General features: G+C 40.3%; 4 protein-coding genes across 6 annotated transcripts; 3 read left to right on the top strand and 1 right to left on the bottom strand.

Annotated features, from left to right (window-relative positions):
• Positions 1 to 201: 201 nt before the first annotated feature.
• Mtmr7 (myotubularin related protein 7) lies at positions 202 to 89052 on the bottom strand. Its single transcript, XM_034520410.2, has 14 exons — positions 88943 to 89052; positions 56184 to 56306; positions 54242 to 54404; positions 45223 to 45380; positions 38224 to 38352; positions 33367 to 33501; positions 27867 to 27999; positions 14889 to 14998; positions 13695 to 13820; positions 12017 to 12066; positions 8582 to 8782; positions 6332 to 6472; positions 5004 to 5130; positions 202 to 2648 (listed from the first exon to the last, which is right to left on the bottom strand). The coding sequence occupies exons 1-14, from the start codon at positions 88964 to 88966 to the stop codon at positions 2286 to 2288; spliced, it is 1983 nt and encodes a 660-aa protein (XP_034376301.1). The 5' UTR covers positions 88967 to 89052; the 3' UTR covers positions 202 to 2285.
• A 26993-nt stretch (positions 89053 to 116045) lies between these two features.
• LOC117721805 (disintegrin and metalloproteinase domain-containing protein 25-like) lies at positions 116046 to 235523 on the top strand. Of its 2 annotated transcripts, XM_076914045.1 has the most exons (3): positions 116046 to 116191; positions 120060 to 120170; positions 232661 to 235523. In XM_076914045.1, the coding sequence occupies exon 3, from the start codon at positions 232720 to 232722 to the stop codon at positions 235000 to 235002; it is 2283 nt and encodes a 760-aa protein (XP_076770160.1). In that variant the 5' UTR covers positions 116046 to 116191; positions 120060 to 120170; positions 232661 to 232719; the 3' UTR covers positions 235003 to 235523. The 2 variants fall into 2 exon arrangements, with proteins under 2 accessions (XP_076770160.1, XP_034376496.1); XM_034520605.2 differs by lacking the exons at positions 116046 to 116191; positions 120060 to 120170 and adding an exon at positions 231264 to 231397.
• Positions 139339 to 146087, top strand: LOC117721748 (disintegrin and metalloproteinase domain-containing protein 24-like). Its single transcript, XM_034520539.2, has 2 exons — positions 139339 to 139408; positions 143096 to 146087. Exon 2 carries the CDS (start codon positions 143232 to 143234, stop codon positions 145404 to 145406), a length of 2175 nt encoding a protein of 724 aa, XP_034376430.1. The 5' UTR covers positions 139339 to 139408; positions 143096 to 143231; the 3' UTR covers positions 145407 to 146087.
• A 21182-nt stretch (positions 235524 to 256705) lies between the features above and the next one.
• LOC117721872 (disintegrin and metalloproteinase domain-containing protein 25-like) lies at positions 256706 to 262786 on the top strand. Of its 2 annotated transcripts, none has more exons than XM_034520710.2 (2): positions 256706 to 256824; positions 258105 to 262786. In XM_034520710.2, exon 2 carries the CDS (start codon positions 258164 to 258166, stop codon positions 260444 to 260446), a length of 2283 nt encoding a protein of 760 aa, XP_034376601.1. In that variant the 5' UTR covers positions 256706 to 256824; positions 258105 to 258163; the 3' UTR covers positions 260447 to 262786. The 2 variants fall into 2 exon arrangements, with proteins under 2 accessions (XP_034376601.1, XP_034376602.1); XM_034520711.1 differs by having other exon boundaries at positions 256725 to 256934.
• The last annotated feature ends 19560 nt before the right edge of the window (positions 262787 to 282346 follow it).

The following is a 282346-nucleotide window of genomic DNA, read 5'->3' on the forward strand; positions in this document are numbered from 1 at the left end:
GTCAGCCAGGGCTACATAGTCAGGTGTGTGTGTGTGAGAGAGAGAGAGAGAGAGAGAAAGGGGATTCATGTTATAAAGCTGTAAAAGCCATTCCCACTATATCCCATGTGTTGATTTGCTAGTAGATATACTATAGGAAATGAGTATTCTTATGTTTATCCTTATGTTTAATTGGGAAACTTTCTGAAAAAAATGCTCAACTTAACGTCTAAAGGAATTACACTTGCTTTATTTTTGTATTAACAGTATTTTTATATTACAGGTCTTTAGTATATTAAAGTCATTCTGTCTTCAAATGTGAACACTACTATATTGTATGACATTATGTGATGTGTATGACTCACACTAGGTTTTCAGTCTCTTGTCCTTTCTTATTACTGTATTTCTATTTCAAAAAAAAAAAACTGAATACATTCTGATAAAAATTTTCACACTTTAAATTACTGTTAAAAAACTAAGATTAAATGTATCTCTTTATTAGAATGTACTTACATAGCAAAATCAAATAAGAACAGTATGTTCAAACACAGCAACATTTTTTCATTAAGAGTTTTCAGATCAAAAGCTCAATTCAACTCCTATTTTAAATGCATTTTAACAAAAACTTCAGAAGTACCTTCAGTATTCCATGGTCATGAGATATTGCTAATATTACAGAAAGCATTAATTTTCTATATAATTTATAAAATGAAAAGTGCTGTAACCTTTATTCCCTGTGTTCAGCAGATGTGTTGGGGGTTTGAAGAATGGCTCCCAAAGGCTCATCTATTTGAATGCTTTGTTCCTGGCTGGTAGAACTGTTTAGGAAGGATTAAGAGGTGTGGCCTTGTTGGAGGGGTATGTTACTGGGAGCTGCCTTTAAATGTTCAAAAAGCCCAGGCCTTCCTTTTCCAGTTAGCTCTCACTGCCTCTTGGTTATGTCTCGAGATGTGACCTGTCAGCTGCTGCTCCAATGCCTGTTTGGCTGCTGCCATGCCTTCCACCATGATGGTCATGGATTCTAACCTCTGAAACTGTAAGCCCCAAATAAATTCTTTATTCTAGTTGCCTTGGTTGTGGTGTCTTATCACAATTAGCAGATGGTAACTACGTGATAAGCAAATTCCCTAGTTCTTTACCTTTTCCCTTGCAACTGAGTATTATTACCTGCTGAGTTTACAATGTTGTAATTCAGAGTCAGGTTAGTGCTGGCTCACAGTTTTGGTAGGTGTAATCTCTGAAATAGTAGTAAAAGGTTGCAAAGAGCTAATGTCTGGATTCAAATTTGAGATGGAGAAACTGAGTGAGGCTTCGGCTTTATTAAGTACTACATTCATGTTAAAGAAAGACATACATTTTTGAGAAGCAGAAGATACTCCAGAGGGGAAAAACAAAATGATTACATTTATTGACAGAGAAGGGTACTCTCAGTACTTATTTCTTTTTTAAATATTGATAAAAGCAGAAGGAATTGTTAAATGTTTGTGAATGCAAACTGCTTCTGGAAGTGAAAAAAAAAGTCCAAACATGAACAGGTATGAGAGAAAAGAGAGGAGGGCTTTATAAGCAGAGACATGCCAGGGGCGACTGTCTAGACAGCCTTAAGTGACGATGCTTTCTTTGTAGTGAATGTAATTTTCATAGTCTAACATGAGCCTCAGGAATGGTGATCAGTCTTCATTATGATTTGATAAGCTTACTATGACTTGTGCGGTTCCTCCTCCCAGAGGTCACTCCCACACATCCTAACCCTCAGAAGACCTGGCATCTATGAGGATTAGCATCATAGACTGTGGCTGGTTACAAAATTTGAAATTTGTACTCATTCACCATTTTGCAACATGCTCAGAATCTGTATAACTATCCACTTGTGTCAGGTGGTCAGATTCCCCTAAGAGATTACTTCCTTCTCTCCCTCAAATTTGAACTGTCTACCTAGGATATGGAGATTACACTAAGTGAGCACGTACTGGGGATCAGAAGACATGGTCTGGAGAGTATTGCAACATCTCCAGGTTGGTGATACAGAGCAACTGATCCTAAGGATGGTGTGAGGGTGGCTGATGGGAGCTGATGGGAAGGTCTTGATGGCCCGGCTGGCTTCTGTCCCTGTGCCCTCTGGGAAGAATGATTTGATAAAAGAACTGGCTATTGATAAAGAACATTTTTTTTTCCATTTTCACAGCTGTAATTTTATGGTTCTGGATAGAACTTGCCATTTCTCAACATTTTTACTACGAATTGCACTTTCCCCTTAATTTGAAAGTGTTTCTGTGTCTTTTACTTTGGAACTCCAAAGGGAAACTTCAGGCAGTGAGAAACACAGCTTCGTCAGAGTCTCGGTCCTTGCCGCTGTCTTCACTGGGCGCATGCTCACCAGCACTGGGAGATCGGCAGCTCAGATCCTCCACCCCAGACTCTTGATCACTGTTCACTGAAAGATCGGGGTCTGAGCTTTTGAAATTGTCTTGGGTTAGAATCAGAGCAGAATCTTCATCACCCTGGGAAGGGCTCCTGGATGGGAAGGACTTCATGTTCCCACTGTAATCCTGAGGAGTGTTGGCTGTGCTGTTGTCTGAGGTAGAAAACCCCGAGTGTTTGCTGGGTTCACTTTGTTTACTCTTCACTTTGGTGCCATTTAAGTGAACTTTCTGAATTTTTTCCAGCCTCTAAAAAATAAATAAGAAGTTTAAGAAAAGTCACAATTTATTCTTACATATATATTTGCATTATCTTACTGACTCCCTCCCAGTTGAGGATAACATTAAGGACAAGAGTCTTATGTCAGTTGAAAACCAGAAGTCACAAACTTCAACAGAATTAACTGAGAGTCTTGCTTTCTTGACCTCTAATACAAGGATGGTCGTAAGCACCTTGATAGATTGTCTACAGTGTGAACAATACATATGGTCACACTGCCTGGAAGTGCCCTCCATACTTTTTTTTTTTTTATGACTATACAATTGACATTAATTATTTGCATCGTATTAACTCTAAACTTTTTTTTTTTTGTTTTTGAAACATGTTTTACGTATACAAATATTTGCTTGTACATAAGTCTGTACACCGTGTGTGTGTGTACATGCGCCTGGCACTTGTGGAGGGCAAAAGAGGCTGTTGGATACCTTGGAATTATAGTTACAGATCACTGTAAGCTGCCATTTGAGTGATAAGGATTGAACCTGGGTCTGATGGGAGAGTTGTCTGTGCTCTTAGCTGCTGAGCTACTTCTCCATCCCCTAAATGTTTTTGTAAGGTAAAAATGAAGTATTTATATCATCAAAATAGGATTTGCTAGAACATGTATCCTTTCAAAGCATGCAATTTAATTCCTCCTCCCTAGAGTTGCATTTTGTGTCAAGTCTCATGATACGTGCCCTTTTTTGGTCTTCCTGTGTTCATGTATCAGTAATTCACTGCTTCTAGGGCTCAATTACATTCTTACACATGGCTATACTGTTCCTCCACCAGACCATTGTGGGCTGTTCCAAATACATTTTACATCAGTATCCTTTAATGTAAGTAGGGCAGTGTGTGAAAATTAAGCATTATACATTCAGAAGCATTCCTAAGGGTTTTTAAGTTTTAGTGCGAAGGGCTGTGCTGGACCATAGGAAGAACACAATTAATCCAGATGCAACCATAGCACACCTGAAGATTGTAACACATGGGCAGAGTTCTTGTAGTCATGTCAGAAAGGTAAGATGGTTTTGAGGAAAAGAGTACAGAAAGCACTGTAACAAGACTAAAAGAGCAGCACCTGGACCTTGCAGTGGCTCGAAAGCCACAAAGGCAGGAGTTGGAAAATGCTGTGAGTTACATGGGGAGCACTGGAGACGAGAATGGAAAGGGATTATGATGCACTATGGGATAATCTTAAACACTAGGCTAAAAAACTTTAGCTATTTTAAAGAAATAAAGCAACATTTAATATTAAGGTACTTTTGATATTTTATATATCTTGTTTCTAAACTTTATAAACTTTCAGTCAAAAGAATGCTATAAGAAGCAGCATCCTAATAGAAAACCAGATGTGTTTGTGAAAAATAAATTGGCCTCCAACACTATAATCTACTGCTCCTTTCAGTTCTCCAAGTTCATTCTTCAGTCCAAGGTCTCAGCTCTACTACTGCCTCCAATCATGTGGGTCACGTGAATTGTGGATTGCAAGGCACTGCACTCAGGCACTAGGACTCATTATAAAGTAGTTATCTTGCTGCATACAATTAGAGCTATTTCTCCAGTGATGTACAGCATTGGGTACCTGAATATAAGTATGTACCCCACATGCATCCAATGTCTGGAGTAAAAGAGACATCAGATCCCCTGGAACTGTAGTTACCTATTACAGTTGTGAGCCACTATTGGGTACTGAGAACCAAATCCAGATCTTCTCTTAGGGTAGTACTCTTAAGCACAAAGCCATCTCCAGCCCCACCTCATTGTATGTAAAACACTGATTCTAACTTGAAAGTATAGGTTCCAAACACTAAGAATTTATAGCCAGTCCTTGGGCAAGTGAATGTTAAAATAAGAGTTTATAATGAATGGGGCAGAATGAATAATACTCACTGAAGATGAATACAGCAAATGCATTTATGCATAACACAACATCTCTGCCCAGTGACGAAAATTACATCGCCAACCTAGGCTATTTACATATCAATGCAGTATTAATATGTAATTTAAAAAATGGAGCAGCAGGTTTTAATTCAGTTGAATGTATCCAATTTTGCCTTTTCACATTTTCATGAGTTTTGGGTTTGTTTTTTTTTTTTTAAAGAAAAACGGTGATGGGAAAAATAAAATGTACTGACCAATGAATTATTTCTATGAGCTGAAGTGAGCCAGAAACTAACACAGATGACTGAACAGTTTTCTGTTTGGGTTTCGTTTTCTGGGTGTTGACCCACTGACTTAAAAATGGCTCATGCTACATTTATGTTTGAGATCTTAAGGGTCTTCCTCAAGGTAATGCTCAAGAAATGGGAATGGGAAGATATAAACAGTAGCAAGACTCTTACTTCTTCTAGGGACTGCAGTTCTTCCTCCAGCTGCTGGGACTCCTCCTTCACAGCCATGAGATAATCTGTGACAGACTGTCGAGGCTGCAGCCCCTTTTCAAAGCGGTTATACATCCCGTTCCAAAACCTGGAAGGAATAGCACATATCCCAGTCTGAAAACCCACAATCCCAAGTCTTGTCTACAGTATCACAGCCCAACAGTATTAATAATCAACAGCAAGTTACAGGCTTGGAACAGCAACTACTAAAAGTAATCACTTCAGGTTAATAGTTCTTTCTAGGGTAGTTAACTTCTCTTAGGAAGAGTAAATTTATCTTAATAGTAAGAACATGCATAATATGTTTTCTATAATAGACTGAAGCAGCAAATTTTATCACTGGAACGTGAGGATTTGTGATTATATAGTTAGAATTCATGCTGCAAAGAATACCTGGCCTTTAAACTTACAACAGCTTTGACTTTATTACAAACATAGAAACTGACATTTGCATTTTCAATAAATCCTAGACAGTAAAGCTTTATGGAATGCAAATGGAACAAACTGTCATGCTGGGGGTATCTTTAGGCCTATTAAAATGCCTTGAGGGCAAGGTATCTTACTTATCTCCAGCACATAGAACAGTGCCTGAACTGCAGTAGTTTTAACCATTAGTTATGGGCTATTAATGAATTAGCTGTGATACAAATAACTGCAGCATGTCTTGATTAGTCTTAAAGAGTGCTATTTTGCATAAGCCATGCAGGTATTTTTTATATAGAATTAATATTCTGCTATGCTAGCAGAGAAATAGTCACTGAGGTGACTAGGACTGAAACCATCTTAAGGAATGGAACACACAGTAGGGTCAAACTGTTGGATACAAGACTGAAGTGAATCCAATGGAGAGCATGCAGTAGAAAATATATCTTCACTAGAAGCTGTGAAGGTCACCGTGCTCTCCCCACCCAGTACCATCTTAAAATCAATGGTTTCCACAGGCAGATATTTCCACCAAACTTGTGCTTCAAATTCTACTTGATTTTCTCTCCTCCTTCACTTCCTTTCTTGCACTTCCAATTTACCATGATGGGAACTTGTATTGTGAAAGGTCTTATTACAAAGCATCAATTTCTAAAGAGAATCTCACATGTAAAGCAATGCAAAGAGACAGAGAAAAAAAAACAGCATTGCCAGAAATGCCTCCATCAGATAGCCAAGCTGGGTTTTATGGTGGGTTTTATGTCCAGCAAAGCCTTGAAGCGCTTATTTCGTATACTTTGGCCTCTGAATGTTAAGTCATTAACAGTTGTAAACCACATCTGGCAAGTTCCTAAAGACTGACTTACTTATATGTAAAGTTGCATGGAGCTGTAGGCAGGTGAAGGCTCCCTTGGGTCTGACTGTGGTCAGCTCTAAACAAGGGATTGAGGTAGTCAGCCCGATTCTTCCACAGGTTTGACCACAAAGAGTAGGTTCTTTCTTGAATCCTGTTATTTCAAAGAAAGGTGAGAAATGACAAATCTTGGTTCTTCTAGATAAGCATTTTACATTAAAGCTGGAGAAGAATTAGTATAGCAGTGACATTACCATTGGCCAGTAGCTTCTTGGCATGGCACAGAAACATTCTTACAATAGTCTCCATACTGCTACTATCTGTACTAGCCTTGACAAAATGTGTGGTTATTTTGAGTACTTAAACATCGGTTATATCTTTTTTTCCCTCCAGTTTTTATCCCTCAAATAATTACTGGATACTTAACTTTCCAAGCAGTGTGATACATGTTTCAAGTTTTATTTAATCCACAATAACTATATGTCCTATATTTCTGGATGAAGAGATAAATGAATGGAAAGTAGTCTCTCCAAATCCCACAGGTAGTTAGTAGAAAAGCCAGTATTGAAAGCCAAGCAGATGCCATTAGGATTAGCTATCCTAGTACAACAGACCACAGACTATGTGTCTACTACTGTGTGCACACTCTTCCTCATGTATGCTATGGTTTCATCAGAGGCTAGCATTCAACCTCAGGAGTCCTCCTTCAGGAACTGTGAGGTTATGTGTGGGCATGCATGTGTATGGGCAGATGTATATGGGTGCACGCGTACATGCATGCATGTACAAGTGAAGGCTTGTAGTTAATGTCAAGAGTCATCCTTACCTGGTCTACTTTACTCACTCAGGTGGGCCCCTCTCAAACCCCCACCTCACAGTTCACTAGCCAGCTGCTCTGGGGTAACTGTATTATATTAGTTCTGGGATCCAAAACTCCATTTTGTTTGTGGCAAACATTGACCACTGATCCATCTCCCAAATACCACTTGTTTTTTAAGTAAGGCTCTCTCACTGAACCGAGAGATCTAAAAGGATCTGTGTCTATTTCCCCAGCACAGGGATTATAAGGACACCAACAAACCAGAGAGATGGCTGACTAAGTAGTTCTTTCAGAGGACCCAAGTTCGGTTCCTAGTACCCACATGGTGGCATACCTCCCGTAACTTCAGTAACAGGGGATCCAGTACCCACTCTTGACCTCTGCATGTATCAGAATGTGTGCAGTGCACATTCAGGGAAAAAATATACCTAGAATATAATAAATCATGCTAAATAAATAAGCGTGCTGCTACACACCCAGTGTTTGTTGTTAAATGTGAGTTCTGGGGATTGATCTTAGGTCTCCATGTGTATACAGGAACCACTCTGAACAAGCATGGACTGTGTAGAAATCATACTTAATATTTCATGGAGAGAACAAATTAGCAGGCACCAGAAAAAGTCTTTTCTGTTCCACTCCAGATGGCACAAACCTACTGAAATTTATTTGATTTGAACTCATTTTTCCCACAATTAAACTGGATGTCATACACAACACAGTACAGTTAAAATCATTTTCATGCCATAAGTACCTCAAAAACTTCAATTTACACTTCTTAAATCATCTTAATTTATATTATGAGAGATTCCTCATTTCAGATACTATTAGTCTTGACTAATGCAACACAGTTTTAATCTAACCCGGCTGGAGTTGTCAAGTGTGGTGGTACTTGGGTACAAAAATCATGAGTTCCAAGACATGAGTTCCTGTTTTCTATCACATAGGCTATACTGTGACACTCCATCTCAAGTAAACCGGGGGTTTGGAGGGAGTAAAAGACACTATATAGGATCTACTTGAATGAAAATGTCTTTATAATCAAACTCACCAACTGCTATATACACTGAATATACTCAATTTAAAAAATCAAATTAAAAACCTAATGCCCTCAGTTTCAAATATGCTTTTCCATTTAACTTGAAGTTTTTATTATCTCTATCAAATGTCTAATTTTTTTAAAGACAAAATTTCTTTAATTCCTGAAGTTTCCTTTAATTATTAGTGTCAAGTCCCCTATTTGATTCAGACAGAAATCACAGGAAAAAGTGACTACATATTTTTGTGATCTGGTAAATAACATTTAAACCACTTATGAAATGATGTCAGGAATAGGAAAAGAATGTAAAATAATTTTGTAAGTCAATAAGTAGTTCTCAGAATTATGAAAATGTATATGAAACTCCAAGTTGACAAAATCATTAAAAATTGGACACCATAACTTACTTGAGTTCTTGTCTCTCCTTCTGGCTATTACATAGGAAGTTTCCAAACTGGCAGGAGTAAACATGATGTTGAATGTGAATCAGAAACCTCTCATTGAACTCGAAGGCACAAGGGAACTGTTCCATTAACTGCCAGACACACTCAATGAACTGGTCGATCACTGGAGAGATTTCTTTAGGGTCACCATCTAAATTGCCATATCTATAAAACAAAGTATTCCAAACTGTATAACATAGGAGCTTTTTGTTTTAATTGGAAAGCTATAAATGCAAACATCATAAAAGCAACTTTAATCCCTAAGTAAAACGTAAAACCTTAGGATGAAATAAGAAAATAAACTTTAAAATTCCAATTGGGAGATAAAGATTGTAATAGAAGTCTGGATAGAGAAGAGAATATATGTGACAGAAAACTTTTCCTGGACAAAAAACTTCTAGGTTCTTAACATTTGTGTTACTGCCTGTAAAGACCACTACTTCAGCAGAGCTGACCACAGATCCCATACTACAGTGTTCCTACTCACAGTTCTCTATTGAGACTACCAGTGAATGGCACTAGTTTGTGATTATTAGAAATAATCCTGGGTCTCATCCCCAGCCCTGTACCAGCCTGCTTGAAGGTGCCCCTCCTCCCATCCCACTTACCTTGCTGTGGAACCAGATTTCCTCTTTCCTGTAGACATTCCAGCCCTCCCTCCCTTTGTGTCTCATGACAATTCCCATTCCTCTGTGTCAGCCCCATATCTGGAAGCACTCTCTACTTGAGCCCCCCAGTGGCCATACTTGGCAGGGTCTTTGGTAAATAACTCACACTCCTCTTCCTGTCCTCCATTAGGACCTCCCTCTCCTTTATCACTTCCAAGATCTAATCTCTTGATCATACCTATTCACTGTGGACCCTGCTTCTAGGTATGCCAGGGATCCCCTTAGCTCTTTTCTGAAGCCCCTTTCAGCCTTTTATCCTTCCCAGTTCAATCCTTTCTGCCACCCATAGACTTGCACAAGCACTCTCTACCAAGCAACCCACAGCCAACACACTTTCCTAAGAACTAGAAGACAACAGAAACCAAGGAATAAAAACATCCACCAAACAAAGACAATTCCACATACAATTACAATCATTCCAAACTCAAAAGCCTAGACACCAGTATAAAAACAGTACCAGTCAGGATGGTATGTCTCCCCTAGAGCCCAGCAACTGTATCACAGAAGGCCCTGAGTATTTCAACATAGCTGAAGCCAAGGAAAAGACCTTAAAATATCCTTTATGAATAGGATAGAAGTCTTTAAAGAAGCAAATAAATCCCTTAGATCTGAAATCACCAACAGTGGGAAGAAATGAACAAAACAGTTGGAGCTAGGAAGTAGAAATAGAATCAATAAAGAAAACCCACACTGAGGGAAATTTGGAAATGAAAAAATTAGGGGCTAGGTGGTGGTGGGACACATCTTTAATCTCAGCAGTTAGGAAGCAAAGGCAGGTGGATCTCTGAGTTTGAGACCAGTTTGGTCTGCAGAGTTAAGTTCCAGGACAGCCAAACCTACACAGGGAAACTGTCTAGAGCTCAAGCAAAGGCTAGCTTTACCAAGAGAAACTGAGATAGAAAAAAAAAAATTCAGGCATTGAAGACAAGATAGAAGAAATGGATACTTTGGTCCAAGAAAATGTTAAATCTAAAACAATCCTGGCACAAAACATCACAGAAAATATTTTCGACTAAAGCATGAAAGAATATGCTCCTATTTTGCAGGAGGTTCCTATCAATGTACAAAAAGCATACAGAATACAAGATACCATGGACTAAAAAGTAATTAGTTTCCCATGGCATATAATGCAACACTAAACACACAGAACAACAACAACAAAAGAATATTAAGAGCTGCCAGGGAAAGAGACCCAGTAACATCAGGCATACCTATTAGAATAACACCTGACTTCTCAATGGGAATTGTAAAAGCCAGGTGGTCTGGACAGATGTTCTATAACCCTAAGAGACCTCAAATGTCAGCCCAGACAACTATACCCAGCAAAACTTTCAATCAAAATAGGTGGGGGAAAAAAAGACATCTAAAAAAAAAAAAAAACTTAAGCAGTATCTACAAATCCTGTCCTACAGAAAGCACTAGAAGGAAAACTTTTACCTAAAGAAGAAAACCATACCTTAAAAGCACAAGGAATAAATAATGCCAGAACAGCAAATCAACACATCACAACAAAATCTTACAAGATAGACTGGTGCCTACACCCCAGTGACTTGAGTACAGGGAGGTACTCTGTATGCTACTGTATGCTACCAAAGGAGAAACAAACATCAAGCCAGCTATAAGCCATTTGACTTACAATGCTTGCAAGATACTGCAGGTGCAATGGTGGCACAAAACTTGTATGAGTAACAAACCAATATCTGATGTGACTTACGGGGCCCACTCCATGAGATGGAACCCATACTGAACACTGCTTGGGTAACCACGATCCTGAGACTAGATAGCTCAGGAACCTAGGGTAAAACCAAATACTACTGTCCTACTAAAAGAACCCCAATAAAGTAACACACAATGGCATTCTATTGTACTTATAGATCAGTACTTGCTTAGCCATCATCAGAAAAGACCCACAGCAACAGAGCAAAAAATGCAGACCCACAGCCAGACAATATGTAGAGTGGCAGACCTTAGAACACTCAGCACTAAATGTTATGTGTCCTGCAGAAGAAGAGGCAGAAAGAGTTTAAGAACTAGAGGGTTTGGAGGAAGGACAGCAGGAAAACAAGACCCTCTAAACCAATATGGGGCACATAAGAATGTACTGAGACTGAGGCAGCCTGCACCAGGTGGGACCCCAGAGCTAGGAGAAGTGGGTACATGTTCCTATCCCTAATCCATAAGCTATCTCCAGCTGATGACCACCTGCAAATGGAAATTAAGTTTCATCCAAGGGAATCTGATTAGGGAAACAAACTACCCTTAAGGGCACATGAGGGCACACTGAATATCCAGCAGTAGATGACCAACAGAAAACAAATGGCTGCATCTTTGGAGGTCACTGTCTCAATGTCATGTCAGGGCCTTTTTCTTTTTTTATCTTTTATTGTTTTTACCGTTCAGGTTTGTATACATTATAGCTTCTGGTTTTGTGGTTTTATAGAATCTTGAGTGTGCAAACAAGTCTCTATGTCTGTATCTATTTCTTACACATTTTCTTAGGCTCGTTTCCTTTGATTTGTTTGTCCTATTTAAATGTGTTTTATTTTTTGTTTTATTTTCTTCTATTTTATTATCATCCCTTAGATACCTGTTTGTTTTCTAATGAGAGGTAGAACAGGGTTAGATACCTATGAGAGAGTGTGGGGAGGAACTGGGAAGAGTAGAAAGGGTTTTTGTAACCAGGATATAGTATATTAAAAATAAATCTATTTTCAATGAAAATGTTCCTTACCTATGATTAAATTTATGTCCGAAGGAAATCCAGTCCTTTTCAATTAATACCTACACACACATAAAAAAAGAATAAAGTATCATGGCAACTTCTAAGGGAAATATAAGAGAAGCAAACTAATAAAGGACTGCGTTACTGGGACTAGAGGAAAGTCCCACGTGATTGCGAATATGCTACTCAACAAGAGAGGCTTCATTAGTGTAAGAGCACTTGATGCTCTTCAGAGGACAGTTCCAGGACCTAGCACCCATATGGCTCCCCACAACTATCCATCACTCCAGGTCCACATGCACATGTTGCACACATTCATACTTGCAAGCAAAACCTCTTACATAAAACAATAGTAAATAAATCTTAAAAGAACCACATTATCCAGAATGTATCCAGAATTAAGACCTTCTTTATGAAAATTTAAAGGCACTATGCTTGCTGTCATCTTGTTGGACTGACAGCCATTATTACCCATCATTCTAGAGGAGGGGAATACAGATGAAATGTTCTCCAAAGATCAGGTCTCAGGGAGTACTTCATGTCCTATTCTCTCTATTCTTAACCTCATCTGTTAACCAACACAGAATGCTGTTTTCTTTTTAACAAATGGTTAATGAAATAATATGGAATAATTTCATTAATATCACTCCTTAGAGCTGATGTCTGCCCTTGACAACTCAACTGTCTTTTATAAATGTAATGGCCTAATGTGGGAAGAGTCTTGTGTAGGAAAGAAAAACTATGTACGTAGGAAACTTGACGCTCTCCACTAAACAAAGGCATCTAGTCTGGTCAGGAATACACTGAGGCAGGAACATTCATATCTCAGTTGTCTAAAGTAGTATGTTCTGAAGAAGTGGCTGCCTCTTCTGCCTTGTCCCCAGGGTAACAGCTGACATAACTCACAGAACTGGTCGAGTGATACAGATATGGGTTTTGTTTTTTTGTTTGTTTGTTTGTTTTTTGGGTTTTATTTGTGGAGGTCCTGTCAGCCTCTGTCCCTAGCAGATTCAGGATCTACCAAAGTACTTTCTATCAAATTATAGTCAAGAGGCAGGTACCAGGTCACCTAGTCACCAGAAAACCCCTACACTCATTTGAAGGGATTCTGTCAGCTTTTCCATAACATCAAATCCCAGACTCCTGCAGATGAAGTCAAAGTCACATTGTGAGGTACACCCAAAAAGTTCCAGCTATCAGGATGTGTTCCCAATTCAGCAGATAGAAAACACTGAAATTCAATTCTATCATCCAGTTTTGTCAAGGACCACTTAAAAAATAGGAACTTAGGAGTGAATACTGTCTCTTTTTTTCCCTCCCAAGAACTACTTGTATGTACAATACTGAATTTTTTCCAAATGTGTTTTCTGTTGATATAATCATAAACTAACCCAACTTGAGATACTTATGAGCAAATTATGTATACAAATCATTATTTTCCAAATTTTTAAGTATATTTTAAATTGCTTCTAAATTCAAACCTAGGAGCATTGAAGTAAACTAGTTTTAACACCCTCAATATTAATGTATTTCAAGCCTATTTCAGTTTCTCCCCTTTAATCAACCTTGCTGATGTACTAAAAGAAGAATAATGCCGCTTAGGAAAAAAAAGTCACAAGACTCTAAAAATGAAATGCACTCCTGATCAAGGCTCTGCCTCTCTCAGGAAGGTTCTCACCAGACTCACCATGAATCCTTTCAGAGTCCGGTAGTAAGGGTCTAGCAGCAGGCTTGCCACCGAACATACTTGGGCCGTTCTGTCCCAGCCGTCAGAACAGTGGACAAGCACACTTGCCCCTTCCTCTGAAACTGCCTGAAATGACAGAGTCACTGTGACTATTAGGTTTGGCTACAGACTAAGTAACTCGGAATTAGTACTTAGGCCCAGCTTTCTTAGACTAGCAGCCACAGCTTGTTCTTCCTTTCTTCCTTCTTTCTTTTCTTTCTCATTACATATAAAAGCCAACATTCAAGTCACCATGAATCTAACAAATATACTAAATACAAGTAATATGCACTATGCAACACACGTTCATGACCTGTCCCCAGCTCACCTGCAACACAAGTTCTGCCTTACTGAAATCCTGGCGTTGCTACGAGTCTTTTCTACAAAGGAGAGGTACATAAATTCTAATTTATCAAATTATGAAGTTACAGATAAAAAGAAAAGGGCCAAGTAATACGTTCAGAGGAAGAAGAAAAGGTAAAGATTATATCAGGAACTGAATGAAAGAATTTCTATCGGTTCTCACCGATATGCGTCTTTTGCTGTCTTGCACTGGGAAATACAGTGATTATATAGCATTTATCAGTAACTGAAATTATACTTTGTTTATGTGTGTATGTCACTTCTGTAAGACGCTTGACTTCATGCTGTTTACTACCACGTCCACAGCACAGTGCCGGGACTAACAAGGGGGAATAGCTCAAAAGTGGCATCACCATCAAAGGCATGATTCTCTTATGGCAGAAATCTAGGAGAAATTTATTTATAGAAAACACCCAACATCGTAATAGAATTATTAAACATTTTACATAAAAACATTTTATATTAAAAAAAAAAAGTTTACATTTAAGTTCCAGCAAGATCCTTCCAATGGTAGGATGGAATTTGTTAGCTTTTGCTTAAGTCATGACTGAAAAGCAGGATAAAATCTGATGAAAGAATATTCTGGAAATATTTTAGCATTTGACCACTGTGTTAACACAGTTATCTGCCCACTGCACTCTTTTACAAAATCACTTTCACCACATGAGGTCAGCAAAGCCTGCTACCCATGCGTGAATATAGGAGAGCCAATAGGAAGAGGACAGACCATGCTCTGAGGTTATATTCGCTTCATGTCTAATCCCTTAACTCTTTTTCTGTGCCTTCACAAACCTTTGCAATGAAGATGCCTGCATCCATGATGGCTTTGATGTGCCTTAGCCAGCCTGAGTTCTCCAGCCCCCACAGGAAATCACTCATAGAGGGAGATTTAAGTTCACACACTGTAAGAAAAACCATGGTACAAACATGAAATTAAGACAATCTCTCATTCTACATGACCATATTTTAGAGTGATTTGTTGGCTTTAGTCGATACAGTCTAGTTAGTCAATAAATATCCAAGTTTGTAAAATTAGACTCTATTGAACCACATCAAATAAGGCTTTTAAATTTTTTCTCTGATCATCAACACACTGAATCTGTTACGAGAGTCCTACTAGTAATGAGAATCACTGACTGCTGCATTGCACAAGTCTCGCACAGACCGTTCCTTACCTTTCTGCTGAAGATACTACAACTGTGCAGCTGAGGAGCGCCTGCCTTCAGAATGCTAGGGGGGAATCAGCACAATGCTGACTCTAGCAATTAGCCAGTTAGAATGCTTCACCACCTCAATGCTTTACATTAGGACTGCTGTAAGAACTCACAATGGAGTAACCCTAAAAGTATTCCCTACATGGGAAGACTGCAGCGCCCTTTGCCAGCAGCCTACTTGTTGCCATTGTAACTTGTGTACAGAATGAGGTCTATACCTTTGCTCCCAGTCCCGTGCATCAGGCCCTTTGACTGACAGAAAAGCTAGGATCCCAATGGTATCTATCTTTATACATGCAAAGCAGGTATACAGGCCCTTCTAAAGCATTAGCAACAAGAAATGGTGATGTCAAGAACTCATCTTGTATTTAACACAAGAAACTAAAAGCCTTAGAGCTGATAAGTATTCTATGTATCTCTAACAGCATTTCAAACCTTATGAGTATCCACGGGTATGAAAACCTTTCAGATCTTATAGATAAAACTGGGAAAATTACATAATGATCTACAGTTTTATTTCAGCCTAAGTATATTCTATGACACACTCATCCATGTAGTAAACATACAGAAACCAGGCTGCTCTGCTTCCTAGTCCCAACTGTCAGTAAGTGCTGTATAATCTTACAGTTGTCATTCATCCGCTTGAGCCTGTTTCTTCATTCTTTTTTTTGGGGGGGGGGATAATTTAATTAATTATATCTCTTCCTCCCTTCCATTTCTTCCCTCTAAATGTCCCCATATTCCTCTCCCCATTCCCCTTCAAATTCATGGCCTATTTTCTCACTGTTACTGCAAGTGTGTGTGTGTGCGCGCGCGTGCACGCGCGCGTGCGTGCACACGCAATAATAACCATTTGTGCACATACAATGTTATCTGTATATATGTTTTTAGGACTGACTGTTTAATATTGAATAACCAATCAATATGTATGCTCTTCCAGGGGGTGGGGGTGGGGGAACTACCTCTCCTACTCTCAGCTTTTCTCAGTTGCCTATAGTTCTTTGTGTACAGCTGAGACCCTGTGGACTTTTCCTTGCCAATCTGGCATGGTCACTGGTGCTATCCTTGTTCAGCTCACATTTTGGTGGTCATGAAGGTGAGACCTTATGGGTATAGCTTCTAATGTTGCTAGATGACAATCTCACAGTAAACTCCCTGACCCTCTGGCTCTTAAGCTCTTTCTGCTTCCTCTTCTGCACTGTTCCTGAGCCTTAGGTGTATGAGTGTTAGAACAGAGATGTACTTTCAAAGTTAAACTCCCACATTCAACTTTAGGTATTTGAAAGTTCTGTGCTTATGGGAGCACGTAGAAATTGTTAATAACAACATTTAATTCAACAGATACCTCCTGCCATGCATCAGATAACAAGAGTTTCACTCTGACTTCCTGTAAAAGAGACACACAGAAAAACCATCAGCAGTTAAACTCCTAATCACACAAAGATAATGATGAAAGAAATAACACTGAGATTCCCAGCACAAATATGAATCAAGAAAGCTGTTTTATTGGAGCTCAGGGAGGTGGGTCAATCAGGAAAGTCCCTGCCTCCCAAGCCTATGGACCTAAGTTCAGATCACTAAAATCCAAATTAAGACCTGGGCATGTTGGTGCATATCTGAAACTGGTACTCAAGGGAGAGAGAAGAGACAGGAGGATTCCTGGAACTTACTAGCCAACTGGTGAGCCTGGGTTCAGTGAGAGATCCTGTCTTAAAAGCTAACTGCTGCTTGATGAGTGCTAGAGAAAGACAGCCAATGTTGACATCTGAGCTCCAGCCATGTGCACACATGTGCACGCACATACACTGTGCACACACAAACACCACATACATACACACACACAAATAAAAATAAATAATGGTCCATCAGGATACAAGCATTGTGCAGACAGTAAATCTACTCTGTATAAACATAGATACATGCTGTTAAACATTTAGACAGATATACAGAATGTACACACACAAAAATAAACCTAATGCAAACTTTAGGGTTTAAGTGGTAATATCATGTCAGTTTAAGTACACAAATTGTAACAAATGTGCCACCTTGGTAGGTAACTTTCTTAAAAGGGTGGTATTCAGGCTGGGAGGTGATATATGTGGGGGTGCTAAGTATGTGGGCAAGATATACAGGTGGGGAAGTTTACACATGAGAAGGCTGACATCTCTGCTTGTGGGTGGCTATAATCTCTATCTACTTCGTAGTGTTGCTGTGAACCTACAAATGCTAAAAAAAAAAAAAAAAAAAAAAAAAAAAAAAAAAAAAAAAAAAAAGAAAGAAAGAAAAAAAAAAAACTAACAGAAAACCAACCAACCAACAACTCAACAACTTTAAAAAATGATGGCCAGGCACCTCAACTGGCCCTTCATCTGAGCCTATTCTCTCTCCTCCAGCTCTCCTAACAATAAAGGCCCCTAACCTAACCACTGAGAGTTGGTCGTTCATCTTCCAGTATCAAACATATGGGCAATGCATGGTGTAAACCACAGAAACAAAAACCTGAAATGAACAGAAAAAAACCCAGGGAAGATATTAATACTAGAAAGGAACTACAGCCTGAGCTATTAGCCTGGGCCCTGAGTGACACTGAGGACAATATAGGTAATGCACATGCTGGGTAAGGAGCATCGAGGAGAGAGTGGCAGGTATTGTGAGAAGTGGAAGGAAAGGGCGCGCGCACACACACACACACACACACACACACACACACAATCTTCCAAGGTTCAGAGATCATCACAGAGGAGAAAAGACTAAGAAGCAACGGCAGTGGATGACTAGAACACCACTGTCTTCTGCACCAACAGGACAGCAGTACATATGAACTCACAGCATGCACAAGACGTGCACAAGCTCAAGGCTGACAAAATCCCAGCATAGGATGAGGGAGGTGGTCACAAAGCCCCACATCTAGCTGTGGAGCTATGGCCATTAATTACTGCTGGAAAAGGAAGAGGGAGAGTCGGCTTTCTTCAAGGATGTGGCCTCTGACAGGCCAGTAGATAGTCTTATGCCTACGCATATACTAACACCACTAAGGGGACATGTTGGCTTTTAACATAAAAAACAAAACATGAGACTGGGCAAGAATATGTGGTGCTGACAAAGCAGAAGCCACAGAGGAGGGCATGGATGAGTGACGGTCTTGATTCAAACACATTATATGCATGTACGAAATTCTCAAACAATAAAAAATAACCCACGCTTTTTATTAGTTTTAGAACCTAACCACCAGATAGCTTAAAATTACACATACTACTCACAGCTATGGCTTGCATCGTATTTCTGTGGACAGTGGTGACTTAGGATGCTTATGGAAGTTTAGTTTGACATGCATACCTTTAAAATAAACTGTAAAAGAGAATTACATTAGTAAATTGTAAAAGTATGCATTCCCTCAAACACGCAATTAATTAATCTTGATGCAGCTTCAGGTATGGAGAGAGGAGATTTTTCTCCTGTACAGTGGGGAAAGTCACTCAGGAAGGAAGAAAGATCACGTAGGAAACACTGCATAGAAAAGTTAATGCTCTAGTGACTCCCAAAGAACACTGTGACCACAGCCGCTCAGGAAGCTTCCCGAGCTCGGAGAGGAGACCAGCAGCAGACAGACAGTGGGAGCTGATGCAAAGGTCAAATGCCAGCCCTAGTTCCCACAAAGAAAAGCCTGGCCTACATACTCAACAGGCCCTCCATGTGGCCGCTCACCTCAGTCTGTACACACTGCCCAAGGACACAGCCCAGCTGGAATCGAGGCAAAGTCTAAGACTTGTACCATCCCTGAGTTTTTAATGCTCCCTGGATGCCTGGTGCTTACAACATCCAACCTCAGGCCATGACCCAAAATTTTCAACTTAATCCGAGAATACACACATTGCAGGGAGAGGCAACCAGATTCAACTGATTCCATTAAGTCTTCCATAGAAAACAGTGTCTTGAAGTTATTGAAGCTGGGGCCAGTGCTTGGGTTCATACTGCAGGGTCTGTGGGTTGGTTAGCATGCATGTTTATTTCAGAAAATCTAGCAGGCCTAAGGGATATCTGGGCATTTGTAATGTGTAGCTCAGCCCAGGGCAAAGGCTGTTTACCCTCTTCCCACAGAGGGCAGAACTCACAGAAAGTTTAAAGCTAAAGTCTCCAGGCTCTGCAGGTAGCGTGGTGACGGCCTGTGCTAACAGTGAGGGGGAGACAACTGAGAGCAAAGTGAGAGAGTACACCAGCACCTGTCACAGGAGGGATGGGCTGCTGGCTTCCTGCCACGTCAGCTCATTTCTTCCACACTAAGGACAGCTCTTGGGTAAGAACTCTGCTTTCAGGAACACTGAAATTGCACATGCTTGGGAAATTAATCCTCCCCCCATCCCATCCCCACCTGCCCAGGACTTCAGGCAAGGTGACAGCTGAGAGGATGTTTTCCCCTAATGGCCAGTGGCCACTCAAAGCAAATAGCTCTGTGGATGATTAACACACATGACAGATGGGGCTACACTTGAAACTGAAACAATTAGTGCCCAGGCTTTTAAATACGAAACTGTTGTGTTTGTTTGGATAAACTCGGGATAAGGGAGAAATACTGATTTGTTCGCTCTTGTTGCCAAACCAGAACCAATATTTACAAACCATTTTGCTGAACAAAGTTCATGTCAGCTGACATCAGAAGCATATGCCACAGATTGCAGAGAAATGTACTTGCCAGCATGGAGCTAGATGCTGGGTCTCATGATACTGTTTTATATAACAGGGCATTTCTACTGTACAAGTGCACAAACCACTGCAAACAATTAAAAGTCAATATAAGGCGCACATTAGAACTCAACAAATATGAAAAGTCACTCAGAAAGAAAGAAGCTTCACCTGGTCTTCCCCTCACACTTCCTCCTGTACAAATGTTTCACCGGGTGAGGGAGGACACAAAGGGGCATGGGTAGGCTCTTCTTCTCCCGTGGAGGCCAGCCACAGCAGTCCTCTGCTATATATGTGACCTGTTGTGGGGGGTGGAGGGAGGGGGCTCAGACTATCCGGTGTGTGCTGCCTGGTTGGTGTCTGAGAGATCTCAGGGGTCTGAGTTAGTTGAGACTGCTGGCCTTTCTATGGTGTTGCCTTCCTCAGCTTCTGACAGCTTTTCCCCAATTCAACCACAGGGGTCACGACTTCAGTCCAATGGTTGGGTGTAAGTATCTGCATCTGACTCAGTCAGATGCTTGTTAAGCCTCCCAGAGTACAGCCATGCTAGGCTTCTGTCTGTAAGCACACCACAGCATCAGTTTTTGTCCCTGCAGTTCTTTCAGACAGGAACAATACTGGGTCAGAATTTTTGACTGTGTGATGGCAACCCCATCCCTCCACTTGTCTTTCTACTAGAAGACTCTATTAGAGTTCTGTCTCCCCACTGTTGGGCATTTCATCTAAGGACTCCCTTTGAGTCTTGAGGAAGTGGGGAGGCCTGGCAGGGGTAGGGAAATCCTCTTGGAGACAGTGGGGGAGGAGGAATAGGATGAGGAACTGTGGGAGGGGGGCTGGGGGACAACAGCTGGACTGTAAAAAAATAAAATTAAAAAATAAAACAAAGAGAAGGGCATGGGATCAGGCTTTCCACAACCTCTGGTATCTAAAGCAGCAGTGAGCATACTCTTTCCCTATCAGCCGTTTTGAAGCATGCCCAAGTGCTACTGATGTTGGCACTTTTTTTTTTCCAGTCAAGAATCCAAGACCATTTAGACAGCCCTCAAATAACTAGCCTAACAGCACTCTCCCTTCACTGGACAGCAAATGAAGTGACACCACTCAAAAAGGAGTCTGCAGAAGGGCAATGCTTAGATAAGTCAGCTTTGTCATCTCTTTCTCCAAGACTCAGAATAAATTTCTGAATTGTATTTAACGTAATAATGTCAACAATACATCCCACAGCCTCACCAGCCACACAGACCATTTAAAGAAACCTTTGCACCAGCTGGAGAGATTCTCCATGGACACCAACAAGACCAAGACTATTCTTCGAAATATTTCTACTTTTATTGACAATATTTTCTGCAATCTCTAAACAATACCACCATTTTTAAAATAACCTGGTTTTCTTTATAATAATATAGTATTACATGATATAGTGCAGTTAAACCTGAATTCTGTGCATTGTGTTGGCACTGCTTGAGCTAGTAGCATAAGAAACAGTATGCATACATGTGTCCATCCAGAGAACAACCATACACGTGCATATGCAAATGCATAGCCACACAAATGTGCTCCAGAATACTGAACATTCACGTGAAGAAAACCAGATGGCAGGTTCACATGAGGAGATACCTGGTAGATTTCCTTACCTTCACCAGTGAATTTTGTTTACAAAGACAGGTTCACAGATTTATAACATATAATGGCACCCCATGCTTACACCTATCCATGGTCATGCAAACCAAGTCAGTGTGAACAGGGACTGATGGTGGGACTGTAAAGATGATAAAGTCTAAATAGGAAACTTTCAAGGCTAGTGGAAATCAGAGAAGTTGGGACCAAGAGTGGGCTCTGGGATCATGACGGAAGAAGGTATGCAGGTGGGGAAGAACTCAAAAGGTGAAGTAAGATGCATAGGATGCTGGGGATTCCATAATCCCGCCACAGTGCAAACACTCTGAGGAGGCACACACTGAGCAAATCTCACTGAGTGACATCACACTGTCACTAGCAAACACATTAGCAACTGCCAAGCTCCGAAATCAGTGTTCCAGAAAACAGCCTATCTTGTTAGCCTTTAATTCCACATCAGACACGCTCTTTTTTGTTTATTCCGTTTAAGAATGTTCTACTTACCTAAAATCTTGCTGTCACAATATGAAACTGTAAGAAGTGGGAGGTATTCTGGGGATGGGGATGTCCTGCTGAAATTCTAAATCCTCACACAATACCACACAGAGAGAAAGCACGCACTCTCAGTCCACTGTGTTCCCCTCCAAGTCAGGAAACAGTAACTAGGAAAGCCTGTCGGACAGACCAGGGCTCAGAAGAAAACTATTTTTAAATGTCTGAAACTGCTGTTACTGAGTGAAGCCACTCATACTGTAAAGAGAGGCCTGAGAGGTTCACTGTGTCATCTATAGTAGCACAGCAAGGAATAATCCAGCTGAAAATAGGGATTCCCCAATGGAAATTATGGCACAGAGCTAAACTCTGAAAAACAACATCAAGACAGATCATGACCTCTAAGTCACCTGATTTTACTACAAAGGTTCCCATAGTTAATTTAAGCCTGCAATTCTGAACCTGTGACCCCAGAACTCTTCAATCTAGGACAGTGAACCCCTAGTCTCCTTTCAGCAAGCGCTTCCCTGTGTGTAGCCAGAATAGCTGACTGACATGGCACCCTTGTTCCATGGTTTCTGGGGCCACTTCCCATCTGCTCTGCTACCGCAGAGATTGCTATCTCTAGTTAATAACTTGCTGGGAAAATCTCCACCAGGCCTGGCATGTTTGTTAGATATTTCTGATGCACTTATACCAACTGGATAGAGTCTGTATTATGAGGCAGGCACATACATGCCTCTGTAAACTGTCTTCTGAGTAAGGAAATTAAGAAAACTGACCTATAGGAAGGCACGGGACCTATCAAATACCTGGCTGACTGGATTAACCATCTCAGTGTTTACTTTAAAAGATATTATTGCTTACCAAGAGAAAGCAATATGGCCTTTACATTGAGAAACATTTGATACTTTCTATATCAACCCCCTTTCCCTTCAAGCAACAGAGTTGAGTGTCTAAGAATATGGCACTGGGTTTATGTCAAAGAGCAAAAGCCATGTTTGACCTTGCCGTGGTGAGGCTATGCGAGTCACTTAGCCTCTATGCGTCTGTGTCCTCACCTACCAAAGGAGAGTGAGGAGTACCTACAAGGTGGCCTCAGTAAGGGCACAATAATTCACTTAAGCAAATGTATTCTTAAAAGCTAGTGTCGAGAATTTAGTCACCTCCTCAAAACACTATGTCAGCATTACTACATAGAGAAGTTCTCTGTGAGTATTTCTGGCTTGAGAACTACGAATTAACAAGGATAAGGTAATTTAATAAGAAGTACTTCATTCAAATCTTCCTCTATTACATGACCCTAACAGATACTGAATCTTGAACAAAGAAAATTGCATAATGAAAACTACAATAACCTCTTCTTAGGATGAATGGAAACTGCCCAACCAGATGTGATCTTGGTGAGTGTGTGAATACACACACACACACACACACACACACACACACACACACACACACATCAAGGGTAGACATCAGAGGTCCTCCTTGATCATGCTCCACCTTACATATTGAGTTCCCCTCTGAACCTAGAACTCTCTGATTAAACCAGTCTAGCTACCCAGCCCTTAAAAAGTAGTAAGCTTTTGACAAATGGCACTGCAAACTGTAATATAGTAGATTCCTGGACTGGAGAGAAACACTTGCAATTGGCTTGAAGAAGCAAGTTGCCACATGTCATTAGTTGATGCATAAGATCACATAGGAAATTGTGGCAGCCACAAGACTAGGAGGTGGCCTCTGGCTAACCAAATGTGGGACCCTGAAGTGAATTCTCCCAACAGCCTGACCCCAGGAGCAGACATCCCCAGCCTGAGCCTCCTAATGAGAATATAGGCAGCTGACATTCAAGGCCCTTGTAAGATCCTCAAGAAGTACTTAGGTCCCCAGCTACACTCAGAACATTCTTAGGATCCTGAAACACAGAAACTCGGAGATAATGAGGATAGCTCACTGAGTATGTAAACCAACTAGGGCACATACTCTGTCAATACAGAGGGGAAAGAAGAAAAACACCCACCATCCTCATGCACTAATTCAGCTACCATTCCTGAGTTCTCCCTGGCCGTTCTTTATACACAGGACTCACATGTGGTGAGAAGAGGAATGCTATTTTACTTACTTCACCTTACAAGGTCTTACTTACTCATCTACCTACATTTTCTATCAAGAATGTAGAACAAATTGTTTAAATAAGTTTACTACTGTTGAGCATTTATCTTGTTTCCAAAGTTCTACTATCATAACTGAGCGTGGGTTTGTTTAAAGCCTTATTCTAGAAGTTACATATCACTATGCAAAATGTACACACCCTGCTAAGCTAATTCAATGCTACAGAAATATACAGTGCAATGATTTTACCACCTTCTTTATAGTGCTGGATTTTTTTTTAACTGAGAAATGATTCTTTGAAATTTATCAGAGCAAATTCAATTTTTATGACTTTTTCAATTCAGTTGACCTAAGATACCCATTCTTTACTTACACAGCACAAATGCCATGCATTATAGAACACTGCTGTGAAAATCAGATAGAATCACTTAAGTGAAAGTACTTGTATGACTATAATCCTAGCACTCAGGAGGCAGAAGTATAAGAATATCTAGTTTAAGCCCAACCTGGGCTACATACATAGCAGGACCCCATTTCCAAAAAAAAAAAAAAATGGAAGAAGGAAAGGAGAAAGGAAGGAAGGAAGGAAGGAAGGAAGGAAGGAAGGAAGGAAGGGAAGAAGAGAAGGACCCAGCACACCCCCCCCCCACACACACACATTTAGTTGTTGCTCAGTATTTACTTAAATGACTAAGTGGTATACTGCAAAGATACAGAATAGCCACCGATATAAGATTCTTTCGGAATTCAAGCAATAGAACTGATGGGGGGTACCTAAGAAGAGAGGGAGGGAAGGAGGGATGAAGGGAGGGAAGAAGGTAAGGAAGTAAGGAGATGGGAAGAAGGAAAGGAGAAGTCAATTGTTTCTGTGAGAGAAAGGGGAGCTACTGTGAAAAGCAATTAAGTTATAGAATTGTTCCGTGGACCAGAAACACACGTTTCTTCTCAGTAGGTAACTGACAACCTGTATGTTAGAGTTTAAGTCGATGTATATTGACCTCAAGAAATGGACCTACAGAGAGTATGAATTGCTCCTAAATTTCTGTTTTTAATGAAACGTCCTGGAGTTCCTACTCACAGACAGAACTTCCTACACACTGGTGGTAGCAGAACACAAATAATTCTACTTTCCATTCCATAATCTCCTCTGGTAATATCCCAAACCATGCTTTAGCAAGTTTGAAGAAAGTAAGAGCCATGGGGGAATATGCCATTAGCCCCACCTCCCAGCCTGTGATGCCACATTAGCCCCACCTCCCAGCCTGTGATGCCATATTAGCCCCACCTCCCAGCCTGTGATGCCAAAGACCTCTCCCTGTTTGAAATAGAAAGCCCTAGAAGGCAGGTCTTACTGCATGCATCACTTCATCAGCTGAGCCTCCACCAGTGGTTTACGATTTACTCAGACTGTTTACAGGTAGCCAAACATTGGTCAAGACTCCTGAGAGGCATCCAGAAAGCCATCCTTGCTTACAATTACACACCGCCAGAGGGTTATGCAGCAGCTCCGTGACCCATGTGAAACAGAGCTGCCCTCCCGAAATCAGTCAGCTTGCTTGTCCTTTAGAAAAAGCAGTAATACAGACCAGAGGACAAGGGTTGAAAAACCAAATACAGGGTAATTTAGACAGAGGCAGAATTCTATGTTAGAAAAGGCAGAGGCCTATGTCATAAATATTCCTAGGAACAACTTTCTGTACAGAAGAAAAGTAATGATCTGGAAAACTGTCTTATGAAACTGCTGAATGCAAATTGCAAATTGTGCCAATGTGAAGTTTCCCCAATGACTGTTAGAATGGTGCGCTCTTCTTACAATGGAGTCTTCTCAATGACAGAGCTGGGCTAGCCCACTCTTCTACAGGCAATGCACTACTTATAGCAAGGACAAAGAAGTCTCTAGATGCTTAAGAAAGTCAAATAAATACACCTAAATTGTTAGAACTTTGACCTAATAGACAAGAAAACTGTTTCAAAAGAGGATGAACATAGGGTTGGAAGCTACGTTTTGTTGTTGTTGTTGTCATAGATGCAGAAATTGGCTTCTTCTAATAATTTAAATGCTCATTTATCTACCCCAGTGCTAAAAAGTTACCCTGAAGCCTTACAGTACTGAGCTAGACCCACAGCTTTTAACCAAATTTTAAAGTGTTGCAGCCAGTGGCACCAAATGTCATGTAGAAAACAAACTGGATAAGTGATAACTGAATCCCCTCATTTCCCTGCAGGCACAATCCTAGAGAAACAACTGATGTGTTTGTTCCAAGTCCCAGAGTGACTAAGATCAACCAGGGGATGCAGGACAAAGAGATTGGGTCTCTCTGTGACACTTCCCCGGGGCACCTTTAGGTTCTTGCCACACTGCTGTCCTGAAAGAACAGAGAACTGAGTAACCAAGGGCAGAGGTGCATCCTGCACAGCAGTTCGGCTCCTCCCTTGTCCCGCTCCATTGCAGACTCCACAGATCCTACAGAGACAACCAGCTTCCCCAGATTCCACCCCATCCATCCGTGCACGTTCTCCTCACTGTGAACACATTCTAGTGTTCACAGGCAAGGTGAAGCTCTGTGGCTTCGGCATCTTCCTTTTTCCCACTTGCCTTTGGAGGCAACAGGATCTCTCACGGGACTTCAGGATCAGGTAGACCTTAATCAGTAATGAAGCAAGTTTTGAATGCAAAGTATACTTTCTGCTAATGGATACACAGACACAAGAGTAATCCTTTCATAGCATGAGCCATCCTTTCCTCTCCACATGAATATGTAAGTCCTTATGTGTCCTCACAATGCTTGCTCAGGAGGGGAGTTGCATGTGCCAGTAGTTCCTGGTATTTAGACATGAGGATCTAGACCAACACCTATCTACCCATCTATTTGTCTATCTATTTGTCTATGTATGTATGTATGTATGTATGTATCCATTCATCCATCTATCTATCCATCTGTCTGTCTATCTATCTATCTATCTATCTATCTATCTATCTATGTGCATCTATTATCTGTGTATCTATCATTTATCTATCATCTATCTGTGTGTGTATGTATGTATATATGTATGTATCTATCTATCTATGTATCTATCATCTATTTATTTGTGCATCTATGTATCTATATCTATCATCTATCTATGTATCTATATATCTACCATCTATTTATCTATCTATCATCTATCTGTGTATGTATGTATGTATCTACCTATCTACCTACCTATCACTTGGCAATGTGGGGACAGTTTGTGAACCTGATTTCCATGCAGGAACACTGGGTTATTGCTTTAAAGGTAGGACTACTTTCTTTCCAGATGTCTTTTAATGAAAGAAAGTGAAGAAGGAAGGAAGGAAAAAAGGAAGGGAGGAAGGGAGGGAGGGACGGACTTTTATCTAGGTTATAAAAGTGCCAGTGTAGAGTGTAACATATGGTTGACTGCCAAATGTTCAAACCACTTGATTCCACTGCTTGGATGAAACAAGGAGACTGTTAGCATGCTTAGAATCACTGCAACATGACAATGTTTCCAGCCCTAACACATTTCCCAAAGTTACCACACTTATTTAACAGTTATCATTGGAAAAAAATTAAATCAAAAGACTATCTTATTCCATTTCGGCATCAAAACACTTAACTATTCTTTTAATGCTGTGCATAACGAAATGGTTTACCTTCCAGCATTTTCTGAAGACTGTTCCTCATGACATGGATGTTCTCTATCCCGATAAACTGAAACTTGATATTGGAATAATTGTCTTCATTCTCATAGCCTTTCCCTGCAGCCCGATTTGCCATTGCATTAAGCTGCAGTGGTCAGCAAAACAGAACAGTCATCAGTTACATTCAGGACACTGGAACAACCACTTAGGAAAACATTGCAAAGACATGTAGACACATACTGTATATAGTTTGAACCCCTGAAACACTGTACTGAGCTCTCAGTGCAAGCATAGAGGTTGAGCTTGTGGTCACGAGCACTCATGTGCTGGCCTGGGTAACATTTTCTTAGTGCAAAGTATTTCCTAAGTTCTGGAGATGCCTCTGTCAGTTCAGTTTGTTGGGGTGCTGACCTGATGTGGAAGTCTGTGGCAGAGCCAGTTTAACACTATACATTAAAACCTGCTGACTGGCAGGAGTATCTATAGAGAAAGCTATTACTATAAGCTGTGCATTAAATTATCTGCCAGAACCATAACATGGAGAAACAAGCAGGAATCATCAAGTAAGAAACGTTAGGCAGGAATGGTCCTTCTCATCTGCCCAGCTGAACCTTCTTTCAGCAGGACCACTGAAGAGAGAACTCTAACCATTAGGCTTCAGGGTGCTCCTTCCCATCCAGACAGGATCCAGATGTCTGACATCAGAGCTTTTGCCACTTCTGTAACCGTAACTTTATAGGTAAGACCTTGGGATGTCAGTGTAAACTGGTTTCAATGCTAATGGATGCTGAAGAAACAGATTAAGGCCAAACTGCTCTAACACTGCACAGTGTGATCAGACAAGTCCTGCCCAAGCTGGAAAGATTTCTCACAGGGATACACGGCTGGGGATGCTCCTCTCTTCCACTATGACTAAGCAGGCTACCACTTATGGAGAACAGTATTCAGTGACCACTATCTTCCTTGGGCCACAAAGGCTAGGGGACTAGCCAAATGGGGGTTGGGGAGGTGGGATCTGCTTTTAAGTGTGTAGTACAAAGTAGTCCTTCAAATAGGTAAGTTTAAAAAGCTAAGTTAAGATACCTTGGCACAGATCTTCTAGTTCTAAAAACCTCATAAAAATAAAGGTCCTAGCACATATAGATGAAGAATGTCTGTGACAAATGTTTTTATAAACAGGAAAACTGCAAACCTATGAATTGATCAGTGTGATAACTGCATAAACAATGGCATATCCATGCTGTGAAATACAACCAGGTACCAAAGACACAAACCCTGATCTGTCTCTCCCCTTCTCTCTCACGTACACCCCACGTCTACATGTACATATGTGTAAGCTACACAAATGCTCATGCATCCACCCACCGTTAATACTTACTGAGGTATTTATTTACATTCATTAAGAAGAATTAAGGTTACTGCAGACTACGCCCATCTGGTAACAATTTCAGAAGGAAAAGAGGGAGTGTCAAGCTTCAGGGGAATACAACCAACATTACTTCAGACACTCTTGTCGCCTTTCACAGTCACAGGAAGCACATGTTAAGTCAGGACCATAGATGATGAGAATGAGACAATCAGGAAGAACACAATACAGCCAGAGCTGAGAGCAAGCCCTTGCCATAGGAGTCCCTGCTTCATCAGCAAGCCGGTTCCCGCTCCTTGGCTTAGCTCCTCTGACATCTGCGGGGGCTGTCAGCTCTACACGAGACCCTGGTCTACACAAGCAAGTCACATTCCTAAGAATGAAGGCTTTAGCCATAACCAAGAAAAACTTTAATCATATGTCTTAAGGGATACTCTATGTTCTAATATTTTAATGGGCTTTTTTTTTCTTCCAGAAATTATATACGAATGTTGCTCTCATGGAACTGTGCTCTTTTAAAAAGTCACTGTTTACATAAGTATTTTCAGAGCAGGTGTGGCTAAAGCTCTGTAATGAGCTTCAGAAAATGCAACAAACCAACAAACACAACAGGCCTTATGTTACATGAACTGCATCTAAATTCAAGGTCCAGCCTTCTCACCCCCCTAACTCTTCTAACCATGCATAACATGTAACAAGGAGAGTACTCTTACTACTACAGTTCTACATATACAACACATGCTCACACTTTAAATAATTGAGAAGTTAAAATGGGAGAACTGACGGGCACTTTTTCTTAAAAGCAAGCAGGAGAAAAACCTCTTGAAAGTCAATCTGTACTTCACATAACGAACAGAAGGTGGCGATATTTAATCTATCAAACAAACTTTTTTCAGGAGCTCCACTTATTTTTTTATGGGGCAAAAGCTGAACTTTCAAAGCAGAAACACAGTTTTAGAAATAATAAACATCCAAAAAGGTACTCCAGACTGAGACAGACAGACAGACGGACAGAGCAAAGCTGCCTTCAGGAGAATGGGCCAGAGCCTAGCGTAGGTGTTAAAGAGTGGTCCTTTCCTCTCCTCATTTTGCTATGGCCTACTTACTAACTTTAACTGTGGCACACTCTTGGAAGTACTAGATGATTTTATTGCCTACAAGTATTATCTACAAATGAGCTTGTCAGAATCTCCCCTCCACCCTCTAGTGACATCTCACGCATATTTAAGAGTACCAGGATTATATTCAAATATAAAATCTTGGTCCAGGCTAATTTAAATTTTCAACCCATATGTGATACAAAATGGTCTCTTTCCCTGTGCCCAGGCTCTGTGGACTGATGAGGACCCTTCCCACCCGTGGTTTCTAATCTGTTAGCTCTGTGTAGCTGGCAGAAGGGGCCACATGGAAGGAACGCAGTTAACATAAACAGCTCTTTGCAAAGCTAGGCAATTACAGTTGTCTTCTTGGTTGACAGTGCTTCTGATTAATACTGATTGGCTATCTCTGCTGTCTCTGTACAGGTATCTAAAGGGTGACTTTCCTAAGGCACACATGTAGGCTCCCAGAAGTACACAGTGCCACCTTTCACTCACATACGAGATCCACTGCGGCACGAGCCTAGATCAGCAGCCTTACCACTAACCCAACGCCCCTCGCTGGGGACCTTCAGTATAGGTATGCTGTGTTAGCCAGGCTTTACCAAGTTTGTTAAGGTCCAAACTAAGCCAAAGGGTATTTCTCCATCCTTGCACTGACAAAGAACAGGACTGAAGGCTGTCCCCTCACCTGTCGAAAACCACAAATATCTCTCTCCCATTCTCCTTCCTCTGTCAATGACCATCTGCAAACTTTATGCAGATATGACCAGGAAATAAGGTCCCAGGTTCCCACTTTTTAGGCACCCTAATCTTCTTCATAGCTGTGTCTTGAAGATGTCACCTGCATGGGACCCAGTGAACAGACATTATCTCATTACCAGAGAAAGAGAGAAATACCCTATGACTTCCTGTTACACAATGAAACAACCATTGGCGCCATGATGCTAAGGCCACAACCACAAAGCAGTCCTTGGAGCTGAGGCATGACACAGGGTCAACACTACTGAAGCAGATGACAGTCTCAACCTCACCCCTGCCTTTAGGGCTCACATTTCCTCCACAGCTGGTAGGTACACAGTACACCTCTTAGAGCCCCTCCTGCTCCTTTGGTCTTGAGGTGATTTTGGCTGAGCCTGGAACTGGCTCTTCAGCCATGTCTCTGGTTCCACTGGGTGTGTGATCAACTGAGGTGGTCAACCCTCTAGAGTCTGGAAGTGGAAACAAGGTTCCCCTAGAGATGTTTTGATAAACAGAAAAAACACTGGCTTTGATGTCAAATAAACTTGTATTTGACTGAATGTGCCTAAACTATGTGGTCTCGGTGAATAACCTAACCTCTTTAAAGCTAAGACCTTACTCAGGAAAAGATACGACATCTCCTAATCTGCAGGATTCTTACAAGAGTGAAATGAGAAAGCGCTGAACATTTTTGCAAACTCAGCAGAATCCCAGAATATCTGACAAAGCCACAGGCAAGGTTGAAGTAGGGTGACACACTCCTTGCTTTAGACCTCCACAAATACAAATCTGACCTGATTTCATATGTTAATGCACCAATCTCTAGCAACAGCATGTGACCAAGCAGACTTTTCTCAGTAAGTATTTGAGGCTATCACTGCCTCTGTGGCCCATCACCAATCCATCAGTGAACAATTCAGGTCTTCATCTGGGTGGGTGGCTAGGGAGCCTCCTGTGTATACTTAACCTCCCCTCAAAGACCAAGTATCAGGATCCTGTGAGCAGCCAGCTAAGCCTTTATCTTTTTTATTATACTAGGAAATAAATGTGGATGCAGCAGGCAAGGACTAAGGACAACTTGCATGTCACCAGGCAAACTTTCTATGGCAAACAACCACTTAGTTTCCTGGCGACCCAGGAAGACTAACACACTTGAGGGGCGGGATCCATCAACCAATGTGGTCATAGTCATGAAAAAAAAGGAAAGGAAGGGAAGGAAGGAAGGAGGGGGAGAGACAGAGAGAGGGAGAGAGGGAAAGAAAGAGAGAGAACTAAGATGAAGCAGTTTTTACAAACCACATACTTTTACCTGAGAAGAGAGTAGTACCCAACTTTTATTTCCTGGATCAGAGTCAACTTCTTATCACTTAAGAGTAAAAAAAGTGAGTAGTAAATATACCCTTCAAACCAAATCCTTAGGATTAAGTGGCTTTAAATATGGACAAGGCCTGGCCCTACAGTGCCATGTTCTAATGAGGACTTACACTACACGGACCCAACTTAGATCACCCGCTCTTAAGAGGTCAATCTGTTTATCCCTGTTTAAAGCTGGAAAAGTAGGGTAGGAAAAGGGTTTCCAGTCTACGCTCATTAAAGCTTTCTCTCCCCATCCTGAGTTTGTCTGCAAAATATCCTCTAAGAAGCCATAACTATCAGAAAATACAGAACAGCTCTACCATACACAAAAGATACAGGGAGGAGGGAAGTCAGGGTCAGAAGAAGAGTTTGAGCCTCAGACAGAGGCAGAAACTGAAAGACAGCAGAAGTTAAAGACTGTCACACCTTTCAAGTGCAGACCTTCACCCTGGTTCGAAGATATGATCTATGTTGTGCAGTGAAAGATTATTAGAAAGGCAGGGACCCATCATGTATGATGTGAAGACTATGTCTGTAAACACCTACGGCCAGCTATATGGCAGTAAGCACCTCTTAATGGTTTCAATTTTAAAATGACTTGATCTACTAAGCAATTGTTTCTTTGTCACATTTTTATTCCCTTGTATCCTGTTTTGAATAGCACTGCTAACATTTAATTCGAATGCCATACTACTTATAAAACTACGCAGTAAACCATTTACAGTGTGACCAGTACAATATTAAAAGTGGGAAATAAAATGTACTCGGCACACTCAGCCCCTTCAGGAGCTGAGATGCAACAGAGAGCAGCCCCTTGGTGCCTCCATGGTCTGAGCACACCAAGAACAACCCTTTACAGATATAGCAAATGGTTGACATCAGTTAAGCTTTGGTTCCTTCCAACCTCAGGACTCAGGGCTGCGGAGACAAGTATGAAAATGATGACACTTACTTTAGGCCTCGTGTCCACGACATAAATAAAGTCACTTCCGGGATTGGCTTTCCTGATGGCCTGGAGCATCTGCTCATCCTCCAGGCACCGAGCACTGAAGCCAGAAAGGGGCTGGCTGCTCCTGCAGATGGAGGCCTGTGGGGAGAGGCCACAGCAACACAGAACTTTCAGAAACACTTTGGGAGCATCCCCAGAAAGAGGAGCCTTTGGTTAGCCTGCACTCCACACCCACCAACATCAGAAAATGGGAATGAATTTTTATGGAAATCAAGATATGTTTATTTTTAATCCAAGCTGAAAAGCCTGCTACCTGGGTAAGCTTTCTGTGTAAGGTATTAGGAACATGTGAAGATGTTTAAGTAGGAGCCACACCACGAATTTAAAACTAAGCAGCCTACTTTCCTTTTCAGTAATATTGTTTCTTTTCACTGCTGGAAGCAGAAAAAAAAATCACTTTCCTGAAACTTACAAGACACTAATAGTGGCAAGACAAGGGAAACAATTTTAGTGCTTATTGTCTTTTTTTTTTTTTAAATAAACTAGTATATTTAAAAGAATCATGAACACCCAAAATCAAATCTAAAGGTCACATTTTCATAGCCCAGGTTACTGCTACGTTTGCTCAGAAAGGACATTTAGAAACAAGGGGTCTCTTCAGACCCCATCTCAGCACGCCCCACCATTTCCCTGACCTACGTTTCTGACACCATACAAGCATCTTTCCATTTCTCTTTCCAGTCACCTGGTCCGACACTGGTGGGTTTAATCAGCTATGGTTTTAAATAACCATGGATCAAAAAATATTTAACTAAAAGAACTGACTCTGAATCACATTTTGTTGCCTTCCCTAAATAGCCCATTGTAGCAAGTATTTACCTTGACTGGGCATCTGAAGCAATCGGGAGCTGCTGAACTGTATGCAGGGTGTGAGCAGAGCACATGCAAACATTACCATTTTAGGTGAGGGACGAGCCCATGCAGAGACACTGGTGTCTAGGGGAACTCTAGAGCGTGATGCTGTACTTTCGGATGATATATAGATCAGCCATGTGTAAGGGAGGGGAGATAAACACTCAGCCTTAAACCTGTGTTCATGTGCGTTTAGCTTCTAACAGTTAAAGTGCATACAAACCTCTTGAAAAGATGCATGTTGACTGAACAAATCTACACTGGTTCTTTAAGTGTGGATGTCATGGCTTTGCTATGTTGGCTTAGTTGGCTTGAGCTACCGGCCTATTTTCTCTTCCTGTGCTGTGATTTTATCCCCCTGTTCTTTTTTAAATAGCATTGCTGACACTAATTCACGTGTCATACAACCTGTAAAACTAGCACCATCCACTATGTGATCTGCTGTGTGGAAGGATAAACAGAGGCCACGGAAACACTCTCCAGGAGCTGGAAGGAAGAACTCTAATACTCCCGCCAGTCCATCGCCTGCTTAGGGTCTTGCATACAGGCAGACGTCTTTTACCACGAAAGGGGATCACCACTCTGACTTCAAACTCGGTTTTCCTGTCTTCAAAACCTGCTGGTTAGCTTCTGTCAACTTCACAGAAACCTGGACATGTCTGAGAAGAGGGAATTTCAACTGAGGAACCAACTCCGAGACACTGCCCTGAGGGCATGTCTATGGGGCATTTTCTTGATCAATGATTAATGTAGGAGAACTCAGAGCTGTGTGTGGTGCCCCCCTGGACAGGTGTTCCTGGACTGTATAAAAGAATGATGGGCAGTAGGTTACTAAATAGCTTTCTCCTATGACCTGTGTCTTAGTTCTTGACTCAGGTTCCTGCCTTAGCTTCCCCGAATGATGGACTGTGATCTGTAAGCCAAATAAATACTCTACTCTTCCTCCCTGGGGCTGACTTTGCTCAGTGTATGTTTTTGTTTTATAACAACAATAAGCAAACAAGGGCATCGATCCAGAAACTTGGCCTCAGCATGTTTTCTCTAGAAAACACACACACACACAATACACACACATATATACATAATACACACACATATATACACACACACACACATATACATATACATAATACACACACATATACACACACACATATATATACATAACACACACACACACACATATATACATAACACACACACACATACACACACACACATACTCTTCAATGCTGTCATTGGAGGAGGTGAGATGGTTTTGCTTGTTTGTTTGGATTTTTCTCTGGTTTTTTTTTTTTTTTTTTTTTTTTTTTTTAATTTTGAGACAGAGTCTTAGAGTGTACCCTTACTTACTTTATAAACCTGACGAGCCTGGAAGTCGCAGAACTCTGACTGCCTCTGACTCCTGAGGCACGCTCTACCATACTCCTCTCTTACTCTTGAGAAGTCTGACAACTAAGAGGAATCCAGAACAGCTCAGCAGCAGACAGGCAATCGCTGTTGTGGTTCAAGGAAACTGGGGCCTATGGCCAGGGTCGAAGTTCAACAGGGCAGTAACAGGGAAATGTAAAACAAGGAGGCATCTGAGGCAGGCATAAGCAGAAAGCAAGAAAGCCGTACTGTTTAGGAAAATGTGTCTTAATAGAAGAGAAATCATTTATGAGTCCCTCTGCCTGCCCAGCTGGAAATTTATGCTGTGAAACTAAGAGACCATGTTGTACACAATTTAAAGTAAAGACTTTTAAAACGCTAACATAATACCAGAGAACAAAGGATGAAGTGACTCTCAGGAAACACCATACCCAGAATGCCATTCATAAGTCAAAGTCTCTAACCATGACCTATAAAGCAGTTTGATACCAGAGGAGTAGGGGGCAGAACGGCTTCGCAAGGCCCACATACAGAAACTGGCTTAAAATTAATATTATGGGATGCCTTGATACCTGGTAAAACCAAGAGGCCCTTGGTTTTTGGGTAAGCTTGAGGCAAGCTCTCACCACACCACTTAACTGTTCTGCTCACCTAATTATGGGGCCTCAGTTCCTACCAGCCTATGGTAACAGCACATCAGCAAACCTCCTGCAGGAACAGGGTAACCCCCACATCATAATACTAAAAGGCCTGACTCCCAGAGTACCCCCTTTTCACTGCTCCCAGAACAACCTCAACATGGCTCCTGTTAGTCTACAGACAGGTTATATGACAATAGGCCACGTCACCCGACTTCCACTTAGCCACAGAAATCCGCATTCAGCAGTGGTACTTCCTTAAGGACAAGCCCTCACCCAGAAGCACTTAGGCATCTGAACATGATACTGCTACCCAAATCAGATACTGCTACCCAAATAGCATTATAAAACACAAACCCGACTATTATTCCACCTGCAACCAGACTGTACAGAGATGTGAAGGTGGGAGCTCCAGTGTCACCCAGCCAGCGTCTCCAGAGTGACAACATGATGAAGTGATTCTCAGAAACATGTCTGGGTGATACCTTTGCAAGAACAGCTAAAACCTTGGTGCAGAGGACCACTGATTCTACAATATATTTAGTTGCGGGATGAGTGTACCCTCAGATCCGAAACTCATCATGAAAGTCATCAGAGCAAGGCCCGCCTTTGAGGCCTACCTCCTGAAGACCGGATCCTGTCTGAAGTACGACACCTTTGCCTTGTGATATTCACACCAACCAAGAAAGGTTCATTTTTCTCTGAAAAGAAAGTAGCATAGAGCCTGGGCTCACTGTCTAAATACACAATCCTACTGCTGAAAGGAGGAATAAGCCTCTATCCCTCATCTAAATTCCAATCCTATCCCACTTTATTAATAAACTACAAAGTGTGAATGTTACTGGCATCCCAATTTAAAGCATAACAACATGGAATCTCATAACCTTACTAATTCTATTTTTAAAAAAGAAGAATCACAGCATCCTTTGCCTCTAAACATTGTTCCATTCCTGTGTGGCCTAAAACATATGTGGAATTAAATAATACATGCAAAAGTCAACTGTCTTCAGCCCCATCTCATGAGGAAGAATAGAGCAAGAACAGTGGATGAAAATACATCCTTTCAAAGAACAGAACTCACCACCAAATGAGTATTTTCTTTTGAAGAAGGCAACACAGACGGCTGTATGCTGCCTGGTGGTGAAGCTGCCTTGCTCAAATTATTTTTAGAAGCCTCCTGTATCATCTGACAGCTGCTGCTCTACCTTGACTGTAGGTAAATTACATTCATTCACACACAAACACACCCATGTACACACAATCCCACGCACAGAGCATCACTTAATTTTGAATAAAAAACTCTATTAACCATGAAAATCAACCATTTTTGCCTGGCTTGAGCCAAATAATTTTTATAGTAGATGGCAAAGACCACTGTTATTCCTCCAAATTTGTTTGCCTATCTTCCTTGGAGATAAAGCTTTAAATTTTGGTTACTTGCGTGGCTACCCACAAGACTGCATGTTCATGCCTGCTCCACGTACTTCTGGTAACTGGGATGTGGGTAGAAACGTTGCCCATGCTTCATGGAAGTTTCCTCTAAAATGTGGGAGCACGCTATGCTTCCTCATCCACTACCAGGAGAGGGGAAGTGATGGCTGGTACTATAGCCTCCTTTAGGATCTCAGGATCAAAGCCAGGCACCTCCAGAGGGGACAGCCTTATTCTCGCAGCTGATCACACTTAGGTACTGTCTGAGTCTACCATTAGTTTATCTCCAAATATACATGGAAGGTTAAGTTTCTACATGGAACTAGACTGTCTCACACCATTCACAGGATATTCATGTACCACTAAGAATTTAAAGAAATATACACACAGAAAAAAATGAAAGAGACAAAGACAGATAGACACACAGGGTAGGGGTGCGCTAGAAAAATCCCCATTTAGACTAAGACATAAAGGCAAAGCTGAAACAAAGGTCTGCTTTGAGACATACATGGCTTTCTTTACAGTGGTAGGAAAGGACGGGAAATCGCCGTCTGCTCCGGAACTTGGAGCTGCCCACGATGATGTGTGCTGTGGCCGATCTGGGGACATACAGCTCCGTGGGGTAAGAGTCACAAACCTGTCACCAGAAAATAACAAAGGGATGTTGAGGTATCACATTACATTACATGTAATTTTCCACCAGAAATCCCATTTCAACATACTTAAAGGTTGCAGATCTTAGCTTTCCTAATCAAGTTACAACGGAGGCTGTTTCGAGGAAACCCGAAGCCACTCAGAGAAATGAAGCACTGCTGATTCTGTGACGTAATTCTGAAGGAAAAACGAAATGACCACGAACATCCTGTGACTGTGTGGTGTCCCTTTTCTTTATGTGGGGAGGACAGTAACAAGTGAGTCTTCCTTTCACCAAAAAGGTACAAACTGTAATTCTGCATCCTAACGGCCAAAGACACATTAGATGCCTGTGTCTGGCAGGCAGCCTGTGTGGGGACAATCTCCTACAATGTAACCACGATAGTTACATCCTCAGGTTACCTCTGTGTCCCTGGCACACTGTGTACTTCTTTTGGCTTCTCTGGACACCCATGCCACTGGTCTTCTCAAGTTTCTTCCACACTTCCCCAGCCTGCCTGGTCCCACTTTCCTGAGAAGGGTCCTCCCAGGTTCTCTCCCAGGAAGACTCCTAGATAGGATTTCGTGGTATGCCTCCCATTACCACATAATGTGGTAGCACCAGCTTTAAGTGCGTTGATTTTGTAAGTGGTAAGAAAAGATTTGCCCCTTCTGGCAGGAACTGTTGCAGCGGGACCTGGTGGTACCCTGAGGGGATCTTAGGCGTGAGAATCAGAAGTCAGCCACTTAGCACATGGCATGGAGTTTGCGGCTCCACAATCTTGAGGAAGCCAAACTACACAGGATGCTTTGCTTTCCTAATCTCTAAAACTTGATAGTTTAGTAATGGTACTTTACGAGGTGGTTAAGAAGAGGAGGGAAAAAAAAAAAAATCAGACAGCACCCATGACAGAGCACTTTAGAAACTACCAAAGCCAAAAGAAATGCCAGCACTTGGCATTGGTGACTGTGGCTGGCTGTCAGTGTCTGCCTTTCCCATCAGTCAATCTATCAGATAGCAGTTCCCTGGGCTTCATTAAACAACTGTTTATTTCCTGGAAGTCAAGCATCTTTGGAGTCATGGCAACAAAATCCACATGGGTGTGGCAATGGGGGTAATATTTTATCTTTGGCCATCTCCACCCACCCTTACCACACCGAGGGAATAAAAACCTACAAGCCTCCAAGCTACAAACAGCTCTGTCAGGATGCTTCCCTCCTTCTCTCCCTCCCAGCTTCCATGAACTCCCTTAACCAGGACTGCTAAAAATCATGGAGCAAGCCATTAAAAGGTCATAAAAGGAATGACCACAGGTCCAGAGCATAACCTCAGTCTCATGTGGGTTTGGGTACCCTGAAAGAAAATCCTGCTCACCAAGAGCATACAGCCCAATTCATTTAGACCCAGACAGCTAGGATGAAGCACCAGAATGCTGCACTTCCCAGTGATTGCAGCCTGGTGTCTGAATCTGTCTCAATTAAGCAAGCAAGCTACTAGAACATTATTACTCACACCCACACCCACACCCCTCCTGCTGGCCTAAGGATCAAAGACATGTGGCCACTGCACCAGACTGCCGTGTGCTGAAAATAACCAGTTTTAAAAGGAAGTAAGGAGGTTTTCAGTAAACTGAAAATCACATATACACTTTCCTATAACAGCAACACAAAGCAACTGAAAAGTTTTATTGCTAAGTAAAATAATCTGTACAAGGGAAGACTATCCAAAATATGGCACATAAGCTCCTGAAAATCAGAAGGAAAGTAAAGGATTCTGCAGCCCCTGACAGGCCCTCTGAGGGTCCGCCAAAGCTCCCCTACATGTGCCCAGTCAACAGTGTCCATGCTTGCAAGCTGTCTGGCACAACCTCCTGTCTTGAATAAAACTCTCTTAGAGGAATGCTGCTTCTTCAGGGCGCCGAGCACTGCCTGTCAGCCAAAGCTAAAGTATATGGCACTCTGAACACCGTTCACTAGAATTCTAAGAAGCTGAAAGACCTGTTCAATCCATTAATGCTGTTGATGATGATGATGAAGATGATGATCATGCCCTCAGGGCTACAGTGTCATTTAACTTCTAATAAACAGCCGTATACAGAGCTGAAAGAATGAAATTTATCCTCCTTTCCAAGTAGGCAATGTTCCTGAGTGAAAACTAAGTCCTACTCTGAACACTACAAATACTTCTCCAGAAGACACAAATGGGATGATGCTGGAATTCCTTAAGTAGAAGACCCAACTGTGCCCTGCCCAAAGCAACCTACAGACCCTAGGCAAAGCCTATCAAAGTCTCAATGCCCACTCACTCAGAAATACAAAAATGTATCTAAAACTAATATGAATTCTCAAGAGACTCCATATACTCCAAACATTTTTTTTTTAAAGAACAGTTGGGGATTCATGCTGCATAATTTCAAGGCAGGTTACAGAACCACATGTAACCAAAGAGTGTGACCCTAGCATTAAGACAAACAGATCAATGTTGGAGGGACCACAGATAAACTGAGCAATCCCAATGAAGGCACCGAAACTATTCCTGGAAAAGCATGCTTTCTTATCTAATTATTGGGAAAACAGAAAAATCACACCCAGAGGAAAAAGGTGAACCCTTAGACCTTATACAAAAATTAACTCAGGCCAGATTAAAGGTGCAAACGCAGGATGCGAAACTCCCACAGAAGTACAAGAGGAAAAGCTTCTGATTAAATCTGGCTTTGATTTCTTATGCACAATGTCAAAAGTATAAGCACTTGGGGAAAAAAAAGAGACTACACTAAACAATAACTTTTATGCACCCAAGGAGCAACCAAAAGAATATAAAGGTAACTAAAAAAAAGAAAGAATATATTTCCATGTGAGTTTACTATCCAAAATACATAAGGAACTTCATATCAACAAAAGCAAATGGCTTAACTGAAAACAGGCAAAAGACTTGAAAATCTCCAAAGATACTCAGAGTAAGTCAGCACACACATGACAAGAAGTTCAGCATCACTAAGGGGCCAGTAGAATGAAACCAAATACACTGAGAAATCACCTCACCAACTCTTAGGCCAGGCACCATTAAAGCAAAGCTGAAAACAAATGTTGGCAAAGACGCAGAGAAACCAGAACCCTGTATATGCTGGCAAGACTTTGAAGCAACAAAAACACAGTGGAAAACAGTACAGAAGTCCATCACAACTTTTAAAATACAATTACTACATGCTCCAGAAACCTCACTCTGACTACATCAGGAGAGAAAGCGGACTTGCAAAGAGGTATTCACATACCCTCACCAGAGGTGGCGCCGTTCCTGAGAGCTGAGAAACAAATACAGTCCCCCAAAATCCTTAGCCTACGAAGGAACAGAATGTTTTCTATACACATAACAATATTAGCCACCCTGAAAATCGAACTAAGTTCTGCAGTATAAGCCACGTAAAGGGATAACATTGCACAATTCCATTTATATGAAGTATCTAAAGGAGTCTGATGCATAGAAACAGGAAGTAGAATGCTAAACACCAGGCCGAGCACAGAGAAGACAGAATTACTGTTTACTGGGCACCAAGTGTCAGCTTTGCAAGTTGAGTTCTGGAGTTCAATGCCACAGCAATGTGGCACACTGAACTCTACTGACCTGCACACTAAAAACGAGGAAAACGCCAGACCTCGCTGCTGTCACTTTATAACTAGTTCACAGATTTTTAATCAAACTCTGGTAATAAAGAATGCATCACACAACAGAACTGACGCCATCACGTTTTATAATTCCTTAGGAACGGCCTGAGATTTCTGTCTGGTTTTAAAAATCAATTTAGGGGCAATTTAGAGAGAATGGGAAAAGTTCACAAGAGCAAAAAAATGATTTTCTGTTCCTTTTTACTTCTGATTTGACCTTGTTAGTGAATGCAATTTTGTCTATTGTTTATGAATTTAAAAATATTATTTTTTGTCCTCACTAAATAAATTAGCCTGCCTTAAGGGCTCACGTGTCTTGGTAGGGTCCTGCTCTCGGGAATCTTTCTCCGTAATTTCAACATTCATTCAGTAAACAGTTATCAAGTCCTTACTCTCTTACTGTTAGACCTGGGGCAGAACTGAGTAACAGAGATGGTCATAGTCTCAGAACTGCCCTCTGCTGACCTGGGTATAACCTTTCAGTAAATGTATTTACCTACATAGTTGGTATTCATCCAAGATGCTATCCAACGGGTCTGAGTCAGACCTGGGGTAACGTATTATTGGGAACTAAGAAACAACTACACAGAAACACTTTTTAATAAATCTGGATCCTGGGAACTTATTTCAAGGAATTTATGACAAATGAAGATATGAGCAATACAAAGTAATTAATAAAATATAGCATGTTAAGACTTAGCTGTAAGAAACTGAAGTTCTAATTTATTTAAATTTAAAAATATGATTAAATTAACAACAAGTCTAATTAAATATGAGGTTTAGATCATAACTTATATTACAAGAAAGACTGAGCAACTTTTCTCCAATGTCCAGGGTCTGAACCTGGGCCTCTGCGTACTAGCAAGTGCTCTACCACAGAGGTACATCCCCAGCCTGACTAAAATTTTAACCTTGTGACAGACAGCAATCACTTTATCTAAATAGAGGTAATTTTAGGGTTGTATATAAAATGAGGTCCAAGCTTACAGACTTAGGCTGCCATTAGCAAATGTCACAGAGATGACCATGACTAACCCACTGCAGGCCACTCAGACTCAGCTGACATCTTCTGTATGACTCGCAAGTTCTTCTCACTCCACCCACTTGAAAGGACTTGTGCAAAGTGTAAAACAACTCATAAAGCAAGTGAAGAAAATACATATTTTTCTCCATCTTAAATTCAGATTCACAGGAAGCAGACTGAGATGAAATGTTCTCATTGGATGACGAGTCAGAACTTACTATGTAAGACAATTTTTGTTGTTTTATTTCTAAACTGGCTGTAAATTAAGATATTCCTCTAATATTTCTCAAGTCAGAAAATCCCCAAGGTTTTCACCTCTTCTGCCACAGCAGTCTGGAAAGGGCCAGGCTTGCTGTGCTGGGTATTACCCTGGAAAAGAAATGACAAGTGACACACAGCTTTCAGTCTGGGTAATGTGCATGTTACTATGCATGACTCATATTTGTGATGGTAATTCTAAGGGGGAAAAGTCAGCAAAAAAGTAAGGAGAAGCATCAAGAAAATCTTATTCACTGGTTGTGCTTCACTTTCTTTTCTTCCTTGCTCAAGGACAGTCGTATAATTAAAGAATAAGGACTTCCTTACAAAAGTTGGGTTTCCCATCCCTCTCTCATCTTACAGCTAAAACATTTGGTGTAAAAGCTGTCTTTAGCCAGAGGTCCAATTATACTAACCCAGCACTTCACAAAGACTATTTAAGGTATCGTTACTGAGTTTATACATAATTACAAAGAAGATTCGTTATCATAAGAAACCAACTGTATCTCAAATAATCTGTATCTCTGAGATACTCTGGACAATAGTGAAAACCCACCCAACGATCTTACACAGTTAGTTACATTGTTAATCTTTTAGATTACATTGTTAATCTTTTAGACAAAGATTAACAATATATAAAAGTACAAATCATGACTAAAATAAATGATTAGAGCTGGGTGGTAGCTCAGATGATAAGAGTGTTCCCCTAGCATGTAAGAAGTTCTGGGTTCAGTGCCCAGTGCCCCATGAGTCAGTCATGGAAGCATACTCTGTGCCCCACCACTTTACACGAAGAGGCAGGAGGACCAAGAGCGGAAGGCCAGCCTTGTAAGATGAGTTTGAGTTCAGCCAGAACTACCTGAGTCTATCTCAAAAAAAAAAAAACCTATAAATCAGAAGTTCTGATGGTCAGATAACATGCTGGGATGTATTTGTAGTAGCTACATGAACAATAACAGTTACTAAAGCCAAACAGTATCTATAAATATACATCAAGACAATCTTGTAAAACGAAGGCTCAGGAATGTGAAGAGGAGATTCAGTCACTATGAATGGCCACTAAACACGGGCACTATTTAAATAAGAGAAGAGGCTGTCAAAGTATGTAACTATGAAGGAAGGAAAATAAGACAGAAGAGTGGGCTTGGAGTACATCCCAGTGGTATGCCATTTGCATGACATGCACAGAACCCTGGGCTTGAGCCTTAGCATACATACCCACAAATACACTACAGGGTTAAGCTAAAAGAATGACCATCTCTCCCTGCCTCTCCCCAATCTCTATCTCCCTTTTCTTGCTAACTCCCTGGAGGACTAGGAATTATACTGACTTGTGAGCTCGTCACTGGAGAGAACAAGAGGTTCACTTGGCACTCCTTCCTGGGAGTATAGGCACATTTTTTTTTCACATCTCTCGAGGGAGCCTCTTGGTGACCTTATGTACCAATTGAGAATACAGTGAGAACATCAAGAGGCTGGTGCCAAACTGCCATCAGGGTCCCTCTGATTTCCACACTAATCGTCCCCTGTGCTATAAAAAGACGTGATGGGAGAAAGAGGTCCCAGCCAGCTCTCTCAACAACTGCTTGCCACAAAGTCTCCACTGGGCCGTCCTGAATTTACAAATGCTCACCCCTGAAGATGAGGAGTATGAGGGACTAATTCTAGGTGCAGTGGAAAGAGAAGGCCAGAATGAGCTGGGGATATAGCCACAGTGGCAGATCACCTGTACAGCATGCATAAGAGCCTGGGCTCAATCCCCAGTGCTGGAGGAGGCAAGGACCAGCACAGTAGAAGATGTGAGGACCCTCAGACTCTATCTACAAAGAGCTGCAAAATCTAGAAGAGATAAAGGTGATCCCATGCTAACTGACAGAATAACTTCATGAGAAGTAAGTGTTTGTATTCCACTAAAATGGCGCCACTCACTCTGTAGTCTCTATTCACATCGCTGAGCTGCCAATAACTATCAGGGAGGCCCATTCGCCTGTATTCTTCACTAAGGTCAACCAGCAGCCAGCCTTGCTCTCGTTCTTCCTTGTCCAGCTTGGGATTGAAGGAAAAGCAGTATAGCTCCTCATATTTCACTGCAAGAGAAACAGAGCACAGCCAAATCAAGCTAGGTCAAAGCCAGAACCAACCTGCCCCCAAACCATTCTGTCCCAGCTGGAGTTCAGCATCCATCCCAGCCTCCCAGCCCTGGCACCGGGACAAGGGCACCCAGCAAGAACAAGGAGACCTGGAGGCATCTGGATGCAACTCCACAGGAACCTCTTCCCTATGGAAAGCAGTGTTTCCTTGTTGGCAGTTTTAATTACTTTAAAAGTGAATATATTTTCTAAAACATATAAAATATGGAGCATAAAAATAAGAACGTAGGGATTCATCAGACATCTATTGTGTTTGGATTTGGAATAGATTCTAAGAAACACAGGTTTGATGCTCATAATATTAAGAAAGCAGAAACAAAATAGTTACAAAAGATGTAGATTTTGTTACATGTTTCTATTTAAAAACATGCATTTTAACAACTACATATAATTGTATTGCTCTTAAGATATTTACAGGACTAATTAATAAAATCAGTTCATAATACACAGCAGCCTGTGCTTGAAGTCCAAACTGCAGGATGTACCATGAAAGCCTTCCTTCAGCTTTGCCAGGACAGTTTTATCCTTCAGGCTTGTGAGATCAAGCCCAACAGCCTCACAGTTTCCTTCTTCCCAATAAAATCTAGCATTTGGCTCTTTTTACTCTGGCCTTGCCTTATAAGGGAAGTATACAATTCAACACTGCCCAACAGAAATATAATGTAACCCACACTGTCATTACAAAACTTCCTGTTTCCACATTAGAAATTAAAAGGAAACTGAAATTAATTTAGCAATATTTTAATCCACTATAGCTAATACAGTTACTTTAACATGTATATAGTATAACATACAGTACAAACTACACATTTTGTTCTGGTTTTTTTTGGGGGGGGTGGAGGGGCTTCACAAGTAGTTTGTATTACTACAGCTCAGCTCAGGGACATGTTAGTTCTGTGGCCAGTGGTTACCGTGTTGGAAGTACAAGCCTTAAGTTTTAATGATGATGATGATAATGAGGCCTTACTTTGGTCTAGATTTTGTTCTAACAAACGCTCGATCCAGCTGGTACATATCAATGCTAATCCTCAAGTCAGAGACAAGAAAAGTACGGCAAAGGAGGCTGAGGAGCAGCACTGACTCAGGATCACAGAGCTGCTACTCGCTCAGCATCACCGTGCTCCATGTGCTCCCACAGCAGCTCTCAGCTCTTCCCTACTTCCCCTCCTCGACCTAAACTTCCTGTCTCTCTCCAATATGTGCCTATATCCTCAGCTTTCCCAGGTCCTCCCATTTAGTGCTCAGCTCGCTGACAGCCCTCTCTGCAGACAATTTAAAGCTCCTACAAGTGACTGCAGGCCCAATACAGGATCTGGCCACCAGCAAGGAGCCAAGGAAAACTCAGCTGCTGCAAGCTTGTTTTGACTGCTGTTAAGATGACTCACACACATGAAAGAAGAAAGGCATGGTCATGTTTTGAAGAAAGATAGGGGCATTTTCAAGGACTCAGTCTTTTTCACCAGACCCGTAAGAGGCCCAACTAGACAGATTATGCTACACTTGAGTGTTCTTGATACCACCTTCTAAATTTTAAAATAGAACAGGCTGTGGATCAGATAAGAAGGGTGCACAGACACACTCACACAGACCAGTTTCTGTCATATGAGCTAATGGGGAACAGCAGAGAAGACTGAAGTCCTGTTCTGGGAACAGCGGGTTCAACTCTGACCCATCTTTTCCATTACTGAGTACCATTTTCATGATGTAGACTTCTGCTGCCATCATGCTAACTGCAGATGCAATTTGTCAGGGACGCCAAAAGGATCTCTTGAGAAATCTTCAGCTTCCTGGTGGTAATAATGGAAGTTAAACTTCCTTTGTTAAACGTTTACAAACGTGTTTAACGATAGGAAGAGAAAAACATGCTATGAGCATGTATGTAGGTTGACACTGAACAGCGAAACTGCACAAGACCAAGAACAAGAACAGCAAGATCATTCTGGAGCTGGAAGACATCAGATTAGGTTTACACTGAAATTATAAAATGTTTTCTTTTCTTTTGGGCATTTTTATAGAAAAGGATGATAAACAAATCCTCAGGCCCAATTTTAAGCAAAATTCCATGTGAGGGCAAGAAAGCCTCCATACGGTTGTTGACCAAGCCTGCATCTTACTAATGTACTGTGGGTAAGTCACTTACTCAGAAGACAGCCTACATTGTACATTGGGGATTATGTAATTTGAGAAATTAAAGCGCACCCTAGCACAGATGTAAAATTTACAGACTAGTTCCCATTTCATAATTGGTCTTCCTACTCCAATGCTTATCATATAATAGGACATAAATTTTAACAGTCACCAGGGAAGGAAGATTTTTAAAAACTGGACTAAAAAAAGCTTAGGAGTATTCTGTTTATAGATATAGTTTTAAATTTTTATAATGACAAATTCTAGGTGTTTATCTATTTATGAGGATCAGTGTAGTGTGGATATTATTATTTATGTATGTGTGTAGTGTACGTATGCATGTGTGTATGAGTGTGTATGTGTGTGTGTAATATATATGTGTATAGTGTATATGAGTGTGCATGTGTGTATGTGTGTATGTTTGTGTGTGTATGTGTGCATGTATGTATGTGTGCATGTGTGGGTGTATGTGCGTGTATGAGTGTGTATGTGTGTGTGTAATATATATGTGTATAGTGTATATGAGTGTGCATGTGTGTATGTGTGTATGTTTGTGTGTGTATGTGTGCATGTATGTATGTGTGCATGTGTGGGTGTATGTGCGTGTATGTGTGTGGGGATGTGTGTGCGTGTGCGTGTGCGTAGGCCATGGCACAGACATGGTGGTCTGACAACAACTTTCAGGAGTTGGTCCTCTCCTTTCACAGTGGATCAGGGGATCAAACTCAGGTCATCAAGCTTGTGCAGCAGTTAAGCCACTGAGTCACCTTGCAAGTCCTGTCAGGACTTTTAAATACAATATGGGAGGATTAAATCAAGGCAATTAATTTGGAAGTAATGTACAGTTTCGTGATGAGAACATCTGAAATCTTAACGGTTCTGAAATGTGTGATGGTCACTGATAACAAGGCTTGTCATGCTGTGTAATAGATCAAAGAACAAACAAAATCGAATCTGTCTTATTCTTTCTAACTGGGGCTTTGGACTCTTGGATAAGACCTCTCTACTCCCTCTTCTCACAACCTTGCGTGGCTACCGTCCTTTTTTCCCACATCTATGAGTCCACCTGTCTTAAATGCCAAACCTAAGCACATATGCTGTATGGTCTTCCTTTACCTGATTTTATTTCGCACATGGTTTTCTATTTGCATCCACACTTTCACAAATGATAGAAATTTTGCCTTTTTCGGAGCTCAACAGTAATCCCTCCTGTGCTGTGGGGATTGGAATGTGAGTGTCTCACAGAAGCTCATGTGTTTAAATGCTCCATCACTTGTTGGCGCTGTGAGATGTGGAGCTTTGTTGGAAGATGCACATTACTGGGGAGGGCTTTGAGAGTTTTATACCCTTACCCTACTACTAAATGTTCTCTCCCTGCTTTTTGGGTGTGGTTGAAGATGTGAGCTCTCAGCTTCCTGTGCGAGCTGTCTTGTGGAATCAACCTTCTGCAACTCCAAACCCAAAGAAACACTTCTTTCTATAAGCTGCCTTTGCTGATATTTTAATCAGAGCAATAGAAAAGTAACTGACACCTGTGGACACTGAACATTTTCTTTATCTATTCATCAGCCAACAGACACACAGGTTAATAACTGTGCTACTGTGGATGCTGCTGTACTGAACATGGAAGGAGACATCTCTTCAATGTATTGATTTCAAGTCTGTCAGGTGAATCAGATGGTAGCTCTATGTTTAGTTTTCGGGGAGTGTTCACGATGTTTTTGATACTGGTGATGCTCATTTATAGTCCCACAGTACACGAGAGTTCTGGTTTTTTTCTGTATAAAACAGGCCTCTGCTAGAGCATGAGGCAAATCATAGTCAGCTGCTGGAAAGCAGCCCAGATCTCATACCTGGGATTAAAACACAAACATAGTCATAATATCTCTGTGGGTTTTTTTTTGTTTTTTGTTTTGTTTTTTGTTTTTTTTTTTTAACAGAAACCAAATTTCTGAATTCTCGCTACAGGTCTCTTGTAATTTTAACCTCGATTTTAAGTTTTTTCATACAGAGTTTAAGTTCCTTATATAATTTGGATATCAATCCCTTATCAGATGTGTGTCTCACAAATACAGTATTCAATACACAGGCATGTATATCCCTTTGTTGTATAGAAGGTTTTCATATAGAAATCATTAACTTTAAACAGAGAGAAAAATATTTGCCTGTTCAGCAAGCCCAACTCCCTCAGTTGATTTACTGCAGACATAAAAAGTATTCCTCAGACTTTCCCTAGCTACAAGTTTGTGCCACCACACCCAACAAAACAACTCCTGTTGTAGTGACAAGGGCCTCATCCTAGGGTATTTTGACTAGGAGTGCATTCTGGCCCTCCTCCAACAAAAAGCAGGAGCAAAACAAAACAACAATGAAAAAAACAAACAAAACCAAGCTTCTGATTTATACAAGTAATCTAAGATGCACCTTTTATTTTAAGACTTGCCTTTTAAATTACAGAAAGTTACAAAGTGTATTAATACCTTCTGGCATACTACCTATTGAGACAATACAATTACCTTAACAAGGGCAGACTTGAGTGTTCTTCTATCCAGAAAAGCAAACGCAATTCATAAAATATCACATGAACTTAACTAAGCTTGACTATTTCCAGGAAGCCTGCTGGGTGTCTCAGTCAGATGCATAATGAAGATGGCCGGAGATGTGAGCTCTCAGTGTTGCAGCAGCATTGCTCACTGTGTCTTCCAATCCTGGGAAGGAGGAGTCCCTCCACACCAGCTCCACGACCTGCCCTACCCACTGTCTTCTCCCTCAGAAAACTGAATGTCCCTGAAGCAAACCCAAGTTCACCAAGTACAGACACTCAACGTGGAACCTGTTGCTGACCCTTTGCTCTTCTCTCAGGTTTACAGAAGAGGTGTCACCCGCTGACTCTAGAGATGTGGGTCAAAAGGGAAACACTCAGAGGGAGGAAAGGGATTGTTTTGCAGTGATCAGCAGAAAAGAGTTATGAGAACACATTCAGAAAAAAGTGAAGAGACTTTATCTCACTGTGGAGTAACTTTCAAAAATAAGAGGGTGGCTTAATATTAAAAGTACTTTAAAAATTCAAAAAAAAAAAAAACAAACAAACAAAAAAAAGGGAAGTGAAGGCCACTAGCAATCACTGGGATACAGAATTGTGGAGTTTGTTAAGTACTGAAAGCCAATTGCCTTAGATTTGAAAGTCCAGTGAACTTAGCCAACTCAAAGTGAACACCACGGAACACCCATCAGAGAACAGTAAGAAGACAACACAGCCTGTTACTGGATTGTGCAGTCCTAACATGAAAATAATAAGGGTGTCTCACCTTCACTGTGAATTTTAAGCAAGTCCAAGTTTAAATTAACATCAGGGATGTGGAAGCTAGTGTCTTGAAGGAGGACTCCCAGACTCAGATGAACATCGTCAATTAAGAAAAAAAAAATTACCACGGTGGGAAATGGAAAGTCAGAAAGCTGCTGCCTTGCAAACATGAGGACCTGATTTAGTCCCTGGAACTGACATTAAAAACATCCAGGCATGGTGGCTCAACCTGAATCTCATCACTGAGGAAGCAAAGACAAGCAGATAGATCCTGAAACTGGCAGTCTACTTGCTGTGGTCCATGCTAGTTAGAGACTCTCTCTGAAAACACAAGGTCTGGAGATACTCCAGTGGTTAAAAGCACTGGATGCTCTTCCAGACTACAGATCCCATTCCCAGCACCTCATGTATCTCTTAATTCCAGTGCCGGGTGATCTGGTGCCCTCTTCTGGCTCCTTCAAAAACTGCATACATGGGGGCAGACATAAATATACACATGCACATAAACAATAAAATACAAACTAAAACAAAAACTAAAAAAAAAAAAAAAAAAAAAAACCAATGATGTGGCAGCTCTCAATGAACAATACTTGAAGTTGTCCTCCAGCCTCCACACACAAGCATACATGTGCAACCACACACACATGAATATACACACCTACACATATAAAAATAAACTGCCACTGGAACCGCGGGATTTTTGAAAGCTATAGTAAACACACAGAGCTGCGGGTATAGCTCAGTGGTGCAGTAAGCCCTCTGCATGGGGTAAGGTCCTAGGTTCGATTCCCACCACCAAAAGGAGGAAAATATGCAGAAAAAAATGGGAAATAAGATGACTTTTAAAGGCTATAATTTAGAAAAGAAAGGAGGGGAAAATAAACATAAGATTATTTGAGTATTGAAGGACACACAAACACTAAAGTAGCAAGATAATTGATACAAAAATAAACAGGAGGCAAATTAGAAGAGTGAATACAGGGATGGAGCACATGGGAAAGCTGAGCTCTCTGAGAATCAGGCTTCTTTTACTCAGAGAATTTCAGATCCTCACAAGTAGGTCAGACCCACCAGGTTAACGGGTTTTCTCATCCTTGGATCCAACCACTCCTTTGACTGAATTATCTTATACTGGGATCCTTTCTAATCCATGACCAAATGCTTACCCATCTTTGTTTATATAAGATGCAAACCAGTGAAATTTCTTCCAATTTTTTAGTAGTCCCAGAAATCCTAAGGACTTATAGATCTTAAGAAATAGCTCCTTCATGGGTCTTGAACTCTCAAACATTTTTTTTTTCTTTTCTTTAAAAAACCAAAAGCTTCTGTAGTACCCTGCAATTAGCCATATCCACAAGAGATGGAATACGTGACCAGAAGAGACTCTGAGCTGACCGAGGACCCTGCACTGTGCATTGCCTTCACCAGCTAACTCTCATCCTTCCCCCCTTTCCCTCTCTCCTTACTCTGACCTGGCTATAGGGGGAATAATGACTTATTTTGTCATTTCTGCCCAGATGATCTGTGACAAAACATGGGTGCTCCCAGGAGACAGCCACTGCTTGGCATCTGAGCCCCTCCACCTCTGCTCATCTTCCTGATTTCAGTTCTGCTGGTCACATGTCACAGCCTCAGTGTTGCATTCAGTAATTCTAAAACTGCCTAGCCTTTGCATCGTCTTCCCACACTTATTAACACTGTGTGTTACATAACCTAAGGTTTTTAATCCCAGTATTTCAGAATGCTAGAGACATTTTAAATCTGCTCAGGTGATAGTTTTAATTAAATTAACTGCTATGTTTTCTTTTATGAAAAAGGCAGGCAATCAGATTGTTGGCACCATCTAAAAATCTAATGACCGAAATGTCACCTTTTAAGAAAAAGGGTGCATTTTTAAAGGCAGATGGCCTCTCACAGTAAGTCCTAGCCCCTTCTGCTCCTGCCACAGCCTCCCCACCCTTAGAGCCACTTTCAGCTACTGAGCCCTTCCCAGCTCTCCAGCTTTTCCTAAATCCCATTAATCCAGTCAGAGCACATTTATTACCCTGCACATCCATTAATCAGTGACACAGAAATTGCTGGCACATAATTCCCCTTGCAAGCTCTGCTGCATGCAGCCTAGCCTACATCTTCCCAGAACCGCTGTTCCAATTATAGAGCGCCCTCCAAAAGAGTTCAACTGCTTTTCTGGCTTACTCTGCAGTTATCCTTAACACGATAGGAGGTGGGGAAAGGTCTCAGCTTGAAAGAACAAAGCAAAGTCAAAACCACCAGATTGTGACAATTCCCAGGCCTCATTTCCGTGAAGGAACGCTGGCTCTAAGCTCCCTACAAATGCTACAGTTCTATCATAGGGAAGTCAGATCCAAGCCCAGTGCTTTGCAGAGGTCACAAATTTCTCATCATTGTGTAAAGAAACTATAAGCACATACCCTATTTTCCTACTGAAGTCTTCCATGCAACTCTGGTGTACAACCTAGATAGTATCTTTTTACTACAACTCCCAAGAAGCCTGGAAGCACACTTCCTTTAAGCAAGCTCACACAAGCCTTGCAGGAAGTCATGGAACACTTCTCTAGAGGCATATGGTAGGCTCTCTATCTAAAGACCCAAATACTACATGGGCTAGAACAAGACGGTTACACAGTCTGCCCACTTTCCATCCACAAACATTCTTCCCACCATGGGTGTGGAAGGGTTCTGTTTGGGAGAACCAACAGGAACTTCATCAATAGTCATGGATGCTAACAAAAGAGTCTAGGCAGTTGTTACTAATGATCAAATCAAACATATATCCCCTCAAAACCCTATCTGAACAAAACACCAACACGATGACTCTCACCCCTGAAATTCCAGACCTGAGGAACCTGTGACATTGGGCCACTCAACGCTGCATAGTAAAACCCTGTCTCAAAGAAACAAACAAACAAACAAACAAACAAAACAAGAAAGTAGGGCACTCTTCGAGGGGAAGAACACACTAGAAGTTTCGGATACAAATGTTTCTCACACTAAACAACCTGTAAGTTCTGTCCTAGGCCTCACACCAAGTGACTCAATTAACAATGCTGTATAATTTTTTAAAAGTGATGTCATACTGAAAGAAAAACACATTATAACCCCTATCTAGGAAATAAGAATACAAAGGCTATCAAAAGAGGCCTGTGTGGTGAATAACTCAGAGGAGTCCTCAAAAAACAAACAAACAAACAAAATCCAACCAAGGTTAGTGTATCAGTGATTATTATGACAGGAACGACAAGCAAGTCCTAAAACACTGCTATTCCTAAGCATAATTCAAATCCTTCCCCAGGACTTGTGCTTCTCTCCAGAAGCCACACATCAGATGCCGAGTCTCTTTGCCTACCTGGCCGTGCAAGGCGTATCAGAGAGATGTACACGTCGTGGCAGTCTCTCTCCTGCGGTATGACAAGTTGTACGATCTGAAAGTTCTTGCAGCGAATAAGCAGAGGGCAGCCCGTAGCTGTCGTCGCCTGCTTTTCGATGGTGGAGATCTGACTGTGAAGAATCTAGGACCAAAAGTTAATTCGAGTCGTACGGTAAGCACAAATAAGAAACAAAGGTGGCAAAGGGTAGTCAGGTCTCCAAGCCACACAGACAAGAAACCCTCCCCAACGTGTGCCTTGCTCAACACCCGTACTCCGCTTACAAGAAAGAACTACATTTAAGAATCAGCTATAAAAATTGGTAACTTGGTTTTCAGTACCAAGCTTTGATATCCATGATTATTGTTTTGAAAGAAAATATTCTGCATTTAAATGTGCACAGCTCCAGGTAGGGAACATTTGGGCAGTCAAATTCTGGATGCATTTTAATAGCTAAAATTAAATAAGTTCATGGGAAGTTAGTAAAATAAACTTTTGCAATCAATAAAAGTTAGAGATGGCTCCACTGGGAAGTGCCACCATGTTGTTTAATTCCACATGGGATGTTCAAGTTCAACGGCCACTTGTTCTCTAAGCTGTTGGTGGTCAGGCAGTCTGCAAAAGAAAACATTTCACTTTCCCATTGTTTGTTATTTTTAACGGGCAGATCACAGTACAGTGTGCTGTTCTGATAGAGAGACAGGATGTGCAATGATTAAATCAAGCTGACTAGTATATACTATATACATCCATAAACTTTCTGAGCTACCATCTTTATGGTGATATATTTGAAATTTACTAAAAGTATTTTGAAATATGTATTATAATTCACTATAAACCTTCGTATACAATATGTTCAATGTCAAAGCCTAGTCCTCTGGTCTACCTGGACCATTACTCTGTTCAGTAACTCCCCATTCCCCTTCTCCTGACCTCACCTACAGCCTCTGGAATAAACCATTCCATTAAGAAAATAGGCTGATAAGAAAATAAAACATTCTGGACAGTGTCTCCCTGACTTTTGAGGAGAACTATGGTCTGTCCTTAAGCGCAGCCCTGTATGAAGTTCCTGTCTACTGTGAGGTACTGGCTACCTTCTGGTGCTAAGTGTATCCCTGTCCATGGGTAAGGGAATGGAATCTACAGGTCAAGATTTTGGCTGTGGGTTACAAAGCCATGTTTGTGCTGCTATATAACATCAGAAATGTCTATTGAGTTGATGATTAAACACAAAAATTCCTGGTGATTGGGGCTAGTCTCTAGCTTTCCTTTTCTTTTTGAAATTACCAGAAAAGTAACATCAACATCATAAAATAGAACTGATCATTTAGAAGTCCCTGCAAGGGAGAGGGGCCCCTGAGGCTCCACCCTCATTGGAGGAACTCTTGGCAACTGAGAGCTGTAGAGAAAGGGAGAGCCACCCTCCTTTGAGGACATGGCCTCAACAATATAACCATGTGCACATAGCCATCCTAAGTGGACTTGGGGCATTAGCAACTACAATAAAAAGAGGAAATGAAGTTGAAAGGGAGGCAGGATCAGGCACTAAGGGGAGCAGAGGGATGCCTATGAACAATGTATAAAATGTATGAAATGGCCCAAGGATAACAGATGTGTGTAAAACATCCTGCAAAGAACAGTTGTAACAAACTAGGTACTATAGCCTGCTGCACCTGACACGCCTGAAGATCTTCTTCCCGGCCATGTGTAAGGCTCCAGCAACTTCAGCCACTGCCTATCTTTGATGATGTCTAGATATCAGTGTTTGAAATATCTAAGTGCATCAGGTATGGCTGTGATTTCAGAAGGAAATTCCTTTTCTAATACACCTCAGAAATCGCTTCCAAAACGCCCCCAAAAGTCCATGTTCCCCATCCTGAAACCAATGAAAAACATGTAAGGCTAAAGTTGCAGACGTCATACCCAGGTTTCTTTCCTCGTGTCAGGTGCATTTTCCACGAATATGACATGAGTGGCCGTCAGATACAAAGTTCCCAGCGCTGCCTTTTTACAAGACACTCGGTCTACCAAGCGCACATTTTCAACCTAGAGACGTTGGATGAAAATTAAAAAATCCAATCACAAAATATCCAGGAATCTTACATTTACTCTAAAACTTACACCAGAGAATATATCCAACAATTAAACCAAAACATGTCCCTTAACTCAGCAGCAGACTATGATAATGTGTATCAAATAATAAAATAGCAGTCACGGAAACATAATTTTTAATTTGCCACAAAACATTTCTTTCCTTGACTTTTAAACAGGTCGGTGTTTTTATTTCATTGTAGCTATACAACATTTAGCATTAAGCCAGCATATATATGAATTAAAGCTCTGTATTTATATGTGTGAATATGAGCTATGTTCTATCAAAAAGGAACACTATGCTTTTCCACGTGTCTGTAAAGTTGTAGACATGGCGTGTGGATGTTTGCTTTCAGATAAACGACTATAGTAAGAAATATAAGGGTATATAAGGAAACATAAGGAGATAAGCATATCAAAAAAAAAAAAGGTACATAAAGAGATCATAAAGACTGAGAACTGCATCCAGTCACTGGTAAATCCTAATGATGCTAATGACCGGAACTCTCCTCCAAACGCTGGGTGTGTAGAAATGCTGTTTATCACGTAGTTGTTTCTTTCGATGCAGAACAGCTTCAGGGATATTGCAGTGGGACTGTCCATGACACACCCCAGGAGGGACAACATAACCTGTACTGGCTGTGTGGAAACAGAGACGCAATGACTTCTTTAGTGAAAACAGCTCCTTTTTACTTCAAGGCTTTTTTTTTTTTTTTTCCCAATTATGTGCACTGGGATGGGGGTAGGGGTGTGGGTTGTGCATCTAAGTGCAGGTGCCTTAGCAGGCAAGAAGAAAGCATTGGATATCCTGGAGCTGAGGTTGCAGGGGACTGTGAGCCATAAGACCTTGGGAAGGGCAGTACATGCCCTGAAGTGCTGAGCCATCTCTTTAGCTCCATGAAACATAGCTACCTTTATCCCCTGAATGAAGACTAATATTGCAGGTTTCACCTCTTCTTTGACCTACAACTATTTAATGAGCATAGTTTTTTCAGTTCCCACATGGCTGTATTATTTTATTTAATTTAATAAACATCCTATTTTGAATTAACATTAAGAACACTGTCATAAAACAGCTATAAAAAAGAAAAAAATTAAGATATGTTATCTTTATAGCATTTCTTTGGGGGAAATTACTTAGCTGTTTAAAGTTATGTAGCTAAATTATCTAGGGTCAGTATAGTAATTAACAATATGTAAAAATTAAATATAAATCATTTTATAGACTTAGGACTAGTGAAACCGAACTTCATTCTAATATACTGAACTAAGGTAATAATATTCAGTATGGAATATTTAAGGTAAAATATTCAGTATGGAATATTCTTCCCACAGAAATGTAAGAGGCTATACCACTTAAAAGTATTTTTAGAAAGCTCAGTAGAACAAAGTGAGGAGGAACACATATGTTGGCAGATGGGAAGACTTAATGGAATTATTCTCATGTCTTTTTGTTAACTTTGGCTGCCGCTGCAGGAAAATTAAATCTCAAAGTTTGGCGATCACTCTTACAGGTCTCGGAGCTGTCAAAAGCAATTTTGAAGCTATGGAAGAAAAGAGAAATGGAGGATAAATAAATGAGAGGGTGAAAAAAACCACCAAAATGATCTACCAGCATGTTAAACAATACCAGAAGTGGGTAATCAACAGAACAATTTCATCATTGGACAAAGTACATAAAGACAGCATGTTCAGGGGCCACTTCACAGCACGTGTTTAAGTAGCTGGAACAACCTTAAATGAAATAAATCCCCCAAATTCTGGCACCATCCTGAAGACCTACTAGTTTAAAAGCTATGTGTCATTGATCAGCTAACTCACGCCTATTTAATCTACACAGCAATGAGACTTCTCATATCTGCAGACAAGACTTGAGAACCTACTCATTTCTTAGGCAAAGTCATCACAACTTGTTTGCCTGTTCCTGAGAAGACTACTTACATGACACACAGGGGCACATACTATGAAAATGGCATTTAATATATGCTAAGAAAATTACACTTGTTAATTTTGGATTGTGCATTTACCACAAATGTGATATTTTTAAATGAGATTCATCTATGTTATTAGTTGGACAGCACACCAGTGTTACTTAGTCACTGTTGCTCTTTTCTTCCTTTGTGGGATATAAAATTCTGATGCTTCTTATTAGTGATATCTGAGATCAAATGTAGTAAAATTGTAGACTCTGGCATTCTATGAAGTGTTTAAGGTTACCAAAAGAGGTCACCTTGAAGAGTTACATCAACTGGGGAAAGAAGGCATCTGAGGAAATCCACTGTTTAAAGTTCTCAGAGGGAGGAGCATGAAAAGCACACACAGGGACGGTCAGGTAGTAACATTTTATTGTCAGGGAGCAGAGGAAACGTTTATGTCAGCTGCTGTCGAGACACGGACTAAGGCAGAACTGGAGCGGTAACATGGTAGACACTAGTCCTTTAGGAAGAAGGGGCCTGAAAACACCAAGACTGGAAGCTATACAAAGCCAGCAGAAGTATGAACTCCTAAGTGCTGAGATTGCAAAAGTTCTGTCCATGTGGAAGTGGGGGCATGTTGGGACAGAATCGGAGGCCATTCTGGTCATTCAGACTCCAGCCCAGAGCCATTTTAAAGAAAGGTCTACTGTCGGGACTTAGTCCAAAATGTAGTTATAGGAGGGGAATCCTGAGCTTTTATGAGAAAATTCCAAAAAAACAAGAGTCTGATGACCTCAGTTTCTTCAAAAAACACGAATTGTTCTTGTGTTTTTGTGCTCCTGCCAGATGTTTCAGATAGGAGTGAGTTAACTTCAGGCATTGTTATTCATCTGCCTCTATGGAGAAATATGTTTTAGCTACTTGCAGCCTTGTCCTTATGACTGAAATTGGTGACTCTCCTGAATCCTCAGAATATAAATTATCTGATACTCTGTATAAAGGTGGCTATTTCATAAAACTTCAACCCACCTCATTTTTAGGACAGAATCTCCTAGGTTCATAGCCAACTAGAGCAGTAAACAGTATATTAGTATTGCCTACAAGAGTGTGATACAGATGTTAAATGATTCCAGGTGTTCGTGAGGCTGTTATGGTCTTATACTTTAAAGGACTAGAAAAGACCCCCCCCACTTTTTTTTTTTAAGGATCACAGGGATCACTGAGCAAGGACTGACTTATGCAACTCATGAAAAACTCTTCTCCAACTCTATAAAGTTTCTTAATTTTTTTTTTGTTTTGGTTGATTTGTTTTGTTTTTTTTTGGGGGGGGGGTTTGTTTTGTTTTGTTGACATAGGCCTTCCTCTGTATAGTTCTGGCTGTCCTAGAATGCTCTTTGTAAACCAGGTTGGCCTGGAACTTACAAGGATCTGCCTGCCTCTGTCTCCTGAGTGCTAGGATTAAAGGCATACACCATCACACCCTACCATTTTCTTAGCTTTTAAAACTGGTTTGTTTGTTTTTCAACTGTGGGACAAGTACTAATTTACTTAATACTTAAACGTCCTGTAATGTAGAAGGAAGAAATCATGCCTAGAAACATAACCCAAGCACAAGCAGTGTTCATCCTTTAGTACACCGTGGAAAAATCTATGCCTCATTGTAAGAGGGTTTTATTAGGTCCAGGGGTGTGGGAGGGAACAGTTCCCAGTAGAGCAGGTAGGAATCTAGTATGTCTGCTTTACCGCAGCCTCAATCCAGCCTTAGCCAAAACTGTCCAGACACACAAACCTTGGGAATGTGGAGACTTTAGAGTGCAAGATGCTAAAACAACCAGAAATAAGATGTGCCAAGGGGAGAAAGGAAACCTTAAGCCCGCATGGAAGCTGGCAGGGATTCTAAGAACAGCTTTAGACTTCCAAAGGAAAGAGAATAAAGGTATTAAATAACCCTAGAAACATTGCACATATCAGCCCCAATCCAAGCTGTCATGGGCCATATTAAAAAATTACCAAAAAAACACCAGTAATAACAAAACAGAAAGGTTTTTCAGTATGTCCTACACTGTGCCATGTATTACACCATCACTTTGCACATCTGACCTCACTTTCCACAGAACACTCATGAGTCAGGTTCTTCATAATTCCCACTTCTAAATTCTCTTCAGACACTTGATCAACATCCTCAGAGGGTCAAGGTGGCTAACTCTAAAACCCACACATGTCATTCATCATGGCTGTGGGCATCTGCCAACGCTTCTGAGGTTGCTCTAGAACTGTTTTTAAAGAAATAACAGGCTTAATGAATTCACAATTACTTCAAGCAATCTTGTACATAAAATTTGAGTTTTGAAAACGGTGATTTACTCAGGTAAAACTGCAGTGCAAAAATTATATTTACAAACACCACCAAGACATTATTCTTTGAGGCAAATCCAAAGACAGAAGCGTGGAAATGGGAAACAAGAACCCAAATACTGGTACTGACTGACTTTCAGGGTTCTCAGAACTAATCAGAGAGCAAAGAGTAAACAAGGGATTGCAGTCAACAAGATGGTGGCACTGTGCTAGGTACCAAGGAAAACTAAAGTGGGCAGGATAGCCATTGTGTGGCTGCAGGGACCTTACAAAATCAATGCAAAGGACTACAATGGTTTAACATGCTTTTTTATTGCCATCTCATCTGCTGGGTGGAGGCTGAGAGGAATAAAGGGCTTTTTGAGCTTTTCTAGGACAAGGCTGAAAAGCTTCAATCAAAACACAGGGCTCCACCTCTCACTGCCAGGTCTGAAAGCAGACACCCTGGCTACAGAACAGCATCCTTCCTCTTTCCATTTCTGCCTGGGAGTCAGGAGGTGGATCTTATAAATCACCAAGAAACAGGACCTCTCTCCAGCAATTCTCATCACGCCTTCTGCTAATCTCACCATAAGAGGCTATTGCTTTCCACCCTGCAGGTCAGATGTAGGACTGGTGAACATTCTGGGTTCCAGAATCATCTGAGACTACCTGGGTTAAGTACAGCTGCCATGCCAGACAAGGAATTCACAGGTAGAGTTACCATTCAGTGAAAAGGATGGGGGAAGGGCCAATGGCAGTGGCCACAAAGTGTTCTAGGCCAAATACCAAGTCTTCACTGCTATATAAATTAGGCTGAAGGTCACTGTCAATCATTTAGGGGAAGAGATCCAGCAACTGTTGAACAGAGAGAAATCAAAATGTCTGCAGCAGCCAAAAGCTAAGACAAGTTTATGTTCTAATCTAAGAAAAGCAGCTAGATAAATAGTTTGCCATGCTAAATTTGGTATCGTGACATTTTCTGACTCTACCAACATGAAAAGAAAAGTATTCACAAGTCAAGAGGCCCAGGCTCTGGATCGGATTCTGAAATGGGACTGCTAGGCAGAGGCAGCTGAACTCTCTGCTTCTGACCTGCAGGAAGAACCTAAATGTCTAACTTCTCCTTCGTTCTAGGATGCCACAGCTCTCTCTCAACAGTACTTTAGAGACAACGCAGAACACAAAACAGCCACCGTGGAAAAGAACATGGTAGTGACTCAGCCACATGGGAAGGTGGTTGACCAACAGAAAACTCTTCCAGCTTTCTAAGGAAAGGAAGGTACAGCCTTTGCCACAACAGTATCTGAACAGGTCTAAAAGCTCACTGTTCAACATACGTCTAAGCACAGAATGAAGCCATGAACACCCCACATGTAGGCACACCTTCCTAGTTGCTGGCGGGCTTCAGGCTGAGCTCTCCTGTCTTATAACCCTCTTGCATTTTCCTTTTCTGGTGAGTTAGGAAATGACTGGCTACATGCTAGAGTATTTGAAAGATTTCCTGAGTTATTTCTACCTACAATATTTAAGTCTGAATTGATGGTCTTGTTATAGAATTAAAGAAGCCCTTTGGTTGACTGAAAGGAACATCATAATTCCTACTTTGGTATTACACACAATATGACGCCATTTTAAGATTGAATAAAAAAATGCTTTTCTGGGCTAGTGAAATAGCTCAGTCAGTAGAGAGGATCTCAGTTCAATCCCAGAACTTGTAAAACCAGAATTGTAAAATCCCAGTATTGTAAAACCAGGAAAGGATCATGGATCAAAACTCCAACCAGACTCTAATATAGTAGTGAAAAGGCCTAATGAAGCTGAAGAAGTGACAAGCAGGCTGGCTGGCCATCTGAGCCCCATCTGCTCTCTTCTTGTTTGATGGGGAAAACCCTGTGTCCAATCTAAACAGCCTAGTTTCCTCATTCTACCATGACTCATGGCAATGTCTTGAGGCCTGCAAACGTGCGTATCCCATCGTGAGCTGTGAGGACCTCCTGCAACTTGGGAGAGACGTTTCATGAGTCAAGTCTTTTTAATATTCTTGTCTTAGTTTCTTTTCTTGTTGCTATGATAGGAAATACTGTGACAAATGCAACTTAAAGAAAGGGTTTCATCTGGCTTACAGTCCCAGGTTAGTCTGTCACGGCAGGAGATTCAGAGCCTCAGGAGCTCCTGTGAGCTAGTCACACTGCGTGCACAGTCAAGAAATGGAGAGGACATTCAGCTCACTTTGTCCTCTGTACATAATCCAGAATTCCCTGTCCAGGAAATGGTTGTGCTCACAATTAAGATGGGTCTTTCTGGGAATAAAGAAATGGCTCAGTATTTATAAAAGTACTAGACAGTCTTCTAGAGGGCTGGGATTCAACTCCCAGCACACACATGGCAGATCACAACCATCAGTATCTCTAGTTCCAGAAGGATCCAACACCTCTGGGCCTCTGTGAACACCAAGTATACATATGGTACAAAGATCGAGCATGCAGGGAAAACACCCACATGTATATAAACATTCTTTTAATTAAAAAGATGGGTCTCACATCAATTAACCAACTAAGATAGCCACACAGGCATGCTCAGACTCTTATCTCCAGGAGATTCTACAGTCTGTCAGGTTGACAGTTAACAATAACCATCCACTGTTCATGTGTTAATTGCACATATATAAATGGAAATTCTAAAGTGGTTTTGATTATGGAAGGTGTCACTATCTCTGTAACAGTTGCTAAGCTGTTCCAGATGTTCCTAAGCTAATAAACTATAGCCCCACTTTGAAGAGAGAAAAAAAGAGAGAACAAGAGAAGAAAGGAGAGGAGAGAAGAGAGGAGGGGAGGGGAGAAGTGGAGAGGAGATCAAGAGTGAGAGGGAGTGTGCATGTATGGTGTATACATCTCAGTTGTTCTCAACAAAAGTAATTATTACTAACTTAACCTATAACAGAGACTAAAATATTGCTTCTTCCTCCCACTGAATACTCACATCTATAACAGTTCCCTCAGTAGTAATAAACCAGAGATGTTCTCAATTATAGTTGCCAAAGCACGCTGACACGCAAAGAGAAAAACTGAAGCAAAGCCACTTCACCAGACCATTTAGGATCACTATAATCTCATAATTATGGGGGAGGAGTAAAGTTTTCTAATTTAAACAGGAAGCACTTTTTTCCTCCTTGTATAAGCCTGCCTCACCAAATAAAGAGCAGGAGACACGAAACTTGAAGGGTTTTCCAGTCCAGCCTTTCAGTAGAAAAAAAATCAGGAACATCCATCCTTTCCCCAAAAGGCAGATTTAAACTGTTCAAAACTATAAAACCAATGAAAGTCTTTTTCCCAGGACCATTTTATTCAAAGGTCAAAGACAGAAGAACGAAGGGAAGGGCAAAAATCATAGAGCACAGTCCAAGGAAATATACGACATGGAACCAAAAGAAACAGCCTGCCATCAGGAAGCCCTGAGAGGCCCTCAGCACACTGCATGACAGGAGCCTCTAAAAGTGAACTTGAGACTACGCGCTACTGTGCAACTCATTATTTCAAAAGCACAGTTAATAAGCATGGCACCTGCCAATTAACCCACTGAAAATTAGACAGCTGCCCCTATCAGTTTAAGTTTTTCAATTTATAAACTTGTTATTTAGTTACATTAATTTGTTGCATGCTCACTGTAGACCAGTGAATTGCCAGCAGCCTGGACAATTTATTATTTAGTTAACGTTCAACGAGTTAACTATGCACAGATTATTTGATTCCATCTCTCTCTGCTATGAACCTTCTAAGAGAAAGAAACATCTCATCCACACATGGCGCAGGCCAAAGACAAGTTGTTAGAAAATTCGTCTACAAAGGTCAGTGGTAACACTGGCTTCAGACTGGCAGGAACTCTGAACACCCAGTTCCTCACACAATACTACTGACCACACCCTCCCTGGATGCACTGGATTCTCTGCTCCAGGCCACTCCAGCAAGCCCAGCCTTGCTGGATCAACAACATCTAAAGACAGAAAAGTAAGGTTACCAGATGCTCCATGAACACTGCAGTTCCCTGGGTCACATGCGTATCCAGAAAAATCACATATTGATACAATCTAAGAGCAAGCACTGCTGGCCCAGGCCACACATCCTGCATGCAGTCTGAGCAAATATCCTCAGAGCCAAGGAGAATGACAGTGAATCATGTCAAACAGAAAATCTTCCCTGAGTTCTACTGAGAGTTGTCCTTTTATTGTGCCTCTCTATTCACAGCCAGAACAGCTTCCCTCTGCCGCTGCTGTGGCCTTCCAAAGCACAGCCCTACCTGATCTGCTGAACAGATTCTGTCTTCCAAGGACAGGCCTACTGGACAGGCCTTTAGAGACATAGGGAAATGTATAGTCAAAGCCAAACCGTCACCCTCTTCCCTTCTAGAGCAATGGCTATAGCCCACACTTTCAACTTTGTCTCCTTAAACACAACATTTTCTCTGGACAGGGCTGGATTCATCCAAATTAACTGAAGTGGGAGAGTTCAGATCGGGAAAATCAATCTACCTGGTTGGAAATAGATTACAATACAACAGGCTCAGACAGATCCACATTAGACAAGAAAAATCCATCCCTGTAATCTTGATATGGTTTCAGAACTCCCAGAAGGACAGAAGCTTACACCTAACTACATTCACAAAAAGGTGTGAAAGTCTTGGAATTCCATGCATGTTAGGAGGATGTTTTCAGTGTGCCAGACTTCAAAGCAAACAAGCAACATATTTCTCAGTTTGCTGGAGAATTTTAAGTCTTTCTTCCACATGGAAAAGAGAGGAACTGGATGCACGTATTTCTTAAGACTTGTTAGCCACATACACATTCTCAATTCCTGTGTAGTTACAGTCCATCTGTGAAAACAAAGAATCTGAGAATCTTTCATTTAAAATGAGAGAGAAAAACAAAACAAAACAACAACAAAAAACAAACAAACAACAAACAAAAACTAGTCCCATTCCCTGTATTACAGCTCTTCTACCTGACTTAGGTGAAGACAAGAAATCTAGCTGGACAATTCCGAACAGACTAGGACGTTTACACACAAGCAGGATACTGTTCTATCCACTCTCTGCTGGCTAAGAGAACAGATTTGACTGGCATTTAACTGCACCTTTAAATCCCACTCAGGGAGACAATGAACCAAAATGGTGACCCAGAGCAATAGCTTCAGAAAAAACAAGAGTGTTGGGAGCTCCTGGGAAGGCAGAAGAGGGAGCCCTGTGGCTTCAGGGCAACACAAACATCATGCCAGAGGCCATGATAAATAACCAGGCACTGGTGAGTTTTACATGGGGCCGTAAGATTTATTTTGGTAGGATGACCCTGGATGTATAAGCTCAAAGGAACATGTGCTACCAAACAAAAGAACAGTCCTAGAATTTATTTCAGGGCCATCTTAAAATAACCTCAACCAAAAATACTATTTTCTGCAAGCATAAATAAGAGAAAGAGATCTAAAATGTTAAAAAGAAAATAAGCTAAAAACAGATGCTGGGTGTGATATAATTCAAATACTAAGTGTGTAGACCAATCTATTAATGACAAATGGATTAAAAAGAATAAAGTGATTTAAAGAAAAAAAATTAAGTAGTTTTGGAAGAAAAAGACCTCAATACAGAAAGCTAAAGACTGTTTTGTGGTAATGATGCATTTCTATAAAAAAATATTGCTAGATTTCTAAAATCCTTCTGAAATTGATGTATTTCTGACAAAAGTATTAACTAGGTAATAAAAGACTAAATAAACTCTTTACTTACAAAGCTCTTTGGAAACTATGGGAAAATATTTTTCCAAGGCCAAGTTGTGCCAAATGGAACTTGTGGTCCAGGGAGAAGCAGCAGCCTGGGCACAGAGAAGCAAGCTTTAGCCCCTCCCACCAACCAACTCCAGACAAGTCCAGAGGTCCCCAGGATGGAGAAGTAGAAGCTATCCATTCAGGGAAAAGCTGGACATCTGTCTATGCATCCTCAAACTGTACTCCTGGGTGCTGAAGCCATGAAAGGCAGACTGCACAGTCTACCACACGTTCTTCCTCCTCGTACTAAGAGACCCACAGTTCCCCTTCTATGAAATGAGTGTAAATAGGAGGCCTCTCCGGAATTCTGAAAGGAGACTACTGCACCCCTGCCCACCACAGAGTGTTGGCAAGCCCAGCAGATCCTAACAGCCACGTCTACCTATTAACACCTCCTTCCTCAACCACTTAGGGTAGCAGCCACTCTCTGTACTTTATATTGCAATGATACCTCTGATAATTAACACTTATTTTATACTTACCATGGGCTGCCTTAGTGCAGGCTGTTCTTATAGTACTGCTTAGAATCTAGTCTCAAGAAAAGTGCTAGTTCTCTTGCGTTTTTGATCCTGCAGCACCAGGAGCTATTGCTATAGATATTGCATGGCTTATTGAATTCCAGAAGCAATGAACTGAAACCGCAGATCAACCTCCCTCAACTGTAGAATTCCCAGAGATGGGCAACACAACTCTCATCTTTGCAGACGAATGCCTAGCATGTACGCTAAAATACCTGCCTAATGAATGAAAATTAATAATGCCTTGGTTAAAAACAAAGACTATGAGAGCTTGTGGGTAGAACTGGGTATGATTAAGCAGGAAGGTATGCTTACTGAATTTAAGTTCTCAGACAAGAGAAAGAGGAATATTCTACCAGGAATACATTGTAAGCAGAGGAAACAAAGAACAGGAATAATGAAATGAAAAGAGAACCCATGCCCTGAGAGAACTCTGAAGGATAAGAAACAAGGCCACTCAAAGGTCTTGAAGCTTAGACACAAAGTTACATTAAACTACAGTTTCCATCCATCTATTCAACATTCTGCGGGTTCCTCTCCCTTAAACCAGTGTCTTGCATATGGGGATACATAAATAGTTGAGATAAAGTCACTGTCTACATTCCACATGGGGATGTGTGCTTGAGACTTCAGAAGGACAAACAAAACAAAATGTGCAAGTGTGCGTATGTTTATGCTAGAGGATCCAAGACCTGAGGGAGGAAATCAAAACGGGTAGACACACTGGTATGGATGGTGGTCTGTAGAATCTCTTACAAGCATCACCTGTCAATAAAAAAAGCCTACAGCCAATAAGCTGTGGCAGGAAACAGGAGGTGGGACACTGGCAGGAAGAGAGGATTCTGGGAAATAGTGAAAGGATGAGGGAGAAATTTGGGAGAGATATAATGAGGGGAGACTTGAGTGAGACACTGAGAGAAATGCTGGGCAGGCATGAAGGAAGAAGCCAGTTGAGACGGAAGAAGAGGTAACTAGCCATGTGGAAGATGGAATAGTTTGAATGGGTTAAATAAGTTACAAGGTAGTCAGGAGTGAGCCAAAGCTTGTGGTCAAAGCATTTAATAATAAATAATTAGTCTCAGAGTCATCCTGTCTTTCTGAGAGCAGGGACTGAAAAGAAAAAAAATGGAATTTATTATTATTTTTTTAACAGCGGTCCGCTTTGGAAAGGCTTCTCTAATCAAATTTAATCAAATTTCAAAAGAGACCCAACTGAGTGAGTCGGGTACGTGGAAATGTGGAGAAAACACTCCACGAGGAGGGGAGAAAATACAAAGGCATGACCAGCCTTAAGTGCTCAGGGCGTGGGGATGGCTAAGCAGGTCAGCGTGGGGAGGACTGGACGGGGTGGTATAGGCTGCAGAGACTTAGAGGATCTTCTAGGCCATGATGCACATTCAACTTTGACACTGAATATGTTGGGAAGCCACTGGGAAGCTTACAGGGGAAAGGCAACAGGACTACAGAAAGAAATGTTCTGGTAATAAAAAGGTTTTCCAGACAGAGATTTCAAATACATTGTATAAAATGATTACTATATGTTTGTTTAATTCCAAATGATAATGTAAATTCCATGAAACTAGGCCTGTCAGCCTTGTTAACCATCAGGGATCTGGGCCTTCACACAGGGTCTACCACAGGAAGCATGCAAGTTAACAAATGAATAGACAAGCTTAGCTTAAAAGGCAGGACCCCCCCTTTGTAAACCATCACTGTTCAAACTGGTTGAATTGTACCTTGAACATTCTAAATGACCGTGCTTAACCGCAAGCCCAGAGGAATATAACTTTCTTTCATAGCTTGGCAATACATTTATTTCTCCGGGAATCAGCGATAAGCAGTGTTTTAATAAGCAAAGAAGAGGGAAAAAGTAAATATACAATTTTTATAAAGTTGTCATGGCCTGCCACAAAGCCTTAAGTGGGAGCTATTTTTAAACCATTTTAAGTGGGGCTGTGGGAGGAAGGATTGGGTCCATGTCCTGGGAAGTGCTCTTACTCCCAAAGGCTTCAACTAGCTGTCCACCAGGGGAAAGGGCACTAGAAAAAATAGTTTTGACTGTTCCTGGCCTAAGAAATATGGTACAAAATGAGCTGTTTGCAGGCCCTCTGAGTGCAGACCAAGAACACGAAGCTGAGTCATCGCACAGTCACGGAATTTGGGGTATCTGGTCAAGGGGTTCAGTTTCATACTTTCAAGACTTATCCTGTTCAAAGTGGAAAAAGTAACAAAAATAAGTTTTAAGAGGAGAAAAATTTGTATAAATCTGACCTGTAAAATGTAGCACTGCAGACCCCATTGCACCTGCAGAGATGGGCCCATCTGATACAAACTTCACCTGGTGTGAATCCACCAGGAAAGGCTTTACCAAGAAGTAATGTAATGGCAAAGGTGGTCACACAGGAGTTCTGGGTCTTCATCAACCAACCATGCAAATGTTTCCAGGTACATAACAAATGCTCAAATTGAATCCCTTTTTGGTACAAACGGTACTTTTCCTCAGGACAGAGTTACATCCTTTCTCTCCTCAACCCATCCACTACAAAAAGACCCTTCCCTAAGAATCTGGGCTTTACCTCCCAGGGCTCTCTACAGTGGCTCCCTGAGCAAAACTGAATAATTTCCTAAAAGTCATGGGCTTTCAGAGATTAATGTCTTCATTAAAGAAAACTATACTGGGAAAGCATGGGTGTGAACTAGAGTCGGATTATACAGGGGAGAAAACTAGTTAAACCCATTGTGAAGCCTGGACATGAGTAAGTAGGTCAAATAAAATGTCTGGATTGGGAAAACTCTTTTTATTCTCACACTACATGGAAGTTTTCTCAGCACACAAACCTGGCGTTACCTCCTTTTGCAATGAGAGTAATAAAAATTATTATTATTATTTTTTAAAGTGCTAAGAAATACCATGAGCCTCAGTATAACGTATTGTAAATACATTCTCTGTCTGGCCTGCAAAGGTCAAAGGTCAGGAAGCCAAGGCTGCAGGAGTTCTCAGGAACTATACCTATCTGTAGTCCAGACTGTGGACTGACAGACAGACACAAAGACTAAAGGAACAGAATTAGGTCAGCCCAAACATCTGGGCTGAATTGATTCTCAGCATGTGTGCCAAGACAAGTAGACAGGTCAAGCGAGGTCTTTTCAAGAAACGGCTCTGGAGCAACTGGCATTTCACAAGCCGAAAAACTACAGCCCGATATACAGCGTACATCGAGTGGATCAAAAATCTAAACATGTTGAGGTTTTGTGAGCTTAGGTTAGGCAATGGTTTGTAAAGAACGAGGCACCAAGGAAGGCACCAAGAAACCAGATTACCCTGGACAAAACAAACTTGACCAAGAAAGAGAAAAGACATCCCATGGAATGATCACAAGTCATACATGTGCTTGTGAGCACAGTCTATGAAGAATACTTACGGCTCAGAACTGAAAGGCAGATAACCCAGCAGAAAACAAACAAATGGTTTTAAAACATATGTATCTAAATAAGACAAAAATCAACACACACAAGAAAGTAGTCAAGACAGTTTATCTCTCAGTAGGGGGAACCCCCCCCCAGTAGGGACTACTCCCACCCTTCACAGAATAAGTTTTATCCAGAAGAGAGACAGGTGAGGAGCTGGTGCATTGGAATGACCATCACTCATCTTTGCTGGGAATATAAAATGGTGCAATATCACTGGAAAATTTAGAAATCAAGAGAGTCCTGATTATACACCCAAGAGAACTGGAAAACATGGGTTCCCCAAAATACTTGTACATAAATGTTTGTGGAAGCAATACTCATAAATATTTAGGGATAACCCAAATACCCATCAACTAGTAAATGGGTAAACCACCTTGAATACATCCACAATAGACTAGTAACCAGCAGCAGCTAGGAGACAGAGCTCAGGATGCAGGTTTGAGCTCCAGCACGGCGACAAGGTAAGCTGTGTGTGGTGGGGTGTGTTTGTAACCCCAGTACTGAGAAGGTGGCAGCACAGGAGGGGCCCAAGGGGCTCTGCACCAGTATGAGCTACAGAAACCCTGTCTCAAAACAAGCAAAAATATTACTTAGCAGTATATACTAAAAATTATATGAACGCTAAAACATTACACTAACTGAAAGAAGTTGTTAGGCACAATAAGGCACACAACACCATTTATATAAGACTCCCAGCAAAGGTAAATTCATAAGACAAAAAAAAAAAAAAAAAAAAAAAAAAAAAAAGCAGGTACTAGTGGATGTCTACAATATAGAAAGATACAAAGAAAAAATAGCTGCTGACATATACAGGGGTGCATTTTAGAACATCTGTGGGTTTAAAACTGTTTTAAAATTATATTTCTGAACAAAGGTCATTTTACCTGGAACACTTGTTATTGTCATGTATGAAGAGCAGTCCTGACTCTCAGCTGTCTGTCTTCTCGAAGTTCTCTATTTTTCTCATTTTCTCCCACAACACGCACACACACGCCAACATATTCAGTCTTCACTCAGCTACTCAAAAAGATATTGGCAGCTAGATGCATTCTACACTACATGAATGAATAAAAACACAATTCAAGAATGAAGAATTCTTTAGTTCTATGACAGATTGTGAACCCTAAATATCAAAGGCTGACTCAGGACAGCAAGACTTCATCCAGGTATTGCTAAACTAAACGAAGGGAGGATTTCAAAAAACACGGATGTCTGTGTGTGAGTGTGTCTGTGTGTGTGAGCATGTGTGTGTGTGTGTGAGCATGTGTGTGTGTGTGTATGCGAGTATCTGTGTGAATGTGTGTACGTGTTTGAGCATGTGTCTGTGTGTGTGTGTTTGAGCATGTATGTCTATGTATGGTGTGTCTATGAGTATACATGAGTGTGTATTGTATGAGTGTATATGTGTGTATGCAAGTGTGTGAATGTATGCATGTGTATGTGAGTGTATGCGTGTGTATGTAAATGTGTGTTTGTGTGTTGTGTTTGAGCATGTGTGTCTATGAGTGTGCATGTCTGTGAGTGTGGTGTGTCTAAGTGTGTGTGTACAAGTGTGTGTGTGTTTATATGTATGTGTGTGTGAGGGTGTGAGTGTGGGTATATGTATATGTGTATGTGAGTGTGAGTGTGTGTGTAGGTCTGAGGAGGACATCAGATGCTATGCACCTCCATCACTCTCTGCTTTATTCTCCTGTGACAGGGTCTATCACTGAATTAAGAACTTGAGCTTGAAGATTCTACTGATGGCTAGCATGTCTCTGCTGCATCACAATGCCCTGCTTGCAGCCAGCCCCTGGTTTTCTCATGAAAGACTGGGATGGAATTTGGGTCCTCATGCTTGAGGGAACAACTACTCACCCACTGAGCCAACCCTCCAGCTCTAAGTACAGATGATTCTGAGGAATGCTTAACATAACTTCTGTGAGGATTTAGCTTCCAGAAAACTAAAGAAAGTAAACTGCCACAGCTAGACTTTAAAATGGATGGGTTCATCCCCACAAACGTCCCCACCTTGCCTCTGAAGTGTGAGAGACCACATGCAATCAATCACACAGAGTATCTCCTCTGAAACTGTCAAAACTATTAGGCAATACTCAGCATACACCACTGCACCAAGTTCTTTTGGGAAAATCAAACTGCAATATGAAGAAAAAGCAACCAGAATGTTTGAGAACACAAATGCAAACTGTTGACGTGAAGGCAAAGATCCAGGCAGGCAGCAGGAGGCCTGGATCTACTGAGCACCCCTCCCCCACCCCCCAAGATGCTCTCTCACTTCCCCTATATCGAAAACAAAGTGTACTTGTGAAGCATACAGAATGTGGAGCCACACTGCACGATTCTCACTCTGCCTCTCCCAGCTGAAAACCCCGTTTAACCTCAGTTTCCTCCGCTGTGAAGTGGGGCTAATGATGGATGGCATCCAGAGATCCTGACTGAGAACTCTAACAATGGGTGCCATTCACCTGAGAGCGTAACTGAGGACTAAGTGGATTACACATGGAAAGCCTTAGAACAGTGTGCAGCACAGTGGCTACAGTGCTCTACAGGATGGCTTTCATCAGGCTACTGAATTACTGTAGCTATAAACGTAGCTACAAGGTAAGCTCCATGTTACCAGTAAGCAAAGGAACATAAACCAGTATCCAGTAAGTCACATGTCATCATCGAGAATTAATTATTAAAACAAAACAAAACAAAAAAACCTACTACAATAGTACCACACAAAATTCGGAAAGAAAATTTTTTAAAAAATCATCAAAAAATCTTTAAAACATATGTAGAAATGGAATCAACGAATAGAACACAGGCAACACAGACTTCTGCACAATAATTTAAAGGCACTGATGTTTATTGTGGTTATTTATTAATGATAAAATAGGGATAAGCTAAATATCAAATAAATTAAACATTAAATGTTTATCCTAAGGATGATGAAGTACTTGAGAGTTTTGACTGCTTACAACAGAGCAAGTGGCCTCCCAGAATTCCCTATGGACACAAGACTTCTGGGTGAAAAACAGAATATGCTGTTGGTCACAGCACACTAAGAATTCGAGTTCACATGGCTCCCCAGCCTGCCTCCTCACTGTGTCCAGGGGACAGTACGGAGCTGTGTGCACAGATAATCTACAGAGTAGATAGATCTGTGTCCCAGATGGGGAGTTTTCAAACTCAGAATTTATAAAATTACCAAGTCATGTAAGTAGGCTTCCAGTAAACCTGAAGAGCCCTTGCCTCTAAAGAAAACATTATTATTTATTACTGTCAGGAAAAAGACGAAGTCACTCTATGCTAGAGAGAGAGAGAGAGAGAGAGAGAGAGAGAGAGAGAGAGAGAGAGAGAGAGAGCTGTTCACTATACACCATCCTTCAGATAGTACAGAACCAAAGCATGAAAATATAAATGACCCACGAGAACCATTTCACTAAATAACTCGTGGTGAAACCACAGACTAGAATTACAGTCTGCAAAGTTATTAAAAGTCATTTTTTCACAAGAATATTCAATAAAAAAGAACACACAAAGAGAGAGAACATGGTGGACCCAATTTTGTTTTAAAATTCATTTCTATTTATATGCAAAGAAAAAGGCTGGTATATATGTACTATAGAGAATGGCACTATAGAGAAAGGCACTATAGAGAAAGGCACTATAGAGAAAGGCACTATAGAGAAAGGCACTATAGAGAAAGGCACTATAGAGAAAGGCACTATAGAGAAAGGCACTATAGAGAAAGGCACTATAGAGAAAGGCACTATAGAGAAAGGCACTATAGAGAAAGGCACTATAGAGAAAGGCACTATAGAGAAAGGCACTATAGAGAAAGGCACTATAGAGAAAGGCACTATAGAGAAAGGCACTATAGAGAAAGGCACTATAGAGAAAGGCACTATAGAGAAAGGCACTATAGAGAAAGGCACTATAGAGAAAGGCACTATAGAGAAAGGCACTATAGAGAAAGGCACTATAGAGAAAGGCACTATAGAGAAAGGCACTATAGAGAAAGGCACTATAGAGAAAGGCACTATAGAGAAAGGCACTATAGAGAAAGGCACTATAGAGAAAGGCACTATAGAGAAAGGCACTATAGAGAAAGGCACTATAGAGAAAGGCACTATAGAGAAAGGCACTATAGAGAAAGGCACTATAGAGAAAGGCACTATAGAGAAAGGCACTATAGAGAAAGGCACTATAGAGAAAGGCACTATAGAGAAAGGCACTATAGAGAAAGGCACTATAGAGAAAGGCACTATAGAGAAAGGCACTATAGAGAAAGGCACTATAGAGAAAGGCACTATAGAGAAAGGCACTATAGAGAAAGGCACTATAGAGAAAGGCACTATAGAGAAAGGCACTATAGAGAAAGGCACTATAGAGAAAGGCACTATAGAGAAAGGCACTATAGAGAAAGGCACTATAGAGAAAGGTACTATAGAGAAAGGCACTATAGAGAAAGGTACTGAAGACCCCCCATACTCGGGAGACCCTTCCTCAAGCCTCCGGATCGTGACCACCCAAAAATCACAAGAAACCATACCTGGATGCAATCAGCAGAGGTTTATTAGGGGAGGAGCCGGCGGTCAAAAACGACATGCTCTTTAGCTCCAAGAGCAGGGTTTTTGGCCACGTGTGGTGGGTTAAAGGGTCTTTTATAGCATGGGGTGGGGGGAGGAAGGCATTTTCGCGCGCTTACACATGATTGGATATTTCAAACATCAGCAACTTGCAGAACTGGCAGAACTTGTAGAAACTCGGACCTCCCAGAAAAGGGAGGGAGAGAGAAGTAAACACCAGATAGCCCATTACTCAGTTGGGCTTGTTTGGACTTGTCTGGGCACGCCCTTGCATGCCTTTATTTTTTTGTCACCCTGCCCCTGCAGGAGCTTAATATTTTTATTATGACTATATTTAACAAATTGTTGGTGGTCTTTGCTGACCATGAATTTTTGTTATTGTTACAATGCTGCTTTCAAATTTTGTTCTCACATTCCCTACTCCTTTAGTTTGGAATAACTTTAATCTTAAAGTTAACGATCAGTATCTTCTATCTTGTCTCTTATAATCTCATCTCTTTGTCTTAACATCATTAATTGAACAGTATCTATTTTAGTTTTAACAAAAGCTAGCAATCTATTTATGACACATGGGCCTAAACCCAAAAGTAAAAAAATAATTATTATCAAGAGACCGGCCACAACAGAGAGTAGGGTCAAGGGCACTTATTGAACTAACTTTGTTGTGTCTCTCTATCTGTCTCTGGTCTAATCTTTCTCTAAGTCTCTGCATTGAGTCTTAGACTACCCCAGTGTGATCAGCATAAAAACAACAATCTTCTTTGAGGGCTGCATATAGTCTTCTATCTTTAAGAAACAGCAAGTCTAATCTTTTTCTGTTCTGCAGAACAATATCTGAAAGGGAAGTACTGATTGTTCTAAGGCTCTCAAATCTATATCAATGGCAGCTCTTAGCTATTGGAAATAACAGGGTGTCTGTATTAGTGTAGTAGTACCTGTTTTCATTTCTGCGGCCACTCCAAGTCTCAGTATGATAGCTAGGGTCAAAGAAATAGGCTCTCTGCAGAAGTGTCTAGGGCGTATCTCAAACTCACATTTAAAAATGCCTTCAGGGTGGTAATAAACCTAGGAGACTAGCTAGACAAGTACACAATAATCTTTGACCTCATCAAAGACAGAAGTAGATATATAAAGGGTTAATCTTGGACTGTAAACTCACTATTTATCATTTTTAGGCACTAAGTATCTGTTATCAGGACTCCTTGGGCTCTATTTTACTGACTAGGTGTCTCAAAACACCTTTTTTTTTCTTTGTAACACACTTTTAAAGTTGTCTTCTGACTTTTCCACATTTTGTGGCACATAGCTGTCTATATATATATATAAAATCACATATATAATAAAGAGAAATTGCAAAAGGAACAAATCTATATAACTCTAGATTCACATTTCAACTTCAATCTTGTAATCACAAGCTGTCATTTAACCTTGGGTGTACACACACTAAGTCCCACCCTCCAAGGCAGGATTTTCCCTGTGCCTCTGGGGTGGTCTCAGGAGTCAATGCCTGCTGCTTCTTTAGCCTTGTAGAATAGCAGAAGACCTGGAGCTAAAGAGTAGGGGGTTGTTCAGGCATCTGGATCTTCTCCAGTTGGCATCAGTCACAGGTGGTGATGGTGAACTTTAAGGAGGTCGGATGGTCCACAGCACCAGGAACAGTCTTTTAGTACCCTGAAAAATCATTTCTCACACAAATGGGCATTCTGGGTATGGAGCAAGGACAAGGGACACTCTAGCCAGCGCCAGTTCCCAAGGGTAGTTTAATTTTAGGGTCCTGTATATTCTCTCTACCTGTCCTGAGCTTTGGAGACAATATAAACAGTGGATCTATAATTCCTGTCTTACCTTAAAACTGCTCTCTGATTTAATTACCTAGGACACTTGAAACCTCGGGAAGGTCCCTATTCTAGGCTGTTTTCTCCTAGGTATTTCTTGTTTACTCTAAGTCTTATTATTTCTCTGGCTCAGAACCTAAGGTCCCTTATACGCTTTAAGTCTCTCGGCTACTTGGTTGTACTCATATTTATAAGAGTCCATCTGTGTATTTAGCCTGGTAAATCCTTTGCTTTCTGGGGAGTATAGTTCTTCCTTCTTGTGTGCACTATTATCTCTTTTTTCTCTAGATAGTATCTGGCAGGATGGCTAGCAGTCTGAGTTCTTTCTCTTATTCTGTGCTTTAAGTGAGGCCATCTCTTAGGCCCACAACTGGAACAGGCTCCCATATCAAGACACTTGATTTGTCCAGTTATTGTCTCAGGCCACTGAGTCTCCTCCCTTTTGGTGTCCTGGGCAACGAGTACTCACAGTTGCTGGCTTCATCAGGGTTTTCTCTCTTGGTATGTAGTCCTGCAGACATGTGCTGTGGCAACAAAAGCATACCTGTTGTCCATGCCGATGTTGGTCTTCTTGTCAGCCCCAAGTTCCAAGGTTGTTCTCTGCACTGATGATCTCAGGGGTAGGGAGTCAGTCCAGATGACATTTGTGTCCACCACAGTAGTGCTGGCTTGCCTCTGACCAGCATGGAGAAAACTGCTCCCGTCTGTAAAACACGTTACCTCGGCTCCCGGCTGGAGTCAGTAGGTGAAGCCTTTCCTCTATCCGTGAGTTCTTGTCAGTTAGTTGCAGCCTGTCTGGGCCCCAATCCTGGGGAGTAAGTCTCAACCCAACAGAGGGTAGGAACAGTCTAGGATGACCATAAATGAATGGGATACCCAGCCCATCTCTTAGTCCACCATTTTCGGGTAGTCCATAAATATATTTTGGCCCATTGGCCTGGAGGAGGACCCTGTCTATCTTAATCGCTGTCTTCACACAGAGCTAATATCTTCACCATCTGGGATGTTTTTCAAGGCCTGGGATTTCTTGGCCCTGGCTTTTATTTGTTAGGGCACTCTTGGACCCGAAGCTGGCTCCTTCACTTGTAATGTGCACACTGGTTTTTTTTTTTTTTTTTCTAGACTATCTTTTTCATTCTTTTCCTCTAGACTTTCACAGCAACTTACAGTAAACCTTTTATTTTTTAATCTCTTCTCTATTCTTTTCTTTTAGACTTTCCCAGCAACTTTTCTCTACTCCTTAACCTTCTCTGACTTACTATTACCACCAATAATTTTAACCCTGTCTATGATCCCATCTATCTTATCTTTTTTTTTCTTTTACTCTTTTCCTTTTTCCCTGATATAGTATAGTATACTTCCTAAATCTTTCAATGACTCATTTTGTAGTCTCTCTAGCCTCTGAAGCCTTGTCTACACTGACAGAATGTCTCTAGCTCTCTCAAGATCTGTCAATGGAATCTGGCGTGGGCCTTTGGGTGTCTCTTACCTTCTGTAACCCACTGTTGACCACAGCCTGATCAATTGATGGGGTCCCCATGTCTGAGGGAACATTCTTTTCGGTGTCTTCTCTTGTTTTCTACTCCTGAAGGCCAGAACCTATAAGGGTCTTGTGGAAGAAAGGCTCTTATCTTATTTATTACTTTAATCACCTGTAAAAGCAGTAAATAGTCTTTTAGGACTCTGTACAAACTAATGTATCTGTGAGGCTGCATGACTGCTGTTTACATTATATTAGAGACCACAACCTAATTTAGTCTGTAAACAGTACCTTGTCCACAGGTGTAATGTGAGCTCACCTCTGAAGCTCTAAGAAAGAAATCAAATCAGAACGAATAGCCTTATCTATAGCATTACACAGTAAGGACTATTACGATGTTTAAAGGTTTACACAGTATTAACATTTTTTTTAAAAAGCAACTTGAGTTACATTTGACACTTATTTGAATTTAACTTTTAACAAAATAGAAACTTTGGTAGAAGTGATATACAACAAGAACAACAAAGTAAACATTTTTATGTCTAACATAAGAGCACAAGTCTTTACCACTTTTTTAATTTTATCTTGTCAAAACTCTCATCTTTGAATCAAATCTTAATAAAAATCTCATATAAATAATGAAATTGTCTCAAACAGTAATGGTTAGAAAATTTATCAAAACTGAAGCATGCATATATATATATATATATATATATATATAGACTCAGGACAGCCTGTAACTTTTAAGCTGTAATTTTAGAAAAAAAACAAAACATTTTTTTATTTATTAAACTGGGAAAAAATCATTGTCAACTTTTTTATTATAGAAGCTAAAAAAACTGTTGCCCCCCCCTTTCTTTTTTTTTTTTTTTTTTTTTCTGCTTTCTGCTGGTGCCCTTCTCCTAGCCACAAAGCAGGGCGAATTATCAGTTTTTTTGTGTAAAAGAAGACTGCCTCACAAGTAAGTTTTAAACTAAAATTAAGTAAGCAGTTTTAACCAGTTTTTTTTTTTTTTTTTTTTTTTTTTTTTTTTTTTTTAAAAACAATTATAACTTTCAGGTGAATAATCTTGCTGCGGCTGTTTTATCCAGCATGGCTCAAGGAAGATGTCTGTCTCCTCCGCCAGGTTTTTTTATCATCTGGGCTCTACCTATTTTTATAGGCAGCAGATGGAAAGCTGCCAATTTGTTACAGCAGCGACCTTGGGGTCCCCTGCATAGCCACACACACACTCAATTAGGTAGCTGTTGTATCCTATCTCCTCCGTAGCCTCCGCTAACAGCAGAGAAACAGAATCTTTTCTTGGCTATAAGCTGTGAGACAGGACCTGCTTGTCTTACTGCTCTGCAGCAGCACTCACCAGCTGCTCTATCTCTTTTTAACTTAGGATGTTTTACACAGTAATTTCAGTCCAGAAGGAAAGAAAAGAAACGACGATCGTCAGTCAGAGTCTAAGAACATATAAACTAAATAACACAGATTACTCACCCCTGCCACGGGCAGCACAGAAAACACAGATAGCTCACCCCTGCCACGGGTGGCATAAACAACACAGATATCGCACCCCTGCCACGGGTGGCACAGAAAACACAGACAAACACACCCGGCCACGTCGGCCAAACGCGACCTCAGACGGAGAAGCACACCACGTCTTCTCCTCCAGATGGAGACTCCGTCTCCCAGATTCAGAAACTCAACAGTTGAATCTCTCAACCGCCCGGCCGAATCCCTCGACCGTCAGATGGTCAAATCCCTTGACCTAGCTGGCTCTCCCAGCTCTTCTAGGGCGTCCCCTAGGGTTGTAGCCTGTCCGAGGGTCCACAGACACAGAAACCAAAACACAGAGACATAGACAGCAGCGCTGCACTCAGACACACTCTACTCATTGTCTCCTCTCGAAACGAATGGTTTACTGCCCCTCACGAGACAGAAACAGCTGCCAGTCCAAACCGAAGTGCACTTTTCAGAAACCAAATAATCTAGACAGACGGGCACAAACAACTTAGAAATCAAATAACTTAAACAAACCTAGACAAAACAGCACGCAATTTAGGCAACCCTATCACACGAGAAAGCAGACGATTTGGACAAAAGGTCACACAACAACTAGACAGAAAAAAACCGCGGTGTCCCTTTACCTCCCAGCGTGGTTCTTGGATTAAGGTGGTCGCATATCCCGGACGAGCCCCCAAATGAAGACCCCCATACTCGGGAGACCCTTCCTCAAGCCTCCGGATCGTGACCACCCAAAAATCACAAGAAACCATACCTGGATGCAATCAGCAGAGGTTTATTAGGGGAGGAGCCGGCGGTCAAAAACGACATGCTCTTTAGCTCCAAGAGCAGGGTTTTTGGCCACGTGTGGTGGGTTAAAGGGTCTTTTATAGCATGGGGTGGGGGGAGGAAGGCATTTTCGCGCGCTTACACATGATTGGATATTTCAAACATCAGCAACTTGCAGAACTGGCAGAACTTGTAGAAACTCGGACCTCCCAGAAAAGGGAGGGAGAGAGAAGTAAACACCAGATAGCCCATTACTCAGTTGGGCTTGTTTGGACTTGTCTGGGCACGCCCTTGCATGCCTTTATTTTTTTGTCACCCTGCCCCTGCAGGAGCTTAATATTTTTATTATGACTATATTTAACAAATTGTTGGTGGTCTTTGCTGACCATGAATTTTTGTTATTGTTACAATGCTGCTTTCAAATTTTGTTCTCACAGTACTATAGAGAAAGGAACTATAGAGAAAGGTACTATAGAGAAAGGCACTATAGAGAAAGGCACTATAGAGAAAGGCACTATAGAGAAAGGCACTATAGAGAAAGGCACTATAGAGAAAGGTACTATAGAGAAAGGTACTATAGAGAAAGGCACTATAGAGAAAGGTACTATAGAGAAAGGCACTATAGAGAAAGGCACTATAGAGAAAGGCACTATAGAGAAAGGCACTATAGAGAAAGGCCCTATAGAGAAAGGTCCTATAGAGAAAGGCACTATAGAGAAAGGTCCTATAGAGAAAGGCACTATAGAGAAAGGCACTATAGAGAAAGGCGCTATAGAGAAAGGCGCTATAGAGAAAGGCGCTATAGAGAAAGGTACTATAGAGAAAGGTACTATAGAGAAGCCTCTTCTGGGTGCTGAGATGATGCATCATTTTGGTTTTGATCTATTTTTCCAGCTAAACATTACTTTAATGCTCAGAAACATTGACTTTAGAAAATATATATATATATATATATATATATATATATATACACAAAACAGCAAAACTATGTTTGTCACACTGTAGACAAACAAGCCATGAACCAGTGGGTCAATAAAGTTAAACTTTTGTGTTTCAAATGACACTAACAAAGGCCCAAGGATGCAGCTCCGGTGGGAGACTGGCTCCGCACTGTCCTGACTTGGCTTGCATTGCCTGGTAATGCAAGAACTCTGGTTGCTTCCCCACTGACCAGCACCACTTAAACCAGACATGGTGGCACACACCCATTGTCTCAGGATGGATTCAGGTAGGATCAGATGTTTAAGGTGATCTCGGGCTTGGCTACAGACCAAGATCAAAATACAGAGCCAGACTGAGATACACGATACTGTCTCAAAGCCAAAAATGAAAAACAAAAACTCTATCAAAACAGTGAAAGGGAAGCCTCCAGAATGGCAGAGAAACCCTGGCAGCTCAGCTACCTGGCTAGAAACTTACATCAGAAGGACTCTCACAATTCAACAGTTAAACTATTAAAGAAGAGGACACATGGGAAAGTGGACATGACCACAGCAGGACATGTGTGTCCACAGAGAAGACACTTAATACCTTCAGTCATTAGGGGATACAAATGGAAAACACAGAACCACTTCACACCAACCAGGATGGGGTCAGCACTTAAATGTGCACCGCCCCAGGCAGGCTGATGTGGTGAACACTGTCTCCTGCTGACAGCACTGTTTGAGGAGCTGCTGGAAACTTAGAAGTGGGCCCTAAAATGAAGTGGCTCACTGTGGGCATTGGTCTGAAGACTATCTCATATGCTTAGTCTCTACTGTTTCCTGGCTACCATGAGAAACCTCCTCTATCACACTTGACTACTGTCACCATGTTCAACCCAAGTGAACTAGGGCAAGCAATCATGGACCAAACCCTCCTAACTGTGAGCAAAGCAAGTCATCCTCCGATACTGTTGCACTAAGACAGGAGACTAAAACAAAAAAAAAAAAAACAGTTAACAAGAGCTGGTGAAGAATCAATCAATCAATCAATCAAAACCTGCAACTCAAAACCTGCAACGGGAGACATTGTTGAAGGCATGGTATAGCCTCTTTGGACAATTTAGAAAAAAAAAAAAGGCTTTAAGATGCTAAGGAAAGGTTCTCATAATTTATTAATTCTACTCTTAAAGATAAGAAAGCTGAAACATGAATCCACATTCAAAATCCATACACATAAGCTCACAGTGGAATCCGTCACCAACCGCCAGAGTAACACTGTTGTGTTTTATAAAAAAGTAAGAGACCAGAGATATGTTTGGTGGAGGTGAGGTATAGTGTGGGGTAAGAGGGTGTCTCTGTGGGCCCATGCTGAGGCATGTTTTCCTCTATGAGGTACCAGCAGTATAGAACAGAATAAAGTTTATTCAGGACATAAGGAAGGGAGTTCAGAGAGAGGAAGAGAGAGAGGAAGATGGAGAGAGAGAGAGGGAGGGGGAGGGGGAAGGGGAGGGAGAAAAAGGAGGAGGAAGGGGGACCGACATGAGTATGTGGAGAGAGGGTAAGGGAGCAAGAGAGGGGAGGGGGCAAGCAGCCCCTTTTATAGTGGAGTCAGGCACACCTGGCTGTTGCCAGGTAACTGTGGGGCGGAGCTCAGACAAAATGCCAACAAACACTACAGTAGAGTAACATTACAACCTGGGCAAATCTAGTCATCAAGTTTAAAAAGCCATAAAGAGCCACATATATTTTATGGTTCAATTCATATGAGATTTCCAGAAAGATAATATAGCACAGATTATAAAGTATATTATTGGTCGCTAGAGGTAGAAGAACTGGGCCGTGACTACTAATGAGGATGGGATTTCTATGGGAGTAATAAAAATGTTCGGATACGGCAGGGTGCACAGACATGCATGCACTTCCTATTACTTTTATCATCTGCAGATTATTTGCTAAATAAAAGAGAAAGGCCCTGGTGCCAGTGGTATAAAGATGATGACTGGCGGAGAGAAACCTCAAGTCTTAATGTCAAACAGAGTGTGCACAGCTGAGATTACTATTCCCAAATGAAGGAGACAGTCAAATTGGTCAGTTTGACATTCATTCTAGGCAAGATTCTAAAATTAGTTACTTAATGGAACTTTGTTTCAGCCTAAAAAAGAAAACCATCAATCATCAGGGACATCGGGATTCACTCAAGTCATCATTTCCGAAGGCTGTGCTTCCCTTCCTTCTCTGATGAACTATCTGATGGGGTGACGGGGATGGGCTAAGAGACCTGGTGCCGTTACCAAGGTCAAGACCCTAAGGAGTGGGGCAGAGGGCATCAGCTGCTGAGAATGCACACACCCTAGTTTATCTTGACGAGGAACAAGGTAACAGAACCAGACCTAATACACAGTGCATGGTAGCAAACCCAGAGGATGAGAAGATGAGAAGACAAGGATCCAAAACAGGATTGAGCAACAGTCTGAATCCGATGGAAAACAAGCAAACAACGACAACAAAAATGACTCATGAGTTTAAGACTTTATAGACCAAGGCCAACCAATGATTTCTCTGGGCATGATGAATGTGTTCGAAAACTGGATAATGACAATGCTTGCACATCGCTGCACACACAGGATGCTTGTACAATGCTCCACACACACTAAAATCATTGGCTTGCATACTTGATATAAGCAGCATTATTCACATTTTATCACATTAAACATAAATCACTATAAGATACATATATGTGTGTATATATATATGTATATATATATATATATATATATATATATATATATATTTAAGAGGACTCACAATACAAGCAAGTTATAGGTACAATGAATATGAAACTGGATTCCTAATGCCTAGTCTAAAATATGAAGTGCTGAAATAAAGAATAGTATTCATTCTTTCAATTATTATTTATTTAATGCATGCTTGCTTGGTACCAAGCACTGTTGAGGTGCCATGAATCCAGGAGTGAATACACCCACTTTCTTCTGAGATTCCCAGTTAAGACAGGAAGCTTAACATTCAACAAACACCACTCAAATGAATGCAGTAATCATAGTGAGAAGCGTAAAAGAAAAACAAAATGGCTCCAGTTTAAAAAAAAAAAAAATCCAACAGGCAGGTCTAATGTAGATGAAGGACATGGATAACAGCCTCTTTGAGATCACATTAATTGGAAACTGGGACTATGAAAAAGCTAGCCTGGTGAAGAAAAGATTAGAGTGTGCGGTTTCTCCACTCTTCCTGTGATGGGATGACAGTGCACAAATCCTGAAATACAAGAGAACCTGGCACACTTGATAAGCTTATCACGGCCATGGCCCTAGTCAGGAAACCGTCACTAAGTAAAGCTGAGGAAGTGGGACGGGCCAGTCGGACAAAGCCTAGAAGCCTCTGGGGATTCCTGTTACGTATCTAGGTTCAGAGAGAATTCACTCAAAAAAAACGTGGCAGAGTAAGTAAGATGGTTGGTTTCAACTGATTGGATTTAAAAACAAAACAAAAAACAACCTAGGACATTAACAAGGCACAGCTTGGGGTGTGTCCCTGAGGTGGTTTCCAGAGAGTTTTAACTAAAGAAGAAAAACTCAGACTGAATTCAGGATCCCAAGGGCTGACAAGGGAAAAGAGGGGGAAATCACTAAGCAATGCCATTTCCCCTTCTTTGCCTTCTGGTGAGCACCAAAGACCAAGCCTCTTGACCACTGTGGCCTTCCCTTCCATGATGGACTGTAAGCCCTAGAACTGTGAGCCAAATTAAACCCTTCCAGCCTTAAGCTGCTTTTGCTAGGTATTTGGTTGCTGCAATAAGAGAATTCATGCAAGTAAAGTGTGACCATATGTCACAACAGAATTACCCAGGAAAGAAGAAAACAGAAAAATGAGGGCACTCTGCAGGAAGGGTTCAGACTAAGGAGTGGGAGTCAGAACAGGAAACATTTAAAGGTCTATATTAGAGATGATCAGATATTTCATTAATAACTCAAATTTACAAATGTGGAGGAAATGCCTTTCAGAAGAAGAAAAAGACTACACTCCCAGCCAGACCCCAGACAAATAAATGAAATTCTACCAACACTTCAAGCTGTTTCTAGGAACTCAGAAGCCTTTTGATGTAAGTGATACTTAAGCTCAAATACTGGCTAAGCTTCCAATGGCACATTTTCTCACTGGTGAGTTTTCTGGGTTACCACCCAGAGAGGAAGATCAAAAGCAAAGCAGAAACTCCAATTTCCACTGTGAAGGGTACGGGTAATCCTGAACAGCCTCACTTCCACCCAACTGCAAGATATCTCATTCTTGGAGTGTTTTTTCCTTGCAGGGGACCATTCTGGTTGAAAGACATTCTGCTTAGCATATGCTCTATGAAAAGCTTTAATAAGGTGTACACACAGGCACACACAAAGAAAAAGAAACATCTGCAAGACACTCCTAATTATTCATGTGTATGTAATAAAACTGCACTCCAGAGCAAAGGCTGTGACTGCTATCACAGTTTTCCTTGAAAAAAAAAATCAATAACTTACATTGTCAATGTGAAAGCAACTATACCTCATACATGCATACATTTATTTTCCTCAAAGCAAACCCATTTCTAACCTGGTAAATAGTGCATCAAACGAACAGTGGATCTGTTGAGCAAACATTGCATATACAGACCTAAGACATAAAACTATGAAATCAAGAAAAAAAAAAAAAAAGCCTCCCCATTCAGCTCCCCGAGACTATAACAGAGCAGGAAGTGTAAGTATGAATATGACCACTAACAACTACACAAGTTGACACGTATGCTCTGCAAGTAGCTGTATTCTTTGCATGCAACCATTAATGTTTAAAATCCGTGCACACAGTGTATGCACTCCTAGATGCTAGAGGTCGACACTGGATGTCCTACTCTAATGTTCTGTCTTTCCCCACCTAATCTTTGTGACAGGGTCTCTCTCTCTCTGAACCTGGAGCTTGCTGACTTGACTAGATGGGCTGGCCAATGAGCTCTGGCAATCTCCTGTTTCTACCTCCCCTCAGTGCTAGGGTTTCAGGTGTGGGCCATCATGCCCCACTTTCAACATGGGCGCTGGGAATCCAAACTCCCATCCTCATATTTGTGCAACAAACACTTCACCCCCGGAGCCATCTTCCAAGCCCAACGTATTCAACCTCTTGATGTCACTAGATGATATCTACAATGTGGGCAGTCCGGTACCGTGTGGTCGAGTTCTGTTTGTTTGATCTGATAGACTGTTTTAAGTTTTACTGCTTTGTCACACATGCCTATGGCTGTGGGCTGGACATTCCTGAACGGTGAAAATTCACTTAGGACTTAAAAACCTAGGATGAAAAGGCTTCTTTTCTTCCTCAACGGACTTCATTTTCAGCCCAGTCGCACGGTTTTCAGATTCTTTGAGGTTGCAACTATTTATTCTAATGGGTATTTACAGAATTATGTGACAGTTGTCTCAAAGGCTCTTGAGCATCAACTCCTTCGATGGTGACAGTCAACTCTGCTAAGAAGACTTTTCCCATCGTCCCATGGAAATACACACGTGACCCAGTGGGTGGAGAGACCCATAGGACCGTGTAATGATTGGTCCTCTATCAATGCCCCTCTTTGCATCCACTGTACCATGTTCAAGTCCTACATCTCAGTCATATAATGCCATGTTCACAACTGGCACCCCATCCAGACTGTGAGCTCCTGCATGTATGGTACACCAAGCATTTCATGACAAACAGTACATGACTCTTAAAGGCTTGTGGAATGAAACAGATAAGTGAATCTCATCCACCTAATATGTGCAACCTCAGAGTTTTGTTGTTACAGTTTATTATTCTAATGCTAATGGCCAGGTAGCTCAAAGACACTTCAGTGACTTCTCCATCCTGACCGCCAATTTCTTTCCATTTAAAGACACAGAAATTTCTACATGGCCTAGATTGGTGAAAACCAATTAAAAACAAAAAATACTTCTTGGTGCTCAGGTTTAAATATATAGTTTTGTCTGAGGTGAAACAGAGTGAAGTCCAGAAAGTGACATCACTCTTCCAAGTTCATATTAAATAAGAAAATGCTATCTGGTGCTACAATACCCTGACATCCTTGATGCTGACATACACATAAGGCACCACCTGTATAAAGGGCTCCGTCATCATGAAAGAAGAATGCCCTTGGCAAGAGACAAAGAAAAGCATGGGTTAAACTCATCATTCTTGAATAAATTATTTAGTAGCACTTAAGCCCTGAAATCCTTGGGCCACCTATCTCGTGGTTTATGGCACTGTCTCCTAAGATTACAATTTCCTGGTTGTAAAGCAACAATTTAATTCCACAGTGCAACATCAATACAATTTAAATTCACCACTGGAACTGACATTCTCCAGCAAGCCAGAAGACTAATTCTTCCATGCATACGATATCAAAGAGGCTTTTACTAACAAGTATGGGCAGCCATCTCAGCATGTAGAAATAAATTCTTGATGGATAAAGAGCAAAATAATTAAATTCACGTTCCCATGAAATAACATCCCTGAGATCACATGAATTCTGTGCACGCGGATATAAGTTTGGCCTAAGTCTGTCAGGGACCTAGATTTTAAAAATAAGATGATTCTGAAAGGAAGGACTGTGTGGCAGTAACTAAGAGATAGACAACAGGATTTTTAAAAAGTCTTCCTTCCCAGAGGCTTTTAAAATCAGATAAGAATATCATTATTTTCATTCTAAATTATATTGCAACAAGGAGTGGCAACATTTGGTACTATGGCTAAGGCTTCCAGTCTTATTTAACTGGGAAAGAGTTCAGTGGCAAACGCCGGTGTGTTTAACACACACGCGCGAAATCTATACGCAGCATCTTTTTCCCAAAGAGCCAAACAAACGGGAAACAGAAGAATACGCCATCATTCAGTCATGGCAAGGATGGATCCTCGGCTCAGCTGCGGGTCCCTAGCTGCTCCCGCCTCAGAAGGGGAAAGGATGCATCGGATGCGTCCGAGTCCTTAGCTTCAACAAGCTTTCAAGTTCATTCAAACCATCTGTTTATAAAGCACTTTCTTTGCACCTGCTACTCAAGAGCTTGCTTCCTTTTCAACTACTCAGAGCTACGAGCACCTTTTTTTAAATGAAAAAAAAAAAAAAATGTAAAGCCCAGAGCCAGGCAAGAAAAACCGTTGATCAGCACCCTGTTACTTAACAGACTAATGGGGTTCATTCCCTCCTGCCCACCTCAGCGTCCACTGCGCACCCCCCCCCCCCCCAGGACAAGAGGTTAGCTCCAGCTAGGCCTGTGAGCTAGCAAGAGAAAGACCGGCCTCGCAGTGCTGTAGGAGATGCTAGGGCGCCGCCAGCTCCTCCCTCGTTCGCGGTCCAGCTCTCAGCAGAGCAGCCCCGTGCGCTTAGCATCCCTCCTCCTTCTCTGCCTCCTCCGCCCGGGCCACCAACCTTGGGCGTGCGGATGTGCTCCATGGCGGGCCCGCGTCTGCAGGGTCCCCGGCGGGCGCGGCCTCACGCACCTGCGCGCGCGTGCGGCGCAAGGGGAAGGGCGGGGAGGGGGCTTCGGCGGGAGCGGGCGTGGGCGGGTCCTTGGCTTGGCTCCTCCTCCAGGTGCGCCGAGCTGTGCTGGGCGCCTGCGCGGGCCTGGGATAGCGGCTCTGCGCCTGCTCGTACCTGTGGGTCTCACCCTTGGACTTCGCTCTCCTTCCCGCTTCCTCTCTCTGGCCTGTGAGGATCTCACAGGCCAAGTCACTAGGTATTTTCCCAGATGGGCATCTTCAAGCTGGCTGTGGTGACGCTTGCCTGTAATCCCAGCCACTCAGGAGGCTGAGGCAGGAGGATCATTTGGGTCCAGTAGCTTGGAACAGTAAAAAAGATATAAAGACACCCCCATACTTTAAAAAAAAAAAAAAAATCAAAACCCAAAGAGAGTCAGGCAGCGCAAAACGGTAATACTGTGGCACTACTGTTTCCTAAGGCACAAAGAGGGCCTTGTGTTGGGTGTGGCTTCTTGGAGAGATGCGAATGAATATGTGCTGCTTTACACCCTCATTGGCTACCTTCCAGAGCATCCCAGGATAGGTGGGATTTCAGAATGTGGTAGGAAAAAAAAAAAATGACTGCACCCTGATGCGATATGCATAGTCTAGTGGGTTCTGGCTTTGTTCTGGCACAGGCTCAGCCAGCAGAGTATTTGGAATGAAAGTGAGACTAATACCAACATTGTGCCCTAATAAGTTTGCTGTCAAGTCAGACATCTCACATAACCATGTGACTTCACTATTGGAATCTTGAAAGAGATGTGAAAAACCCCGACCCTGTGCTAGGTACATATTAGCTGTGTTTACCTAGCTTTAACTAAAGGAAAACTAGAGACACAAAGTATCCATTATGAGGTACCTTTAAACCACCAAGGGAAGCCGGAGACTAAAAACAACACCCTCTGCCATACGAAATTTCACAGAACAATTCTTGGAGTAGTATTTGTTTCGTTCTTTTCCTGGTCCTTGTTTATGACATTTTTGTAAATTCTTGACCTTACATACTGTTTTTGTTTAGTTTATTTTTAATCTCCCGTCCAATACTGGCATATAGCAACCTTCCAAATATATATTGAGTAATGTCGAATTTATTTTAAAGTTGTCACATCCCCTTCACACGTTTTGGACCATTTTCATCCTCCTACCACCTTGGAGGGTCGATTGGAACAAGCTAAAAACCATCACTTGCAAATGACAAGAATAAGTCAAAGTGTAATTTTCTCTTTTGTAAAGAACACTCAGGAGTAGAAAGTCCCACTTTAGTCAGTAGCACTTTCTGGTCTCAATTCAAACCAGCTCCAGTCTCCTTAGTTACAGACTGAAAACATCATTTCCTGTCCATATGACGTCATCTCCAAATTAAATTGTATGATATAATGAGCTTTCATCTGTTCGTAGGGAATATTCTGAATCAGACAAAAAATCCTGGAATAATGTGTTTTCAGTATTCTGTCTTCTGGTAGGCTGACCAACAATGTACTGGACCAGCAATTTTTGCACAAAAAATATTATAGTATAGATTTGATAACATCTATACATAGGTGAAGAGATATATGTCTGAACAATTCAAGATTAATCTAAAATGTTTATAATTTAAAATTTATTATACTTATTAAAACTCCCTTGTAAAATAAGCACTATGTTAAATGAATCTGTTATAAGCCAATTATTAGGGTAAGTTAACAGAATATGATGGAAATATCACAATAATAGGGAAACGAGTTCCTACTAACCTCAGTTTGGCTTGATCTAATAACTCCCTAAGGAGTCTTTCTCAACCTGTCCTTTAGCCCCATCATTATGGAGGTTATTCCGTGATAAGGTGTCTAGTCCTCGGTAACCACATGAACTCTCTCACACTTATAATACTATCGTACATCCCTCAGATTCCCCGCTTTCACTACTCAACAGCCAGTAGATCGGAAGACGCTGAAGGTTTTTGTTTTCATTGTGTGGAAGGTATCTTAGGGTAGCAATGTGAGGGAAGGATATACATTATTAAAATGCCTAGTTTCAAAACGTCTATATTCATGGGATGTCTAAATTCATCCTGGTGGTAAAGCTGGACAACCATTTACCAAAGAGACACTGTCGATATTTAAGCAATTCGTACTCAGAGTATCACAGCTGTTGCCGAAAGATTGATGTAGATGTGATGATGTAGATGAGGCTACTGAGTTATAAATGTGATACAGCTAACACCAAGCAAACGAGGGGGAACCGACTCAGATGCTCACAAAATATGGGGAAATTCCTAAGGAAAACCCCCCAAAGGATGATTTGTACCTTGAACTTTTGAACTATGTCTTAGAATCGGATGCTTAGTTCTTAAAGTTAGATGTTACTGGAGGAGTTCTTAAATAAAAAGTTGGTATAAACTGGGAACTTTTTTCTAATATCCTGTGAACTTCACTGACCTAAAGAGATTTGGAAGTGTGCCCACACATTTATAAGTCTTTCTGGAATCGTTAGATCTCTCCCAAGACAAGTCAAATTTCTGATCAGGCAATGATGCCAAATAGTGTTTCCTTGGGGACAAGTGTGGCTTAATGGTTGCACATTTGATAAAACCCAAGTCAGCACTATTAGACCCTAATGGTCCATGCAACATGTAGAAGAGTGCACATGTCTCCAAAGGAGTCCTGCCTCTGATACAAAATGTTATTAGGCACCAATATGAGGTCAGAGATGCGTTTGTGGTTTTGTCTTATAGGAAAAAAAAAATGGCATTCCCACCCTCACAGTTTAAACGGAGTTGATGGTGTGAAATATCATGGCTTCTTTGCCTTGTCCTGTACCAAAAATGTAGAAGGGAAAAAACACTAAGTGGATTGTAGACAGCTCTGCCTTTTTTCCAGAAACCAGAAAAGAAACATCAGGGCAGCCAAAAAGAGAGTTCTTAGCTCTCTGAGCAGGCAGGGGTTTTAAATAGTCTCCTTTATTTTGTTCTCTCTCCAGGAAGACGCGGGGCTTAAGCCAAATCTGTGTCCTCAGGCCACTTACATTGCCTGCTCATTTCACTCCCATCCCTTCAAGCACTACTTTAATACATGCAATTTCCATCCCAGTATTTCTAGTCCTGAATTCTCTACTTAAACACTACAGCTCCATTTACCTCCTAGGTCTAGCCCCTTGGATGTCCCTTCAGGCTGGAGACATAGCTCAGGTGGTAAGGTTCTTGCCACATTAGCATGAGGATCTGAGTTTAGATCCCCCGAGCTTATATAAAATCTAAGTATGGTGTAAAAAATGCCTGTTATCCCACCCCTGGGAAAGCAGAGACAGGTGGGTGCTGAGGTTCAGTGATCAGCCATCCTAGTCTAATCAAACAAGCCCCAGAACCAGACTCAAAAAACAAGGTAAATGTCTCCTTGGGGATGAATGTGTATAAAATGTGTATAATGTTGGTACAATGGGCTGAATATTTGTGCTACTTTGAAATGTATATGTCAGGACTTGAACCCCTGAGGCAGTGGTATTAGAAGTTGGGGGAACTGAGGAGGCAGATCCTTTAAGAGTCACTACTCTTGTGAATAGGATCAGGCTCCATAAGAAAACCCCTCATCTTTTCCATCAAGCAAGTTATGGTGGACAGAGAGCTGTTTATGAACCAGGAAACGGTCTTCACCAGGCACAAAGGAGCTGATATCTTTATTTTGAACTCCCCAGCCTCTAGAATGGTAAGAAACAGATGTCTGCTGTTTATAGGCCTCCCAGTTTATAGTATTTTTGAATAGTGAAGCCAAAACAGGCTAAGACAGATATTTCAAAGCTCTCTTTGTCTGCTGAACAGATGGATATGTGTGTGGTATATTCATTATAATGTTTTATATTTTATATATGCATGACATTGATCAAAATGTGAAAGATAATAAAAATGAAAGTATAAAATAATTATACCTCCCTTTGGGTGATTATGTAAATTCCCAAAGACCGAACATATAATACATTTTGCAATAAAGGCCACTATTGAGGGCTCATTTTATGCCAAGCATTGGAGTTATAGTATGAATGAGAGCAACCACAGCCCCTGCCTACAAGATCTAATATTATTAGCTTTAATTATATTTATATAATATTATATATTATATAATGTGTTTCCTTTTCATTTGTATCTTATATATTAGCTCTATATTATATATTTGAATAGTAAATATTTCCCACATTTGCTGAACATGTGGTCCCAGATAGTGACACTCTATCAGGAGATGATAGAAACCTCAGGAGGTGGGGACCCAGCTGGGGGAAGGGGCTCACTGGGAAGCATGCCTTTGAAGGTTAGAGCTGACCCTCAGTCTCTTGCTAACACTCTACTTCCTGCCACCCTTGAGGTGCTTTGTCTCCAAATACTTCTGACATGATGTTCTATCTAAGCACATGGACATAAACAACCATGTGCAAAACCCCAAAACCATGTTCCAAGGTATCTCTCCCCTTTGGCATGTTTATGTTATGTCTTGTGTCAAAGCACTGTGACAATCTAGCTAATCCAGTCACCTAGTACCAAATCACTTCCCAATGTATTGTGGCTCTTGTTTATTTTAAAAGCCTAGTGGGCTTAGAGATGTTCTTGGCTTTGTCTCTTACTGGCTCCACATCAAGACATTTCTTCATTGCCTCCTTTTTCTATTTTTTTCACTGTTGTTACTCAACTTCAGATCCTCATTGTTTCTTCCTGGCTGGGACATTGCTTTCTGCTGCCAGATTAATCTTCATAAAATGCAGCTCTCATCATTATAACTCTACTGCTTAAAACCTTTAAGTGCTTTGCTGTCTGGATCATTTCCTTATTCTGTCATATAGGCCCAGACTCATCTTCTTCTGTCTCTTACAAACTCAGCCAAATCAGTCACTGGACTCAGGAGAGACTCCTTTCAATTATCAACGAACTCCTTTCTTTTCTTTTTTTTTTCTTTTTTTTCTTTTTTCTTTTTTTTTTTTTTGTTGTTGTTTGTTTGTTTTTTGTTTTTTGTTTTTCGAGACAGGGTTTCTCTGTATAGCCTGGGCTGTCCTGGAACTTACTCTGTAGACCAGGCTGGCCTCGAACTCAGAAATTTGCCTGCCTCTGCCTCCCAAGTGCTAGGATTAAAGGCATGCACCACCACAGCCCGGCCCAACTCCTTTCTGTAGCTTGCATTTGGTTATCTCTACGTATATTTGTATCTATATTTTTCTACCAAAGGCTTTGAAGTTCATCTTATTAACATCCCCACCACATGCAGTTCTTGCAGAGTGACTCGAGTTTGTTCATTGAATCAGACAAAAATCATCTGTCTTAGTTAGTGTTTTACTGCTGTGAACAGACACCATGACCAAGGCAACTCTTATAAGGACAACATTTAATTGGGGTTGGCTTACAGGTTCAGAGGTTCAGTTTGTTATCATCAAGGCAAGAGAATGGCACAAATCCAGGCAGGCATGGCGTAGGAGGAGCTGAGAGTTCTACATCTTCATCTGAAGGCTACTAGGAGAAGACTGACTTCCAGGCAGCTAGAATGAGGGTCTTAAAGCCCACACCCACAGTGCCACACCTCAAAAAAGTGCCACTCCCTGGGCCAAGCATATTCAAACTATCACATCATCCAAACCAGTTTATTTCCATCCAGAAATAGAATATTCTGCCTCTCTGTCACAACTGTTCCACAGGACTTTGGTCAGTACAGTGTATCCAGGATCCCAAGGTCTACTACATAGATAACAATAATATTTTTTTCACTGTATCTAGTGAGCAGAAAGTAGGAGAGACCCAAGGAAGCACACTTGTACCACAGATTGAAGGTTAAACTCTGGGATCATCTGGGCTGCTAACATCACAATGAATTTTCTAGAGATCTGTAGTAGTCTAGGACATGTGGAAAATGTTTCCTTACAAGAAGAGCAGGTTGCTTCCCATTGTGTAACTACCATTCTCTGAGGTAATATATCACTAACCTATTCAGTGGAGTTATCAGCTCTGAAAGGGCCCAAGAGCAATAAAAGTCTCTTCAGCTTGCTTAGGTTGTAGTGGATACTGATAGCACAATAGACTTTTGACCTGAACATCTGTTTACATACTCTGAAAGTATCTGAGAAGATAGGGGTTATGTTATAGAGCCCTGGCAAGCCTCAATTAGAAATAAAATAGATTATAGGCATAGCTCACTACAATTTGTTGTGCCTTTGTGCTGATCATTTTTTTTTTAATTTATGAATTAAAAAAATAACATAAAATTTGTTCTTCTCCCATTTTAAGGCTCTAGTATTAAGGGTCCAGTATTGAGTCTATTCACAATGTTGTGCAAACAAGGGGTGGAGGGAATGTAATTCTCCCAGTGGGCAAATCCCTGTGGTTTTCTGGAAATTTCTCATGCCTTGAAGGATGAATGACCAGATGTACAGACTGATGCCAATTTTGGGTGAGTGGCCTCATTTTTGTCCAAATGTCAGGAAGTTGGGACAAAATTGGATGCTGGTGATGAAAGCTAATAAAAATATTTCTGGGTTGGTGTCTCAAAATGGCCCACAATGTGAAGTTATGCATGTCCTTTGAAAACAGTCTAATTGCTCTGGCTAAGACTTCAAATACTATATTGAATAGGTAGGGTGAGACTGGGTGTCTAATCCCTGATTTTATTTTAGTGGGATTGCTTCAAGTTTCTCTTCATTTAGTTTGATGTTGGCTACTGGTTTGCTGTATATTGCTTTAACTCTGTTTAGGTATGGGCCTTGAATTCCTGATCTTTCCAGGACTTTTACCATGATGGGGTATTGAATTTTGTCAAATGCTTTCTCAGCATCTAGTGACAGATCATGCGGGAGGTTTTTCCCTTTGAGTTTGTTTATATAGTGAATTATATTGATGGATTTCTGTATATTGAACCATCTCTGCATTCCTAAGATAAAGCCTACTTGATCATGATGGATGATTATTTTGATGAGTTCTTTGAGTCAGTTTGTGAGAATTTTATTGAGAATTGTTGCATAGATATTCATAAGGGAGACTGGTCTGAAGTTCTCTTTCTTTGTTGGGTCTTTGTGTAGTTTGTTGAAGGTACCATGAGGTGCTGAGAAGAAGGTATAATCTTTTGTTTTAGAGTGAAATGTTCTATAGATATCTGTTAAATCCATTTGGTCCATAACTTCTGTTAGTTTCACTGTGTCTCTGTTTAATTTCTGTTTCCATGATCTTTTCATTGCAGAGAGTGGGGTGTTGAAGTCTCCCACAATTACTGTGTGAGGTTCAATGTATGCTTTGAGCTTTAGTGATGTTTCTTTTACATATTTGGGTGCCTTTACATTTGGGGCATAGGTGTTCAGAATTGAAAATTCCTTGTGGTAGATTTTTCTTTTGATGAGTATGAAGTGCCCTTCCTCATCTTTTTTGATACCTCTTTTTGTTCAGTTTCCATGCATATGTGGGCTTTCTGTTGTTTTCTGTTGTTATTGAAGACCAGCCTTAGTCCATGGTGATCTCATAGGATGCATAGGATTATTTCAATCTTCTTGTATCTGTCAAGGCTTGTTTTGTGACCAATTATATGGTCTATTTTGGAGAAGGTACCATGAGGTACTGAGAAGAAAGTATCTTCCTTTGTTTTAGGATGAAATGTTCTGTAGATATTTGTTAAATCCATTTGGTTCATAACTTCTCTAAGTTTCACTGTGTCTCTGTTTAGTTTCTGTTTCAATATCATTATTTGCAATGATATGATAGTACACTTAAGTGACCCCCAAAACTTCCACCAGAGAACTGCTAAACCTGATAAACAACTTCAGCAAAGTGGCTCAAACAAACCAGTAGCCTTCCTCTACTCGAAGGATAAACAGGCTGAGAAAGAAATTAGGGAAATGACATACTTCACAATAGTCACAAATAATATAAAATACCTTGGTGTGAGTCTAGCCAAGCAAGTGACAGATCTGTATGACAAGAACTTCAAGTCTCTGAAGAAAGAAATCAAAGAAGATCTTAGAATGATCTCCAATGCTCATGGATTAGCAGGATTAATATAGTAAAAATGGCTATCCTGCCAAAAGCAATCTACAAATTCAATGAATCCCCATGAAAATTCCAACTCAATTCTTCAGAGAGTTAGAAAGAACAATTCTCAAGTTCATTTGGAATAACAAAAAACCCATGATAGCAAAAACTATTCTCAACAAAAAAATATCTTCTGGGGGAAATCACCATCCCTGACCTCAAGCTGTACCACAGAGAAATAATGATAAAAACTGCCTGGTATTGGTACAGAGATAGACATGAAAATCAATGGATAGAATTGAAGACATAGAAATGAACCCACACACCTATGGTCACTTGATCTTTGACAAAGGAGCTAAAACCATTCCATTCAGTGGAAAAAAAAGACAGCATTTTCAATAAATGGTGCTGGTTCAACTGGAGGTCAGCATGTAGAAAAATGCAAATTGATCCATTCTTATCTCCTTATACATAGCTCAAGTCCAAGTGGATCAAGGACCTCCACAGGAAACCAGATGCACTCAAACTAATAGAAGAGAAAGTGGGGAAAAGTCTTGAACACATGGGCACAGGAGAAAACTTCCTGAACAGAACACCAATGGATTATGCTCTAAGATCAAGAATTGACAAATGGGACCTCATAAAATTGCATAGCTTCTCTAAGGCAACAGACACTGTCAATAGGACAAAATGGCATCCAAAAGATTAGGAAAAGATTTTTTACCAATCCTACATCTGATAGAGGGCTAATATCCAATATATACAAAGAACTCAAGAAATTATACTCCAGACAATCAAATAACCCTATTAAAAATGGGGTACAGAGCTAAACAAAGAATTCTCAACTGAGGAAACTTGGATGGCTGAAAAACACCTAAAGAAATGTACAACACCCTTAATCAGGGAAATGCAAATCAAAACAACCCTCCACCCCACACCAGTCAGAATAGCTAAGATCAAAAACTCAGAGGATAGCAGATGCTGGTGAGGATGTAGAGAAAGAGGAGCACTCCTGCATTGTCAGTGGGATTGCAAGCTGGTACAACCACTCTAAAAGTCAGTCTAATGGTTCCTCAGAAAATTGGACATAGTATTACCTGAGGACCCAGTTATGCCACTCCTGGGCATATATCCAAAAGATGTGCCAACATATAACAAGGACATATGCTCCACTATGTTCACAGCAGCTTTATTTATAATACCCAAAAGTTGGAAAGAACCCAGATATCCTTCAACAGAGGAATGGATACAGATACATTTATACAATGGAGTACTACTCAGCTATTAAAAACAATGAATTCATAAAATTCTTAGGCAAATGGATGGAACTAGAAAATATCATCCTGAGTGAGGTAACCCAATCACAAAAGAACACACATGGTATGCACTTACTGATAAGTGGATATTAGCCCAAAAGCTCACAATACCCAAGATACAACTCACAGACCTCATGAAGCTCAAGAAGAAGGAAGACCAAAGTATGGGTGCTTTGGTCCTTCTTAGGAATAACAAAATACTCAAGCAAGCAAATATGGAGACAAAGTGTGGAGCAGAGACTGGAGGAGAGGTTGTCCAGTGACTGCCTTACCTGGTGATCCATCCCATGTGCAGTCACCAAAAGCAGACACTGTTGTGGATGTCAAGAAGTGCATGCTGACCGGAGCCTGATATACCTGTCTCCTGAGAGGCTCTGCCAGAATCTGACATATACAGAGGCAGATGATCACAGCTAACCATTGAACTGATCATGGGGTCCTCAATGAAAGAGGTAGAGAAAAGACTGAAAGAGCTGAAGGGGCTTGCAGCCCCATGGGAAGAGCGACAATACCAACCAACCAGAGCTCCCAGAGTCTAAACCACCAGCCTAGGAGCACATAGGGAGGGACCCATGGCCCCAGCTGTATATGCAGTGGAGGATGGCCTTGTCAGGCATAGGTGGGAGAGGAGGTCCCTGGTCTGGTGAAGGCTGGATGCTTCAGTGTGAGGGAATTCAAGGGTGGGTAGGGGGAGTGGACGGATGAGTGGGGCACACCCTTATAGAAGCAGCAGGAGGGTTGATGGGATAAGGGGTTTCTGGGGATTGGGAGGAAGTGGGGAAAGGGGATTACATCTGAAATGTAAATAAAGAAAATATCCAATAAAAAAAGAAAATAGTCATTGCAGAATATCCGCGTCAGTGGTAGTGACATTCTTAGTCATCATAAGGACATGGCCATCTACTTGTGACGCCACTTACTAAGCCCTCTTCTTTACTCTTCCTCCTCTTTTTCCCTTTGGATTACATTCTTAGTTTCAAATACTATTGTGGATTGGATGTTTGTGCCCCATGAAAACCTATATTGAAATTATAACCCCAAATACAACTATAACTGAAAATAGGACCTGTTATGAGGTAATAAAGATTAAATAAAGTTATAAAACTGAATCCCTAAGCAAATACAGCTAGTTCCCTATGCTAGGGAAGGAATAAAATTCTCTCTCCCTCACCCCCACTCTCACCCTCTCCTCCTACCCTTCCTCTTTTTCTATTTTTTCCTTTTTCCCTCCCGTCTCTCCACCCTCTGTCATTTTATAAAGAGAAAGTATATGTCAGTAACTCACAAAGAAAGCCCTTACCAACAACTAAATTCTAGCAGACCTTCATCTTGAAATTATAGACTCCAAAACTCAGTCAATTGTGTTTTGTTATGTCAGCCCAATATCACAAGTATAAATATTTTGTCATTTTGGTCCTTGTATGGTTCTCGATCTGATTGAGATTATTATCATAATATAGCATATGAAAAATCTAAATATTTCAAGATTTCTAATTTGCAAGTACCAAGGCACTCGCATGACTCTAATATTCAGATCTTATCTCCTTAATCCTCCATGTTCATGAAGAGTCTTCTTCTGAAAGAAGCGTTGTAGGCACATACCAGTCTATCTAGATAGAGAGAAGGGCCTAGATTCTGATGCAGGGAGGTTCAATAAGTCAGAATGTGCAGCTCCTGTTTCACTGCCACACAACTGCAGGGCATGTGAGGTACATGATGCCATAAAGCAGGAGTCTACCTCAGGCTCTGATTAAAGGGTCAAATTTGCACACTGTCTAGATTTCCCAATCTAGCAACATTGGCCTCTGACAATACAGTAGTGTATTTTCTTTGCTTTCCCCATGATGGTGATAAAATCAATGGCTGCATTCAGCAACCATCCTACTAGGTCTTATCCCTTACTATGATTAATCACTGCCATGCTAAGAACTTCGAGGTTTCACCTCACCCCAGGCAGAGTGGCTAAGGTCAACAAAACAACTGTCAGCAAATGCTGGAAAAGGCATCAAAAAAAGGGAACCCACGTTTGCTCTTGGTAGGATTGTAAACTGTTCCAGTCACTCTGTAAGCCATTGTGGATAATCCCTTCAAAACTACAAATACATCTGCCACAGGAGTGAACTACATTACTCCATGGTGTATGCTCACAGGATTCTGAATACTTACTCAGCTATGTTCATTGCTACCCAATCACAATAACTAGGAAATGGAAACATTTTAAATGCCTTCCACTGTTGAATGGATAGTGAAAATGTGATACATATACACTATGGGATGCTATTCATCTGTAAAGAAAAATTAAGTCATAAATTTTTCTCGTGAATGGCTGGAATTTGAAAAGGTCATACTAAGGGAGTGAACCCAGACCCAGAAAGACAAATGTCACCTGTAATCTCTCCTCTGTGGTTGATAACTATCTCCAGATGGGAACGTTTAACCTGGAGTAGTTACAGAAATAAAGACAGTGACAAGGAATGGGGTTGGGGATAGAGTGGGGAATAGCAGCACACAGGTGATCTGAAGGGGGAACGGGAGACATGGGGAGGAGAGCTTTAGTTGGAAAGAGGGGGAGTTCACCACGGGAGAGGGAGAGAGGAGATAAAACAACACTAAAGATGTGTGACAAAGCCTAGAGGAATCGTATTATTTTATACTTACCTACAATTATATATATAATATATAACTGCAGATATGTATGTATGCACATATGTATATATAACTTAAATGAAGTTACGATACTTGAGTTGAAAATGCTCCTCATAAAAGCCATAGCCTAACAACAAACAAAAAACAAACCAAAAAACCCAAAGACATGAGAAACCTCTGTTTGCGTTTTTGTTCAGGTTAGTCTCCGTGACTCTGGAAACAGTATAGGCTACTGCTGTTGTCCTTGGTTGCCTCTTAGAGGTTAAAGATAAATCCCTATTGCTGAAGACACAGCACATTTCTGAAAATGACTCGGAAATTTGAGCAAGATATAACCTTAAAACCTCCTTCTTCCTGTGGTCTAGCTTTTCCATCCAAGATGCCAAGGGAAGAAAGCAATCAATATGCCTATCTAGGAATGATACCTATGGACCACAACAATGGCCTGAATGGTATATATCCCAAAAGGTACAATAGTGGTACTAGTTTATATCTTGATGGTAACTAGTAAGGCTTGCTCAACAGGAGGGAGAATCATGCCTGGTACTGGAAACTTAGCAACTCTCTGGGCCTGATGAGGTCATGGATCTTTGAGGAGAAGCTACTACCACCACTTTAGTAGACGAGCATAATTCCTAACTGCATTCTAAATACTTTTCTTTATATCCACAGATGGGTGTAGCCCTCATCTCTCCTCAAACAAATTTCTCTTAACAGCAAACAGAGGCTGCTATAGAAAACCACAACTGGTCCTAATGCAGAGAACAACTAACACTTAAGAACCCAGCCCCAGTGAATGAATACATCTACCACACAAGACCTGTACCTAAGGCTCAGGGAACAGCATAGAAGGGGGCTGGATCTTAAAAGCCAGAGGACCAGGAAGTCCACTGAAATTGTGTCTTCTTGAAATAATAGTGAAGCTATATTCATGATACTTCAATAAGATGGCTGCCTATGTAAGACTTAAACAATGACAATACCCACAGCCATGCTAATGCTGAAGGGAGGTCTCATGAACTACAGGCATCTAATGAATGATGAAAGGACAAGAATTACTATTTCTCAAGAATTGCTTATCCAATACAAAGTAGTCAGCCCTGAAATCATATACACACGAGCAACACTAAAGAGAGAGACTCAACAGGTTTTATTGACATATTTATAGCACATAACAATAGCTGGAAAAAGAAAAAGGTTGCTCCCTTCATTCATTCTCTTAGTCTTGTCAATTATGATTTTCACAACTAATAAAAAATTTTTTCTACAAAACCCAACCTGTTTTGAAGGCTTGTTTTATAGTATTTTGCAGCCGATGCTCTATTAAAAAGTACTTCAAAATTTATTTACAAATACAAAATGTGTCTTTGGTATTTAGGAAACCAAACAAGTAAATTAAGTTCACGTAATTAAGTCTTACCAAAATCCCACACTTTTTTAATATAGTTGAAAATGCTAAAAATTGAGAACTATATATGAATATGGATATTTGTCAGCGAAACACTTTGAGATTTTTTTTAACAGACTGTTATCAGTGTTGTTCTTGAGTTGTATGAGGGTGTCTTGGGGAGATAATGAATTATTCCAAATATTGGCTCTGCAGGAAAATCCTTTCTTCCATCCTTTGGCTGAGAGGATGTTTTATAAATATAACCATGAACAAGACTTTTTCAAAGCAGCCAAGAAGTATCAGAATTTGATATAACTTGCCAAGGGCCACCTATGTCCGAGTTTAGATTCAGTGATATCCACAGACTAATGTGCCCCTGCAGTGATATTCTTGGACATGAATAGCAGACCCAGAGTCCTATTGTTTTGGTATCTGAGCTCTTTAGACTCTATGATCTTTATACACTATGAAACAATATTCTAAAGGTATAGAAAAACATAATGAGGGTTTTACAGCCATAAGTAGAATACAGTAATAACAATAATGTGTTGGTGAATGATCTACTTAATTAGACAGCTGCTTCTGAACTTTAAGATCTAATTCATAAGCATTCGTTTATTCAGTTTGGTATTAGATACAGCAAACATAATGAATTTTAAGATAATGTAAGGGAAAAATTTAGATAGAGATATTTGTATTTCCTTTTTCTGAAAATTTAAAAAAAAAAAAAACTGGCACATTCCAGTTTGGCTGACAAGTCCAACTTTCACAAGCATTGCTAATGAGTTGAAGAAGCATGAAATAACTCACCTCAGTGACTACTGAAAACTTTCAGGTTCCATGAACGTCTCTCTTCACCTAACAAAGTACACCAATGTAAAACAAAAACAAACAACAGCAAACAATTAGCATGGTGGATATTCAAATTATCAATGGAAACTTCCCCACCTTGGTTTCCTTTCCCCATTTTGTTTCCTTCCACTACTCCAGCAGCTCTGACATCTTTCTTTCTATACAGAGAAGAAGCCAGATATAAACCAGAGCCAGAAAGCCTTGAGCATCGACCGCTGAAATGAGACTTGTGGCACCTGGGGAAGACAGTGCTTTCTGAATCCCAACAGTATGGATTTAATTACCAAGAGCCAAAACATAAAGGAGGAAGATAAAGTTTATCCATAAACAACACAAGCGTGTACTTACTACTTCTGGGAGGGAGGGAAAAAAAAAAAAAGAAAAGCTCATTGAGCTCAGCCACACAAGAAGATGAAGGAGTTTTCTCAGAGTCAGGAAAAGAACATCAAAGGGGAGAAAAAAGCAAAAAGCACATATGGCAGGGTCTGGATCTTGCCTTGCTTCCTCTCTTAGCAGACTCCAGGTGGAGAAAGCAACCAGAGATCCAAGATGGGCAAAGCCTTCTTTCTTGCCTTTAACTGAGGATACTCCAAGACTTGGAAGAAGTCTGTATCCATCCTGGCCAGCAATAAGGGAGACATACAGGAAGCAGGCCCAAGGGAAGCACCTCATCAAGTAGAAATGATAGGACATTACTATAAATTCCGAGAGAATGTGGATGAAAACACAGCCAGAGAACTTTAAAGATCAGATGTCTAAACCTGGGGAGGTGGGTAGAGGGTGGGGTCCCAGAGCAGCCGGCTATGCTGGGTAATTCTATGTTAACTTGACACAAGCTGTAGTCATCTGAAAGAAGGGAACTCCAATTGAGAAAATCCTCCATAAGATTGAGCTATAGATAAGACTTAGGGCATTTTCCTAGTTAGTGATTGATGTAGGGATGGTCCAGCCCAATGTGGGGGTAGTGCTGTCATCGGCTGTTGATCCTGGGTTCTATAAGAAAGCAGGTTGAGCAAGCCATGGGTAGCAAGCCAGTAAGCAGCACTCCTCCATGGCCTCTGCATCAGCTCTAGCCTCCAGGTTCCTACCCCGTGTGAGTTCTTGTTCCAACTTTCTTCAGGCATGGCCTAGGATATGGAAATGCAAGCTGAATAAACCACTTCCTCCCCAACTAGCTTTTGCTAGTCATGCTGTTTCACTACATCCGTAGTAATAACCCTAACTAAGACAGATGAATAATCAGGGTGCCTGGGGAGGACTGTGGCCTGGATATGTATCAGGCCATAAGTCATGAAATCTGAGAGAATAAACTTAGAACCTGCCAGAGATGAAGAAAAGATAATCCTGGACCCAGTGTCATCTTGTCCTGACCTAAATGCTGGTTAAAGTGTGAAATGTGTATCATCTCCTAGGCAGAAACACTGAGGAGGACTCTCATTGAGATGATAACCATTATTCAATTGAATTGTAAGCCCTCAATGTCTGAGGTAACCTTGAATCAGAGCATTTACTTTTGTCACTATCATATAAGGGTTGATTTGAAATCAGGTTTAATTATAAAGCAAGAAAGTTTCAATGTTCCATACCTGTAACACGCAGTATGAGTGAATAGTGCATGCAATATTTGCTCACAACAGACATAAGCCGATGGTTGAATAGTCAATCTCCTGTCCACATCCCCAAGTGCATTTATTGATCTCTTTCAGCCTTTCTTCTTCTTACAGGCTCACTTCACTCATACTTCTCTGTCCATTTGACCTTAGAAACATCCTCTTCAGCTCCACCTCTACCCCCGTGCAAACCTATTACACCTTTAGTATTATGGCACATGTGCCCATTGAAAAGAATACTTTCTTAGAACCCTTAAGAATCACCCTGCGAACACTTCAGGGTGAGATGAATGTGTGCACCACACTCATGCAGTGACTAAGAGAGGCCAGGGAAGGGTGTGGGGTCCTCAACAACTGTAATTACAGGCTCTTGTGACTGGCCATGTTAGTGCTAAAAGCTGAGCCTAGGTCCTCTAGAAGGGCTGCCAATGCTCTTTAACTGCTGAGTTGTGTCTCCAGTCCCTTCAGTTAAGTTTCACTGAGTACAGCAGACCCATCCTAAGGTGAGTGGCACCATCCCATGGACTGAGGTTGTGGACTAAACAAAACAAAACAAGGTGAATAAAAAAGAAAGAAAGCCTGCCATGATAGGCTGCACCACCAGACTGTGAGTCAAAATAACCTCTTTCTCCCTTAAGCTCCTTTTGTTGGGTTGGGGTTGGAGTTGGGGTTGGGGTTGGGGTTGGGGTTGGGGTTGGGGTTGGGGTTGGGGTTGTGTGATAATTTGTCACAGCTGTTAGAAAGAGTAAGTAATGTAAACAGTGCATTTCTCCTCTGATACTTAGGAACCTGTAATGTTCTAGTTGCCTCATATATATCCACTGTCTCAGGGCTTCTACTCCTAGGAAGAGACCCTATGACCAACAAGAACAGCAGCAGCAGTGGTGTGGGACCAGCTGGAGCCTAGAAGACAAACTGTGTGTGCTACAGAGGGCAGAGCAAGAGAATTGACCCAAGCCCTTTGGAAGAGTCCAGAAGATCACTGAGTTATTCACAGTTGGAGTTTGGTTTTGCGACTGTATCCTGGTTCTTCCCCCACTTGAAGAACATATTTAAACTTAATTTTTTATTTTTATGGGCACCCACAGCTAAAAGACTTTGAACCTTTAAAATAAATAAATTTTTAAAATAAATTTTTAAAATAAATTTTTGCATTTTTGAATATTTTTAAAGAGACTGAACTTTCAATGTGTTTGATTTTATAAGGACTGTGAGACTTAATATCAACATTACATCTTAGAGATACATGGTGAAGGGAGGGTTCTAATTGAAAAGTGATGTGTTTGTGTGTCATGTTGGCAAGGAGTCATTTGTACTGGCTGGTTTTATGTCACACAAGCTAGAGTCATCAGACAGTAGAGAAAATGTCTCTGTAAGATCTTGCTGTAAGGCATTTTCTTAATTGGTGATCAATGAGGGAGGCCCAGCCACTGTGGGTGGTGCCATCCCCTAGCACCTAGCAGGTGGTCCTGAGTTCTATGGAAAAATAAAAACAGGCTGAGCAAGCCCTGAGAGACAAGCAGCACCACTCCAAGTGCTTTGCATGGGCTTCTGCCTGCATGTTCCGGCCCTGCAGAGTTCCTGCCCACACTGCTTTTGATAATGAACTGTTACAGGGAACTGCTTTGGTTGAGGAGTTTCATCACAGCAGTGGTAGCCCTAAGACATCCACCTTACAATAGCACTAATAGAAATCAGTAGAAATTCAGGAAGAAATTTGAACAAAGCCTATGTAGTAAGTCTAAGAAACTCAGCTCTTTCTACTCCGATTTCCAAATCCTTCCTCATCAGCCACTGGATTGCAAATACTCTAAGCCTTTGTGTGCTATTAGCAACCTTTCGGACTATCCCTTGATCGTTTCATATCGTCTGGAGGTTTGAATTTGTTCCAATCTGATTAACCCGTTTCACTGGTTAATGAAACATCCAATGGCTGATTGGCCCTGTGGCTCCACAGCAAGAGGTAATTACTGCTTTCTTATTTGGCCGACTGCTCAGTATACTCAGCTGCTTATTGCTTTCTGAAGCCTGGGGGGAATCTTGTAATTGCCCTTTGGTGACAGCAGTCATTTCCTGCCTGGATTTTAAACTTAGCTGTGATCCTGCACATCTCTTTGGGAGCTGGAGCTATCCATGCAGTGTTACTATTGAATAATTTTGGATCTGCCTGCTGTGTGGATACCACGGTCTCCCAAAGCATTGATTCCCACATTCTCCTTTGAAGAGACAACTCTAGAAGGAATTTGATTTGTATGATTTCTCAGCCAATGTTCTCACCAAAGAGGGGAGAAAATAGAGTTATTTGAACAGGTAGATTCACCAAATCCTTGCCCTCAGTGGACTAATGACTCTTTCAACATGCCTGATGTGCCATAAAAATTAGACATTTCAAATGTGTTGTTACTAAAAAGACTACATGTCCATTGATTTTAAACTTCACAAGCTGATTCTTGTTTCAAATTATGTACTTTAAAGCATTTCATTAAAAATTTGATTAATTCTAAAAAAAAAAAAAAAAACAACAATAGCATTTAAAACAATCTTTTGTGAGCAACTAAATTGTACTACAACCACTGAGCAGTAAGGTATATTAAATCCAAGTCCATAAACTTCTTTACTTGAAATTGTTTTTCTTATGCCAGGAATGTAGATTGGTTTAAGAATAAACTATAGGATATGGAGAAGTGACTCAGCAGTTAAGAGTACTTATTCTTGCTGAGGATCTGAGTTCAGTTCCCAGTACCCACATGGTAGCTTACAACTATTCTTACTCCAGTTCCCAGGGATCCAGTGCCTTCTTCTGGCTCTGAGGGTACCAGACATGCATATGGTACAAATACATGCATGTAAGTAAAACATGCATACATATAAGATAAAATAAATGCATATAATTTTGAAATTACAAGAATAAAAATATAGATACAATTCGTCATAGTATTAGACTAAAAATAAAATAAATCCTTATTGCCTTCTTAACAGATACAGAAAAGTTATCTCACGAAATTATATACATTCCCAATTTAAAAAAATAAATGACTCTCAGCAACTTAGAAAGAGAGACCTCCCCTTACTTGATAGTCTACAAAGATGCAGGCAAAACGATCATACACATAAAATAAATAATTCTAAAAACAAAATTTAAAATAAATTTGTCTAGTGAGTTGTGGAGGACTAAGGGCCAACATACAATTCATAATCATAGGCAATAGTACCACCATATACTCATATAGTTAATAAATACTTTTTCATAGTAACACCATAAAAAGACTATAGCCATTAACATAATTATGAGGGAAATTTCCCTTTTTATTTTCTTGAGGAGAAGTAACATAACTAAGTTATACAGCTAAATTCAGAATCGCCCTACCTAACTCACATTCTCACACCCTGTCCTTTCACTGGCCTGTTGATAAGGTCATTGTGTTCCTACGGATGCCGATGCTCTAGTATCACATAATCCACTGGAATTCCACAGCTAAGTGTTCTTGTCCTGTTAGAGGGTCAGGGGAGGTCTGAGTCTTGACTTCATAGAGATAGGTAAATCTTTTACATCATCGAGATGGCAGCATTTATCGTGATTTACGTCACAGTAATAGTAGCTGACGTTAGTAGTAAATTACAAAATAGAGGGGAATGTCAAATAAGCTATAAAATAATCCAAATATCCAGATTTTTAAAATCATATAACTGTTTCAATATCTCCTCCTTTTCTCTCTCCTCCACTCTTCCTTTATGCCAAATAAAAATTTTCAAATGATTAACTTAAGGAAATTATTGGCTGATGAATAAACTATGAAGATTTTAAAGTCTAAATGACTTGGAGTTTGCTGGCAGCCTCTAAGAGAAACATAGGACAAGATCCAGGGTCTATGTGAGTTCATTTCACATGGTAGCTGTCTGTCAAATGTTTGTTGAATTAACCAATTATTCAGATCAACAAATATTTGCTGAGCTAAACTCTGTGGGAGCCACAGGAAGAAACGATCGTGTCCTCAAGCATCAGTGACCTCACTGAGGAAAACCAGCACAAACACCAGAACTCTGAAAGCCAGCTGTGTAAGAGCTTGGGGCAGTAACAAACAGGCAAATAGCTGCAAGTTTAGCTGGAGGGTAAGAGAAAGCAAAGGATTACACAGTGAACACGTGAACAACGATTCAACAAGAGCTGATCAAGTGAACAGTTTATGAGGAAGATGACCTCAATCTAGCCCTAAAGAATGGCTAAAGCCTAGGAAGGATAAAAAAGTCTGAAGGAGCGCTCCTTTCAACAACTCAGAACAGAGAAACACAAAAGCTATCTATCTGAGAGGCTGTTTGTCCATTTAAGGCAGGGAATGTTTGAGATGAAATTGCTTATGCCAAAACAATTATTGTCTTTAGTTACAAATATCTAAGTAGCAAAATGAAAGATGCAGAGATGTAGCTTAGGGTGGTATGCTTGCCTAGCAAGTGGTGGTGGTGGGGGTGGGGGTGGGGGGTCCAATGCCCAGTACTGCAAACAAGATAAAATCAAAACATCTCAAGTACTCTCTAAGACCTTGGAGACTAAATAAATAAATAAATAAATTTGGTAAAATCCAAGTTAAAAATAAGATCACTATCTTTTTATGATTTTCTTTTAATTACTTAGTAAAACTTCATTCTAAAGAATTGACAGAAGGCTGGTGAAATGGTTGTGTGAGTACAGGTGCCTATCCCCAACTCTAATGGCCTAAGTTTTATATTTGGAACCCATATGGTAGAAGGCAAGAACCAGCTCCCTCAAGTTGACCTCTAACTACAAGCACACTGTAGCATGAAGTTTTGGCCCCACAGTTACACACACACACACATACACACACATACAATAATTTAAAAAAAAATGTTTTAAAAAATATAAATATCATTTGGATGAGTAATTACTCCTTTATAGGGTTTTGTCTTTGATTTACGATTTAAACTATAGCCCCAAACACTGTTCGTGAGTAAAAATTAAATTATTTAAATTATTGACAACTTACCTCCCCCTTTGTGATGAAAGTGAATAGTCAATATGACACACTGAAATCAGAACTCCCTGCATGTGTCCAAGGCCATCTCGTGTGTTTCAATGTTTATGTTTTTAGTTGAGACTGTGTATTGCGGGGTTGTTTTTGTTTTTTGCTTCTCTTTTATTCACTAGCTGAGCATCGGTTAGTGTTTTCATCCATTCCATTAACTCAAAGACCACTTTGTTTTCTGAAATCTGCAAAGAGCTTTAGTCCCAAGCACACTCTATTCCGATTGTTCTTGACCTGTAGGGTTGGAGGACTCTTTCACAGGGGTCTGACATCAGACATTGAGATTCATCACAGTAGCAAGATTATAGTTAGGAATAGTGTCAAAGTAATGTTATGGTTGGGGGGTCCCTAAAGCATGAGAAACTGTATTAAAGGGCCACCGCATTAGGAAGGTTGAGCACCACTGCTCTGCCAAGAAGTGGGCCTTGGGTTTCCTGCAGGTTGCTTATCTCTAGTTAATTGACAAGAAGCAGGAATGCCTTTTTTTTTTTTTTTTTTTTTTTTTTTTTTTTTGAGTCAATTGCTTCTTTTTAAAGCACATTTTTCTGCTACAGAATGAGACGTGGAGAAAAGCTTTCCAGTTGATGAGGAAGGCTTAATAAAAACAAACAAAAACAGGAACAAAACAAAGAAGAAGAAGAAGAAGAAGAAGAAGAAGAAGAAGAAGAAGAAGAAGAAGAAGAAGAAGAAGAAGAAGAAGAAGAAGAAGAAGAAGAAGGAAAGAAAAGAAAAGAAAAGAAAAGAAAAGAAAAGAAAAGAAAAGAAACAAACACGAAGACACATCTATGGCTGGAGAAAACTGTCTTCATCCTTCCAAAGCTGGAGGCATGTGCCAAGAAAGCATGCTAAGAATAGAAGAAGGTGTTTGCTTGCTGCTGCTTACTGTAGCAGTGAGAGGCAGCTGCAGACCTTCCTGTGGAAACAGTCCCACACCCTGTTCACCCCAAGAATTCTTTTCTTCCAACTAAGAGCAGATCCCTCTCACCACTGAAGTTCATAGGATCAGGGAAACTCTTAAGACCCTTTAGGAGAGTCTACCAGACATGTCCTGTCTCCTACTGAATATTCAAACAGCCATACAAGACACTAGGTGCTTAGCTGTGAGTAAAAAAGATTTGGTCAGATTAGAACTCTGTGTCTTGAGAGAGTTGACTCAGGGAGGTTGGGGGGTGGGGGGTGGGGGCGGGAGCTGGAATGACCAGTTCTTCCTTCTCTGGAAATTGTCTTCTCATCTTTCAAAACCTAGTTCAAAGTCTCCCCCATTGAGGCTTTCCCAGGTCTTTAAGGCAGCACTATGACCTCATGTTCTCCTGGAGACTTCAGCCAGAACTCTTACCACAGCACTGGCTATGTTGTTGTGTTACAATATTCTGTTACAAGTCCTCCCCAGTTTTATAGATCCATAGCCTATTCTGGTACTTGTTGCTTACTTAATCAGTGATTAACAACTGTTGATCAGGTAACTATCCAGACTGTCACTGTAGCTGATACATTCTCAGCCTTACCTCCAATACGTTCTCATAAGGAGTCACATCTTAGGTGCAATAATCACTTGAATAATAATTTTAAGCCCTGTATCTTTTAGAGAATAAACTAAATTAGAATGGGTGCTTATATTTTTTAAAATGCTTTAATGTGTGTTGAATAAATTATTAACTGCAAACTACTATTAATCAAACTCAAAGCCTAGAAGGTCATTCAGCATTCAGCTCAAAAGAATTTTTAATCACTGGGTTCAGTTAATTTAAAGTAAAAACAAAAAGTCTGCTTATGTCCGTTTTTTTTTTTTTTTTTTTAATTTCCTATGAAGGTTTTTTTTTTCCTTTGTTGGCTAGGTATAATTCAGCTTATCAATCGTTTCTAAATTGTGTGGTTCTCTTATTCCTATGTAATATCATACACCGAGGTCTGAGACAGAGCTTAATTAGTAAAGTCCTTACCCTGAGAACAGGATGTATTGAATTCAGTTTGATCCTGAGAATCTACATTTCAACACCTGGTGTACAAACACTTGTAATCCTAATCTTGGGGAGGCAGAGGAGGCAGAGCACATCCTCTGGCCTCCACAAGGATGTGCATGCCCGTGTGCAACTGTAAATACAGTGTCCACACAGATATATGAGAGGCCGGAGAATCTCACATTCAGTATTTCAGGGACTAAGAAGAATAGAGTCTGAGGTTCTCTCTCTCTCTCTCTCTCTCTCTGATACACACACACACACACACACACACACACACACACACACGAGAGAAAGGGGGGCTCACTAAGGTACATCTAGTACAAGATGTCAAATTCTTCAAATTTAATTCTTATAACATTAGTTTTATTCACGTGTTTCAATCCAGTGATAAATTTGGAAATATTTACACTGGGAACCCTTCATGGCATTTCTGATAAATCACCCCCTCTGTGACGTGAGGCCCCAGCATTGGCTTCCTGTTTCTCCTGTCCACTATCTCTCTGTATATTTAAAATGAGGCAACCTATGGCAGATATCCATCCTCTATGGAATTAACCCTAACCTGCCAGACAGTGGAGCTCACTAGAAATGTTGGGCAGATCTTTGGATAAGACTCAAACCCACAGAGAACTTGGTAGTGGCAAATCAAAAGCATTCATGAAACCAAAACTAAATGTAGCATACAGGAAAAACTTCAGGGCTGAGAAGTCCAGCATTGAAATTTGTGCTGTAAGTATCAAGTTTTCCCTAAAAAGTTTAAGTATTAATACTTGCAATTCTTTATTACAGTGAATAGTTGTTCCCTGAAAAATAGCATAAAAGACTGATTTTTTTTTTAAATCTATGTTTCCTCCTCTAGTCCAGAGAGTACTTTTAAACTTTAGATTTACATAAAAATATCTTTTTTTGTCTTCTTATTTCCTATAGAGGTAAGACATATCTTCCTATGTAGATTGTTACTGTTCTTACCCCCAGAAACATAAAAAGAGTATAATGTTTGAATATCTGTATCTATAGACACACTTGAAATTCTTTTGGTCTGTTTTATTATTTCTTCTAAAAATAGTTTTATTTTAGTTTGGGGATTTTTCACTTGTCTGGTTTTTTTTTGGGGGGGGTGGATAAGATTATCTTCAGAGTCCAATATACACAAAGCATTTGTTCTACAGTGAACTGTACCACCAGCTCCAGAATGTGCATACATGTATTTAAATTTACATGTACACATTTTTTAGAACACATATAAGAAAAGTCAGAAAACTTTATTAAAATTACATGCTAAGCAAATTGGCAAAAATATCTTAATAACTACTTGAAGCCTATGGGAAGAATTATTTGAGAATAGTAAAGGATGCCCTGGAGAGATGGCTTAGCAGTTAAGAGTACTGGCTGCTCTTCCAAAGGACCTGGTTTCAATTCTCAGCACCCACATGGGAGCTCACATCTGTCCTCAGATCTGGTTACAAGAATCTGACACTCTCTTCTAGCCTTTGTGTGTAGCAGGCACATACACAATGTACAGACATACATGCAAGCAAAACACTCATACATATAAAATAATACAGTAATAATAATACAGAAAGGATGCTTTTTCATGACACATCTCAGCTATTTTGAACCACACCATTTCATGTGTATGTTGAAGCCTAGACATGCCAGGAAATATATGTATATATATATATATATATATATATATATATATATATATATATAAATGTGTATATATATATATATGTGTATATACACACACACACACACACACACACACACACACACACATATGCATACATATGAATTAGCAGGAAGTAACTAAAAAATCTCAGATCTTTTTTGTAAAGATTTCGTTTGTATTTTTAATTGTGTATATATGCACTTGAGTACAGTATCAACGGAGGACAGAAGATGTTGTTAGATACCCTGGTGCCAGAGTGACAGGTGGTTGTGAGCTGCCCAACATGGGTGCTAGGAACTTGGGTCTTCCCCAAGAGCAGCATGTGTGTTTAACTACTGAGTCATCTCTACAGTCTGTGGCGACCCTTTACTGCAACCTCATCTGGTCAGTTTGGTGCATTCCAGGTACTTGTGAGCCTATTACAAACTTTGAGTCCTATCTGAGCCAGAACACATGAAACGTGGGCACATCATTATAACATTCTCTCCATCCTCCGAGATTTGAGATGCCCTAAAATTTAAAATGCAAAACAAAACAAAAAACAATTCTACCACCCACACTGGGAAAATGCTCTGAAACATTCTCATGTGTCCCCACCCCTCTCTCTGTAAACCAACCAAGGTAACTTCTTAAAGCTTGCACCTCCTATGTGCTAATTTTTAAAGATAAAGTTAGAGCCCAGATTCACTTTTTCTTCAAGATGCAACCCAAGGTGTAACACGAGTACCAGGAGGCAGTTTCCCTGTCCAGATCTCCTGGGTTCACAACTTCCTAGTGCTCCTTTTCCTTAATCCAAAGGGTTGTAATGCCAAGCAGCATTGCAAGGTTTCCCATGGCATATGGGTTAGAAGGGGGCACCCCCATATGCTGTGATTAAGAGGTAAGCTTTCTTTTCATGATGAGTTTTCTGGGTAAGCAGAAATACCATGTGAGCAAGACACAGGGAGTACAAACAGTGCTTTGAAACAGGATGGCACTTGGCAAATGGTGTAAGTCAATTCCCTTTCTCTGATGATGGTGACACACTGCAGCCAGATATAGCCTAAACTTCTCCCTCCATGGCGTTCCCCTCTACACTGACATTACTACGATTGAGGGAGCTGACCACTTTTACTGTGTGTATAACCTTGACTGTGGAGGGTCAGGTGATTCTGTCCCAAGTGAACAGTCACTTTAAGAGTTTGTTTTCCCTCATTGATCTCCATAGCCAAGGCCAACTGAAAGTGCGTCAAGTGACAAAGCTTTTCGGGACAAGTTGTCACAAGTTTGTTTGACACTTTAAGTTAACAGTGATTATTCAAGTCCAATTGAGTTGTGTGGAAAGCCACCTAATTTTTCTGGGGGAAGATTCTAGTGGAAAGAACATTGCTTTACAAGATGAAATTTTTATTTTGTGTTATTGAAGACTACACGTCTTGTTGGTAAATTCAGTGGTGTACAGCTTTTTCTTTTCATAGATCGTTTTCTAACTATCATGAGCTAATAACAATCCTCTGGTCTTAGCCAACGCTAACATGATTTTTTTTTTTCTAGGTTCATTAATGGTTTTTCTCCCTTCACCAGAGAGTCCCCAAACTGAGGTTCTTTTGTACCCTGAAAACTTCTTTAAATTACTGAAGAATCTCCCACTGTGCTATTTTGAATTTTCTTACAAGAATAAAAATCTAATCCCTTTAGCGAGTGAGATGTCCTATGGGGAAGGTGGATCATTTTACTAGAAGCAGAGACATCAGCCAGTCCTATAAAGAAGGAATCAGAAAAACAGGAAAACCATCCCTGGATGTCTGCTGTAGTAGTTGGACTTGCAAACCTGTCTTGCCGTTCCTTGTTTGAGGAAGCAGAAATCAAGGAGTGGGAGTGGGGTGGGGGAGGGGGTGGGAGGGTGGGATTTCAGCTATAAACTTGAAAGAGAATTCTAACATCAAGGATTCTCACAAGAAAGTCGAAAGAAAATAGCATTTAATCCCAATGGACAAATCTGAAGTTTGGTAAGTTTTGTAGTGTTATCTCAATTTTGCTACTTTTTTCCTCTGTCTCTTTCCTGCAGGTTCTCAAGAGTCCACCTTGTGAAATGTTTTAGATTAAGACAAGTCCAGCAACAGCTGAGAGACCTGAATAAAAGAGTAAATTAAAAAAAAAAAAAGAGAGAGTAAAATTTTGTTTTAAGTAAATTAAAACAAATCTGCTCAGCACAGTCTGAACCTGTGCAACCTGTACGGGGCTATTCTTTAGCGTTGGGTATCAAGGGGTATTTGTTTGCTCCACAGAAAGAAGCCAGTATGCCCTGAGGAGCATGCTCCTGCACTGAGGGTGAATACTGCTAAACACTCTGGGTGGATAGTGGCCAACTTGTGATGAGATCAGGGAGGCAGAGAGGCTACAAAGAATCAATGACTGGAAATCAGTGTAGTAGGTAGAGGACAAAACATTCCTGTGGGTTTAGAGACCTTAAAGAAGTCTACAGAGAATGGAGACAAACTCTGAGTGGCAGTAAAACCAGAATGTGAGAAATAACAGTCAGAGTCTGAAAAGTGAGGAAGAGACAGCCTAGGTTCAGTTAGAGCTGGGTAACAGGGTTCCACTGGTGACAGTTACAGCCACGATGTGCAGTGCTTCTTTATAAATAGACATCAGGACAAAGGCATTAGGGCTTGGTAGACCTGAGGGATAGAAGAACTCTGGACTTCAGTTTTTCCAATTGAACCGTGAAGGTATTAATATTCTACCTCTCCTAATTTCTGTTCTGGACCACCTACAACTTTTGATCTGAATCCTCAAAGCTGAGCAAAGGAGTGAGCACACTACAGAGTCACACTAATGAAGGGAACTACAGCTAATAGGCTTAGGTATATGTTGAGGTGGTCCTCTGGCTGCTGCATGTGACAGAATGAGGGGTACGTTCTAAAAATATAATGGGCAAAGGGCTAGGGATATAGCTCATTGGTGGACTTCTTGCCTCGCACGCATAAGGTCCTGGATATAACCCACCTCAAACAATAATAAAATAAATCAAATACAGCTAATCTCCAGGCCCTGTTTCAACAGGTCTGTGTGGAAAGCCCAGGATACTATACAGATAAGTGGCATTCTAGGCCTTTCTGCCCAGAGCCAAACACTAAAGCTGTGTGTGTAATGGGGGTTGGGGGTGCCACATAGAAAAAGGCACACATACGTAGATCAATCTGCTTCTTCCTCCCCCACCACAACATGTTTTCTGCCAGCACGTATTTTCAAACTCTCAGGAATGGTGGGATTTCAGCATAGCACACACCAGAGTGGCTAAGCAGAGGATGGCATACACAGCCTTGATGTTTAAAAGGTGATTTGTGAAGGACAACTTGTGAAATTCCACTTTAACTCAATAATCTCCAAAATTCCCTAATGACAATAACCTGGGATCCCAATAAACAGGAAACCCCTGATGACCCCCTGAGAGTCATTGAATCAGATTCTCCAAAGACACAGATGGGGAATTCATATTTTAAGCTGCTGCCTCATAATTCTTATCCTCAGATGCTTGGAAATATTGACCCAAGGAATGACTAAGCACTGGGCTACCTTTCAGCTTGGTGGGTTTTCTCTGACTGGGGAAATCTGAACTATCTATCTGCTCCAGGTCTTACTTTCTAGGACGGAAACAAAAGCCATAATACTGTGGACCAGAAGAGCAGGCTTGAAAAACATTCATGAAGCCAGCTTAGCATCATGAATAACCATGTTTGATATGATGAGCTGGAGTAAGATATGACATATGATAGATACTCACACCTCTTCTATATCAACAAAACAACCTTGTATATTCTTTTTTCCGCTCAGCTTGATATCCCCACCAGATCACCTAACTCAAAGTTGGTACCTCACAATATATAATGAAATAATAATTATAAGAAAGTGCAATGTGCTTCTGACTATAGGAGGGGAGAGAAAGTATAATATTCTTGGGGATTTATTATGTGCTTGGTGAAATGCTATTTTCTTGTATAATTCATATTCCAGTCCTCAAATTGGATTTTTATTTGCTTTTGAAATAAATTAAAGTTTAGAGAGATTGCGTTTATTTTCAGAGGCTGTTCTAAAAACAGTAACTACAAATATTTGATTTCTTCTTCTATCTCACTTTTTATCTCACATCAAGCTAAGATGAAAACCAATGACAAATCCTTCAAATGTGCTTGAGTAGAATTGTAGGCTCATCTAGGGAAGATTTCTAAAGGAAAAAAAGAGATCAAACTGAAAGGTATATATTTTATAGATTCCTGGACCCTGGTCACCACCACTGAGCACTTAAAAGAAGATAGAGTGAGCTGCTCAGAGGCCCAGAGCACTTTGAGGTCAGAGTGAGATTTTCTAAAGCCACAGTAAAAGGTGCAATGAGTTTTTAATTTAGAAACTCTCCTGAAATCTGTTATGTTGCAAGACAGCTGCTTTCAAAGCCCATGTATGGATGTCTAAATTAAGAAGATGCAATCTCCATAACATTACTATGTTTTACCCCACCCAGTTAGTTTGCCTCTTTGTGATTTTGAATATGTTACTGATAAAAAATGCTTCAGACTACAAAAATTCTTTTATACTTAACATTTATAAAAAAGATAACCTAAGCAGCTACAATATTTTAAATTTTCTAAAAGACCAATATCATACTTACTCTTACATAGGTATATTATTTTCAATTATGCCAACTTAAATATATATTGATCACAGAATCTGCTAGCATTCTTCCAGTGAACAAAGAAACAGGTGCTCTATCTGACCTAGTCAGTGATTTAATCCATTGATAGATTCAGAATCGGAACAGATGAATCAATCAGGAGGTGATGTGAAAGGGGATGGTCTAGTTGAAGAAAATGTGTTTCTATGAGTAACATCTTCCTCCCTACCTCTTCCTGTCATTCTTCTCTGCTCCCTGGGTGCCCTGAGATGTGCCTCTGGCATGTACTTCAGCCTCCACGGTGTTCTTCTGCCTCACCTCAGGCCCAAAGCCATAGGTCTGCCCAACCACATGCACAGAAAGCTGTGCCTGAGCCATAATAACAAATCTTTCTCTATTTTTTAAAAAAATAAATAGTTCCTTTAAAGTATTTGTTATGTAAATGAAGAGTCTGAATACCACAACCATTATTTACGTTCCCAAAGATATTATTTATTGGTAGTCTAACATTTTTTTTCAGGACTTTATAAAAGATACTATCGATTACCTGGAGTAAAAAAAAAAAATCTGTCATGGATGGGCCATTGACAAAAATATCTACTACTTTGCACCACCTCCCCCTAGTCATCTTAAGGAGCAAATTCTCATCAGTCTCCAGACCAACCTGCCAGTAGATATTGGCAGTTTGTTTTTCATATGGTTTCCTAAGAACTAAGTTATAACAAAGATTGCCCAACATATCAATCTCGCCAACAGATTTTTGACACCTACGTCAACATAGAAAGCAATGGTGGCACCTTGCCAGCCACGCCCCTCCACACACCCCCTGACATTGCTAATCACAGGACTGCAAGATGGGACAGACAATCCAACAGGTTTGCCTTGGTTTCCACTAAGTATTATTTAATTCCGTATTCATTTGTACCACATTCTCTCAACCCTCAAGAAAAAAATCATGTAGCTTAATCTATCAAGTGAAAAATCAAGCAATGTATTTGAGATAAATAAAGCAATTTTAGGAAATTTTTCCCTTTGAATAACATGCCACCTTTTATTACCTGTTATTATTTTGTAGGCCATGAAACATTTCATCTTGTTGGCAGGTGGTCCTGACAAACATCTGATCTTTGTATTGCTGTCTTTCTGATTACCTTCTGCTGACACCTCTGAAATAAAAGTCAGGGACAAGCTGTGCTTGAAACGGAAATAGCATGTTAGTCAAGTGTGAAACATAGGTGAGGCAGGTTCTACTCTCAAACTTGGCCTACAGGGTATCTAATGCCTTCAGCAGAATAGTGACATGATCAAGGGATAATGGGACACACTTCTTATCTCTTGCCACTTTCAGTATTTTTCTTTGTTTTCCAGTTTTGAGGAATTGTTTATGGAGTATCCTTGTGAATTCCTCTTTGGCTTGAATTTATGAGCAATCTCTTGGCTTTCTGTACCTGAAGGTTGTCATCATCTCCTATGCTTGGAGAACTTGCAGCATTATTAGCTTAAATATGATTTCTGTATCTTTCCCTTATTTCCTTCATAAAATTCTGATATCTGTAGACTTGCTGTCTTGAAAAGGAATTTATTAATTGTCATTGGCCTTTTTTCCCCCCCATTTTATGCTTTTGACTACATCATGTCAAACGTACTTTTGAGTTTATAGATTCTTTCTTCTGTTTGATCATTCCCTCTGTCAAGGCTTTCCTATTCAGGATTATTCTGAACTCTTTGTCAGTCATTTCATAGACATTCCACTTTTGTAGGGCTCATTATTGGAACATAGTATATTTTCAGTTGCTTCACATTTTGGTAACTTTTCCAGACCTTTATATGCCTAATAAAGAAGCCACTAAGTTAAGAACTTCAGTGAGTCTGTGTTTTCTTTTCTTTTCTTTTTTTTATTTTCAAATCCATTCTTTATTTCTTTACAGAACTTTAGCCCTGATCAAACCAGATGCAGTGTCAAAGGCTGGAGAAATCATTGAGATGACAAACAAAAGTGGATTTACTATAACCAAACTTTGAATGATGACACTGACAAGGTAATTAACATGTCACTCGTTTTCAGTTAAATAATGTCTTTTATCTTTCCCTTTAGTCTTTTTTTTTTGTTTTTTTGTTTTTGTTTTTTTTTTTTTTAATTTTCTTTTTTTATTTTATTTTATATTTTATTTACATTTAAGATGCCATCCCCTTTCCACATTTCCCCTCCCTAGAACATGGGGTCCCATGCCCCCCCCTTTCCTTTTTGTTTTTATACGATTTTTTTAAAATGTTAATCAAAGGATTTATAAGTTTGGTAATGCTCAATCAGAAGCATAACCCAATACCCAACCTAGATATAAAAACTATCTTTGACTGGTGGAGACATGTGAACATCTGCCTCCATGCCCCCTCTCTCTTTCTCTCTCTCATCACCTAGCTTCTCCTCTCCTTCATCTTCTCTCCTTGCTCCATCTCTACCTCTCAGTACTCCTTCCTACTTAGCTCCTCCTACATATCGCTCTTCCTGTTAAAGTAAAACTTTTCTCTCAAAATACAATTAGAGCATACTTATTCCTAATTGTATCAGTGAGGTACAAGATAGTCCTAATACCAAGTCTATCATTTTGTTGACTAACCAGAACCTCTGTCATCTCTTCTAACTAAAACACTTACTATTGATCCTGGCTTTTTTGGCTTTAGAATGAATGTCAGCTGAAAACCATCTACTCAGATCTTTTCTCTCAAAGTAAATAGCCAGGATTGGTTATGAGACTATAGGTCTTCAACCCTGTCAGAAATCCAGAATGACTGAGTTAACTGAAGTTATGGGAAGCACTAAACATAACTTCTAAAACTTAGCCAATTTATAGAGACCGCTGAACACCTGAAAAGCCCCTATACTACCGAACGTTGGAGCATCAAATCTTCAGCCTTCTGGCCCAGAATCATCTGGCAGACCTTAGTGATGCAGGATTGTCAAGGGCTGATTACTCTGTCTAGGCAGATATAATCAGTCGACTATTCTGCATGTGTGTCCTTTTCTGGACAGTAATTTGTCTGTAGATGGAGAGAGGCAATTCTTGCCTAGTGGCTGTCACCACACAACTGGTGTAACTCCAAGAATGCTCAATTTCTTCTTAGAATCCACGACAGGAAGCTGTCAGGAGCAGACAGGTCTCTAATCAAAATAAACATTAATATATAAATATTTGTAGTGTCAGTTCTATGGACTTCTGATGTTTTGAAAACCAACTATCCATGTAAGGTAACCTGGACTGTTGTCTGTTCACTCCTCTCAGCTATTTCTCAATAAAATATAGAAAACACCCTAACAATAAAATCAAAACCATGAATTTGCTATAGTCCCTTAATTCATATGTTACCCGTCCCAAATCAGTTAAAAAAGTTAAAAAAGGGCTGGGTCTAGGCCTTGTATTCCTAAATGTGTTATGCAGGCACAATGCCCAAAGGAGTATCAATATTCATCTCATTTTTATATTAATAAGAGGCTCATACCAATGAAAACCTTAAATTTGAAATCAAAGTAAATTTTGTACCATGTAAGAAATTATAACTTCATCTTGATAATAATTATACAGATTTCTACCAATAGGTTATGGCTATGCAATAAGTCCTAGCTAATCCCCCCTGTTCCAACAAAACCACTACTTGTCCCTAGAAAGACAGACCATTATTAACCACATTAGTCCCCAAGCTCAGGGAATAGGGGCGCTGACTCTTCTTTAACTTCTTCAAGCTGATTAAGGGCTTTGAGATTTTAGAAGAGGGGTGGGGGGAAGAGTAGGTTGATAAGCCTCTGATGCTGTGTCTTCACTGAATCCAGATGGAATTCCAGGACATCTGAGGTTTGGGCAGGTCTGCTCAGTATGCTTGATGAGTAGATACACCAAGGCTGTGTATTCTGCAATATACAATTCTCAGAACAAGTTTTAGTATCAAGAAAAAAAAAATTCCCCCCCCCCCCGGGGGCTGCCAATTTTTTTTAAAGATGTTGGTTCTGACAACTTTTTTTTTTGTTAAAATTGGTTGTAGTATTTACGTTTCAGATTTTATCCCCTTACCCTACTTCCTCCCACCACCCAGAAACCTCCTATCCCATCCCCCTCTTCATGCTTCTATGAGGCAGTGACCGCACCTACCCCCCCTCACTATCCCCTCCCTGCCCTCACATTTCCCCCCCCCCCACTCTGTGTTCATTTTTTTTATGGGACCAAGAAACTCCTCTCCCACCTATGTCCGACAAGGCCATCCTCCCCTACATATACCTCTGGGGTCTTGGGTCCCTCCCTATGTGTTCCCAGGCTGGTGGTTTAGACCCTGAGGGGCTCTGGTTGTTTGGTATTGTTGCTTTCCACCTGGGGTCACTAACCCTTTCTGCTCCTTCAGTCCTCTCACTAAGTTCTACATTGGGAAAGCCCTGATCATATCAGTGGTTAACTGTGAGCATCGTCCTCTGAGTGTGTTAGTCTTTGGCAGACCTCTAAGGAGACAGCTATATCATGTTCCTCACATTATGCACTTCCAGCCATCCACAACAGTGTTTAGCTTAGGTGGCTGTACATGGGATGAATACCCAGTTGGAATGGTCTCCTGATGGCCCCTCCTTCAGTTTCTGTTCAATGTTTTGTTTCCCTATTTGCTCCCTTGAGCATTTTTGTTTCTCGTTCTAAGTAGAACTGAGGCATCCCCTCTTGGTCTTCCTTCTTCATGAGCTTCATGTGGTCTGCAGGTTGAGTCTTCGCTAATCCAAGCTTTTGGGCTAACATCCGTGGAGATATGTTTGTGTAGCTACCTTCTTTTACAGTTTTTGGAAGATTACTTTCTTGCTTTTTCTAGGTTGTATTTTCCCTCCTTGTGTTGGAGTTTTCCACCAATTATTCTTTGAAGTGCTGGATTTGTGTTGAGCTACTGTGTAAATTTGGATTTGTCATGAAATATTTTGGTTTCTCCATCAATAATGATTGACAGTTTTGCTGGGTATAGTAGTTTGGGCTGGCATTTGTCTTCTCTTAGGGTCTGTATGATATCGGTCCAGGATCTTCTGGCTTTTATGGTCTCTGGTGAGAAGTCTGGTGTAATTCTTATAGGTCTGCCTTTATATGTTACTTTGCCTTTTTCACTTACTGCTTTTAGTATTTTTTCTTTGTTATGTACATTTGATGTTTTGACTATTATGTGGCAGGAAGTATTTCTTTTCTGGTCTAAACTATTTGGAGTTCTGTAGGCTTCTTGTATATTTATGGACATCTCTTTCTTTAGGTTAGGGAAGTTTTCCTCTATAATTTTGTTGAGGATATTTACTGGTCCTTTAAGTTGGGAGTCTTCCCCCTCATCTATACCTATTATCCTTAGGTTTGGCTTTCTTATTGTGTCTTGGATTTCTTGTATATTTTGGGTTAGTAGCTTTTTGTATTTTGCATTTTCTTTGACAGTTGTGTCAATGTTTTCCATGGTATCTTCTGCACATGAGATTCTCTCTTCTATCTCTTGTATTCTGTTGGTGATACTTGTGTCTATGACTCCTGATCTTTTTTTTAGGTTTTCTATCTCCAGGGTATTGTCCCTTTGTGATTTCTTTATTGTTTCTACTTCCATTTTTAGATCCTGCATGGTTTTGTTTAATTCCTTCTCCCGTTTGGTTGCATTTTCTTGCAATTCCTTAAGGGATTTTTGTGTTTCCTCTTTAAGGGTTTCTATCTGTCTACCAGTGTTCTCCTTAAGTTCTTTGAGAGTGTTATTTATGTCTTTCTTAAAGCCCTCTATCATCATCATGAGAAGTGATTTTAATTCTGAATCCTGCTTTTCTGGTGTGATGGGGTGTTCAGGGCTTGCTCTGATGGGGGATCTGGGTTCTGATGATGCCATGTAACTTTGGATTCTGTTGCTTACATTCTTGTGCTTGCCTTTTGCCATCTGGTTAACTCTAGTGCTGCCTGTACTTGCTGTCTCTGACTGAAGCCTGCCTTTCCAGTTATCTAGCTTGTGTCTGATCTCCTAGGGGTCCAGATGTCTCTGTGATCTTTTCCAGCTGCACTGATTACAGTGGTACCTCTAGGATGCCTCAGGATATGGTGCCTCCAAGGTAGCAGTCCAGCTAGGTGTCTGCTGTTCTGGGTGCAGTGTCTCCTCTAGAATATCTCCGGATATGTTGTCAGACGCTCTGAGTTCAGCTGTTCCTCTGTGGCTCTGGGTTGAGTGGACCTTCCAGTATGTCTCAGGCGGAATCCAGGGTCCACACAACAGCAGACCTGGCAGAGGTCTGATCCAGGCCTCAGATCTGAGAACTAGTTTCTAAGACACTGTCCAAGTTAGAGCGCCTGGGATCCCTACTTCCTCTGGGTTCTTGAAGGTTGGGGACAGAGCTGCCACCCAAGATCTGCTCAGTGCTCTGGCCCAGACCAGAAGGAACCCTCCTTTAGTCTTTAAATAAACAAAAACAAAGACCAAACAGACAAAAAGCCCTCAGAACAAGAAGAACAACAAAAATTCTTTCACTGGATGGCAAACACAGAACATCATGGTGACAAAAGCCAGACAATAGATAATCAACTAAACAGCACCTGAGCTGGAAGCACTAAAACCACATTCCTCACCCTCATCTAACTATGGTGATGTCCACATTCCTTCCACTTTCATAACAGCAGTTCTTGACTCAGTCTCCTCTGTGTAAGAGTGTACGGTATGAAGATAGCAGAGGGTTGGAACATCTAATGATTTCTATTAGTTCTGGTTGCCAAAAGGGATGCATTTGGAGATGCTTACTTACATTTTACTCATCCTAATGTGACTCTAGTATGCCTTTTATTTCTCCAAAAAGCAATAAGATTTTTTATTCGATATTTTATTTATTTACATTTTAGATGCCATCCCCTTTCCTCATTTCCCCCACCCATTAATCCCCTATCTTATCCCCCCTCCTCCATTTATGTTTTTATACTATTTAAATTACATGCAAGTATTAAGGGCAGTTCTAGGTTGAAGAACTAGCAATACAATAGATGTGAATAGTCCAGGAACAAGGAAGACAATAGACCCAGATAATCAAAGAACATGCATAACAATAAACAGAGTCCCGTGATCACTTCAATGATCACTATTTCTAAGGGCTTATCAGAATTATCAAAGTATCTGAGCCTACTTCCCTGTCGTAGCCAAAAGTCATTTTCATGTCTGAAGTCTTATTTCTTTTGTTCTAGCTTAAGGTTTAGATTTCTGCCTATAATTACTTCTTTGTTCTAGTCTAAGATTTAGATTCCTGCCTGAAATTACTTCTTTGTTCCAGCCCAATGTCAGATTTCTGCCTGCAGTCCACTTCCTTGTTCTTGGCCTATGTCAGATTCATGCCAGGCAGCCCCAAAAGCTCTCCACATCTCTTCCTTTTTATTACATAAACCAGACTGAACCTGTCTTAGGTCATTCTGACAAGAAAGCCTTCCTTACCGGTCATGGAATATGTGTTATCATAAGCAATACATTTCTGTCTTAGGTTGGTAAGGGTCTGTGCAGAATCTTACCCGTCCTTAGCTTGCCAGCCTGTTAATTTAATAACTCTGTCTGGGAGTCCATTATCAGTTTCAAGTCAAGTACTTTGGCTGCCAGCCTGTTGATGTAGTTAGAGACAAGCTTTAACATGATGGGCAGGAATAAAAGTATTCCCAAGATAACAAGGGCTAGCCTGATCAAGCAATATATGCCATTTCTGAGGTTTGACCAAAATGGAGATGCTGAACTCAGGCCATGGATAATTTTATCAACATTATCTGCAGCATAAAAGCTCAACAGAGCACCATTCTTTAAATTCATAATCTCACTATGCAAAGTTAACACACCCAGAGAGGTGTTAGGATTATGCCAAGTATCCTACAGGTGTCTTTAAACTTTTTTCTAATTATAATGACAATCATTGTAAATTTTAGAAGTAACACTACTTCAATGATATTTGTCATGACACTTGGGATGGCTCCTAACTCTTGAGCCCTGAACCTCCTTCAGATAATTTGAATATGTTATAGAGCATTATTCATTGTTCCAGATACCTATATAAATCCTTTTATATACTCAAAACATTAGTAACATTTTTTTGCTAGATGGTTAACAAAAATAGTTGTCTTAACTCCTTGTGTCAATGCTATTGCAGAAGCAGTGGTGCTAGCAATGAATGTAATTAAAGCTGTTATACCAGCAACAATCAAGCCTGCTGTGCTCTTGCTTCTGCTTAAAGCATAACTCACTTCTTCTAGCACTTTCAAGTTTTTTTCAGAGAATCAAGGTTTTCTAATACTCAGGGCAGTAAGACAAAATCTGGTTGGTAGACCCCTGTAACAGATATGCCAGGCTTCAACACACTAACACAATTGGAAATTTATAACAGTTAATGCAACTTATAATAAATAATGTAGAAGAGACAAAACTACATTTAGCTTGACAATTAAAAGAGCCTTAAAACATGCACTAACTTTTGTTTGAAATTCAGATCCTGTCCCAACTTTATCTCTTGCTATCATAACATCATAGTGAACTACAGCTAACTTCCAAATATGTCTCTGACAATGTCCAGATCCAGCCTTCCAAGTGTAGACTGTTATTTCCAATAGTGGATTGATTTCTAGACCAGTACATGATTGAGTCCTAACAGCTGGTCACCTTTAAGAAAAATACAAGAGACATTATAATTTCTCTTTTTGATTCTTTATCCCACAAGGTCTAAAATCTTGAGGCAAGGCAGCTTGTCCCATCTGGGATACAGTCAAGCAAAGGTGGGTCAGGAACATATGCCCAATACAGCTCCCCAGTCACCCTTGTCAGGGCATTCAGCAAGCTCACAGGTCGGCATCATTCTTTGTCTCAGCAACAGTATGTCTCACCAATCTTTTTAAAGTTCCATGGGCCTCTTCCACAATACCTTGTCCTTGAGGATTATACAAATTCCCTGTAATAAATTGTCAAAAAGTCTCGAATGCTCGACTACAATTGCCAGAGTCATTTTGTTTTTATTGAATATTTTATTTATTTACCTTTCAATGATACCCCCTCTCCCATCCCCCCAAAACCCTTCCCCCTCCTCCTACTTCTATGAGGGTGTGCCCCACCATCCACCCATGTCTGCCTCCCTGTTCTTGAATTCCCCAACTAGGGAATCCAGACTTTCAGGGACCAAGATCCTTCTCTTCCACTGATACCTGACAAGCCCATCCTCCCCTACCTATACAGCTGGAGCCCTGGGTCCCTCCCTATGTGCTCCCAGGCTGGAGGTTAAGACCCTGGGAGCTCTGGTTGGGTATTTTGATACTCCTTCTGAGAAGGACCAAAGCATCCACACTTTGGTCTCTCTTCTTCTACATGAGCTTCATGTGGTCTATGAGTTGTATCTTAGGTATTGTGAGCTTTTGGGTTAATATCCACTTATCAGTGAGTGCATACCATGTGTGTTCTTTTATGACTGGGTTAACTCACTCAGGATGATATTTTCCAGTTCCATCCAGTTGCCTAAGAATTTCATGAACTCATTGTTTTTAATAGCTGAGTAGTACTCCATTGTGTAAATGTACTGCATTTTCTGTATCCATTCCTCTGTTGAAGGACATCTGAGTTCTTTCCAGCTTCTGGCTATTATAAATAAGACTGCTATGAACATAGTGGACCAGGTGTCCCTGTTGTATGTTGGAACATATTTTGGGTATATGCCCAGGAGTGGTATAGCTGGGTCCTCAGGTAATACTATGTTCAATTTTCTGAGGAACTGCCAGACTTCTTTCTATAGTGGTTGTACCAGCTTACAATCCCACCAACAATGGAGGAGTGTTCCTCTTTCTCCACATCCTTGCCAGCATCTGCTGTTACCTGCGGTTTTTTTTTTTTTTTTTTTTTTTTTTTTTTTTTATCTTAGCCATTCTGACTGGTGTGAGGTGGAATCTCAGGGTTGTTTTGATTTGCATTTCCCTGATGACTTACAATGTTGAACACTTCTTTGGGTGTTTCTCAGCCATTCGAGTTTCCTCAGTTGAGAATTCTTTGTTTAGCTCTGCACCACATTTTTAATAGGGTTACTTGATTGTCTAGAGTCTAATTTCTTGAGTACTTTGTATATATTGGATATTAGCCCTCTATCAGATGTAGGACTGGAAAAGATCTTTTCCCAATCTGTTGGTTGCTGCTTTGTCCTATTGACGGTGTCCTTTGCTTTGCAATTTTATGAGGTCCCATTTGTCAATTCTTGATCTTGGAGCATAAGCCATTGGTATTCTGTTCAAGAACTTTCCCCCTGTGCCCATGTGTTCGAGGCTTTTCCCCATTTTCTCTTCTATTAGTTTCAGTGTATCTGGTTTTAGGTAGAGGTCCTTGATCCACTTGGCCTTGAGCTTTGTACAAGAAGATAAGTATGGATCGATTTGCATTCTTCTACATGCTGACCTCCCGTTGAAGCAGTACCATTTGCTGAAAATGCTGTCTTTTTTCCACTGGATGGTTTTAGCTCCTTCTAGGACCTAAAGGTATGGGGGTTCATTTCTGGGTCTTCTATTCTATTCCATTGATCTTCCTGCCTGTCTCTGTACCAATACCATGCAGTTTTTATCACTATTTTTCTGTAGTACAGCTTGAATTCAGGGATGGTAATTCCCCCAGAAGTTCTTTTATTGTTGAGAATAGTTTTTACTGTCCTGGGTTTTTTGTTATTCCAAATGAATTTGAGAATTGCTCTTTCTATCTCTGTGAAGAATTGAGTGGGAATTTTGATGGGGATTGCATTAAATCTGTAAATTGCTCTTGGCAAGATAGCTATTTTTATTATATTAATTTTTCCAATCCATGAGCATGGGACATCTTTCCATCTTCTGAGATCTGCTTCAATTTCTTTCTTCAGGGACTTGAAAGTTCCTGTCATACAGATCTTTTACTTGCTTGGCTAGATTCATACCAAGGTATTTTATATTATTTGTGACTATTGTGAAGGGTGTTGTTTCCCTAATTTCTTTCTCAGCCATTTTATCTCTTGAGTAGAGGAAGGCTATTGATTTGTTTGAGTTAATTTTATATCCAGCCACTTTGCTGAAGTTGTTTATCAGGTTTAGGAGTTTTCTGGTGGAAGTTTTGGGGTCACTTAAGTATACTATCATAACATCTGCAAATAGTGAAATTTTGACTTCTTCCTTTCTAATTTGTATCCCTTTGACCTCCTTTTATTGCCTAATTGCTCTAGCTGGGACTTCCAGTTCTATACTGAATAGGTAGGGAGAGAGTCAGCAGCCTTATCTAGTTCCTGATTTCAATAGGATTGCTTCAAATTTCTCTCCATTTAGTTTGATGTTTTCTACTGGTTTGCTGTATATTGCTTTTACTATGTTTAGGTATCTGCCTTGGATTCCTGATCTTTCCAAGACTTTTGTCATGAAGGGGTGTTAAATTTTGTCAAATGATTTCTCAGCATCTAGTGAGATGATAATGTGGGTTTTTTTCCTCTGGGTTTGTTTATATAGTGGATTATGTTGATGGATTTCCAGATATTTAACCATCCCTGCATTCCTGGGATAAAGGCTACTTGATGATGGTGGATAATTGTTTTTATATGTTCTTGGATTCGGTTTGCAAGAATTTTATTGAGTATTTTTGCATCGATATTCATAAGGGAGATTGGTCTGAAGTTCTCTTTATTGGGTCTTTGTGTGGTTTAGGTATGAGTGTAATTGTGGGTTCATAGAATGAATTGGGTAGTGTTCCTTCTGTTTCTATTTTGTTGAACACTTTATAGAGAATTGGTATTAAGTCTTCTTTGAAGGTCTGATAGAACTCTGCACTAATACTGTCTGGTCCTGGACTTGTTTTGGTTGGGAGACTTTTAATGACTGCTGCTATTTCTTTCAGGGTTAAGAGACAATTTATATGGTTTATCTTGGCCTGATTTAACTTTGGTAACTGGTATTTGTCTAGAAAAATTTCCATTTCATCCAGATTTCCCAATTTTGTTGAGTATAGGTTTTTGTAGTAGGATCAGATGAGTTTTTTAATTTCCTTGGTTACTGTTGTTATGTCACCCTTTTCAGTTCTGATTTTATTAATTTGGGTACTGTCTCTCTACCCTCTGATTAGTCTGGCTAAAGGTTTATCTATCTTGTTAATTTTCTCAAAGAACTAGCTCTGGTTTTATTGATTCTTTATGTAGTTCTTTTTCTTTCTACTTGGTTGATTTCAGCAGAGTTTGATTATTTCCTGCCATGTTGTGGGTTACCCTGGCCTTGTGTTTTGATGCTAATTCCACTTCCCTAGGAGGGGCTGCAGAGGAAGAGTGAATCCATACACAGGTGACTTCTATTGAACCTTCTGCCCACCTCAATTTGTAAAATAAAGGCTAGAGCCAGTGATTGGGCAGAGAAGAGGAGGTGGAGTGATAAAGGTTGGTGGGAAGAGGAAGAGGAAGATGAGGAGCAGGAGGTGAAAGGACAATCTTCTGACTTGGGAAAACCTGTAAGTTACAAGGGTCCCATAGCTGGGGAATAGAGTAGTATAGTGGTGAATCTGCCCAACCAAGGTGTGCAGCTTATATTCATAATTATTGAGTTGTGTTTTCTTTGACTTTCATTTTTGGGTTGGGTATTTACTGCAACAAATTGGCACCCAACTTATTGCTTATAACTCAGCTAACCTGAAGTAAAATCCCTATAAAAAGCTGAGTGAATCTGAGGGGACTACAAAGAATGGCAGAGAGGCTTCCTCCCCCAACCCCCAAACAGAGAGCAATGGCCAGAGTCAGGAGCAGTGCTCAGCCTGCAGCTGGGCTTGATCAGTGCCCTATAAAAACTGCAGGGAGAAACAGGTGATCTTAGAACACAACTGCCTTGCTTTAGAAAAGAGATTACAAGTAATACTAAAACTAAAGGTTCAGGATTTTCTTGGTCAAAGTAAGCAACAGAAAGAGGAGAATGAAGGTTGGAAACAGAAGCTGGAAGAGATGCTAGAAAAAAGAATACACACATACAGTAAGTATAAAGTTAAAATATAGGGATTATTTGCTTTTAGGAAAGATTTATAAACAGATTTGTCCGAATCACATGGGGATTATCGCCTGAGGTTTGGAACTTAGAGAGGGAAAATTGTCACTGGCTCTAGAGGAAAGAGTACAGTGTACAATTGGAAGCTACTCTGGAGTACAGACCCAAACAGATAGATGATATAAATAAAAAACTGTTCTAGGCAGAGGGCCAAACAGAAAGATAGTGTAAATCAGATGTATTCAGATTACATAAAGTTATATTGCCTCACAGGAGACTCAGGTTCTGTCTAACATGGGCCCCATGGGAATTCTGGGTTCATTTCCTGCTTGGCAAAATAGGGAAGGCCCAAGAATAGGCACATACAGTATATTAGTTATTAAATTGATTTTATTTTCAAGATGGATATGATTTTCAGTTTTGTGGTTATATTTTTCCTCTGGGAAAGAGGAAAAATCTTTAACTTGATAAAGGTTTTTCTGGTTACTGGCTTAAGGATATGATGTTTTGGCAAAAAGGTTTTGTCTGTGTGTTTTCAAAAGAGATGATTAAGGTATTTTCACCTCCCAGAATTATATGGATTAGACATGACAGAGGCAGGCCACCAGAAGACTAGATTCCAGAATTCAAACAAAAAATATATTGATACTAAAATTTGTTTTAAGAATTATATATTGCAGAAATACACAGCCTTGGTGTATCTACTCATCAAGCAAGCTGAGCAGACCTACTTGAACCTCTGATATCCTGGAATTTGAGCTGGATGCAGTAAAGACACAGATGTCAGAGGCTTATCAATTTACTCTTCCCTTGCCCCTCTTCTAATATCTCAATGCCCAAATTCAGCTTGAAGAAGTTAATGAAAACTCGGCGGCCCCATTCCCTGGGCTTGTGGACTGAGATGGTAAATATTGGGCTGTCTTTCTAGGGAAAAGTAATGGTTTTGTTGGAACAGGGAGGAATAGCTAGGATTGATTGCATAGCCATAACCTATTGGTAGAAATCTGTATAATTGTTACTAAGTAGAAGTTATAATTTCTGAAATGGTACAGAATTTATTTTGATTTCAAATTCAAAGGTTTATTTGGTATATCTTCTTCTATTAAGTCAAAATTGGTGGGTACAAGGCTTATACCCAGTCCTTTTAAAAATTTTTTAACTGATTTAAGATGGTTAGCCTGTGAGTTAAGGGCCTATAGCAATTGCATGGCTCTGAGTTAATTGTTAGGGTGTTTTCTAGAAATAGTAGAGAGGAGTTAATGGACTACAGTCTAGATGACCTTACATGGATAGTTGGTTTTCAAAACATCAGAAGTCCATAGAATTGATGTTACAATCATTCTTGTATAAATGTTCATTTTGATTAGAGACCTATCTGCTCCTGACAGCTTCCCTGTCTGAGATTCTAAGAAGAAATTGAGTATCTTTTGAGTTAATCCAGTTGTGGTGAGATAGCCACTAGGAAAAAACTGCCTTTTTTCACCTACAAATTACTGTCCAGAAAAGGACACATTTGCAGAATAGTTGACTGATTATATCTGCCAATACAGAGTAATCAGCCCTTAATATTTCTGCATTCCTTGGTCTGTCAGATGATCCTGGGCCAGAAGGCTGAAGATTGGATGCTCCAATGTTTTGAAGTATAGGGACTGTCCAGGTGTTTAGCGGTCTCTATATATTGACTAAGTTTTGGGAGCTATGCTTTGTGCTTACCATAATTTCAGTTAATTCAGTCATTCTGGATTTCTGATGGGGCTGAAGACTTAGTCTCATAGCCAACCCAGGCTATTTATGTTGAGAGAACAGATTTGAGAGGATGATTTTCAGCTGACATTCATTCTAAAGCCAGGAAAAATGCCAGGTTCAGAACTAAGTCTTTTAGTTAGGAGAGATGACAGAGGTTCTATTTAGTTAACAAAAATGATGAACTGGGTGTTAGGTCTATCTTGTACTTTAACAATTACAATATGGTAATACAATTGTGTTCAATTACATCTGGGAGAAAAGTGTCTTTTAATTGGACAGAAAGGGGGAAGTGTTATGGACAGCCCAGGCCTTGTATTTTGATGCTAATTCCACTTTCCTAGGAGGAGCTGCAAAGGAGGAGTGAATCCACACACAGGTGACTTCTATTGAACCTTCTGCCCACCTCAATTTGTAAAATAAAGGCTAGAGCCAGTGATTGGGCGGAGAAGGGGAGGTAGGGAGATAAAGGTTGGTGGGAAGTGGGAGAGGAAGATGAGGAGCAGGAGGTGAAAGGACAATCTCGTGACTTGGAAAACCTGCAAGTTATATAGGTCTCATAGCTGGGGAATAGAGTAGTGTAATGGTGAATCTGCCCAGTCAAGGTGTGCAGCTTATATTCATAATTATTGATTTGTGTTTTCTTTGACTGGTCATTTTTGGGTTGGATATTTACCACAGCACTCTTGTCTACTCCTCTTTGGTGTGTTTGCTTCTTTTTGTTCTAGAGCTTTCATGTGTGTTGGCAAGCTGCTAATGTATGCTCTCTCCAGTTTCTTTTTGTAAGCACTTAGAGCTATGAGTTTCCCTTTTAGCACTGCTTTCATTGTGTTCCATAAGTTTTGGTATGATGTGTCTTCATTTTCATTAAATTCTAAAAAGTCTTTAATTTCGTTTTTTTAATTTTTTCCCTGACCACATTATCATTGAGTACAGTGTTATTCAGTTTCCACGTGAATATGGGCTTTCTATTCTTTCTGTCATTATTGAAGACCAGCCTTAGTCCATGGTAATCCAATAGGATGCATGGGATTATTTTAGGTTTCTTGTATCTGTTGAGACCTGTTTTGTGACCAATTATGTGGTCTATTTTGGAGAAAGTACCATGAGGTACTGAGAAAAAAATATATTCTTTTGTTTTAGGATGAAATATTCTATAGATATCTGTTAAATCCATTTGGTTCATAACTTCTCTAAGTTTCACTTTATCTCTGTTTAGTTTTTGTTTCCATGATCTGTCCATTGCTGAGAGTGGGGTGTTGAAGTCTCCCACTATTATTGTGTGAGGTGCAATGTGTGCTTTGAGCTTTAGTAAGGTTTCTTTTATGAAATTGGGTGCTCTTGCATTTGGCACATAAATGTTCAGAACTGAGAGTTCATGTTGGTTTATTTTTCCTTTGATGAGTATGAAATGTCCTTCTTCCTTATCCTTTTTGATAGCTTGAAGCTGAAAGTCGATTTTATTCACTATTAGAATGGCTACTCCAGCTTGTTTCTTAGGACCCTTTGCATAGAAAATTGTTTTCCAGTCTTTTACTCTAAGGTAAAGTCTGTCTTTGTCACTGAGGTGGGTTTCCTGTATGCAGCAAAATGCTGGGTCCTGTTTAAGTATCCAGTTTGTTAGTCTAAGTCTTTTTATTGGGGAATTGAGTCCATTGATGTTGAGAGATATTAAAGAAAGGAGATTGTTGCTTCCTGTTATTTTTGTTATTAGAGGTGGAATTATCTTTGTGTGGAAATCTTCTTTTGGATTTGTTGGAAGATTACTTTCTTGCTCTTTCTAGGGTATAATTTCCCTCCTTGTATTGGAGCTTTCCCTCTATTATCCTTTGTAATGCTGGGTTTTTGGAAAGATATTGTGTAGTTTTGGTTTTGTCATGGAATATCTTGGTTTCTCCATCTATGGTAATTGAGAGTTTTGCTGGGTATAGTAGCCTAGGCTGGCATTTATGTTCTCTTAGGGTCTGTATGACAACTGTCCAGGATCTTCTGGCTTTTAAGGTATCTGGTGAGATGGCTGCTGTAATGCCATGGGTCCTTCCCTATGTGCTCCCAGGCTGATGGTTTAGACCCTGGGGACTCTGGTTGGTTGGTATTGTTGCTCTTTTCATGGGGCCACAAACCCTTTCACCTCCTTCAGTCTTCTCTCTCACTCCTCCTTTGGAAGCCCCATGATCAGCTCAATGGTTAGCTGCGAGCATCTTCCTCGGTATATTTCAGGCTCTGGCAGACCTCTAAGGAAACAGCTATATCAGGGTCCTCTCAGCATGCACTTCCTGGCATCCACGTCAGTGTCTACCTTTGGTGACTTCACAAAGGGATGGATACCCAGGTGGAACAGTCTCTGGATAGCCCCTCCTTCAGTTTCTGTCCTTCAACTGAGGAATGGATACAGAAAATGTAGTACATTTACACAGTGGAATATTACTCAGCTATTAAAAACAATGAATTCGAGAAATTCTTACATAAATGGGTGGAACTAGAAAATATCATCCTGAGTGTGGTAACCCAGTCAGAAAAGAACACATGTGGTATGCACTCACTGATAATTGGATATTAGCCCAGAAGTGGGCAATATCTGTAGTGAGCCGCTGTTTCAGTGGCTACACATTTGCATTTCCAAGATGGCGCTGGCCGCATGTTTCCCCAGCAGTAAACATTCATTCTGCGCAGCTGCCAGGCAGAAAGAGCGCCAGGTCACTGGCCTATCCCGAGGCGTAATATTGGGTGGTGAGCGAGCAGCCATTCAGAAGTGAATACGTCACTCTAGGGTGTATTTAAGGGAGCCTCTTCCGGTTTCTTCCGTCTTTTCTGCTTTTGCTGTTACAAGTAAAGCCTCGTCTGTAGTGATACCCGATTACTGCCTCCGTGTCCTTATTCGCGGGCGAAGGGGACACAGAAGAGGTGTGCGTAACAAATATCCAAGATACAACTCACTGGCCACATGAAGCTCATGAACAAGAAGACCAAGTGTGGGTGCTCTGGCCCTTCTTAGAAGGGGTAACAAAATACTCATGGGAGCAAATATGGAGGCAAAGTGTAGAAGTGATTTTCAATATAAGCTTGCTTTCCTGGTGATATGGGGAATTCAGTACTTTCTATTGTGGGAGAACTAGGTTCTGATGATGCCAAGAACCAGCAATAATCAAGCCCACTACCCTCTTGCTTTTGCTTAAAGCCTAAGTCATCTCTTCCAGTACTTGCAAGCTATTTTTAGAATACCAAGGTTCTGTGATACTTAGGGCAATAAAACAAAAGCTGGTTGATAGACCTCTGTAACTGACATGCTAGATTTCAACATACTAACACAATGAGAAGGTGTATAATCAATGCAACTTACATTAAATACTATAGAAGAAACAAAAGTAATTTTAACTTGGCAATTAAAAGACCTTAACACTTGTGCTAACACTTGTTTGAAATCTCAATCCTGCCCCAATTTTATCTCTAACATAACATCATGGAGAACTGCAGCTAACTTCCAAATATGTCTCTGAAAATGTCCAGAACCAGACTTCCAAATGAAAACTGTTATTTCCAATATTGGATTGATTTCTAGACCAGTCCATGATTGAGTCTGAATAACTGGTCACATTTAAGAACACTACAAGAGTCATTATAACTTCTCTTTTTTATTCTCTGTTCCACAATGTCTAAAAACTTGAGGTGAGGAAGCTTGTCCCATCAGGGGTATAAGTAAGCAATGGTGGGTAAGGAACATATGTCCAATACAACTTCCCAGTCATCATTGTCAGGGCACTTAGCAAGCTCACAGGTCAGCATCATTCTTTGTCCTGGCATCAGCATGTCTTACCAGTTACTCTGACAGCCACTATGCTTCTTCAGCATCCTGCAGGAAAAACACAAACATGCCTCTATGCTCCTGAGCTTGTTAGAGTTCCTTGGAGTCCAGCCACCACTGGGTTTTGGGGGATTGGATGCAGAGCTGGCACCCTAAGACTGCTCCGAGCACAGGTGCAAACTGGAAGGCCTGTTGTTTTTTTCTATTTTCTTGTTCTTTCTTTGTGATTTCTTTTCTTCTGCTAATCTGAGGCTGTTTATCATTTTCAAAACAGATATTGTTACTATTATTATGATGATGTTGCTGCATATGGCTGTGAGTGTGTGTGTGTGTGTGTGTGTGTGTGAGAGAGAGAGAGAGAGAGAGAGAGAGAGAGAGAGAGAGAGAGAGAGAGGAGGGAGGAAGGGAGGGAGGGAGAGAGAAAGAAAGAGAGAGACAGACAGTTACAGTTACAGACAGTTGTGAGCTGCCACGAAGATGCTGGAAATTGAGCCCAGGTCCTCTGGAAAAGCAGCTAGTGCTCTTAAACATGGAGCCATCTCTCCAGCCCTGCATTTTTAAAAGGAGTTTATTTATTTCTACATAAAGTTTTAATTTTTCTTTTTCTTTTCTCTTATACACTATATCCTGGATGCAACCTCCTTTTCATCTTCTCCCAGACCTACTTCTTCCCCTGTCCCTAAGATCCACTGCTCTTCAGTTTCCTTTCATAGATGAGCAGGCCTCCCAGTGATATCAACTGAACACAGTGTAACAAAATGCAATAACAATAGGCATGACCTTCATATCAAGGCTTGATGAGGCTGTAGGAAGTATGCATTGAACCATTATCTCTCCAGCATGTGCTTAATTTGCTCTAATCTTTTCAGTTCTGTGTTGGTCATTGCTAATCACAACCTCTTTAGTACTATTTTCCTTTAATCCCACACATTTTGGAACATCTTGGTTTTGTTTTTGATAGGGTCCTGAATTTTTTCCCTCTGTTTCTATTTGATCTTATCTGCCCCAGTGGTCATTCAACAGCATATTGTTTGACTTCCACACATTTGTAGTATTTTTCTAGCTTCCTTTATCATTTTTATTTTAGTTACTTTCAAGTTAGAGGAGATACTTGATATAATTTTAATCCTTTGAAATGTTTGTGATAGATTATGGTACAACAAATGATCAATACTAAGAAATGCTTGCACCTAGTTGTAAAGAATATAGACTTTATGTTATTAGATGGCTCAACCTATGTATGTTTATTAACTGTTTATAATATAGTGCTGGCCAGTTGTGATGTTACCTGTTAATCACAGGGAGATTATAACCACTTTGGAGAGTGAGTATTAAAGTTTCCTACTACTATTATATTTTTATTTCCTCTTTCAAGTCTATTATTTTTTCACATACCTGGGTGTTCTGAATTCAGTGCACATAGATTCAAAACTGTATAGCTTTCTGATACAATTTCAGCATTATATAAAAACCTCCTTTGCCTACTGTGGCATTATTTCACACACACACACACACACACACACACACACACACACACACACACACACACACAATCTAAGAAAAGTGTTTCTGTAAAAGAGAAATCATAGATAAGAACAACAGCTGAAGATTATATATGCTTCCACAATCAAGGAAATGACTAGAATCTGAAATAAGTCTGAAACAATCTATTCCTCAGTAAATTCAGGGAACATATGTTCCTGAGGATAGTGTAATAATAGATTTCTAGCTCCCTAAAGATGTCATGAAATAAGTTCATCAAGTTGAGGCATTTATTTTGTGTTCCTTTGTGTTGTGATAGCGACCATATGAAACAGTGAGACTGGAAATTCTGAAGTCAGATGTAGTCTCCTTTAAAAAGTTATGTTGAAAGTTGGAAAAACTGAGAATATTTAATAAGGTAAATTATGCAGAGATGGACATACTAAGGACAGTGGAAGTAAAAACAGACACAATACACAAACAAACTTACAGATTTACCAAACTCACTCTATCGTACTGTGGATGCTCAAAGTTAATAAACAGCTAATCTTGTTTTTGTAGTTAACTCTAGCCAACTTGTTAAGCATACTCTCCTCTGATTGATATTTAGAAAATAGCCACATAGTCCATTTAACTATGAAATTTGTTTGCATGTTATCTTTATTTTTCACCTCCCTTTTTTTATACTGTTTTTGTCTGCTTTGATGTTTAAAAATATAGCATAATAGATAAGTAGATGTAAAAGTGTCTCTGAATCATTCATTGGCCTGAAAAAAGGTATAGATGATTACTAATGTATAGATTACTTAGAGAAGTTTTAAGATGGGTTTAAACTTTTCTTTGGAACCTGAAGTGCTTCATGTGTTCCAATGATATGGCTAAATGTTGAGTGAATAAGCCAGGACAGCAGTATGAGAAAGGCTTCTGAAGGAAAGATGTCCATGCTGTATGTGTGTGTGTGTTGGGGGGGGGGCATACACATTTAGAGAACAGAAAGAAATGTTCGTATTGCAAAGCACAATAAATGTGAATAAAGCAGCCAGGGTAAGTAGAAATAAGATTTGGTTGAGGTGGTCCTATATTCTAATAGGCTCTTATTGCTAAGCAACTGGATCTAGAACTTAATCCAATGAGAGACAAAGGAAGAAAGAATTTATGTTCTATTTGTCATATGAGTTCTCATATGGAATGTTTGCTTATAAAATGGTTCTTACAAATGTGTCATGAATAAGACCACAGCAAGATATTATCACCAAATCTCCTGGTAAGTCACTCAAGAGGTTAGGTCAAAAGGACATAAGTTCATGAACACACACACACTTTCTTTTCTAGTTGCTCAGATCTTGGGAAGGACTAGTGACTCTTACTATTTCTAATTCCTTTGTTTTTATTTGGTTGGGATAAACTGTTTTTAATGTGTTATTATTCACAGTTTATAAAATATTGAATTAGACTATAAATGATGGTGAAGGCTAGGTGATGAAAGATACACAGACTGATGAGTTTAATGAAACTTGGAATAGGAGATGCTGGAGACAATGTTGAGAATTCTATATTAATATGGCACTACAGGTTATTTTAAACTTATTTCTATCACCACCATCACCACCACCACCACCACCACCACCATCATCATCATAGGTATGTGTTTATGATTTTGTATGTGTGTGTGTGCGAGAGAGAGAAAGAGAGACAGAGACAGAGAGAGAGAGTTGGGATGGGTCACAGAGGATGGGTGTGGAAGTCAGAGAAAAACTTGCAAGAATTGGTTCTCTCTTTCTATGATAGGTTTCTAGGTCAAATGTAGACGATCAGGCTTAGAACAAACACGTGTCCCCACTGAGCCTCTTCTGCACATTCTTTTGCTGAAAAGTCACAATTCTTCAGAACCTGCAGCCTTTGTGGTCATTGTTTATAATAATCTAAGATATAAGAAAACTGGCTCAAGTTTCTTTGCCAGTGACTAGTTTGCAAGGTGAGGTCTTAGAAATGAATTGTGGTAGTTTTGTAAGGGTTACATATATCAATAATATCATTGGTAAAACATCCTTTCCATCATAAACATATATAAACTCATAATTAAATATACTCATACACCATATATGTATACATATACACATATACATATATGTATATATACATATATATCAATATAGATATAAACAGAGTATCAGCATGTCAGATTGTACTTATAGTTTTTAACACATTATCCTCAAAGATTCCTTCTACTGACTTTGCTTTCTTATGGGGGGTTCTGGGCAAGTCATAAAGTTTCCTGTCCTACCTGGTTACTTTCTCCAAGCACTGAAGACTTCTTGTTACTTTTATAAGATCTTCCTTCCAAAAATCTCCTGCCACTTATGTGCATCAAAAAAAAAAAACAAAAAAACAAGGACTTGGAAAAATATCATACCTGATTAAGAAGTATTAAAAACATAGTTTTCTTATTTAAAACACTATGATGCAAGTTTAATAATAACAACTTGAAAAAAACAGCAATTTTCAAACAGAGTCCTGCACATTGTTGAGAATGTCCAAAGTAATAAATTTAAGAAGTACTGTGGACAACAAATTAGAAGTTATTACTATGAGGCTATTTGGGGGAAATATTTGTTTTCATGACTATACTGTGGGATGAAGACTCTTGAATTTTGTGTTTCCTCATCTTCTCCAACCTTCTCAAAGGATTTGGTAATTCATATTCCCAGAAAATATTGTCAGAGTAGTCTAAGAATGTCAAAAGGTAGAAAACAAATGAAGCTGCGTATGTTGAGTGATTTGATCAGTGGCTGGTGAACTGATGGAGTCTAGAGTTTGTATGTGAACAGGAGTGATAATGATGAGAACTTGCAAGATGGTCAAGCAGCAAGATACATTATTACAGACCTCCGTGGATAAAAGAGTAAATTGTAATCAAATGCAAAATGTGGTTAGTATAGTAGAAAATGATATGATAACAGCATAAATACAAGTCTATAGCTAATAATCTTTGAGGAGTAAAATTAAACAACAGGTGTTGTGAGGGTTGTTTACACAACACCTTGCTTGCTAAACACAATAAAAACTTGGAGAAAGGTGAAGAGAGTAGTGGAAGGAGAAAGTCAAATCCCACAAGCTGTTCTCTGATATCAATTGGTTATTCCTACAAGGTATTGTCACCGTGTTAGCCTAGAATATTTTGCAGGCAGAACAGATTGTAGCTAAAAGGTTTTGTGTTTGAGTTGGTGCTTACTTTTCTCTTGTGGCAGCCTTCAGAGTACCATTGCATGCCACAGACACCAGAACATAGGGGTGAAGGTTCTATATACACAGTAAATCAACTTCTTCATGTTTAACAGGTTTTATTGATGTCTTTAGCAATGAGCCTGAACCATCAGTTTGTAGAGAGAACAACAGTTCTTAGTATCATTACTTGAATGATCTCAAGGACCTGTAGATGCTTTCAGTTGTCAATAAAAATGGAAAGTTTATATGTGCAGTACTCGTATTTTCATATTTTCTTCTATATTTTTTATTAGCTAATTTACTTACATCCTGATCACAGCTTCTCTCCCTCTTCTCATCCCAGTCCCTGCCTCTTACTCCATCTCCATCTCCTCTCCTTTTCTCCTCAGAGAATGGACACTTCAACCTGCCTTGGCATATCAAGTTGCAGTAGAACTAGGTACATCCTTTTCTACTGAAGCTGCCCAGTTTGGGGAAAGGCATCCGAAGGCAGGCAACAGAATCAGAGACAGCCTCTGTCCTGCTCCTGCTCCTGCTGTTAGGGGTCCCACATGAAGACCAAACTGCACATCTGTTACATATGAGTAGGGGGACCTAGGTCCATCTCATACATATTCTTTGATTGGTGGATCAGTCTCAGTGAGCCTCTATGGGCCTAGATCTAGGTCCTCCAATCTTTTCCCTGCTCTTCCACAAGATTCCCTGAGGTCTGCCTGTTTGCTTGGAGGTCTCTGCTTCTTTTTTCATCAGCTGTTTGATGAAGCCTCTCAGATGACAGTTATGCTGGGGAGGGGTATAATTGAGATATATTATATGAGGAAAGAGTCTATTTTCAATAAAAAGTATTCTCTTTTTATAAGCATATCAAATATAAATGCATTTGAGGAACATCCATCAAAACAGCACACCCAATTTGACTATACTATTGTTTATTGATTTATCACATGAAGATAACCATTACAGAAGATTTCAGTACCCATTACAGAAGATTCCAATCCTTTGACTCTGCAATTTGACAGAACTTGGTAAGACAGAACAAGCCGTGATTTGTTATATGAAAGTGCATGTTAGAAGGTGAAGAGATGGCTCAGTGGTTAAGAACACTGCCTGCTCCTCCGGAGATCCTGAGTTCAATTCCCAGCAACCACGTGGTGGCTCACAACCATCTGTAATGGGATCTGATGCTCTCTTCTGGCATGCAGGTGTTCATGCAGATATAGCACTTATATATACTAAATAAATAAAAATAAATTTTAAAGAAAAGGAAGAAAGAAAATGCATGTTAACGACCATGCACTTTATCTTACACAAGCTTGGTAAGAGGTATGTATAATTTATCACTAATAATGAAAAAAAATATATTCTTTGACTTTATAAATCAAACCTTTCTGGAAAAGTAAGTGGCTTTTTTACATTTGTGCTAATGTAATTTTGATTTAAATATTAATGTAAATATTGTCTCGTGTGTGTATTTAGGAAATGACACAGTAAGCCCATGTGTCTTTAACAAGATCTGACATTACTGACCTGTAAGCAACTATGATTCTTTTGAACACACAGTGAGAGTGTGACTGCACTGCACCAAAATAACAGAGCAAATTAAATGCACAATATGAAGTCATGTCTTAATCCAAATGCTAAGGCATAGTTACACAAAATCTTTCACATTGGTCAACTCATAATGAAGCTACTCTTATCTCTGCCTCTTTTTTCCTACTTCTTAAAGTCCTCCTGCCATGATGGATCCACTTTTCTGGAAGACAGACTACTAAGGGTCAGTGCTGCCTGAGATCAAGACAAAGGAAGTACATGAGCCACAGGACCGCATCCCATCCTCCTCTGTTTACTCTCTCTAGTAGGACATGGTGACTATGAGTAAGGCTCTGGTTCATGCAAGGATCACTCTCCTTCAGGTATGGTTCAGGATGCTGCTCTTTTCTTCTGTATGGCCACTGACTTGGTGTGCTAAATACAAAGGCCCTCCAGAGACAGTAATACCCTTGAGGGTAACTGTCTCTAGTAAAGAGATGAGTCTTTCAGGCTGGATATCCTATAGCTTACACTTTGGAGGCCAGAGACATATTATCTCCATGAAATCCAAGAATTTTTTGATATCCAGACAGCTCCCTGTGTTCACATACAGTGACCAAGGTGTCCTCTTTGAGGACAGACCTTTTGTCCAGAATGACTGTTATTACGTTGGTTTTGTGGATGGAGATCTGGAATCCATGGCTGCTCTTACCACCTGTTTTGGGGGCTTTCAAGGAATATTACACATGAATGACACAGCTTATGAAATTAAGCCCAAGAGCCTTTCATCCACATCTGAGCATCTGCTTTACAAGATAGACATCGAGGAAACTCAATTACACCCCATGAGATGTGGACTCACAAATGAAGAAATATCAGGGCAAGTGAGACTTCAACAAAAAACTTACCCAGACTTCGATAAGTCATGGTGGTCTCATGGATTTTATGTTAAAATGATGTTGGTTGTAGACCATCAACAATTCATTTATCGAAACAAGAATACTTCTCTTGTGATAAAAGATGTATTTCAAGTTATGATTGGACTAAATGCCTTCTTAGGTCCAGGGGATATTAATGTATTTTTACTTGGACTTACTATCTGGACTCAAGAAAATCCCATACCAGTGCAAGATTTATTTTCTCTCTTGCCAGCATTTTGTACATGGAAGCAAACAAACCTTAATTCTCAGATAGCATATGATATCACACATCTCTTTGTGAATTATACTTTTGGTGACTATTTTGGCATAGCCTATGTAGGAACCGTATGTAATAAGGCATCTGCTTGTGGAGTTGATAGGCTCTTTGGAGAGAATTTCTATGCTATTTCACATATTGTGGCACATGAGATAGGTCACAATTTGGGCATGCCACATGATGGGCTACTTTGTTCTTGTGGAGGGGGACCATGTTTGATGTCTGCTACAATGAAGAGTTCCACAAAACTCAGCAACTGTAGTTATGAATTCTTGTGGGCAAGCACAGCCAAAACAAGCTGCATACAGACGGATCCCAACCGTTCGGATATCTTGTCACTGAAGCTCTGTGGGAATGGTAAAGTTGATGAAGGAGAACAGTGTGACTGTGGAACCCCTGACCAGTGTAAAACTAACCATTGTTGTTTGCCTACCTGTGTTCTGAAGTCTAAAGCTAAATGTGATTCTGGACTATGTTGTACCAGCAAATGCCAAATCCAGCCACCTGGCACTCTGTGTAGACCTCGGGAGAATGAATGTGACCTTCCAGAATGGTGCAATGGAACTTCACGTGAGTGCCCTGAAGATTTATTTGTACAGGCTGGGACCTCGTGCCGTGGTGATGGCTACTGCTATGAAAAAAGATGTAACAGCCACATTGACCACTGCCAGAGACTTTTTGGCCAGGTTGCCACGAAAGCATCTGACAAGTGCTACCAGGAACTCAATACTCGTGGTGATCGTTTTGGTAACTGTGGGCTCATAAACAATGAGTATGTGAGATGTGAGACCTCAGATATCTTTTGTGGGAGGATTCAGTGTGACGGAGTGAAACACATTCCCATCCTGGAGTCTCATCATACTGTTCACTGGACTCATTTCAATTATAGTTACTGCTGGAGTACTGACTACCATATCGGGATGAAAATTGCTGACCTGGGTGACGTAAAAGATGGCACAAACTGTGGTCCACAGCGTGTGTGCATTGGCAGGAAATGCGTTGATAAGCCGAGTTGGAAAAGTAATTGTTCACCACAGACCTGCAACATGAAAGGAGTCTGCAATAATAAACAGCACTGCCATTGCGATTATGGCTGGAGCCCACCAACCTGCCAGGAAATTGGCACTGGAGGAAGTATCGACAGTGGCTCTCCTAATAACAAAGATGCAGATGTGCGAGATGAGAGAAAAATGAAGGCCTCAAAAAAACCTGACACCTTAAGTTGGCTATTACCTGTTATTATTTTGGTTGTAGCTTTACTTGTATTGTTTTACTTGCTTCGGGCCAAACAAGCTAAACCCCCAAATTAGGAATAAGAGACTAAGTCATGAGACAAGAAAGAAGAGGCTAAACCATCCTGTGAGAAAGAAGAGGCTAAACCATCCTGTGAGAAAGAAGAGGCTAAACCATCAGATGAGAGAGAAAGAGAGTAGCAGCTCAATTTCAACAGCTTCACTTCTTCAACTTCAACCAACACAATAGAAAACTCTTGTCAAAATAATCTTTAAAATGTAATGAAATTTGCCACATAGTAATATTTAGCACCCTGGTGTGAGAGATTCTAATGTGTATTATAAACCACTGATAGAAGATCCCAGCAATCTATAATAGGTCAGAATAATACACATCATTCAATAAAGATGAGAACTACCATATTCCTACTTTTCACAATCTGAAGAAATTTAGATAATGTTAATTTTCTTTTCTATTTTTGAAACCCTTTTATTTCTTCTTTTTATTTTATTTTTTTACATTTTTATTGGATATTTTATTTGCATTTCAGATGCCATCCCCTTTCCCCATTCCCCCCCCCAGAAAACCCCTATCCCATGCCCCTTTTTCTTTTTGCTTTTATACACTTTTTAAAAATGTTAATCAAAGGCTTTATAAGTTTGGTAATGCTCAATCAGAAGTGTAACCCACTACCCAACCTAGATATATCAACTATCTTTGACTGGTGGAGACACGTGAACATCTGCCTCCATATCCCCCCTCTCTTTCTCTCATCACCTAGCTTCTCCTCTCCTCCTCCTCCTCCTCTCCTTACTCCTTCTCTTTCTCTTGGTACTCCTCCCACTTTAGCTCCGCCTACATATCACCCTTCTTGTTAAAATAAAACTTTTTTCTCAAAATATAATTAGAACATAATTATGTCAATTTGTATCAGTGAGGTACAAGATAGTCCTAATACCCAGTCCATCATTTTGTTAACTAACCAGAACCTCTGTCATCTCTCCTAACTAAAACACTTAGTTCTGGACCTGGCTTTTTCCTTGGCTTTAGAATGAAGTAACATTACTTTTCTAATTAAAAACTTTTATGGATTATATTTTATTGAGTCATTGGCCAGAGGGAATTCCATAGAGCCCTCAAAATATGACAGGCTAGTATGGCCAAATCTATTGTTTACTCTCCACATCCTAATGGTAAGGTCTTATTGAAGACACCGCTTATTATTTTGTGAGATAATTTGAGGATTAGTTCTTGAATGGTCTTGTATAATTGTCCTAACTGGCCTTGGGATTTTTTTTTGCTGGGGGGGGGTGGTGGGAGATTTTTTTTTAGTTACTGCTTCTGTTTCAGTAAGGCATTATAAATCTATTGAAATTATTTAGTTTTGGAAGATCATATATACCAAGACATCAATCTATTTCCAGTTTTGTGGAGAGCAGATTTTTGAAATGTCTTTACCATTTTCTGAATTTCTTCACTGTGTGTTATAATGTGTCTTTTTTTTATATCTCTACTTGTATCTTTTCCCCCATCTTTTAGTTAATTTGTCTAAAGATTTGTGAATCCTACTGGCTTTGACAAAGAACCAAGCCTTCATTTCATTAGATTATTGTATTTTGGTGTTGTTGTTGCTGCTGTTGCTACTTGTTTGCTGCAATTTTGTTGGTTTTAGCCCTGAGATTTATTATCTTTTCCACATCTACTCTTTTTGAGTATTATTTCTTCTTGTTTTTCTAAAGATTTCAAGTGTGTTGCCAGTGTTTTATGTTGACACTTAGTGCTTTAAACTTGCTTCTTAGAACTCCTCTCGCTGTGTCCTATTTGTTTAGGTATGTGGTATTTTTATTTTTATTCAATTCTAAAATGTTTTTAAATTTTCTTATTGATTTCTATCTCGACCCAATTTTCATTTAGTAGGTAGTTTTTCAGCTTCTATGACTTGGTATACTCTCTGCTATTTCTATTGTCCTTAACATCCAGCTTTAACTCATAATGGTCAGATAAACTGCAAAGTGTCATTTCAATTTTTTATAACTGTTGAGACTTTGTATCCTAACATGGAGTCAATTTTGGAGAAAGATTCATGGACTGCTGAGAAAAAAATATTCTTTAATGTTTGGGTTGACTGTTTGTAGATGCTGTTAAGTTCTTTTAATTTAAGACAATAATTAAGTCTAGCATTTTGTCTGTTTGGTTTTTGTCTGGATGACTTGTCTCTTGGCAAGAATGAGGTATTGAAGTCACTCCTGTAACTGTGTGAGAGTTGATATGTGATTTTATCTGCAGTAGTGTTTTATCCAAATGGGTGCCCTTGTATTTGGTGCATAAATGTTTAGAGTTACTGTATTCTTCTTCGTAGATTTTTTTCCCTTAGATGAGTATGTATTGTTCTTCCTGATTTCTTTTGATTAGTTTGTTAGGTTTCGTTGGAAGTCTGGTTTAACAGATATTAAAATGGCCACACCTGGTTATTTCTTAGATGTTTGTTGAAACAACATTTTCCATCTTTCATCCCTAAAGTGATATGTCCTTGTTGGTGAGGTATGTTTCTTGGATGTAGCAGAAGATGGATTCTGTTTTCTAACCCAATCTGTTAGTTTATGTCTATTTATTTGGGTACTGAAATCATTAATATTGAGAGATACTCATGAACAATGTTTACTAATTTCTATTATTTTGGTGTGGTGGTATGGCCTTTTCCCAAAATTTTAAAGAAACAGTTCTGAAATTATTGCTTGTATCTTGTTAGGTATAGTTAGTCTTCTCTTTAGGGCAAAGTTTTCCTACTAATACTTTCTGTATAGATGCATGAATGAACAGAAATTGCTTAACATTTTAAAGTCATAAACCATTTTCTTTCTCCATTAATTGTGATTGAGAGTTTCTTAGATATGGCGGTCTGGGTTGGCATCTCTGGTCTCTTAGTAACGGTAGAACATCTGTCCAGGTCCTTCTGGCTTTCAAAGTCTCCATTGAGTAGTCAGGTGTTACTGTAACAGGTTTGTTTTTATATGTAACTTGTTCTTTTTCCTTTCCAGTTTTTAATATTCTTTCTACATTCTGTATTAGTGTTTTTATTATTATGTGTTATGGGAAGTTTTATTTCTGCCTCTTTCTATTTGGTATTCTGTATGCTTCCTGTACCATGATAGACACCTTATTTTTTAGAATGGAGACATTTTCTTCTATGATTTTATTAAAAATATTTTCTGTGCCTTTGACATATGTTTCCTCTCCTTCCTTTATACCTTTTATTCATAGATTTTGTCAGTTCATAGTGTCCCAGATTTCCTAGATGTTTTATGTCTGGGTTGTTTTTTAGATTTGACATTCTTTTTTGGCTAAGCTTTTCAATTTTTTCTATCATGTCTTCAGTATCTGAAATTCTCTCTACTGTGTTTCTTTTAAAAATTAATTGATTATTTTATTTATTTACATCTTAAATGTTGTCTCCCTTCCCAGACTTCCCTCCCAAAACACTTCATCCATTCCCCATCCCCTTTGCCTCTAAGAGGGTACTACCCACCCACCCACTCCTACCTCATCCTTTAGCATCTCCTTATGCTGGGGCAACAAGCCTCCACAGGACCAAGGGCCTCCTCTCCCACTGATGCTAGATAAGGCAATCCTCTGCTACAGATCCATATCCTCAGCAGAGGATATGGGAGCCTGAAATGGCCACCTCCTATAACCAGGCAGAACTTGTAGTGGAGGGAGGGGGACAGCAACTCACCCACAAATTCTTCCTTTGACCCAAATTTGCCCTGGCTACAAGGTATACAGGGATAAAGAAGGAACAAGATTGGGAAATGCCCAAACAATGACTTGCCCAATTTGATATTTATTCCATGGGAGAAAGCCAACCCCGGCCACTACAAATGATACTTTGCTTTGCTTGCAGATAGTATGGAACTGCCATTTTAGAGGCTTCATTCAGCAACCGATGGGAACAGATGCAGATAGGAATCTCTCTGCTCATAGGAATCTCATCTAGAGTCACTCCCATATTCTCTCAGGAGCCTCCCTTGTCCCAGGTCTCCTGTTTGTCCCAGAGATGCCTCTCCCACTGATTTTTCTTTTCTCTCCCAGCCCTCTTATCCCTACCTTCTTCCCTTCCCCATCTCCTCTTTCACCCAGTTCCCTCTCTCCATCCATTTCCAGTATCTATTTTATTTCCCCTTCTGAATAAGATTCAAGCATTCTCTCTTGGGCTAATCTTGTTACTTAGCTTCTTTGGGTCTATGAATTATACTATGGTTATCCTGTACTTTATGGCTAATATCCACTTATAAGTGAGTGCATACAATCCGTGTCTTTCTAGGTCTGGCTTACCTCACTCAGGATGGTCTTTTCTAGTTCATCCATTTGCCTGAATATTTCATGATACCGTTGTTTTTTAATAGCTTAGTGATACTCCATTGTGCAAATGTACCACATTTTCTTTATCTATTCTTCAGTTGAGACCTACAACTTGGTTGTTTGCAGTTTCTAGCTATTACAAATAAAGCTGCTATAAACATAGTTGAGCAAGTGTCCTTGTGGTATGGTGGAGCATCTCTTGGGTATAGGCCCAGGTATAGCTGGGTTTTGAGGTAGAACTATTCCTAACTTTTTGAGAAACCACCATTTTGATTTCAAAGTGGTTGGACAAGTTTGCACTCCCACTAGCAGTAAAGAAGTTTTCCCCTTGTTCCCCATCCTTACCAGTATGTGCTGTCCTTAAGTTTTTGATCTTAGCCATTCTGATAGGTGTAAGGTGGAATCTCAGAATTGTTTTGATTTACATTTCACCAATGACTAAAGATATTGAACATTTCTTTAACTGCTTCTTGGCCATTAAAGATTACTCTGTTGAGAATTCTCTGTTTAACTCTGTACTCCATTATTTTTTTTCTTTCTTTTTATTGGTTATTTTATTTATTTACATTTCAAATGTTATCCCACTTCCCAGTTTCCCCTCTACAACCCCCCCATCTCTTTCCCCTTGTCTTGCCTCTATGAGGGTGCTCCCCAACCACTCCTGCCTCAGCAGCCCAGAGTTCTCCCATGCTGGGCCATCAAGCCACCACAGGGCCAAGGGCCTCTTCTCCCATTGATGCTAGATAAGGCCATCCTCTGCTACATATGCAGCTGGAGCCATGGGTCCCACCATGTGTACTCTTGGGTTGGTGATTTAGTCCCTGGGAGCTTCAAGGGGTCTGGTTAGTTTATATTGTTGTTTTTCCTATAGCGTTACAATCCCCTTCAGCTTCTTCAGTCCTTCCCCCAACTCCTCCATTGGGATCCTCTTGCTCAGTCAAATGGTTGGCTATGTGCATCCTCATCTTTATTGGTCAGGCTCTGCCAGAGCCTCTCAGGAGATAGCTATACCAGGCTCCTGTCAGCAAGTGCTTCTTGGCATCAGCACTAGTGTCTGAATTTGGTGTCTGCAGATATGATGGATCCCTAGGTGGGGCAGTCTCTGAATGGCCTTTTCTTCAGTCTCTACTCTACTCTTTGCTTCTGCATTTCCTTTTGACAGGAGCAATTCTGGATTACAATTTTTGAGATGGGTGGGTGACCCCATTCTCCTTATACAAAGTTCAAGTCCAAGTGGATCAAGACCTCCACATAATACAAGATAGACTGAATCTAATAGTAAAAACAGTGGGAAAGAACCTTGAACACATTAGAACAGGGAAAATTTTTCTGAACAGAATACCAATGGCTCATGCTCTAAGATCAACAATTGACAAATGGGACCTCATACAATTGAAAAGCTTCTATAAGGCAAAAGACACTCTCAGTAGTACAAAACAACAATCCACAGATTGGGAAAAGATCTTTACCAACCCTACATCTGATAGAGGACCAATATCCAAAATGTACACCTCATTTTTAATTGGGTTATTTGGTTCATTGATGTTTAATTTTTTGACCTCTTTATATATTTTGGATATTAGCCTTCTGTCAGATGCAGGGTAAATGAAGATCTTTTCACATTCTGTAGGCTGCTGTTGTTGTATCCTTTTGATAGTGTTCTTTGCCTTGCAAAAGCTTTTCAGTTTCATGAGGTTTTGATTGTTGATCTGTGCCTGAGCTGTTGGTTTTCCGTTCAGGATATTGTCTCTTGTCCCAATGTGTTCAAGGCTATTCCGCACTTTTTCTTCTATTAGATTTGGTGTATATGGTTTTGTTCTGATGCCTTTGATCCATTTGGATTTGAGTTTTGTGCAGGGTGATAAATATGGATCTAATTGCATTCTTCTATATGCAGACATACATGTCAATCAGCAGAATTTATTGAAAGTGCTCTCCCTTTTCCATTGCATGGTTTTGGCTTCTTTGTCCCAAACCAAGCGACCGTAGGAGTCTGGGTTTATTTCTGAGTCTTCAATTCTATTCTTTTGATCTACTTGTCTGTTTTTTAGCCCAATAGAATGCAGTATTATTACTCTTGTTCTGTAGTACATCTTGAAATCAGAGATGGTGATATCTCCAAAATATTTTTTATTGTACAAGATAGTTTATCTATCTTGGGTTTTTTATTTTTTTATATGAGGTTGAGAGTTGCTCTCTTAAAGTTTGTAAAGAATTTTAATTTTGATAGGAATTGCATCAAATCTGTAGCCTGCTTTTGGTAAAATGGACATTTTCTACTATGTTAATCTTACTGATCCATAACCATAAGAGATCTTTTCATTTTCTGGTATTTTCTTCAATTTAATTTCTTCAGAAACCTGGAGTTCATGTCATACAGGTCTTTCACTTGCTTGGTTAGAGTTACACCAAGATATTTTATATTATTTGTGGCTATTGTGAAGGGTGCTATTTCCCTAATTTCTTTCTCGGTTCATTTATTTTTTGTATAAAGGAGGACTACTGGGATTTTGGGTTTGTTTTTTTTTTCTGTTTGTTTTGTTGGTGTTGTTTTGAGTTAATTTTGTATCCAGCCACTTCTCTGGTAGAATTTTTAGGGTCACTTATGTATATTATCGATCCACTTAGAAATTCAAGTACTGGCTGGGCGGTGGTGGCGCACGCCTTTAATCCCAGCACTTGGGAGGCAGAGGCAGGCAGATTTCTGAGTTCGAGGCCAGCCTGGTCTACAAAGTGAGTTCCAGGACAGCCAGGGCTATACAGAGAAACCCTGTCTCGAAAAAACAAAAAAAAAAAAAAAAAAAGAAAAAGAAATTCAAGTACTGTACTGAATAGGTAGTGAGAAAATAGCCTTGCCTTGTTCGTGACTATAGTAAAATCGCTTTAAACTTTTTTCCATTTAATTTGATGTTGGGTATTGGGTTGTTGTATATTGCCTTTATTGTGTTTAGGTATGCACGTTGTATCCGTAATCTCTCCAAGATTTTATCATGAAGGGGTGCCAGATTTTCTCAGAGGCTTTTCCACATAAAATGAGATGATCATTTTTTTTTCTTTCACTTTGTTTATATGGTAGATTATATTGGTAGATTTTCATGTTTTTTATTAGATATTTTATTTACACGTCAGATGCCATCCCCTTTCCCCATTCCCCACCTTAGAAAACCCCTATCCCATGCCCCCTTTTCCTTTTTGCATTTATACATTTTTAAAAAAATGTTAATCATAGGCTTTATAAGTTTGGTATTGCTCAATCAGAGGTGTAACCCACTACCCAACCTAGATATATCAACTATCTTTGACTGGTGGAGATACATGAATATCTGCCTCCCTGTCTCCCACCCCCCTTCTCTCTCTCATCACCTAGCTTCTCCTCTCCTTCTTCTCCTCCTTCTTACTCCTTCTCTTCCTCTCAGTACTCCTCCCACTTTAGCTCCTCCTACATATCACCCTTCCTGTTAAAATGAAACTTTTCTCTCAAAATACAATTAGAGCATAATTATGCCAATTTGTACCCGTGAGGTACAAGATAGTCCTCATACCCAGTCCATCATTTTGTTGACTAACCAGAACCTCTGTCATCTATCATAACTAAAACATTTAGTTCTAAACCTGGCTTTAGGATGAATGTCAGCTGATGACCATCCACTCAAATCTTTTCTCTCAAGGTAAATAGCCAGGATTGGCTATGAGGCTATAAGTTTTCAACCCCGTCAGAAATCCAGAATGACTGAGTTAACTATAATTGTGAGAAGCACAAAGCATAGCTTCTAAAACTTAGCCAATTTATAGAGACCACTGAACACCTGGACAGTCTGTATACTACAAAACGTTGGAGCATCAAATCTTCAGCCTTCTGGACCAGAATCATCTGACAGACCTTATTAATGCAGAATTATTAAGGACTGATTACTCTGTCTAGGCAGATATAATCAGTCGACTATTCTGCAAGTGTGTCCTTTTCTGGACAGTAATTTGTCTGTAGAAGGAAAGAAGCCCTTCTTGTCTAGTGGCTGTCTCACCACAACTGGAGTAACTCCAAAGATGCTCAATTTCTTCTTAGAATTCAATATATGAAGCTGTCAGGAGCAGACAGGTCTCTAATCAAAATGAACATTAATAGAGAAATGTTTGTCATGTCAATTCTGTGGATTTCTGATGTTTTGAAAAACCAACTATCCATGTAAGGTAATCTGGACTATTGCCTGTTAACTCCACTCAGCTATTTCTAAATAAAACATAGAAAACACCCTAACAATAAACTCCAACCCATGAATTTGCTGTAGTCCCTTAACTCACAGGCTGACCATCTCAAATCAGTTTAAAAAAGTTAAAGAAGGACTGGGTCTAAGCCTTGTATTCCTAAGTGTGTTATACTGTTACAATGCCTATGAGAGTAACAATATTCATCTTACTCTTATATCAATAAGAAGCTCGCACCAATGAAAACCTTGAAATTTGTAATCAAAGTAAATTGGTGCCGTTTAAGAATTTATATCTTCATCTTGATACTAATTATACAGATTTCTACTAATAGGTTATGGCTATGCAATAAACCCTAGCTAATCCTCTATGTTCCCACAAAACCACTTTTCCCTAGAAAGACAGCCCAACATTTACCACCTTAGTCCCCAAGCCCAGGGAATAGGGGCGCTGACTCTTCATTAGCTTCTTCAAGCTGAATATGGGCGTTGAGATATTAGAAGAGGAGTGGGGGGAAGAGCAAATTGATAAGCCTCTGATGCTGTGTCTTCGCTGCCTCCAGATGGAATTCCTGGACCTCAGAGGTTTGAGCAGGTCTGCCCAGCTTGCTTGTTGAGTAGATACACCAAGGCTGATCATTCTGCAATATACAATTCTCAAAACAAATTTTAGTATCAAGATAGTTTTTTTTTTTAAGAGGGCTGACATTTTATTAAGGATGTTGGTTCTAACTGCCTTTCTTTTTTTTCCCCTCTTTTAGTGAATATTATATTTACATTTCAAATTTTATCCCCTTACCGCATTCCCCCACCTCCCAGGAACCCCTTATCCCATCCCCCCTCCTACTGCTTTTATGAGGGTGTTTACCCACCTACCCCCCAATCCCCCTCTCCACCCTCAGATTACCCCCCACACACACACACTCAGTGCTCAGCCTTCAAGGTACCATTGACCTCATCTCCCACCTATGCCCAACAAGGCCACCCTCCCCTACATGTACAGCTGGAGTCATGTGGCTCTCCATATGTGCTCCTAGGCTGGTGGTTTAGACCCTGGGGAGCTCTGGCTGGTTGGTATTGTTGCTCTCCTCATGAGGCCACCAGCCCTTTATGCTCCTTCAGTTTACTCTCTAACTTCTCCATTGGGAACCTTTGATCAGATTAATGGTTAGCTGTGAGTATCTGCCTCTGGGTAAGTCAGACTCTGGGGCACCTCTAAGGAGACAGCCTTATCAGGCTGCTGTCAGCTTTCCCTTCCTGACATCCTTATCAGCGTCTCGTTTTGGTGACTGCACATGGAATGAATACCCAGGTGAAATGGTCTCCATATAACCTCTCCTTCAGATTCTGTCCCACACTTTGTCTCCATATTTGCTCCCTTGAGTATTTAGTTACTCCTTTTAAGAAAGACCTAGGCATCCTCACTTGTTCTTTCTTCTTCATGAGCTTCATGTTGTCTGGTAGTTGAATCTTTGTTGTTTCAAAACTTTGGGCTAATCTCCGCTTATCAGTGAGTAAATACCATGTGTGTTCTTTTGTGATTGGGTTACCTCACTCAGGATGATATTTTCTAGTTCCATCCATTTACCTAAGAATTTCTCAAATTAATTATTTTTAATAGCTGTGTAATATTCCATTGTGTAAATGTACCACATTTTTTGTATTCATTCCTCTGTTGAAGGGCATCTGGGATCTTTCCAGCTTCTGGCTATTATAAATAGGGCTGCTATGAACATAGTGGAGCATATGTCTTTGTTATATGTTGAGGTATTTTCTGGGTATATGCCCAGGTAGTGCTATGTCCAATTTTCTGAGGAACCACCAGACTGACTTCCAGGGTGGTTGTACCAGTTTGCAACGCCACCAACAATGAAGGAGTGTTCCTCTGTCTTCACATCCTGCCAGCATCTACTATCACCTGAATTTTTGATCTTAGCCATTCTGGCTGGTGTCAGGTGGTATCTCAGTGTTGTTTTGATTTGCATTTCCCTGATGACTAAGGATGTTGAACATTTCTTAAGGTGCTTCTTGGCCATTCGTGTTTCCTCAGTAGTGAATCCTTTGTTTAGCTCTGTACCCCATTTTTAATGGGGTTATTTTGTTGTTTGGCGTCTAATTTCTTGAGTTCTTTGTATATATTCGATATTAGCCCTCTATCGGATGTAGGATTGGTAATGATCTTTTCCCAATCTGTTGGTTGCCATTTTGTCTTGTTGACAGTGTCCTTTGCCTTACAGAAGCTTTGCAGTTTGCTGAGGTCCCATTTGTCAATTCTTGATCTTAGAGCATAAGCCATTCGTGTTCTGTTCAGGAACTTTTCCCCTGTCCCTAGGTATTCGAGGGTCTTCCCCAACTTCTCTTCTATTAGTTTCAGTGTATCTGGCTTTATGTGAAGGTCCTTTATCCACTTGGACTTGAGCTTTGTACAAGGGGATAAGAATGGATTAATTTGCATCCTTCTACATGTTGACCTCCAGTTGAGTCAGCACCACTTGTTGAAAATTCTGTTCTTTTTCCACTGGATGGTTGTAGCTCCCTTGTCAAAGATCAAGTGACCATAGGTGTGCCAGTTCATTTCTGGGTCTTCAATTCTATTCCATTGATCTTCCTGTCTGTCTCTGTACTAATACCATGCAGTTTTTATCACTACTGCTCTGTAGTACAGTTTCAGGTCAGGGATGGTGATTCCCCCAGAAGTTCTTTTATTGTTGAGAATAGTTCTCGCTATCCTAGGTTTTTTGTTATTCCAAATGAATTTGTAGATTGCTCTTTCTATCTCTATGAAGAATTGATTTGGAATTTTGATGGGTATTGCATTGAATCTGTAGATTGCTTTTGGCAGGATGGCCATTTTTACTAAGTTAATCCTGCCAATCCAGGAGCATGGGAGATCTTTCCATCTTCTGAGATCTTCTTAGATTTCTTTTTTCAGAGACTTGAAATTCTTGTCATACAGTTCTTTCACTTGCTTGGTTATATTCAATCCAAGATATTTTATTTGTGGCTATTGTGAAGGGTGTCATTTCCCTAATTTCTTTCTCAGCCTGTTTATCCTTTGAATAGAGGAAGGCTACTGATTTGTTTGAGTTGATTTTATATCCAGCCACATTGCTAAAGTTGTTTATCAGGTTTAGGAGTTCTCTGGTGGAAGTTTTAGGGTCACTTAAGTATACTATCATCTGCAAATAGTGAAATTTTGACTTCTTCCTTTCCTTTTTTTTTTGTTTGTTTTTTATTTTTTATTTTTTTATTAGATATTTTATTTACACTTCAGATGCCATCCCCTTTCCCCATTCCCCCCCCTTAGAAAACCCCTATCCCATGCCCCCTTTTCCTTTTTGCATTTATACATTTGTTTAAAATAATGTTAATCATAAGCGTTATAAGTTTGGAATTGTTCAATCAGAGGTGTAACCCACTGACCAACCTAGATATAACAACTATCTTTGACTGGTGGAGATACATGAATATCTGCCTCCCTGTCTCCCCCCTCTTTCTCTCTTTCATCACCTAGCTTCTCCTCTCCTTCTTCTTCTCCTCTTCTTACTCCTTTTCTTCCTCTCAGTACTCCTCCCACCTTAGCTCCTCCTACACATCACCCTTCCTGTTAAAATGAAAATTTTCTCTCAAAATACAATTAGAGCATAATTATGCCAATTTGTACCCGTGAGCTTCCTTTCCTATCTGTATCCCTTTGACTTCCTTTTGTTGTCTAATTGCTCTAGCTAGGACTTCCAGTACTATATTGAATAGGTAAGGTGAGAGTGGGCAGCCGTGTCTAGTCCCTGATCTTAGTGGGATTGCTTCAAGTTTCTCTCCATTTAGCTTGATGTTGGCTACTGGCTTGCTGTATATTGCTTTTACTATGTTTAGGTATGGGCCTTGAATTCCTGATCTTCCCAAGACTTTTGTCATGAAGGGATGTTGAATTTTGTCAAATGCCTTCTCAGCGTCTAGTGAGATGACCATGTGTTTTTTTTCTTTAAGTTTATTTATGTAGTGGATTACATTGATGGATTTCCGAATATTGAACCACCCCTGCATTCCTGGGATAAAGCCTACTTGATCTTGATGGATAATTGTTTTGATGTGTTGTTGGATTCAGTTTGCGAGAATTTTATTGGGTATTTTTGCATCAATATTCATAAGAGAGATTGGCCTGTAGTTCTCTTTCTTTGTTGGGTCTTTCTGTGGTTTAGGTATGAGTGTAATGGTAGCTTCATAGAATGAATTGGGTAGTGTTCCTTCTGTTTCTATTCGATGGAATAGCTTGAAGAGGATTGGTATTAGGTCTTCCTTGAAAGTCTGAAAGAATTCTGCGCTGAAACTATCTGGCCCCAGACATTTTTTGGTGGGAAGATTTTTAATGACTGTTTCTATTTCTTTAGGAGTTATGTGACTGTTTAGATGGCTTATCTGCTCCTCCTTTAACTTTGGTACCTGGTATCTATCTAGAAAATTGTCCATTTCATCCAGATTTTCCAATTTTGTTGAGTAGTAGGGTCTGATGATTTTTTAAATTTTAAATTTTTAAATTTGCTCTGTTTCTGTTGTTAACGTCTCCCTTTTCAGTCCTGATTTTATTAATTTGAATACTGTCTCTGCGCCCTTTGGTTAGTCTGGCTAAGGGTTTGTCTATCTTGTTGATTTTCTCAAAGAACCAGCCCCTGGTTTTGTTGATATTTTGTATAGTTCTTTTTGTTTCAGCTTGGTTGATTTCAGCCCTGAGTTTGATTATTTCCTGCCGTCTACTCCTCTTGGGTATACTAGCTTCTTTTTGTTCTAACGCTTTCAGGTTTGCTGTCAAGTTGTTAATGTATGCTCTTTCCAGTTTCTTTTTGTGAGCACTTAGAGCTATGATTTTTCCTCTTAGTACTGCTTTCAGTGAGTCCCACAAGTATTGATATGATGTGTCCTCATTTTCATTTAAATCTAAAAAGTCTCTAATTTCTTTATTTCTTCCTTGACCAAGTTATCATTGAGTAGAGCATTGTTCAGTTTCCAAGTGTATGTGGGCTTTCTGTTGTTTTTGTCCATGTCAAAGACGAGTCTTAGTCCATGGTGGTCTGATAAGGTACTAGGGATTATTTCAATCTTTTTGTATCTGTTGAGGCCTGTTTTGTGACCAATTATATGGTCTATTTTGGAGAAGGTGCCATGAGGTGCTGAGAAGAAGGTATATTCTTTTGTTTTAGGATGAAATGTTCTGTAGATGTCAGTTAAGTCCAATTGGTTCATAACTTCTGTTAGTTTCATTGTGTCTGTTTAGTTTCTGTTTCCATGATCTGTCCATAGCTGAGAGTGGTGGGGTGTTGAAATCTCCCACTATTATTGTGTAGGGTGCTATGTATGCTTTAAGCTTTAGTAAAGTTTCTTTTATGTATGTGGGTGCCCTTGCATTTGGGGCATAGATGTTCAGAATTGCGCGTTCCTCTTGGTACATTTTTCCTTTGATGAATATGAAGTGTCCTTCTTTATCTTTTTTGATTACTTCTGGTTGAAAAATGATTTTATTTGATATTAGAATTGCTACTCCAGCTTGTTTCTTGGGACCATTTGCTTGGAAGATTGTTTTCCAACCATTTACTCTGAGGTAGTGTCTGTCTTTTTCACAAAGGTGCATTTCCTGAATGCAGCAAAATGTTGGGTCCTGCTTACGTATCCAGTCTAATAGTCTATGTCTTTTTATTGGAGAATTGAGTCCATTGATATTAAGAGATATTAAGGAGAAATGAATGTTGTTTCCTGTTATTTTTGTTATTGGCAGTGGAGATATGTTTGTGTAGCTACCTTCTTTTACGGTTTTTGGAAGCTTACTTTCTTGCTTTTTCTAGGTTGTAGTTTCCCTCCTTGTGTTGGAGTTTTCCATCTATTATCCTTTGAAGTGCTGGATTTGTGTTGAGCTACTGTGTAAATTTGGATTTGTCATGAAATATTTTGGTTTCTCCATCAATAATGATTGACAGTTTTGCTGGGTATAGTAGTCTGGGATGGCATTTGTGTTCTCTTAGGGTCTGTATGATATCGATCCAGGATCTTCTGGCTTTTATGGTCTCTGGTGAGAAGTCTGGTGTAATTCTTATAGGTCTGCCTTTATATGTTACTTTGCCTTTTTCACTTACTGCTTTTAGTATTTTTTCTTTGTTATGTACATTTGATGTTTTGACTATTATGTGGCAGGAAGTATTTCTTTTCTGGTCTAAACTATTTGGAGTTCTGTAGGCTTCTTGTATATTTATGGACATCTCTTTCTTTAGGTTAGGGAAGTTTTCCTCTATAATTTTGTTGAGGATATTTACTGGTCCTTTAAGTTGGGAGTCTTCCCCCTCATCTATACCTATTATCCTTAGGTTTGGCTTTCTTATTGTGTCTTGGATTTCTTGTATATTTTGGGTTAGTAGCTTTTTGTATTTTGCATTTTCTTTGACAGTTGTGTCAATGTTTTCCATGGTATCTTCTGCACATGAGATTCTCTCTTTCATCTCCTGTATTCTGTTGGTGATACTTGTGTCTATGACTCCTGATCTTTTTTTTAGGTTTTCTATCTCCAGGGTATTGTCCCTTTGTGATTTCTTTATTGTTTCTACTTCCATTTTTAGATCCTGCATGGTTTTGTTTAATTCCTTCTCCCGTTTGGTTGCATTTTCTTGTAATTCCTTAAGGGATTTTTATGTTTCCTCTTTAAGGGTTTCTATCTGTCTACCATTGTTCTCCTTAAGTTCTTTGAGAGTGTTATTTATGTCTTTCTTAAAGTCCTCTATCATCATCATGAGAAGTGATTTTAATTCTGAATCCTGCTTTTCTGGTGTGAATGGGTGTTCAGCGCTTGCTCTGATGGGGGAACTGGGTTCTGATGATGTCATGTAACTTTGGTTTCTGTTGCTTAGGTTCCTGCGCTTGCCTTTTGCCATCTGGTTAACTCTAGTGCTGCCTGTACTTGCTGTCTCTGACTGAAGCCTGCCTTTCCAGTTATCTAGCTTGTGTCTGATCTCCTAGGGGTCTAGATATCTCTGTGATCTTTTCCAGCCGTACTGATTACAGTGGTACCTCTAGGATGCCTCAGGATTTGGTGCCTCCAAGGTAGCAGTCCAGCTAGGTGTCTGCTGTTCTGGGTGCAGTGTCTCCTCTAGGATATCTCCGGATATGTTGTCAGACGCTCTGAGTTCAGTTGTTCCTCTGTGGCTCTGGGTTGAGTGGACCTTCCAGTATGTCTCAGGCGGAATCCAGGGTCCACACACCAGCAGACCGGGCAGAGGTCTGGTCCAGGACTCAGATCCGGGAGAGGGGTGGAAGGGGAGTGCTACTTCGCAGGGGCAGGGAGGGGGGGTATCTGCTGAAATCTCAGTGCTCATAGCACGCAGCTATGGGCTTAGGGCAGTATGTGGGTCTTCCTACCTAGTGCTGGCTGTGGGATCCGTGGAACCTCCAGAACGTCTCAGGCGGAATCCGGGGTCCACACAACAGTAGACTGGACAGAGTTCTGGTCCAGGCCGCAGATCCGGGAGAGAGGGGCAGAAGGGGATTTTCATGTTTTGAACATCCCTGGGACGAAGCCTACTTGATGATCATGGTGGATGTTCTTGGACTTGGTTTGCAAATATTTTATTGAGTACTTTTCCATCATTCATAAGTATTCATTTTACAGTATTCATAAGAGAAACTGGTCTGAAATTTTCTTCCTTTGTTCAGTCTTTGTGTGGTTTAGGAATCAGGTTGACTGTGGTGTCATAGAATGAGTTTGGCAATGTTCCTTCTGTTTCTATTTTGTTGAATAGCTTGAGGAGCATTAGTATTAGCTTTTCTTTGAAACTCTGGTAGAATTCTACACTAAATCCATGTGGCCTTGGGCTTTGTGTGGTGGGGGGCAATTTTAATGACTACTTCTATTTCTTTAGAGGTTTTGGATTATTTAAATTTTTTTTACCTGATCTTGATTTAACTGTGGTAAGTGGGATCTACCAAGAAAGTTATCCATTTCATTTAAATTTTACAATTTTGTGGAATACAGGCTTTTGAAGTAAGACCTGATGACTTTTTTGGATGTCTTTGGTATCTGTCTTTATGACTCCTTTTCATTTAGGATTTTGTTAATTTGGATACTGTCTCTCTGACTTTTAGTTAGTTTGGCTAAGTTTTTTTATGTTGTTGATTTTTTTTTTGTTTCACTGATTCTTTGTCCTGTTTTTTTTTTTTTTGTTGTTGTTGTTGTTTCTACTTTATTGATTTTAGTTTTGAGTTTGTTTATTTCCTGTCATTTACTCCTTTTGAGTGTTTGCTTCTTTTTGTTGTTTGTTCTTTTAGGTGTGCTCAGTCCAATAGTTGGCTGCAAGCATCCACCTTTGTATTTTTCAGGCTCTGACAGAGCCTCCGAGGAGACAGATATATCAGGCTCCTGTCAGCATGCACTTCCTGCTACCCACAATAGTGTCTGGGTTTGGTGTCTGTATATGGGATGGATCCTCAGATGGGACAGTCTCTGAATAGCCTTTTCTTCAGTCTCTGCTCCACACTTTGTCTCTGTATTTGTTCCCTTGAGTATTTTGTTCCCTCTTCTAAGGACCAAAGCACCCACACTTTGATCTTCCTTTTTCTTGAGCTTCATGTGGTTGTATCTTGGGTATTCAGAGATTTGGGCTAATATCCACTTATCAGTGAGTGCATACCATGTGTGATCTTGTGTGATTGGGTTACCTCATTCAAGATGATATTTTCTAGTTCCATCCATTTGCCTAAGAATTTCATAAAGTCATTGTTTTGTTTTGGGATTTTTTTTTGGTCTTTTACTTAATTTTTTTACTCCAGATTTTATTCTCCCTCCCCATCCACCCTCCAACTGTTCAACATTCCATACTTCCTCCCCGACCCCCCGTCTCCACGAGGATGTCCCCACCCAACCAGACCTCTAAACTTCCTGGGGCCCCCAATCTCTTGAGGGTTAGGTGGATCTTCTCTGACTGAATCCAGAGCCGGAAGTCCTCTGCTATATTTGTGTTGGGGGCCTCATATCAGCTGGTGTATGCTGCCTGGTTGGTTCTCCAGTGTTTGAGAGATCTCTGGGGTCCAGGTTAACTGAAACTGCTGGTCCTCCTGCAGTGTCACCCTCCTCATCTTTTTCCAGCTTTTCCTTAATTCAACCACAGGAGTCAGCAGCTTCTGCCCATTGGTTGGGTGCAAATATCTGCATCTAACTCTTTCAGCTGCTTGTTGGGTCTACCAGAGTGCAGTCATGATAGGTCCCTTTTTGTGAGTGCTTCATAGCCTCAGTAATAGTGTCAGGCCTTGGGAACCTCTCCTTGAGTTGGATCCCACTTTGGACCTGTCGCTGGACCCTCTTTTCCTTAGATTCCTCTTCATTTCCATCCCTGCAATTCTTTCAGACAGGAACAAATATGGGTCAGAATTTGGACTGTGGGATGGCAACCCACTCTCTCACTTGATTCCCTTCCTGCTGGAGGTGGGCTCTAAAAGTTTCCTCTCTTTACTGTTGAGCATTTAATCTAAAGTCCTTTCCTTTGAGTCCTGAGAGTTTCTCACCTCTCAGGTCTCTGGTACATCTCTGGTGGGGGGGGGGGTGTCCCCCCAACCTCTTACCTCCTGAGATTGCCTGTTTCCATTCTTTCCACTGGCCCTCAGGGGTTCAGTCCTTTTCCTTCACCCAATACCAGATCAGGTTCCCGTCTTCCTCCCATCCCTCTGTCCACTTTCTCTCTCAGGTCCCTCCCTCCTTCCCCACTTGTGATTGCTTTCTTCTCCCTCCCAAGTGGGACTGACGAGTCCTCACTTGGACCCTTCAGTTTGTTGAGCTTTTTGAGTTCTGTGGACTGTATCTTGGGTATTCTGTACTTTTCTCATTGTTTTTGGCTAATATACACTTATTAGTGAGTACATACAATGCATGTCCTTTTGGATCTGAGTTACCTCACTTAAAATATTTTCTAGTTCTGTTCATTTGCCTTCAAAACTCAGGTTGTTCTCGTTCTTAATAGCTGAGTAGTATCCCCAGTTCATTAATGTTAAGAGATATTAAGGAATAGTGATTGTTGCTTCCTGTTATTTTGTTGTTAGAGGTGGAATTATGTTTGTGTGGCTATTTTCTTTTGGGTTTGTTGAAAGAAGATTACTTTCTTGCTTTTTCTAGGGTTTAGTTTCCCTCCTTGTGTTGGAGTTTTCCATCTATTATCCTTTGTATGGATTTGTGAAAAGATACTGTATAAATTTGTTTTTGTCATGAGATAACTTGGTTTCTCCCTCTATGGTAATTTGCTGGGTATAGTAGCCTAGGCTGGCATTTGTGTTCTTTTAGGGTCTGTATGACCTCAGCCCAGGATCTTCTGGCTTTTATAGTCTCTGGTAAAAATTCTGGTGTAATTCTTATAGGTTTGCCTTTGTATGTTACTTGACCTTTTTCCCTTACTCCTTTTAATATTCTTTCTTTGTTTTGTGCATTTGGTGTTTTGATTATTATGTGACAGGAGAAGTTTCTTTTCTGGTCCAGTGTATTTGGAGTTTTATAGGCTCCTTGTATGTTTATGGGCATCTCTTTCTTTAAATTAGGGAAGTTTTCAACTATAATTTTGTTGAAAATATTTATTGGCCCTTTAGGTTGGGAATCTTTGCTCTCTTCTATATGTATTATCCTTAGGTTTGGTCTTCTCATTGTGTTCTGGATTTCCTGGATATTTTGGGTTCGGAGCTTTTTGCATATTACATTTTCTTGGAAAGTTGTGTAATGTTTTCTGTGGTATCTTCTGCACCTGATATTCTGTCTTCTATCTCTTGTATTCTGTTGGTAATGTTTGCGTCTATGACTCCTGATTTCTTTCCAAGGTTTTCTATCTCTAGGGTTGTCTCACTTTGTGATTTCTTTATTGTTTCTATTTCCATTTTTAGATTCTGGATGGTCTTATTCAATTCTTTCACCTGTTTGGTTCTATTTTCTTGTAATTCTTTAAGGGTTTTTGTGTTTCCTCTTTAAGGGCTTCTACCTGTTTATCTGTGTTCTCCTCTACTTCTTTAAGGGAGTTATTTATGTTCTTCTTAAAGTCCTCTATCATCATCATGACATATGATTTTAAATCCAAGTCTTGCTTTTCATTGTGACAGTGTATCCAGGACTTGCTATTGTGGGAGAACTGGATTCTGATGATGCCAAGCAACCTTGGTTTTTGTTGCTTATGTTCTTATGCTTGCCTCTCACCATCTGGTTACTTCTAGTGCTACCTGCCCTCGCTGTCTCTGACTGGAGCCTTTCCCTCCTGTGATCCTGCTTGTGTCAGGACCCCTCAGAGTCCAGCTATCTCTGTGATCCTGTGATTGTTAGACCCTGTGACTCTGAGATCCTGGGTATATCAGAGCTCCTGGGATTCAAGCTGCCTCTGGGATCCTGAAATCTTGGTGTGACCAGGCTCCTGAGATCCTGTGATCCTGGGCATGTTAGAGCACCAGAGCATTGAGCTTCTTCTGGGTGTTGTGGGATTGGGTGCAGAACTAGTATCCAAGGTCTGTTCAGGGCACCAGCTCAGACCAGAAGGAACCTGTGCCACTCGCTGGGTGGGGGTTCCTACGTCCCTTTATCCCACTGATCCCAGTTACTCCTGGTGTTGGTGCTGATGTTGTGGCCTCCTCACCTATGATCCTTGAAATCTTTTTCTTGTGCTTCGGCTAAATTGCTTTTCTTGTGGCCTAATGCAATAACGTTGCTGGATTCATATAGTCTTGATTGTTCATGTATGTGATTTTTGCAGTGGATGTAGGGCTGTGGAATTAAGACCTTTAAATTATAAATAGGTGGTCCTGTGTTTCTTGGGACAATGTTTTATCATTTGGCTGCTGTTGTCCACTCTGAGTCTTATTCAAATGTGGGATCTCAGATAGATGGGCTAGAAAAATAAAACGACTAGGAACGTTTGACAGAGGAGTATTAGGGAGACCCTGGGTCCACATAAAAAAAGCCAAGTTTCTAGTGGCTAGGATGGGTTAGGTGGAGAGGCTCCTATAAGTAGGCTGTAGCAGGGCTAAGGGTAAATCTGGAGAGACTAGAATAGGTTTTGTTTTGTTTGTTTTCAGGACAGGTTCTGACTATGTAGACTAGGCTATTTTTGAACTTGTATTTCTCCTCCCCAAGTCTGCCAAAACTAGCTTACGGGCTTACCCATAAGCTAGTTTCTTTTGTTCTCTTTCTTTTTGGTTGTTTTGTTTTTGTTGTTAAGTGATCATGCAAGTTTGAACACTGGCTCTTGGTTTGATAAGCACTCTACCAATGATCTTTATTTCCTATGCTAGTTAGTTATCTATTCTTTTAGGATTTTAAGAAATACATTTATGTGTGTAAGTGTGTGCATATGTATATTTTTACCTTTGTAAGCCAGAAGAAGGTGTTAGATCCCCCTGGAGCTGGAGTTACAGGAAGTTGTGACCTGCCTACTGTAGGTGCTGAGAATCAAACTCTGGTCCCTTGGAGGAGCAATAAGTTATTTTAACCGGATGATCCATCTCTTCAGGCCCCCAGGGATTTGTTTTTATTCATACTAGTCCCTTTGTTTAACATAGTAAAGATCTAACTCATGGATCCTCTATACCTTTGTGTTTGGCACATTGGCAATTGGTTTCTCTCTGTTACAAAACACTAACCAGTTTTTATCCTGCTTTGACACATGAAGAAGGAGAGCCTACAAATCACATTTTTTATTAGCCCTTCCTAGTAGAATGTTCCCACTGAGACCCCAGAGTCATATGAAGAACCTGGAAGAATTGTTTAATTGGAGTTCCTATCAGTGTTGCCCCAGGCTCAACTCTCATTGAGACAGCACCAGCCAGCAGGTTTTAAGATATGTGATTGTTCACATATCTGCTCCCCAAAACAATGGTGTTATCAACTTTAGAAAAATAGAACAGTACCAATCTACTGTTCTATGGTTTGGATACATATACATAGCTATAGATAATATATATCAATAATATATAAATATCTGTATATTTTATGATATATATGTAATATGTATATAATATATTTGTAAGTATAATATATACTTATATATAATATAAGTATATTTTATAAGTATATAATATAATTATATTTTTAAATATGTAATATATAATTATATAAATTATAATCATATGTTGATGTATAATATTATATAGTATACTAGGTATACTATATACATAAATATATAATATATAAAATATGTTTTATAATATGTTTTATATTATATAATATTTAATATATTATATATAATATGTAAATATCTATAATATTTATAGATAGGGCCAGCTGTATACAATTTAAATGTCTTTCAAATTCCTACATTTACTGTAAAATCACACACATGAAGTGTGGGGAAGAAATCTCGCGGGCGGGGGGAGAGAGTCAGGCGGCAGGGTCCCGGGCGGGCTTCCCACATCGACAGTGGAGGTCATGCAGCTGTTGGTGGGCGGGCCGGCGGCTACATCGACAAGGTTCCAGGGTTCCAAAAGCTGGGAATCAGGCGGAGAGACCATGCAACACGTGGAGTCCGGTTTTCCAAAGCTTTTATTGTTCATGGCATGGTAAGTGGACGTGGGTGGTACGTGCTTCCCCCCTCAAAAGCCAGGGGAGACCAATCTTATAGGGAAGGGAGAAAGGGGAGGAAATAACTTAATTAGCTATGCCCCTGGCCTTTTGATAATTCATTAATATTTAAATCTCTGGAGGTGGAGACTTGTTAATCAAGCCCTCTACCTGTATCCTACGTGACTAAAGGTGGCAGGTTAAATGAAGTTACCTCATCTAAGGCCCAACAATGAAGAATCAATATTGTCGCGCCCACTCGACCAGCAAGGAAGACATGAACAACCGGATCCTTCTCAACAGCCTTTATTGTAGAAGCGCTCTTTTCGTTTTTAGGGAGAGACCTCGAATGCCTAGGGTGAGCTGCTTATATACCCTCAGTCCTGGGCGGGGAAAAGCGCGTGGAGGTGCACGATTGGTCGGAATTGCAGTGCCTCATTAGCATACCACATTAGCATACCCTGCCTGGGAGTGGGTGATTGGTCAGGATCATGGTACCCCATTAGCATACCCTGCTCGATTGTGGTACCTCATTAGCATACCCTGTTTGGGAGGGGTTGGCGCCAAAACTGAGTTGCGCATGCGCAGTGCACTAGTAGCTGGTACCAGAGGTTGAGGCCGGTGCCATCTTGGCCAGCCGAGTCGGATTGGCAGCCGTGCCATTTTGGCTAGCCGAGTCGGGTCAATGGCCTACATCTCTCCCTTTTTTGTTTTATTGTAAACCCTGAGTCATAGAACTGGTACATGACAGTTGCCCTATAAGTGTAGTTGTACAGTGAGGGAAAGCAGAGGCCTGATCCCCTATGCAAAATGAGATATTGTAATGGGTTTCTTCTCTTGTCATTGTGCAATGAGTAATACTTCCCATACCCATCTCGATGCCTTTTGACTGGGAAAGGGAACCTCTGCCCTGGGGCACCCGGGCCAGCACGAAGCCTTCAGTGCTCGGAGAGGAGGTTTTGGCATGAAACCTTTGTGCAATCAGGCATACTTTTGGGAAATCTATCCACTCTTGTGGAACATTCCCTGTCGAGTACCCACTCAAAAACACCTCAAACTGCCAGTAGTGTACTCTTTATGGGCTCGTATCTATGAAACCCGCTCATAATTCCTTTAGGGTTGCAAGCCAAACATGGAGAGGTTCACCATCCGGCCAAGGCTTGGTAGACTACGGTTTTGTGCCTGGCATGGTCTTTTTTAGTTTGCATAGAAGCCACATGCAAAAGATGCAACCAGCCAACACCACGGCTCTCCAAATAAAGACACCCGCCCACTCTTTTAAAAAGGAAAAGGCATTGGCTATCCAGGAGGTGAGGTCACTAAGGGAGAGAGGCTGCAGTTTGGTCCCATTCAGCTGGGCAACCTGGACAAACAATCTGGTCACCATTTCTTCTGCTTGCAGCGACCAGTTGCCTCGCAGGTATTCCGACAACACCCTGGATTGATTGACAGACTGAGAAAAGTTAGTTTGTAAGGGAGTGACACAGAGGCCTCTCATGGAGTATACACAGGAGGCCTGAATGACTCTAAATAATTTCTCTACTTGGTGTTGGACTACATCAATACGCTGGTTGGCCAGCAGTATTCCAGAGGTAAGATGGGCATTGATTTCTCTCTGGGTAGTTAGTGCAGCAGCTGTCTGCTCTACTATGGAATTGACTGTCTTTGATGTCTGTACCTGAGAGGCCATAGTGACTGCAGCAGTAGTGGCTGCGGCTGCAGACATTACAATAGCAGCTACTATCGCTGCTGTGATACCGAAGTTGCGCTTATGGCACAACAGGGTAAGTATAGGAAATTGTTCAGGATCAGCTTCAACAGGGATGGGTACAAAGGTTGGCAACCGCACCACCAGCACGATGGTACTTGTCCCATCCCAGCACTCAGACATCAGGCAGGCAACCCCAGAGGCGTTGCAACTTAGCACCTCCTCTGAGGTGTTAATCAGAATAAAGAAAAAGGGGGGCTTCACACAAACAGGAGCCCCTGTGTAAGAAAGATTCCGTAATCGCCCATTAATCTTTTGATATCTGTCAAGCTCACATTGGGGTGCCTAGTGGCACTAATCTTAACTAATGAGAAATTGCCCCCTCTCATCCTAGAAAATGGGGTTAGCGAAGTAAAAGCTGACTTGTTATTAGAGAGCAGCCATTGATACCAGGGCCAGGTTGCAATCCTGGAGTTATTGATATACTTGGCTTTAAACAAAGGAGGGCTAAATTCAAACCCAGAAGATATCTGGGTGTCGTGATGATCGGGACTCTGGCAAGGGGAAAAATCAGGGGGAAAACCTTGGTAAGGTGGACAAATAGGCAGGATTTTATGTTTAGTGGAATTACCTTGGGTAGAATTGCCATCAGAGGGTATAATTAGATATAAAGACATAAGCAAGGTGGTGATGTTAAGGGAGGAACTAGAATTAGTACCCGTTTCTCCCGAACCCTGGCTAGAACTGGAGCTCAGCTTTGATAGAACTGTGTGTAATGCTCCGGTACTTGTTCCCCCTATATCTATGGGATCTAGCCAATTCACTAAATACCGGGGGTGCTAGGAAAATGCATGGAGCAACACTCCTATTAAGGGTGAAACATAAGGTGCCTGCCAAGGTATAATTAGTAGCTGTATACCTTGCGGGGGCCTCCTGAGTGGGAATAGTGCAAGGCATATCCTGCTCACAAGAGGTGGAGAAAAGTGGGCAGAACCGGGGAATTGCTATGGATGGGCATGGGGACTGGCCAGGTTCTGGCTATCACCCATAGTTGAATGGCTAATCCCTGAGTTACCATCAGCAGTAGACTCAGCATCTGGATCCTCATGCGTGTCCCCCACATTGTCCCGGTCCTGGGATGGTTCAATGCATCTGGTGAGGCATTCAGGGACCCAGATTGGATCTTCCTGGTCCTGTGGAAAAACACAAACAGCTCCACTGGATCTGGAAATAACCGGGTCTGGACCCTGCCATGAGCCTGTTAAGACATCTTTCCATTTTACTTCTTGTTTAACGGTCAGGGTGGACAGTGAATGTCGGTCGGCTGCTGAGCGTCCATCCGCATCAAGTGTCAAAAAATTTAGAGTGAAGAGGGCTAAAGAAAGTTGATCTTTTGGGGAGTGCCCATGAGCTACTCCCCCTTTTTGTTTTATTAGCAGTTCCTTTAGTGTGTGATGGGCACGTTCCATGATACCCTGACCTTGAGGGTTGTAGGGTAAACCAGTGATATGTTTCACATTCATGTGTTGACAGAATATGGCGAAGGGCCTAGATGCATAGGCCAGTTCATTGTCTGTCTTAATGAGATCAGGCTTTCCCCCATGCTGCCCAAGCCGCAAGGCAATGACTTATCACATTGCGGACCTTTTCCCCGCTTAGGGGAGAGGCATAGATGATGCCTGAACATGTGTCTATAGAAAGGTGGACATACTTAAGAGTCCCAAAGCGGGATATGTGGGTAACATCCATTTGCCAGAGTTTGAGTTAATGCCGGTATGAGGCAGATGAAAATATTGTGCACAGTCTGGACAGTTAATTACAATATCTCTGGCTGCTGCTCTCGGCAAGCAAAACATATGGCGGAGTGTGGTGGATGGCACATAAAACTGCTTATGAAAAACAGAGGCTTTGGTAATTGCATCCGTGTGGAAGACAAATTCCATGTGGGTAGCTGCATCCACCAGAGCATTGCGCTTTGTCATTGGACCTGGCAGCATAGTATGGGCTCTTATGTGTTGGATGAAAAACTTATTTTCCCTTAGCCAAATAAGCTTCTGGATCTGTTGGAGAAGGTGGCAGACAGGACTATTAGACTTAATAGGTCCTGCAAGTTCCAAAGAAGCTACAGCATTGACCACATAACTGGAGTCTGATACCAAATTAAATGGGCCAGGGAAGGTTTGAAAGACCACCAAAACGATTTGGCACTCCACGAGCTGTGGAGTTCCAGGATTAAACTGGATTTGTACTGGGGGTTCAGAACCAACAACATAACTGCCAACTCCTGTTTTGGAGCCATCCGTGTATATGTCTACTGCCTCAGGTATAGGTAATAAAGCTGTAACTTTTGGAAATATAACAGGGTGATCAGTAAAAACTGCAGAATAGGGTTCTTGGGGAAATTATTATCAAAATCTCCATCAAAGCTACATCTAAGAATAGTTCAATCATCTATCACGGCACACAAGGTTTGTATTTGTCAACTAGTGTAAGGGGTAATAATCCTCATTGGAGATACACCGAAGTGTGCCAAGCATAACTTAAGGCCCAGTAAAGCTAACTGTGCAATGACAGTGGGATAGTGTTCCACGGTTTTATTAGGAGAAACATGAGGATGTATCCATAATAGGGGGCCCTCCTGCCATAATACCACAGTAGGTTGTCTCAATGTCCGTAAAATACATAAAAGGATAGTATGCACATCACAGACGCGAGTAACTTGTGTCTTACTTAGGGTGGTTTCCACCCTCTTCAAGGCTAACAGCATCTGGTGTGAGGCTCCTGGGGGAGGTCAGGTGGGGATCCCCCTTCAAGATGTCAAACAAAGGAACCAACTCATGATTGGGGATCTTCAGATAGGGTCTAATCCAATTGATATCTCCCAATAATTTCTGAAAATCATTTAGAGTACATAAATGATCTTTTCTGATGTTTATTTTTTGAGGTCTAATGTCCCTGGGAGATACTACTGCTCCCAGGAATCATCCTACCGTTTCTGTCTGTACCTTCTCTGGAGCCACATATAAGTGTGCTTTCTCCAGGTGTTTAATCAATGCTGCATAAGCAGAGTCCAACTGGTCTCTGGTGGGAGCGGCCAGTAAAATGTCATCCATGTAATGACAAACTCTAATCTCCGGGAAGGCCTGCCTAACTGGCAGCAAAGCTCGTTCTACATACAGCTGACACATAGTAGGACTATTGGCCATTCCTTGTGGTAGTACCCGCCATTGGTAGCAGGCGTCAGGTTCTTCATTATTTATTGCAGGGACAGTAAAAGCAAACCGCTCACAATCAGCAGGGGCCAACGGTATGGAAAAGAAGCAATCTTTGATGTCAATTATAAAAACAGGCCATTCCATTGGCAGGCTAGAAAGTAGAGGGAGGCCTCGTTGAATGGGGCCCATAGGCTACATCTGGGCATTGATGGCCTGCAAATCATGCAGCAGTTTCCACTTACCCGATTTCTTTTTTATTACAAAGATCGGGGTGTTCCAGGGGGATTGGGATGGTTCTACATGTCCTGTCTCTAATTGTTCCTGCACTAAGGCTCTTGCTGCCTGTAACTTTTCCATAGGCAATGGCCACTAAGGGACCCACACTGGGTCCCCCCGTTTTCCAAGTGATAGGTATACCTCCCTCAGTGGCCCCTAAGAAAAACCCAGCCCAGTCCTATCATGTTTGGGATGTGTGGTTATCACATCTGGGCTACCTTGCAGATTCTTTCCCAGTCCCTTGCCTGGCACATAGCCCATGCCCTGCATCATATTTTGTGATTGAGCAGAGTAATCATTCGTAAGTTTCATGCCTAATTGTACTAATACGTCCCTTCCTCACAAGGTGACCGGGAGGTCCATATCATATGGAGTAAACCTTCCTGTTTTCCCTTCCTGGTCTTTCTACACCAGCTCCTTAGAGCTCATCATGGGGGAGGATTCATAGCCCAATCCCCGAAAGTTTTGGGCAGACCTCTGGGTCAGCCATTTGGCAGGCCAGTCATGGGCAGATATAATGCTACGATCTGCCCCAGTGTCCAACAATCCCAAAAAGGATCGACCTTCTACCCAGAGCATCGTCATAGGACGATCTTGTAACTCCAAAGAAAGATAGGCAAAGCGAGACCTGGTGGACCCGAGCCCGCTATTGCCTCTGGTCTTGTTATGGGATGGAAAATAGCCATGCAAACTGGTCAGTAGTAACAATTGGGCTATCCTATCTCCTGGGGAAATAGCCGTAATTCCTCTCGGAGAGGAGGCCAATGTTTTGACCCTTCTAGTATAGTCTGCATCTACGACTCCTGGAATGATCTGCAATCCCCTCAGAGCTGAGGATGATCGTCCTAAAAGTAGGCCTACAGTGTCTTTGGGCAATGGTCCTGAAAAATCAGACTCTATAGGCTGCACTTCCATTTGTGGTGTCAGCACGATTCTGGTGGTGGCACTGAGGTCCAATCCTGCGGAACCCGGAGTGGCCCTCCTTGGTTTCGAGAGGCTTGCAGAGATGGACTCTGAATGGCCCCATATATTTGCGGGCCCTGGGGTCATGGGCCCTTCTGCCCGTTTTTTTGGATGAACACCACCATAGCTGTCACTTAGGGGACATCTGTTAATATCTCTGAAAGAGCGATATTCTTTTGCCCAATGATTCCCCTTTTTACATCTGGGACAAGGCCCAGGGCCCTGTCTTTGTTGTCTCATGCTGCTATTCCTCTCGGGGCACTGTCTTTTGAAATGCCCAGGTTTCCCACAAGTAAAGCAGGTTCTGGTTCTTTCTATTCCTTTTGCAGCTTGCAGAACAGCAGCTGCTAATCCTGCATAGGACAAAGGGCCTTCTATCTCCCTGCATGCCTTCATCCATGCCTGCAATCCTTTAGCCTTCCATGGAGTGATAGCATTCCTACACTCCTTAGTGCACTGTTCATAGATAAGCTGTTCTACCAATGGCATGGCTGTATCTGGGTCGCCAAAGATCCTCCCTGCTGCCTCCATCATTCTTGCCACGAAGTCAGAAAATGGCTCCATGGGTCCCTGAATGACCTTTGTTAGGTTTCCTGATACCTCTCTTTTGTTGGGCAGGGACCTCCATGCCTTTATGGCCATGGCATTAATTTGTCCATAAACTTGTATGAGATAAACTGTCTGATTTGCGGCCCATTGACCCTGACCCATCAACATATCAAAGGACCATGCAGCCTGGCCGTCGATTTAGTTGGCCTGAGCCTGGCTTTGAGTGTACTTGGTATACAGGGCCTTCCAGTTCAAATATTGACCCATGGTTAAACAGGCTTTAACTGTACTCATCCAATCAGATGGGGTCATGGCACACAAGGTTAATCTTTCTAACAATGCCTGAGTAAAAGATGCATTAATCCCATAAGCTTGGATGGACTCAGCCAGGGCCTTTAGTTGTTTAAACTCTAAAGGCTCATAAAATCTGTTGGTTGTCATCCTCAAAAACAGGAAAGGCCCCCGCGGCCTCCTTTCACGTCTGAGGGCAAAAGGAAGATCTCTGATTCAATGGTGGGCGCTGCGGAACCTCCGCATAAGGCGGCGTTCCTGCAGGAGGAGCCAAAGGCAGCGCACTGGTTACCGCCCAGGGCGGTGGCTTAAGCCCACTTTCGTCTTTTCTCCCCTCCTCTTCCTGTTTCCTTTTCGAAAGAGTTATCGCCTCGATTTTGGCTAGCAACTCTTTCAGCTCCTCCTCCATCTTGTCTAACTTATCCTCTTCCTGCTTGTCCTTGGTCTTATGACTCTCAGGATTATAAGATGGCACCATCTGTCCCTGATCTGTCTTAGTCTTATTGATGTTTTCTCGATCAGGATCACATTCTTTTTGTATATACTTAGCGGCCTCCTTTTCGAGCTCCACTTCTTCCTCAGAGGCTAACCCAGACTCATCGGAAGTCTCCAATTCCTTCAAAGAGGGTAAATCCCTGTGGACCCCTCTTCCCTCTTATCCTTTTCAGGCCGTTTAGGCCTGTCTTTGGTTCTGCTAGCTTTTCCCCTTTATTTGTCTTTGTGTCCCTTATCCTCTTTTCTTTCCTTAAAAGCTCTTTCCTCTTCTGGCATGCCCTCCTGATGCTCTTGAAGCAATCTCTGTCCTGCTTTCACACCTTCAACACATCTTTTATCATCCAAGCAGGCCTGTATCATGCGCCAAAGAGACCTCACCCTGGGTTTCACCGACCCTTCCTCAGCCTTCTTATCAAGATCTCAACCCAATTTTTCCCATGAGCCAATGGTTAGAGACCCTGTGAGCACGAACCACAGGGCTACTCGCTCTATTTCGCGTAAAAAGTCCTCCAGAACTTTTCCTTTTATATCAAGGTGTCGTTGCTCAAGGATCTCATGCAGTGTGCTCAAAAATTGGTTGGAATGAGTATTCCCCATGTTACTCACTTAGCTACGTGAGGTTTACACACAGGTGGACAGGCGGAGTTGTCTAGCCTCGTCTGTCTTAATCAAATATAGGGCTTATATTGTCCCATTCGCTTGGAAACTTCCCCCATTGCTTTACTGCTGACAGACAAATTGCCACTATACCACGGACTTCTGAATTGCCTCTTTACCGAGGTCTTTTGAATTGCCTCTTTACCGAGGTCCTTTGAATTGCCTCTTTACTGAGGTCTTCTGAATCTGCAGACTTTTGAATCCTCTCTTTCCGAGGACCTTTTCTTGTTATCCCATTTGACCTGGGAACTTACCGGTACCACCGCTTCTAGGGTGAAGAGTTCTGAATCCGCAAGAATTTCTCCTCGGGTCCCCCGTTCTCAGGTTTCTTCTTTCTTCCTTCTTCCGTCCTGGGTTTCTTCTTTTATCTTTCTTCTTTTTTCTTTCTTCTTTTTTCTTTCTTCTTTTTTCTTTTTTCTTTCCTGGGTTTTGGCACCACTTGTCGCGCTCACTGGACCAGCAAGGAAGACGCAACCAACCGGATCCTTCTCAACAGCCTTTCTTGTAGAAGCGCTCTTTTAGTTTTCAGGGAGAGACCTCGAATGCCCAGGACGAGCTGCTTATATACCCTCAGCCCTGGGCGGGGAAAAGCGTGTGGAGGTGCGTGATTGGTCAGAATTGCAGTGCCTCATTAGCATACCACATTAGCATACCCCGCCCAGGAGGGGGTGATTGGTCAGGATCATGGTACCCCATTAGCATACCCTGCTCAATTGTGGTACCTCATTAGCATACCCCGTTCGGGAGGGGTTGGTGCCAAAACTGAGTTGCGCATGCGCAGTGCACTAATAGCTGGTACCAGAGGCCGAGGCCAGTGCCATCTTGGCCAGCCAAGTTGGGTTGGAGGCCTACACAATATCATACGAATTCAGCAACCTTATTGTGTTAGGCCATGAGAAAAGCATTTTAACTGAAGCTAAACCCCACAGTTCTGAATCCCAACTGTTTGTGTTCTCCATACAATTCTGGATGTTTAATTTCCAAGACAACCGTGTCTTCTTCTCAGGTCTTTAGAATGATAGGACAAAAATCCAAAACTATGAATTTGACTGTCTCCAATCTCTCTGTTTTGACATCTTGCCAGAGTGGTGAGTGGTACACATTTTATTTACCAACTTATAGTTATCTCAAGGGTGTTCCTCATTAGGGAATGGAACTCTGAGTAATACAGAGCATACCATGGTAAAATTCATCACAGAACTGTGATGAAGTCAGTTTTATTACTACTTATTAGATTCTTCAACTGTGTGCCCCCTAACCAGGACCTGAACAATGACAACAATAGGCATGCTGTCGTGGAACAGGAAATCTTACAAGATTTCACCCTTAGACAAAGAACTAAAAACAGAGCTGGAAAGATACCTCTGTAGTTAAGAGAACTGGCTGCTCTTTCAGAAGTACTGAGTTCAATTCCCAGCAACCATATGGTGGCTTACAACCATCTGTAATGAATTCTGATGCTCACTTCTGGCATGCAGATGTACACACAAATAAAGCACTCATATACATAAAATAAATAAATAAATAAATACATAAATCTTTAAAAAAAAAAAAAAACCTACAGTCAACTAAAGACTTCTGAGAGAGTGAGAATTGTCCCAAGAGATGAGCCTCTAAGTGGTTATTCAATTCCAAGTGGTCAGCCCTGAAATCATATACATACAAGCAACAGTGAAAGACTCAACATGTTGCATTTATATATTTAATCTATATATGTGTGTATGGGTGATATATATATATATATGTATATATATTATAGTAAGTTATAGATATGTTATATCTGTATACAGCACTTACAGGAAAAGATGCCATCAATTTGAGATGGAGCAAAGAGGGACATGAGAGAGGTGTAAGGAGAAAAGGGAAGAGGGAAATTGTATAATTATATATTAATTAAAAAATAAAAGCATATATAATTATTTTGTTCTCTCATATCCATACCACAGTTTCTCCTCCCCCCCAGCCCCTCTGTTTTAGATCCACTCCTCCTCCATATCCCTTCAGAAAAGAGCAATACTTGAGTGCTTTCAACCAAACATGGCATAACACAATAAGACGAGGCACATACCCTCATATCAAATCTAAACTAGGTAACTCAGTAAGAGAAAAGGGGCCCAGAAAGCAGGCAAAGGAGTCAGAAGAGCCCTCTCTCCCACCATTAGGAGTCCCACCAAGATACATAATCATAACATATCCAGAGAACCTAGGTCAGACCCATACAGGTCCCTGGCTATTGCTTCAGTCTGTGTGAGCCCCGCATGAACCCTGGTTAATTGATTTTGTGGGTCATGTTTATGTGCTGTCCTTTATTCCTCTGGTTCCTACAGTCCTTCCTCTTCCTTTTCTGTGGAATTCCTTGAGCTCTGCCTAATGCTTGGCTGTGGATCTCTGCATTTGCTCCCATTAGTTGCTGGATGAAGCATCCCTGGTGCTGATTATGCTAGGCTCCTTTCTACAAGTATAGCAGAATATCATTAGGAACATTTCATTGACATCTTTTGTCAGTTATATCTAGTTCTATCCTAGGTCTCTGGGCTGTCCAGCCTCTGCCTTTTGGCTCTCCAGGCAGTGTCAGGTGCGTGTTCCCTTTCATGGAGTCTCACGGGTTTCAGGTTGGACATGTGTGACACCTTTACCCCAGTTCATCTTGCAGACAGGACAATTTGTAGGTCATTATTTTTTTATGGCTCTGTTGGTGTCTTATCCCCTCCAATGGAAGCCTTGTCTGGTTATAAGTAGTGTCCATAAGATGGTATGTGGTTATTTCTGAAATGTCTATTTCTTCACTGGTTTCAAAAGATAGTTTTGATGAATATACAATAGTTTTGTTTGAAAATTTCTTATTACCCAGAGCCTGAAATTTATTATGTCCTACCTTCATGGCTTTTAAAGTTTCTGATAAGAGGTCAAATATTACTTCAATGAGTTTGCCTTTGTAAGTTGGCATTTATCTATTGCAACCTTTAATATTTCATCTTTGTCTGTAGTCTAAACATTTTAACAGCAATGTGGTAGGAAGAGATTCTTTTATATTCTTTTAGGTTCTAAGTGCCTACTGAGCTTGTATGTGAATATTTAAATTTAGGAAATTGTGTGCAATAATTATATTGAAGAGGTTCCTTATGCATTTATTTTGTATCTAAGCATCTTCTTTATCTCATGGATTTGTAGATCATCCAGTTGATATGATATGAGTAGTTGTACCCAACTTCATATATGCTAAGAGAATACTTTGCCAACTAAGCTGTACCTCCGGGACTATGGTTTAATTTATTACTGCTTGAATATAGTATTTTCTCTACCTTGTCTTCAATTCATAATATTCTTTCTTCTCCTTGATCTAGATTATTGTTGATGTCTTCCATGGTATTATTTAGTTAGTTAGTTCTTTGAGACAGAGTATCACTCTATTGCTTTGGCTGGCCTGGAACTCTATGAAGCTCAGGTTGACCTCAAATTCAGAGAAATCTGACTGGAGTTTAGAAACATAAAAAGGTAGGGTCCTCTACTCTTCCCAGGTGAGATGTATGATGAGACTGCCTCTCTTAGGCTAGCCTCTTTCTACTGAGCTAGTGTTCAAGGTCAGGAGGCTTACTTGGTGCCACACCAAACATTTTCTGACCCTGTACTACGCAGATAGAAAAGAAAGAGAAAAAGAGAAAAGAAAAAGAGTCAAGAACACAGAAAAAAACACTCTAAATGAAACAGAAAAGACGTTCCAACAAACCTTTATTTAAGTATTTACACTTTCTCTAAAAATTACCTCATACAATTATCAGGTAAAACAACAGAATAATTGATTACATGGTTTTATAAATACATTTACATTTCATAAGTTCATAGTAAGTTTAAGGCAATAGTTCATGTCATAAGAACATGAACTAAACAACAGAAATGCTTACATGTCTTTCCATTAAGACTAGGATCTGAATAAACATTCATTTTTTTTCTAGATCCATAAGTTTATTATAAGTTTAAAGCAATAATTTTATAAGCACAGTTTTGTCAAGAGACAAATCATCTGCCTTGTGTCTCATTAGTTTTCAAGTTTCATATAGATAAATTAGTCAATATTTTATTTTCAGTCCTTGTACCTACAATAAATTGTCCATTCCCAGTTTATGACCTTTAGTTAACAGATAATGGCCTCACACCTAACCAAGAATAAATGTTTTCCTTGATTGTAAATGTGTTTCAAGCCTAGGTGGGTGCTGGAGAGATGTCTCATTGGTTAAATGTACTGGCTACTCTTCCAGAGGAACCAGATTTAATTCTCAGCACATAACTGTCTGTAACTCCAGTTCCAGGGGCATCTGACACCCTCACAGAGACATGCATGCAGACAAAACATGAATATGTATAATATAAAGTAAATTATTAAAAATGTTTCAAGGCTGCTTTCTTTTCCTTGTGCAATTAGCCTGTGACATATGAAGGTTTACAAAGCTGTATTTGCAGCTTTTATTCTATAAAGGGGAAGAAATCAATTGTATAAATTTGGGAGTTCTATAAAAATCATTACCAGAAATAGTGAAATCATCAATTTGTCTACACAGTATTACTACATGAGAGTACATCATATTGATTCTGGAGGAAATCTTCCCACTAGGGTGGGGTGATGCCCAGGAATCATTAGGTTATGTAATAGTGACAGGAACAGCATATCAGTAGCAAGAAGCAATCCTGGGATGAAGTCTCTAAGGATGCTGTATTCTCAGAGCTCACCCATCACAGCCATGCAAAGTGGTGGATCATCCCCAGAAAACTTACTTACATGCCTAAGCTTTTCCTACATGGCTTCTGACAGATGAGAAAGAAAGATAAGCAGTGGTCTTAAGATAGTCTTTAGGTGTTTGGAAGGGGCTTTGTCAATGGAAGCAATTATAGCTGAACAGCTGGTATGTACAGCTCTGGTGATTCTAAGGGAACAACATGCCTCCTCTGCTGAGTTTCATGTTTGACTTTGTCAGGGTTACTATTGTCATGATACAACACTATATCTAAAAGTAAGTTGGGGAAATATAATTATTATATTCCACATAAAAACATACAGAATGGAAGTAACAAAACAAAACTCATTTTGAATTGGTATGGAAACATAGCAAATCAGGGCAGAAACTTGAGAACCTACACTGATGAATAAATAGAAAGCAAACTATCTGAGACAATAGAGTGTTCAAATAAAATAAAATAAACTATATCTGTCCTTTCATATTCTGCCCTATTTATTTGATTGGGAAATCTAAAGCATTTTTAGTGTGTGGTGGTCATTATTTGAATAACACTGAATTAGATGCTAAATCAGAATAAATGTTAGGTGGAACTTTGGATACAGAGATAGATGAATTTGATGAAGCTATGCAGAGAAGAAAACAGGTTTTACAAGAAATACTGCTTGAAATTCAGATTTGAGTTTTTTGTACTGTCTAGCATGACAACCTTTTGTGAGTGATGTCATAACCTCTTGGGAACTGTAGCACATGGAATCATTGAATAAAATAATGGAAGGAGTTGCAAAGAACCAGGCTCAAATATTCCGTTGACTTTGTTGTCTTTGATTATCTTACAAGACAACATGTTAGGAATAAGTACTGATAAATTTTCATCAGTTATGTTCATTATCAATAATGCCACATCATTAATAAATAAACCTTTTTACTACTAGGATGAAAGCTCTTATTTCAAAATTAATGAGTGTATTCCAGGAAAAATATATTTTGCCATATGGTGGTACATGCCCACATTCCTAAAACTTTGGTGGGATGATAAGGTTGAAGATCAGAAAATCCAAAGCCAGACTAGATGCCATGTTGAAATGCTATCTCAAAATCAACCATGTATATATATGTATATACACATATATATATATATATATGCAAACATAATAAAGAAAAGGAGGCTATCAACTTAAAAGTGGGGGTGAGGATTCTTGGAATCTTGTTAGTCTGGTGTCTTGAAAGTAAGCAATCTCCTTCTGGTCTGCACTGGTGCCCTGACCAGGAGCTCAAACACACCCAGGATCATAGAGAAAGCTGGATTCCTAGGAGCTCTAACATGCCCAGAAACATAGGATCACAGAATCTTAGGAGCTTGGTCACAGCAGTATTTCAGAATCCCAGAGGCAGTCTGACTCCCAGGATCTCTTACACCCAGCTTCTCAGGATCAAAGAATCAAAGAGACAGCTGGACTCTGAGGAGTTCTGACACAACTAAGATAATAGGAGAGACAGGCTCCAGAAAGAGACAGGGAGTGCAGGTAGCACTAGAGATAACCAGATGGTGATAGGCAAGCACAAGAACATAAGCAACAGAAATCAAGGTTACCTGGCATCATCAGGACCCAGTTCTCCCACCATGGCATGTCCTGGACACCCCATCACATGAGAAAAGCAGGGTTCAGATTTAAAATCACTTCTCATGATGATAGAGGACTTTAAAAACATAAAGAACTCCCTTAAAGAAATAGAAGCGAACACAGGTAAGGTAGAAGCCCTTAAAGAGGAAATACAAAAAACCCTTAAAGAATTACAAGAACACAGCCAAACAGGTGAAGGATTTGAATAAAACCATCCAGGATCTAAAAATGGAAGTAAAAACAATAAAAAAATCACAAAAGGCAGACTACCCTGTGATAGAAAACCTAGGAAAGAGATCAGGAGTCATAGACTCATGCACCACCAACAGAATACAAGAGATAAAAGAGAGAATCTCAGGTGGAGAAGATACCACAGAAAACATTACACAAATGTCAAAGAAAATGCAATATGCAAAATGCTCCTAACCCAAAACATCCAGGAAATTTAGGACATGATGAGAAGACCAAACCTAAAGATAAGAAGTATAGAAGAGAGTGAAGATTCCCAAGTTAAAGAGCGGGTAAATAGCTTCAACAAAATTAGAGAAGAAACTTCCGTAACCTAAAAATAGAGATGCTTATGAACATACAAGAATCCTACAGAACTCCAAATAGATTGGACCAGAAAATAAATTCCCTCTGTCACATAATAATCAAAACACTAAATGCACAAAACAAAGAAAGAATATTAAAAGCAGCACAGTAAAAAGATCAAATAACTTACAAAGGCAGACCTATCAGAATTACACCAGACTTCTCACCAGAGACTCTAAAAAAAAAAAAAAAAAAAAAAAAAAAGCCAGAAGATTCTGGACAGATGTCATACAGTAGTATCATTGCAGGAACATGTCAGCATACAGGCAGATATGTTGTTGGAGATGGAACTGAGAATTCTACCCCTTGATTTACAGGCAACAAGAAAAGTCTGTACACCGCACTGAGCATAGCTTGAGCATGTATGACCTCAAAGCCTACCTTCACACTGATATACTTCCTCTAACAATGTCAGTCCTCTTAGAGTTCCATTCTTTTTGACCAAGCATTCAAACACCAGTGTATGGGGGCCATAGCTATTCAAACTACTCTTCGTTTATGATCTTACTTTTCATTAGTTAATTTACTTTATATCCCAATCACAGCTTTTCCTCCCTGCTCTCCAAGTCCTACCCTCACACCTCCATTCCCCTGTACCAACCTCCCTTTCTCTTCAGAGAAGTATAGAACTTTTCTAATTATCAAGCAGATGTGTCATATGAAGTTGCAATAAGACTAGGTGCTTTTTTTCCTATTAATGTTAAACAAGGCAGCCCAGTTAGGGGAAAGGAATCCAAAGGCAGGCAACAGAGTCAGAGAAAGCTCCAGCTCCTGCTGTTAGGGGTCCCACATGTTACACATCTGTTATATGTAGGGAGCTTAGGTCTGTCCCATGCATGCACTCTGGTTGGTAGTACAGTTTCTGTGTGCTGCTATGTGCCCAGGTTAGTTGGTGGTGTAGGTTTTCTTGTGGTGTCCCTGACCCTTCTGGCTCCCCTTCTTCCACAAGATTCCACCAGCTTTGCCAGTTGTCTCTGCATCTCCTTCCATCAGCTGCTGTGTGAAGCCTCTCAGATGACAATTATGCTACCTACACTCCTGTCTCACAAGCATAACAAAATATCATTAATAGGGCCAGGAATTGGTTCTTGGCCATGGGATAGGACTCAAGTTAGACCAGTCATTGGTTGACTATTTCTTAAATCTCTGGCCCATCTTTATTCCTGCACATCTTATAGTTGAAGGATTTGTGGGTAAGTTGTTGTCTCCCCCCCCACCCCCCCACTGGCAGTCCTGCCTGGCTACAGGAGGTGGCTATATCACCTTCGTATCCTCTTCTGCTAGGAGTCTTAACTAGGATCATGCTCATACCCTCTTAGGAGCCTTTCCTGTCCCATATCTCTTATCTGTCCCAGAGATGTCCCCCCACTGATTTCCTTTCTGTCTCCCAGCCCTCTCACCCCCAATACCCTCTTCTTCTCCCCATCTCCTCTCCCACCCAGTTCCCCTTCTCTCTATTCACTTCCAATATCTATTTCTCCTCTGAGTGAGAGTCAAGCAACCTCTCTTGGACCATCCTTGTGACTTAGCTTCTTTGAGTCTATGGATTGTACTATGGTTATCCTGTACTTTATGGCTAATATCCAGTTATAAATGAGTACTTACCATGCATGTCTTTCTGTGTCTGGCTTACCTCACTCAGGATGACTTTTTCCAGTTTCATCCATTTGCCTGAAAATTTCATGATGTTTTGTTTTATAGCTGAGTAGTATTCCATTGTGTAAATGTACATTTTCTTTATCTATTCTTCAGTTGAGACCCATAACTGGGTTGTTTGAAGTTCCTGGCTATTCCAAATAAAGCTGCTATGAACACAGTTGAGCAAGTGTCCTTATGGTATAGTGGAACATCTTTTGGGTATATGCCCAGGACTGGTATAAGCTGCTCATGAAGTAGAACTATTCCTAATTTTCTAAGAAACCACCATTTTGATTTCAAAGTGGTTGAACAAGTTTGCACTCCCACCAGCAAAGGAGGAGTGCTCGTCCTTGCTCCACATCCTCGCTAGCATGTGCTGGGCTTGAGATTGTTTTGTTTTGTTATTTTTATCTTAGCCATTTTTATGGGTGTAAGACGGAATCTAAGAATCATTTTGATTTGCAATTCCCCCAATGACTAACAATGTTGAACATTTCTTTAAATGCTTCCCAGATACTAGAAATTCCTCTGATGAGAATTCTCTGTTTAGATCTGTATGTCATTTTTAAATGGGTTATTTGCTTTGTTGATGTCTAATTTTTTAAGGTCTTCATTTATTTTGGCTATCAGCCCTCTCTCAAATGTAGGGTTAGTGAAGATCTTTTCCCATTCTGTAGGCTGCCATTTTGTTCTGCTGACAGTGTCCTTTACTTTCCAAACTTTTTCAGTTTCATGAGATCCCATTTATTTTTTTTTTTTATTTTAGTACCTGAGCTGTTGGTATTCTGTTCAGAAAGTTTTCTCCTGTGTCATTGCTTTCAAAGCTATTTCCCACTTTTTCTTCTATTAGATTTAGTGTATCTGGTTTTAGGTTGAGATCATTGATCCACTTGGATTTGAGTTTCATGTAGGGTGATAGCTATGGATCTATTTGCATTCTTGTACATGCAGATATTTAGTTAGATCTGCACTATTTGTTGAAGATGATTCCCTTTTCCCATTGTATAGTTGTGGCCAAGTTGTTGTAATAAAATCCACATTCGTGGAGGAAGAGAGTCTCAAAGTGGGGAGAGGGAGGAGCTGGAGCTTTGGGACTGCAGCCTGGAGCAAGAGATAGCCAGTAGAGAGTAGGAGAGAGGAGAGATGTCCACGGTGATGCAGAAGACTTCAGAAATCACCGAAGGCCAGAGGGAAGCAGCCGAAGAACTGAATTCTAGAATTTGGAAACAAATTTACAAACAAAGGCTCTCTACATCCTTAGGGAGGTTAGATCAGCAGCTAGGTGAAGAGTGAACACTCCAGGGAGAACATGTGTGTTCTGTGTGTATGTATGCTATAGCTGGACTGTACCTTTGCCCGCCTGCCCCCTCCCCCTCAACTCCTGCCAGGTGGGACTCTGGTTCTCACTTTTCAATAAACTTACAAATCCATCAACCATAAAAACAGGACATTTAAGCAATGGGAGGGAGATGAGGCAAAACCAAACAGGGCTTAGAGGTGAGAAAAAATAAATAGGGAATTATTTTTCCCTGTCTCAATTGCTTGCAGTATTTGTAAGGGTTCCAGATAATATTGGGGTCTAGGATATCATTAGTTGGCCACATTGGATTGATTATCTAAAGGTTATTGAAGCCAGATTAAAATAGGAATGTGAATGAGTTGCGAAGTCCTGAAGTCTGCACTAGGTAGACAGGTTGGAGGTGCTTTAAGAGGCATTGCTAAGGTGAGTGAGGAGGTGGAGACAGAGAGAGAGGTTCAGGGCCTGACATCCATGGTGTCACAAGGACTTAGAAGGACCCAAAGGAAGAAAGCACAATCCAAACAGTGGGTCATCATTTCCTCAATTCCAGGGTGGGGGTAAAAACCTGAGGAGATATGATACCTTGTACCAGGACTTTCAAATGAAGCCAGAAGGCAAAAACTGTGCTCAAAACGAAGCCTCACTCAAGGGAAATGGTTACAGGTGAGGCCAGCAGAAAGGGTCAACCATAACCTTAAAGAATGTGCCTGAGGGTTACTTCTGCCTCCAAGAATACGAGAGGGTTGCTGGATGCTCAAGAGTCACTTCCTCAGATTCATGCAAGCTTTTATGCAGGCCAAAGAGAAAATTTACCAATTGCAGGTGGGTGGGGTGCCCAGCGATTGGTGGAAAGTGAAGCTATTGCAGGCATATCAGAAATAAGAAATAGGATCCCAATTCAAGGGGGGCAGGGCTTGCAGAAGCTAAAATTGCCTACTGATGTAACAGGCACCAATGTTGGGATTTAGCCTCAGATTTAAATCAGTGGAGTACTTTTGGTGAGTCTTGTTTAAGGTATGCTACAAAGATCTCATGTGCAACTGATCTCACATAAGAGATTTCTTGGGGGAAGTGAAGGGCTGTCTAGGAGTGGGGACATCAGAAAGAAATAAAGAGGCAGACAGAGTGAGAGAGCAAGACACAATGTCTGAGGGAGAGGTCTGTGATGTTGGGGACCTTCTAAAGAGGCTTCCGATGCTGAGGCCCTGAGGGAAAGCTGGTAGAGCACCTGATTTCTCACACAGATGATACCTAGCAACAACTCTCAGAGAAAGGAAAACCAACAAACAGGAATCACTGATCCTCTGCTGACCCACCACCAAGAAAGATTTACTGCCTCTCAGAAACTCTCAACTAGATTCTAGCTTTGCAAGAAGTCAGGGTTGTCCTATGATTAAATGTCAATCTCTTCTCACCTGAGCCACCTAGCTTATATTTTGGATAGCACTGTTGCTCCTTCCTGCTGAGGCATGAGCTTTGTTCTGATTGGTCTCTCTTCTCTACTTTCAGTTGTCTTTCACTGACTTTGTGATTCTTATGTTTTATCTCTCCTTCCTGCTACCCTTCCCTCCCTCCCACCTTCTCTCTCTCCTTTCCTGGAATAGAGTGTATTTGTTACCCTGACCCTTCTCCTTCTCTGGCTCCCCTGGAGGCAGTTTCTAATCAACCACATTGCACTAGAAGTCAGCACCATTCTCTTTTATTCCAACAGGGTAAGGGGTAGTTTTGCTGGTTATTTCTATTAGGTCTCAAATCCAGGACAAAGGGCTAATTGAGGTGCCTATTAACATATCAAAGAAGATGCTGGCTGCCAGTCAATCTGCCTCACCCCCTACCCTGAACTCTAGCAAGGGCTGGATTTTCCTTCCCCCAGTTTCTGTGGTTCCTATATATCACCAACCATTTGGCTACACAGTCCTTTTTTTGTTTTGTTTTGTTTTTTATCCTTCCTCTCCTCATATGGTGCACCTCAGCATGTCAGCTTTGTTCAGTCTGGACTCTCCCAGATGCCTCTGCTTCTGCCTTATAATAAAACCTCAAACCCTTAAAGCATTAATGTTCTCCATTTGTTTATTTTATTTTCATTCAGTCTCCTCCTTTTGGCTTAATGGATCATATAGACAAGTATCCTGGCCCTTCTTACCTCCTCCTCTATCCTAAACTCACTCCTGTTCAAGGGCTCCCCTCCCTGCAGCTTCTCATCCTCGTATAACCTGTGTGATGATCCCACATGATTGAACTTCAGCACTGCTGGTGGGGTGAAGACCCCCTCTCTCTGAAGAGACCCTCACTCAAGTCTCGGGAAGTCATGGCCACCCAAAAACTCACAAGACACCGAATCTGGATGCAAACAGCAGAGGCTTTATTTGGGAGAGTTAGCCAGCTAACAGTCAATTCGTTTGCCCACACAGGAGCTGAATTGACAAAGGGAGGCTGGCTGAGGGGCTTTTTAAAAGGGGAAAACCACAAGAGCGAGATATGGCAAAAGTAGATTTGGGACAGGATTACAGCTAGCCAAAACTAAATACACATGAAAATGCCAAAAGAAAACCTTCTACTTTGTAAATGAATTAAAAATAAACTCACAAGGATCATGGGTGAATAAAAAAAGAAAATGAGTACATGGTGTTCCTTGGTATGGGTTAACCAAGAGTTTTATTGAAATAGGGAGAGCATATGCAGAGGAATCTGGAAGGGTCCAGACTGAACCAGGCCATGAGAGGAGGTGTGGAAGTAAGAGCAGGAGAGAGAAGAACCTGGACCAAGAGGCCAGAAGTGAGTTAGGAGACCAAGAGGCACAGCCAAAAGTTATGTAGGAGTCTAAGAAGCTGAGGGAAGGGGACTATCCCAATCCCTGGAGTGGAGAGTTCAAAGTAGGGGACAGGAGGGAGGTATACCAGCCAGGTTAACTCTAACAGGTACTGAGAGATGCTGGGAGAACCTGAAGGACACTTCCACTTTAATGAGTTCCTAGACACCTCAGTTATCCCTTTGTCCTGAGTTTGAGACCTGGCAATCTCAGTCCATCATGAACAACTAAGTACACAGTGACAAATTACACAAACCAGAATACATGGGTGCTTTACAAAGCATTTTCAATCTGGAATGAAGAATTGGAGACCCCTCTCAGAAGACTGAGATTGAAGGCAGACCAGGCCAGGTTGGAACAGAAGCTGAGACCTAACACAAGGAAGTCTCCTTTAAGCATGGTCTTCTAGACAGAAACTCAGAGCAGTCAGTTAGTACATACAAAGAGTACTGACAGTGGGGGCTTGTGAATTACTGCAGTCCACCAGCCCTGTAGAGTGAAAAACTATAAAAATCATTTTATAAAATGTATATAGGCTTTTCTTTAGGCCTCACTTTAAAGGATATGGAAAAGTCTCTCAGAAGCAAGCTAAAAATGTAGACTGACCAGTTTCAGGAACAGTCTAACCAAAAGGGAAGAGAAGAATGCAAGTCATCTAGGTGGGGCTGAGAAACTAGTGACCACGATGACAGAGCAGGGCTATGTCCAGAGCAACTGAGAAAATAGTTGAGCAAGTGACAAGGCAAGGCCACAATGACATGGCAAGACCACATTTTTGAGAAGAATGGGTATACAGAGTGTTTTCCACATGAACCTGACTCACTTAGGTTGGGCTCCTCTGGAATTTTCTTTTATTTTTATGTTATGTTTCCTTAGCAACCCCTCACCCCCTCCTCACTCCCCTGGCTTGTGGTTTTCCCCTTTTAAAAAGCCCCTCAGCCAGCCTCCCTTTGTCAATTCAGCTCCTGTGTGGGCAAACGAATTGACTGTTAGCTGGCTAACTCTAAGTCATTCCATTCTTCATTCTCCTTCTAATCTTGCTCTCTGCTCATGCTCTGTTGTCACAATAATGCCCTTACTCTCAATGCCTTTTCTCCCAATGCTTCTTCTTTACTTCTAAGTTCTTCTTGAGTTCAGTTCTGTCTCTTCATCCTCAGCTCTTATACATACATCTTTCAGAATACATAATCACATAGTAAAAAGTTCATCACAAGTTAACACATAAATTCAAATAATAAATCGAAATAGAAATTTACAACAGAGAATACTTGCATATCCATTAGGAGTAATTATCTGGCTAAACATTCATCACCTGTCACACAGTTCCACAGGTTCATGGAGAGTTAAAAACCATAACTAAGTTATTAGCGATGTTTTGTACAGATAAACCCAGTAAACATTTTATTTTCTGTCCTAGCACCTATAATAAATCGTAGTTCCCTTTTTATGACTTTTGGTTAATATTTGTACAATGTTTTGGAATGTGCTCTGAATAGTAGAAGCAATTAACTGGTGACACTTAGAGACTGGCAGAGTTCTCATTCTAGTTTTGACTATCAGGAAAGACCTAATAGCAGTCCCACTACAGAAAAGCTTAATAAATACTGATATAATTTTAGGAACTCTTATAGGATCATAATTAAAAATTAAGAAGCCATCTATTTGTCTATATAACATCTCTATAAGACATTATATCTTCGTAGATCTGTAGAGATCAGCTCAAAAGAGTGGGATAATGTCTAGTGATTGTTATATATGTTTAATAATAACAAGAAAAGTGTATTAATATCAGGAATCTTTCCTAAAATGATTTTCCCCATGGGCTTTGCCTATGGGAGTAAATCTGTCATGGATTATTTTAATCCAAGCCAGACCATCTCAGGAAGATCACCTGCTAGTTATTAGCTTGTCCTATGTCAACTCCTGACAGCTGGGTTAAGTAACAGCTCTATCTTTAGCTTCTTGAGAAGCTCCATAACGATTTCCATCATTTCTATACCACTTTACACTTCCATCACTGAAGTATAAAGGTTTCTATTTGTTTCATTCTCACCAGACTTTCTTGTCATTCATTTTTTGATGCCAGCTTTGGTGCTTAGATGGCTCCTTGCTCTTGCCTTCTCCCTCTCTCTTCTGTCCTGAGTATGCTGGTGTATACATATACATGCGTGTGTCTGTTTGGTGTGTGTGTAAAGTTTACTGGTGCTGTCCTTGAAAACATTCAGCACTAGTTCACACTGATCCCAGTCTTTTGAAAAGCAAATAAAGCAAGTCAATGGGTGAAGCGAGCCCATAGAATGGACCAAAAAATGTATTGCTAAGACATAATAGAAAGTGTACTGGAAGTTTTTGTATGTTAGCTTGACAGAGAGAAAGGAGCCTCAGTTGAAGAAATGTCTCCATGAGATCCAGCTGTAAGGCACTTTCTCTACTAGTGATCAGATAAGGGTGGATAGTGCCATCCCTGGGCTGGTGGTCCTGGGTTTCTATAAGAAAGCAGGCTTAGCAAGCCATGGAAAGTTGGCCAGTAAGCAGCACCCTCCATGGCCTCTGCATTAGCTCTTTCTTCCAGGTTCTAGCTCTGCTTGAGTTTTTGTACTGTCTTCTTCCATTGATGGACCAATATATGGGAAAAAAAGCCAAATAAACCCTTTTCTCTCAGTGGTGGTTTGAATAGCTTTTGCCCCCATAGATTATGTGTTTCAATGCTTGGCCCATAGGGGGCTGGCACTATTAGGAGGTATAGAATTGTTAGAGTAGGTGTGGTCTTGTTATAGGAAATGTGTCATTGTGGAGGTCAACTTTGAGGTCTTATATATAAGCTCAATCTATGCCCAGTGTGGAACTAGTTTTCTCCTGGCTGCCTGTGGATCAAGATGTTAGAACTGTCAGCATCTTAAGCATGTGCATGCCACCATGCTTCATGCCATGATAATAACTTAAACCTCTGAAACTGTAAGCCAACCCCAATTAAATGTTTTCTTTTATAAGAATTGTCATAGTCTTTGGAGCTGTGGTGCCCTCGTGTGGGTGTGGGTACTGTTGGGCTGAGTTGTGGGTCCCACGCGTCTGCCGCCCCAGGCTGCTGGAACCACAGTTCAGGAGACAGAAGTGCTGAAATTCGACTGACTTCACTCCACACAGTGCCAGGCAGACACCAGGTTATGGGAAGCCACAGAGCTCCACTCCTGGTGTAGGGAGATCCCAGTCTGAGGTCCCAAAGAGGCCAGAGCTCTTGGGTTGGGGACCTCTGGGCAAAAGGTGAACTCCAGCAATGTCCTTCAGGGAAATGACTCTTGGTCACAGCTGGCTCTGCTAGCTTGCTTGAGTTGGTAGGCTCCTTCACTGGAACGCAGAGAGGTTGGTGGGAGATTAGACTGCAGCTCGGTAGTTGAAGGCCTTCTCCATGGTCCCCCACTGTGGGCCCCAAAGACGAGAGGAAGTCCATGATCTTAAAACGTTTATTGTCATGATGGAAAGTGGATGAAGCTGTACCCCATGTTCTCAGGGTGGGCCTGAGGTTAAATATCTTTTGCAAGTAGAAGGATGGTCTGAAAAGGAATGCTTAATTGGCTATGCCCTCTGGCCTTTAACTCGTTAATATGGAAATCTCTTAAGGCTCTGCAGCCTATAGCCATACCCTTTACCTGTGCTATGTGAGTGAAGGCCACAAACCTTTCTTTGGAATGGGCTGTGGATGGCTGAAGGTAAGTGAAAAATAACAGGGCCCAGGATGTTAGGGGCAAGGCTGAACATCTAACATTGCTTTTGGGTCTCTGGGGTTCAAGGCCTGCCCTCCACCAGGTACCCAGCTGCCTGTCACAACCCACTGCCCCACAATGGTCATGGTACCTCTTCACAGCAATAAAATTCTAAGACAGAAGTTGGTACCAGAGATGGGGTATTGCTGTGATAGGCCAGATCATGCTTGTGTGTTTATGAATGTGGACTTGGAGACTTTGGGAAGCAGTGGAATGATTTAAGGAGGTCTTAATGGACAATATTAGTAGAAGCATGGAAGACAGTATTGGTGATGGTAATTTGAACTGTGGTAGCTTGGCTCAAGAGGTTTCAGAGGAGAGCAATATTGGTATGTGGTCTAGAGACTGCTTTTATGATATTTTGGTGAAGAATGTAGCTGCTTTTGCCCTTGCCTGAAGAGTCTGTCGGAGGCTAAAGAGAGGACATTTAGATTAATAGCATTGACAAAGGAAATCTCAAAAAAGCCTAGTATAGACTCTGTCTTGTGGTTCACTCAATGTTTTATTAGATATTTTATTTACATTTCAGATGCCATCCCCTTTCCCTATTTCCCCTCCCTAGAAAACTCTTATCCCATGCCCCCTTCTCCTTTTTGCTTTTATACAATTTTTAAAATATTAATCAAAGGCTTTATAAGTTTGGTAATGCTCAATATCAACCAGAAGTGTAACCCAATACCTAACCTAGATATATCAACTATCTTTGACTGGTCTAGACACACAAACATCCGCCTCCATGTTTCTCTCTCTCTCTCTCTCTCTCTCTCTCTCTCTCTCTCTCTCTCTTTTCACCTAGCTCCTCCTCTCCTTCTCTTCCTCCTCTCCTTATTCCTCCTCTTCTTCTCTGTACTCCTCCCATGTATGTTAGCTCCTCCTACATATCACCCTTCCCATTAAAATAAAACTTTTCTCTCAAAATACAATTAGAGCATAACTATACCAATTTGTGTCAGTAAGGTACAAGATAGACCTAATACCCAGTCTGTCACTTTGTAAACTAACCAGAACCTCTGTCATCTCTCCTAACTAAAAAACTTAATTCTGAACCTAGCTTTTTTCTTGGCTTTAGAATGAATGTCAGCTGAAAACCATCCTCTCAAATCTTTTTTCTCAAAGTAAATAGCCAGGATTGGCTATGAGACTATAAGTCTTCAACCCCGTCAGAAATCCAGAATGACTGAGTTAACTAAAATTATGGGAAGCACAAAACATAGCTTCTAAAACTTAGCCAATTTATAGAGACCGCTGAACACCTGGACAGTCCCTATACTACAAAATGTTGGAGCATCCAATCTTCAGCCTTCTGGCCCAGGATCATCTGACAGACATAGTGATGCAGAATTATTAAGAGCTGATTACTCTGTCTTGGCAGATATAATCAGTCAACTACTCCGCAAGTATGTCCTTTTCTGGACAGTAATTTGTCTGTAGATGGAAAGAGGCAATTCTTGCCTAGTGGCTGTCTCACCACAACTGGAATAACTCCAAAGATGCTCAGTTTCTTCTTAGAATCCAAGACAGGAAGCTGTCAGGAGCAGACAGGTCTCTAATCAAAATGAACATTAATACAGAAATGTTTATAACGTCAATTTTGTGGACTTCTGACATTTTGAAAACCAACTATCCATGTAAGGCAAACTGGACTGTTGTCTGTTAACTCCTCTCAGCTATTTCTAAATAAAATATAGAAAACACCCTAACAATAAACTCAAAGCCATGAATTTGCTATAAGCCCTTAACTCACAGGCTAACCATCTTAAATCAGTTTTAAAAAGTTAAAGAAGGACTGGGTCTAAGGACTGGCCTTGTATTCCTAAATGTGTTATACAGACACAATGCCTATGAGAGTAACAATATTAATCTCACTTTTATATCAATAAGAAGCTCATACTAATGAAAACCTTAAATTTGAAATCAAAGTAAATTTTGTATCATTTAAGAAATTATAACTTCATCTTAATAACAATTATACATATTTCTACCAATAGGTTATGGCTATGCAATAAATCCTAGCTAATCCTCCCTGTTCCAACAAAACCACTACTTTTTCCTAGAAAGACAGCCCAATATTAACTACCTCAGTCCCCAAGCCCAGGGAATAGGGGCGCCGTCTCTTCATTAACTTCTTCAAGCTGATTACGAGCATTGAGATATTAGAAGAGGGGCGGGATAATTTTTTGTTTGAATTCTAGAATCTAGTCTTCTGGCAGTCTGCCTCTGTCATGTCTAATTCATATAATTCTAGGAGTTGCTATGAGGGTGTGCTCCCACCATCCTCCCATCTCTGCCTCCCTGCTCTCAAATTCCCCAACACTAGGGAATTCAAACTTTCAGGCACCAAGGCCCTCCACTTCCACTGATGCCTAACCCCTTACCCTATCCATCTTCCTCCAATTACTATGAGGGTGTTCTTTTACTATCCTCCCATTCCCACCTCCATGCTCTTGAAATTCCCTAACACTAGGGAATCCAAACTTGTAGGCACCAAGGCCATCCATTTCCACTGCTGCCTGGCAAGGCCACCCTCAACTACCTATACAGGTGGAACCATGAGTCCCCCTCCTTTGTGTTCTCAGGCTGTAGATTTTAGAATGGCTACTCCAGCTTGTTTCTTAGGACTATTTGTTTGGAAAATTGTTTTCCAGCCTTTTACTCTAAGGTAGAGTCTGTGTGTAAATCTTCTTTTGGATCTGTTGGAAGAGGATTACTTTCTTGCTCTTTCTAAGGTATAATTTCCCTCCTTGTATTGGAGCTTTCCTGCTATTATCCTTTGTAATGCTGGGTTTGTGGAAAAATATTGTGTAAATTGGGTTTTGTCATGGAATATCTTGGTTTCTCCATCTATGGTAATTGAGAGTTTTGCTGAGTATAGTAGCCTGGGCTGGCATTTGTGTTCTCTTAGGGTCTGTATGACATCTGTCCAGCATCTTCTAGCTTTTATAATATCTGGTGAGAAGTTTGGTATAATTCTGATAGGTCTGCCTTTATATGTTACTTGGCCTTTTTCCCTTACTGCATTTAATATTCTTTCTTTGTTTTGTGCACTTCGTGTTTTGATTATTGTTTGACGGGAGGTATTTCTTTTCTGGTCTAGTGTATTTGGTGTTCTATAGGCTTTTTGTATGTTTATGGGCCATAAACATAAATTCTTTAGATTAGGGAAGTTTTCTTCTATAATTTTGTTGAAGATATTTATTGACCCTTTAAGTTGGAAGTTTCACTCTCATCTATACCTATTATCCTTAGGTTTGGTCTTCTCATTGTGTCCTGAATTTCCTGGATGTTTTGTGTTAAGAATTTTTTGTATTTTGCATTTTCTTTGACTGTTGTGTCAATATTTTCTATGGTATCTTTCTGCACCTGAGATTCTCTCTTTTATCTCTTGTATTCTGTTGGTAATGTTTGCGTCTATGACTCCTGATTTTTTCCTAAGTTTTCTATCTTGAGGGTCGTCTCCCTTTGTGATTTCTTTATTGCTTCTACTTCCATTTTTATGTTCTGGATGGTTTTGTTCAATTCCTTCACCTGTTTGGTTGTGTTCTCTTGTAATTCTTTAAGGGATTTTTGTGTTTCCACTTTAAGGAATTCTAGCTGTTTACCTGTGTTCTCCTCAAATTCTTTGAGAGTGTTATTTATGTCCTTCTTAAAGTCCTCTATCATCATCATTAGAAGTGATTTTAAATCTGAATGTAACTTTCCTGGTGATATGGGGAATTCAGGGCCTTCTTGTGTGGGAGAACTAGGTTCTAATGATGCCAAGTACCCTGGGTTGCTGATGCTTATGTTCTTATGCTTGCCTTTTGCCATCTGGATCTCCTTAGTGCTACCTGCCCTGTCTCTGACTGGAGCCTGTCTTTCCTATTATCTTGGTTGTATCAGAATTGTGTGGGGTGGGTGTTACTACTGGGGTTAGAGCTGCAGCCTAAAATCTGCTCAGTGCTCAGGCACAGAGAGGAAGGAACCAGTGCTCCGGGCCAGGAGTGATTTCCTGGGTCTCGTGGGTCTTTAACTTTAACTCGTGAACTTTAACTTCACAGCTTCTTGATCCAATGTCTGGGAACCACACATGATCTTCTGGACTCCTCCAAATGGCTTGGGTCACTTCTCCAGCTCTGCCCTCTGTAGCATTCTAGGCTCTGAGTGATTCCACTGCACTGCTTCTGCTGTTGATGGTGGTCATTCCACGGTACTGGTATCTCCAATGAATTGGGTCTTCCCCTGCAACCAGGTTGTATTTTCACTAATAGTCTCTCTTAAGCTCTCTTCATGATGCCAAGCCCTTAACCCTTTGCATGACCCTTTTATTCCTGGGTCTTCAACTGCCATTGAGGCTGTACCTTCACCAGTGGCCATTTTTGACCTCTCACAATGCTGGGCCTTAGCTACTCTCCATGATACTGTTATATCTTTAAAATCAGTACCACCTGTGTGATTCTAACACATTACCAAATCTGGATACTAGCATAATGTCTATCTCTGGAACAGAGCTACTTTGTGCTCTCAGAAAACACTTTCCATAGGATTTCACCTCAGTGATGCTGGTCTTTTCCTAGTCACTGCTTATTTTTTCACTCTAGCTAACCAGCATCAATTGTCCTACTAACTTCTTCTATTTTTTGACTCTAAAACCATAGCCATGTGGCCAAAGCTGCCAAATTCTACTGCTTGGTTGTTATGGAACATGGCCAACATGTTCTATCCCATCTCCCTTTACTGCCTAAGCTTGGCTGTCCTAGAGCTTGCTCTATAGACTGACTTTAAACTAAGAGATCTGTATGCCTCTGTCTCCTGGGTGCTCGGATTAAAGGTGTGTACCAACACACTTGGACTTAAGCTTTACTTTACCTGTAATTTGCTCTTTACTAGTCTGGCCTTGAACTCAGAAATTTGCTTGCATCTATCTCCTGGGACTAAAGGCATGTATCAGCACCCCTGGATCTAAACCTTCCTTTAATTCCTTTCTACAATATCTTTATACGAGTGACCATCATGCCTCAAGATCTGGATCAAAAGCATATGTCACCCTAGGTCAAGATTTGGATTAAAAGCCTCTATCTACCAGCCTCAAGATCTGGATCACAAGTATGCCCTCCATTTCTGAATTGTAGTTCATTCCAGATATAGTCAACAACTGAGAATAGACCTCATAATCCACTAATTTTTAATTTGACACAAAATCATATCTCCTTATGTCCAAATAAAAATAATAACCAGGTAATAATAATGCCTAACTCTCTCTTGTTTAACTTCAAATACATCAACAATAAGCTTAGCTTGGTGTGATCTTGCCCTGAGGTCACTATGCCTTCAATTCCTATTAATACCCTTCATTATAGGATTTAGATCCATTCCACTTCCTGGTGCCCCTTTAATTGTTGAACCACATATTTTGTAATTTTTCTTTCTCAGTTTGCTATTTCTAATCTGTAAGGCAAAGGACACTGTCAATAGGACAAAACAGCAACCAACAGATTTGGAAAAGATCTTTACCAATCCAACATCTGATAGAGGGCTAATATCCAATATATACAAAGAACTCAAGAAATTAGACTCCAGGGCTGGAGAGATGGCTCAGTGGTTAAGAGCACTGACTGCTCTTCCAGAGGTCCTGAGTTCAATTCCCAGCAACCACATGGTGGCTCACAACCATCTGTAATGGGATCTGATGCCATCTTCTGGCATGTCTGAAGATAGCTACAGTGTACTCATATAAAACAAATAAATAAATCATTAAAAAAAAAAAAAAGAAAGAAAGAAATTAGACTCCAGACAACCAAATAACCCTATTAAAAGTGGAGTACAGAGCTAAACAAAGAATTCTCAACTGAGGAATCTCAAATGGCCAAGAAGCACCTCAAGAAATATTCAACATCATTAGTCATCAGGGAAATGCAAATCAAAACAACCCTGAGATTCCACCTCACACCAGTCAGAATGGCTAAGATCAAAAACTCAAATGACAGCAGATGCTGGTGAGGATGTGGAGAAAGAAGAACACTCCTCCATTGTTGGTGGGATTGTAAGCTGGTACAGCCACTCTGGAAATCAGTCTGGTGGTTCCTCAGAAAATTGGACATAGTATTACCTGAGGACACAGTTATGCCACTCCTGGGCATATACCCAGAAGGTGTTCCAACATATAACAAGGACATATGCTCCACTATGTTCATAGCAGCCTTATTTATAATAGCCAGAAGCTGGAAAGAACCCAGATGTCCTTCAACAGAGGAATGGATACAGATACATTTACAAAATGGAGTACTACCCAGCTATTAAAAACAATGAATTCCCCAAATTCTTAGGCAAATGGATAGAAGTAGAAAATATCATCCTGAGTGAGGTAACCCAATCACAGAAGAACACACATGGTATGCACTCACTGATAAGTGGATACTAGCCCTAAGGCTCAAAATACACAAGATACAACTCACAGACCACATGAAGCTCATGAAGAAGAAAGACCAAAGTATGGGTGCTTTGGTCCTTCTTAGCAGGAGTAACAATAGGAGCAAATATGGAGACAAAATGTGAGACAGAAATTGAAGGAGGGGCTGTCTGGAGACTGTTCTGCCTGGATATCCATCCCATGTGCAGTCACCAAACATCGGGGCAGATGCTGATGTGGATGCCAAGAAGTACATGCTGACAGGTCTGCCAGAGCCTGTCATATACACACGCAGATGCTCACAGCTAACCATTGAACTGATAATGGGGTTCCCAATGGAGGAGTTAGAGAGAAGACTGAAGGAGCTGAAAAGGTTTGCTGCTCCATGAGGAGAGCAACAATACCAACCAGCCAGAGCTCCCAGGGTCTAAACCACCAGCCTGGGAGCACATAGGGAGGGGCCCATGGCTCTAGCTGTATATATAGGGGAGGATGGCCTTGTTGGGCATAGGTGGGAGAGGAGATCCTTGGTCCCATGAATACTGGATGCCACAGTGTAAGGGAGTGTGAGGGTGGGGAGGTGGGAGTGGGTGGGTGGGTGGGGGCACATCCTCATAGAAGCAGGAGGATGGAGAATGGGATGGGGGTTCCTAGGTGGGGGGGGAATGAGGTAAGGGGATAACATCTGAAATGTAAATAAAATATCCAATAAAAAAGAAGAGACTTTTAACATTAGACTTTAAAAATTTTTTGAGACTGTGATAGACTATAGGGACTTTGGGGGTTTAACTAAATGCATTTTGCATTATGTTATAGCTACAAATCTATGGGAGCCAGAGAGTGGAGTGTGGTGGTTTTGCATAGATTTGCCCCCATAGATTCATGTGTTTCAATGCTGGCCCATAGACCGTGCCACTATTAGAAGGTATAGTATTGTTGGAGTAGGTGTGGCCTTGTAGGAGGAACTATGTCAATGTAGGGACCTGCTTTGTGGTCTCATATATAAGTTCAGGCTATTCCCATTGTGGAACTACAGTCTACTCCTGGTTGCCTTTGGATAAAGATGTAGAGCTGTCAGCTCCTTCTTCAGCACCTTGTCTATCTGCATGCTACCATGTTTCATGCCATAATGATAATGAACTAAACCTCCGAAACTGTGAGCCAGCCCCAATTAAATGTTTTCTTTTCTAAGAGTTGTCATGGTCATAGTGCTGCTCTACTGCAATAAAACCCTAAGACTTCCCCAACTTGCTTTTTTGGTCATGGTATTTCATTGCAGTAATAAAAACCCTAACACAAATTGGTACCCAGCATAGTGACGTATTGATGTGACCATCCTGACCATGTTTTTGGAAGGATTGTGGAAGGACTTTGGAACTTTGCAGTAGAGCCCCATTAAATGTGTAGGGCTCAGTGGGATGGTCTATGGGGGCTTGGAAGATAAGAATGTTGGGAGCAGTGCAGATGATAGAGACCTAGCTTGTGAAATTTCAGAGGAAAGTTTAGACTCTGATAGGGCTGTTTGCTATTTTGCTTTAAGATTCTGTGTTCCTGGTTGGCTAGAGCTGAAGAATCAGCAGTTACCAACAAAATACCAAAACTACTAAAGTGCATCCTTTGTGTTACAGGGACAATTGATGTTGGTTAGCTGGAGCTAAGAAATTAGCAGAGATTAAAAAGAGACCAGCATTACTGAGGTGAAATCTTCTGGGGAGTGCTTTCTAAGAGCACAGAGAAGCTGTGTTCCAGAGATAACCAAGGTTGTACCTAGTGTTGGCCATTGGACTTGGTAATATGTTAGAGTCACTCAGGTGGTACAGATTCTGAAAGCATGATGAGATCAAGAGGAACAACTGAGACTTGGCATTGAGAGAGGCCAGGAGAGGCCATCTTTGAAGGTGCAGCCTCAGTGGCAGTTGAAGGCCCAGGACTAAAGGGGTCGTGCAAAGAAGTTGAGGCTTCGCACTAGGAATAGAGGCTATGAGAGACTACTGGTGAGAGTGCAGCCCAGTTGCAGCAAGGGACCCTAACAGTTTTGAAGATGCCAATATCTTGGGATGACCACCAAGGACAACAGGAGAAAGTGAAGCCAGCCACAGCCTAGAAGATAAACTGTGTATGGAACAGAGTGCAAAGCTGGAATAAGCCCTTTGGAGAAACCAAGAAGATTGTGTGTAGATTCCAGACATTGGACATTGAGTTGTTTATGTTGTTGGAGCTTAGTTTTGCTTGGTTCAAATTATGACTGTGCCTTGGCTCTTCCATCTTGAATAAGGTATTTAATTTATTTTTGATATTTATATACGCCCACAGCTGAAAAGACCTCTTAAAAGAGATTTTAGATTTTTAGAGAGATTGGATATTTCAAAGAGACTGAAATTAAATTGTTTTAATAGGTAAAGAATGAGGAACTTTTAAAATTATTTGTTTTTTCCATTAATTACTATATTTATTCACTTTACATCTTGATCACACCCTCCCTTCTCACAGCCCCTTCTCTCAAAGGCTCCTCCCTCATTCCTCCCTCCTCTCCATCTCTGAGATGGGTGAGGTCCTACCTAGATACCAACCTGCCCTGATACCTCAAGTCACTGCAGGACTAGATACATACTCTCCCACTGAGAGCATCTCAGTTAAAAGAACAAGGTCCACAGGAAGACAACAGAGTCAGAGCAAGTCCCCACTCTAGTTGTTAAGGGACTGGTAAGAAGACCAAGCTGCACGTCTGCTACATATGTGTAGGGGGCCCTTGTATGATCTTTGGTTGGTGGTTCAGTCTCTGGGAACCTCCAAGGGTTCAAGTTAGTTGAATCTATTGGTCTCCTTGTAGAGTCCCTATCCCCTCCAGGTTCTTCATTCATTCCCTCAACTCTTCCATAAGGCGTCTTGAGCTCCATCTAATGTTTGGCTGTGGCTCTCTACATCTGTTTCAGTTAGCCTCTCAGGGAATAGCTAACTAGGCTCCTATCTGCATGCATAACACAGTATCATTAATAACATCAGGAATTGGCTGTTACTCATGGGATTGATCTAAAGTTGGGACAGTTATTGGTTGGTCATACTGCCAGTCTCTATGACATCTTTGTCCCTGAAATTTTTGTAGGCAGGACTAATTTGGGTTCTAAGGATTTGGTGTCCTTTCCTCTGCACTGGGAGTTTCTACATGGCTACAGGAGGTGGCCACTTCAGGCTTCATATCTCCTACTGTTAGGAGTTTCAGCTAGAGTCACTCTCAAATACCCCTTGAAGCCTCTTCCACCCAGGTCTCTGGCATGTCCTAGAATTACCCTCTGCCCTCTGCCCCCTGCCAATCTCCATTCACAACACATCCCTCTCTCCCCGGCTCTCCTTACATCTGAAATCTTTGGTACGAATTAGAAAGGAAGGGTTGTGGTCTAAAAGTAATGTTTGTGTGTCAAGTTGAGAAGGAGGCAGTTGTATCATCTAGTACCATCTACTCCAACAAGGCTGTACCTTGAAATACATGCACACCTATATGTGCACACATTCACAGGCACAGGTACATATACCAATAAATACTAAAGCACACACATATACAATAATATAGAAAAAAATTTAAACAAAATAAGGAAACAACCAGTCCAGATTTTTAAAACAGAAGTAAGTAGAGTTTTCAAAGAAAGAAATACAAGTGGACAATAACTACTTAAATTTAGTTAAGATATTTAGCTAGCTATTGGTAGCTCTCAACCAAACAATAGTAAGGTCCTATTGCCAAACACTACATTTACATATGTCATTTACCCCTATGACTAGTGTCCATGATCCTAGAAGAAACTATTATGCTACCAGAGGAGAAAGGTAACTACCAAGTCAGGTTGTTTGAGGTACAAAGTCCAAAAACTTTGATGTGAAATTGTTACCTTTCCTGTATGATACACTGGAACAATAGAGGCACAAACATTGTAGGAGTCAACAACCACCTTCTGCTTGGATTTAAGTCCTACTCCATGAGGTGGAACCCATGCCTGACACTGCTCAGATAGCCAAGACCGGTAGACTACATAGGCCATGGACCTAGGGGAAAACCAAACACTGTTCTGTGAAAGGACTCCTAACACCATTCCACTGTAGTCATAGGTCAGCATCTTGATCAGCCATCACCAGAGAAGCTTCCTCCTGCAGGAGATGGCAACTAAAACAGAGACTTAAAACTGGGGAATGTGCAGAGAGTGAGAGAGTGTGGGGAGGTGGCGAGGGTCCAGGAGAAGATGAATGCATGAAAACCAGGATCACAATATATTATGTAAAACAAAATTATATGTTCAATAAAAAACTCTCATCCATCAAGAAAATGCAAATTTAAATACTGTTCAGTTTTTAGCTTAAGAGACTTATATTCTTAGTCCTTACCTGTTCTCTACTTTCTGCTGGAGTAGCTTCAGAGTTTTAAGTGTTACATGATGGTCTTTGATCCACTGAAAGTCCATTCTTGTGCAGACTAAGAGAGGGATATCTGTTTTCATCTTTCTACATGTGGATATACAACCTTTAACAAATAGATTTGTCATTTATATTACTTTTTAAAATCAAAACTTGAGGTCCATTCCACCTTGGAAACTTCTCAGAGAACATAATTGCTTATATTTCTATTACTTAAAACTTTTAAAAGTGTATGCTGAGTAACACAGTGGTCCTATCCTAGGACCTGTATTTCTCATACCATAAGAATCAATGATGGTTTTGTTTATAACTCCAAGAAATACCTTTCTCTATGACAGGAAAAGTCCTATAGCTGCATCCCCACGTTAATGGTTTTTAAGTATATACACAATTCTCAATTATTATACTGGAGAGGAAGAGGCAGTTTTGAAATGGAAGGCATAGCAGCAAACCAAATACTCTAAAGTATAATTTATTTGATTCTGAAGGTTTTGAAAACACTCCAGTGGAAACAAATAAATGATAATGATGTGTTATTTATGGCATTGAGATTACAATGAGTTTTTACCATCAGTAAAATCAAACTTACTTGATTTTGGCTTTGATCTGAATACATATGGATTTTATTTGTGTAAAATAATAATAAATACACTCTTTTATTTCATCAAATATTATTTTATTTTTATTTGGTGAAAAAAAAAAGAAAGATTTGTCAAAGCAGTGAGCATTCTAGTCATCCAGATGAAAAAACCAGCTGACTGTAGCTACACGGGCTTATGTCTGGCCCTTCTGTTCTCTGCTTGTTAATATACCAGTTTTTGTCCCAGTACCATGTGCTTCTTGATACTATGGTTCTGTGATACAACGTGAATCAGGTGTGGTGACACTTCCAGTGTTAGACACGGATTGTCTTGGTTCTCTTAGAACTTTGTGCTTCCCCATGAATTTTGAGATTTTTTTCTAGTTCTGTGAAGACTAGCATTGAAATTTTGATGGGAATTGCATTGAATCCATAGACTGTTTCTGTTAAGGTAGACATTGTCTCAAAATTGGTTCATCTAACCTATGGGAATGGCAGCTTTCCTAGAGTCTTCTTCAACTGCTCTCTTCAGTGTTTTACAGTTCCCATTGTGGATGTCCTTCACCCCATTGGTTGGGCTTATTCTCAGGTCTTTTGGTTTGATTTATTTGAGGCAATCATAGTGGAATTGCTTCTCTGGTTTCTTCATCAACATGTTTATTCTTTGTAATAGAAATGTTACAGGTGGTATATGGTAATTTTGAATCCTTCCATACTGCTGAAAGTGTACATTGGTTTTTGAGAAGTTTTGTTTGTTTGTTTGTTTGTTTTGTTTGTTTGTTTGTTTTGGTGGAGTCTTTATGGTCTCTTATATACATAACCATGGATTTTGCAAACAGGAATTCTTTGACTTGCCAGGTGGTGGGAGGGTATGCCTTTAATCCTAGCACTGGGAAGGCATAGGTAGGTGAGTCTCTCTATAAGTTCAAGGCCATCCTAGTCTACAGAAAAAGTTTTAGCTTAACAAGAACTATACAGAGGAGCACAGTCTCAACAAAATCAAAACCAAGCAAACAACCAGGCAAGCAACCAAACAACAACAAAACTTTGAGTTCCTCCTTTCCCATTGCTATTCTCCTTATTTGCTTTTCTTCTCTGCGATGTCCTAGACAAACCTTCCAGTATTGCATTGAATAGAAGTGGAGAAAGTAGACATTGATTTTGGTCCTGATACAGTAGAACTGCTTTGAGCTTTTCCCTAATTAATATAATCACACACACACACACACACACACACACACACACAGAGAGAGAGAGAGAGAGAGAGAGCGAGAGAGAGAGAGAGAGAGTGTGTCACTTTATTATATTCAGATATGTCACATCTAACAGCACTTCTTCAAGATATTTATTATGAAGGAGGGTTAGCTTTTGTCAACATCTTTTCATGATTTTCGTGATAGCCATTGTGATGGTTTGTATATGCTTAGCCCAGAGAGGGGCACTATTAGAAAGTGTGGCCCTGACTGGAGACCATTCCACTTGAGTATCCATCCCATGTGCAGTCACCAAAGCTAGACACTGATGTGGATGTCAGGAAGTGCATAATGACAAGAGCCTGCTATAGCTGTCTCTTTAGAGGTCTGCCAGAGTCTGACATATTCAGAGGCAGATGCTCATAGCTAACCACTGATCTGATCAAGGGGTTTCCAATGGAGAAGTTAGAGAGAGGACTGAAGGAGCTGAAAGGGTTGGTGGCCCCATGAGGAGAGCAAGAAAACCAACCAACCAGAGCTCCCCAGGGTCTAAACCACCAGCCTGGGACCACATAGGGAGGGATCTATGACTCCATCTGTATATGTAAGAGAGGATGGCCTTGTCAGGCATAGGTGGGAGAGGAGATTCTTGGTCCCATAAAGGCTGAACACTGAGTGGGGGGGAATTTGAGGGTGGGGAGGTGGGAGTGGGGGGTTAGGGGGGTACATCCTCATAGAAGCAGGAGGAGGTTCCTGGGTGTGGGGGGAACTGGGTAAGGGGACAAAATCTGAAATGGAAATGTAATATCCAATAAAAATTGCTAATTCATAATAAAAATAAATAAAAGAGTCTTAAAACAAAAATAAATAGAAATAAATAAATAAAATCTGAAAATAAACATATAAATACAAACTATCAGAAGTTATCTTGGAGGCCAATAGTGGTAGGTTATAACATGTTCATATATTTTCCAAGGTATTAATTTGAAGCTAAAAATAGTAAAATGTAAGTTGGGTTAATTTATTAAAACTTGTTATAGTATGGACAAAAATAAGTGTGGCCCTGTTGGAGTAGGTGTGTCACTGTGAGCATGGGATTTAAGACCCTCATCCTAGCTGCCTGGAAACCAGTATTCTGCTAGCAGTCTTCAGATGAAGATGTAGAACTCTCAGCTCCTTCTGCACCATGCCTGACTGGATGCTGCCATGTTGTAGCCTTGATGATGATGGACTGAACCTCTGAACCTGTAAGCCAGCCCCAATTAAATGTTGTCCTTATAAGAGTTGCTTTGGTCATAGTGTCTGTTCACAGTAGTAAAACCCTAACTAAGACAGAAGTTGGTACCAGGGACTTGGGTATTGCTTAGGTATTGATAGGCCTGACCATGCTTTTATTTGGAAGAATATGGATTTGGAAAGCAGTGGAATGCTTTAAATCGGGCTTAATGGGCTATTCTCATAGGAATATGGAAGACTTTGTTACTTAGAGTGATTTGAATTGTGAAGACCTGGCCCAAGAGGGTTCAGTGGAGAAGAATTTCAATACCGTGGCGTAGAGACTGTTTTGTGGTATTTTGGTGAAGAATGTGGCTACTTTTTGCCCTTATCTGAAGACTCTATCTGAGGCTAAGGTATAGAGACTCAGATTATTTGCATTGGCAAAGGAAGTCTCAGAAATATCCATCATAGATTTTATTTTCTGATTAAATCTCCTGAAGATGATTTTAAACAAGTGTAGCAAGCTTAGAGAGAAAAAAAAGTATAAAATAGATGGTTGAATTATTAAAGGGGCACCAGGAAGTGAAATGGAGCTAAGTCATGTATTCAAGGACATTAAACTGAATTAAGGGAGTGGTTACCTTTCAGCAAGATTCCACCTAGTTAAGTTTAGGTCCAAGCATGGTAGTACAAGCCTTTAATCCAGGAGGCAAAGACAAGCAGATCTCTGAGTTCAAGGCCAGCATAGAACAGAGCAAATTGTAGGTGAAGAAAAACTTAAATTCGGGGTTGGTGAACCACACCTTTAATCCCAGTGCTTAGGAGACAGGCATGCAGATCTCTAAGTTCAAAGTCAGTCTATAGAGCAAGTGGCCAGGACAGCCAAGCTTAGGCAGTGAAGGAGTTGGAAAGCAGAAAGCTGGTGTGATGTAATAGAACAAGGGAGCCATGTTCCAGCCCCAGCAAGCAGCGGAACTCAGTAGCTTTGGCCACATAACTCTAGCTTTAAAGTCCAGAATAGAAGGGAATACTGGGACAATTGATGCTGGTTAACTGGAGCTAAGAAATTAGTGGTGATTAAGAAGAGACCAGCATCACTGAGGGGAAGTCTTCTAGGAAGTGTTTTCTGAAAGCACAAGGAAGCTGTGTTCCAGAGAGAGCCAAGGTTGTACCTTGTGCTGCAGCTGTACTTGGTAATGTGTAAGAGTCACCCAGGTGATATGGATTTTGAAGGCATGATGGGGTCATGAGGAACAGCTGAGGCTTGGCATTATGAGAGGCCAGGGAAGGCCATTGGTGAAGGTGCAGTCCCAGTTGCAGTTGATGACCCAGGCCTGAAGGGGTCATGCAAAGAAGTTGAGGCTTGGCACCATGAAGAGAGCCTTTGAGAGGCTGGTGGAGACTAGTTGCAGCAGAAGACCTCAGTGTATTAGATATCCTTGTTAATGGACTGAACCTCTGAACCTGTAAGCCAGCCCCAATTAAATTGTGTCCTTTATAAGACTTGCATTGGTCATGGTGTCTGTTCATAGCAGTAAAACCCTAAGACAGTCATGAAATTTCTGTTCTACCATGTACCATGGGATGATCACCCAGAACCAAAGCAGCAGTGAAGTGGATCCACATGAGCTTAGAGTGTTACAGAGGGCAGAGCTGGAGAAGTGACACCCACCCCTTTGGAGGATCCCAGATCATGTGTGGATCCTAGACATTGAAAGAAGAAGCTGTAACATTGAAGTTGCCTTGAAGACCCCAAGATGTCCACAATACTAGAGCCATGGTCTATCTGCTGAGGAAAGCTGCTAACAGAGAATGAAACCAGCTCAGGCAAAGAAGTTTGTTGGAGTCAACAAAGATAAAAAGGGAGTTGGAGAGCTGAAGACTGCTTTGATATCATACATGGAGATGCCAAGTTTGGAGGTTGCCCAGCTGGTTTCCTATCTTACTTTTGGGATTACAGTTAAATGATTGGATGAATCTCAGAAGAGACTTTAAACTTTGGACTTTTAACATTGTTGAGACTGCTATAGACAATGGGGAATTTTGAAGTTGCACTGAATGTATTTTGCATTATGTTGTGTTTAGGTATGGCCCCCATAGAGTCATATGTTTGGACAAGCCTATGGGGGCCAGGGAGTGGAATGTGATGGTTTGTATATGCTGGGCGCAGAGATTGGAACAATTAGAAGGCATGGTCCTATTGAATTAGGTGTGTCACTGCGGGTATGGGCTATAAGACCTCATCCTAGGTGTGTAGAAGTCAGTAATCTGCTAGCAGCCCTCATATGAAGATGTAGAACTCTCAGCTCTGCCTGCACCATTTCTGCCTTGCCACTGCCATACTCTCACCTTGATAATGGACTGAACCTCTGAACCTGTAAGCCAACCTCAATTAAATGTTGTCCTTTATAAAACTTGCATTGGTCATGGTGTCTGTTCACAGCAGTAAAACCTTAACTAAGACAATCATGAAATTTCTATTCTACCATTCATTTAAGTGATATATTGTAATTATTGATATCTGGGTATTGGACCAAACTTGCATCTGTAGAATAAAGCCAATTTAATCACATTGAATAATCGTTTTGGTGTATCCTTTTAAAATTAAACCATGATTGTATTCATTTTTATTAAATAACTTATATACAATATATTTGATCATAATTTACCTTCTCCCAGCTCCTCCCAGACACTTGTTACTGCCCTAGCCACCCACTCAACTTCATGTTCTCTCTTTCAAAAACAAAAACCCCACAAATACTAAAATTAAAATAAACAAACAGAAAAAGAAACAAGAGAAAAATGCCAAAACAAAATAAAAACAAAACAAAAGCCCATACACAGAAAATAAAGAACATAAAGAGTTCATTTTGTGTTGGCCAACAAGTCCTGGGCATGGGGCTTGCCCTGGGGTGTGATTGATATGCTCAGAGATACTGAACTTGAGAAACTGATATCCTCTCTCCCATCCGTTTTCAATTGCAAATGATTTCCTGGTTTGGGATGAGAGGTCCTATTCATGCCCCACTCTCAGTGCTGGGACCCCATCTACATAAACACATTGCCAACCTGATGCAGGCTGCCACAGTTTCTGAGAGTTTACTTGTGCCTCTGGGCTGTTTTCTTGAAGTCATTTATTGCTTGTAGCTCTTACAATTCCCTGCCTTATTTTCCTCATAGATCCCTGAGCATTGAGGGAAGGAATTTGAGAGAGACATCTGATTTTGGACTGAGTCTTCCAAAGTCTCTCAATTCCTGCTCACTGTCCATTTGTGAGTTAATATCCATCTACTGCAAGAAGAAACTTCTCTAATGAGGATTAAGGGAGGCAATGATTTTGTGGGTATAACTGTTTGTCATGAGGACTCATTTTTTTTTTTTTTTGCAAAGTTTCTTTATCAGAATATCAGTACTAATATTCCTCTAGACCCATGACCCATCTAATGTCAGGTTCTTGGCCACTTCAGCAGTGTCTTGTATGAATTACGTCTCATGGAGTGGGCTTCAAACCTATTTTTTTTTAAAGTGTGGTTGGTTAATCCCATGACATTTGTACCATGATGATGCCAGTATATCTTGCAGGTGAACGGGTTAAAATTTTCAAAATCTCCTAACAGGCTGGGCAGAACCAAGAGTGCAGGTCAGCTTGGTTGTGAGCTCTGTGTTTCAGGAACTTGGCTGACCACAAGATAGATGGCTGATTACGTACAGGCTCTTAGAGAATAGTCTATACAAAATGTTCCCCATGACTGTTCCTTGGACCCTGTCACAAACTGAATAATGGGCTGGGACTTTCCACAGGTACTCTCCAATAACCCTCCTTCACTCCCCCTGGGTTGTGGTTTGCCCCTCTGAGTTGTGGCTTTTGGCTTTAAATTCTCTCTGTCTCCAAAGCCCCGGGGTCAGACCCCACTGCCCTTGTGTGGGTCATGGGTCTTGACCTCAGTATACTGATTGAAATATACCTTTTGCTGATTGCATCAAGTTCGGGGTCTTGTGGGTTAATGGGTGGCCTCGAATTCCTGAGACTTGGGTGAGATCCTCCCTTCGTGGGGGCCTTACACAGGTAAGTTACTCTTATAGGTCCTGGGGTTTGGTTTGTAGTTGGTGATATGAATGACTACTTTTCTCCTGTAATGTACAGAACATATTTTAGTACCATGAACACTAGTCATTAAGGGAGAAGCTTCTAGCTGGGCATTTGCTTGACTTCTCCATGTTTGAGGACACAACTATTGTATTTAGCAATTAAACCTCATCACCAAGTTGTGGAAAGCAACCAATAGCCTTGGCATTAGCTTTTGATGTTTTGGACTTGTTTGGCAAATGACTCAACAAGAAGTTGTCTATTCATGACATTAGAGGTTGTACTTGGAGGCATAACATATCTAGTTGTGACATTGTCATCCTGGTTTTTTTTTTTTTTTTTTTTTTTTTTTTTTTTTTTTTTTTAGAGGGGGGTGGGATGTATGTCATATGTCTATAGAAATTCATCCATTTCAATTTCTCTTAATTTTTTCCAACTTGGTGGAATGTTTTGAGTAATGTATGTCATTGAGTAATGAATGTTCTGAATTCCATTCACACCCTTCATAATGATTCACTTTGATTCTCTTACTTCACTCATTTGTGTTTTCTTACTTTTTGAGGTAGGGTGGCTCATAGTTTGTTAATCTTATTTATATTTTCAAAGAAAAAACCTGTTTGCTTCACTAATGTTTGGTATTGGTTTATTTCTATTCTTTTATTTCTGCTTTGAATTATTTATTTTCAACTACTAATTTAGAGTTTGGATTGTTTCAGTAATACAAAGCCCTTACATATTATTTGAAATCACTTTGATTCTTTATATATAGGCACTTGGTTTGCTGTGAACATTCACATCTGTAATGGTCAGGCTCTGGCAGAGCCTTTCTGGGGTAGTGCTATACCAGCAAGTGCTTGTCAGAAGAGCTTCTTGGCATCATACATAACATTTGGGTTTGGTGTCTGTAGATGAGATGGATCCCTGGGTGGGGGGAATCCTTATATTTTCTTTAGACAGGAGCAATTTTGGGTTAATACTTTTGAGGTGGGTGGTTGCCCCATCCCTTAACTGGGAGCTGTGTCTATCCATTGGATATGGTCTCTACAGGTTCTCTCTCTCCTGTGTTGGGCATTTTAGCTAGTGTCATCCCTATTAGGTCCTGGTAACCTCTTGATTCTCTGGCATCTAGGACTTTCTAGTGACTACCCCTAATTCCACATCCCCACTGCTACACACCTTTATTCAATTTCCTGACCATCTGAACTTTCTCCCCAGTCTCCTCCCACACCTGATTCTCCCGGTATTCCCATTTATCCTCCCGGTTCTCTCACCCTTCCAGATTCCTCCCTCCCTCTACTTCCCGTAATTATTTTGTTCCCCCTTCTAAGTAGGACTGAAGCATCTGCACTTTGGTCTTCCTTCTTCATGAGCTTCATATGGTCTGTGAGTTGTATTGTGGATATTTCCAGCTTTTAGGCTAATATCCACTATCAGTGAGTACATAACATGTGTGTTCTTTTGTGACTGTGTTATCTCACTCAGGATGATATATTCTAGTTCTATCCATTCGCCTGCAAATTTCATGAATTCATTGTTTTCCATAGCTGCATAGTACTCCATTGTGTAAATGTACCACAATTTCTGTATCCATTCCTCAGTTGACAGAAATCAGGGTTGTTTCCAGCTTCTGGGTATTACAAATAAGGCTGCTATGAACATAGTGGAGCATTTGCTTTTGTCATATGTTGGAGCATCTTCTGGGTATATGCCCAGGTGTGATAGAGCTGGGTCCTCAGGTAATGCTATGTCCAATATTTTGAGGAACTGGCAGACTGATTTCAAGAGTGATTGTACCAGGTTGCATTCCCACCAGCAATGGAGGAGTGTTCCTCTTTCTCCAAATCCTCACAAGCATCTACTATCACCTGAGTTTTTGATCTTAGCCATTTTAACTGGTGTGAGGTGGAATCTCAGGGTTGTTTTGATTTGCATTTCCCTGATAACTAAGGATGTTGAATATTTCTTGAGGTGCTTCCTGGCCATTTGAGATTCCTCAGTTGAGAATTCTTTGTTTAGCTCTGTACCCCATTTTTTAATGGTGTTATTTGGTCCTCTGGAGTTTAAGTTGAGTCCTTTATATATATTGGATATTAGCCCTCTATTGGATGTAGGGTTGGAAAAAATTTTATCTCAATTGGTAGGTTGTTGTTTTGTCCTTATGACAGTGTCCTTTACCTTATAGAAGCTTTGCAATTTCATGAAATCCTATTTGTCAATAGTTGATCTTAGAGCATGACCCCTTGGTATTCTGTTTAGAAAAATTTCCCTTGTGCCAATGTGTTTGAAGCTCTTCCCAATTTCCCTTCTATTAGACTCATTGTATCTGGTTTTATGTGGAGGTCCTTGATTCACATGAACTTGAGCTTTGTACAAGGAGATAAGAATGGATCAATGTGACTTCTTCTACATGCTGACTGTCAGTTGACTCAGCACCATTTGTTGAATATGCTGTCTGTTTTCCACTGGATGGTTTTGGTTTCTTTGTCAAAGATCAGGGGACCATAGGTATGTGAGTTTATTTCTGGGTCTTCAATTCTATTCCATTGATCTACTTGTCTGTCTCTGTACCAATATCATGTGGATTTTTGCATAATTGATCTATAGTACAGCTTGAGGTCAGGGATGGTGATTCCCACAGAAGTTCCCTTATTGTTGAGAATAGTTTTTGATATCTTGAATTTGAGAATTGCTCCTTCTATCTCTGTGAAGAATTGAATTGGATTTTTGATGAGGATTGCATTGAATCTGTATATTGCTATTGGTAAGGTGGCCATTTTTACTGTGTTACTCCTGGCAATTCATGAACATAGAAGATCTATCTTCTGAGATCTTGTACTTGCTTCTTGCCATCTAGTTATCTATGGTGTCAGCTCTTTTTGCTGTCTCTTACTGGAGCCTGTCCCTCCTGTGAGCATGTAATCCTGTGATCCTGGTTGTATTAGAATTCCTGGAGAACCCACTGTCTCTGTGATCCTGTAAGTGTCAAAAGCTCTGGTGGACAAGCTGTCTATGAGTGTGGGAGGAGTGGGTGGAGATTCAGAGCCTAGTATCTTCTCCTGGGCTCTGGTGCTAGCTAGAAGGGATGTGTGCTCTCTGGCTGGGCAGGGGTGTCTGTGTCCCCTGGGTCCCAGAGGTCCCCAGATAGACCACATATTTGGAGGTTTTAGAGCCTCACCTGTTGAAAGTCCCAGAACACAAACTGCCTCTGGTTATGGATCTAAAAATTTCTTAATATCATCAATGACCCACTCATCATTAAATGGTTTGTGTTATTTAATCTCCCAGAGTTTATTCGTGCCTTTTTTGTGTGTGCTTTTGATATGTGCCTTCACTTCACTATGATCAGAAAAAATACAAATAATTATTTCCATCTCTCTATATTTGAGAAGACTTCCATTTTTCTTAGTATTTTATTTCCTTTAGAAAATGTTCCTTGGATACTAACATTGTTCATTCTATATTGATTTGATATATGATTCTGTAGCTTTCTGTTGAATCCACTTCATCTATGATATCATTTAATGCTGATGCATATTTGATTATGTTTTGCCTGGACGGTGAGGGTCAACTGAGGCCATGTAGGGAACATGATTTTTAAAAAGTACAGAAGGTATAATGATTATACAACTTTGGAAAAAATGCAGAATTGTAGTAATGAAAAGAAGTTAATTTAGTTTGAAGTTATTGAAGCATACTAGAAAATGTGATTATTCATATTGAGAAGTCAATAGAAAGCAAACTGGTTGAGATAGTACAAGCATGGGGTAGAACTTTAGCTAGTTGCACTGTTGTATAGCCTAAGAGTTTCTTGTTGCTAGGCAGTTCAATCTAGAACTCAACCCTATAAGAGAAAAAGAACATGAGGACCAATATTCTTGTCATATAAGGTCTCAAGAAAAATCTACACTGCAGATGTGTCACTTCACCTGCTAGTAAGTCATTCAAGAATTAACACTAGGCATAGAAGTACAAATATTTAGACTATGAGTTCACACAGGAACACACACCTTGACTCTTATCTAGTATTCCAAACCATAACCTGATAAAAGAATTACATCTGTCTTCTTTCCTATTTTTCTCTATTTATTTGACTGGGCATTCTAAACTTTTATAATATGTGCTTGCTCTGCTGTGAATAAAACTTAGTTAGACACTATATCAGAAACAAATGCCAGGTAGTATGCACGATACAGAAGTTGATGCATTTGATGAAGCTATGGAAAGAAAACAATGGAGGAAAGACTTTTAAAGTCAAATTTAAGGTTTTTGTAGTACATGGCACTATGTATCTGTATGAATGAAGATGTTATAGTCACTCCAGAGTTATAACAAGTTGAGTCATTGTGCAATTTATTGTCCATACTATAAGGCCAGTCAAGATTTTGTTTTCCTTTGAGAAGATTTCATGACAACATTTTAAGAATAAATTATGATGAAGTCATATGGATTAATTATCAAGAGTATCATATCAATAATGATTCAATCTTTCCCATCAGAACAAAATTCGATTTCAACATAGTAAAATATATCTCCAGAAAATACCTTCTTTTTTGGAAATGGAAAGATAAAAATGATAATATGTGCCTGTAGTTCAAGCTCTTAAATGGGAGCCAGAGGCTAAAGGACCCTGAAATCAAAGCCAGACAAACTGATATGCTGAAATCCTACCTTTAAAAATAACAACAGGAAACTTACAGACGTGGAGAACACCTGAGTATATAATGATGGCACTTCAACATTTAGAATTTTTGTCCTCAGCAGATCCTTTTTTCTTCTTTTCTGCTATGATTTCTTGGTGTTTTGCACAATAAGCTTACAGTGTGTGTAAATTGTTCTCTCTCTCTCTCTCTCTCTCTCTCTCTCTCTCTCTCTCTCTCTCTGCTGAACTAAAAACTAAAAACAGTAATGACAACAGTTTTTACAATCTCTCCTAAATAAGGTAATGCAAGAATTCATTGTTGGCAATTGAAAGAACAATTTTATATATTCTATGTTCATATATATATATAGTTACTGTTTACTGACACCACTTGTTTTAAATATTTATTGTGGGCATATAAACTTATTGATTTAAAATTCATCAGTTCTCTGTCTAGGTTCACAGAGCACAAAACTTGACAAATTAAAATTTTTACTTACCCCCATAGTTTGACTGTACTTCAACAAAATTAAATGGCAAATCTAATGAACTTTGTAGACTTATGTCTACAGGGGAGTCACAGGACATTGGAAACTTGGGGAAGCTAAGAGACATTCCAGTCAGTGTTATGTCAGTGGCTTTTCTCACCTGGATGGCATCAGAAGTGTTATTTGACTTTTAAATACAGGATGTGACCTAGATCATGTGTGTATTCATGGAAAGTGTTGCTTTTAGTCACATTGGACAACTACATATTCATCAAAATCTGTACCAATATGAGGTCTTATAGTAGAATTTTAAACCAGGAATATGTCTGCTCTGGGCAAGGGATCTCAGCCAAAATCATGATCATGTCACTATGCATACATGCCCTGGATTACTGTATGATCTGCACAGAATAGACAAGACCTTAATACATACATTTAATCCCTAACAATGAAGGTCAAACTTAGGTTGAAGGAAGAAGCAGCCATGATTGACAGTGATGTCTAACTGTGGGCAGACAAAGTAATAAATCAGAAAAAGAATTGACAGAGAAGTCAAAGATAAGATATGTCCAGCTCAGAGAACAGCATAGGAATGAGAGGCTACTTGTGAGCAGTACAGTGAGAGAAAAGTGTGACAGTTTCTAACCCAGAAAGTTTTACAAAGACAGTGGCAGAGAGAACAAGATAGACACAGGTAAACACAGAAAAAGCCAGAGAATCAGAAGGAGCAAGAATATTGAAACATATTATTGAAGAGGCCAAGCAGAGTGATTCAGTGAGGAAGTGAGAGAAGCCAAGTTGAATCAGTCAACTTAGAAGATTAGATTGTAAGAAGGCTACAAGATCCAGGCCTAGGCCTAGGAGTGATGAGAACAAAGGAAGAAAAGCTCTGGGCTGCACCCAAGCTGTGTCTTCACACAGGTTGTGTGTGGCTGTCATCTCCTGACATTATCAGAGGAAATAAAACTGACATCTACAAGGTCTCCAGCAATAGATAGTTGCAAACTACCTATGCAACTTCTGGCTGACCCCACTCCATTCTCTACTGAGTGGCTGTAAGATGGTATTGGTAATACCTCACAGAGTAGACAGTGCTTCAACTAGCTTCTCTAGGACAACATTCTCATCCCCAGAGATACAGAACAACTGTCAAACAACCTACCTCCTGAGGGCTGAGTCCTGAGTCCCTGAACCTTTTCTGAACCACAATGACTCCAGCACCACATTGACATATCCTTCAGATAGTAGGGTCCTACATTCAGGGAATTAACTCTCAAACTCAGGGACGAAAATACTCAATTTCTTCATAGTGATCTCCAGCCAGAGCTGATAGAAACACCATGTAGTTGGCAGTGTGTGGGTCTCTCAGGAGCCTATTGTTTCATGTCTGGATGTGGAGTACCATATCACATACCTTAGTATACCAAAGAGCACAGGGAGGAGTCACATGCATGAGAGTATTTTAAAATCTTCACCTGTTCATTTTGCTACATTGGGATTTTTGCCTTGTACTTAAGGAGAATCTCTTAGGCCCTCTAAACAGGAGATCCTATCACTAGCAATTCAACGTTTTTATATCTTTGTCTGTAATATGGAATGCAAGGCCATGGAGAACTTGTTCTATCCTTAAAGTGCCAATCTGACATTTTTGAGAAACTGAGTTCTCAAGAATCCATGCTAAAAGACCAGGTGTGATGTTTCTTGGATGCTTGCTATCCTATTTCTGGTCAGCTAGAGTTAGGCAGATGCCTGGGTTCATTCCTCAGCCAGTCTATCCTATCTGTAACTCCAGGTAAACAAGAGTATTTGTTTTGAAGGAGGCAGACAGAGTGTCTAAGGGTTCCACTTCAGGCTGTGTCCTCATGAACATGCTCTTACATGCATACGTACTTTCACCCAATCACATATGTTCATAGACAAAAATACATATGCCCATGCCATATATATATACATATATATGTAAATTATATATTTATATATATGTATATATACATATATGTATATATACATATATGTATATATAAACACACACATATGTTTATATAAAAAATAGGATCCAGAAGATTCTAATACAGAGCCATTTGAACAAAGTAAGGATTCACTGTCATGTTTCCTATGGAAATAATACCAATAACCCCCAACTTTGAATAATCATATTATAAAGAGGCAGATCACTCTGATGTGAGAACTACATCAATAGAAATATCAAACATTGAGATCAATCTGAAATGAGCAGAGAAATCTCAGCCTGCCTTTGCTCAGCAGTGTTCCATGAGGTGTTCCATTAGGTTTTAGGATGGGTGTTAGGTACAGTTAGGGTGGGGATCTCTGTAGAGAGAGAACACCCAGGTCTCTTGCTGTGACACAACACCAAACTCAAGAGCAAGGCATGGTTAGTTGTCATGGAGATTATCATAACCATCCTGGACCATCATCCCCAAATAATTTGATGAATTTGAGGGCTTCCTGGACTTTGGCATTAACAACTGAGATTTCTAAATTCTATAGCTTCATGAACCACACTGCATATGAACATGAGACATGAAGGAGGCTTGTCTCAAGTAAGTACAGTGTCTGTGTTAGGATTCTTCACTGATTTTGAGCTTGAATTCAGCAAGCAGGTAGAGAGTAGACTGAGCCCCTCTATATTGTAGAGAGTATTCCTTACCGACCTTCCATAAGGTCAGTCTGTCATATAGTCATCTAGTCTCTGAATGAAAGTCTGCAAGCACACATATGAACCATGCAACAGCAAAAGAGTGTAAGATAGCAGTCCAAGATGGACTAATTCATGACCTGCATCATCCTTGACTGCATCGGGTAATCAGCTGTTTCCTGTGTTTTTCTAATACAGGAAACAGAGTAACATTCTGGTGTATCCATCTAGAGAGCAATTGGCTGTATTTCCACATCTACCTGAACACAGGTTAACATTTATATCCTTATTGTGACTTGACTATCCCCACCAAACTCATTTCATTTCCTTTGACAGTGTAATAGTAATTGATGGAGCTGAAAAAGTATTTAGGGGCACATTGATCTTATGAATGAAGGTTCCCACTCAAGTACTAACCAAGCCCAAATTTGCTTATCTTTGTAATCAAAAGACATATATTCTATTTGGGACATCTCTAATGAAGTAAATTGAGTTGATTATCACATCATTTAGGATACTACTACTGGAGAGAAATGAATGAAAATGTCCCCAAGACAAGTATCTGCCTATAGACCAATGTAAGGAGATTATCAAAGTCCACATATGGACAAGTATTTTAAACTGGAGGAAACAACATACTTTTTATTCAATAATATTTTTATTAATTGTTTGGGAATTTCACTTCATGAACCCCAAGGACTCAAACTTCCCAGTCCTCTGAGGTCTGCCCCCAACCCCACCTTAATTCTGTCCCTGACCTCCAGACACACCAAAAATAAAAAGAAGGTTAAATTTGTGTGACCCATATACTCAAAAGAATGTCTGTCACCAAACTCCCAGACCCTCAAAGATAATTGAGTCCTTTCCCCAATCCAGAAGCCATTAATTATAGAGAGCGACAGTTCAGCATCCTTATGACAATTATTAAGAGTTCCCTTCTGTAGGATTAACAGTGCAGCCACCTCTGCATAAATGAGGAGGCTGCACAGCCATGAAGGTATCTCTTACAGGAGGACCTAATTGAGGACTTACTGAGAGACCTAGGATTGTTGACTTAGACAATGTCAGTCAAAAAGGAACTACAGTTTAGAAGAGATACTTTCTTGGGACCAAAGTGGGTGCTGGAGGACAGTATTAAAGAGCTTAATCAGTGTTCTGAGAAGCTTCCTGGGGCATTTCTCACTTCCGTGCCACCTTACTTCCAACACCTAAGGGCAACTAGGTTTGAGTACAGGCAGTACCCTTCTATGGATTTCTGTCTAGTCTGATACTTGGGTGGCAGTGGGATTAGTAGTTTTCACAGAAGCCTTCTATGTTTCTTTTTCTCAGCTGAGAATGCAGTCATCAATATCATAGCAATGTAGCTTTCTTGCTATTTATAGTCAGTGGGAGCATGGATCATGGACTTACATATGGTTTATGGTGACAGCACAGATCATGAACATGCCACTGACCTCAGTATGGCCTTCCATGGCACTAAAGACCCAGCCCTCTGCTGGACAAGCCACAGACATCATCACAGCCCTAGAAGCAGCACAGGCCAAGAACATCAACATGTCCTTCGGTGTTGTCATGGGCCATAGACATCAACAAAGACCTTGTCTGCAATAGGACCATGGACCCAGACATGGTCCTCCTCAGCAGAATGAACCTGGACATCACCATTTTCCCAGGTGGCAGCACAGGCTACTCATATTAATATGACCCCAACCTCAGCAAAGTCCTTTGTCATTAGCATAGCCTCAGGTTGTACTACAGACCATTGACATCCACATGGCCTTCAGTAGTAACGTGGGCCATGGACAAGAACATAGGCCCCAGCTGCAGCAAAACCATAGAAGCAAACATGGCCCTCAGCAGTAGCAGAGATCTGAGCATCACCATGACCTCAGTTAAGTCTCTCCATCTCTCACTCATCACTTCATTTCTCTATCTTTCCTACCTCTCGATTAGATATTCATTCATTGTAGTGGCATTGGAAACTACAGTGTATCATTTTATATATATTTCTTTGTGTGTATAGATATAGATATATAGATATAGATGATATTGATTATTGATATAGAGTAAATATAGATATAAATTAGATATAGATAATGTCTGGCCTACCATGAAGTCTAATCTCCATTTCACCTTCACCTTTCAGTCATGTAAACAGGTGGGCTTGATAAACAGGTCCCAGGTCCTAGAGAGATTTACATACTAATAAGGTACCTGAAGGCCAGAGGGTGGAGCCAATTAAGCATCCCTCCCCAACCCCTCCCCCCTCTTCCCCTCCCTATTCAACTCAGGTCTGCCCTGGGTTATAGGGGGTGTGTATCCAGATCTATCCACCATGCATCATGCCAATAAACCAGTTTTGGAAACCCAAGGACTTCTTCGTGTGTTGGGGCCACGTGCTGTGAGGAGCCGTGGAGAGGCCTTTAGTTAGTGAGCAGCCGGGCCTAACTTCCAGGTGGAGGAACCCAGGGAGTTCCCAGCCGACTACACACAGTGTGGCAGGAGGAACCCTGGGTTCCCCAGCCATTTTTTTAACCTACATAGATATATAGAGATATAGAGATATAGAGATATAGAGATAGAGATATAGTCACTCTCATAGACTCCCTAGAGCATACCCCATCCCAGGTATCTGGCATGGATTAAAGATGAAACCCCCCAACCCTCAGCAGACTTCTGTTGACACTAAAGACCCTCTCTCTCTGGCCTGCCCTACATCTGAGATTTTGGGGATAAATGAGAAAGGAAAGGTTGTGGATCTAATAATGATGTGTTTGTGTGCTAAGTTGGCAAGTGTTCAGTTGTACTGGATGGTTTTCTGGGTCAACTTGACACAACTTCAAATCATGAGAGATGAAGGAGCTTTGGTTGAGAAATGCTTCCAAGGGCTGGAGAGATGGCTCAGCCACTAAAGGCTAAGCTCACAATCAAAAAATATTAGAGAAATGCTTCCCTGAGATCCAGTGGTAAGGCACTTTCTCTATTGGCGATCAATGGAAGAGGGCCCAGCTCATGGTGCCCTACCTCATCTGGTTGGTCTGGTTTCTAGAAGACAGCAGCATGAGCAGCTATGGGAAGCATGCCATTCATTGTCTTTGCATCAGCTCTTGCCTCCAGGTTGCAGCTCTGCTGTCCTGAATTCCTGCCCTGAATTCTTCCAGTGAGAGACTTTGCTATGGTAGTGTTATCCGTATAAAGCCTCCCCATCCCCAACTTGTTTTTTGGTCTGGGATTTCATTTCTGCAATGACAATCCTTGTTAAGACAGAAGATCAATATAAATAATACATGGGACTTAGGCAATAGCCAAGTATGTAAAGGGCTTGCTATACAAACAAAAGATATTAACTTTGATTTCATAAGGAGGCAGACATGGAGGCATATACCTGTAATACCAGAAATAGGATTAGCTATGGAGGCAGGTGAATTCCCTAAGCTCACTGGCCAGCCTGCATAACTGAACTGATGAGCTCCAGGGCCATTGAGAGTGCTTATTTCAAAAAACAGAGTGGGTGGATGAGTGATCAACAAGATGCCAAGCATCAATTATTGGTTTTACTAAATGTATGCACACAGTGCACACATGCATACACAGGTGAACACACAGGCATGCACACCTGAGTGCATATATATATATATATATATATATATATATACACACATTCATAGGCACAGGTACATATACCTCATAAAATTAAAGCACACATAGAATAATGTAGAAAAATTATAAACAAAACAATAAGGAAACAACCAGTCCAGTTTTTTAAAAAATGAAGAAAGGAGAGTTTTCACAGGTAGAAGTACACGTGGACAATAAGTACTTAAATTTAGTCAAGATACTTAGCTAGCTATAGGTAGCTCTGCAATAAACAATGGTAAGGTCCTATTGCCAAAGGCTACATTTTTATATGTCATTTAACAAAGAGAAACTGAGCAAGGAGGTGCCTAACTAGAGCCTTTACCCCTATTGACTAGTGTCCATTATCCTATTATGCTACCAGAGGAGAAAGGTAACTACCAAGTCAGGTTGTTTGAGGTACAAAGTCCAAAAACTTTGATGTGAAATTGTTACCTTTCCTGTATGATACACTGGAACAATAGAGGCACAAACATTGTAGGAGTCAACAACCACCTTCTGCTTGGATTTAAGTCCTACTCCATGAGGTGGAACCCATGCCTGACACTGCTCAGATAGCCAAGACCGGTAGACTACATAGGCCATGGACCCAGGGGAAAACCAAACACTGTTCTGTGAAAGGACTCCTAACAACATTCCACTGGAGTCATAGGTCAGCATCTTGATCAGCCATTACCAGAGAAGCTTCCTCCTGCAGGAGATGGCAACTAAAACAGAGACTTAAAACTGGGGAATGTGCAGAGAGTGAGAGAGTGTGGGGAGGTGGCGAGGATCCAGGAGAAGATGAATGCATGAAAACCAGGATCACAATATATTATGTAAAACAAAATTATATGTTCAATAAAAAACTCTCATCCATCAAGAAAATGTAAATTTAAATACTGTTCAGACAGTTTTTAGCTTAAAGGGCTTACATTCTTAGTCCTTACCCGGTCTCTACTTTCTACTTGAGTAGCTTCAGAGTTTTAAGTGTTACATGATGGTCTTTGATCCACTGAAAGTCCATTCTTGTGCACAGTGAGAGAGGCATACCTGTTTTCATCTTTCTACATATGGATATCCAACCTTAGAATTATAGATGTGTCAAAGCAGTCTTGTTACATGTAATTTTAAAAATATTCTGCTCCTTTGCCTGGAGCCACACTCTTGCCAACCAGTGCTCCACCTGTTAATCTCCTCATCCCAGAAAGCTTTGCCAAACCCAAGCTCTGAGATCACTCTCCTGACAGGCTGCACTACACCTGGTTACCTCTTCCCTGGAGCTCAGTCTTTGCCTGATTCTCTCATTCCAAAGCACCCCAAATTCAGTTCCAATGGGCTGTTTCTCTTCCCACCCACTTTAATGATGAAAATGGAAAACACCAGAGTGTTCGAACACTTTCAAACCAGCCAGCTCAGCAACAATGCTGCTGAGCATACAACCTATTGCCGTAAACTCATCAGCTACCCTGTACCACCTGTTCTAGTTGCCCCCAGGACTTATATGGTGTTTGTGCTCCCTCCCCCAAGCCTGACCTTAAAGAAACTCTGTATCTAGTCCCCTCCTCTTGCTGCTTGAACTTAAAATCACACATTTTTTTCCTTTGCCCAGCAATTGGCTTCCACTGTCTTTAATTGACACAATTAAGAACCAATGAAGGAATCAATACCTACCCCTAAACAGGATTTTGGCCAGTGAGCATTCTTGTCATCCAAGGAAAACCCAGGTAACTGAAGGAAGCTACATGGGTTTATGTCTGGCCCTTCTGTTCTCTGCTTATTAATCTAATTATCTGGTTTTGTCCCAGTACCATGTGTCTCTTGTTATTAGGGCTCTGTAATGTAACTTGAAATCAGGAGTGGTGACACTTCTAGTCTTAGGTCTTGAAGTAGGATTGCTTTGGTTCTCTGAGAACTTTGTGTAACCACCTGAATTTTTAGGGTGTTTTTTCTAGTTCTGTGAAAACTAGCATTGGGATTTTGTAGACTGCTTCTGTTAAGGTAGACATTGTCTCAAAATTGGTTCCTCTAACCTATGGAAATGGCAGCTTTCCTAGTGTCTTCTTCAACTGCTCTCTTCTGTGTTGTAAAGTTCCCACTGTAGAGGTCTTTTACTTCATTGGTTGGGTTTATTCTCAGGTCTTTGGGTTTGGTTTGGTTTGAGGCAATTATGAGTGGAAATGTTTCTCTGGTTTCTTCTTCAACATGTTTATTCTTCGTAATCAAAATGCTACAGTTTGTGTGTTGTAATTTTGAATACTTCCACACTGCTGAAAGTGTACATTGTTTTCTGAGAGTTGTTCTGGTGGAGTCTTTATGGTCTCTTATATACAGAACCACGGATTTTGCCAGTAAGAATTAACTTTGACTTGCCAGGCAGTGGGAGGGTATGCCTTTAATCCCAGCACTGGGAAGGTAGAGATCAGAGGGTCTCTAAAATTCAAGGCCAGTTGGGTCTACAGAGACAGCTTCAGGACAACAAGAGCTATACAGAAGAACACAGTCTCAATGAACCCAAAACCAACAAACCAAACAAAGAAAGAGAGAAACAACAACAGACCTTTGACTTCCTCCTTTTCCATTGCTATTCCCCTTATTTGCTTCCCTTCTCTGCAGTGTTCTAGCTAGCCTTCCAAAATTGTACTGAATGGAAGTCGAGAAAATAGACCTTGATTTTTGGTTCTGATATTAGTTGAACTGCTTTGAGCTTTTTCCTAATTAATATAATGTTGGAGATATATCTATATATCTATATATAGATATATAGATATCTACATATATGTGTATATACGGTTATAGATTGAATATTGATAAGACATAGATATAGCTCTCTTTACTATCTTCTGATATGCTCTGATATGGCTCATCTAATCCAGTTTTCAAGACATTTATTTAAAAGAAGTGTTAGCTTTTGTCGATATTCTTTCATGATTTTTGTGATAGTCATGACATTTCTATTCTAACATTCATTTAAGAGATATATTGTAATTATTGATATCTGGGTGTTGAACCATCCTGGCATCTAGAAAATAAAGCTAACTTAATCACACTTAATAATCTGTCTGATGTATTTGTTAAATCATTCCTTGATTTTATTCATTGTTATTAAACATTTTATATACAATATCTTTGATCATGATTTCCCTTGTCACAATCCTCCCACATCCTCCTGACAACTCTACCTTCCTACCTACCCACCCAACATCATGTTCTTTCTCTTTCCAGAACCAACAACAAAAAACCCACCAAACTAAATTCAAAACACACCAAACACAATATAAAAATGCAAAAACCAAACATAAAAACGAAACAATAATCCCCTTTGCACAAAAAATAAAAAACTTGAAGTTCATTTTATATTGAACTATAGTTCAGGTCAGCTACTCCTGCTCATGAGACCAGCCCTGGGGTGTGGTTAACATGCACAGAGATACTGAACTTGAGAAACTGATTTCCTTCTTCCCATCAGTCATCAATTGCAAATGACTTGTTGGTTCGGAATGGGAGGTCCTGTTCATGCCCTGCTCTCAGTGCTGGGACCCCATCTACATAAACACATTACCAACCTGATGCAGGCTGCCACAGTTTCTGAGAGTTTACTTGTGCCTCTGGGATGTTTTCTTGAAGTCATTTATTGCTTGTAACTCTTACAATTCCCTGCCTTATTTTCCACATAGATCCCTGAGCATTGAGGAAGGAATTTGAGGGAGACATCAAAGTCTCTCACTTCCTGCTCACTGTCCATTTGTGAGTCTCTGTGTTAACATCTATCTACTGGAAGATGAACCTTTTCTAATGATGGCTATGGGAGGCACTGCTTGTTCTCTACCATTATTACTGTATTCTCTATTTTCAGTCTACCTGCTATTTTGAGCTCTGAATCTTTTAGCCTTACAATTTCTTTGGAGATAACCAAATGCACCACAATTAAAACATCAAGCGTTTACGGTTTCTGATATTTCTAGCTATGATCTGCCTGTGATATTTGCATTTAATCCTGAGACTCAGTATCAGTTGTTCCCCTTATCTATTCATCTATAGGGGTCTATGTGGTATCAATAGTCTGATTGCTCTCTTACTCTTGGTGTTTGCAATCTCAAATGCCTATATTTATATCAATGACTGTGTCTGGTTTCAGGGTCTGTCATGGCTTTATTCACAGGTGAACTCAGCCTCTGTAAGAATTCTGTGAAGGCTTCTCCAGACTTTTGAATCATTTTAGTAAATGAGGTGGATTTTCCCCCAGGCTCCTCAACCAAATCCCAAGTTGCTAAAGCATCAACATGACATTGTTCAACTGCACCATCATCAGATAGGATTTGTTCTTATAAGTCAGCATAATGGCCTTCACCAATCAACTGGTCTTTAGTAACATTTATTCCCCTTGCTAAATGACACTGTGCTAGTTTTGTGGCTTCATGCCTCTATAATAATGATCACTGTAATTGTTGAATGATCACTGTAATTGTTGAATAATCACTGTAATTGTAGTACAGCTGACACCAATCCCTTCCAATCTCCTGGGACAATCCTATGCTGTGTTTATTTAACATTTTCTTAACAATGGAACAATGTAAACTGTACATTCCAAAAGCCTCTTTAAATTGTATTACATCAACACCTCTCAGGATGTTGTAATGATACATTGGGAGATTATGAATTTCAAGAATGCTGCTCTACTGAGGTCTGATGTGGTAGATACTGCAGATAAAATTACCCACGGCATGAGGTCAGTATTTCTATTTTGGTCAAGCTTTAAAAGTGGCACATATAGCTTGATCATGCTAGCCCTTTTTGTGCTGGGAATACTTTTATTGCTACCTCTTGTGTTAAAGCTTTTCATCAACAACATCAACATGTTGGCAGCCAAGTACACGGCTTGAACCTGAAAATGGACCCCCCCAGACAGAGTTATTAAATTAACAGGCAGACAAGCCAAGGACAGGTAAGATTCTGCACAGAGTCTTACCAACCTAAAATAGAGTGCATTGCTTTTGATAATGCATATTCCATGATGGGTAAGGAATGCATTCTTGTCAGAATGACCTAAGACAGGCTCAGTCTTGTTAATGAAATAAGAAAGGGAGAGAGGTGGAGAGCCTATGTGGCTGCTTGGCAGGAATATGACATTGGCCAAGGACAAGGAAGTAGGCTTCCGGCAGGAATCCAACATTAGCCTAGAACAAAGAAGTAATTCCAGGAAGATAATCTAAAAGTTAGGCTAGAACAAAGAAGTAATCTCAGGCAAGAACCTAAATCTTAGTCTAGAACAAAGAAGTAATTTCAGACAGGAATCTAAATATTAAGCTAGAACAAGGAAGTAGGTTTCAGACATGAAAATGACCTTGGGCTAGAACAGGGAAGTAGACTCAGATACTTTGGTCATCCTGTTAAGCACTTACAAACAGTGATTATGGGAGTGTTCACATAACTGGGTTTAATGCCTTGCTTTTTCTTTGACTATTTGTGTTTATTGTATTGATTGTTCCTTGGCTATTTGCATCTCTTGTATTGCTAGACCCTCAATCTAGAATTGACCTTAAGACATGCATGTAATCAAAATGGTATCAAAGCATAAAGGAGGAGGGGCGATGGGAAAGGGGGTTCTAGGGAGGGGAAATAGGGAAAGGGGATGACATCTGTATTGTAAATAAATAAAATATCCAATAAAAAATGTGTTAGATCTAACATTTCTATTGGTTGCCAGGTCAGTTCATTATAATCCTGTCCACTACTGGTAACATGCATATGCTGCAGAAAGACTGGGAAGGCTGAAGGTGCCTTTGTAGGCCCAAGCAAATTCTCTGGTGGTGCACTTGGCTGGCTGCACACTAAGCTGTTGTACCTGTGCCAGTGCTTGCTCTTTCAGGCCCCTAGAAGCAGAGCTGAGTGGCAGTTTACCTTCCAGCCTGGTTTGCTCCCCACTTTCACTGTAAAATACATTCTTTATGTGCATAGTCATATGTGCAATCTTTATGTTCAATCTTCTCCAACAGCAGAGAATTGTTGGTTTCCCAGTAAACTTTCTCAAAATAGTATACAAGAAAACTATGAAGCAAAACCACTACTTTTCCCTAGAAAGACAGACCATTATTAACCACCTTGGTGCCCAAGCCCAGGGAATAGGGGCGCTGACTCTTCTTTAACTTCTTCAAGCTGATTATGGGTGTTGAGATATTAGAAGATGGGTGAGAGGAAAGAGTAAACTGATAAGCCTCTGACACTGTGTCTTCACTGCATCCAGATGGAATTCCAGGACATCGGAGGTTTGGGCAGGTCTGCTCAGTATGCTTGATGAGTAGATACACCAAGGCTGTGTATTCTGCAATATACAATTCTCAGAACAAGTTTTAGTATCAAGAAAAAAAATTTTTTTCCCTAGAGGGCTGACATTTTTTTAAAAGATGTTGGTTCTAACAACTTTTCTTTTTTCCCCCTTTTTAAAATTGGTTGTAATATTTACATTTCAAATTTCATCCCCTTATTCCATTCCCCCCACCACCCAGGAACCCCTTATCCCATCCCCCCCCTCCTTGTGCTTCTATGAGGGTGTGATTTTCCAGTTTCTATGATGCTGTTTCCATTAATATAAACTGCCTCCTAAATTTCTAAATCCTTCCCTTTGTGTTATTAAATCTCCTATTTAATTTCTTTCTTTTTTTTTCTTTTTTTCTCCTTTTTCCCCTTTTTTTTCATCTCTTTTTTAAAAATTGGGTATTATATTTACCTTTCAGATTTTATGCCCTTACCCCACTTCCTCCAACCACCCAGAAACCTCCTATCCCATTCCCCCTCCTCATGCTTCTATGAGGCAGTGCCCTCACCTACAACCCCCCCACTACCCCCTCCCCACCCTCACATTCCCCCCACACACACTCTGTGTTAGTTTTTCATGTGTCTCCATCAGTCAATGATGGTTTATATATCTAGATTGGGTATTGGGTTACACTTCTGATTGAGCATTAACAAACTTATAAAGCCTTTGATCGATATTTTTAAAAAATTGTATAAAAGCAAAAAGGAAAAGGTAGCATGGGATAGGGGTTTTCTAGGGAGGGGAAATGGGGAAAGGGGATGGCATCTGAAATGTAAATAAAATATAAAAAATGTGAAGAAAAAAATCCAATAATAAAAAAGAAAACAATGAAGCAAAAGAAACAAACAAAAACAAAACAAAACAAAAAAACCTTCTGGAAATAAGGTAGGATGCTACCCAGTGGCAGTAGTTGCCTTGTTGCCAATCTCCTTAAGCAACATTGCTAAGACCTCATAATCCAACATTTTCTCTATATTAGAAGCAGAGTTACCAATTATGCCAAATCCAAGATGGACACCACCTGTAACTTTAATTTTTTTTTGAAAAATAATTTTAATGATGGTACTTAAATGCTTTAGCCTCCCTTCTTTCCTACCTCTCCCCAGAGGTAGCAGAAAAGAAAGGACATGGGGTAAGTTGACCTGTTTAGAATGGTTCTTTGGAATAATCCCATTTACATTGTCAGGAAATCAGCAATTCAGTTCACAGAGCACCAGTGGCAGCTCAATCCACTCACAAACACTTCACAAATACACCAGCCACCTGGTTTAGCAGTGTCTTGATAGACCAACAGGGATGTCAGGAGCAGTTCTAGCTGTGCTCCTACACACCCCTCAGCAAAGCAAAGATCCGTGAAGACTTCAGACCAACAAGCATTGCACACCTAGCTAGCTCTATAATCAAGCCAAGCTCAGCCTCTGTCATTCTCAGTCAAGTCCTTTGTGTACTCCTCCAAACATCACCTTTTCTTCACAGCTTTTGCCTCAGACCTGTCTCTTGCCTCAGCACATGAGTCTGTCTCAGCTGACAACACTCTGCCAATCAGCCCAAGTCTGCAGAAGGCTCACAAACCTGTAGCACACCACCAAACATTTTTGTTTTGGTGCATTTCTCTCTATGGAGTCCAGACAAATGGAGCTCAACTGTTCAATGGAACAATACATGGTATTGTTAGGGATGAATCCTTCATCATGTGTCCTTTCAGGGGCTTGCCTTTGCAGAAAGTCTTTCACTGTGTCTGCTTCAGTGAACTGTTTCTTCGCTAGTCTGCTTTAGCCTTTGACCTGTGTCTACGTAGGGAAACACTCCTTTACGTGTTTGCCTCGGCAAAACACCCTCCAACACAACTAAGTTTCCAAAGAACACTTAAGCTCCCATTTCAGAATATCAGTACTAATATTCCTCTAGACCCATGACCCATCTAATGTCAGGTTCTTGGCCACTTCAGCAGTGTCTTGTATGAATTACATCTCATGGAGTGGGCTTCAAACCTATTTTTTTTTTAAAGTGTGGTTGGTTAATCCCATGACATTTGTACCATGATTATGCCAGTATATCTTGCAGGTGAGTTACTCTTATAACTGGTCTTGGGGTTTGTAGTTGGTGATATGAATGACTATTCTCCTGTAAGGTACAGAGTATTTTCTAGTACCATGAGCACTAGTCATTAAGGGAGAAGCTTCTAGCTGGGCACTAGCTTGACTTCTCCATGTTTGAGGACACAACTATTGTCTTCAGCAATTGAACCTCATCACCAAGTTGTGGAAAGCAACCAATAGCCTTGGCATTAGCTTTTGATGTCTTGGACTTATTTGGCAAATGACTCAACAAGAAGTTGCTTATTCCTGACACTAGAGGTTGTACTTGGAGGCATGTCTCGTTGTGACATTGTCAAACTGAGTTTTTTAAGGGGTAGGGGGATATGTGTCATATGCCTGTAGAAATACATCCATTTCAATTTCTGATAAATATTTTCCAGCTTGGTGGAATGTTTTGAGTAATGTATGTCCTAATGGGGTTCTGAGTTACTTTCACTCCCATCATAATAATTCACTTTGCTTCTCTCACTTTATTCATTTGTGCTTTCTTACTTTTTTAGGTAGGTTGGTTCACAGTTTTTCAGTCTTATTTATCCTTTCATAAAACCCTTTGTGCTTCAATAACTTTTTGTATTTGTTTATTTCTATTCTTTCATTTCTGCCAATTATCCATTTTCTTTTTGTTGTTGTTGTTTTTGTTTGTTTGTTTGTTTTTTGCAACAGGGTTTCTCTGTGCAGCTCTGGTTCTGCTGAAACTCACTCTGTAGACTAGGCTGGTCTCAAATTCAGAAATCCACCTGCCTCTGCCTCTCAAGTGCTGGGATTAAAGGTATGCGCCACCAGTTCCCGGCAATTATTCATTATAAAGGACAACTTTAGAGCTTGACTTGTTTTTGCTAATACACGATTCTTATATATTACTTGAAATCACTTTGAGTATTCATATATATGTACTTGGAACTCTATACTCTGGGTTTATGGCGATTTACTTGTGTCTAATAGGCTTTAATATGGTATGATGTTTATTTTTAGAAATTTATTTATATAGTCAATGACCCATTCATCAGTCAATAGATTGTCTTATTTAATTTCCCAGCATTTATGTGTGCTTGGTTCTTTTTGTGCTTTTGATATGTGCCTTCACTTCACTATGATCAGAAAAAATACAAATAATTATTTCCATTCCTCTACATTTCTTAGTATATTATTTTAGATTGTTTGCTCTGTACCCATAGGACAGATTATTTTGAAGCTTTCTGTTGAATCTAATTCATCTATGATATCATTTAATGCTGCTGCTTTTTTGATTGTGTTTACATGGACAGGAGCATCAGCTGAGTAGGCAACATGAGCAAAAGAAGTACAGAAGGTATAATGATTATATGACATTTAGAAAATGCAAAATGGTAGTAATGAATGAGATTAATATACTTTGAAGTTATTGAAGCATACTAAAAATCTGATTATTCATATGAAGGAGGAGTCAACAGAAAGCAAACTCATTGAGCTAGAAGAAGCATGGGGTAGAACTTTAGCTAGTTGCACTGTTCTGTAGCCTAAGAGTTTCTGGTTGCTAGGCAGTTCAATCTAGAACTCAGCCCTATAAGAGAAAAAGAATGTGAGGACCAATATTCTTGTCATGTAAAGTCTGAAGAGAAATCTACACTGCAGAAGTGACATGAAGCAACTATCATTAGACAAGGTCATGGACATTGTCACTTCACCTGCTAGTAAGTCATTCAAGAATTAACACTAGGGACAGAAGTACAAATATTTAGACTATGAGTTCACACAGGAACACACACCTTGACTCTTTCTAGTATTCCAAACAATAACACGATAAAAGAATTATGTCTGTCTTCTTTTCTAGTTTTATTTATTTGACTAGACATTCTAAACCTTTATAATGTGTGGATGCTCTGCTGTGAATAAAACTTAGTTAGACATTATGTCAGAAAAAATATGCCAGGTAGTATGCACAGTACAGAAATTGATGCATTTGATGAAGCTATGGAAATACTTTTAAAGTCAAATTTAAGGTTTTTGTAGTACATGGCACTATGTATCTCTATGAATGAAGATTTACAGTCACTCCAGAGTTATAGCATGTTGAGTCATTGTACAATTTATTGTCCATACTACAGAGCCAGTCAGGATCATATTATCTTGTTTTCCTTTGAGAAGATTGCATGACATTTTAAGAATAAGTTATGATGAAGTCATATGGATTAATTATCAAGAGTATCACATCAATAATGATTCAATCTTTCCCATCAAAACTAAAATTTGAATTCAACATAGTCAAATGTATCTCAAGAAAATGCCTTTCATTTTGGAAATGGAAAGATAAAAATTATAATATGTGCCTGTATTTCAAGCTCTTAAATGGGATCCAGAGGCTAAAGCACTATGAAATAAAAGTTAGGCAAGGTGATGTACAGAAATCCTGTTTTAAAAACTAACAACATGAAACCCAGGGATTGGAGAACACCTGAATGTATTATGATGTTACTCACAATTTAGAACTTTTGTCCTCAATAGATCATTTTCTCTCTTCTTCTCTGCAAAGATCTCTTGATGTTTTGTGCAATAAGCTTACAGTTTGTGTATGGACTTGCATGAGGGCATATATCTGTGTGTGTCTCATACAAGTGTTCATTAATAAAGTAAAGTATACATAAGCACATGTTTGGAGTCCACCAGTAAATCTTAGATGTCTTCATCATTTATTATATGCATGGAAACTCATATGCTTGAAAAAACATGTTAAATCCATTAGATCTTTGCCAAGGTTCAAAAGGTATCAACATTGCAAATTAAAATTCTTCCTTACCCCCAAAGTTTAACTGTACTTCAACAAAATTAAATGGCAAATCTAATGAACTTTGTAGACTTATGTCTTTAAACAATACCTCAGCCATTTAAGCTCACATCTTGATCTTTCTCTTCCACCATGGCCTGACCATCACTCCAATTTCTGTCCTTTCATTTAGTCTTGCTGCTCTAATGTATCAACTCAGCCAGAAGACAGATTATTAAACGCCAGCACTGCATGCAAACAAGACAAACGGCATCTTCCTTTGCTGTCTCAGAAGACAAGGTAGCTATGAGTAAGGCTGTGGTATATACGAGGATATCTCATCTGTACCTCCGGCTGGAGATATTGATCATTCTTTCATCATGGCCCTTGACTGGGTATGCTCAGCACACCAGCCTCCCAGAAGTAGTGATACCCTTACAGGTCACAGGCAACAGACCAGTGTGGGCTATGGGATGGCTGACCTATAGCCTGCACTTTGGGGGCCACAAACATTTTATTTACATGAAGGCCAAGAAGGTCTTTGTATCTAGACTCTTCTCTGTATTCACCTACACTAAGCAAGGTGCTCTACACAAAGACCAGCCATATGTCCAGCAGGATTGCTACTACCATGGCTATATGGATGGAGACCCAGAGTCCATGGTTGCTATTACCACCTGTTATGGAGGCTTTCAAGGAATATTACAGATAAATGGCACAGTATATGAAATCAAGCCCAAGAAACTTTCTTCCACGTTTGAACATTTGGTTCACAAGTTAGATAATGAGGAGACAGAATTACGCCCCTTGAGATGTGCATTGACAGAAGAAGAGATAGCACGGCAAATGAAGCTTCAGAAGAATGAGAAGCCCACTCTGATGCAAAGCCACTATGAGGGATGGTGGACTCACAAAAGTTTTCTTGACCTGGCATTGGTTGTTGACCGTGAGCGAATTCGTTATCATAACAATAACACGTCACGTGTGCTAGTGGAAGTATTCACCATTACCAATATAATAAATAACATTTACCAGATACTGGATGTTGAGATAGTTTTACAAGGAGTTGAGCTGTGGAATGAAAGAAATCATGTAGCTGTGGGTGGCATAGAGATCCTCCTATTTAAATTTTGTATTTGGAAGACTTTCAGTCTTAATGTTCGTATTCCAAATGACATTGCACATCTTTTTGTGAGGCATGATTTTGGTATTTACCTTGGTTTAGCTTATGTTGGAACTGTCTGTGACCCATCTTATAATTGTGGAGTTGATCGTCTGATAGGACATAACCTTTTTTATTTTGGGCATATTATAGCACATGAGATGGGTCATAATTTGGGCATGCAGCATGATAGTGGCTCATGCACCTGTGGAGTAAAAGATTGCTTAATGGCTCCAACAGACACTGGCATCAGGAAGTTCAGTAACTGTAGTTATTCTAAGTTTTGGACAACCTATGCTACTGCCCAGTGCATGCACAAAGAAAAGAAGCCAATAAGCATCCTCAACAGCAAGCTCTGTGGGAACGGAGTGGTTGATGATGGAGAGCAGTGTGACTGTGGATCTGTAGAAATGTGTAAAGGAGATCCATGCTGTAACTCCTGGTGTACCCTCAAAGACGGGGCTGCCTGTGCTTTCGGACTTTGTTGCTTACATTGCCAGATCACGCCATCAGGCACAGTTTGCAGAGAAAAGGTCAATGAATGTGACCTTCCAGAATGGTGCAACGGACACTCACATATGTGTCCTAATGACGTTTATTTGCTTGATGGGAGCCCCTGTCAAGATGGTGGCTACTGCTATGAAAAGAGATGTAATAACCGAGATGAACAGTGTAAGCAAATCTTTGGCAAAGAAGCCAGGAGTGCAGCTCGGAGTTGCTACAGAGAACTCAACACCCAAGGTGACCGTTTTGGCAACTGTGGTATGATCAGAAATACATACTTAAGATGTAGTGACTCAGACATCCTCTGTGGCAGAGTTCAGTGTGAGAATGTAACAAGCATTCCATTGTTGCAGGGTCATTCCACTATACACTGGACTCACCTCAATGGTGTCACCTGTTGGGGAACTGACTACCATTTTGGGATGACAATCCCTGATATTGGTTTTGTGAAAGATGGCACAGACTGTGGTCCAGAGCATATGTGTTTTCGTAAGAAGTGTGTCAGAAAGCCAATTTGGGCAAGTAAGTGTTCACCCAAGCTGTGTAACATGAAAGGTGTGTGCAACAACTTACACCACTGCCACTGTGACCTCGGGTGGGACCCACCACGTTGCCTGAAAAGTGGCTTTGGAGGGAGTGTTGACAGTGGTCCTCCGCCTGGGAAAAAAGAGAAACCCAAAGAAAATACACTCCTGGCACTGGTTATTTTGATGCCTATTGTTACTTTCTCATTCTTTCTGTTCACTTGCCTTTTTGGTAGGCATGTAACAACACCAAGGATTGAGGAACCCACTGTTTCCACTTCAGAGGAAGAAGAGGAGAGCAATGCGGCAAGCAATGACTCAGAACAGCAACATGTTGAAATATGAAAAGTAATACACTATAAGCCATCATGCCTCACCAGGCAGGTATCCTGTTGGCATGTGTAGCATTGCATCTTTTAAAATTAGCTGACAGAAAGTTCTAGAGATACGTACTATTTCAACATGAAAAAGAAACCTCTCAGCATTTAATAAAAGTATAGGTCCTGCTCCATAACTAATGTTCTTAACTTTCAGCAACTTTAGAGCACCCTGCTATCTTACAATGTTCTTAGTTAAGCCATCCCTCAAGGATCCTGCACGCAAGGTTTTGGTTTTACCTCTCTCAGCTCAAAACACCCTCCACAGACACTCTTTATATTCTGCCTGGCACAAACAGAATGGGATTCCTTGGGTCCTCTTTGCTCACTGTTGATCCTCCACAATAGAACTCTTCCACAGGGGAGTCACAGGACATTGGAAACCTGGGGAAGCTAAGAGACATTCCAGTCAGTGTTACCTCAGTGGCCTTTCTCACCTGGATGGCATCAGAAGTGTTATTTGACTCTTGAATACAGGATGTGACCTAGATCATGTGTGTATTCATGGAAAGTGTTGCCTTTAGTCACATTGGACAACTACGTATTCATCAAAATCTGTACCAATATGAGGTCTTATAGTAGAATTTTAAACGAGGAATATGTCTGCCCTTGGCAAGGGATCTCAGTCAAAATCATGATCATGTCACTATGCATACATGCCCTGGATTACTGTATGATCTGCACAGAATAGACAAGACTTTAATACATACATTTAATCCCTAACAATGAAAGTCAAACTTAGGTTGAAGAAAGAAGCAGCCATGATTGAAAGTGATGTCTAACTGTGGGCAGACAAAGTAATAAATCAGAAAAAGAATTGACAGAGAAGTCAAAGATAAGATATGTCCAGCTCAGAGAACAGCATAGGAATGAGAGGCTACTTGTGAGCAGTACAGTGAGAGAAAAGTGTGACAGTTTCTAACCCAGAAAGTTTTACAAAGACAGTGGCAGAGAGATCAAGATAGATACAGGTAAACACAGAAAAAGCCAGAGAATCAGAAGGAGCAAGAATATTGAAACATATTATTGGAGAGGCCAAGCAGAGTGATTCAGTGAGAAAGTGAGAGAAGCCAAGTTGAAACAGTCAACTTAGAAGATTAGATTGTAAGAAGGCTACAAGATCCAGGCCTAGGCCTAGGAGTGATAAGAACAAAGGAAGAAAAGCTCTGGGCTGCACCCAAGCTGTGTCTTCACACAGGTTGTGTGTGGCTGTCATCTCCTGACATTATCAGAGGAAATAAAACTGACATCTACAAGGTCTCCAGCAATAGATAGTTGCAAACTACCTATGCAACTTCAGTCGTGGGCTGACCCCACTCCATTCTCTACTGAGTGGCTGTAAGATTGTATTGGTAATACCTCACAGAGTAGACAGTGCTTCAACTAGCTTCTCTAGGACAACATTCTCATCCCCAGAGATACAGAACAATTGTCAAACAACCTACCTCCTGAGGGCTGAGTCTTGGTTCCCTGAACCTTTTCAGAACCACAATGGCTCCAGCACCACATTGACATATCCTTCTTCAGATAGTAGGGTCCCACATTCAGGGAATTAACTCTCAAACTCAGGGAACGAATATCCTCAGTCTCTTCATAGTGACCTCCAGCCAGAGCTGATAGAAACACCATGTAGTTGGCAGTGTGTGGGTCTCTCAGGAGCCTATTGTTTCATGTCTGGATGTGGAGTACCATATCACATACCTTAGTATACCAAAGAGCACAGGGAGGAGTCACATGCATGAGAGTATTTTAAAATCTCCACCTGTTCATTTTGCTACATTGGGATTTTTGCCTTGTACTTAAGGAGAATCTCTTAGGGCCTCTAAACAGGATATCCTATCACTAGCAATTCAACGTTTTTATATCTTTGTCTGTAATATGGAATGCAAGGCCATGGAGAGCTTGCTCTATCCTTAAAGTGCCAATCTGACATTTTTGAGAAACTGAGTTCTCAAGAATCCATGCTAAAAGACCAGGTGTGATGTTTCTTGGATGCTTGCTATCCTATTTCTGGTCAGCTAGAGTTAGGCAGATGCCTGGGTTCATTCCTCAGCCAGTCTATCCTATCTGTAACTCCAGGTAAACAAGAGTATTTGTTTTGAAGGAGGCAGACAGAGTGTCTAAGGGTTCCACTTCAGGCTGTGTCCTCATGAACATGCTCTTACATGCATACATACGTACTTTCACCCAATCACATATGTTCATAGACAAAAATACATATGCCCATGCCATATATATATATATATATGTAAATTATATATTTATATATATATGTATATATACATATATGTATATATTAACACACACATATGTTTATATAAAAAAATAGGATCCAGAAGATTCTAATACAGAGCCATTTGAACAAAGTAAGGATTCACTGTCATGTTTCCTATGGAAATAATACCAATAATCACCAACTTTGAAAAATCATATTATAAAGAGGCAGATCACTCTGATGTGAGAACTACATCAATAGAAATATCAAACATTGAGATCAATCTGAAATGAGCAGAGAAATCTCAGCCTGCCTTTGCTCAGCAGTGTTCCATGAGGTGTTCCATTAGGTTTTAGGATGGGTGTTAGGTACAGTTAGGGTGGGGATCTCTGTAGAGAGAGAACACCCAGGTCTCTTGCTGTGACACAACACCAAACTCAAGAGCATGACATGGTTAATTGTCATGGAGATTATCATAACCATCCTGGACCATCATCCCCAAATAATTTGATGAATTTGAGGGCTTCCTGGACTTTGGCATTAACAACTGAGATTTCTAAATTCTATAGCTTCATGAACCACACTGCATATGAACATGAGACATGAAGGAGGCTTGTCTCAAGTAAGTACAGTGTCTGTGTTAGGATTCTTCACTGATTTTGAGCTTGAATTCAGCAAGCAGGTAGAGAGTAGACTGAGCCCCTCTATATTGTAGAGAGTATTCCTTACCGACCTTCCATAAGGTCAGTCTGTCATATAGTCATCTAGTCTCTGAATGAAAGTCTGCAAGCACACATATGAACCATGCAACAGCAAAAGAGTGCAAGATAGCAGTCCAAGATGGACTAATTCATGACCTGCATCATCCTTGACTGCATCGGGTAATCAGCTGTTTCCTGTGTTTTTCTAATACAGGAAACAGAGTAACATTCTGGTGTATCCATCTAGAGAGCAATTGGCTGTATTTCCACATCTACCTGAACACAGGTTAACATTTATATCCTTATTGTGACTTGACTATCCCCACCAAACTCATTTCATTTCCTTTGACAGTGTAATAGTAATTGATGGAGCTGAAAAAGTATTTAGGGGCACATTGATCTTATGAATGAAGGTTCCCACTCAAGTACTAACCAAGCCCAAATTTGCTTATCTTTGTAATCAAAAGACATATATTCTATTTGGGACATCTCTAATGAAGTAAATTGAGTTGATTATCACATCATTTAGGATACTATTACTGGAGAGAAATGAATGAAAATGTCCCCAAGACAAGTATCTGCCTATAGACCAATGTAAGGAGATTATCAAAGTCCACATATGGACAAGTATTTTAAACTGGAGGAAACAACATACTTTTTATTCAATAATATTTTTATTAATTGTTTGGGAATTTCACTTCATGAACCCCAAGGACTCAAACTTCCCAGTCCTCTGAGGTCTGCCCCCAACCCCACCTTAATTCTGTCCCTGACCTCCAGACACACCAAAAATAAAAAGAAGGTTAAATTTGTGTGACCCATATACTCAAAAGAATGTCTGTCACCAAACTCCCAGACCCTCAAAGATAATTGAGTCCTTTCCCCAATCCAGAAGCCATTAATTATAGAGAGCGACAGTTCAGCATCCTTATGACAATTATTAAGAGTTCCCTTCTGTAGGATTAACAGTGCAGCCACCTCTGCATAAATGAGGAGGCTGCACAGCCATGAAGGTATCTCTTACAGGAGAACCTAATTGAGGACTTACTGAGAGACCTAGGATTGTTGACTTAGACAATGCCAGTCAAAAAGGAACTACAGTTTAGAAGAGATACTTTCTTGGGACCAAAGTGGGTGCTAGAGGACAGTATTAAAGAGCTTAAACAGTGTTCTGAGAAGCTTGCTGGGGCATTTCTCACTTCCGTGCCACCTTACTTCCAACACCCAAGGGCAACTAGGTTTGAGTACAGGCAGTACCCTTCTATGGATTTCTGTCTAGCCTGATACTTGGGTGGCAGTGGGATTAATGGTTTTCACAGAAGCCTTCTATGTTTCTTTTTCTCAGCTGAGTCTGCAGTCATCAATATCATGGCAATGTAGCTTTCTTGCTATTTATAGTCAGTGGGAGCATGGATCATGGACTTATATATGGTTTATGGTGACAGCACAGATCATGAACATGCCACTGACCTCAGTATGGCCTTCCATGGCACTAAAGACCCAGCCCTCTGCTGGACAAGCCACAGACATCATCACAGCCCTAGAAGCAGCACAGGCCAAGAACATCAACATGTCCTTCGGTGTTGTCATGGGCCATAGACATCAACAAAGACCTTGTCTGCAATAGGACCATGGACCCAGACATGGTCCTCCTCAGCAGAATGAACCTGGACATCACCATTTTCCCAGGTGGCAGCACAGGCTACTCATATTAATATGACCCCAACCTCAGCAAAGTCCTTTGTCATTAGCATAGCCTCAGGTTGTACTACAGACCATTGACATCCACATGGCCTTCAGTAGTAACGTGGGCCATGGACAAGAACATAGGCCCCAGCTGCAGCAAGACCATAGAAGCAAACATGGCACTCAGCAGTAGCATCACCATGACCTCAGTTAAGTCTCTCCATCTCTCACTCATCACTTCATTTCTCTATCTTTCCTACCTCTCGATTAGATATTCGTTCATTGTAGTGGCATTGGAAACTACAGTGTATCATTTTATATATATTTCTTTGTGTGTATAGATATAGATATATAGATATAGATGATATCGATGATTGATATAGAGTAGATATAGATATAAATTAGATATAGATATGGATACGGATACGGATTGGGATACGGATACGGATACGGATACGGATACAGATATAGTTACTGTCATAGACTCCCTACAGCATACCCCATCTCAGGTATCTGGCATGGCTTAAAGATGAACCCCCCCAACCCTCAGCAGACTTCTGTTGACACTAAAGACCCCTCTCTCTCTGGCCTGCCCTACATCTGAGATTTTGGGGATAAATGAGAAAGGAAAGGTTGTGGATCTAATAATGATGTGTTTGTGTGCTAAGTTGGCAAGTGTTCAGTTGTACTGGATGGTTTTCTGGGTCAACTTGACACAACTTTAAATCATGAGAGATGAAGGAGCTTTGGTTGAGAAATGCTTCCAAGGGCTGGAGAGATGGCTTGGCCACTAAAGGCTAAGCTCACAATCAAAAAATATTAGAGAAATGCTTCCCTGAGATCCAGTGGTAAGGCACTTTCTCTATTGGTGATCAATGGAAGAGGGCCCAGCTCATGGTGCCCTACCTCATCTGGTGGGTCTGGTTTCTAGAAGACAGCAGCATGAGCAGCTATGGGAAGCATGCCATTCATTGTCTTTGCATCAGCTCTTGCCTCCAGGTTGCAGCTCTGCTGTCCTGAATTCTTGCCCTGAATTCCTCGAGAGAGATTATGCTAGGGTAGTTAGCTTTATAATGCCTCCCTACCCCCAACTTGTTTTTTGGCCATGGTGTTTCATTTCAGCAATGGCAATCCTTGTCAAAACAGAAGATCCATAAAAATAATACATGGGACTTAGGTGATAGCCAAGTATGTAAAGGGCTTGCTATACAAACAAAAGATATGAACTTTGGTTTCATAAGGAGGCAGAAATGGACCCATATAACTGTAATACCAAAAATAGGATTGGCTATGGAGGCAGGTGAATTCCCTAAGCTCACTGGCCAGCCTGCATAACTGAATTGATGAGCTCCAGGGCCATTGAGAGTGCTTATTTCAAAAAAGAGAGTGGGAGGATGAGTGATCAACAAGATGCCAAGCATCAATTATTGGTTTTACTAATGCAGACATACATACACATGCATACACACACACACACACACACACACACACACACACACACACACACATATATATATATATATATATATATATATATATATATATATATATACATTCATAGGCACAAATACATATACCTCATAAATATCCAAGCACACACACACAATAATTTAGAAAAATTATAAACAAAACAATAAGGAAACAACCAATCCAGTTTTTTCAAAATGAAATAAGTAGAGTTTTTACAAGAAGAAGTACACGTGGACAATAAGTACTTAAATTTAGTCAAGATATTTAGCTAGCTATACGTAGTTCTGCACTGAACAATGGTGTGGGGAGCCAACAGAAGGCAAATATAATCCTTGTAGCCATTTTGAGCCATATACCCTGAAAAGAGACTTGATTACATTAGCCTACAACAGCTGAGCACACTCTGATAACATCTTCCTTTAGATACCCAGGATTTTCCCTTGGGTGTGTGAGACTTAAAGGTGTGTGTCTTAAGGGTATGACTTAGAGATCAGATTCAGAGACAAGACCTAAGGGTATGATTAAAGGCGTGACTTAGAGGTGTGGCTTAGAAGTGAGACATATAAAAGCCAAGAGGCAGACAGGAGAATTTAGAACAATTTGGAGTAACAGAGAATCAGACACTTCAGAGAGTACAACTTGGAACTAGGAATTAGGTTAGAGAGAACAACATGGAGTTAGTTATTAGACATTAGGGACTTGGCACTTGGAAGAAGAAACTTGGAACTTGGAGGCACTACGGACTAGGAACTAGGGACTAGGAACTCAAGACTTGGGACTTGGAGAGAAGAAGAGAGACTGAAGAATAAATGCGATTGAATCACACTCTGTCTGGTCTCTATTCCTTGTTCTCACTCTCTCTCTTGCTGAACCCCAACCTGCAGACCAGAGCAACTTGGGGCAGTGCAGGCTCTAACAATTTAACCACCAAGGCTTTGGCAGTATGGGTTCCAACACTGACAGAGTGGCCCGTGACATTTTGGCCCCCAAACGTAGGACTCAGGCCACAACATTTTTGGTGCCCAAACGTGGGCTAGTGTGGTTCTCAATATTCTTTGGTGCCCAACGTGGGGTGACAAGAACGAGAGACCTAGTGAGAGATGTTACTAGAAGAAGGATCCACTGAAAATTCAGAAGTAAAACGAAGGTGATCACTGTGGGAATCTGCCATGTCGAGAAAGGTAAATCATGTTAATGAAAATGGGGCAAGAAATAAGTCAGCCTGAACTCAACTCTTTGTTTTTGTTTTGTTGTTTGCTGCTCCCGTGTGTTAATTGTCTGCTTTTGCTTCATTGTGTGAATGTTGTTTCTCATGTTCAAAGTAAAAAGAAACATATTTATCCAAAATTAGGATCTAAAATACAACCAAAGCCTGATGACGATTTGTTAGAGCCAGATTATGCTAACCTAGAGGAAGAGGCAGCCGAACATCATGACCCTGAATGGCCCTCTTCCCAAAGCCCCTCTCCCAGTGTGCCTCCACCTCCAAATGCTCCCACAATGGAGATGGTGGTTATAGATCCCATAAGGGAGTTACAGAAAAAAAATATCTGTTCTTAAACAACAAATAGAGTTAGAAAAAGAGTATCAGGACTTAATTAATCGGCTACAAAAATTAAGATCAGGGAAGATGTCTTGAGAGGTAAACTTCGAAAATCCCCAGGCTCCTTGTGTTCCTCAACCAGGAGTCCAAAGGCAGTCCCTATCACCTAGCTTAAGATTAGTCACAGATCATCCAGAGAAGGGAGATGCTCAGGCTTTCTCTGTATCAGAGACCAGAGACTATCAAGGGGTGTCTTGGAGACATCACACAGGATTTAATTTTCAAATTATTATGGAATTTAAAAATGCAGTATCACAATACGGTGCCACTGCTCCCTTTACTCTTACAATTTTAGAGTCTGCTGCAGAGGAGTGGCTGACTCCTGGTGATTGGAATATGTTAGTGAGAGCAGTTCTGAATAGTGGAGACTATCTTATTTGGAAATCAGAGTATCATGAGAATTGTAAAGAGACAGCTAGGAGAAACATTCAGGCAGGCAATAGTTGGTCCTTTGATGCTTTAGTAGGAGAAGGGCAATTTGCTTCTAGTGATAACCAGATACAATATGACCCAGGCTTATTTGCTCAAATTCAAAATGCAGCCATAAAGGCTTGGCATAAACTCCCAGTAAAGGGAGACCCTGGTGCATCTTTAACAGTAGTCAGACAAGGGGCTGATGAACGATTTTCTGACTTTGTTCATCGATTAATGACAACAGCAGGGAGGATTTTTTATAATGCAGAGGCAGGAGTAGACTATGTGAAACAACTTGCATATGAAAATGCTAATCCTGCCTGCCAAGTGGCCATTAGACCCTACAGGAAAAAGACAGACCTTACGGGGTATATCAGACTCTGTTCTGATATAGGTCTCTTCTACCAACAGGGCTTAGCTATGGCAGCTGCCATGCAAGGACATTCAGTAAGAGATTTTTTGGCTAGTAGAAACCATAAGGCTTGTTTTAAATGTGGCAAGCCTAGACACTTTTCAAGAGAGTGCAAGGCAGAAAATGAGTTAACCCAGAGACAGCTCAGAAAACAGCCTGGGCTCTGCCCACTTTGTAAACGTGGAAGGCATTGGGCTAGTGAATGTAGGTCCAAAATTGATGCACAAGGAAACATCCTTTCCCAAAATCAGGGAAAGGGGAACAGGGGCCAGCTCCAGGCCCCGAACCAACACAAGCCAAAACAGGCTTATGGAGCAGTCAGTTTTATACCAACAAACAACAATCCTTGTCTGAACTTAGTTGAGCAACACCAGGAAGTGCAGGACTAGACCTCAATTCTGCCACCCACATAGTATTAACCCCAGAAATGGGACCTCAGGCCTTACCCACTGGAGTGTTTGGACCAACCACTCTATCCAAATGTGTTTGGCCTGATAGTAGGAAGAAGCAGTACTACTATGTAGGGACTACACATTTTTCCTGGAGTAATAGATAATGATTATCAAGGTGAGATTAAGGTAATGGCACAGGCAATTTAGAATATAGTCACCATTCCTACAGGAAGGAGGATAGCTCAACTATTGTTACTTCCATTGTACCCTACTAACCACAAATATAAGAATCCTAAGAGAGGGGATCAAGGCTTTGTTTCCTCTGATGCATATTGGGTACAGCCTATAGTTAAACAAAAACCTATGATGACACTATGGCTGGATGGAAAGGCATGCCAAGGCTTGGTTGACACAGGAGCTGATGTGACTATCCTAAAACAAAGTGATTGGCCTGTCACCTGGCCTCTGAGCCCAACCTTAACCAATCTAAGGGGTATTGGCCAAAGTAAAAATCCACAACAAAGCTCTAAGGTGCTGACGTGGAAGGATAAAGAAGGTTATACAGGGAACATACAACCATATGGCATCCCTGGCCTTCCTATTAATCTCTAGGGCAGAGATCTGTTATCCCAGTTGGGATTGATTATGTGCAGCCCTAATGAGGTAATCATAGCTCAAATGGTAAACTCTGAATTTTCCCCAGGGAAAGGATTAGGAAAAAGTGAAGAAGGGATTACTCATCGTATTGAGGTTTATGATAACACTGGAAGAAGAGGATTGGGGGCTACTGATTCAGCTGCACCCCTAGGGCATTGTGAGGATCCCATCACCTGGAAGGGGGACTTGCATGTCTGGGTGGATCAGTGGTCTTTAACCACCAAAAAAATTACAAGCTGCTCAATAGTTAGTGCAGGAGCAATTACAGGCAGGACATTTAGAGGAGAATAACTCTCCCTGGAATACCCCAATATTTGTCATTAGGAAAAAGTCAGGAAATTGGAGACTGTTGCAAGACCTGAGGGCTGTTAATGCAACCATGGTTAGGATGGGAGCCTTACATCCTAGGCTGCCTACACCGGTGGCCATACCTTTAGGCTATTATAAAATAGTTATAGATTTAAAAGACTGGTTTTTTTACTATCCCATTCCATCCTAAAGACAGAAAGCGCTTCTCTTTCAGTGTTCCCGCTATAAATTTTAGAGAACCTATGAAGAGATATCAATGGAAGGTCTTGCCTCAGGGTATGGCTAACAGTCCTACCTTGTGCCAAAAGTCTGTGGCTTCTGCGATAGAGGGTGTTAGAACCATGTGGAAGCAAATCTATATGATTCATTTCATGGATGATATTTTAATAGCAGGGAAAGATAGAAAACAGGTACTCCAGTGCTTTGATGATCTTAGAACAGCTTTACAGGCTTTAGGATTGCAAATAGCACCAGAAAAGATACAATTACAAGATCCATATACTTATTTAGGATTTCAGATTAATGGTCCACGTATTATTAATAGTAAGGCCACCTTGAGGACTGATTCCCTTAAGACACTTAATGATTTTCAAAAATTATCCGGAGACATTAATTGGCTATGACCATATTTGAAACTCATGACAGGAGAATTGAAGCCTCTATTTGATATTCTCAAGGGAGATCCTGATCCTAAGTTTCACAGGGCTCTAACAGAGGAGGGTAGAAAAACCTTACAGAAGGTTGAGAGTGCTATTTCATCTCAATTTGTAACTCATATTGATTATTCTAAGCCTTTATATTTTCTTATTTTTAACACTAAACTAATTCCTACTGCAGTTTTCTGGCAAACTGCACCCATATTATGGGTCCATCTTCCTTCATACCCTAAGAAGGTTCTTTATCCATACTATGTTGCTGTCGCTGATATGATTATGTTGGGCAGAGATAACAGTCAAAAATATTTTGGAAAGGATCCTGATGTAATAGTACAACCCTATACAAAGTATCAGGTTGATTGGCTTATGCAGAGTTCTGAAGCCTGGCCTATTGCATGTGCCTCATTTGCTGGTCAGATAGATAATCATTATCCATCAGATAAATTGATTCAGTTTTGCAATCACCATGAATTTGTTTTTCCATCTCGTGCTGCATATGCACCTATCGAGGAAGCATTGCTAGTTTTTAATGATGGTTCCTCATCAGGTACAGCTGCGTATGCCTTTAAAGATCAAGTAATCTCCTTTGCTACATCATCTGTGTCAGCTCAATTGGTTGAATTATATGCTATTATTGCTGTGTTTCAAGCATTTCCAAATCAAACCATTAACATTTATACAGACAGCTCATATATAGCTCAATCTATCCTTCTGCTAGAAACTGCTGCACAAATAAGCATTCCTCAGAAGCAGCTGATTTGTTTTTACAGTGCCAACAATTAATTTTGAGGAGAAGGTGTAAATTCTTTATAGGACACCTGACAGCCCACACTGGGCTACCAAGTCCTCTCTCTGAGGGAAACACCAAGGCAGATCTAGCTACTAGGTAGCTGCAGTGACTTTATCAGATTCACCATCTAACTTGGATCAGGCCATAAAGGCTCATGAGTTACATCACCTTAATTCTAAAACTTTAAAAACTATGTTTAAAATTAGCAGAGAACAAGCTAGACAAATTGTTAAACAATGTCAATCATGTGTTATACTTTTACCAGTTCCTCATTTGGGTGTAAATACAAAGGGACTGATACCAAACAGTATCTGGCAAATGGATGTTACTCATTATAATGAATTTGGCAATCAAAAATATATACATGTATACGTAGATACATACAGTGGTTTCATTTATGCAACATTACAATCTGGAGAAACAAGCAAGCATGTGATCACTCATATGCTTGCTACAATTTCTGTATTGGGTGTGCCTAAACTGATAAAGACTGACAATGGCCCAGGTTATACAAGCTCCAGTTTCCGCCAATTCTGTGAACAATTGGGAATACTACATAAAACGGGTATTCCATATAATCCACAGGGCCAAGGTATGGTAGAAAGGGCACATCGAACTATTAAATGTCAATTTGAAAAAATTAAAAAGGGGGAATAGTACCCTACCAAGGGATCCCCCAGAAATATCCTTCATCACATGCTGCTTATTTTAAATTTTTTAACTTTGGATTCTGAAGGAAAATCGGCTGCAGATAGATTCTGGCATCCTGATACCAAAAAGAATTTTGTAACAGTCCTCTGGAAAGACCCATTAACTGGAACCTGGAATGGGCCAGATCCAGTGCTTATCTAGAAAAAAGGTTCTGTCTGCATATATTCCCAAACTGCAGATGCCGCACGCTGGCTGCCAGAGAGACTGATTAAACAAATAGACAATAATAACAAATCCAGGGAGGAGATTTTTTTTTTCTTCATATTTTTTCTTCACAGGAAACATGAAGATGCTTCTCAATTGCCTTCAAACTGAAACAAATCACCAGCAAACCTGACTTGGGAAGTCCCCAGTGTGGAAGGAGACATCACCACCTGTACCTCCAGGGTGGCTCTATTGGACTCTTAGTTTCCCGACTTATGATTTAGTGAAGAACATTATTTAGACCCAGGAGGAAACCCACTACCACACTTACTATAGTTGTTTTTTGGGTTTGAGATTGACTAGAGCAGGAACAGGGATTTCCTTACTTGTTTTCTTTACATCAAAGCTATGATCAGTTTTGTATTTCTATAGATTTAGATTCTGATATAAGACATTTATAAACAGAATAAAAGAGGCTTACACTTTTTACTCCTCTGATAGAGGGAGTTATCTGTTGCCCTTAAAAAAAGAGTGTTGCTGTCATACTACCTATTCAGGCATTGTTAAGTATCTTGTCTGTTGGGTCCATGCGGTTCAACAAACTGATGGCTTTTGTATGACAACAGATAGATGCTATTCAAATGAAACCCATACAGGTCGGTTATCACAGGCTGGAAGTAGGAGATTGTAAAACCTCTGTCATCAAGACTAACGAGGTATATCCCTTAAGGTACGCACTAAGCCGGATAGTCAAAGATGGGTAAGAGAACACTTCAAGACCCTTGCCCCTAAAAAGAGAGGCCTCACCATCCTAAGACAGGAGCTCAACCAATGGCTGTTGAGTTATCCAAAGACGGGAAAGGGAGGCTGGGGTCATTTGTTCCAACCTAAGACAGGCACAGTTTCCATAAGTTTTTCCCAGCCTTCCCTCTTGAAAAAAAATTTAAAAAGGAGGACATGTGGGGAGCCGACAGAAGGCGGCTATCATCCTTGTAGCCATTTTGAGCCATATACCCTGAAAAGAGACTTGATTACATTAGCCTAAAATAGCTGAGCACACTCTGATGACATCTTGCTTTAGATACCCAGGATTTTCCCTTGGGTGTGTAAGACTTAAAGGTGTGTGACTTAAGGGTGTGACTTAGAGATCAGATTTAGGGACAAGACCTAAGGGCACCAAGGCTTTGGCAGTATGGGTTCCAACACTGACAGAGAGGCCCATGACATTTTCACCCTCAAATGTAGGGCAGCTCAGGCCACAACATTTTTGGTGCCCAAACATGGGCTAGTGCAGTTCTCAACACAATGGTAAGGTTCTATTGCCAAAGACTACATTTTTATATGTCATAAGCTTCCTCCTACAGGAGATGGCAACTAAAACAGAGACTTAAAACTGGGGAATGCAGAGAGTGAGAGAGTGTGGGGAGGTGGCAAGGATCCAGGAGAAGATGAATGCATGAAAACCAGGATCACAATATATTGTGTAAAACAAAATTATATGTTCAATAAAAAACTCTCATCCATCAAGAAAATGTAAATTTAAATACTGTTCAGACAGTTTTTAGCTTAAAGGGCTTACATTCTTAGTCCTTACCCGGTCTCTACTTTCTACTCGAGTAGCTTCAGAGTATTAAGTGTTACATGATGATCTTTGATCCACTGAAAGTCCATTCTTGTGCAGAGTAAGAGAGGCATATCTGTTTTCATCCTTCTACATGTGGATATAATCACAGATAGCTCATCCCAGATAGCTTTGCCAAACCCAAGCTCTGAGATCACTCTCCTGACAGGCTGTACTACACCTGGTTACCTCTTCCCTGGAACTCAGTCCTTTGCCTGATTCTTTCATTCCGAAGCCTCCAAATTCTGTGTCAACTGGGCTATTTCTCTTCCCACCCACTTTAATGATGAAAATGGAAAACACCAGAGTGTTCGAACACTTTCAAACCAGCCAGCTCAGCAACAATGCTGCTGAGCATACAACCTATTGCCGTAAACTCATCAGCTACCCTGTACCACCTGTTCTAGTTGCCCCCAGGACTTATATGGTGTTTGTGCTCCCTCCCCCAAGCCTGACCTTAAAGAAACTCTGTATCTAGTCCCCTCCTCTTGCTGCTTGAACTTAAAATCACACATTTTTTCCTTTGCCCAGCAATTGGCTTCCACTGTCTTTAATTGACACAATTAAGAACCCCAATGAAGGAATCAATACCTACCCCTAAACAGGATTTTGGCCAGTGAGCATTCTTGTCATCCAAGGAAAACCCAGGTAACTGAAGGAAGCTACATGGGTTTATGTCTGGCCCTTCTGTTCTCTGCTTATTAATCTAATTATCTGGTTTTGTCCCAGTACCATGTGTCTCTTGTTATTAGGGCTCTGTAATGTAACTTGAAATCAGGAGTGGTGACACTTCTAGTCTTAGGTCTTGAAGTAGGATTGCTTTGGTTCTCTGAGAACTTTGTGTAACCACCTGAATTTTTAGGGTGTTTTTTCTAGTTCTGTGAAAACTAGCATTGGGATTTTGTAGACTGCTTCTGTTAAGGTAGACATTGTCTCAAAATTGGTTCCTCTAACCTATGGAAATGGCAGCTTTCCTAGTGTCTTCTTCAACTGCTCTCTTCTGTGTTGTAAAGTTCCCACTGTAGAGGTCTTTTACTTCATTGGTTGGGTTTATTCTCAGGTCTTTGGGTTTGGTTTGGTTTGAGGCAATTATGAGTGGAAATGTTTCTCTGGTTTCTTCTTCAACATGTTTATTCTTTGTAATCAAAATGCTACAGTTTGTGTGTTGTAATTTTGAATCCTTCCACACTGCTGAAAGTGTACATTGTTTTCTGAGAGTTGTTCTGGTGGAGTCTTTATGGTCTCTTATATACAGAACCACGGATTTTGCCAGTAAGAATTAACTTTAACTTGCCAGGCAGTGGGAGGGTATGCCTTTAATCCCAGCAGTGGGAAGGTAGAGATAGGTGGGTCTCTATAAATTCAAGGCCAGTCAGGTTTACAGAAACAGCTTCAGGACACCAAGAGCTATACAGAGGAAAACAGTCTCAATGAACCCAAAACCAGCAAACGAAAGAAAGAAAGAAAGAAAGAAAGAAAGAAAGAAAGAAAGAAAGAAAGAAAGAAAGGAAGGAAGGAAGGAACAACAACAGACCTTTGACTTTCTCCTTTTCCATTGCTATTCCCCTTATTTGCTTCCCTTCTCTGCAGTGTTCTAGCTAGCGTTTCAAAATTGTACTGAATAGAAGTTGAGAAAGTAGACCTTGATTTTTGGTTCTGATATTAGTTGAACTGCTTTGAGATTTTTCCTATATTAATATAATGTTGGATATATATGTATATATATATGTGTATATATATATATATATATATATATATATATATATATGTGTGTGTGTGTGTGTGTGTGTGTATGGTTATAGATAGAATATAGATGAGATATAGATATAGCTCTCTTTACTATCTTCTGATATGCTCTGATATAGCTCATCTAATCCAGTTTTCAAGACATTTATTTAGAAGAAGTGTTAGCTTTTGTCGATATCTTTTCATGATTTTTGTGATAGTCATGACATTTCTATTCTAACATTCATTTAAGAGATATATTGTAATTATTGATATCTGGGTGTTGAACCATCCTGGCATCTAGAAAATAAAGCTAACTTAATCACACTTAATAATCTGTCTGATGTATTTGTTAAATTATTCCTTGATTTTATTCATTGTTATTAAACATTTTATACACAATATCTTTGATCATGATTTTCCTTGTCAGAATCCTCCCACATCCTCCCTACAATTCTACCCTCCTACCTACCCACCCAACATCATGTCCTTTCTCTCTCCAGAACCAACAACAAATAACCCACAAAACTAAATTCAAAACACAGCAAACACAATATAAAAATGCAAAAACCAAACATAAAAAGGAAACAATAATCCCCTTTGCACAAAAAATAAAAAACTTGAAGTTCATTTTATATTGGTCAGCTACTCCTGCTCATGAGACCAGCCCTGGGGTGTGGTTAACATGCACAGAGATACTGAACTTGAGAAACTGATTTCCTTCTTCCCATCAGTCATCAATTGCAAATGACTTGTTGGTTCGGAATGGGAGGTCCTGTTCATGCCCCACTCTCAGTGCTGGGACCCCATCTACATAAACACATTACCAACCTGATGCAGGCTGCCACAGTTTCTGAGAGTTTACTTGTGCCTCTGGGATGTTTTCTTGAAGTCATTTATTGCTTGTAGCTCTTAAAATTCCCTGCCTTATTTTCCACATAGATCCCTGAGCACAGAGGGAAGGAATTTGAGGGAGACATCAAAGTCTCTCACTTCCTGCTCACTGTCCATTTGTGAGTCTCTGTGTTAACATCTATCTACTGGAAGATGAACCTTTTCTAATGATGACTATGGGAGGCACTGCTTGTTCTCTACCATTATTACTGTATTCTCTATTTTCAGTCTACCTGCTATTTTGAGCTCTGAATCTTTTAGCCTTACAATGTCTTTGGAAATTATCAAATGTACCACAATTAAAACATCAAGCGTTTACAGTTTCTGATATTTCTAGCTATGATCTGCCTGTGATATTTGCATTTACTCCTGAGACTCAATATCAGTTGTTCCCCTTATCTATTCATCTATAGGGGTCCATGTGGTATCAATAGTCTAATTGCTCTCTTACTCTTGGTGTTTGCAATCTCAAATGCCTATATTTATATCAATGACTGTGTCTGTTTTTAGGGTCTGTTATGACTTTATTCACAACTCAACCTCTGTAAGAATTCTGTGAAGGCTTCTCCAGACTTTTGAATCATTTTAGTAAATGAGGTGGATTTTCCCCCAGGCTCCTCAACCAAATCCCAAGTTGCTAAAGCATCAACATGACATTGTTCAACTACACCATCATCAGATTGGATTTCCTCTTATAAGTCAGCATAATGCCCTTCATCAATCAACTGGTCTTTAGTAACATTTATTCCCCTTCCTAAATTACACTGTGCTAGTTTTGTGGCTTCATGCCTCCATCATAATGACCACTGTAATTGTTGAACAGCTTCTAGTACAGGTGACACCAATCCCTTCCAATCTTGTGGGACAACCCTATGCTGTGTTTATTTAGCATTTTCTTGACAAAGGAAGAATGTAAACTGTACATTTAAATACCCTCTTTAAATTGTGGTAGATCAACACCTCTCAGAATGTTTTAATGCTACATTGGGAGCTTATAAATTTTAAGAATGCTGCTCTGCTGAGGGCTGATGTGGTAGATACTGCAGATAAAATTATCCATGGCCTGAGGTCAATATTTCTATTTTGGTCAAGCTTTAAAAATGGCACATATAGCTTGTTCATGCTACTGCTTTTTGTTCTGGAAATACTTTTATTCCTACCCCTTGTGTTAAAGCTTTTCTTCAACAATATCAACATGTTGGCAGCCAAGTACATGGCTTGAACCATGTACTGAAAATGGACCCCCCAGACAGAGTTATTAAATTAACAGGCTGGCATTCCAAGGACAGGTAAGATTCTGCACAGAGACTTACCACGTAGGACAGAGTGCATTGCTTTTGATAATGCATATTCCATGATGGGTAAGGAATGCATTCTTGTCAGAATGACCTAAGACAGGCTCAGTCTTGTTAATGAAATAAGAAAGGGAGAGAGGTGGAGAGCCTATGTGGCTGCTTGGCAGGAATATGACATTGGCCAAGACAAGGAAGTAGGCTTCAGGCAGGAATCCAACATTAGCCTAGAACAAAGAAGTAATTCCAGGAAGATAATCTAAAAGTTAGGCTAGAACAAAGAAGTAATCTCAGGCAAGAACCTAAATCTTAGTCTAGAACAAAGAAGTAATTTCAGACAGGAAACTAAATTTTAGGCTAGAACAAGGAAGTAGGTTTCAGACATGAAAATGACCTTGGGCTAGAACAGGGAAGTAGACTCAGATACTTTGGTCATCCTGTTAAGCACTTACAAACAGTGATTATGGGAGTGTTCACATAACTGGGTTTAATGCCTTGCTTTTTCTTTGACTATTTGTGTTTATTGTATTGATTGTTCCTTGGCTATTTGCATCTCTTGTATTGCTAGACCCTCAATCTAGAATTGACCTTAAGACAAGCATGTAATCAAAATGGTATCAAAGCATAAAGGAGGAGGGGCGATGGGAAAGGGGGTTCTAGGGAGGGGAAATGGGGAAAGGGGATGACATCTGTATTGTAAATAAATAAAATATCCAATAAAAAATGTGTTAGATCTAACATTTCTATTGGTTGCCAGGTCAGTCCATTATAATCTGTCTGCCATTGGTAGCAGGCATATGCTGCAGAAAGACTGGGAAGGCTGAAGGTGCCTTTGTAGGCCCAAGCAAATTCTCTGGTGGTGCATTTGGCTGTACACTAAGCTTTTGTACCTGTGCCAGTGCTTGCTCTCTCAGGCCCCTAGAAGCAGGGCTGAGAGGTAGTTTACCTTCCAGCCTGGTTTGCTGCCCACTTTCACTGTACAATACGTTCTTGGTCTCATTCACCAAGCCTGAACATTTTTCTTCTCCCTGTGGCCCTTTGTGTTTCTCAAGCACTCTATCTGCAAACTCTTTATGTGCATAGTCATATGTGCAATCTTTATGTTCAATCTTCTCCAACAGCAGAGAATGTTGGTTTCCCATTAAACTATTTCAAAATAGTATGCAAGAAAACTATGAAGCAAAACAAAACGAAACAAAACAAAACCTTCTGGGAATAAGGCAGGATGCCACCCAGTGCCAGTAGTTGCCATGTTGCTGATCTCCTTAAGCAACATTGCTAAGACCTCATAATCTGACATTTTCTCTATATTAGAAGCAGAATTACCAATTATGCCAAATCCAAGATGGACACCACCTGTAACTTTAATTTTTTGAAAAATAATTTTAATAATGGTACTTAAATGCTTTAGCCTCCCTTCTTTCCTACCTCTCCCCAGAGGTAGCAGAAAAGAAAGGACATGGGGTAAGTAGACCTGTTTAGAATGGTTCTTTGGAATAATCCCATTTACATTGTCAGGAAATCAGCAATTCAGTTCACAGAGCACCAGTGGCAGCTCAATCCACTCACAAACACTTCACAAATACACCAGCCACCTGGTTTAGCAGTGTCTTGATAGACCAACAGGGATGTCAGGAGCAGTTCTAGCTGTGCTCCTACACACCCCTCAGCAAAGCAAAGATCCGTGAAGACTTCAGACCAACAAGCATTGCACACCTAGCTAGCTCTATAATCAAGCCAAGCTCAGCCTCTGTCATTCTCAGTCAAGTCCTTTGTGTACTCCTCCAAACATCACCTTTTCTTCACAGCTTTTGCCTCAGACCTGTCTCTTGCCTCAGCACATGAGTCTGTCTCAGCTGACAACACTCTGCCAATCAGCTCAAGTCTGCAGAAGGCTCACAAACCTGTAGCACACCACCAAACATTTTTGTTTTGGTGCATTTCTCTCTATGGAGTCCAGACAAATGGAGCTCAACTGTTCAATGGAACAATACATGGTATTGTTAGGGATGAATCCTTCATCATGTGTCCTTTCAGGGGCTTGCCTTTGCAGAAAGTCTTTCACTGTGTCTGCTTCAGTGAACTGTTTCTTCGCTAGTCTGCTTTAGCCTTTGACCTGTGTCTACGTAGGGAAACACTCCTTTACGTGTTTGCCTCGGCAAAACACCCTCCAACACAACTAAGTTTCCAAAGAACACTTAAGCTCCCATTTCAGAATATCAGTACTAATATTCCTCTAGACCCATGACCCATCTAATGTCAGGTTCTTGGCCACTTCAGCAGTGTCTTGTATGAATTACATCTCATGGAGTGGGCTTCAAACCTATTTTTTTAAAAGAAAAAAGTGTGGTTGGTTAATCCCATGACATTTGTACCATGATTATGCCAGTATATCTTGCAGGTGAGTTACTCTTATAACTGGTCTTGGGGTTTGTAGTTGGTGATATGAATGACTATTCTCCTGTAAGGTACAGAGTAACTTCTAATACCATGAGCACTGGTCATTAAGGGAGAAGCTTCTAGCTGGGCACTAGCTTGACTTCTCCATGTTTGAGGACACAACTATTGTCTTCAGCAGTTGAACCTCATCACCAAGTTGTGGAAAGCAACCAATAGCCTTGGCATTAGCTTTTGATGTCTTGGACTTGTTTGGCAAAAGACTCAATAAGAAGTTGCTTATTCCTGACACTAGAGGTTGCGCTTGGAGGCATGTCTAGTTGTGACATTGTCATCCTGAGTTTTATTAGTGGGTAGGGGGATATGTGTCATATGCCTGTAGAAATACATCCATTTCAATTTCTGATAATATTTTCCAGCTTGGTGGAATGTTTTGAGTAATGTATGTCCTAATGGGGTTCTGAGTTACTTTCACTCCCATCATAATAATTCACTTTGCTTCTCTCACTTTACTCATTTGTGTTTTCTTACTTTTTTAGGTAGGTTGATTCATAGTTTGTCAGTCTATTTATCTTTTCAAAAAACCCTTTGTGTTTCAATAACTTTTTGTATTTGTTTATTTCTATTCTTTCATTTCTGCCAATTATTCATTTTCTTTTTGTTGTTTTTTTTTTGTTTTTTGCAACAGGGTTTCTCTGTGCAGCTCTGGTTCTGCTGAAACTCACTCTGTAGACTAGGCTGGTCTCAAATTCAGAAATCCACCTGCCTCTGCCTCTCAAGTGCTGGGATTAAAGGTATGCGCCACCAGTTCCCGGCAATTATTCATCATAAAGGACAACTTTAGAGCTTGACTTGTTTTTGCTAATACACGATTCTTATATATTATTTGAAATCACTTTGGTTATCCATATATATGTACTTGGAACTCTATACTCTGGGTTTATGACTGATTTACTTGTGTCTAATAGGCTTTAATATGGTATGATGTTTATTTTTAGAAATTTATTTATATAGTCAATGACCCATTCATCAGTCAATGGATTGTCTTATTTAATTTCCCAGCATTTATGTGTGCTTGGTTCTTTTTGTGCTTTTGATATGTGCCTTCACTTCACTATGATCAGAAAAATTACAAATAATTATTTCCACTTCTCTACATTTCCTTGTATTTTCTTTCACAGTGCTTGCCCTGTACTCATTGGATAGATTATGTTGTAGCTTTCTGTTGAATATACTTCATCTATGATATCATTTCATGCTAATGCTTATTTGAATATGTTTTGCCTGGACAGTGAGGATCAACTGTGGCCATGTAGGCAACATGAGCATAAAAAGTACAGAAGTATAATGATTATATGACTTTCTGGAGATGCAGGATGGTAATAATGAAAAGAAATTAATTCACTTTGAAGTTATTGAATAATACTAAAAATCTGATTAGTCATACAAAGGGGTCAACAGAAAGCAAATTGGTTGAGATAGTATAAGCATGGGGTAGAACCTTAGCTAGTTGCACTGTTCTGTAGCCTGAGAGTTTCTGGTTGCTAGGCAGTTCAATCTAGAACTCAACCCTATAAGAGAAAAAGAATGTGAGGACCAATATTCTTGTCATGTAAGGTCTCAAGAGAAATCTATACTGCAGAAGTGACATGAAGCAACTATCATTAGACAAGGTCATGGACATTGTCACTTCACCTGCTAGTAAGTCATTCAAGAATTAACACTAGGCATAGAAGTACAAATATTTAGATTATGAGTTCACACAGGAACACACACCTTGACTCTTATCTACTATTCCAAACCATAACCAGGTAAAAGAATTGCATTTGTCTTCTTTCCTATTTTTCTCTATATGTTTGACTGGGCATTCTAAACCTTTATAATGTGTGCTTGCTCTGCTGTGAATAAAACTGAGTTAGACACTATATCAGAAACAAATGCCAGGTAGTATGTACTGTACAGAGATTGATGCATTTAATGAAGCTATGGAAAGAAAACAATGGAGGAAAGACTTTTAAAGTCAAATTTAAGGTTTTTGTAGTGCATGGCCCTATGTATCTCTGTGAATAAAGATGTCACAGTCACTCCAGAGTTATGGCATGTTGAATCATTGTACAATTTATTGTCCACACTACAGGGCCAGTCAAGATCATATTATTTTGTTTTCCTTTGAGAAGATTGCATGACAACATTTTAAGAATAAATTATGATGAAGTCATATGGATTACTTATCAAGAGTATCACATCAATAATAATTCAATCTTTCCCATCAAAACTAAAATTCAAATTCAACATAGTCAAATGTATCTCAAGAAAATACCTTTCATTTTGGAAATGGAAAGATAAAAATGATAATATGTGCCTGTAGTTCAAGCTCTTGAATGGGAGCCAGAAGCTAAAGGACCCTGAATCAAAGCTAGACAAGGTGATATACAGAAATCCTGTTTTAAAAACTAACAACATGAAACCCAGGGATTGGAGAACACCTGAATGTATTATGATGTTACTCACAATTTAGGACTTTTGTTCTCAATAGATCATTTTCTCTCTTCTTCTTTGCAAAGGTCTCTTGGTGTTTTGTGCAATAAGCTTACAGTGTGTGTGAATGGAGTTGCATGGGGCATGTTTCTGTATGTGTCTCATACAAGTGTTCATTTGTAAGGTAAAGCATACGTAAGCACATGTTTGGAGTCCACCAGTAAATCTTAGATGTCTTCACCATTTATTGTATCCATGGAAACTCATTAAAAATGTTAAATCCTTTAGTTCTTTGCCAAGGTTCAAAAGTTATAGACATTTGCAAATTAAAATTCTTCCTTACCCCCAAAGTTTAACTGTACTTCAACAAAATTAAATGGCAAATCTAATGAACTTTGTAGACTTATGTCTTTAAACAATACCTCAGCCATTTAAGCTCACATCTTGATCTTTCTCTTCCACCATGGCCTGACCATCACTCCAATTTCTGTCCTTTTATTTAGTCTTGCTGTTCTAATGCATCAACTCAGCCAGAAGACAGATTATTAAAAGCCAGCACTGCATGCAAACAAGACAAACGGCATCTTCCTTTGCTGTCTCAGAAGACAAGGTAGCTATGAGTAAGGCTGTGGTATATACGAGGATATCTCATCTGTACCTCCGGCTGGAGATATTGATCATTCTTTCATCATGGCCCTTGACTGGGTATGCTCAGCACACCAGCCTCCCAGAAGTAGTGATACCCTTACAGGTCACAGGCAACAGACCAGTGTGGGCCATGGGATGGCTGACCTATAGCCTGCACTTTGGGGGCCACAAACATTTTATTTACATGAAGGCCAAGAAGGTCTTTGTATCTAGACTCTTCTCTGTATTCACCTACACTAAGCAAGGTGCTCTACACAAAGACCAGCCGTATGTCCAGCAGGATTGCTACTACCATGGCTATATGGATGGAGACCCAGAGTCCATGGTTGCTATTACCACCTGTTATGGAGGCTTTCAAGGAATATTACAGATAAATGGCACAGTATATGAAATCAAGCCCAAGAAACTTTCTTCCACATTTGAACATTTGGTTCACAAGTTAGATAATGAGGAGACAGAATTACGCCCCTTGAGATGTGCATTGACAGAAGAAGAGATAGCACGGCAAATGAAGCTTCAGAAGAATGAGAAGCCCACTCTGATGCAAAGCCACTATGAGGGATGGTGGACTCACAAAAGTTTTCTTGACCTGGCATTGGTTGTTGACCGTGAGCGAATTCGTTATCATAACAATAACACGTCACGTGTGCTAGTGGAAGTATTCATCATTACCAATATAATAAATAACATTTATCAGATACTGGATGTTGAGATAGTTTTACAAGGAGTTGAGCTGTGGAATGAAAGAAATCATGTAGCTGTGGGTGGCATAGAGAACCTCCTAATTGAATTTTGTACTTGGAAGTCTAACAGTCTTAATTTTCGTATTCCAAATGACATTGCACATCTCTTTGTGAGGCATGATTTTGGTATTTACCTTGGTTTAGCTTATATTGGAACTGTCTGTGACCCATCTTATAATTGTGGAGTTGATAGTCTGATAGGACCTAACCTTTTTTATTTTGGGCATATTATAGCACATGAGATGGGTCATAATTTGGGCATGCAGCATGATAGTGGCTCATGCACCTGTGGAGTAAAAGATTGCTTAATGGCTCCAACAGACACTGGCATCGGAAAGTTCAGTAACTGTAGTTATTCTAAGTTTTGGACAACCTATGCTACTGCCCAGTGCATGCACAAAGAAAAGAAGCCAATAAGCATCCTCAACAGCAAGCTCTGTGGGAACGGAGTGGTTGATGATGGAGAGCAGTGTGACTGTGGATCTGTAGAAATGTGTAAAGGAGATCCATGCTGTAACTCCAGGTGTACCCTCAAAGACGGGGCTGCCTGTGCTTTCGGACTTTGTTGCTTACATTGCCAGATCACGCCATCAGGCACAGTTTGCAGAGAAAAGGTCAATGAATGTGACCTTCCAGAATGGTGCAACGGACACTCACATATGTGTCCTAATGACGTTTATTTGCTTGATGGGAGCCCCTGTCAAGATGGTGGCTACTGCTATGAAAAGAGATGTAATAACCGAGATGAACAGTGTAAGCAAATCTTTGGCAAAGAAGCCAGGAGTGCAGCTCAGAGTTGCTACAGAGAACTCAACACCCAAGGTGACCGTTTTGGCAACTGTGGTATGATCAGAAATGCATACTTAAGATGTAATGACTCAGACATCCTCTGTGGCAGAGTTCAGTGTGAGAATGTAACAAGCATTCCATTGTTGCAGGGTCATTCCACTATACACTGGACTCACCTCAATGGTGTCACCTGTTGGGGAACTGACTACCATTTTGGGATGACAATCCCTGACATTGGTTTTGTGAAAGATGGCACAGACTGTGGTCCAGAGCATATGTGTATTAATCAGAAGTGTGTCAGAAAGCCAATTTGGGCAAGTCAGTGTTCACCCAAGCTGTGTAACATGAAAGGTGTGTGCAACAACTTACACCACTGCCACTGTGACCTCGGGTGGGACCCACCACATTGCCTGAAAAGTGGCTTTGGAGGGAGTGTTGACAGTGGCCCTTCACATGAGAATGAAAAGAAACCCAGGAAAAGTAGGGCTCTAGTGAGTTCCAATCGTATTATTGTTTTTTGTGTTTTATTATTTCTCAGTGTGTTATGTATTCTCTGGACTTGTTTAGCACCCAGAACACTAAACAAGAGCGAAGAACCCAATGTTACCTCTTTACAAAAGAAAGAAGATTATACTGCTATAATCACCTCTGCATCAGAACGGTAACAATTTGTAATTTAAAATGAGGTATCAAATCTTCCTACCTTTCCCATGTCCTGTCATGTATTATCTTGGTATGTGAAGCACTGCATGTTTCAGAATTCAACGACATAGCGTCTTAGAGATATTTAGCATTTCGGTATGAAAAACCTCATCATTCATTAAAGCTATGATCCTAGTACATAACCCATAATCTTCACTCTCAGCAACTTTAATGCTTCAAGTTCTCTTATGATGTTCTCAGTAAAGAACTACCTGAGGGATCCTATATGCATGCGGTTTTGGTTTTGCCTTTCTCAGTTCCAGACTACCTCCTTTTTATTTTGCTTATCACATGGGAAATGGGATTCTTTGGGTCCTGTTTGCTCACTGGTGGATCGCCCTAATAGAACCCTCCCACAGGGGGCATCACAGAAAGATTGGAAACCTGAGGGGGCCTGTTTAATTGAAGCTCCTATCAGCGTTACTTCAGCTGCTTGTTCTTGTTTTTTGGCTTTTGAATACAACATGTGATCTATATCATGTGTGTATCCATGGAAAGTGTTGCCTTTAGTCACATTGGACAGTTACTCTTTAAACCTGTACCACCGCGTAGGGTCTCCAGCGGTAGATAACAGTGCCTTTGCAACCTCTGGCTGACCCCGTTTAATGAGTGGCTATAAGGTAGTATATAGTTGCCCATAGAGTAGACTGTGTTTCTACTAGCTCCCCACATAACATAGCATTATCACCTCCAGAGGAAAAAAAGAAAAACAACTGCAAAATCACCTTCCTCCAAAGTGCTGAGTCTTGGGTTTTTAGGCCTTCCTGAAACTCTAAGGTTTCAGCACAAAGTTGCCTAAGCCCTCTTCAGTCATTGGGATTTTATAACTACAGAACTAACTCCCAAACTGTGGGCTGAATATCCCCAGTCTCTTCATAGTAGCCTCTAGTCCACAGATGATAGAGACACCATGTAGTTGATAGTGTGCGGGTCTCTCAGGAGCATATTATGTCATGTCTGGATGCTGAGTGACATGTCACATATCTAAGTACACTGGAGAACACAGGAAGTGTCACATGCAGGAGAACGTTTTCGAATTTTCAGTAATAAATAATATAACCTTGAGATTTTGCTTTGTGCTTTGTATTTATAATGTCTTAAGGCCGCTAAACAGATGATACTCTCACTAGCAATTCAAGTATATTGCAATTTTTTTCATTTCTGAGAGTTATAATTTGTCATTTTTAATTGAAAACATTTTTATATTATATATTTTGATAATGTTTTCCCTTCTCTCCGCTTCTCCTAGGTCCCCCCACCTGAATTTATAATCTTTTTTCCCTCTCTTTCTTTAAACAGACGGACAAAAAAAACCCACAAAAATTAAAATCAAGATAAAAAATGATTAATAAGACAAAAAATGCCCATACAGACAACAAAGCAAAATGAGTCAAAACAAAAAAATCTACAGAAATATTATTGAGCTTGTTTTCTGTTGGCAGATTATTCCTTAGCAATGGCTCTGCCTGAAGTCAATATAACCAGTGAGATTTTATTGGAGAAAAACAACTTCTAACAGTGGGTGTGAGTTTCAGATACCTTCTTGTTTAGCAGCGGGAGCTTTTGTTACTCCCCCCTCTTAATGCAGGGAATCTTTTGTTTTGTTTTGTTTTGTTTTGTTTTGTTTTGTTTTGTTTTGTTTTGTTTTGTTTCAAGACAGGGTTTCTCTGTATAGCCTTGGCTGTCCTGGAACTCACTCTGTAGACCAGGCTGGCCTCGAACTCAGAAATCCGCCTGCCTCTGCCTCCCAAGTGCTGGGATTAAAGGCGTGCGCCACCACTGCCCGGCAATGCTGGGAATCTTGAACCTATGTAGGCCTAGTGTATACTATCTGTTTCTGTTAGTTCGTATGTGTCAGGAGCAGCCTTGCTTATACACTGAAGGTCTAAAGTCAGCCATAGGCCTAAGTCAGAAATGCATGTCTCCTAACACAAAGTTTTGGTCTCTGTGGAAAAACACTGAACCTATAACAGATAGCTATAGACCTTGTATACAGGCATCCTTGGTTGAAAACTACCAGCCTAGATAGTCATAGGTCTTGTGAATAGGTAGCCTTGGTGGAAAGTACCAGCTTAGATACAAACGAATGAATCATAGACAGAGTCATAGTGACCTGTTTCCTGATTCTTCTGTGAACTTTTACCCAGCCAAAACCCTGTTCTGGAAGATCTCTGCACTCCCCCCCCCCCCCCCCCCCCCCGCAGAACACCTACGCTCCTGCATCATCCTCTTCCCCACATCCTGCCTCTATGTGTATATAACCTCTATGTAAAAAAAATAAAATATCGGTTTGATCAGACTATAGACAAGCTGTGGTGTTTGTTTGGTTTTTTTTCTTTTTCTTTTTTTTTTTTTTTTTTTTTTTGGCTTTTGTCTGTTTTCCCCCATTCTCTCTTTCAGGTAGTCCCCTGGACCCTGTTCACTGCCCTGCTGGAAGGGGCACATATGTGTAGCAGTCCTGTTATTTCTGGAAGACACTATGTCCTTGTAGTCTGGCCCTTAAAATCTTTCTGCCTCTTCTTCACAAATTTCTAAGCTTGAGGGGAAGGCATTGATGAAGCTACCCCATTGAGGAAAGGAGTGTTTTTGTTTGTTTGTTTGTTTGTTTGGAGGTTTTGGGTTTTTTTGTTGTTTTGTTTTTATTTGATTTCAGTTTTTGGTGTTTGGAGACAAGGTTTTTATATATAGCTTTGGCTGTCTTAGAACTCACTCTATAGACCAAATCAAATTCATGACGGCTCGAATTGCCTCTACTGCCCAAGTTCTGGGATTATAAGTGTGCCACCACCACTCAGACAAAAGAAGTGTTCTTAAACCTTTCAGTCACTGTATTGTCCAATTGTGGGTTTCTATGTTATTGTCTTCTGTAAGAAGAGACTCTGATAGGCCTGGGGAGGTGCTAATCTTTGGTTATATAGTTTGTCATTAGGAATCTCGTTGTTACTACGCTCTTTTAAAAGAATAATGGTTCTCCGAGACCATGACCTAGCTAGACTCAGATTCCTGACTTTTTCACTATCACATATAGGTTCCATCTTATAAAGTGTACCTTAAATCAAGTGAGAAAGTGGTTTGCTCCCAGAACATTTGTGCCACTGTCACACCAGTATATCCGGCAGGAAAACTTCTGTTGTAGATTACAGGTTTGATGGCAAAGAGATATTGATGATGGCCCTTCATCTCCAGTAGCATGCAGAAGACCTTCCAATACCACAGAGACTAGCCAATAAGGTGAAACTTCTAATTAGGCACATGGTCGACTTCTCTGTGTTTGATGGCATATGTAAGTGCTATCTTCTCTTATAGGGCCCTACTTAAGTTTATAAAGAGTAACAACACCTTGGCAATAGCATGTTATGTTAAGGATTTTCATGGGGCCCTTTGGGCCCAAAAGCCCAAGAGCATGTAACTCATTCTTACCACTGGATCTATCACTTGATGGCGTATGATGGTGATATCTAGTTGGAGTTTAGACTGTCCTAATATTTGGTAACTCAGTTTAGACTACTTTCCTATGTATATAGTTTAAATTCTACAGTAGTCAGTTCCTATGTGGTTTTTTGTCATTAGAAGTGATTTTAGATCTGACTCTTGCTTTCCTAGTGATATGGGTAATTCAGGACTTTCTAATGTGGGAGAACTAGGTTCTGATGATGCCGAGTACCCTGGGTTGCTAATGCTTGCCTTTCACCATCTGGATCTCCTTGGTGCTAGAGTGAGTTCCAGGACAGCCAGGGCTACTCAGAGAAACCCTGTCTCAAACAAACAAACAAACAAACAAACAGACAGACAGACAGACAAAGAGCCTGTTTTTCCTATTATCTTGGTTGTGTCAGAACTGTTTGGGATGGGTGTTGCTGCTGGCGTTGTAGCTGAGGCCCAAGATCTGCTCAGTGCTCCGGAGGAGACAGGAAGGAACCATTGCTCCTGGCCAGGAGTGAATTCCTGGGTCCCCGTGGGTCCCAGTTACTCCCTTTTTGGGTCAAGTATTGCTTCCTCCTTACCTGAGTTACTGCCTGGGTTAGAGCTCCTGGGAGCCCTGCCTCCTCTGGGTTTTGTGAGGTTGGGTGCAGAGTTGCCACTGGTGATCCGCTCAGTGCTAGGGCCCCCCATGTGGTTTTTCAAATGTCCTTTATTGATACTTATCCTTGTCCATATTCTCTCCTCTTACTGCTCTCTTCATCTCCATTCCCATTTGACCATCTTATTCTAGTTTTGCCTTTATATATCCATAACAATACATTTTATTATTCACTTCTTCAGAGAGCCACTACTCCCTTTTACTTTATTAGGTTCCTGGCCTTTGTGGTTATTCTGATTGTAGCACCCATAATGAAGGCTTAAAACATATTATCCATACATAAAAGATAACATACACTATTTATCAGTGTCTGGATTACCTCACTCATGATGATTTTTTTCCCAAACTCAATCCATTTACCTGAACATATCATACTTTCATTTTTCTTAACACCTAAATACTATTCCAGCATTTAAATGTACCAAGTTTTTATTATCCATCATCAGCTGATGGACATCTAGGCTCTTTCCAATTTTATGAATAAAGCTGCAATGGACATGAATTAGAAAGTGTCTCTGTAGTAGATATGGAGTGCTTTGGGTATATGCCCAAGAGTGGTATAGCTGGATCTTGAGGATCCGATTCCAGGTTCCTTACAAACCACCAAACAGATTTCTATAGTGGCTGTACAAGTTTGCATTCCCACCAGCAATGAGTAAGTATTGCTTGTTCCTTACATGATATGTCCACAGTTCTTCCCATCAGCTGTCCTTTGTTTTATTGATCTTGGCCATTCTGAATTGGGTAACATGAAATCTCAAAGTAGTTTTAATATCCATTTCCCCAATAGCTAAGGATGTTGAAGATTTCTTCAATGATTCTCAGCCATTGCTGTTGCACCTCTTGAGAACTCTTTGCTTAGTTCTGTTCCTCGTTTTTAAAATTAGGTTGTTTTCTTGATGTCCATTTTTTTAGGTCTTTATATATTTTCAGTACTAACCCTCTATTTAATGTATAATTAGTAAATACCCTTTTTTATTCTGTAACTTGCCAGTGTGCCTCTAATGGTGGCCTCTTATGCTATATAAAAGATTCTCAGTTTCATGAACTCCACCTTATTAATTGTTGATCTTAGTGCCTGTGCTAATAATGTTCTGTTCCGAATGGGTTTTTTTTTCCTATTCCAATGAGTTCAAGACTAATCCCACACTCTTCTATCAGATCTAGCTAGCCTTATGTTAATGTCCTTGATCCATTTGGAGTTGAGTTTTGTGCAGAGTGATAAATTAATGTGATGCCTATGGCCTTTTCCTCATGTCATGTTCCTTTTAATTGTCCATCTTCCCTACCTTCATTTCTCACCTTACTCTTTTAGAGACTTGCATATGCACCTGTTGATTTATTTGATACTGTCACATAATTGCACATGCCTTCATCACTCTCATTACTGTTTGCTTTTCTGATGAGGTAGTTCAAACAGCCTACCTTTGAGGGTGCTTCTTTTATATTTTATTTCATTTGATCTATTGCTGAAACTCAATTGCATTCTTCATTTTGATCATTGTGTTCTTTATCTTATCCCTCTGTTGAACTTCTAATATTGTTTATATGATATTTTCCTAAAATTGTTGATTTTACTCTTTCTGTACTTTGTACCTTTGCATGCTTCCTTGAAATAAGTATTTTTAGTTATTTTATAGGTGATTCCATTTCTCCACCCCTTCTCTCTATCTCATTACCATCCTCCTTTGCCTTTCCTAATAATTTTGTTCAATGATTTATCAATTAAAAAAGACTTTAAGGATTCAAATTGGATTTAATTTTATTTTCTCTGTTCTTTTTAAAGATTTACCCTATTAATTTCTTCTGTTACATTTATTATCCTTTTCCTCCTAGTGATTTAATGTCTTCCATTTCTCCTTTAAAACAATGGAAACATAACTATTACGATATGAGACGCTTTTGATATAATTTAACTCAATATTTCTCAAGTGTAGTTAGTAAGTTTTGATGTATTTTATTCTCATACATAATTTTTGCTAATAACTTATATGTTGCTTTCTTCTACTTATGATTATTTATGGTCTTTAATTTTGACATTTGAATATTTTCTGAATATCTCCATATATTGATAATTTAATTTCATTGCTTTTAGATGCAATAACATCTATAGTTTCTCTAAGATATACCTTTGAGAATATCCATGTACCTTGGACAAGAATATTCACTTTGTTCATTTGGATAAAACATTGTATAAAATCCACTAATGTCAAATAGTCTGATGATTTGGATTAATTCTCAACATATTACTGTTTGGTTTTGTCTATTCTTTGTAATAGTGATGGCTTGCATCTCTAACTATAAATGTGGGTTTATCTACTTTATCTTTGAGAGGTTTCGTTGTTGCTCCTGTTTCTATCTTGTGTGTTTTGAAACATTTTTGAGGTACACATAGGTTTTTTATGGTATCTCTGGAAATTGACCTCTTTCCCATTATGAAAGATCTCTTTGTTTAGCTGACAGTGACATATTGGGGTCCAGGAATCACCTCACAAATCACAACACTGATCTCAGTCAGACAGAGATATGCCCCGGGGTTGGTTGACCAGGGCCTTGGTCCAGATTTGAGAACTGAACCATGACCCTAAGTTAAGATCCTACAGGGTTTTTAAGCCCCGAATCCACAAACATCTGTGCCAATTTATTCCACCAATTAGGACTTAAAATGTGAGATTTCTTAGGAACATGTCTTTGTTTTACACTTATCTTGCTCCCATTGGTTGGGGTATTCAACTGTGGCAGGGGTCTTGCCTTGTCTAATATTCATATCTTAACTTGACTACCAGGATGGAACTTGTTTAACATTCATGTCTTAACTTGCCAACCAGGATGTCAGTTCCCAGGGATTTGCAAAATTATTGTCTACCCATTTACATATCACTGTCAGCCTTGAATGCTGAGGAGATAGATCAGTTGGTAAGGTGTTTGCCATGCAAGCATGGGAACCTGAGCCCAGATGGAGGGGTGTGAACTCATATAAAAAGCTGGGCATGGTAGTGCATCTGTACAGGCCAGTACTAAGAGTAAGGTTTCACAGAGCCAGCTGTATCCTTAATAGAGCTTCCTTAGCTAGCCAATATACCCAAATTACTGAGCTCCAGATTCGGTGAGAGACCTTGTCTCAAAAAATAAGGGGGCAATTGACTGAAAGGAAGATGCCTACTGGAGACAATGGGTCTGTGCACATGAACTCACATGCACATTCACATGAAAATATACACACACGTGTAAGACACAAAGAAGATATTACCGTCAAGCTTTCTTGAATTTGAAGTAATGTGAAATAGCCTGTTCAACTGAAGCTTACTCCAAGCACACACACACACACACACACACACACACACCAAAGGAAATGTTAAAGTATGGCTGCTGAAGCAACTTCTCCTCATGCCCTTTTTACTGCCCTGGGTGGCTTTATCTAACACTGAATGCACCCATTGAGTCATATTTTGAAGCAGGATTCACTATGACTCTATATGTGCCTCCCAGTCTAAGCACATTGGATCTGGATAAAAGGACACTGTCAGGTTCAATTTAGTCAGGATTGCCTCTCTAACAATACTTCAAAGATTTTATCCACATATTTCATATGGGAGGATTAGAATATGCACTCAGTTAAAAAGATTGCCTTTCTGATGAGCGAGCACAATCTTGTTGCTAATAAACCCCTTTGTATCATTTCCCACACAATCAAGTAGTGATTCTCATGGGAAATATGCCTATGTAATTCTTCAAAATACATACTTAGGTTTATATCTGTTTAAAAATGAACGATAAAACAGAAATTTTAAAAAGGAAATCTTAGAGTGGCTTTGGGGGCTTATTAAATTTAATTAACTTTATACTTACTATTTTATTAACACTTTATTAAGTTTAATTATATTATGTATTATATACTATATTGTGTTAATTTTATTAGTACTTTATTAATTTTAATTATATTATGTGTTGTATAGTATATTATGTTATAATAGTATGTTTTATTAATTTATTAATATTTCCATTGGCTTCATGATTGCATGAGTAAACTCACAAACTGGAAGTGAGGTTGCTTTCAGGGCAACTCAGCTTGCACTGACAATAGCTGCCTGGCTGAAACTATTCATCCATCCATCTATGTAAGATGCTTTCTCAGTTCTATGATTTATCACACACCAACTTACTATTATGTAATTTCTGACTACATGAACATTTTGATCTTCCTCTATCTGACATCACGGGATACTGAAGCTGCAACCTTGACATGATGTCTACATGGTTTTCTGAACCTCATACTTAGATGCATTTAATTAAAACAACTGAATATGTTTTTCTTTATTCTCGATTATGATCACAAACTTACAGATGTTACAGTAAGTGTGATGATTAGATATTTTTGTTGACTAGATATAAGCTAGAGTCAACTGGAAAGAGGGAACCTCATGGGGAAAATGTCTCTCTACCATGTTGGCTTACAGACAAGTCTGTGGGGGCCTTTTCTTGATTAATGACTGATATAGGAATACTCAGCACACTGAGGGTGGTGCCAGCACTGGGAAGGGGGTACTGAGTTGTATAGAAATGCAAGCTGAAAAAGCCACAGGGAAGAAGCTTATAATCAGAGTTCTTCCATGGTCTCTACTTCAGTTCCTGCATTCAAGTTCCTGCCTTGAGTTCCTGCCCTGTTTCCCTTCATGATGGACTATAAACTAGAAGATAAATAAACTCTTTCTTCCTCAAGATGCTTTTGGTCATGATGTTTTATCAGAGCAAAGAAGCTTAACTAATATAGCATAGTTAAGCATTTTAAATTGAAATATAATTTCAAGAATTTTCCTCCTGTTTTATCTTTCTTCAATGTTGCTTTTTGAACCACAGTGTCTGAGAAGATAAGCATGCTAGGGACACTGCCACTATGAGCATTACTCTGAACTCCTTTGGGCCAGTTAACAATCATAAGCCACACTCTGGCAATCACAGCTGCTGACAGAGGTGGCCCCAAAGATGGAACTATTCTTAAGAACTTCTTAGACATCGCAATGTGGTTTAAAAGGGTCAGTCCTCTAAAACCCCAGTGTCTTATTGTATCAAGTATCACTCTATCAAAACATCTGAGGCTTAGTAAGTCATAGAGAAAATAGATTTATTTAGCTAACAACTTTGGGAGAGAAAAGTTCAAGATAGGCCCCTAGCCTCTACCTGAGGAGTGTTTGGTTGAGTTATTACAGGGTAGGGATGTCTTTGGATGCATATGCATGTGAGAGTGGTTAGTGGCTCATGGAGAATAGGTCACAGAGTGGAAAAAGAGCAAGTTAAGGAAGCCAAACAGACCTCAGTATGATGCACTCTCAGCATAACCAATCCAGTTCCAATGAAGCAAGCTCAGGAGAAAGCACCAACCTGTCCCAACAGCCTCCCCTTCCAATGCCCAGCATTCTCCACCAAACTTCCAGCACATTGATCCTTGGGAACAACCAATAGCACAGTCTTTATTTTACTTTATAGTAAACAGCAAGATGATATTATATTATTTACATGTATAACCAGAGGATTACAAATTTTGTTTTATTTTTTTTTTAAACAGGGACTCATGTAGCCCAGGCTGACAAACACACTGAATTGTCAGTGATGACCTTGACCTTATGATCCTCCTGCTTCTGCTTTGCAAGTGCAGAAATTGCAGCTGAGTATGACCACTCCTACCTATTATTTATTTATTATTATTTATTTTTATATTATAAAAATTTTATATTTATTTATATTATATTTATAAATATATTTATATTATATTTATTATTATATTTATATTATAAAATTTATTATTATTTTATTTTACCTGTATATATGGACATATATGTGTATAGGTACATGAATGTGCATGTGGAAAACAGAGGTTATAACATCAGGTGTCTTCCTCAATCCTACTCTACTTTATATTCTGAAGCTGTCTTTCACTCAACCTGATGCTTCCTGATTTGGCCACACTAGGAGGTGGCAGTAAATCTCATGGATCAGATCCTCTTTCCTCTGCCTCCCCAATGCTAGGACTGTAGTATACTCTGGAATGCTCTGCTACTTTACAGGAGTGTTGGGGATTTGAACTCAGGTTCTCATGCTCGTGAAGCAAGCACTTTACTGACTGAACCATCACCCAGTCCCTGAATTTTTTTTTAATCTTTTAAGTGAAAGATCAAAATTTACCTTAAAGGAGGAAAGGTATCTCAATGGGAAAGAATGCTGGGTATTCTTGCAGAGAAACCATATTCAATTACGAGTACCTTTGTCCTGCCTCCGGGGCACCAGGTATGCACATTAGTGCAAAGGCATACATGCATACAAACACCCATATACATTATTATTGTTATATTTATAGAGTTATGCATGTTTTGACAAAGTATATATTGGATGTTGCTTAAAACATGTTAAGCAGATTTATCTTCTCAAAACTAATCATTTGCTTAGAGTTGAAAGCCTACAAGCTCCTTCAGTGCTTTAAATGCTCTATACATTGCTGTTACCACTCCTTGCCCTGCTGCAACAGCACACTGGAGCATCTTATTCTTCTCCAACAACTTAAAAATCATTGACCAGCTTTTCCTATCTCTCCCTACCAATTTACTGCCTCAGCCTCTCCTCTCTACCTCTCTCTATCCCTACACTCTTTAACCTATGGTGACTATGAGTCTACTCCCAACTTCTCTACCATTTTTCCGTATTCCCCATATGAGTGAGACCATGTGGTACTTGTGTAGAGTTAGATTAAGTTTTAAACTAATGGGGAAGTTGACGGAAGAAAAAAAACTTTGTAGTTTAACTTGTTGATCATAGTAATCTTTCAGAAAAAAAATAAGTAAATTTCATTCTCTCGTTGTCACTGGAATAATAAGCTCTAGAAAATATATTTGCAAAGCTTTATGCTCAAGATCATGTTTCATTAAGCTGCCAGCACATCGGGTTAACATGATTTTTGTTAATACACAATAGTATCTTTATTTCATGACCCCCTTTCCAGAACTGGATTTATGAAAATAGAGTGTACACCTAAGTACAAGGTTAGGGCTGGATTCTATACAAGTTTAGCCTACTGGTAAGTTCTCTCTCTGTCTCTGTCTCTGTCTCTGTCTCTGTCTCTGTCTCTGTCTCTGTCTCTGTCTCTCTCTCTCTCTCTCTCTTTCTCTCTCTCTCCCTCTCTTTCCCTTTCTCTCTCTCCTCTATCTTCCCCTCTCTCTCCTTCTCTCTTTCCTCTCTCTGTCTCTGTCTCTCTGTTTCTCTGTCTCCTCCATTTCAGATTAAACACAAGAACCTATATGTTGTGTCCTCTGGCCTCTGACCATAGTAACGGCCATTACCATTTCTAAATTGGAGCAGCTGTGATCATGCACAAGCAATCCTTACAAAATGAAACCTGTTAACAATTCTTCAGGAAGGAGTCCCTGGGTGATCATTAGACCCTCGTGTGTGATCACAGCAACTTCCTAGTCCTTCCTACCTATGGCACTGATCCTCAGGAGTATGTAATCCTACCCAGAGGCACATGGTCTTAGAGGCGGTGCTAGGCCACCTAAGACATGGACCTAGGAGGTAGAAGGTTAGCCAAGTGGAAATGCCATCCATGTACCTTTCTGGAGTTTATCCCCTGTGCTTGGGTAGGACTTTAATATGATGTATTTAATCCCAGATAGATAATCTGGGATTATCCATGGTCCCATAGGCAACATTTTACCCTTCTCCTTGTTAAAACAAAACAACAAAAACAAACCAATAGACCTATTGATTCATCAAGGGCTGAAATTTTTTTGGGGGTGGGGGGAGGGCTGTTGTTAGTGTCCTGGGGTGAACAGACATTTGTTCACACTTTTTCACCAGGAAAAGTCACACAACACCCCCCCACACACAAGTTTCTGTAGGAAAAGCTCAATAACCACATACAGTGCAGTTTGATTTGATTTGATTATTGAGACTAGGGATGAGCTACCTCAGAGCCAGCCACTCCAACTCTTCTGTGCGGCAGAGAAAAGTCTCAAGATGTTCTCCCAACTGAATCAGCTAGTTTGGACTTAGTACCAAGGAGTTAAGGAGTGGGTGGGCCAGACTAATTATTAAAATATACCCTATCTTTTTTGGGGGGATACAAAATGTAGTGGGTACTGCTTAGTGTGCCCCAGAGTATTATGTCTTGCCAGTGTAAATAGAAAAGTAACACAGGTTGAAACTTAAAAAGACAGATTGAAACATTTACCCGGAAGGCTTAGGCCATATCACCGACACTCACAGAGTATTTTGAAGCATGTATCCTGTGAGCTAAAGCCAGACAAACTTGGTTATATTCAACAAGGAGATTAAGTGCCCCTCTCCTTTTCATTACCGGAGGGCAATTTACTTCTCACTGTTTGATCTCAAAGGATTTTTCTAATGAGGGTTCAGAGAAGACCTGGAAGGAGCTAGACAGTACATTTTTCACACTGGTGTTTGCAGACTAGGTTTGCAACCTGGAATTCACAGCACCACCTAAGCAACTGTTGATAAGGGAAATAGGAACTTTGATATTTTTTTTCATAGAATAGTTGCATGGGTCTACTATAACAAGCTACACAGATATATGATGTAGACAGTAAGATGTGGGAAGATTCCTGTTCCGTGTCTTAAAAGCTCCTGCTTCTTGTCTGCCATTTCGTTACTGTGTTTCTTTCTTTTAGGATGTGGAGGCATGGTAATCAACGTGTCTTTCCTGTCAGAGTTAGGAATTGAATCTGCCTCTTTGAATTTACCATCTAGGAAACTTCAGGTCACTTTGATGCTGCCCTGTAGTTAGCATGGAACTTGCAGAAAAAGTATGGCTTCAGAGGAGCAAGAAGGAAGCAATGGACAAAGAAACTAAGCGGGGTTCTATGAACAAACAAATTCATTGCAGATAGAACTCATAAGCCTATTTTTGGGACCGAAGCTCACTCCTCCCCTTTTATTAGATATAAGTATATAACATCCTTCCACCTGTACATGTTTGGTGACTTTCTCACATAGACAATAACTGACTTTAAGACGGTCTTTGCAATTACTTAGAGCAGTAAAATATAATAAAATAAAATATAAGATAAGGCTGAGAGAAATGTGAAGCCAGTGCTGAAATGTCATACTAAATCCATCGCCTTCCCTTTAACACAGTTTTGTTTTCTCTGTCATTTTGTCATGGCCCTCAGATTGGCAGAAGGCATAGCCATCAGATTGGCAAGAGGCATGGCCCTCACATTGGCAGGGGTCATGGCTATCATATTAACAAGAGAAAAGTGATTAGATATGAAAACCAAAGACAGAGCTTGAAACATGGCAGAGTAAGTAAAGTAGACCACAAACCAAGTTTTCCCAGGACTGAGAAACTTTCTAGTGCACAGACTATGGGTGCTAAAAATGAGAAAAATCACAGTAAATGGTAAATGTAGAAGATAAGCAGTTATATAAATAAACACTGTGTTCAGGCATCTCAAAACTTGGGCTCTGCATTCCAAAGGCTTAGAGCATACAATACCATTGTCTAAAAACATATATTTGGGGTATTTGAATCCGTAGTAAGAAGCAGAGAAAAGATTTGGCTTACAGCATAAATCATTCTTTATTTTCCATTCAGTTTCTGCATGTGGTTTAGTAAGGAAGAAAGTACTGGGACAAAGATGTCATTGTGGAAGTGACCGAGATCATGAAGGCAAAGGAGATATGTAAACCCCAGTACAAACCAAGGCATGGCATTCATTCACCTTAGATTATTTTGGCTTGCACATCTTATCCTAATCATAATAAACATAATCAATGTTTCTCTATCTCTTCCATCCCCAAATCTCTTTCTCATTCTTCCATGGATGCAGAAAAGAAGTGTTACCTATCCTTTAAGGATCTTCTGAAACTTCATTTCTTCAGGAAAAGCATTCCTGATACCTTCCTCTAATCTGTTTTGTTTGTTCTTTTTTGTCCTCTAGATACACAACTTGTATCGTTACTTGATTCTCAAAACTTTATCAGCTTGGTGGGTTTTCAGAGTAACCTGAAGGAGGATTATTATTTCTTTCTGTTTAAATATATATATATATTTCATAGTGCCTAACTCTGAGTAGTCTCATTGATTGTCTAAATCAGTTCTATCCACTGTAAGGTAGATGACACTGAAAAAGAGCTCAAAGAAGCACATTAAATTAACTCCAGTTGCATCTATCTACAGCCCAGCATATGCAAAATTTTATTTCACCAAGTTATCAGTGTAAATATATTATTTTTAAAATATTTATTTATTTTATTTAAACGAGTACACTGTACTTATCTTTAGACACACCAGAAAAGGACATTGGATCCCGTTACAAATGGTTGTGAGCCACCATGTGGTTGCTGGGAATTAAACTCGGGACTCTGGAAGAGTAGTTGGTGCTCTTACCCACTGAGTCATCTCTCCATCCCAAAAATATTGAGTCATTTCACATGACCTTGATCATACTAAGTATTTAAAATCCAAAATGTTTTCCTAGATGAAATCCCTTCATCTGAGAAAGAATGATTAAGAAGAGGGAGAGAGAAAGGTAGTCCAAGAAAGAAATGGGTTTGCTCTTAAGCACCTAATTTTTTACAAGTTTTGTTGCAGCTAGGCAGTGGTGGCGCATGCCATTAATCCCGGCACATGAGGCAGAGGCAGGCAGGTTTCTGAGTTCAAGGCCATCCTGGTCTACAAAGTGAGTTCCAGGAGTATACAGAGAAACCCTGTCTTGAAAAACAAACAAACAAACAGACAAAGAACAAGTTCTGTTGCTGTTGTTGTTCTAGTAAACTCATGATTTGGAGCAAAGATGAGGCATGAGGCAAAGTTGCTCTGGGGATTGATATCATTAAACCCTCCAAGCCTGAGACAGGTGATAGCTAAGATTGTGATGATGAATGGATGTAAACATGATTCAAGAATGTAATGTTTAGCTTTTGGATGGACAGGCAGGAGCAAAAGCAGGCAAAATGTAGACCAGGGACTGAAAGATCTGGTGGCAGAATCCACCAGAATCTACCACCAGAAGATTTCTAACAGAGTAGTTGATGAGTTTAGGACGATAGAGTCGGCACCCAGTGGCTGTGCTATCTCGTTGATTTTAAACTAAGATTGTCTGGTGTTTTCCATTTCACGGCAACTCAGCTAAGTTCCAGAGGAAAGACAAAAAAGGCTCCTAGGTATCTCTTGAATTACATTTATAAGGATATCGGCAGAAAATATTCAAAGGATCAGTCCAAGAGCATAGCTAGTTTACTCCTTCACTGAGCTGCCCTCACAAATATGGGCTTAACTGAGAACTTTTAGTGACACTGGAAAATGATGTGACAGAAATCAACAACATCTGGGGTCTTAGATTTATGTGTTTGAAGAGCATTATTTTGATCTGGATTCTAACTGCTTCCTGCAACACTCTGTATCTATTTCAAAATCACCAGTATCCTTCCTGTTTCTTGAGAACACTGATATGCCCTTAATGCAGAACAAGCCACAGCACCTCATTTTTTCTATGTGTCAGATCCTGGGATCTCACAAGAACCAAATCTGGTCAGAAAGGTTCCTTAACCCTGACCATGCTTTACCTGGACTTCTGGCTATACACCCACAGTGTCCTACTGCTGCCTCTACTGCTGGGACTTACAAGTGAGTATTTCCCAAGATTAGAATTATCTCCTTGCTCGTGGGCTATCCCTGTCATTAAAACAGCAGGACTCCACTTAACCACCTGACCTCTCAGAGGAGAGACGATCCAAACATAATTTTAGGTTACTGGGAGAGTTGATGCTGGTTAGCTGGAGCTAAGAAGTTAGTGATGATTTTTAAAAGAGACCAGCAGCACTGAAGTGAAATCTTCTGGGAAGTGTTTTCTGACAGCACAAAGAAGCTGTGTGCCAGAGATAGCCAAGGTTATGCCTTGAGTTGTAGCTAGAATTGGTAATGTGTAGGAATCACTCAGGTGGTGCTGGTTTTGAAGGCATGGAGAGGTCATAGAGAACATTCATGAACAACTGAGGTTTGGCACTGTGATAGGTCACGTTAGGATATTGGTGAAGGTGCAGCCTCAGCTTCATTTGACAGCCCAGGACTGAAGGGGTCATACAAAGAAGTTGAGGCTCGGTACAATGAAGAGAACATATGAGACCATACGTGAAGCCTAGTTGGAGTGGAAGACCCCAGGATATCAGAGATGCCGGTACAGTGGACTGACCACAAAGAACAGCAGCAGCAGTGGAATGAAGTCAGCCAGAGCCTAGAATGCTACAGAAGGAGGAGCTGGAGAAGTGACACAAGCCCTTTGGAGGAGTCTAGAAGATTATGCATGTATACTGGACATTGGAACAAGAGGCTGCGAAGTTGAAGTTTCCTTTGAGACCCCAAGATGTTAGAGATACCACACACATGGAGTACCCGCTGAGGAGAGTTGCTAACTGGGAGTAGAACATGACCAAGAGAAAGAACTTGCTTCAGCCAACCAAGTTGAAAGGAGTTAGATGTCAGACATGGAGATGTAGAGCATGGAGTTTGCCCAGCAGGTTTTGGTCTTGCTTTTGTCCAGTATTTACTCACCATGACATTTTGGAATGGTAATGTGTACATAATGTGATGTTGGAAGTATGTGATCTGCTTCTGGATTTTGACTATATTAACCACAGAAGAGACTGAATTTTGGACTTTTAATATCGTGGAGACTGTTATAGACTTTTGGGCCCATTGAAGTTGGAATAAATATATTTATATAATGCTATGGTTAGGTATGAGCTGTACAGACTCATGTGTTTGAACAATCTTATGAGGGACAGGAATTGAAATGTGGTGTCTCTACATGATTGGTCCATGGGAAGTGGCAATTAGAAAATATGGCCTTGTTGGAATAGGCCTTATATTAGGAAGTACAACACTGTGGGTGGTGGGCTTTGAGGTCCTTTGCTTTTGCTCTGCCCGTTCAGAAGCCAGCCTCTTCCTGGTTGCCTTTGGTTCAATATGTAGTACTCTGGGATCTTCCATCACCGTGTCTGCCAGGACACTGTCATGATTCTTGCCATGATGATAATGGACTGAAGCTCTGAAACTGTAAACCAGCCCCAATTAAATGTCCTTTGTACGGATTGCTTTGGTCATGGTGTCTCTTCACAGCAGCAAAACCCCATGCTAAGACAAAAGGTGAAATGTAGCATATTTTTCAAATTTATTAGCGGAGATATGTCCAATTGTCTAAAGAAATAAGGAGACCGTTGGAGACTTAGACGTTGCAAACACGCTGGTGAGGGAGAGCATCTGAGAAAAGGAAATTTGATAAAATGATACGGATAGAATAAGACTAAAAGAAAATGTGCGAATGAGTCACGTGGCCCAGGATTCTAGAAGGACTATGCAGCAGGCAGCAACATGTGTGAAATCCGTAAGCAGAGCCTCTTGCCATGTTCATGGACAGAGCTTCCATTCCAGGTGAATGGGAGACACATCAGAGAAGCAGTATAGCCCGATGTGAGTTGAAAACTGATTTTGTATCTGATGAATGAACACAGAGACACGCTAATGCACATGAGCAAATGAGAGGTGCCTGCTGCCCAGGACGGGAGCAGACGTGAAACAGAAAAGAGGTCAGATTTTAGATACATACTGAAGGCAGCCCATAGAATTTTGTGGAGGACTAGACTTGTTTTGGGGGTGCAGTTCCTGGGCTTTTGGCCCAGACATCTTGAGGAAGACAGGAGCTAGGCCTGAAACCCACTGGTTATGTCAGGAGCTAGCTTTTGAGCTTGTTCACTCAGAGATGCTTCCTTTCCTCCAGAAGCCACTCAAGTATAGCACTGGACAAACATGTTCTGAGTCACAGTGAGTAAAGGGTGGTTCCAGTTTTTTTTTATTATTATTATTCTAAGATTATTTATGTTGCTGTAGTAACAACTCAGCTTTCTTTCCATCTTTCTAAGAAATCAAACCTCAAATCGTGGGACACCAAACCCAGCCCTGTTATCTCTTGAGGAAGAAGATATGGAATATCACTAATACTTCCAATATCTGTTTATGGAGCATTGACTCCTTGTAATCTTTTTCTTTTTTTAAATTCCTTGCTAAGAATTTAATCAATATGATATCCTTAGGAAATTGTTGTTAGAATTATGTTGTTCTTTATAAAGCATGCTGCTACCCTGTCACGATCTGGTTTTCTGTGTTCTATTTGAGATTTATGTATCTGGTGCTCTGTTATTTCTGCTACACCGATTTTAAAAAGCCTTTATTGTAAATACTCTTTCTCTTGAAGAAAAAAAAAAGGAGAGAATGTAATGTTTAAAAGACCGAAGTTAACACGCAGAACAAAAAAGTTATCAGACTTGTACAAGAGAAACTAAGAGATCACAAAAACCAAGGAGAGTATAGACATATTTTTAAAAGCAGCAGATGAGCTGGGCAGTGGTGGCGCACGCCTTTAATCCCAGCACTTGGGAGGCTTCAGCACTTGGGAGGCAGAGGAAGCGGATTTCTGAGTTCGAGGTCAGGGCAGCCGGGGCTAAGCAGAAAAACCCTGTCTCGAGGGGAAAAAAAAAAAAAAAAAAAAAAAAGGCAGCAGAACAGCAAATGGGAGGAGGCGAGGTGTGTTTGGGTGTGGCTAGGGGAGACCTCCGAGACAAGGCCCGCCTAAATCAAGGCTGAGGAAGAAGAGAAGATGAACAATGGGTAAGCTCTTTTCTAAAACTTAGCTTCATGGTAAATGAAGATATTTTGGATTGAGGAAATTGACGTTTTCCAGCAGATACAGACCCAGCACGAATTCTGGCAGAAGGCAACGGAGACCAGCACGAGGTTGGGTGGAGCTCTGGCAATTCTTGACTAAAGGCCAATGTAAAGAAACCCCAGCAAGAAGGCAAGTGATGGAACACAGGAAAATTTGTAGGGAAAACACCGTGGGATTCAAAATTATTGCAAAACCATTACTTGGTCTCAGTCAAAAATAAATAAATAAAGGCAGGGAAAGATTAATTTTAAAGATAACTTGTCATCATAAAGACTTGCTGATTTTTTTTTTCAACGACTTCATCTGTCCTCATACACAATATTTCACAGCTTATCTTTAGAGATAGTGAAAGTGACCTGGGTCCAACGAAAAGTTGACTTTAAGTTTGTATACATTTTTAAGGCTAATGAATAGGAACAGTGGTTTGAAAACCCTGGTAAACTGTACTGGCTACACCTCTAGTCTAGTATTTGGTCAAGTCTTACTTTGTTTTGCCCCAAACATTGTTATCCAACATCTAATTAGTGTACAAAAATTTTAAATTTGTGTTTCCGAACCAGCTTGAAGATAATAAAGCCAGAAACTGGACTTTGTAAAATAAATAAATAAATAAATAAATCAACTCATTCAGTCTTAAAGTCATTTATGGAGAAGAAATTTCCATCAGGTTGTATTTGGCAAGAATGGTAGAACAGGGCGTGAGATTTATTCATTGACAAAAGTCCCTTGAAATTCCCTGTCATGTCATCAGAACTTAGGAGCTCAAATGTGCATAAATGTTTGTGAAATTTAGAAAATGACAACCTGGATTATTCTAAAAAAGTAAATAACTAAAAATAAATTGGGTTCTCTCATTCCTAAAAGGCGGGGGAGAGTTTTACAGACATAAGATTTAACTTGTTTTTAATGTTTTTCTAAAAACTCTGTTCTGTTTTCTTGTATCGGTCACACTCCATATTAGAGCCTAATACAAATCCGTGGACCCCATTCTTTCTACACCCACACATCTTTTGCAAATTGAGAAATAATCAGAAATATAATGCAAACTCTAGGTTAATTAATAATTTCAAACAGAAAATACAATGTCAGTTTATATAGGACATTAAAATCGATTTGTCAAACTTCCTAGCCATTGTGCTAGAAATTTTTTTGTAAACAATTTATTTTTTTGTCTCACAGAGAAGTAACTCTGGTTAGTGCCATATAGACACAGTGTATCTGGTTAGTGCCATATAGACAGAGTGTATCCATGCTTCAGGAAATATTAAAATCACATTGACTCAGTCATTCGTATCCTGACAAGATTGGCAGTTTTTAGATAATAGATCACTTCATACCAAATCCTTGTACTGCAACAGAATTGCTGATTAAATATACATTCGAACAGAATTAATTTAAATAAAGATATATGGATAAATCTTAAGTTTTAAAATAGAAATGTCCATTATAGATATGGAGGTGACACACTAGTGATTCAAAGACAAGTCTAAACAACTTGTGGTAACATGGTCCTATTATCCCACACTTGGGGTCAAGGTCATTTTTGGCTATGTAACAAGTTTTATCCAGTCTAGATTACCTGAGGCTGGACTTTGAAATTAAGAACAGTGCAACAGGCAAGACAATAGAGAGACAATGTCTGCTCAGAAGCTCTGTAAGGGGCTACATTCACGGGAGGAGAGTCTCTGGCACCTTGGTGGTTTGGGTTTTATCTGGCGGGACACCTGTGTCGTGCTCATATCTGAGATAGGTAAAGATTTATTATTTTACTGAGAAATAAGTTCTGCAGTGTGCTTTGGTTGTTTCTTTCCTTGGGCCATCTATGTAGGGAAGCATGGGATACTAACTCCTGAAGGTCTGAGTCTTCATATTAAAGAGTGGAATTCTCTATAGTAATGTTGTAAGACCCTAAGATAGAGTGCACCTAGGGCTTGTTAGGGCCAACTTTTCCAGTCCTGCTTGAAGGCAGCAGTGGCCTTCCTCTTATCCCAACCTACGTTGAATAAAAAAATCAACCTTGTTCTGAGGTTAGAATAACTCATGATCTCCCATTGCAAAACAATAGTCACAAAGTCCTCTAATTTCAAAAAGTCCAGATGAATTTTTTTTATATAATAGATCCATTGGCCTTATAAAATCAATGACACATCTTGAGGCTTCAGAAGTATGGGACAGAGTTTGAGTGGGCATTTGGTATTAGTGTCCACATGTGTCAATTCAACAGATGTCCTTAAGGACAGTTTGTACAGAGAAATCGTGATAAAATGTGGGAAAGTTTATGCTGATGGCTTTAATTGATTAGTACATTTACTTTGTCAGCTCTCTCATAGGTGCTCTGCTCCAAACACCAGGACTCATGCGGGAGAACAATGGACAACTTCATTGGACACAACCTCTGAAGATAGTAACAGAAATTGTGTATATGTACCATTTCTGGATCAAACTCCTCACTATTCAGTAACATTTCTCAGAAAGGTCCACTTTAAAGAAGAACTATCAGAGGCTCTCATTAAACCTACGTACTGCAGCACGTGAGCACTCGACTAGTCTAACTAGTAGGAGCTGAATAAAAAGCCCTTTACCACAACACGAAGCTGAAAAAGATAGCCCTTCCTACCAGGCCATGATAACATACAATAATATTCAATTCTGTGCCAGGGGTCGGCTTCATTTTTGTGTTAAAATCAAGAGTTTCACATTGTGACTTTAATCTTATCAGAGACTCCTAAAGCAAACGATAGAGCAGAATGAGAAACCTCGCTTGTGTAACTTCTGTTTTTGCTGGCTAGGAAATACCAAGTATCCTTTTCTTTAAAACCCACCTCCAAATAGCCATGACTGCCTGCCTGCCTGTTGACAAGTCTGGATTCTTGGAGTTTTGATTTCTTTACAGGAAGTGGTCCATTTTGACAAAGCACATCTATCTGGACTTCTAGTTTATTATGATCATATACTATTATTTTTATGTTCCCATTTTTCAGTCAGAGCTAGAGACGGGGGAGGGAGAGGGAGAAGGAGAGAATCCTGCTTAGAAGAAACCTCAGAAATGCGCC

This window comes from Arvicanthis niloticus, chromosome 16 (genome assembly GCF_011762505.2).
Source record: "Arvicanthis niloticus isolate mArvNil1 chromosome 16, mArvNil1.pat.X, whole genome shotgun sequence".
Classification (NCBI taxonomy): domain Eukaryota; kingdom Metazoa; phylum Chordata; class Mammalia; order Rodentia; family Muridae; genus Arvicanthis; species Arvicanthis niloticus.

Bases quoted from the DNA above. Each gene is read 5' to 3' on its own strand.
- Mtmr7 (XM_034520410.2), bottom strand. From the start codon at position 88,966: ATGGAGCACATCCGCACGCCCAAG. The intron at 38,353-45,222 runs GTGAGTGGCGCC...TTCTGGTGACAG, and splicing joins ATGTGAATAGAGACTACAGA to GTTTGTGACTCTTACCCCAC. The intron at 2,649-5,003 runs GTAAGAGTCTTG...TTTATTTTTTAG, and splicing joins AACTGCAGTCCCTAGAAGAA to AGGCTGGAAAAAATTCAGAA.
- LOC117721748 (XM_034520539.2), top strand. From the start codon at position 143,232: ATGGTGACTATGAGTAAGGCTCTGGTTCATGCAAGGATCACTCTCCTT.
- LOC117721805 (XM_076914045.1), top strand. From the start codon at position 232,720: ATGCAAACAAGACAAACGGCATCTTCCTTTGCTGTCTCAGAAGACAAG.
- LOC117721872 (XM_034520710.2), top strand. From the start codon at position 258,164: ATGCAAACAAGACAAACGGCATCTTCCTTTGCTGTCTCAGAAGACAAG.